Consider the following 235,964-nt stretch of genomic DNA (forward strand, 5'->3'; position numbering starts at 1 on the left):
ATGGCTCTGCTGGCCGTGGCCACACATGTACCAACCTCCAACGGTGAGTCCAAAACAGGGACAGGGGACACGGGCAGTTTTTAGTGATCCAGAGTGACTGTTGGTTTGAGCATGTTTTAAAGTTTTGATTTTGTTGTGTATAGTCTGAATGTTGAGGCTTCTGTTGTCCGGATTATTTGAATCTTAGCTGTGATGGAACTTTTCTTACATTTCTGAATTCCATCTTTATTAGATAATCAGGTAAATGTCTAGAATCTAAGTGAAAATTTCTGTTGGCTTCATGTTTAAACGTCTTTTTCATTATCAAAGCTTAACTTATGAAGTTGCTTTGTTTTATTGACTTTAATTTGCTGCAGACAAGAAAGAAAGTTTTTTGTCAAAGCCCCTTGTTGCACTTGTGGCTCCAGCACTTTGGTACCTTCTTTGCTTTTGTTTTGTTACATCTCACATGTTTCAGACATAGAAAAATAATTACCAAACACTTACATCCCATCCACCATTTATCTGTATGGACTAAATGATTACTGAGCTGAAACAGTCAATCCACAGAAAATTTATCTGCAACTTTTTTGAGAAAATTGATTGTTTAAGCCTTTTTTAAGCAAAATGCCCAAATTTCACTTTTCAAATACTTTTTATTCATCCAATTTCTTTTGCTGATTATCTCTGTGAAAGCATGTTGAATATCTTTGGATTTTTACTGTTGGTTGCAGAAAACAAGCAACATGAAGATGTCAGCTTGAAATCCCGAATTTAGAAAATATGCAGCAGATTCACCAGCAATGAAAATAATTGTTAATTGCAGCCTCAGATTACTAGTATTGAAGTTAAATTAAAACATATTGATTGTAATCAGTAATCTACAATACCACAGCATTTTTTGTGACATTTAAGGGAATTTGTTTTCTCAAAAAAATAAATAAATAAACATAATTTCAAACATTCCAAATGTTGTGATATTTAGTATTTTGGATTAAATGTACCACAGGAGCAGTGCAGTTTCCACAGTGACCCTACATTAATCTCCCACATGTTAACCTTGGTAGGAGACAAGCCGGGGTGTTGACTCGCCTGGCCTGCGTTATTCTAAGCTTGTTGTTTCGGCCCCGGTAAAATCTCTGATTGCATATTAAAGAGTTAAGTCTAAATGTGTGTATTTGTCTTTTCCCTTTGCTTTCTTTTAATTAGTTTCTAATTAGAGATAAACAATGCAGTGGTGATAGAAGTGGATGCTCGCTTCTGGCCCCAGTGCTGTGTGCTGCATAATGATCCCTTAGTTTGCATGAGAAAAGACCCTGAATGGGTGTGAATCATTAGGCTCATATTACTGAGGATTTAGCCATTTGTGGCAGGACATTTGGTGTTGCATCCATATCAATAGGAATATGTTGAACCCCAGAATTAAAAGGTCTGTTAGTTACACCAGGTGCACTTCATTTAGTGATTTTATCTGGGCAGGAAATGGCTGATACAGAGAATGATTTGTTGCAATTTGCTAAATGTCGTCAAAATCAGCATCTGCTAAGTGACTTCTTGACATACACTGCACCCTCAATGAATTGGTTTGTCTTTTGAACTATTTGTATGCTATATTCATGGTTTATACAGCATCAAGGCTATTAGGATGGATTCCAGATTTAAAGTTTTATTACAGGGTGTTTCTCTTCATCTTTTCACTGACATTTTTATAAACATCATCATTTCTTTGGAAAATTCATAGACTGTATTTCAAACAAGGCAAATAAGTACAAATCGACAATCAGTTTGTAATAACGTGCACTTGGAGTTATTAGTGTGCATCTGTGGCCCTCTGGGTCCCCAACAAGCCTCTATGGAGGCACAGGGGTGATTTGTAATCATTTTAAGAATGTTCTTGAGGTCATTTGTACAAAGCCAGCTGATGCCGTCTGAGCCGCTGAGTGCTCTTTCATAAAAGAGGCAAATATTGGAAATTGAATGTCGAGGACCCTTCTCCATTAGAGTGGCCGGTCTGAATGCTATGGGAGTGAAAAGCTGAAATTCTGCATGTGTGTCTGTGTGAGACACAGGTCAGAAAAGGAGTTAAGCTCTTTTTAATGAACAAGTTGTTCAGAGCATTTACTGGTAAAGTCATACGTTCCCATGCTTTATGAAGGCACGTTACAGTAGATTAAACATGCTTTTAATTTGTCCACTGAGGTAAGTGGTGCATTTAATCACAACTGAAATTAAGTAGAAGCTGCTATTTTGGAATTTGGATTTTAATTTAAGGTGATGTAAATATTTAAATCCTCATATGGACCGGAATGACCAAATCTCTGTTTCATGAGCAATGAAACATTTAAATTATTTGGACGTAGATGTAGGCAGTTTACTATATAGCCGTTCCTTTATCTACTTCTGCATACAGCATATTTATTAAAATAATTGAATTCATTATGTGTGAGTTACCACTAGCAAAAATACATTTCTGTTTAACAAACCTAAAATGCTTCAGTGCAAAATGAGATATCTTGAAGTCTGAGTTCTGCCACATTGGTTAATGTATTTGTAGGTTGAACAGCTGAAATGACACCTTGTTCCCACAACACTGAGCCCTATGAATGTGGTCTACTTGTTTTAACTGCAACTTTACTTGTTTTGTAGTTTCATCACTTTTTCTTTCACTACCACTAATGCTAATTCATAATTTTCCTTGTTGTGTCTTTGCAGCAAAGCCCATCAGCCTGGTAGAGCGGTGCTGGTGTCGGTCCACCCTCAACACGGTTCCTCAGCGGTCCATCAAAGAGCTCAAGTTCCTCCACACACCCAACTGCCCCTTCCAAGTCATGTAAGTAAATGAGCGCAACATTACTGTGGTGATTAACTTGAAGACATTTATTTGCTGGTGATTGTTTAAAGGGTTCTATCACTCATTCTTTCACATTTTGGTGTATTTAGTTGTATTTTAATGGTGCTGCTCAGAGTGAGGTTTCTAGTATTCAGTAATGGCCGCGCCCCATAAGCACGCCTAAGCATCGTGTGCAATAATTCCACTCAGTGGTATCTGGTCGATCTCATCATATTGTGCTTGTGCGAGTGAGTGTGATCTCAAACATTTTCATAGTGAGATGCAGTTAATTTAACGCCATTTGGGTGTAGAGAATCTTTAGGAATGCAATAAGTGGGGATGTACCAAATGATCACAATAAAATGTAGCTTAAAGGATTATATATATATATATATATATATATATATATATATATATATATATATATATATATATATATATATATATATATATATATAAATTCCATTATATTCTTGGGCCTATTTATTAATTTAAATTTTTATTCGATGAAAAAAAATAATAATGAAACACTCACACACATGCACATAAAATAGAACATTTAAGTACATTTGAAGCAAGTATCAATAATCAACTGTTTCCCTTCAAAATACACTGAAATTAGTGAACAACAGTGGTCATTTTTTCAGATTAAAGATGCTGACAAATTTGCCATCCTTGATTTTTATTAGATTCTCATTGATAATTCCACAATTTCCACAAAATCAGATTGTGTCACATGACATCAAATCCTTCTGACAGGCCAGGTGCTTTTTTCTTAATTTTTATGTGTTTACTTTTTTAGTGTTTATTTCCCTCACTATTCATCATTATTTGACTTGAATAAGTAACTAAATGCAGTGTATATAGATTGAGAGTGGATGTACGAAGAATGGTGTTAATATCCTTCCATTCTTTCCCTAATGAGAGGTCTGAGTTTAAAACAACACGATCCACTCAGAGAGAGGAAAGTGGTAAAGGCCGGAGCTCGTGGGGGCTATTTATGTTTTGTAAAGGAAGCAATAATTAAGGGTCAAAGTGATTACCTTTGTATTTCTGCTGACCCCCTGTATTCCCTCTTCCATTTTTTTTATTTCCTGCCTCAAACTGCATTGACTGTAATTGTCACTGGTCTAGGAACACATTAACTAAAAAGCCCCATTCATTTGTTTGCATTAGAAAACAGGATGGCAGAAGCCTCACAGCCAAAAGGCTAAAAGGCTGTGGGGCTTCTGCCAAAAAGGGAGGGGGGCTGGTGACTGTCAGGAAGGGTGGGCGAGTGGCAAAAGGTCAGAGAGGACACATGGCACGCTGGCCAGAACACAGCAAACTCCCTCTAACCTCCCTCCAGAAAACTGCCAGAGGAGTCAAGAAGTCATTCAGACGAGGAGCCTGCAGAGCTGCTCCGATATCTCTATTGAGGCAGATGAAAGAAAGCCAGTAACACTACACCCTCTGCCCTCCCACCCCGTGTCCCACCCTGTGCCCTCATCCTACCCTCCATCCCCACACCGCCCCCCCCCCACGTCCCAGCATGCTGTTGGTATTAACTTGCTGTGAAGTAATTACTACCTGCTGCTTGTGGAACTCCGGCCCTCAAATTCCAGCCAAGTCAATTAAGGTTTAGGCTCTCAGTTGTTCATCCAGACAAACAGACAGATAAACAGGATGAAGAGAGACACATCAGCAACAAAAAGCTCCAGAGAGGATGAGCTAGCCACCCCTAATAAAATAAAAGGAGGGGAAGAATCGGACATCCCTGAGGAAAAGCAAACACAGATCCAGTTACTGAGCTGTTTGGCCTCCTGACTCGCATGTTAGTTTGAGGGATTTGGGGCTGATGCTTGGATTGAGGCTCCTGAACTGCTCTTTTAAGTTTAAGGGCCATTTGCTCGTGTGTGTGCATCTAAATGGGGCGAGGAACAGGGGAGGTGGCGTGTTAACGGGGCAGCAGGGCTGGAGGAGAGTGCAGGGGTTCAGATTGAATCAGAAAGCAGTGATGAGGGAGCAGTTTGAGGCGCATAGGAATGTGTTTAATTTGCAAAGCTGTGATGGAGAGATGCAGGGAAAAGAAAGAGGAGCAGTGAGGCGAGACACCTCTTGAGTTGTTAACTCTCATACACGACCTTTTACCACCAAGGTGTGAGATCCACATGCTTGGAGGGGACGAGACCCCGCTGCCTGCCCCCATGTTCGCCCTGGCAGATCTGAAACTCACCCAGCTGTGTCTGATAACAGAACAAATCCTCTCCTAAATATTTGGCTCAGCTCTCCATCAACAGGCAAGACGTCACTCGCAACACACTCTCTGTGACCACAGAGCTGTTCATCACAAAGTGGGAGCATCCTGAAATCCCGCAAAAGCCTTATAAATATATGAAAGCAAATAATATTCATTCTGATCAGAAAACACAATCGATCAATACTACGTTTTGAAATCCAAATTTTCTCCAAGCATTGAGGAAAATGCATGTTTTTTCTTTTAAAAATCAAAATGTCCAACGAAAATGTTTTTGTGAATGGAATCATTCAGCTTTTCAAGATACATTTTATTTACAGTTTCTTGAAATATGTTGCATAATCAAAAGTCCATTACATGAAAATGTATGAAAATTATGTTTTTATTTTATTTAACCAGGAATGCCTAATTGAGATTAAAAAAATTTGAAGTGTGTTCTGGACAAGATAAGCAGCAGAAACAGAACTACAACTAAACAATCATGAAGAAAATTCTAGTCATTTACAAGATTTCATTCTATAAAAAAACACAAAATAGCATTTTAAACAGAACTTAAACAGGCCCTTTGGATGTTTTGCCATAAATCCAGTTGGATCCTGTAGAAAAGTCTTCCACACTCCCTTTGCCTAAACAAATAAGTGGAGACCTGGAGCTTTACTTGTTTTACAGGGTCCTAAAATAATTGTGGCAGGTATAATAATCCCCCTAATTAACACAATTTAGGATCCAGTATCACTCATGACTTTCAAACCTTTTAAACCAAACCAGCCTGAGCTTGATGCTTCTCCATCACACTATGAGTTAAAATGTTTTTTTGTGCAGTGTAGAGACAGCTTTACAAGCCATACAGTACAGTGTGATGTGTGCCTCCCCTCCAGCTGTGCCTGAGTGGAAACAGAGAGCTGTGATTTTTCACTGCTGATCAGAGAATGACAGCCTGTTATGCACAGTAATCCTCTGGTTCTCAGCTTTGATGTGTTGCAGGATGTGCTGAAGTTTTTAAAGCTTAGCTGAGGTGTTTCTGAGCTCAGCCTTCATAAACCATATCAGATATTATCCTGACATATTGTGCCCATTTCAACATCATGGTCCCTTGATTGATTCAACACAACAAGTCGAACCATAAATAGAGCAGATATTTTTATTTTATGTCAAGAGGTGAACTGACAAAAGAATTTGGGTTCCTTTTTTAGTTAAAAATACTACAGGTTAGCTGATGTTAAATTAAGCAGCACCTGCGTGATTTTTTTACTCTTGACATTAAGGTGACAGCCTGTTAGAAGTAGTAATCCTCTGGTTTTAACTGGGATGTGTTGTGAGACATTCTGGCGGGGGTTTGGAGATGAAGTTGAGCTTTTGTTGAATTGAGCTTCCATAAGAAATGATGATGTTGTTATTGTGATTTATTAACCATACAAATGCTCAAGTTAAAGGCCTTTAGAACATTATCTCATAAATATTAATAATAGCACATTTCGGTTTAAAAATGATACCAGTGGTCTGTATGTTTAAGTTTAAAAACAACAAATTGCCTGTGTAGTACATTTATAATTATAGGCTATGTTGGGTTTATTGTCTTACGTTGCAAGAAGTCATTCTTTTCCATTCATTTCAGCACTTCATGCTTCAACTTGCAGAGAGTTTAAACTTGCTTGAGTAAGGTGAAACATCACAGTCAAGAATTTTTCACTTTTATTTGAAGTCAAAGTTATATTTATTGTTGCTTGGTCTTTTGGCTGTGTGAAGAACTGTTCTAAAAATGTTCTTGGTGCATTCAAGGACACGCCGACCTTTGAAGGGAGGTTTAAAAAATCTTTCTACACAGACATAATATGACTGAGGTTTGTTGGGATGGTTTACCTCTATCAATCAAGATCCAGGTTGATTCAATGGGTACTGTCATGAATTGAAACTGCGGGCTCTGTGCAAGAGGCATTAGAGCAACTCAGGGAGAGTTGAAAGGGGGTGCAGAGAGAGACATGTGAGGTAAAAGGCAAGTAAGGTAGCCTACTTTAAAATCTTTAGCACCCAATTAGTCAGAATTCATACACAATCTCGCAGTTATAACTTCGTCAATTAACATCCAAAAATTAAAAACATTTTAAAAAGTCACTTATAATCCCAGAACTTACCTGAGAATCATTTTCTTTATTGTATTGTATTAAAGTAATGCACTGATAGTTGTCTTTACAGCTATAGGTAAATTGTAAACAGGAACTGCTAATAGCTAATTCAGCATAGTTTAAATAGTGCCAGTTTGCCAAAATAAACACATATATGCTTACATGTATGCATTCTCGCAACTAAACCCACCTGCTCATTCAAGATAAACCCTAAAATGGAAAGTAAGAGAACCAACAAAGGAACTTGAATGAGCTTTTTCAAGCATCCATGTTAATTAAAATGCCAGTCACATTTCCTTGGGGTTACTGAGAGGTCTTGTTACAGTTTGGTTGACCACTCAGCTAACACAATGGATACAATCTCTGTACTGTACACCATCACCGGATGCTGGGCTACAAAGGAAGGCCAGAGGTGAAAGCATTCTCCAGTACACGTCCTTGAACCTGATTTATTACATGTGAGTTTGGGTTAGACTAAAATTATTTGTTCCCTCTCTCTATCTCTGCTGCTCCCGCTTCATGTAAGCAACAGTGTACAGTTATAAAACCAAACATGCACCTCAATGTTAAAACGGGATAATCACACAAATAATCACTTGACAGTGAAATTCATCCATTCGGGACAGTTTAGCAGAAATATCCAGAATGTGGCGCCTAATCCCTCAAACTCTACTTTTTTTTCTCCCACAGTGCCAAGCTGAAGAACAACAGGGAAGTTTGCATCAACCCAGAGACCAAGTGGCTGCAGCAGTACTTAAAGAATGCCATTAACAAGTGAGAAAAAAACCCTCCTCTCTCTCTCTCTCAGCACACACAAGCTACGCTGACAAAGGCAGAAATGAAATACAGCTCTCTTCTCCAGTGAGTTTAGATCTTACAAAGAAAAAAATAAACTGCTGTTAAAAATGGCCATTTCTCAGTTTCCTGCTGATGATTACTCTCTGAAATCACTGACATGGTTGATGTAAGCAGCTGAGTTATTGTCTGTGAAATAATTAGCATCAAGAAAGAATAGTGATAAATCTGCCACTGGTTTGACTGTGTCCTTCTCTCTCACACGGATGTGTCTGAGACTTCAGCCAAGCCTGCAGAAGAGTCAAATGTTCATCTTGTTTTCCCTCCCAGCTCGCTCACAGCAGTTAAAGCACCTAATCATGTTTTTTATTGTATTTTAACATGATTTCTTTATTTCCATTTAATTTAATCACTAAGTGCAAAACAGCGACAGAGTTGCTCCATCCATTGTGGGTGAAAACTATTCATAGCAAAAACTGCAGCAGCTCATTCAGTTTTTAATGAGCATGCAGTTAAAATGTGTCCATTCCTCATAAAATAATTTTTCCCAACATGTCTGGTGGTGATTAGCACTGCTACTTAAAATACCATTAAACACTTTAAAAGCAATGTGAAAACAAACAATAAAGTCATTTCTGTGAATTACGAAATATTGTTTATTGTTTTAGTAAAGGACTTACGTGAATACAGATTATATTTTAAATGTAGTTTTTGTCCTGGGAGTTATCACTGTTCATTGAGGTAGGTAGAGAGAGCTAAGTTAAACACATCCTTAGTTTTGTCAGCTGAGAAGCAGCCTTTACCCATGAATTTAAGCTTTTTCAGTAAGGTTTCATATACAGAAAAAATGTGAAAATGAATAAAACTGCAGTTACAAAGTTTAGTGTTAGTGTTAGTTAAGTGTGTTAATGTGTCTTTGCGCTGTTTCAGCACTCATGATAGGAGTCTTGAATGAATGGAGTGTTCACAGCAAAATCCTGTGTTACAGCAGTGGTGTTCATGTCTGTGTATAAGGGCCATTGTAAGGAGCAATTATTTCCAAGACTTAAAGTTTAAATTTACAAGAAAAAATGTGGCTATTGTCTGATGAGCCCCCCCCCCCCCCCCCCCCCCCCCCCCCCCCCCCCCCCCCCCCCAAAAACCCAAATATATTAATTAAAGCTGCAAGCAGCGTTGGGCGGGCCCTCGCACTAGTAGCGCGTCCGCACGTGAGCCGGCCGAGTTGCACATTCTGGAGCTCTGCCGGTGCGGCTGTGAATTTCCTACGCGGTTCCGACGCCGCATGAAGGTGCTATATGTCACTTCCTGTGTCCCCTACGTGGAGCTACATAGCACTTGCCGCTATGAATATAAATCGGTATTGGTGTGTAGATGTCTGCGGGGTGGGAGAGTTATCAAGCACGTAAAGTTTGTTTCAGATGTGAGCATGTACACTGAACAATAATGTACCCAAACAATAAAATAAATTCCTTTTATATTTCCCTGCCTTGTTGTTTATGTGTAGATACAGAGGAAGAATGTGAGAACAGCACACATTTCATCGTTACTGTGTGTTAGAGCATGGGAGAACAGTGGATACTTTTAATACAGCCCACACCCCTAATACTGTGTAACTATAACAAGTAGAGAACAGAAGAAAAGATGTTCTTTCTTTACAACTGTCTGCATAGCTTATTCATATTGTGTAATGAATGAAAATAAATAGGCCTACTAGGCTCCTCTCTACTTTGACATTTAAGATTAGCTTGTTTGATCCACCTTCATACACATGTGACATTACTGTACAACTTGAGAAAGGTGAGTTGTTTTCTGCTCCAGCCTGCCTAAAAGAAAAGCGTTTTGGGGATTAAATGGACTTTATTAGCTGCTGCAGTGCAGGATGAACTCAGAATAGACCCATTTCTCACCTTATTATTCTAAATCATGCAACGAAGAAGAAGAAATGCATAAGAAATCCTGGGACAAAATCTGTCCACAAATACTGTACAGCATGTAGTCTGATGATCAAGACTTGTGTTATAGCTGACTTGGGCAGTGAAATGTTTTTTTAATTCATGTGGTCATAGTTGTCCACAACTCAAATCAGAATATAAGAAGAAATGTTTTACCACCTCAAGAAGGCTTCCTATCAGAAAGGTAGGAAGGTATTTCAAATGTACAACTGCAGTACTTAAATCTAAGTAAAGTAATTTCCCTGACATTTTTGTGTTACTTTACTTTTAATAGACCCATGTAAGAGTTTTATACGTCCTGTGAGTATAATCCAATCAATCTTATTTTCATACTGTATATCCGTTGTGTAATTTGATAAATTGTGTTGTATGTCGTGCTCGCATCTCAGAGAAGACTCTGACTGCAACATGCGTCTTTGTAAAGAGAGAAACAGACAGAAAAGTCTCTAACTCTGCCTGTCAGCTCGCTCTGCTCCGTTAAAACTGAATTTACCATACAGAATTGAATACGAGTGCACTCCAGATTTAGCTGCAGCCAGCTGACCGTGTGCTTCTCCCTATACCGCAGTTCTGTGTCCATGCATGCAGCAAACTGAAAGCACTGTCTGTCGGTGCTTCTACGTGAAAAGAGAAGGAAGACATTGCTGGTAGTATTGTCTTCAGAGTTGTTAAACACCTCAGCGCACTGAAGGAAGCCATCTGACTGTGTGAGGGGCAAGATCGTTGATGTCTGCAGGCAGAGTAGGAGCTCTCCTGTCTGACTGGTCCACCAATAGCAGAGAAGATGACCCCTTGAGACACAGCCCCTCCTCATTTGCATAATGAGGCAGAAATGCATACAAAAATTTAAAAAAGACAGGCAGAAATAAATACCATGGGTGAAAATAATAAGGTAAATAAATACAAAGGAAGAATAAAACAGACAAAAATATTAAAACACACACATAAATAATACATTAAAAAAATTAGTAATAAATAAAGTTGAATAAACAAATAAGGTAATTATAACAAAGGTGAATAAGTAAAGGCACTAATTAAAATATATACATTTATGTCTCCTTGTATAATTTAATTACTACCTACATTTATTTATTTACTTAATTTTTTTGTGTATTTAATTGGATGCTTATTTATTTATTGAGCATTTATTTATTTCTGTATTTATTTCTGACTGTGTCAGGATCGGTCCTCCATAGCGGGGTGGGAGAGTTATCAAGCACGTAAAGTTTGGTTCAGATGTGAGCATGTACATTGAAGTTACAACAACTTCCTGTGTCATGGCGAAGACTTGATCTCTGACGCCACGCCACGGACACACCCATTGACGAAAACTCGCAAATAGCACAACTTTTCATCTTCAATGCCTTTAGAAGGCACAGCACAAATTTGAAGTCGGTCGGACTAAATCCCTAGGAGGAGTTCGTTAAAGTACGAAGTGTGTAAATCATCCAAAATTTGACGTAAAATTCAAAATGGCCGACTTCCTGTTGATTTTAGGGCATCGCTCCAAGAGGCTTTTTTGTGCGTCTGGACAAGATACACGTACCACAGAAAATTCGTGCACGTAGGTAAAACGTGCGGCGGGGGCTGCTTCGTTAAAAGTCACTTCCTGTTGCCAGCAGGTGGCGCTATGACTGTCTGTGAATGTCAGCATGTACATGTGTTCAGGGCGGGACTCTCATCCTACATGTACAGTTTGGTCCAGATGTGAGCATGTACACTGAAGTTACGACAACTTCCGTGTCATGGCGAAGAGTTGATCTTTGACGCCACGCCACGGACACGCCCATTGACGAAAACTTGCAAATAGCACAACTTTTCATCTTCAATGCCTTTAGAAGGCACAGCACAAATTTGAGGTCGGTCGGACTAAATCCCTAGGAGGAGTTCGTTAAAGTACGAAGTGTGTAAATCATCCAAAATTTGACGTAAAATTCAAAATGGCCGACTTCCTGTTGATTTTAGGGCATCGCTCCAAGAGGCTTTTTTGTGCGTCTGGACAAGATACACGTACCACAGAAAATTCGTGCACGTAGGTAAAACGTGCGGCGGGGGCTGCTTCGTTAAAAGTCACTTCCTGTTGCCAGCAGGTGGCGCTATGACTGTGGGTGAATATCAGCATGTACATGTGTTCAGGGCGGGACTCTCATCCTACATGTACAGTTTGGTCCAGATGTGAGCATGTACACTGAAGCTACGACAACTTCCGTGTCATGGCGAAGAGTTGATCTTTGACGCCACGCCACGGACACGCCCATTGACGAAAACTTGCAAATAGCACAACTTTTCATCTTCAATGCCTTTAGAAGGCACAGCAGAAATTTGAGGTCGGTCGGACTAAATCCCTAGGAGGAGTTCGTTAAAGTACGAAGTGTGTAAATCATCCAAAATTTGACGTAAAATTCAAAATGGCCGACTTCGTGTTGGGTTTAGGCTATGGCTCCAAGAGACTTTTTTGTGCGTCTGGACAAGATACACGTACCACAGAAAATTCGTGCACGTAGGTGAAACGTGCGGCGGGGGCTGCTTCGTTAAAGGTCACTTTCTGTTGCCAGCAGGTGGCGCTATGACTGTGGGTGAATGTCGGCATGTACATGTGTTCAGGGCGGGACTCTCATCCTAGATGTACAGTTTGGTCCAGATGTGAGCATGTACACTGAAGTTACAACAACTTCCTGTTTCATAGCGAATCATCGACGCCACGGACACGCCCATTGACGAAAACTCGCAAATAGCACAACTTTTCATCGTCAATGCCTTTAGAAGGCACAGCAGAAATTTGACGTCGATCCGACTAAATCCCTAGGAGGAGTTTGTTAAAGTACGAAGTGTGTAAATCATCCAAAAATGGCCATAAAATTCAAAATGGCCGACTTCCTGTTGACTTTAGGCTATGGGTTCTTGAGGCTTTTTTGTGCGTCTTGACATGATACATGTCCCCAGAAAATTTCGTAGATGTAGGTTGAACGTGAACGAGGGGCTAATTTTTTCCAATTTTCTAGGTGGCGCTAGCGAGTCATTTTGCAACGCCCATGTGCGAAACTTGTAGAATACGAAATTTTTCACCGGTTCTGACATGTTTGCAAATTTTGGTGAGTTTTCGAGTATGTTTAGGCCATGTCATTTGGGCCTACTTTGCAGAAAAAAAAAAAAAAAAAAAAAAAAAAAATAAAAAAAAAAAAAAATAATCCGAGCAAATTCAATAGGGACCTCGCACGGTCGTGCTCGGGCCCTAATGACTGAAAAAAACTTGTAAAACCCTATTCTTCCAAGCTTGTTCTTGTAATGTACCACTTTAGTTTTTTCTGAACAGTCCTTTAACCTGAATGCACAAGAACCGATGGGGACTGTCCCCTTAAACCTAAAACAGCAGTCTCTACCCATGGGGCCCCATATTTTTGTCCCTCACAGGGAAAGACTGTGGTTTTAGGGTTCAGTTTACATTTAGGTTAAGGTTAGGGTTAGCATAAGTGTTAAGGTTTGGCATGTAGTTTTGATGGTTAAGGTTAGGGATAAGGGGCAAGGTAATGCATTATGTCAATGAGATGTCCCCAAAGGGACAGAGGAACAAACGTTGAATTCTTCTCATTTCAAACCTTTTTTATAGAGGGAGGGAGTTTTTTTATTTACAACATTGCTGCTCTTTGTCAGCATCACCCTTTTCAATGTTCAGTTACAGTTACACATAAATTACATTTATTTTGATGTTCACCTATCAAAAATGTTTGCAAACACCTGAGGCCCTAACATGTCCATGACCATGTGTATTCTTTTCATAAGTGCCTTGCTGCCCATTCATATCGTCTATTTCAAGAGATGGACTCCTTTTTTTCAGTCTAATAAATAACTCATCCTTCTGAATCTCTCTCCAGGGTGAAGAAATCTAAGAGACGCACTAACAAGAAAAACTAAACACAAGGGGAAGACATGTATGTGGTCAGATCTACCATCCCTGAGTAGAACCTGTACATCTCCCTGTCACTACTATGGATGTATGCAAACACGCTGTGTGTACCTGTCTGGACCTCTCTGGACCGCTTGCAGAACCAGCACTTCACCGCCAAATCGTGCCATCCCAATTATACCTTAGAGACTTTGACGGGACACATTCTGATATCAGATGTGTGTGTGTGTGTGTGTGTGTGTGTGTGTGTGTGTGTGTTTGAATGTGATTCACATGAACTAACTCTAGTATTTTCTGACTATAAAGGAACAACTTGAGCTTTCTGTCTTACACAAGGCATATCGTCACCCAAGTGAAAATATATTTACAGCAATACACTTACTTCAACTTTATTGGGTTTTGAAAAGAGTGCATTCTACTTATCATTTACTGTAATTAAAAGTATTTAAGATGGTGATGTTAAATACCTCTTCAGACGTCTCATATGAGGTGAATTAGGCATTAGTCCAGGACTTGGGGGGTCATGGGACAGACACAGAGAGGCTGGCCAATGGGGTCACAAGCAGTGACCAATCAGGGCAGGCCATGCTACAACAATATCATGAATTGTCTTCAAGCTTGCGCCACCATCAGGAGCAAAACAGATGGAAGCTCACAAACACTGCTGAGGAACAAGCACTGATTTGATGGTGCTATACATTCAGTATAAGGGGTCAGAGCCATTGACATAATTATTTTTCACAGTTTATTTTATGCAAGCTTTAAGATGAGATGTCGTGACCTCTATGTCTTATATGAAACACAATTATGTTTTTTCCAGTCACAAAATATTGAAAGCGCTGTTGTTAGAGTCTGATATAGAAAGCTGATGTTGTGTCAAAGCTATACTGTACTGATAAATACTATAAAGAAGTGGAATAATACTTATCAATGCAGCTTTTTGTTGATTGAACATATCAGTAAACAGAGACCAAATATTTATACAGTAAAACATACAAAACACGAAGAAACCTGTGAACCTCAAAAAGCATGACTTCCTATTTCATTTATCCTTAGAAAAATGTAGAAGATAATCATAATTCTTAATGTTTTACCCAAAGGGTATCAAAAGGGAGAAGTTAAATGTATATCACAACAACAGAGTAAATCAGCTGCAGTATGTTCATACCAACACCTGTCCTTGGTAGGAATGAAAAGCTAATATTTCGTCACATTAAACAACTGAATTATAATTGTTACAAAGAGAATGTTCACGGTGACAAAAAAAAAGTTATCCTTTTTTCATATATTTGAGCCACTTTATTATCATGTGAGTCTTTAAATGTAAGTGTTTTATTTTTATATTGTGTATAATCTTACTAAATGCTTTTGTTAATGCAATGTACAGTAGGCAGTAGCTACTAAATGAAGGCTAGTCCATACAATGCAAGAAATGTATTAAACTTCATTTTAAAGATTTCATGCAATATTTCACAAATATGTAATGAGTTGTTTGCAAATATGTTATACACAGTATGCAACACATTCCTTTTTCAAAGGAATAAAATGTTATTTTGTGGTAAAATCTGGTTAAAAAAATTTAGTATCGTCCTTCTGGTTTGTTGTCCTCTCCACACCGTTTCCTTATCAACCAAATGTAACACGGGTGAAGTCCAACACACAGTGACTGAAAACAAAAGCTGCTGTCATTGTGTTACATGAGTCAGGAAACTATTCAGCACAGCCCACCAGTCGTCCCCCGTCGAACACTTGATTTGTTTTTTTTAATAGTTTTACTGAGGCTGATGTATGATGTGTCAATAGAGCCACTGAGCCAAAACAGAACAAAACCTTTGAGTTGAGATCCAAGCGACCAACATGTGCTTTCAATCTGGACACTCCCAGCACCCCATGGGCTTTTTTTTCCTGTTACACTCAACTTCTGTCATGCCGCAGAATTAGAGCCCCTTTTCTTCCCCTAAAACTGTAATGGAAGTCCTGGCGGTCATTGTTATGGTCTTTGTGTGTTTGTTTTACATGGTCTATTTGCTGAATGCCTGCCCACAGGTGATAATCATATCAATTTGCAGCTAATGTTGCAATAATCCTGTAAGTGTTATTAATTTCCCATGAATATAATAGAAGTTAATAGACATTCATTTTATATTATTATACTAATTTGTTTAAACACATTGTTAAATAAGATAAAAATTTCCAAATGCAATAATGTCTTAATTTCATTACAAAACCGCCATCCATTCCCAAATTGGTTTGTTAACTAAACTGTAGCGTTACTCCATAATCTAGGGAATAGGTTGTTTTTTTAACTTCTGTAAACTTTCTAATTTATAATGTGATAATTATCTCAATAACAGGAAAAGTATTAACCATACTGTTAGCAGCACTAGTTTCATTACTGATTTACATTAATGAGATACAAATGTAATAACAGGTCATTTGTTTTATTAATCAGACTTTAAGTGCTTTATGTTTAGTGCTTTGGCCCCTGTGGAATCATTTAACATTTTAGAAAAAATATATAGAGCTTTTACACAAAGTTTTTGGGTGTAATATTTGGAACAATTTCAAATTCAGGTTCACTTTTACTTGCAATTAGTGAGATAACAAATGAATCAAAAGTGAATGCATGTGTTCTACTTTGGACCCTGAGACAATGTGAAATAATTGTTTTTCTTTTGAGGCAGCTTATGACACATATTCTTTATATAAGTGAGACCTATTAGAGCATTATCCTCTGTATTGTCACTGTTTGTAAACCAAGAGGCAGTATTTTAGCTATGATACTCAAGCCCTTTTTCAATAAAGTCATATGGAATAAAATTAGTTATACATGTTTGTATTTTATCTGTCAAAAGCAGTGTTTCCTTGTATATTTCATTGACTTAAAGTTACATAAAGTGATTTTCGACCGTTAGGGGCAGAGAGGTTAAAAACAAATTTACAGAAAATTACCCTGGATCGGCTTATCATGATGTTACGTCTGGCCTGTTAGCAGACAAATGCCTACCCAGCAGACATGGAGCAACATGAGCATACCACTGGAGTCGAGTTTCTGCCCACCTGAGTGAAGCTCGGTATTCACTTTCCTTTGAGCTTTAACTTGTTCTTTCAACTCCTGAGAAAAATATCTGGGACTTTACCTTGTTATATATATATACCTTGTTGTTGTTTGACTTTCTTCATCAGTGACTGCTTTCAGTTTAGCAGTAAACTGTCTGCAATTTGTATGTCAATGTTGGTGAGAGCCACACAGTATCGCTCCGGTCGCTCTGTCTCCTAGAATTTACGGTATATACTAATCTGCAACAGCAAATCCATTCTGAGAGAAACAGAATGCTGTGTAAATTACTTTTTAAAATCAAAATGATGAGGAAACATTTTTTTGCTTGTTTTTAAAACATACCACCACAATTGTTCCCTAACCGTAACCAAGTGTTTATTATTGTAACCACGAGGAAGGTTCCCAAACCTTAACGAAGTAATCATTTTAATCCAATCCTTGAGGCCTCTCTACACCTGATTGACATTGTTTTCAAACCTAACCAAACCTTAACCACAGTGTTGTCACATTATAAAACTGATTTCTTTACCAACAGCGATTTGTAACGGTTTAGGAAGGCACAGACAAATGGCGTCCTGCCAATTGCGGACACAGATCAGAAAACAATTCTACGTGTCGTTCCAGAGGACATGGACAAACAATATTTTGTCATTTAAAGCAACATTATGTTGTAATTATATCTTAACATAACAGCTTAACATTCATTTTGAATGTACACTGACTTGTAATAGGGTGAACAGTGTCATTGTCATTACCAACCGGGGCTCACTGCGCTAGACACTGCGCTATGTAACATTGGAATCATAGTGCAGTAGGACATTTATCACGACGACGGCACTAACACAAATCTTCAGCAGGCAAGCTACAAGAATAAGCAAAAAGTATATAATTTACATTTAAGTTCTTTAGAAGAAGATAGTTCAGTATTCTCAGCATGGATATCATGGCAGAGGATGCAGAAAGACCGAAAATGATGACGTCTGAGTAAGTGAGGAAGAGAAAAAGAGAGAGTGGCCGAGCAAGAGACCAGACAAGAGTAAATATCAGACTGGCTTTACTTGTTGGCGTGAGCTAAAAGAGCTGAGAGGATGCAAGATAAAGATGCTGAGCTGGTCTAGTAAGTAAGTAGAAGTAATAAGTAGACTAGTAAGTAATAACGTATTTGCTGGTTTGCTGTGTCTTGTGTTGTTGCACTTGTTAACTCTGTGTTAGCAAAGTTGCCAACTCGAGCAAAATCAGACAGAGGTTTAGCCGCAGGCTATAAATCTGGAGTCGATGTTAGCAAACTTACAAGATAACACACTCGGACATCTCTTGCACCGGTTGCTGTCAAGCTTTGTTGGCTAGCTTGCCACCCAGTCTCTTGGTCGGTCACTCTCTCTTTTTATTGTCTTAGCTATGCTCCGTCAATGTCCTCTTTGGTCAACTTGTTGTTGCACTTGTTAACTCTGTGTTAGCAAAGTTGCCAACTCGAGCAAAATCAGACAGAGGTTTAGCCGCAGGCTATAAATCTGCAGTCGATGTTAGCAAACTTACAAGATAACACACTCGGACATCTCTTGCACCGGTTGCTGTCAAGCTTTGTTGGCTAGCTTGCCACCCAGTCTCTTGGTCGGTCACTCTCTCTTTTTATTGTCTTAGCTATGCTCCGTCAATGTCCTCTTTGGTCTCTTCGCCTCCGCCATTAGCTGACGATATGTCGACAGAGGCTGCTGGGCCCGGTTATATTGCCCGCTTGCCTGGCTCTGGCACGACACCAGCGAGTCGAGTGTTGATTTTTAGTGGGTTCAGCAGTATGAGCAACCTATTTCACATTACAGGGAGTCATTCGGTTTAATCATAATACTGTCTGTTAAATATGTCTTGATGCAGGTTCGAAGAGGAAAAGTTTTGAGAAATGTCTCACTTTCAATAACCTTCATAAGGAGTTACCTACTTATTTTGATGGTGATAAAAAGCGGCTGCACCACACCTCAGACAGGTGGGATAAGTTGTGCCACAGACCATGCATCCTCTCTTTCCTTGGAGAGAAACAAATCACAGGAGACAAGATTTCCTGCTGCAGGTTCTCCAATTCAAACAGAAAAGCATCACCAGGCCAAAACCGCGTGAAAACAGTCTTGCATTGCATTGGAACAACCACTTTGAGCCTCAATGAATAATTCAACAGAACTATCACTTGACATTTTCCACCTTAGAACTGAAACCTATTCAGCATATTTTTTTCAGTAAAAGGCATAAAAGAAAGAGGAAAAGAGAAAAGGCATATATATTGCCCATTAACATCCCTAGCTGATATTTTAACACCTAAGGGTTTCAAAAGTATTAATTTGTGCTGGTTCATTACTCGTCCTCAGCTCCAGGGAGTCTATGTAGTTTTATAAAGCTGTCAGCTCTAATAAAGTTGAACAATGTAGAGCGGATTAATTTCATGGTACAGCTCTTACCTCTGACCTGTGTGTAGATATGTACGAGGAACATGAGACATGGTTTGGATGTGGACCAAGAGGTTTGCAGGTTGAGGGTTGCATGTTTGGGCCTTTTGGGCACATTCAGAAATGATTATGGGATTTCTATACTGTGCTTACTCAGCTGAGACCTGGCATTATAGAGGTGGCTGACACATGTACAGAATGTTTATTAATATGTTTTCACTGACACGTTGCTCTGATCCAGCTCAGCAGAGGAATTTAGAGTTTTTACAACAAGACAGAGGCCTCAGATAAGTGTGTGAAATATTCTTAATAAAACTAGATAAAACATTACAAGCCAGTTGTGACTAATAAAATATAGTCCGAATCGGACTAATCGGTCCAACTGAGAATAATAAAAACACAGATTTGTGATGAAGAGACATATCAACATATGAAGCAGGAGAGTAAATGTTGACACAAATGGCACTGGAAAACTGGACCTCACATACAGTTCAAGGAGACAGCGAAGGATACATGATAAAGTGAACTGTACGCTACACACTTATTATACTACACAGTATAAGAGGTCTTACTGTGTGTGCTCTCGGTCAGCATAACATTATGCTAACATGCAAACTGTATATATGGTCCAAAAGTGATGCAGTAATTCTTTGGCTGATCAGTAACATGATGCAGGTCAGTATTCATATGGCTGAGTGGGTTATAACAAAAAGTGGAGTAGTCTAGCAACAAGACTACAGCCATGATAGCAGCTCTGTGAGGCTGCTCACAATGACAATGCTAACATTTGCTAATTATCACTAAACACAAGGTGCAACACAGGGTAATGGCAATGGCATTGTTTTTACAGGTTCTTTGTTACAAACAAAGTTAATGGACAAATTTTGACATGGCTGTGGCGCTACATGAAAAGTCTCAAGAAATCACAAAAGTTAGTACAATTGATCCTGAGGGGGACATAAACATCTGAAGCAGATTTCATAGAAATCCATCCAATAGTTATACAGACAAATGAGTCAAACTTGTAGTGGCACAAGAAGAAAAGTGCCACCACGAATGTCTCTACAAAATGTCATGGTAATCCATTAAACGGTCTTTGAGATATTTCAGACTGGATCGAAGTGGTGGACCAACCAACTAACATTGCTATTCCTAATAACGTGCTGCTAACATGGCTAAAGAGTGATCTGTGAATTAATAACATTGTTCAGAATCGGTGTCCTTTTGAGATCTGTTTGCCACAAATTGTTTCAGTGTCACAGGCTGCACTGATTAGGCCCGTTGTTTATCAGATCTGACAAACAAACACAAAAGGAGAGACATTTAGGAGATGTAGGTGGTATAGTTTGGCAGAACTCTGTGAAAATGCATAATCTCTGCGAGTTTTGTCAAAACCGTACATTCTTTATGTCACATAAGTGACAAGAAAAAGGGACTTAATAATAAAAAAGTAATTCACCTTTTTGCCTATTACTTCTTAGTTTTCCATTATAGATCCACTTTCATTGACCACATTTGTAACTGGGGGACTTTAAACTTTACACTCCACTGTTTTGATATCGATTATATTCCGGACCTATTCTACTGTTGAACACAATGGTCATCTAAACACCTAAAACGTAAAGGGATATTTTCTGTGAATCTCCTCTCATCTTGAATCAAATAGTAACCACATGAAAACAACACTGCTTTACTCAGCACACAGCAGCCTTCAACTCAAATCACCTGAGACAGAGAACATAACCAGGTTGGACAACAAATTGCCCGGCTGATTTGGTCTTGGAGGTTGTGGGTAATCCGCTGTGATTTGAGGCTCTCGACTGTACATCTTTGAACAACTTAATACCCAGCCGGCTGAATGGAAGTTAATAGGAAACATGTTGGCTGTAAAGCCACACAGGGCAATGTGCGTGTGTGTGCATGTGTACGTGTGTACGTGTGTGTATGTGTGTGTGTGTGTGTGCGTGTGTGTGCATGTGTGTGTGTGCGTGATGGGGTAGTGACAGTGAAGGATGTCAGTGTAACGTGTCCATAGTCTGAGTGTAATTCCTAGTTTCCTGAAGAAAGACACTGTATGACAAGAAAGTCATACGAAGGAGACGCTAACATGATGTTTCCTCATGATATGTGAACATGGACCTGGTGCTGAAAGATCAAGTGAACATATATATACACACCACTAAAGTAAGACTAAACACTCTCAAAATCATACAGGAATGTGTTGTCAACCATTTGGTATGGATGCTGACTTTATGCTTAAAAGGAAAGTGTAAACACACATGCAAAAGCAGACACGCACCATCACAAGCAAACACAAGAACGTTAAGTTGTGACTCTCAAAATATGAAGAAGCAAATGTATGTGTAATGTGCAAACTCAAAATGCCATTCTTTACGTTCACATGGATAATCTGAAAACTGTAAAAGTAACATTTTGGCAAATAGAAATTGAGAGCTATCAGTGGTCTTTATTAACCTTTACAAGCCTCTGGTACAAACTATAGGCTTTTGTTAGTCTAAGTAAGGAGGGCGGGGCTTAGCGAACAGTCAATTGACATAAATAGTAAATGCTGCATTTCTTCAGTAGGTTATTAGAACAAAACACGTGCCATAGTTATTTGTGCTGTAGAATGAGATCATCTTACTTAAAGCCAGTGGTGGAAAGTAACTAAGTACATTTACTGAAGTACTGTACTTTCGTATAGTGTTAAGGTGATTGTACTTTACTTGTGAATTTCCATTTTATGCTACTTTGTACTTCAGCTCCACTACAATTCAGAGGGAAATACTACCATTATTGGATACTTTTAGCTACTATTAGCTATGTAGATTAAGACTTTTGTACTTTTACTAGTCAATGAAAGTACATTTTTGAATGCAGGACTTTTACTTGTAACAGGGTATTATAACACTGTAGTAAGCTTTTGCTTAGGTAAAATATCTGAGTACTTCTACCACCTGTTAACTGATATAAGATGATGATTACATCATGATTTTAAATAAAGTTGAAGACATACAGCTGTGGATGCTGCATTTAATGTCAAACTTTAATTAGAAATTTTGTGTTCACACAAGTCAGTGCAGGCTATACAAAGAAGAAGGGCTATGCGATGTTACTAAAAAATTAATATCCTGATATAAGCCATTTCATATGCCAATAACAATATATATCCCGATATAGAACATTTTTTGTAAATTCATTGAAATATGACATTTCCAACTGTAACTCAGGATATTTCTCTGCATTATAAAGGTGTGGTAACTTAGGCGATTTTGGAGAAATCCTACACCGTGACAAATACCATGATAGAGTGAACAATGACACTGCATGTTATGTAACTAATGTAAGGTAGGTTGTGGGTTAACAAACTGACACTACTTGCTTCTGCAAAGTTAACATGAGAGGACGAGACGGTCCCAGAGCAGCGCAGCAGCTCCAGACAGCGACACTGACAACTTTCCTGCTCCTGCTGCTATAACAACGTCACAACAACAGTCTTGGTGAACTACAAAGTAAGCTGAATGTCCGTGGCCAAAGTAATTTAACGAAGCATATTAACCTGGTTCACAGTTGACCACTCTGTGATCCCTCAGAAACTTGTGCTTGTCCCCCATCTCTGACTGTGTGGTGACCCCTCAACAAACATGCAAGTCCTAGTCACCCCCCACCGACGTTGAACTCCAGGCCTACAACAGACAGATTGCCATCAACAAACACAGGCTCAAAAAGACAGACGAGGTTTGAGCTGCCTTCAGTGATCACTCTTTTCATTTGAAAGAGGAGAGAGACAAAGCCAGTGCCATTGTAGAGGGAAAGAAATAAGGATGAAAGAGTTTGCAATTCCAGCAGTCACAGAAACCACATATCCCACAAGACACTTCTTCTCTATCAAACCGACAGCCGTTAGCATAAACAGCTCTGGGGGGTTATGGAATGTCCTCAGATCCATCATGGCCGAGGGTTCAGTGTTTCCCTAACCTTACGTTGGAGAAAAGGGTCATGGGTAACGCTATTGGAAACAGGTTGATCACTGTTTCCATACAGGCACATCCCTTGTCTTTGAATGAGAGACCAGGCAGTGTAGAGGGGGAGGCGGTGGTGAGAAGGAGACAAAAAGAGATGAATATCATCGTTTATCAGCAATGAGCCCCAATTGTTCCATAGCAGAGAAAAGGATGTAATACATCTTTGTTTATTAGCATTTTCTGAAAAAGCCTGAGAGAGAAAAAAAGGGGGGACATCATCATTCACGGCTCATTTTGGGAGACGTCATGTACAAAAGACTCGCAATGTTCCCCATTTAATGAATCTTTCCACTGTGATGCAGGACCAAGCGGACTGTGTCTTTGTTGCGTGGTTATTAGACTCCTCTGCCGGCATTAAACAGACAAGCATCATTAACTTAGTGGAGAGTTGACTTCCCAGCTATTTCCTTTTGTGAGGCAGGCATGCCCTGCAGGCGACTACTACTGATTCCACTATAAAAGGTGGCACACAATTTATTCACTATGTAAGGTGAAACCAGAAGGATTTTGACAGTGAGAATACAAAATTATCATTCAGATTTCAAGCATGTAAAAACAAAGCAGCAAGTGTACTAAATGTCACCAGTGGGTGAATGTAACTAAGGGAATTTACTCAAGTGTATTTGTACTTGACATGAGATTCCTGATATCCTTTTACAATCTTGTGTAACAACTGTTCATTATTTCATTTATTAAAATAATGAAAATGATTATCACCTTATTCACTTTCACATAAAATGAGAATGTTCCACCTGTTTTAAGGATTAAGGCAAGTATGTGGGTGAAGTTTATTAGTTAAAACCTGTCATTTTTTACAGCGTAGCTCCGCACAAGAGGATTTCAGAGCCGGGCCTTTGAAAGCCACATTTCTCTGAAGTCTGATGAACCTCAGAGAGCAGAGTTCAGGAAAATCCGACAACATTTCTCTTCAGCACGTCATAACTCGTTCCCCACGTCTAAAACAACATAAATTACGGCCACTGCTTTCTCTAAACTTCCTCATTGTTTACCATCATTCTCAGTGTATCACTGCTTTTACTGTCTGCTGTGTCATCTGTTGAATTTTCTTCACACGTGCTGCTCACGGAGGAGACGGTGTGAATTTTCTCCATTGTGCTTTAGGAACCTTTCATCAGAGAGGCGGTGTGAGAGAATGAACATGCAGTAACAATATCCATCTTATATTCAGCAGGATGGAAGAATAAAAGTGCGTTATAAGAATTTTAGTTTAGTATTATTTAGAAAAATGTGATAATATTTTACATGTCATTCAAAAATAAATAATCTTTACTGAAGTAAAACTGCACTGAAAACATTTAACATCTTCATTCAGCATGTGGATCCTCTTACTTGTTTGAAGAAAATGTATATTGTACAAACCTAAATACAATGTTAAATGCATTCTGCCAAATCCAAATTTCCCTCCAAGAAATTCATCAGGTATGTCCAAAGGTAAAGCTTTTAGTGGTTGGTCTCAAGTTATATCTGGTTTAAAGCCAATGTAAATGAATTATAAGGTTACCAAATGTGTCAGTTCCTGTAAAACCAGCAATTTGAGCAAGGTAACGACAAGCTCAGTCCCTTCTGCACAGTTTCTAAGGCTTTGGCCCAAAGTAGAACACAAACAAGCTCCCAACATTTTCTTTTCAGTGTGGTTATTGGAGTAAGCCATCAGATTATATTGGACTAGACTTTCCTGGCTGACCCTCAAGAGGTTAAGTTTTTCTCATACCCAGTATGGAGTCTACATCGTGAACTTGCTTTACTTGGGAAAAGGGCAAAGTGAAGTCCTTATATGTGTTTCATAAGTTTCTGTCTCATATGGCCTCATTTTGTAGGTGTGATGTAAAATACAGTGCGTGGACACATGGCGAGACACAAACACCAAAGGGACATGACCAAATGTAAATATATAACTAACTAAACTCTCAGTGGAGATTGCAATAGAATTACATACAACAACAGTTATTTTATCATGTCAAATAAAAGTTCAACACTTGTAATTCAGCCCTGAGCACAGCCTTAGCAACTGAGTTTTACATCAAGATTTGCTCATTTTTGGATGTTGGAGAGACTATGCAGAAATTCTCATGGCTCAAACCAAAGGCAGGGTCAGTCGGTGTATTTGCCAAGAATTCAGACGTATCTTGACCACTTGTTCCAATGTGAACTTGAACAATAATTGTGCAAATGTAAATGCACAAATATTGATGCATTCCTCTGGTATTACTGCAGTAGCATCAAGTTGGAGATGCAGGCTTGGTTACTGTGGGGTGAGCAGTTCACATCCCCAGACTGGCTGAGAAATGTGGGTGGGAAACACACTGACACTCCTCCATTCCCTCATCAACAATACTCTTAACTCCCACCTATTACAAGAGAGCTGGCCAGTGGCCAATATGTGTGCTGTAAAGGGCAGCTTCCAGGTGTGCATGTGCTAAAATAAACAATGCTGAAGGCATCAGGAAAACTCTCCTGGATTAATAAATTCAGGTGTGCCTTTTTCATAGGTTAAGTTGTATCCCATTAAACACAAATAACTATCGACTGTTGTACTATTACAAGGGTACATTTTAAAGCATCCACCACAGCTTAGTTTGATAGGCTGAGACACCTGTCAATCAAGTAAACAGGTCTCCAAGCATATCAATACTGTCAATACAAGTATGTTTCATAATAAAACTATATTTTTCTACACTCACACATGGCACATGCTGAAAGTAACATAAGCTGTGGGAAGCCTAACATTTTCAGGAAAAAAATATTGAGTTTGACAAATTTCTCAGTTTTCTTGAGCTACTCAATCTCAGCATTAGGGCGTAGCCTGTTGTGGCTGTCGTAATTTAGCTTCTGGTTTAACATGTACATATCTTTATCAACTAATCTTTAAACTGAAATGACTACAACAAATCACCTTTGTCAGTAAATGAATCAGTAGCTTTAAGCAGTGGCGGGCACAAGAAATCCCATATACAATATCTGTGTGATTTGAGATTTTTAGCATTCAATTCGTGTGGCCCACTTGTGTCAACATTTCCCAGCACAGTTGGTTGTCCTGACAGGGTTAAACACATGCTAGTAGTGTGGGACATTATATGCAACGTCAGATTAGCCACAAAATACTGTTGACCCGAAGCCAGAGAATCCGACATAGAAGCTAATCTCAGGGTGCTGTCAGAATTAGGGGAATGTCAGCTGTTTCTTGCTGTTGTTCGTCTGGTTGTCTCTTTGTTATGTTTTTTTGGTGTTGTTTTTTTTCTCCTCCCTAAACCCCCCCCCCCTTGTCCTTTCTCTGTGGTGTCTGTTTGTGTGGTGTTTGTGCCCCCCATCCCCATTTCTGCACCCCCGACCGGCTAAGTGACCAACAATACATAATTAAATATATAATAAAACAGACAAAGTAGTGTATTTAAACTGTCTTGTCAAAGTACAATCTGGCACAACATGGTATCCAGTTCCTCATACTGTATACTAGGCTGCAGGGCAGGACAGGTTAAAAAAATAATAATTAAGGTAAGATTGGCACACAACCCAGCAACTGGCTTTAGCAACATTGTGATCCATGTCAGCTCAAATAATGAGAGGATTCAAATAACTTCACCTGCCAGCCACGGATGTATCAGATGGTGAACTGACAAATAGCAGCAAATAAGAGAAACCCATAACATGGCACTTCAAAGTCAAACAGTGCTGCTGTCGCAAATTCATTTCACTCCACAGGCAAAGATGATGTCCATACATAACAGGACAATGGGCTCTGCAGCTACAGGGTATAGATGTACAGGGTTAAAAAAAAAATCTCTGGCAACAATGTTGTCTTTTGGCTTTATTTCAACAATGCAGGGGCAACTCCATACATGGCATACAAGAAATGCTTGCTATAAATAAGAACAGAGTTTTTCCCCCTCCGTCAATCATGAGAAAATTTCTCATGACTGATGGCTTGACAGCACATCGTACATACAGTACATGTACATGAGCATGGGTACACACAAATACACAGAGGCCTCATGATACAGTATAATTTTGGTGTGCAGATTTTATCATTGTGCAGTTGGTAAACAAATAACTCAAAGTGCTCACTATGGGTGGGAAAGTACAATAAAACGCTGCAGTGAAAAAGAGCTGAGCCGTGACTCCCTCCTGTTGTGAGACAGGTCACTTGATTTGACAGCCAGAGAGGGATGACACATAGGTCAGAGGTTGGGGAACTGCCTTGGGTGGCATAGTTTTGCTTTCCCTTGCAAAATCCTCCCTCAGGGAGCCACGAGTAGCCACGTAATAGATGTGAACTGGGACAAACGTACGCTGATCTCTCAGTACCCCCCTGCGACTTCAAATCTACACTGTTCCCTTGCTAGACATCAGGGTGCAGTGGGAAAGAGCTGGTGAGAGATTTTGATGATGAGCGTATAGATTTAGAGCAATGGACAGACGGTGGACCAGCTGGGTTTTTGTAGGCACATGTAGTCATGGGAGACATTCAGGGTATGTCCATGCCAATGAGAATAAAGTTTTTAAAAAATCTAATACTTCTTCCTCCTCCTCTTCTTTTTCCTCCTATTTTGATTTATTGGTAGTTGAACAACAGAATAACAACATTATTCATTAGTTCTGCCAAGGCTGCGGGAGTTAGAAATTCTGGTTCACATTGTCATTAACATAGCTTTCTGTTTCTGTTCAGATGACCATCTGTGGTCTGTGATAATACAGACTGTGATACGTGATAGAATCCAGACTTTTATACTAGGTATCACAGTCCTCGAGAGAAAACAGATAAATTTATTAGGCATTAAAGTTTGCCAGAGGAAAAATTTTAAATGTTTGTGCAATTTGCCAAGAAGCATCTCAAGCAGAGAAGAAACCCCTTGCCATCTTGGATTTTACATTTTTTGTACACAGGTTCTCCAACTTAAACGACAAAATACATCACTGGTCAGTGCCCTCCAGAACAACACATCAAAGCAGCTTTTGACATATGTTACGGATGTTAAGAGTCTGCAATTTGCATCGGTGCACCGGCATAATAGTTTAAGTGATTGGCCGAGCAATCGGTTACAATTTGGGATGAATTCAATATGTATCGTTTCTAATGTCTGGCATTGGCAAAATACAATTTACTAATTTACATATTATTTGGTATCAAATTGGTTACATTACATTTAGACTGATTCATACTAAAGTGTTTCTCCTATCTCCACTGCTGCCAGTGGCCTGTCAGCTACTATAGAAGCCAAGGTGTGTCACATTAAATTAACATGGAGGAGGAAGAGCTACACGTTCCTCCGAATTCCTACAAATCCAATGTTTGGAGACACTTGAAGAGAGACAACACATATAAAGTACACAGGCAGCACCACTAACCTAAAAACTAACTCACTCAAAGCAGCAACATGGTGTGAGTTTGGAGACGTCTGCTTCCCCCTCAGATTCAGGTCTAGCTAGCCCCAGTGGTAACAAGACTGGTGAGCAAAGTATTGCAACTTCCTAAAACTGTATAACTGTTAAATGTCAAAACTGGAGACAGACGACAGGAAAGAAGGACTGGTTTATGGCAAGGTCCAGGCCCGTCTTTTTGTCTTGCCAGATACATTTTTAGAGGTTAGAAAGAAGCTGTGCAAATGAAATGCTTACATAGTTGCAGTACAAGAGAAACAAATATGTGAAGTAATTATGATTATGATTTAGATAATATGTGATTAATACAATCAAATAAAATCAAACTCTGTCCCATATTGAATTTCATAGCTTATGCTTATTCTTTTGAATCGTGTCGTATCACATTGTGTAGAATAAAATTGTGACACAGAAGGGGTGAATCGTATCGACTAACATTGGTAGTTGCTTTCTTTCAACAACACAGGTTTAAAACAAAGTGCTTTTTAGAGAACACAGGACATAAATAGAACAACTATCAGACAATCAGATATTGAAGACATTGCAGACAGGGAAAGGTTGTCCTCAAGGGGGATTTCAGACGGCCACAGGAGGCCACGTAACCAAAATAAAGACTGCCGGTGCTTTCCCCAACCCTTCAGGCCTTGTTCTGTCTTCACTAGATGGTCTGATAGCCACTTGTAAACATCTGGTAGATCCATAATTCTAGGCACTGGCCGGCACTGGGGCTAGACGGAGACAGCATGAGATGTAGTCCATTGCTGCCACACATATCATACTTTGACAAATTCAAGGGAGGACCAGATTAGGTTGGGAACAGCGAATTAAGATGTAAATCTGAATGAGAAATGGGAATTTAGGGTCATGGCTGCCATCGTCACTAAAACAGTGCATTCTTTGTTGGAGAAATATGGCATTTTGAAGTTGAGAGAGGCATCAGAGTCATGTATGGTGAGCAAAGGCAGTGATCTGGATGTTTGTGAGTCCAATAAGTAATATGCTCCAAGACAGGGATCGCGGTGGAGTTGATCCCGCTGCTGATTATAATCATAAATCTTTTGCTTCCATGGAAATATTGAAGATATACTGTATTGCACATCAGATGACTGAAGAACTGTGTGTTTCCATGCTTGTCACAATTCAATTATTGGGTTGCCAGTGTTTGAGTATGGTGTCTGGGAAGCATCAGATGCAAATCCAGAGATTTGTTTTGGCCAAAGGTAGAGATGCTGCCAGTCTTGTTCATGTTTGTTTGATTTAAATATACAACAAGAATAAGACTCTACAGCTATGCTAGCGGTCCTGTGAGGCTGTGGGCACAGAGGTGCTAACATGCTCACAATACTGTGACAATATTCCAATAGCTGCCATTACCGTCTCTAGAGGCACATACTGCTAGCTTGGCTGAGGAGTAGTAGGGTAGGGGGTGGGGACTTGTTTTGTCCTGCTGCTTCCCAGGCCAATTACACTGTGATTCTTGTCTTCTGGTGTCCTAATCTAAAATAAGGAGTCTTGGGGAGGGGTGGGTGGGGGGAGGGGTTGGGTGATGTGTCTGTGTATATACATACAAGTATGCATGCATATGTGTGTTAAGCATATCAACAAGCCATTTAGCCAAATGTTGGGCGTCTGCCCAGGCCTCGGTGTCTCTGTTGACAGCTCTGTCAACAGAGCATGACCGTTCATGCCGCATTTTATCCGTTTACTGAGGAGGGAGCGATCAACTCTGAGGAGAAAATACGGTGTTAAAAAGTCATTAGTCTTATTTAGCTATCTTCGTAATTATTCATTTTAAAATGAGCAGGAACAAATGCTGCCATATGGTCTGCCACCTTAAAGTAATTAAAAAGGCCTGAAATGCAGAGCAAGGCTGTCTATTTTCAAGAGACATGTTGCAGTATGAATGGAAGTGTGGTGGCACTAAAAAAGACAAAACAGGCTTAAACAGGCTGGTTAGCAGAGCCCCAGTTTAGAAATTCTAATGAGCGACCAAGTGAGGAAAAAGTGCAGATTATAAGCTGGTGAGAGGTTGAGGCGTCTGTGCTATCAATTTGTATAGCTAGTTGAAACACAGAAAGGTGAGGAGTGAAAATCGGAACTGAAGTGGAGGACGAGGAAAAACAGAGAGAAAATGCAGAATTAGATGGTTGGTTAAACCAGCTGTGCGGTTTGATTTCAGCAGTGATGCCTTTAGGAAAATCCTTTTTACAACACTTTGATGATCCCGTGTGTGGGACTATTTTTTGTCAGCAAATTAAAGGCACATAGACCAACAAAGTAAGCAGAGATTAAAATTAAAATGGAGTAAATAATCCCAGTAAAATAGACAAAAAGTCAAGTAAGTATGCACTCCTGACACAGGCCTTTCAACTAAATAGTTCAAGAAGCCAGTTCAAACCTACTAACATGTTAACAAAACAAGATAAATGTTTTTATTATTAATAAATACAATAGAATATATGTTTAAATATATTCTTTGCTTTCTTGTTGTTATTAAATGTTTATACAGTATCAAATATAAAAATGAAGAGAGTCCGAGTTTGGGATAATCGCTGAATAAACTTAATGAAACTATAAAATAATGTGATGAGTTTTCTCAGACACTGCCACTACTGAGTACAGGGCCATTTCGGTGCTCTATTCAGTGTTTCCCACAGGATTTTAAGAGACTATGGTGGGTGAGCCTCGGACCCTCTCAGGGAGTCTAGGGGCATGCCCCTCCGAAATTTTTTTTTGTACATTTTAAAGTTAACTGCAATCATTTGGTGCAAAATTAAGAAGCTATCTATGAACAACTTTACATTCTTATAAACAATATTGCGTTCTAGTAAACTATTTGATCATTAACCTGTTGTATAGCTATAAATGGTGATGAAACAGCAACAGAAGTCAACAAATTTATTCAGTATTTTTCCAGCAACCCTAAATCAACAAATAGAAAAGAGAATAAGTAATTTGCCTAACATTTTATTGATGTTGGGTGTTTTTACTTTTTGTGGACACATGTAACATGGTTTATAATTTCTGTGAATATAATACAATTATTCTTATTATTTGCAAACTGTATAGACACCATATTTTGAAAATCGAACGTTGTCACGTGTTTATCCTTGCGCTAAATTCATCAAGTCTGACCCAATTTGATAAATTATGTTGTATGTGGTTCTCGTATCGCGTAACATAAAGACTCTCTTCAGGAAGGACTCTCATACAGCAACACTTGTCTTTTTAAAGTGAGAAAATAAAGTCGCTAACCTGCCTGTCAGCTCGCACTGGTCCGTTTCAGTGGATTTACCATAAAGGCTTTAATACGCGTGCACTCCAAATTTAGGTGCAGCTAGCTTAATCGCCTTTTCAGAAACAAGTGACAGAAACAGACGGTTAAAGTTACCGTAGTTACCTCAAAAGACAAGTGGTTGTGTTGAGTCGGATGCCAAAGTGTGTAAGCGTGCGAACAGAGCCCACAAAACACAACCTTAGAGGTCTGTAATGTTATTATAAGATGTGTAAAAATATTTTCGGTTCATTTTGAAACTATGGCGGAACAAATTACACTGTGGCGGGCACTGCTAGGTTATCTCTGAGGAGATTTACGTTTTTATTGTAATATTGTATGGCAATTTTGATAATTATATAATATACTATTTAAAATGTAACTGTAATTGAACTTCAAACAACATCTGGCCTGACTTGTGCCATCACCATCATAAAGTCAGTCAGTTAGCATCTTTACATGGACACTAGTCTACAGTGTGTTATGTCTGCTCTGGGTTTTAATCATTTTCAGGACATGATATGAAACCTGGTTATTCATATCATGTAACGGTATTCTGTTTTCTGTTCATCTGTGAAGGAGTGTCTTTGTGTGCCCCCACATCACAGGCAGCTATTATCGTTTCTATACTGAGGTGCAGACATCATCAGTATATTGGATCCAATATTGGATTAATGAAGATATACTAAAGGGTTGACAATATCATTTCTAGAGCCATGCAGCGACTTTGGTCTGTCCTAACACATTTCTGATCATCACATCTCTCACACAGGTACACATTAATGCCATGTGGGTCAATGTGAACTTCCAAAAAGGAGGTGGGGCAGATCAGAAACGGGACATCTCAAAGGGCAACTGTAGCTCAGGAGGTCCACTAATTTATCCCTTGTAACTGCCTCACATTTTAGTAAAGGCATTAGGTTTAAGGACAATGGTCATTATGAGATGCCGCTGCCATTCAAGAATAAAAGGCCCAACTTACCAGATAACATGGTGTGCACCATCCACCGTCTCAGATGTCTAGAGCGGAAGCTGAAAAGAAACAAACAGTACGACAAAGACTACAAGACCTTCATGGATGAGATCATAACAGGTGGAGATGCAGAAAGGGTCCCAGAAGAAAACATCAATAAAGCTCCAGCATGGTACATCCCCAAAAGCCTGGGAAGATACGTGTTGTCTTTGATTGCTCTGCAAGATTTCAAGAGACATCCTTAAACAACTATCTCCTGACCGGTCCAGAGCTGACAAACACCTTGGTGGGAGTTCTGTGTCGTTTCTGGAGAGGTACAGTGGCAATCATGTGTGACATAGAACGCATGTTCAACCAGTTCCACGTTAACGCAGAAGACCAAGATTCCCTAAGATTCCTGTGGTGGGAGAATGGAAATCTTGAAGCCAAACCACCCATCTATCGGATGAAGGTCCATTTGTTTGGTGCTGCTTCATCACCTGGCTGCGCTAACTATGGACTCAAGCACCTCGCAGCCCATGGACAAGGACACTTCAGTGAAGCCATCATCAAGTTCATTCTTAAGAACTTCTACGTTGATGACGGCTTGTCAAGTTCAGCGTCTGAAAGCAAAGCTATCCAGTTAATGAAGGAGGCAAGAGAGCTCTACAACACAGGCAAACTCCGGTTGCACAAGTTTATCTCCAACAGCAAGAAAGTCCTAGACACAATCCACAAAGAAGAATGTGCTAAAGCCGCCCAAGACCTGGACATGGCCCTGGGGGAACTACACTTGGAAAGAGCACTTGGCATACAGTGGGCTTCTGATGAGTTCCAGTTTAGAGTGATTGTCAATGAAAATCCACTTACCCGAAGAGGAGTCTTGTCCACAGTTGCTTCAGTATATGATCCACTTGGATTTGTGGCACCTTTCATCCTGGTGGGAAAGCACATCCTGCAGCAGATGTGTCATGACAAGCTCAGTTGGGATGACATCTTACCTGATGACCTTCGAGGCCTGTGGGAGTTTTGGCTCCAAGACCTGTGAAACCTGGCTGGTGTGAAGATTCAGAGATGCTATATTGCATCAAACTCTAAGGTTCACAGCTACAAGCTCCATCATTTCTCTGATGCGAGCGTGTCAGGTTATGGCGAGTGTTCGTACCTCAGAGCAGTCAGTTCGTACCTCAGAGCAGTCAGTGCATCAGGTGAAGTCCACTGGTAAGGTTACCACCATACCAAGACTTGAGCTGTCAGCAGCAGTCGCAGCTGTCTGCACCAGTGACATGCTCAAAAGGGAACTGGAGATAGATTGCCTACAAGAATTCTTCTGGACAGATTCAAATGTTGTCCTCGGATACATCAGTAATGAAGCCAGGAGATTTCATGTGTTCGTAGCAAACAATGTGGAATGCATCAAGAAAAGTACAGAGTCTGCACAATGGAGGTATGTGGCTTCTGAAGGGAATCCAGCAGATCGTGCCTCAAGAGGTCTTGCAGCAGAACAACTTGTAGCTTCTAACAGGATTCACGGACCTAGACTTTCTTTGGCAGAAAGAGCTACCCAGCGGAGTAGTCAAGGTGGGAGAGATTGCAAGTAGTGTTCCAGAGATCAAGAAGGCCCTCGTGACACCCAGACAAAGGAAATAAGGTCACTGTTAGATCGCCTATAAAAGTTCTATGACTGGTCAAGAATTGTGAAAGCTGTAGCCAGACTAAAGCGGCGTGCAAAGGAAGTCAAAGGCCTCAAGCCAAAGTACTGTGAAAGCACCAGTTTAAAGGAAAGGAGAGCAGGAAAGCAGAGCTCAGCATAATCAAGATGGTTCAACAAGCAACCCTCTCTCAAGAAATACAGCACATCCAGTGTCATAAGGACACACAAATCAAAGACAAGGCCAACAAATTACACAAGTTAGGTCCATTCCTGGATGACCAAGGTATCCTCAGAGTGGGAGGCCGCTTAACTCACACTGCTCTACATCCACATGTGAAACATCCAGCTGTCCTCTCTAGAGACGTGTCACGTGTCAGCGTTACTCGTCAAGCACTATCATGAGAGAGTGCACCATTAAGGACTGGGAATGACCATGAATGAGCTCCGATCCAATGGCATATGGATCCTGGGATGCAGCAATTCAGTGTCATCCCAAGTCAAGTGTACAACATGCAGGAAGTTCAGAAGATGCACAGAACAACAAAGGATGGCAAATCTCCTGGAATGGATACAACCCCTCCTTTTACTTACTGTGGGATGGACTGCTACGGGCCATTCTATGTCAAGGAAGGAAGAAAAGTGCTAAAGTGTTATGGACTGTTACTTACCTGCATGTGTTCCAGAGCAGTACACAGTGAAATGCTCGATGACTTGACCACAGATGCCTTCATCAACATTCTGCGTTCATTCATCACTATTCGTGGAACAGTACGGCAAATAAGGTGTGATCAAGGGACAAACTTTGTCATCGCTAGGCGTGAGTTTATTGAAGCACAAAGGAGATGGATCAAGAAGAACTCATGAGATGTGAGTTCATCATGAACACCCCAGCTTCAAGTCATATGGGTGGCGTCTGGGAAAGACAAGTGTCTTGACATCCATTCTAGAACAGTCCTCACTACAAACGTTCCTATATGAAGTCATGGCTGTTAAATAGCAGTCCTCTGATCATCTGAACGATCCATCCAGTCCAGAGCCCTTGACACCAAACCACATCCTGACCATGAAATCCACGTTCATCTCGCCACCTCCTGGAAAGTTTGTCAGGGAAGATCTGTACCTCCGCAAGAGATGGCGAGTTAAACTTTTAGCCAACAACTTTTGGACACGGTGGAAGAAGGAATACCTCCTCAATCTCCAACACAGACAGAAGTGAATCAAAGACCGCAGAAACACTAAGGTCAGTGATATTGTTATGTTGCAAGATGATGCTACACCACGAAACCAGTGGAAGTTAGCAAAGGTTATTGAAGTGTACCCAGGAAACGACGGAAGAGTGAGAAGACTCAAGTTGCTTATCAGCGATTCAACTCTGGATGGAAGAGGAAAGCGCATCTCTAAACCTGTTCATTTGGAGAGGCCCATCCATAAGACAGTTACATTGTTGGATGCAGACTGAAGACAGCATCTTCTAGTCACTCTTTCCACCAGTTCTTAAGTTAAACCATAAGTAAATAGTATTTTGAAATTAACATTATGTGCAGTTTATATGCAGTATGTGTGTCTCTCTAAGCTGTTCTAAGAAATCACTTGTAATTTGGTGGGAGTGTAACTGCCTCACGTTTTAGTTACGTTTGTTAGTGTTTTGGGTGCCTAGGTGAAAATAATAGGAGATCGTAGAGGCGGAACTAATTAGCGCCGATCTTGTGTTCCACACCTGCAAGCGAAGCGCTAAAAACACAGCATGGCAAGAGCTCTCAAACGTAAGTAAATATTAAGAATATAAACATATCTGGAAGTATATTATCTGAGGAGAAAGAAGACTTTTAAGATTTAGCAGCAAGTAGAAAGCAGCCTACGAGGTATGTTTCTTTTGTATCCGGTTTTCTGTGATATATTTCATGTGCATAACTTAGCTTGTGTTAACTATAGCGGCACAAACTGAATTCAAGACATGCATTTTATTTATTCTATCCTTTTATTTTTTCTCTTTCCACCCAGTTCTCACAGGTTGACATGATGTTGTAGAAAAAAAAAAGTTTTTTAAACAAGACCTTGTGCTTCGTGTTGACTACTGGAGGGAGCTACATCCCTGGTTCGGTTTCGATCCCCTGCTGCTCCTGTCTGCATGTCAAATGTCCTTGAGCAAGATTCAGTATTGTTCCTGATGACCAGTGAGAGTGTGTGTGAATGTTTCTTCCTTTCCGATGTGCAGTTGGTACTTTTCATAGCCTCTGCCATCAGTAGGTTAAAGCGCCTTGAGTGGTCGGTGTCATGGATCGGGGCGCTGAGTGCAGACTGGGGCGAGGACCCAAATGCAGATAATGGCAAGGCGAGGAGGTTGCAGTCCAAAAATGTTTATTAACTGAAAAAACTAACTTAAACAGGCTTACAAGGAGCTCGAGGCAAAGTCCAACAAAGGTAGTCCAGAACACAAGGCAATCCAAAACACAGGGAATAATCCAGAACTAGGAAGACAAAGGAACAGGCAGGAACACTCAACTTTAGACGCAAGGACATGACAAAGACTGGAGAGACAAGCAGGCATACATGTACACAGGGACTAACGAGCGGGGCGGGAGCAACACAGGTGAGCGGGATCAGGGCTAATGAGGAAGAGAGACAGCAGGGGGAAACGGAGAGAACACTAGACAAGCAGACATGGGGCAGAGTGAATAACCAAGAAGACAGAAACACACACAAGTTACAAAGAACCAGAACCTAAACGAGAACACAGAACTAGAACACAGAGTACAGAGGAGACCAAATCACAAAAATACAAACAAGGACCAGGAATGATAACCAAAACATGAACTAAGGACATGGAACTAAACTCAGACTCCCAAACAAGACACACAGACGGAATCATAACAGTCGGAAGGCTAAAACGGTGCTATACAAGTACAGTCCATTTAGCTCAAATAAAATCAGGATATGCTTTCCAATGTAGTGTCCCTAAGTAAAAAAGCTTACTGTGAAGCAACAAATTAAATGGTAAAAGCACATGTGCCAATTCTCTAAAAGCTTCATGAAATCCAAAACCTAAATTGATCTCTTTCTGAAATTAAAATATGTATAGTAACATTCAAATTTATAGTGAACTTTACTATATACCAACACAATGGGAATAACATATAGAATCTGGGGCAGTTCAATTGTGCACTTAAAATAAGTCTAAAATATCAGCACCACCTTAACTTTCCACTCCATGATCTGAAAACAGTCAGGTTCATAAAAACAGCCTGCGTACACAGCATCCTTTGTTCCTATGTCCCCCAGGAGTGCTGCACCCTGCTGTTGGTGCAAAACCACTGGCTCAAATCCACCGACAGCAGATACATTATGTTCAAGTCCCTGTCAGCCCATTCTGGACACTGAAGGAGAGCTCAAGTGTAAAGAGGGTTGAGCTGTTGCAAATTAAATTAAAGGTCAAATAGGACTTTTAAGGGGAAGAGGGGTGATTCTGATGATAGTACGTAACACATGTGCTGCTTAAATGTATATTTGTCTTCATGTATAATGAGTGACCATGTAAGTGATTCATCATCGTACATTCCTGTCAGTTGTATTTGTGGTTTTCCTCAGAGCCATCAGCAGGTTGACATTTGGGATTTTGACAACTACTGGGTGGGTTGAAATACAGACATTCATGTCCTCAGGATGAACTTTAATAACTCTGGTGTTTTGGCAGGTAGCTATTGAGCTGACAAAGCTCTAATAACACTGTTACAGCTGTATGTGTTTCTCTGTGCTTTGTCCATGTTCCTTTTCTGTCTTAGTTCTGCCTCAGGAGTGCTACAGCTGATTACCGAATGAGGTCCACCTGGCCTTGGAAGGCGGTCTTTAAAGCTCCTGTGCAAGTGAGGCTTTTTGACTGCTGGTCTTGCTGCCTCCTAGCTGGGGATTTTTTTGTTCTTCATTTATCATCTTCTTATGTTAATAAATTCCACTAATTTGGTTGTTTTAAAGGTGTTTATCTGCATTAAGTATGGGTTAGTGTTGGAATATTGTTCGCCCCATGTAGCCACCAAAAGGGTGGGGCATAACAGCCCAAGCAGTACCTGCTCAGCACAAAACGGGCAACAGCTGGTGAACATAGTGGAGCATTTAGCAGCTAAAGAGACAGATATTTCCCTCAAGAGTTGGTGGAAACCAAAAACCAAGCTAGAATAGAGGTAGTATTGGACTATTGGACATAATTAAGCAGCTGATAACAAGTTTGCCATATTAATTTAAAAGGTGATAATAAGTCAATGATGTGTTCACAGATTGTTTCTGCTGCCCCCAAGTGGCCAAATTACATGACATAAATAACTTCTACTGTATTTGCCAAAATAATAAATGCTAAATAAATGTTTTAAACCAGAATATTGGCCCTCCAAATAGCGTTTACATTGCAGCAAAATCAATCCCTGCATATTACCTTCAAATTGCTAAGTGGATGGGGTTCAAATTCATAAAATAATTAAATATAATCATATCACTTAAAATGCTATTGGTCAGTATGATACTAGATGTCCTTTGTTCACCTTTCCACTAACACTACGTTGATATTATCAGAAGACCACCGAAGACCAGAGGCCCCCCAAAAAGACAACATATTGGTGCTTAAGTCTGCTTTGAGATCAACAGGAGATTGGTCATGTCATAGTAAAAACCAACCACTTTATCATGACTGGAATCTATCACTAACACTTTGCCTCTGTTTAGACAAAGTCATACCCCACGAACAGTGAAATAACAGGCTTTTAAATAAGGGTTATGGAGTGTTTCCTTTCCTCATCAGGACCAGATGGCTTCAGCCATTAGTTAAGAACTTGATCTCAGCTGGAAAAGGGTGGATTTCACAGTCAAAGCTGATGCTTTATGTGTCTTAGCTACCTGCAGTTGATGACAATGCAACACAGATGCTTTTAAACCATCAGTAATGGTCATATATTAAAAATAGAAACGATATTCATGCCCTACAGTGTTTATTAAAGTGCCAGTAATCACCTTTGAGATGATTGTCCCTGAAGCTACCTGACTTTGCAGCCTGAGCTGTTTATTTAGACACGCTGAATATACACATGAAAGTGCCGTTAGGTATGGTGAAATGAGCCTAATGTGTGTTGAAGGTGTAAAAGAAAATGTGAAACATGCTTAGGTAGAGAACATAAAAAAGAGCCCAACATATGAAGCCACTGGGGACTTGTGTTTGCATAGATCAATCCAGGAGTCCGCTGCCAGCTGAGCAAATAACACCACGGGAGGAAAGCAGAGAGTCACAGGACAGAAAGTGGAGGAGATGTGGTGGGAGATAAAGGATGTTCATACTCATTGTTTGCATTAGGGGAGATATAAAACTTGGATGATTGGAAGACAGGCTGGGTATAATTCCTGTAGTGTAGTGAACATCTCATTCCAAAACTTAAATGAACAACTAAAATTGCTGGTAAAACAGCCACCCCTCTTCTGGGAAGATTTTCCACAAGATTTTGGAACCTGGCTGAAACTGAACCTCAGCCACATGCGAGATTAGTGGGACTGTGATGTTGGGCGATAAGACCTGGCTTGTAGTTGACGTTCCAGTTCATCCCAAAGGTGTTCAGTGGGGTTTAGATCAGGGCTCTGCTCAGGCCAGTCAAGGCCTTCCACACCAAACTGAAATGAACCATTTCTTTATGGCACCGGCTTTGTGCTGAGGGGCAATGTCATGTTTAAACAGGAGAGGGTCTTCCCCAAATTGTTGCCACAGAGTTGGAAGAATTTATTATCTACAATGTCATTTTATGCTTCGGACTGTCCAAATACTTTTGGCCATGTAGGGTATGGGTAAAAAATGAGCAAATCCAGATTCCGGTTCTGGTAACACTTCCTGCTCCACGGCCACCCATAATCTAGTAGACTGCGGGTGAATTAGGGAGCTCCCAGACTTGAGTCAGAACATGAAGCAGGATGATGACAAAGAAGACCAAATGTCTTCAGTGAACCTTCATAGAATAAAAAATATTATAATTTAGAAACTGAATGAAGTTCTGCCACTGCTCTGATAGTTTAAGCTGTCAAGTTGATATAAAGCAGAGAATCATTTTGCAATAATGATAGGCCCTTAACACTCAATTAACACAGTTATTGTGATGATTTCTTTAAAAAGAATAACTCATGACCCATCATACATACTCACTCTGAATATATTTTGGGAGGATGAAGAAAGTGGTGGCCACATATGCCAGAATAAATATCCTGGTAATTTGACATAAATTACCCCAATTTACGCTCTCTGTGAGGTGAGAAGACTGTGTAAACATGCCATCCTGAATCCTGCAGAGCTGCCAAGCTGCCTGCACAGCGGCTCAGTGAAATCTGTATTTATTGAAAAGTCAGTACTGGAATTTAACCAGATACACTTCATCACAAGTACTGTATATATGATAAAACCAGAAAATTGTCCTGAGCAACATCTGTGCAGACAAGAAAGACCATACACAGCTGATATTTCATATGGTGGACAGGAGACTATGGACTCTATTTCAAAGTGATGCAGGCACCAAAAACATTGTTTCAGGTAGCAGCAGCAGTAATGAGATGAGATATTATTGTGACTTTTACTTTATTTACATATTCTATTTACAAAATTGGTGCAGAGTTTTACTGTTTTAGTGTACCTCAACATCAGAGTGGTTGTTGGAAACTGGCTTGGGACAAGTACTAAATACAATTGTAGCCCTGGAAAATAGATTAAATACATTGCAGGGTAAAGCAGTAGAGCAGAGAAGAGCGAAAAGCAGGACAAAATAATTTAAGAGAAGCAAGAACAGAGAAGAATAGAGTAGGAAAGTGAAGAATAGAATAGAGTGGCCCGGTGTGCTGTTGAACATAGTATAAAAATGAAGTGCACAGTTGTGACCAAAGTTAAAGTACATGAATCAAGCAAAGTAGATAGTTCAAAGTGTAAAATAAAGTCACCCGCTTCTAATCTCAGTGTGCCAGACAAGGAGTCTGTTTACCTGCACAGTATTTACGCGAAAACCTGGAATCCCCCTGCTGAACAACAAAAGGTGGACGTGTGCATGTGCAAGTGAGCTGTGATTGTGTGTGTGTGTGTGTGTGTGAGAGAGAGAGAGAGAGAGCATGCACTCTCTGAAGCAACAGTGCTCCAGCTCAGCAGCCTGTTGTCTTGACTGTACATCTGATTCATTTAGGTGTGACCAGCTCAGTTTGGATCCTGGCCTCCTGCTCTCTCCCAGCTCCCCTCCCTCTGCTGGGCGGCGAGTGAGGGAGCAGCCCTGACCTCCGGCGCTGGATGCGGAAACAATGGCGACGCGCCTCAGGGTGACAGCGGGAGACAGGAACAGGCACAAACACAGGAACTGTCCATTCTGCCACTGAGACAGACCTGCAGAGGCCTGAGAATCTGGAGGAGGAACTGTCTCTCCATTGCTCCCTCACCCTTTTTCGATATGCCCTAATATGATAAAAAATGATACACTTGTTGATTGTTTGCTGTTATTAGCCAGTGGTCCCAAAGGGAGAGGCTCTGAGCGCCACAGAGTCGTAAAGGAATGAGACATGGATATTTTAGGACACAATGATGGTCTCTTTCAGCACATATAGCCTACCTTGCACAAGAACGCAGCTTCTTTCCAAAATAATGTAAACACATTAACAAGACTAAAGGTCTACAGTCATGCAACTCTGTGAGTCTACATAGGCACAGGAGTGCTTTGATCTAAATGCTAATATGCTCACAATGACCATGCCATCGTCTGTATATAAAATTGGGCAACGTGTGCACTTTTTACCACTGTAGCTACAAAAATTAAGCCAAAATGTGGCGGATTCAGGCGCTACCATCTTGTGCGCAGTTGTGATCGGGGTTGCAGCTGCAGTATGAAGGGCCAACTAAATCGCGAGCAGGGCTCAGCTGTCAATGATGACATCAAATAATTAATTAAAACCAAATGTATCAGAAATAGGAACACCTGAACATACATCAGTGTGACAAGAACTACCTAAAATAACAGAAACAATCAAGATGTTTGGCCTTAACTTTTGGAATGCTGTCATGTCATCCATCTCAGAATCAGAATCAGAAGGAGCTTTATTGCCAAGTTTTACACATACAAGGAATGTGCTTTGTTGATAAGGTGCTACACCCAGACAAACATACAGATGACATAACGTATTGCAACGGAAGAGGATGTTATGTGCATATATATATATATATAAATTGACAATTAACAACAATATGTGCAATGTGCCAGATTCGTGCATGATATGAAATGAAGTGATATTTACATGTGCAGAGACGATTGTATTATTTGAAAGGGGGAAGTGTCAGTGACAGTGGACACATTGAAATCTTGACATAATAGCGCTGGTTGAAAGTCAAGGGATCACCAAAATTTTTACAATTCATCCTGAAGGGGAAATTATCGTTTGAAACCAAATTTCATGGCAATGCTAGTAGTAGTTTTTGCGACATCTCACTCACAAAAAATGTCAACCTCATGATGGAGGAAAAGGATCCCCAAACTCATTTCGATTCACCCTCATGGATGGATCACAGTTACTTAGAGCCTCATGCAATCCATCGAATAGCTGTTGAGATATTTCAGTAACACCACTCGACTCTCATGGCCAAAAAAGTTAATAGCAATTTACTGATTTACTGATCAAAAGCTATATTTTTAAGTATAGCAAGAAAGAAGTTTCCATGGCTGACTAAATCTAATTTACTGACTGAAATCTATCTGCATCCTAAACACTGTGAATGATGAACTTTAGGTGAATGCAAGTTAAGGTGTGTAATTTTAAGAGCTTTACAAAAATAGATTGGTCTGTCAGAGGTCTTTATGTGTAGCTAAGGTATTGTGTGTTTTGTGTGTCCTCAAACTCATACAGTGTACGTATGCTTGCATGTGTGTATGTGTGTGTAGATGGAAATACCCCGTGAGTTAATAGCAGAAATAATAAATGACAGGCTCCAGCTGAGTTAAAGCAGGGTGTAGTCTGTGTTGAACAAATGGGCCTTGAGTTTGGACTGAAATACCAAGATTGTATCTGATTCCATGAAAATATATCAGGTTGTGGAAATCAATTACTCTTTTTTTTGTGACCAGGACAAAGGAAAACTTTCAACACAGCAAAGTGAACAAGACCAACCCATAAAACCACAATGTTATTTTAACTGGTGAGTTTGTCTCATTTGAATGAAGCTTTATTAATGTTCAAGATGTGGTGAATATTGATTATTGATGCGATATATCATAAGAAAATTGTAAACGCTCAAGTCATAAACTGAGTATGTCCAGCAATTGTAGCATGGTCACATTATCAGGTACTACTTTCAACGCCATCCTCTGTTTTCAGTAAGTAGTGAACAGTAGGTAAAAATTTTTGGCTTTGTAATAAAATTATTTTATATACTTGATCTCATCATTAATACATACACCCTCCCAACCCTCCTAACACGTACTGCACAAAAAGTGTTGATTATTGATTTGAAGATGGATGTTTGGGTAATTACCTGATCATTTTTACCATATGAAAACACACCTGCTTTAAATGAGCTATAGCCAGTCTTAGTATAATTCATCTCATGCACAGCTTTATGAAGAGGTCTTAAAAGCATACATTAATCATTGCTGTATACTCTCTGTGTTACCTTGATGTTCTTACCCAAGAGGAGATGATGGTGAAAAATGAATGTGTATTGAACTCATTTGTCAACAGCTTTCTCTTGGTATGATGGGAACAGAAATATTAAGCTGCTGTCTTGAAATATAATGAGGTATTAATTTACACATGAAGCATTTGATTTTCCATTTGGTCCTTTTAGCAATCAGCTGCAATGTCTCATTAACAGTGAGTTCTGGGAAAGCCGACATGCTTTTGAGGAATTCTTTTCTGGCAGAGATTTCTTTTTCTCTCTGAGGAAGTCAGATCACTAACAGTAAGCAGAGTGTAAAATAATGCATACACCAAAACTTGACCCACAGTGAACTCGACGAAACCAAATGAGAACTTCACATTTATTGCAGTAAATTCCCTCACTTGAGAAAAAATTGTGGACAGTCCTGCTAGACAATCAGACAGCAGTGGTTTTATCCACTGACACTGCCAAACAATCAATATCACATGTTCTAATATGGTGTCAAAATGTTTTAAAATAGGGTGCTGTGAGTTAATGCCGGTATACCAAGCCCCAATACAGAAAGTACGCCATGCATTGAAGCCAATTTGCCATAATGGCCTAACCGTGGAATGACGACTTATGAGTCTATCATGTGATGCACACTGGCCCAAAATTGCTTCTCCCCTTAGACTTTGTGATAAAAACAGCTGTAAAACTGTGGATTGTTTGTTTTTTAGTCACAACCCCCATGAAATGATTCATTTCACTGTCAGAATTTGATTAATTCGGTCCAATAACCTTAAGAAATTCTAGTAGAGCCCCATGATTTAATCATTTTATCCTCATTCAAATTAGCGGAGGGCTAAACTGGAAGTTAGCTTCTCTGAGGGTATTGTGCTCATTTTCAAGTTCATATTTTATTTAGGGGTTGTACCAGAACAGGTTTACATGGTTTAATTTTCAAAAAACATCACATTTTTTGTCATACTGCACATTGCTGCCGTATCTCTTTTCACCCTGTGTGTTGAATTCTCCGTTTTAGCTACTGAGTGAAGCATCTCACTCTACTATTCTTATGTGCTCATGCACAGTACCTAGTTAAGGACCAGCTGTACATGTTCTCAAGCCAGTTTCCCAACATACTGGAGCAAGAGTTTCAGGGTGGTAAGTTATTAATTGGAGGGCGGGAGTGAGGTTACGTCTTGTCACTTGTGTGCTGTAGCTCAGTGTGTTTCTCCACCAGTGTTTTTGAGGGCATGCCTGACTAGCCACTAAATGAGCATTATGACGAATGTTACAAAGTGATGCAGATATCAGAATCAGAATCAGCTTTATTGCCAGGTATGTGTACACATACGAGGAATTTGACTCAGGATTGTACATTGCTCATGATGTGCTTACTCATACAAAAATACCATAACACAATAATAAAATAAAATCAGACACAAACTACAGTATAGACAACACTAATATACACACTATGAACAAAACAATATAGACATATTGACAAATAGTGCAGTGATCAGAGTGCAAATGATGCAAGAGTAAAATATTATTCTCATTATGTTGAAGGTGTATATGATATACAGGTACACATACATGTACACATGTACACAGTGTGATGGAGCATGGTGCAAAGGATGCTGGAAAAAATAAATAAGACCTATGACCTGAGGTAGGTGTATTGGTATACAGTATATACAATATGACATAGTATGAACAGCAATGAAATAGAGAATGGTGAATAAATAAATGATAAGTGGAAACCAGTAAACAGGTGACTGATTAGAGACAGAGTTACTGGGTTATTGCACAGGAATTGTTCCTGACACTGTGAGTCAGAAATCAGCTGTTCATCAGAGTGATGGCTTGTGGGAAGAAACTGCTTCTGTGTCTGTTGGTTTCGGCGTACAGTGCTCTGTAGCGCCAACCAGAGGTGAGATGGGGTGAGATGGATCTGCAGTGATGTTTCCTGCCCATTTCCTGACTCTGGAAATGTATAAGTCCTGAATGGAGGGCAGGTTGGCACCGATTATCTTTTCTGCAGTCCTGACTGTCCGTTGTAGTCTGCTCCTGTCCTTTTTGGTGGCAGATCCAAACCAGACAGTGATGGACGTGCAAAGGACAGACTGGATGATGGCTGTGTAAAAGTGGATCAGCAGCTCCTTAGGCAGGTTGAGCTTCCTGAGCTGACGCAGGAAGTACATCCTCTGCTGGTCCTTCTTGATGATGGTGTCAGTGTTGGGCTCCCACTTCAGGTCCTGGGATATAATGGATCCCGGAAACCTGAAGAATTCCACAGCAGACACAGGGCTGTTGAGTATGGTGATGGGGGGCAGAGTGGGGGGGCTCCTCCTGAAGTCCACGGTCATCTCCACAGTTTTGAGAGTGTTAAGCTCCAGGTTGTTCTGACTGCACCAGAGAGCCAGCTGATCAACCTCCCGTCTTTAGGCCGACTCGTCACCGTTCCGGATGAAGCCGATGACCGTTGTGTCGTCAGCAAACTTCAGGAGTTTGACAGATGGGTCCCCTGAGGAGCAGTCGTTGGTGTAGAGGGAGAAGAGCAATGGGGAGAGCACACACCCCTGGGGGGCGCCAGTGCTGATAGTCTGGGTGCTGGATGAGATGTTTCCCAACCTCACCTGCTGACTTCTGTCAGTCAGGAAGTCTGTGATCCACTGACAGGTGGAGGCTGGCACAGTGAGATGGGTAAGTTTGGTGCTGAGGATGTCCAGGATGATGGTGTTGAACGCCGAGCTGAAATCCACAAACAGGATCCTAGCATATGTCCCTGTAGAGTCGAGGTGTTGCAGGATGTGATGCAGACCCAAGTTGACAGCATCATCCACTGACCTGTTAGCCCTGTAGGCAAACTGCAGAGGGTCCAGCAGGGGGCCTGTAATGTCCTTCAGGTGGGCCAACACCTGGCCTGTAGTCATTTAGTCCAGAGAGGGAGGGTTTTTTTGGGACCGGGATGACTGTGGAGCATTTGAAGCAGGAGGGAACTTCACACAGCTCCAGTGATTTGTTGAAGATCTGAGATGAAGATGGGGGCCAGCTGGTCCGCACAGATTTTCAGGCACGATGGTGAGACACCGTCAGGTCCAGGAGCCTTCCTGATCTTCTGCCTTTGGAAGAGGTGGCTCACGTCCTCTTCACAGATCTTGAGTGCAGGTGAGAGGTCAGAGGGGGAAGGTGACTATTTGAAGATGCCGTTGGAGTGGGGGAGAGGTGTGACTCTGGGCTTTTCAAACCTACAGTAGAAACCATTCAGCTCGTCTGCCAGTCGTTGAGTACCACCAGTTTTGGGGGATGGTCTCTTGTAGTTTTTGAGTGTCCGTAGGCTCCACACTGACGCAGGGTCGTTGGCTGCGAAGCTGTTATTTAGCTTTTCATAGCACCTCTTTGCAGCTTTGACCTCTTTAGTCAGCGTGTTCCCGGCATGGTTGTACAAGACTCTGTTCCCACTTCTGAAGGCCTCCTCCTTGGTCTGACGAAGCTGCCTGAGTTTCGCTGTGAACCAGGGTTTTTGGTTGTTGTATGTGCGGAAGGTTTTAGTCGGCACACGCATGTCCTCACAAAAACTGATGTAAGATGTCACAGTGTCAGTTAGTTCGTCCAGGTCAGTGGCTGCAGCCTCAAGTCAAACTCAGTCAGTACAGTCAAAGCAGACCTGTAACTCCAGCTTTGACTCGTTGGTCCATCTGTTCACAGTCTTTACAACAGGTTTAGCAGATTTTAGTTTTTGCCTGTGTGTGATCAAAGAGTCCCAAGGCTGCACGGGGAACAGAGTGATAGGCGTCCTTTAATGTTGTGTAGCGGTGGTCCAGTGTGTTAGTGTCCCTGGTGGGACACTTAATATGCTGTCTATATTTTGGAAGTTCATGACTGAGGTTTGCTTTGTTAAAGTCCCCAAGAACTATGTTATCTGGTCGGCCAGGTGAAGTAACGCCTCACTAACACAGGCCTGAGGTGGAATGTAAACAGCGACCAGAACAAACGAGGAAAACTCCCGTGGTGAATAAAACGGTTTACAGTTTATAAATAATGTCTCAAGGTGAGGGCAGCATGATTTCTTCAACACTGTGACATCTGTGCACCAACCTTCGTTTATATAGAGTCCACCTCCCCGTGTTTTTCCCGTGAGCTCCCTTTCGCGATCCGCCCGGATGAGATTAAATCCCGGTAGGTGAAGTGTGCTGTCCAGGATGCGCTCGGTAAGTACAGGATTTGGTGAAACAGAGGGCAGCAGATCTGCAGAAGTCCGACTTAGTTCTGTTGAGGAGCAGCAGTTCGTCCATTTTGTTGGTCAGAGAGCGGACATTTGTTAGGTGGATTGAGGGGAGCGCAGTGCGAAATCCCCGCTGTCTCAGCTTAACCAGCGCGCCGGCTCGTTTTCCCCTGCGGCATTTCCGAAGGATCCCAAACAGAGCTGCTGCTCCTCCAACTAGTAGCTCCGGGAAAGTTCCAGGGTCAATAAAGAGCGATGGAATAGTATGAGCAGTTGAAAGTCCAATGTTTAAGAGCTCTTCTCTGGCAAAAGTTACCAGAGAGGGACGGCAGAAAACAGCGTTAATTAACAAAAACACAAAAAGCGGCGCCAAATATGACCTCTGTAACACAGTGCTGACATATCACCATTAAGGCTAACTTTTTAGCAAACAGTTACTTATTACACATCCAGCAGTACTGGAGCAACATTATCATTTACTTGGTGCATGTCCACATGGCAAATCAAAGTCCAATAGTCAATCTCTTTTAGCTCAGTTTTTGGTCTCCACCAACTCCCACGGGAAATATCTGGCTCTTTAGCTGCTAAATTATCCACTGTTTTTACCAGCTATTCATTCTTTGTCTGTGGATTTTTAGAGTTTGCACAGCTGCTTGCTGTGTCTGAAAACCCTGATGAAGAGAGCGGTGGAAGTTAACCAAAACAGTAAGTTAGATATGGCTTCTATGAGATTTACACAAACAAAACATGCAACCAATCCAAGAAACAGTGGTAGAGCAAGGTTGTACAAAAACTATAACGTGTTTCCTTGCAAACAATGCAGCAATTAAAGTCAAATATGTGGCTTAATTTTCACAATCCCAACCGAGTGCCTTTGTGAGCATTCCAAATTAAATGTTGTCTATAATGGCAGTCTGTATGCACATGAACAGAGTAGATCAGTGGGAGGCAACTGCAATAAAAAGGCAAAAACACACACTTTTAGTTCCTACTGGGCCCTTATGCTAAAAATGTATCCTGCCATGTTATTGCTTACATTGTTTGCGTTCTCGTTGTATTTCATTGCCTATTCTACATCTAGAATACCTCACAGACTATTCTCACTGTACATACACACTCTATACTGCAACTCATAAACTGTACTCTACACAATGGAGCTGCTGATAATGGTATGATTGAGTTATAAACCTGCCAAGCGTTGATATACGCCAAAACTGACATCCTGTCTTGCTCATTGTGCTGTATTCAAGGTAAGTACTCGAAGCCTCGAGGGGCAGCGCTACAATAAATGACCAGATTACATCACTCAGCACCCGAAGGGCACCTACCACCCCACCCTCACACCCTCCTGCTGGCTCCCTCCCTTATCCAGTAATGTGGCATTGTTCAGTATTGATGAGACTGACCTTGAAGAAACCCCCCACAGCTCTGAAGTGGAGACTGTCAGTCTGACAAGTGCTGCCAAGGTAAACACAGTTAATCAGCCAATAAGTCTCCTTTGAGTCCATCTGACACCTGTGTAATGAGGAAGCAGACTGTTTTTACCTATCAGCAATCAGGGATGTAAAATTGCAATGGCACTGGGAACACTGGGGACATAATGTTGAGAGCAGAGTAGCCTTCCTCCCTCCATCCTGTATTAGTCTCTGAGGCAGAGGCTGAGTCGGGTTCCTCTTTTCAGCAGGAACCCCCCGCTGGGTGAGGCATCGCTTTCAAAGAATTCAAATGTGCAGCGTGGCCCACAATGCTTTTCTCTATCGGTCGGGTGTGAGAACCAGCCCTGCATGCTGGCTTCAATTAGTTTCTTTGGGGAGGGAAATTGTACGACAAAGATTCAGTCCAATTGGGGGAAACACGGTCAAGTGTGTAAAATGGGTGCAAAAGTTTTACATATTAACCCATGAACTTTGCTGGGTTCCCCATGAGGGTGTTAATGCAATGTGCAGCATACAGGTCACTTATGTATTTAGAGCACTTAATGAACCTTAGAAGGACAAATAAAGTATACATCCAATCCAGTGTCATTTGGGAATACTGAATCCAACTTCTTTTTCCATTTTTCCTTAAAATAATTTTTTTTTTAATGTCCCCTCAGTGCTGTCTAAATACCCAGACACAAAAATAGAAATTACTTGTTGTGGATTCCCTGGTGAAAGAATGCTGTGCTGATACAAAAAACAAAACTTTTTGGGTCCGGTTCAAATAAGTGATTATTTGGGCTCCAAGTATCAAACTTGGAGACATTTCACCCCAGAACACAATGGATGTTGTGATACGGATTATCCATTGTCTATTGTCAGATTCCCCCAGCCTCACCCTGTGTTACCCCACAACACATCCCCTACACTATTACTGGAAAAAACATCGGGTGAACTGGTGATTCCCTAACTCTTTTTTGTTTTCAAAAACACAAGATCTTTGTGTGGCCTTGGCCTGCAATGGCAGGGTGGTGGGGCTCAATGCAGCGTACAAAACAATTGATGAAATATATGATAGCATGAAGCATGTCCAAGAACATGGCTTCCCAGAGTAGTGGAGCATACAGAGCTTCAGTCCTCTTTTTCCTTCCTTATTTTTCATTAGCTCCACAGACTGGTTGGTATATTATTGCTCTATTATGATCAAATGTCCAAGGTTCTAAGATTGGGGTAGGGTGGGACATTTTCCTCCATTAAAAAACTATACCTCACATAGTACTGCGTAGTGCTATAGGCTATGTTTTTAGATTTGGATTAATTGTATGGTCTTCAAAGCACTTTTTATAGACTTATGTTGCGTTGTTTAATGAATTTTCTTTGCAAATAAATACTTGTTTAAGTTTTTCCCTTAAATCCAGCTATCAAAGAAACATGCAGTGTCTCTTAAAGTTTAATTTGTGAAAATTAAATCTAACAATTTTATTTGCGTTTGTGAGTACAACAGACAGAACTTTAAGGCAGCTGCATTCATCAAAGCGCCCCATAAAAAAGAGCTGGGATGTATTTTGTGTTAACAGGGGTCAGTTGGATTTCCTGTCTTTGGTGGCTTTCAACCAAATGTTACTGTTCATATACGAAATAGGATTTCTCATCACTAATATATAAGGCTTCTAATCTGACTTAAGGTTTGTCCCAACTCCATGTGTTTTAGATTTCTTTGGAGACACAGTGGATAACAGATATAAAGGGGATCACAGCATGTCAGGGGGTAAAAAAAAGCTATGTGCTACATACAGAGCTCAGCAGAGTATCTTCCTCATAAACTAGACCTTTCTGGATTTCAACAACTTCTTTTCATTGATAAAAGAAGTAGACTGATTCATCATGAATGAATAGCATACAGCTGTACAGCTCTGTATTCAAATTTATGTTTAGCTTTGACAAAATGATGTTCAATGTGAAATATATATTAAAAACAACACAAAACAGTTGTTTGATGCAGGGATGGGGTTGGCGTTCTCAAAAGAGCACAACATTTTTCAAAAGAATTGCACACAGTTAAGACTGCTTCATGACTCTGAGTCAACCTGCAGAGCTTCGTCTGTAGCATAACCCCATAGTTCAGTGATGTCTAATTGGAACGTAAAAGTATGACTATTCGTTTCCCTCGTCTCGTTAGTTTGTCTCATAGGTTCTCTCCATCCTGCCCTTCCATCCACCTGCACATTCTAACGAGGTGATCGTAGCGCTCTAATACCAGACTGTGATCACATCGCATGCCTGCCCCATGTGTACACTTTCCTCTCTTTGTTAGCCCACAGCCTCGCAACACACATGGAGGCCCGGGCTGTTTCCTGCAGGCAAACGCAGGGAGGTCTGTTTCCAATTATAAACCTGATGCGGAGTTAAGCGCTCTCCGTGCAGGCCACCACAGCCACCAGGATTTATGGTACCAAGGTCCAGGCTCCAACCCCTGAAACCCACCAGACACACAAAGCTCTTGACTTTCTGCGGCTATAAATCAGAAAAGTATGGCCGGTAGCTGCCAGTCTATGGCAAACTGATAGTGTTGTATCCTGCAGGAGGTGAGAAAACAAATCTGCTCCTTGCACTCTTGTTACATAAATGTGTCACTTTAGCGCCTTTAGTCCTGTGGGCATCTTAATATTAAAACTCCATCTCACATAAAATAATAGAGCATCACAATCAGCAGGTCCTGCAATAACTGTCAGCAGCCTCATCTGGGATCCATGCTGATCAGCTGATGTCTGCTATGAGCAGTTACTCCGATCAATTGGAAATTTGCTTAAAAACAGACAGTTTAAATTGAAATGTAGATTTCTAAATGCCAAAAATTGTTAAGAGGTAACAAATAATATATTGTTTTAAACAGTTGCATATGAGCCCTGTCTGTGTGTCTGTGTGCCTGTGTGCCTGTCAACCCTAAACCATTTCCCAAAGTGTCCAAGTATTCCTTAAATGTTACTAAAAGACAGTGTACTGTTTTAATATGTCACACAGATGTGCCAAACTAAGCCTTTAAGACCATATGCATATGTTACCAAAAATAATTCATATTGTTAGTTCATATTGGTCAACGAGGAAATGAACCATGTATTGTGACAATGACAGGTCAAGAATGCCAAGGACAGTTTTGTATAATTGGTCAAGGTCGAAAACCAAATGTCAATGAACAAAAACAAGATCACAAAATATCAAGGCCCACACTGCTGCTCCAGTCCCCAAATAGTGTTTAAAAAAAACACACTGATCTAAAATTTTAGTCAAGCCAAAATGAATCCAACTCTAAGTTATTTTAGCCTGAGCCTTTTGATTATTGAAAACAAGAGGAAATCCTTCACAGACAGGAAGGTTTCCCTTTTGTGTAATAAAGATCCAAAATATTGTGCCAGAAACAATCTGGAATGTGGTAAACAATGTGGGGGAACAAACTACTTGCATGATAGATGTGTGATTACCAACATCTGGCATGGCCGGACAGTTTGTCAAGGCAGCGTCATGTAAACCCCAGGGAGCCATGGCCTGAGTTTAGCACTTATAGGGAGCGATACAAACATCATGGTATCCAGGTTGCATTGTGATAAATGCCACAAGCACATGTAAGAGTATTACACATAAGTTCTTAAACGCTGCATGCACCTTCCTACATATTGTTAATGACTAATGAGTCAGAGTAAAGAAGCCAAAATATTCATAAACACAGGAAATTGTATTGAATATAAAAGCAAAATCACTCGGGCAGCAATGGAGTTGAGGTCAATGCAATATTGTTGATCATAGGAAGCTCGTCTCGGTTATTAACAATGACAAAAACAAACAGAGGTGGGTCTGCAGTTGGACGTCTTGGAGCACAGCAACAAGTAGAAGTGGGGTTTTCCTACAGTGGAGCAGGGCTCTCCAGGGCCCTTCATGACATGAAAGAAGCGCTGTGGGCTGCCAGAATCCCTTTCAGTACACTGGGGTTTAGCAGAGGAAAAAACTCCAATCCAGGACCTTTGTTCCTTTGTTCATGTTCTCAAGTGTTCTTCTGGGAGCCCACAGGTGAACTGAGGGTGTTCTTTATGTAGGGTGTGTCCAAGCCACACAATCACATCCAGTTCAATCGCTATCGGCTGGATGTTTCAGGCTGAGCAGATGTATAGATTAACAGAACACAGTAACATAAACAGCGAGCCATAGGAAGACAAAGCATACAAAATATGACAGTGACATATAAACGGTACAGTTCCTGTGCATTCTCAGTTGGTGCCAGAGCAGGACACGTGTTTATGTCTTTGCATCCGTGGCATCATACTGAAGAAGCAACGAAAAGCATGCGGTGATATAACCAAGAGTAACACTCAGTGGAGAGGGTTAAGATAGTTATAGAGAGTTATAGATAGGGGTAGTTTCTGCAGATTTTGGAGAGGTTAGCCTATATATTGTTACATCACATAATATTCATACAAAGCCAAAGGGAGTAAGTGGAGCGAATGAAGTGAGCCAGCAGCCCCACAGCTCCATCTGCACTGCTGACCTGGGTTACTGGCATTCCGCTGCTAAATTAAATGGTTGCTACATCAGGTACATAACATGGAGTCTAGTGACACCCGGGGGTCTAAACAACACACTGCACTACAGAGTGTGGCGATGACTGGGGGAAAATTGAGCTCTATGCAGATCAGGGAATGCAGGTATCAATAAAGAAGAGTCTGTCTGCATGTAGATTTTCATAAAAACAACAACAACAGCAAAACACACTACAGCAGTTTATTTCAATGAATGATAATCTACATGAAATAATAAGCTGAATAAGAACCAGGTTTTAGTAAGGATGCTTCCAGACTACTAGAATCTAAATGCCAATATTTGTAAAACAAAAGATTATCTTATGCAGTGTAAGAAATTCAATCTATTGAAAAAACAATCTTTTGCAGAAAAATGTGTCATTTGCAGTTTATCAAGCATGCACTGTGTAAGTGTTTTTATTTAACTGTAAATGATTGAAAAGGTTAAAACAGCTTTGTTCCGTGCACAAATGGTGCACACATAATTTCCTACAACACAATTCAACTTATGTTTATCATCAACAATCTACTTTTCCTCTGATAACAAGTATTCATAGAGCTTGAAGACATTGAGAAGAGGATGAGGAAGTCCAAAATGCAGGTTTTGGTCTGAAAGAACAATCTCCAGTACAATCATCACATTTATAGATGTTATAATAAGTGAATTAGCTTCAGAATACATACATACAGTATTTTATTGCTTTGCAATATAAGTACAATGTATTGAACATCAAGAGTTTCGTTCTGAAATTATAAATATATATTAGTCATTTTTAAAGAAAGTAAAGTAACTTAAAACCTTGACTGTCAATATGACAACTCTTGTACAGACTCATCCCTCTGCATTTTAGAGGTAGTTAAGTGATGGAAGTCAGGTAATAAGCAGCTTGAATTGTGTATCTGTAGCGGAGCATGTGCAGTGGTAAAGTGTACCATCCAGTAGAAGAAATTGAAATCCATGCAATGACTTTTTCATGATGGCAGCCTTCCTCCTTTATTCTGTTTGTCTGCTCTCCATCCCTCACCTTATCTCTACAGCTGCCTGTGGAAATCCCACCTCCGCATGCTAGTTAGCCATGATGCTTCCCAGACATCCATGCTGTCAGGTGGCTATGGCTGCCTGGGTGGCCATCTTTGCTGCTTTTACTGCCTGGTACCTCCTGTGATCTCAGTCCTCTTCATTTTGACTCATCCTGCCTGAAAGTAGCATACAATAAAACACATTTTTTTAAATAATTATTTTTGTGCTCAAAATTTGACGTTTGCATGAATGAGTGTGTGTGTGTACTGTAGGTTGTTCCGGGGAGCTGATTGGTGCCAGCCTCCAAGCGGGCGGTTTAAAGGGCTGGTTTCTCCCCTGCTTCTGTGGGCTCTCCTCTTCACTGCCAACCTGACTGTATAATGTTTATTGTGAAATGTAACATTCTTTCTACTTGATAAATAGTACAGGTTCGGCAGGGGTGGGTTTCAACCAAAAAACTGGCAACAGTTCTCACTCAGAAAGCATACGATCTCACTCATACCACACTGACCTACTAAACACTAAAAACACACTACGTAAATTTGATGAGCTTTTATCTTCAAAATGTGACTGATTTTTTCATATAAATTTGTATTTCATTTTAGAATACAGCATTTCTCAGTCACTTTGGTACATTTCTCAGATCAGTATTGAAATTCTGCTTGTTCAACCTCCACATCATCAATTGACTTGATGATGTGGAGCCACATCATATGGAAAAGCAAGTCTTTTGAGAAATTGCAAATTGCACATGCACATTTATGCAAATGATTATGTACAATTGTCTGCTGTTTCCTACATTATCAGTTGCTTACTGTATGTCATGTTGATTACAATGCATTACAGTATACTGGTTCTCTGTTGAGTAGTCTTACCCCCCAAAAAATTTAGTCATAAGTTCATTGCGTAAGTCACTATATGCCAAAAAAAAACAACACCTCATAATCCAGTTTTTTTTTCTACATAGGTCTCTTAGACTTTTTTGTAAATGTGTCGTAGAGTAAATTGATGAAGATATCTGTTGTGCTGTGAATGAGAATCTGTGGTCCAATAGACAGGAACGTTAACCTGAGGGGGGGTTTCCATGTTTCCATGTTTCCATTTCTTATTTTGTAATTGTTTCCGTTGTGCTTTGCAGTGCTGTAAAATAGTCTGTTTTTTTGTTTTTTTGTATCACAATGACATGATCTGTCAACAAATTACAGTGCATATAATCCTGTCCAATCTCTTGCAATGTTGCAATGCAAACTCTGTACTGTTGAAATTGATCTATGCCATACAGAAAAAGTGCAGCCTTGTGCATTTTCAATCATCGTCATCCAAACCTTAGTCATAGTTTACCAATACAAATATTTTTGCAAATGTTAAGGATGATTCTAGAAATGTACCAAAGCAAAGAATAACATATTTTCACTTTAGTATATTGACTGTATTATAGCTTATGTATAATGAATCAGAAATGCATTCAGTAATTTAGTTGTGAAAAAAAGAAGTTCCTGACATTTCAGTGCTGCGATACAGTTTTTTTCACTTGTTTACACAGTAAAACTGATACCTGAAACACAATGACCACAGCCTGTAACTGATGTACCAAACCCCTGAACCAATTCTGCTAAAATACAAGTACATGTCTTTCTTTACACTCAGCTTGCAGTTTTACAGTAAAACTGGGTAGGGTGGTGATGGCACAATAGATAAGACACATGCCTTTGGTATGAGAGACCCAGGTTCAATTCCCCATTGTGTCCCTGACCAAGACACTTAACCCCTAGTTGCTCCAGAGGCGTGCGACCTGTATATCTGACATGTATAGCAATTGTAAGTTGCTTTGGATAAAAGCTTCAGCTAAATGAATAAAATGTAACACTACACATTTCTCTACGCACATAAATGTTCTGCTAAGATTTTCTATATGTATCTGTCCAGCTACTGCAACAGTTTTGGTCAAAGTGTGTTAGCATCTGAAAAACGTGCTGCAAATACACAGTGTTTTGCAGGTGGTAAAGTTGTAATGAGAAGAGTTCACAGATTTTGGAGAAAGGGGTCATTGACTGCATTTTGTGTGAAAGCAATTTAAAAATGATTCACAGTTCGGTCCACATACACTTTTGTTTCACTAGATGTGTGAAGAGTTTTGACAATGTGACTTCAGTTTTGCCCAGTGTAGGTTAGCAATTGAAAAAAACTGTAAATCACTACTTGCAAACAGGTTGTCATAATCTGTCAAGCATATATTCTATACATGTCTATTAGTCTGTTTTTGTGAATTTATCCTACATTGATGAAGATATCTATAGTGATGTGGACAACAATCAGTGGTCTGACAGATAGCAACGTCAGCCTAAGGGGTGTTTATGTTTCTGACAGTATTTTGTAATTTGCTCAAAAACAGTCTCATGATTTTCTTTTCTGCATCCCTATGACATGCTCTGTCAACAAATTACAGTAAAACAGACATGCTCTGTCAAGAAATTACAGTAAAAACCAGGTTGTAACAAAGCATGTTTTGTGTCTGTATGTATCTACTCACAAGGTCTGTGATATTCTTGTAGGGGACTGAATTGGTGCCATTTGTAGTAAACAAATGTGGGTACTTTGTATAAAAGTTATACAAAGTATAACTGTATGTATAAGACTTTTATCTACTGAAGCAAAAAGTGTTACAACCATTCCCGGTCTCTCCTACTATTATTTGTCAAGGTCTTCTTTTACTGTTTTATTGAAACTTCACTTCAGAACTTCAGAATCTACCAGAGTCAGTTTGTTAGATAAAAAAATTTAAAATAAAATAAGCTTTTTTTTTTTTTTATGAAAAGCTTATTCTGTAAATGTACTTACACACCTTACTTAAGCTCTGATCAAATTATAATATTGTTTTGCATGCACGTTTATTCTGTGACTTTTTTTAGCCTCAGGAGACCTGGCTGAAGAAAAAGATTCACCAGGTAAATGGGAGATAACAAAAAACAGAAACATCAGTCATGTTTCACTTTCAGTGACTATATCTTTATTGTTGCTTACTCCCTTATCTCTCTTCAGAACCTGGTAATTTCAGGTTGACGGGAGGAGCCACCCGCTGTGCTGGTGGACTGAATGAAACTCTACAATGACTGGAAACCAGTGGATGACCCTTTGTTTGGCTGGGACCTGAGAACAGCAGATTTAGTGTGTAGACAGTTGGACTGTGTGGATCCGCTGTGTCAGCAAAAATCAAGGACAATCGCTCCGTAAGACATGTATGGAAAATAAATGCTTCCAGTGTTCTGTCTGCATCTGCACTGAGAGACTACAAATCAGTGACGCCCCAGAATTCCTCTACCAGCTTGGAGATCACCTGCTCAGGTAACACCATCAGTAACACCAACCATGATGGTAATCTCTCAAAATCAAGAAATCAAACATATTATCATAATAATTTCACATTAATATTGATAATAATTTCCAAATATTTTCAAAAGGAAATTTCCTGGAAAGAACTACTTAATTGTGAAAGCTATGAGTCAGCTAGAAACACCTGCTCACCTACAGTACTCACCTGTTTGGGTAAAGGAAAAGCTACACCTTTGATATGCCCTGTTGTAATGAATCTCATGTAATTCTCTCAATAATTTGTTTCTTTATAAAACAATCTCACCTCAAGGTCCATTTAGTAGCTATTCTGGAGCTTTCAATCATATCACATGGACAAGAAGTCCTTGAAGTGCTCAGAAAACAAGACTAAGAGTCAGGTTGCACTTTTAGTATTGGACAAATAAAAAATTGATTTGATGATGGTGCTACATGAAAAGGGATTACCCCTGAGAGGGAAATGAATGTCTACCAAATGTCACAGGATCACCAAAGTCTTTAGGATTATCTTCTGGGCACCATTGATATATGTACCAAATGTTGTCAAGGCATTTAACTAAAAGCTAAAATTGTGAATATCATGGTGGTGCTAGAGGAAAAGTCAGACTGTCATGGCCATTCATCAAATAGATGCTGAAATATTTCAGGACCAAAGTGGTGGACAGCTGCTGAAAATGTGATATGGTAAAGTGAAGGGTCACTAAATGGACCTTGTGGATAAAATAGTTTCCAAGGTCAAGAATTTACTTTGAACATCAGTTATTTTCTTGTCTCTGTTTGGAGCCTGATTATGTCTAAATAAGTGACCCGGACACGGTTTGTTAAATCATTTGCCCCAGCGTTTCCAGTGACTTTGCTCACTGATTGGACTGACAGAGTCTGGAGTTCCATGACAAAAGGGTGATCTGCTCAATCAACCGTCTCCCTTTGTCTTAACAGATTTGCTGTTTCAGCCAATGATCTCTATCTCTCCTTCTATCGATGGGATCTACGAGTCCTCCAACTTCACCATCAGCTGCTCCATTAAACCACAGTACCCAGGAGGCTCTTTCCAGCTCACCTTCAACACATCTAACACAGCAAACATCTACACCCAGAAAGCTGTGAATCACACTGCACACTTCCTGTTTCCTGCTGCAAACCATGGATACCAAGGGAACTATAGCTGTTCCGTTTTCTCTCATAAATTCTCCTCAGTGAGCCAGCCACTCCATCTCAGTATCTCAGGTAACAGGAAGTAAAGTGTAAAGCTGAATCACACAAGGAAACGTGCCACTAGCCGTGTTTACATTCAAGATCAAAAATGATCTGAAATGACACCAACACGGCACAGAGAGCATGTAATCGGCTGTTTACACATTCATTTTAAACCTGACTGATGATGTTTGGTTATTTCTAATAAGACTGCTTATATAATCTCCTGCCACTGATAATAAGTCTGAATCAGGCAATTAATATAACTGTTTTACAGCATGTATATCTTGTGTTAGCAATGCTTTTTATCATTTCAACAAAGAAAAGCATTGGCAAGATAATAAGCAGTATTTTAATTTGATCTTTGTGCAGACTTGTTACTTACTTAATGATTTGAAATAAATAAGACAACTGCACACTGGTACAAAGGAACTTCAGTTTTGTGATATTGGAGGTTTAAGGTATCTTATTTAAATGAAAGCTGTCGCACTCATGATATTCTGATTTGATGTGATCGTTGCAAATCTGTTTCAGCCTCTCCAACAGTTTTCATCGTAAGACTTGTTGGCCTGCTGCTGACTTTGGCATTGCTTCTTTCTGCCATTGGTCTCCACAAAATGGTATCTTGCATATGATTATTCAGTAGTACTGTTAGTATTTAACACTGTATGAGCGATCCAGTAACTTGAGTCTGCTGTCATGTCCCTTCAAACCACCAGGGGGCAGGAGTCAGGACGCCAGGAGAACATTGAGCTTGACTATTGCAACCTGCATCCAGAGCTGAAGGTGGGCCAAATGAAGAGGATGTGACCCAGGGAACAGATCTTTAAAGAGCTATTCTTTCAACTATATCATTTAACTATGCTTTTAAAAGAGTACATCACTGATTGAACAGACTTTGATGATGTTTAAAATCAGTGGACCCCCCCCTCGAGCCACATTTACAGTGTCATTCTGCGGGAAACACTGACATTGTTTAATTTTCAAATAACACCATATTTTTGTAATACTGCACATTGCTGCAGCTCCTCTTTTCACCCAGAGTGCTGAAGGATTCGTTTTAGTTACGGAGTGATGCATCTTGCCTCTACATGATCTTTGTTGTGAGTTTCACATGTGCAGTTCCTAGTTAAGGACTACTAAACAGGGCTTCAGTTCTGCTGGATGTGTTCCCCTTACCAGCTTAGCAACATGGACTGGAAAATTGGCGCTTGGCGAGCGTTATGACGCGCATTTTGCGGATGCAAGGGAAACGGCTGGACTACAAACGAGCTGTTTTCAGGCAATTCATAGCAATGTTTTCTGTGGGAGATGGGAAGATGAGATGGACTTTGGGCTTTTTCACTTTGCAAACATATTACGTGCACAGAAAAGATGTAACTCAATAAAGGAGAGGGAAAAGGCAAAAATACCACCATGTTACCATCATGTTCAGACTGAATGTAAAACGCATACAAGCTTTAATTTAATATGCTTTACTTCATTAATTACCTTGAATAGTTTTTATTAAAGGATTTCACTGTTCTTTTGCTTAGCCAATCATCTCATGCTGCCAAATGTGTTGTCATTGTTTGGTTTTATTTGACTTTATTTCTGCTTCACACATGAAGTCACTAAATACAAACAGACAAAAGTAATCCGAGTACTATTAATGCCAACACTGGTCACCTGGCATGTTGTTCCACTATAAAGGCCAGAGTCCTGTTACTATGCATCCTTACTTTTCAATCACAAGCTCTACTAAAAAATTCATTAGCTAGTCAGCGGTGGACACATCAGACAGTCTTCCAATGTATTATCTTTATGTTTTGATCAACATTTTCTCATGGAGAACAGATCCTTCTCATGATAACAAGTTATATTTTGAACAGGAAAAGTAGGTGAATTCACTGGAGATTATTACCATCTGCCCATATATACATTTTGAACTAATTATCATTTTAAAGTTCCAAACACCTTCTCAAAACCCTGTTTGTCTACCACACGTCCAAAATGAGTGGAGAAAAACAGCGTCTCCGGACTACTGTATCTCTTTAGTTTCAATATCTTCTCGTTTACGGAGTCCCCTGTATCTCCAATGGTCAAAACATCTGACACAGGCAGGTAGATATCATTGCGCCTGCCCCAGAAGGTGAGGTGGGACACTTTGAGCGTGGTCTGGGAAGGGTCCAGGTACATCATGCCCACAACCCTCCTGAAGAAATGACTGGCAGTGTACAGCATGACACCAGCGAACAGTGCTATCCCCGTTGTATAGCTGACAAGAAAGAAGGGGACGTCTCCCAGGAGGTAGAGGATGAACACGGGGGGTAAGAGGACCGTGGTGATTGTAGTTTGGAACAATTTGAGCCTGGACACAGCTCTGAGGAGCTTAATGTGCGGCAGGGTGTAAATCATAGTGTATTTCTGTGTAGACAAGTCCGAGTACCTGACCAGGGCTTTGATTTTAGGTGTAACGGGTCCATGGCATCTCTGCTGGATGGGTGTGTGACCTGGTGAATGAGGCCGCGCACTATAAGGTATCCGACCTGTGAGTAGACATGATCCTCTGGTACAGGAAAGGATGTGGAATGTTAACCTGCGCAGCAGCAATGACCTGATCTGTAGAAAATTAACAGAGAAATGTGACACTTCACAAGACCAAAACTATTTACTATTTTTTTTACTGTTTTTTAAGTAAAAAATACCAAACATCTATATATATATGTAATACAGTAAATTGAATATCTTTTGGACTGTTGAAAAAAGTGAAGACATGTGATTTTCTGACGTTTTACAGACCAAACGCTTGAGCAAAAAAAATTATCAGCACATAAATTGATAATTAAAATGACTGTTAGTTGCACCCTTATATGAAATTATAAAAAAAGCAATGCAATACAGCAACACCAATATAACTTCCACTACCAAATGTAAACATAAATGATACATACAGGTGTTCCTGTTATTTTGGCCACCCTGTGTGTCTAATAAGCATCAGCATGGCTGCAGCTGCACTTTGTGTGATATAACCTTTTATACAGTCTATTGAAATAACGTTAAAAATCCTCCTTGCAGGCAGTTGGATAAAAGTATGAGCAAAATATTATAAGTGCAATAAAGCATATCTAATTTGTTTTCATTCACGTATTAATTAGAAATGAAGTAGACAGAACAAAAAAATATAATAGTATGGTAACGTTAGGTAAGTATAAATTAAACACATTAAAGATACACAACTACTGACTGTCTTTCATTCCAGGTAAAGCAGCAGTTAGCTTATGTGCCTAATAATTCCACTTTCACGTTGTTTTTTTGATCTCTTGCCGGACAGTGAAAACATTATAAGAGTTTAAGAAAGAAAGAGGCTCACCATGACCGGGGACAGGCTACGACTCCTGTTTTTTTTAGAAATACGACACTCGCCAAAGGTAACAGTGTGAGAGGTTCACTAACTAACAGTTGTTAGCTAAAATGAAGTGCACCCACAGTGACCCGGATGTACTCATAAATGTTTACTGTTTTTTTATATTTTGTTTGCTCGTGTGCCCTCTTGCGGGGTAGATGAAAAGTATCACTTAAGATACATTTAATTTAATTTTTATATAAAAAAATAACCCCTGAATCTAAACCTGTAAGTGTTGCTGTTGTAGTATTTTGTCTGTGGCGGAACCATAGACGTTTATATATGTCGATGACGGAAGCGACACTTGCGGTCACATCCTCCATGGATGTAACGTTATCCGCTGCTGAGTGCGTTAACTGAAAACATTGTTTCTTCCTTTTTCTCGTCTTATGTCATACCAGTTGTTGGTTTTGTCCGGGTCCGAAATGTTTTATCAATCGGTTTCGGTAGTTAATGTTATCACTCAACTTGTCGGAGCATGATCTTATCCCCGATAGGGCGTCTGGAGAGAGTAACGGGTAACTTAGCTAGCGTTATACTGAGCGGCGGCGGCGGCGCATTTGTTACCAGGTGCTAAGTTACGTTCTGTTCTTTGAAACAAGTCAGAAAGACAAAGGTGGACAACAATGCTGCAGATGGGAGAAGAAGTCACTCTGTACTCGGTCGTCTTCGTGGCGCTTCTGCTGGGGACACGGAGTCCGCTGTGGACAACCGCCCTCATCGCCTCCCTCTATTTCTTTATGGCCATGTTCCGGTTCCCCCAGGTACCGAGCAGCCGAGCCCGGCAGGTGCTGCACCCAACACAGGGCACGGCGGGCTCCGGCAAGGTGTCGGTGGTCGCTCACCGGGGCGGTGGACACGACGCACCGGAGAACACGATAGCAGCCATCCGGCAGGTGAGAGGAGGGTGGAGGTTGGTTATATTTCTCCTCTTAACGTGTCCTGAGACTGTTCCTCTCACTCACAGCCTCCCACAGTGTGTGTTCCGATTGGGCACCGCTGTCGTCTGACAAAATTTAAAAATGTAAACTGACAAGGACTTAAATTTGCACACTATATCAAGCGACCAGGATTTACCCCTCCACCAGGACATCATGTCCCATAACTACTGGTAACCAGCACATTCAGCACTACAGCTGCACCAGTATCCACACCGCCATTCATTGCACTATCCATAGCAGGCCAGTAGTGCACAGTAGCCTGTGTGACTGTTTCTCTATGGCCTGACCAAGACTGTATTTTTACACTCACACCGATATTCATATTTGAGAGTTTAAAAATACTGATAATGACACTGACATTGAATTTGACAAATACACCTGTTAATGCTTTCCAGCTCTAATGAGGTTAAAGCTAGGGTTCTCAATGATTTTCAGCATTTTAAGTGAAGATTTCTGGCCATGACCAGAAATACTTGTGTCTTATTTGTCTGTCTTGCTCTAGGCCAGTAAGAACGGGGCGACGGGCGTGGAGTTGGACTTGGAGTTCTCAGCAGACGGCGTCCCAATACTGATGCACGATGAGACTGTGGACCGGACCACCAACGGATCAGGACCACTCAGCCAGATGAGATTGTCTGAGTTGGGTAAACTAGACGCAGCTGCTAAACATCGGCTCAGGTAAGAAAAAAGGATACAGGTAGGAATGCACATGGAAGCACGCACACAGATTTTTTTTCAGGCATTTAGTGTAGCTTGATGCTTTAGATTTAGGAAGAATCAGGTTTTTGAAGTAGGTTTAAGTTACAGATACAGGGTAGTATTTTGTGCCTTTTCCACCGATTAGTTATTACTGTGATGCACTGACATTTTCCATTAAAATGCAGACTGATGACAGTCTTTTAAAAGTAGCTGCTCCTTAAGACAGGTTGAGAAATTTAAATATGAAACAAAACGACAAGAAAACCTACTATGAAGATATACAATCAGTAGTGGGATTAAGATTGTAGCGTATGTTTGGAGGAACTGATGAGTCAGTAAATCGTCTGTGTTAGCTTTTTATTAGTATTTCTGTACACTAAAAATCTGCAGTGATGACACGCTGCATGTATAGCATGTAGACTTGACATCTCTATAAAATAAGAGGCTGTTTGCGGTCGATTAATCGTTTATAAAGCCAGTGGTGGTGAGAGAAATGAAAGCTGATTGGCACAATATTTGACAAAAAAGATAAAAGGAAGGGATAATTTGGGAGCAGTGTTTTTGCTATAATTAGCACACTTATTTAAGCCTTGGATGTGGCAGCTGGTAAGACAAGTCATACATGTTTTCTGCGCTAGCCGGAAGTTTAAAGTGTTGAATGCTGTAGGTTACATTATATTTATAGTGCTTTGTGACTTATGTTTGCTTGCATGTTGTTTATGCACCAATATGCTGGTTTTCTGTTAGAAAAGTACTTTCAACAGTAGATTTGCCCCGTACAGAATATCTTGTTCAGGTAGAGCTGTTGCGAATGCTGAATTGATCCTTTTACAGTTACATGTAGAGATGTCTGATGGTGTAAATCTGTGTCAGGGATAGGGCTGGGCAACAAAACAATAATGATAGCGCAATATAATTTTTCTCAATATCAATCAAATAAATGTTCAATGTATCATCAATAACATGGTTTAATTCATTTGAATCACGGACAAATTAGCACTTAATTTTTCTATTAAAATATTTATTTTGTTGAGGAGAAGGGACTGAAAAATAATTTACTAATCATATTTGTAAACATTTTTTTTCTATCTATCTATCTGTCTATCTGTCTATCTGTCTATCTATCTGTCTATCTGTCTATCTATATAGTTCTGAATGTTCTCCCTCAGATTTGTTAAGTGATCCACTGTTTGGCATCAAGTGTTTGTCACATTCTGACCATAAAGAAATGTTTAACCACATAATTAACCATCTGGATTCTTCAATTTTCAGTCAGGAGCAAAATTCAGCCTTTAAACTTCAAAGAAATAACTATTTGACATTTAACGTGATAATTATCGATATCGAATGATATGAAATGTTTTTATCATGATAACATTTTTGACCATATCGCCCAGCCCTAGTCCAAGACAATAAATAAAACACTAAAAGGAGATATAGAAGATAAAAACACACAGAGAGGCAAGTTGCTATTAATACAGAGGCATGCTGTTGGCAGTGCATGTGAGACAAATAACCCAGAGGGTTTCTAAAATGGCTCACTTCAGAGCAAACAAAAGAAGAAAAAAGCAAAATGGCCCCGAAAGGATAAGAAGTTAGAATGTAGCTTGTATAGACACATATTTAAACACCATCTAGGACTTTGCCATAACAAGATTTAATATAGAAAGTATTATGGTGAGTGATACAGAAAACTTCACCAAGATATAAGATATTAAAAAACACACAAAAAAAGTAGATTTACAGAGGTGACAGTATCTGCTCTGTTAGGAGATTTTGCTACCCCAAGGCCCCGAACGCCTCCCGCTCGTCAGTGTAACAGCCGTTGATTAGTAGGTGGCTTTATCATTCTAATAGAAGCTTGGCATGTAGATGTCTACAGGGCAGTACTTGAAGTTAACACTGCAAATATCACACAGGTGATGTGTGGAAAATATCTGACAATGTGTGGTTGATGTGTCAGTTACTACTTCAATTCTAAATGGCTGATTATCAGTGGTTCTGAAGGTACAGCTCTCAAAAAACAGCTTCCTGTTTCATGGCGAGTAATTACTCGCCAAGGCTACATTATTTAAAAAGAACTCAAAAGTTTCACAATGTAACATCATTAAAGCGTTATGGCTTTCCTGCAGAACTTTGAGATGGATGTGGTCAACCTGCTATGTGAAGCATATATTCCTCTCTATGGACATTTCTGTCCCTAAGGTCCTAGTGTGGTTAAAAAAATGAAGGTACCAAAACCGATACAGTTTGAAACATGTTCTTTCCAAATAGCAGTATTGTGATTTTGGGACAGATCTGACCGTGTCTAGTTTATTTACATGCTACATCCTTTTCATGGCGAATCATCAAAATTGAATGCCACGCCATGGACACACATGTGGGTCGCACTGCCCACATTTGAAGTTGATCGGGTTAAAGCTGTAGAAGGAGTTTGTTAAAGTATGGGACCTATAAATGGAGGTAGATCAGACATTCAATGCAATATGGCCAACCTCCTGTTGGGTTAAGCATATGGCTCCAAGAGACTGGGGCTGCTCCTTTCAGATCTTGCAGGGGGAGCTATAGCGCAGTTTTTCCAAAACACATGCCCTTGAACAGTATCAGACATGTCTATGATGTCTCAAAATACAGCTTCCTGTTTCATGGCGAATAATGTGTTGCCGTTTGACATTAACTCACAAGCTTGACAAGCTTACATCATCTAGGTCTTAAGGCTTTTTTGAGACAGTTTTGAGCCAAATTGGATTATCCTGCTAGGAGGAGTACCACAACAAATAAAACATGTCACTTCCTGTTGCCACTGGGTGGCGCTATCTCTACGACTGGATATTGGGCATGTGGATGTCTTCAGGGACTCTTTTACTAGACATTTAATAGAAAGTAAAAGACAGCTATAAATGTTTTTATGGCACAGGAGCAAAAAGTCTGTAGAAACGATTATAATCGCTTTAGGGCCCTAGCAGTTTTTATATTACCCAGGAAGAATGTGTCAAATAGATGCTAAAAGCCTTTATATACAGAGACTCATCAGCATTATCACATGCATTTCGTCATAATCCAGGCAAGGACAACTTACGTGTATCTAAGCATGATATACATGTGAGCCTGGAATCACAAAGAAACATTTGTGTCCTTCGCTGCCAGGGACAAGTTTGCCGGAGAGAAAATCCCAACCATGGAGGAGGCAGTGGAGGAATGCATCAAGCTGAAGCTCACCATCTACTTTGACGTCAAAGGTCATCCAGATGAGGTGCAGCCAACAAAACTAACGAACAAAACAAGACTTGATTATGTGCAGTCCGTGTGTCATACTTGTTGATTTAACTGATCTGTCAACATTGCAAAATGAAGAGAGCGTAATAATAACTGCCCTAGTACAAAATGATCATAATACATCTGCAGGGGTTTGAGAGGGTTCATGTTCTCATGCTGAAATAACTAGTAAGTTAATTAATTAATTAATAGCAGTTACCAATGACTTTACTTATTACTCAGGGTGGAAAGTAATCCCATTACTTATTACTGTCATTTTGTGTGACTTTCTAAAGGTAGCACCAATCCTGTCATACATCTCTTGTTGCTGATGGATTTCCTCCACTATGCAGATACAAAACACCTACTTTCTCCCTGTAAAAATGAAGATAGTGCATTATGCTACTGCATTACTTAAAAAAGTAATGTGATTACAGTTAACACCCAACACTGATATGAACTCTGGTTGTTGATCAGGCCAGTAAAAAATCTAATCTTTGGGTTTGTGTAATCAGTGTGGAACACAAATAAAACACAGGTAGGTTAGTTAATAGTTAAATAACCTTTATTGCATGCCTTATAATTACCAGTGGGTTACAATTCTCTTTGGCAACCCCTATACTGTAAGGCGTCCAACAAGTGTTGGCGTCCAACACTTGTTCCAGTTTGTTCTGTACTTTGGAACAAACCAAACCCACAGACATGCACACATTATCAGCTGCTCACATTTAATAGTTGATTGTCATGGGCATGTTTTGTTAGCGTGGTAATTGTTTACTTCTTCACTACATTGTTCTTGTGGATTTGTGCTCACACAACTTAGAATACTAATATCTGATGTGAAAATAAGACTTTATTGTTTGTGTCAGTGAAATACAAACTGAACCAGAGACCTAGTTGAAAGATGCAGTCAAGTCATTTCCTTAATGCCACTTAGACTGCAGTGTCCATACCATTGAATTCTGCATATAAAAATGCAAGTTTAAATCTTCCATCAGAGTACTTCTCACCACTTGACAAGTGTTTTCTTGCTCAGCGCATTCTTAGATGAATAAGGAATGCAGAGCTGCTCTGGTGGTTGTTGTTTTAGGCAGTTGAGTTCAGGGCCCACAGCAGTGTCTACACACACACACACATACACAGCTGCTAGTTACCACCAAGTGGTTGGACAGGAACACACACTTAAAGCCTCACACATACAACTTTTTAAACATTTGACTGTCCAACAATGACTGTGTTTCTCCTCCGCTCTCAGGCAGCTGCAGCCCTTAAAGAATTGTATAGAAAACACCCAGTCCTCTACAACAGCAGCATCGTCTGCTCCTTCGAGCCCAAAGTCATCTACAGGGTAAGAAGACTCTTTTGAAGTTGTTCGGCCAGTAGTGTATACTGCGCCTGAACAATGACAGATTTGCTGTGTTTGTCAAACTGCTGTGGAACAAAAGCAGACGCATTTTGATGAGTTTGGGTCACCAACCAGCACACATATCTGCCACCAACACCAAATGATATGGTTTGTTCTGGTCACATCCCTCACATGTTGCCTGCGTAAACCTATATTAAAACAGGGTTTAAACACTTTGACCATAAGCTAACTTTCCATGTTGTCTATGACTTGGAAGCCTGACCACTGTGGGAAGATGAACTTGCAACTCAGGGGATGCTGTTACAACATATCTGCTGTATATAACTGTACTTTGATGGAACAACATATTTCTTCATATTTTCTCTGACCAGTGTGGGTCTGACAGACAACAAACGACAGGCTTTCTGTAAGAAAGTAACACTTTTCAATTGATCTTCTGCACATGCAAAAATGTAAATGACAGTTATTTGCTTCATAGAGGGCCATTTTGAGCTATAAAATGCTATACCCAACAGCCTGGTATGTGTGTATTACTACAACCACGTTGGAAGAAAGAGATTTTATTTGGAAAAAATAAACAGGCTAGCTTCATGTCTCGCTTTTCTCCCCCCATTGTCTCATACTGTCTGATTAAATAAACTAAAATATGTGTTTACATTCCTGTCATGTATTGCATTGCTGTTGTATCTACCATATTGCCAACATACACTATCAATTAATCTTTGTCTCTGCTCCACTCTTGTCCAGATGAGACAGAGTGACCCAAAAGTGGTCACAGCATTGACCCACCGCCCGTGGAGCCTGAGTCGGCTTGGAGATGGTGCCCCACGTTTCTCGTCGCCGTGGAAACATCACTGGACCTCATTAATGGACGTCGTGTTGGACTGGGCGCACCATCACGTACTATGGAAGCTCTGTGGCATCTCAGCCTTCCTTGTACAGAAGAACTTTGTCTCACCGTGAGTTTCTGCAGGGCACACAGTCATTTAATGTCACAATCAACCACAATCTAAATTCTGTATTTAATCAGAGCCATTAAATGCCAAGAACCCCATTTAGGGACAGTGCAACCTGCTTTATTACATCCTGAATTTTGTGTTTTATTATATTACATGTTTATTTATATGTTATAAATATTATAGTAGAGCTAAGATGTCATATCAGACTACAATACAACTTTAATTAAAAGTGTCCCAATTAGACACTGGCCCCTTTAACTGGCCGGGTGTGGCTACACCTTGTGACAAATAAAGCAGGTTTCTATAGAATCGGGTCTGGTTTTTATACAAGTTCTCTGGATAAATAAAACCTCTGAAAGCACACTGGGTTGCCTGCTTGAGCTAGTTCAAAGCTGCTTATTTTGCGCATGCAAATATACATGTTTAAACTTTTGTCTACATGGACATGCTACACGTAGACATACACATTCTCCACAATTCAGCCGTTCAGTTGATTTTACAGAAACTATGAGCACTAAAGTGTAATTCATTCAGATTTACCAGCGTGGTACATCCACTTAATCCAAATTGAAATAACTATGGGAACCTTCAGCCTTTATTCTTTGGAAGGTAGGCTACCACTACTTTGACACAGCGCGCGCTCTCTCTCTCTCTCTCTCTCCCCCCCCCCCTCCCCCTCCCTCCCTGCATGAGGTTGGCCTAGATGCGTTGTCTCTCAAAGCTAGAACAAATGAACGATTTGTAATTGATATGTTATTCGATAGCCTCATTTTTATACTAGTAATTTCTGTGTGCTGCTTGCAGGGACTATGTCCAGTACTGGGCCCAGAGGGGGGTGGATGTGGTGGCCTGGACAGTCAACACAGAAGTGGAGAAGGAGTATTACCAGGAGTTACTACAAGTTAGCTACATTACGGACAGCCTTGTGGAAGACTGTGAACCCCATTACTGAGAAACACGTGAAGCAGGCGAACAATGCGTTCACACACATACCCCTCAAAAAAGACAAAACCCACATGAAAGGAAATTTTCACTGCCCACTCCTCACATAATGTGCCACTAGCCATTCCATGCACACTTTCATTATGGTGTGTGTGTGTGTGGGTGTAGGTTTATTTGAGGCAGTCAGAATGGGTGCTATACATAATAACAAGAGGCCTAGGTTGCGTCCAAAAACTCTTTTTTTGCTTAGGAAGGTTCCTAACTGAGTGAAGTGAAGTATTTCAGTGGAAGCCATGATAAGAGCTGTTCGAATTCTCTAAAAGCGAAGGAAGGGAGCCTCAATGCTTCTATTCATATCTCCTTTAGCATAGGGTACACCGGACCATCCTTTAAGAAAGGAAAGGAGAGAATGCCGTCCCACAATTCCTTGTAGCGACAACATTTAAAGCAACACACGTTCTCAAACTTAAAGATAAAATCCATTGACCGCATTTAGCAAAATCCTATCAATACAGACGCACATTATGATTCTTGAATAAGACTCACAATTTCCTTCTTTCTTCTGGTTTGTTTTCTTTAGGCTTTGCTGTAATCTAATGCTGTTTCAACACGATTTTATGTTTCGGATCGTTGAAATAAACTATAAAGTGTTGTTATTATAATTTTCTACAATAAAAAAAAACCACTGTTTACTGTTTACATACATTAATTGGGATTCATGTTGATAAATATGGGTGGGCAGAGGGTGAGTGAGCAAGCATTCTCAATGTGACAACCCTTTCCATTATTTGGTGACTGATAGGTACCCTATAGCCCATGCCTTTTTACTATTTTGATTATGAAGCTAATATTCCACCATGTTGTCCACTTTTAGATGGCCTGCATTAAAGCAACATGGGGCGCAGTGTCAAAGATGCGCTTTTTGTAGTCCATCTTCTGAACATTGTTGTTTCATCATGGCAGCTCACGTCAGTAACATCTCCCGTCGCATAATTATGTCGCTTAGAAAAGAGCACTCGGATTCTCTGAGCCCCACGGCCCTTTTTTCCAAAGTCCTTACGAATTCTCCTTCACATCGTTCCTTGACCTCATGACATTTTCTATCGAGGTCAAGGAAAAGTGGTGAAAAGTGACTTTTTGCACGCAGCCCTAGTAACATCCTTTATCCTGATTAATCATATTTCTCAGACATGTTGAGGCACCTGATGTGCATTTATAGACACTTTGATAATTAGTGTCTATAATAGGCCTTAATCAAATGTACTGTATTCACCAACTCAGGATTGCAAACATTGTTTTTCTTGGTCTGCGTGTCTGTCTTAATGTTTGTACTTTTTACTCAGTGAAGGCCAGTAGGAAGTAAACTACCTACAAATCATTTCTATCACTCATCAAACTAATTATTCTTACTTATTTAGAACTTATCTTCGACAAATGCACATATAGAGTTGAAATGTAGAATAGAACAAGATTGGCTCACAAATAGTGAGTTTTTCACCTTGCCTCACTTTTATATGCGTTGCAAACTTGTCATTTTTGTTTTCTATTTAAAATTAACATTATTTTTGTTTGAGAAACAATGTGGTTCGTGGTTGTGAAGTCAGACTTCTGTATCTGTTGAGCAGATGCCACTGACCCGGTATCTTCTTCTTCTTTTCAAGCTCAACCACACGCTTATATGCTCCTGTTCAGCAGCAGATGAGGAATTACTGTCGAGTACACTTTAGTATCACAGTACTGCAAGTGGAATGTAGTAGGACAGTACAGAGGAACAGAAAGGGAGGAGCAGTGAAGTATGTTGGAGTGAGGAATTAAGTTGTGACAGTGCAGCGTGTGAGAATGTATGAGGCTTCAAAAGTGGAGCAGATTTACTGACATTTGTCCTCAGATGATTGCTGCCAGTCAGCTAAACATACTGACCTTTGACATAAGGCAGCAGCACCTCACATACAGTACAACGCATGGCCTTTATGACCGCAGGCATGTAATAAGCAGAAGCACGGGTGTAACTAATAACACTCACGACATGTACATTGCATTTAGGTGGATGTGAGCTGTTCCAGTGATCTAGCATCTGCAGTATCATGTCCCCAGAACTGGAAAACCTAAATGGAATACAGCCACAATTAATTTTAATTACATTCTGTTTTTTGTTTTTTTTTCAGTTTTCAGACTGGACAGTGCTCTGAAATAAGTAAATAGGAAAGCTAGACTGCTTTTGTTTATATGCTCTTTGACCCAAATATCAACCTCATCTGCATTTGATCTGTGTTTGATTTAATCTAAGCTGACTTGACATTCAAATCATTCAAAATGATTAATGATTTAATGAAGGAAAAGGTGAAAGACTTATTTCACTGTTCAAAGCGGAAGAAATAAATCATGATACTTTTATGTCATAGCACTGAATGTGTTCTTCGGAGTGGAAATCATGTATAAAATGCTGGAGATCTCATTTCAAGGTGACGTTGTCCTCTCGCTCCTTGGGACATTTGAGACCTTGAGACAACAAATGGGTCCCTAAAGCTGTTCAAGCTGACATTCTTAAGCCAGGCCCTACGCAGGACTAAAATGATTCAGCAGATCAACACTAAAATGAATGCAGTACTCATTGGCATACAGTCTCAGAAGTCCAGAAAATACTTTTGAAGGAAATGTTTCTGGCCATAAACACTTTATTAAAGTCTAAAACTAATACGAACTGTGCAGCCTTTCTTGAATATATTGGGAACAAAGCACTTTGAAGAAACAAGCTCTCAACTGATGGGAAATTATCTACCTTGATTAATAGCGAACATCTGTCCACACTGTCTTAATCATCTTTTGGCTGTAAAAGTACATGGGCAATGTGACAGCTGATAAATGTATCTTCTACAACACAGGGACCATCTCAGACCATGGTTTGACCTCTGCTGTTAATGCTAAGCTGTAGTGTGGACTGTTGATTATTAGCCTCTTGGCCTGGAGTCTCCGGTGATTGGCCCAGATAGTAAAGATGAATGGGGTGCGAGTGGGAGGTGTAGTGGTGGATATTACACTGGATAAGCCTGTCTGAGCCACTTCTTGTCCCGGCTGATCTTCAGTTACTAAACACATGGGCTCAGGTGATTTTCACCTGAACACACAGGTTACCTGTGATACCTCTGTGAGAGATCTGAAGATCTTAGGGAAGCTCCAAAGGTATCCAGCAAAAGACGCCCTGATATGAATGCTATAGTGGATGATCTAGAACTGGAGATATAAAAAAATATATATGTTTGTTTTAAATTCTTGTGTGACACTATGCATGCTGCCAGTCCTTAGAAATATGATTTTAATGGTAACATTTAGTCAGGCTGCTTAGTTATTATTCAGTAATCTGCAAGGTTCGAAGCAAATCTACAAACTGCTGAAAAAGTTTTTGAAAAACTTTTATTTGAGTTTTCTACATGACTGTCAACACACGTTTCTCAATCTATGCGTTTGGTTTAATAGGTGAAAGGTGATCGCTCCCGCTCCTCCTCTAAAACCCCGTCTTGGGGGGCGTGTAGTGACGTCACTGTGGGGGATTGCCCCTCTCCACAGAGAACCAGAAACAACGAGAGCGGAAGTGAGGAGACTAACTTCAAAGTAAAAGCCATAAAAAAGGTAGGGGGGTAAGATTGTAGAGAACTTTAAAATCAAAGCGACACACAATAATTAATAAAGCCTAAATTCAACATTAGAAAATAATTGAAAAGGTGACATGATAATGATGGTTGGACGTTTTGCATAGTTAAAAAATAACTGCATTTTACATAAAAGTATTTGAGTCAGCGTTATTGTGGGCAGCTGCCACTGTGTTTATTCTTAGTATCTTTTCACTCATTAGTTGTATCCTGTGGTATCTAGCCATACAGACAGTGTTCATTTGCCCGTTTATTTTTCGATCATAATGAAAGCAAATGGAATTTTTTTTCTTTTGTGATGCTAAAATTATTGAAAATATATTTTCTTTTTTTCAGAAACCATGTCCCATTTACTCTGGATAACCTCATGTTTTAATTACTTTACATTGAATAAATAAAAAAAACAGTAATCAAATCCATTAAAGTATCAAATGACAACAAAAACTAACAGTGACCGCAGAAACAATGCAGGATATTCACATTGAAGTATAAAAATATATCGCAGCAAAACACACATCCTAGTCCTTATCCATTTAAAGACAATCACAATTTTCCCAGCTCATATGCACTCTATTTGTATTTGCATTTACAGGACGTCAAATAGCACATTATTTTCCATGTGGGTTAAACACTAAACGTGCTTGGAAGACTGGATTTGATATAGCGTGTGTAATCAAAAATAGTGTTTCATTTTGAAAGTTCTGACAGGAAGTCTTGTTCTTCATTCTGCGTGGCTTGACGCTGTCCAAGCATGTTAGCTTTCCGTCCTGATGAAAATATCAAAGTGTGTAGTGTCCTTGTATTCTGTCAGCGAGCGGAGCTGTTGCGGTCAGTCCCGGAGCCTCAGTGGAGCACAGAGCGCAGAGTGTCCGGCCTGCAGTGTCACTGTCCCCGGACGTCAGGAACCATAGTGTCCCGGCTCTGACTGACTGATCCCCGGCACGCGGAGCCGCTTTCTCCTTGGATGACCTACACGCAACCTCTCGCACGACCAGCGGACGTCGGTTCACTACAGCTGAACACCTGCTGGGTAGTAGGAGAAGCGGGGTACGCATTAACACACAGCGGACAACAAGTCAAAGCGAGTCTCCTGCAGGTTTCAGGCCGACTCTGGAGCAGCTGACCTGGGGAACTAAAGACGACGCTGCGATTTCCCCCCCATCGTGGCTGCGTCAGGAGGAGCGGGCAGAGGACTGGAAGTTGCAGAGTTGACAGTCGCCTCATAACGTTACCTGACAAGACAGACAGCCTTACAGCACAGACACTACAGAGTTTCTGGAGGTTACTGGCGCTCACATGATGTACACAATCACCAGAGGTCCCAGCAAACTTGTTACACAACGGAGGACAGGTCAGTGAATGTGTCCGCTATCTAAAGCGTGATGCAATGTGGCATCAGATTGCTTTTGCACCGTGAAGGGAAAGTTGTGGATCACTGCAACAGTTCAAACGAGTCAGTGTTGGCATGCAGAGGGTTCACAGGTAACTAAACTCTGGAATTTTGTCTCAAAGGTCCCACACAACAAATCGAGAGCAAATTCAGCGACTTGAAGCTCAAGCCAACGTCTTGGCTCTCATCGAAGTAAGTAGCTTGTTTGTGGTGTTTTTGTTGTTGTAAAATAGTTTATGCGGGCTGATTGAATAGTGTGCGCTGAAAATACACTGCACGTGCGCCGTGAGTGCGATCATGTAACACGTCGGTGAGAATTAGGTAACATCGCTGCATCCATTATCGGACACAACTTTCAATGCAGCTTCTCGGTCCGGCGGTACCGTCCACTACCGCGTGACCTTGCGCGAAATAGCCTTGCATTGGCATTGGACCCCACCTGCCCTGCTGTGCCTCTGTCAGGTGCTGCTCGGGAAACACCGACATCCATTTTACGAGACAGTATGCCAGTTTACAGCTACACCTAGCTAAACTCAATGCAGTCTGTTACATCAGTTCTACCTCATTGACATAAAAGGGGGTGGACAGAATATTAGAAACACCATCTATTGTTATACAATTCAACAGCACCACAAACTAGAGCCTCTAAACTGTACGAGAATGAAACATAAGCAGTTTCAATTGAACAGCAACATTATACATTCATGTAAGTAGGATGTCAGGACTGTATAAGGATGCATTAGTTGTTGCAAGGTGTACCTAATAAACTTTGGAGTCTTATCCGGTGCATCTCCAGCTGAAAAACGGCCTTTTATATCAGTAAAGTTAAAAACAAAACAAATAAACAAACAAACTTTTAGTGCCAGTGGATATATATCTATCTCCAGATATTTATATCATTATCAAGATTTAATATGTAGCTGTATAGGATGAAAGCCTTTCCTGACAAGATGTTTCATTTTGAGTAAATGTTGCAAGTGTTGCTTTTTCTCCACTGTTAGAAACTCTTGTGGTCTTACTATTGCTTTACATTACTTTGCCCTTTTCCTGGTAGTTGTTGGAGGTCATTCAGGAATAAAAAAAGTAACATTCGGTCATTGGAGCAAAAATTAAACAAAGCATAAACTCTCTGAACTCCCTACTGATGAAGGCTGACAGAGGAATTATTGTTTGTTTGTCAAATCACTATGTACAAGGTAAGGACTGAACCTTCATGCTCAATTTGTCTAAAAGTTTTAAGTCAACCTGAGGATGCAGGCATCACCTCGTGGTGTTAAGTAATCCAACACAAAGTCCATTTACATGCCTGTCAGTTCATATAACGCTTGTGTTTTGTAGCAGGCGGTCCCAATCCCCGAGCTGACATTCTTTAATTAACTTTGTCTGATCTTTCCAGCTCTCCGCCCCCAAAGATTGTGTTCAACCGTCTGAACGGGAAGCGCTACCACAGCGGGGCCACACAGAAGACCTCCAGCCCAGCAGAGGGATTCACTCCCGCACATGAAGAGAACGTCAGATTTGTGTATGAAGGTGAGGGTCGCAGGATCAGTGCGTGAGTGGATGTGGGTCACAGTGCAGACCTCCAGGGCCAATCCGTAAGTTTACAAGGGTTGTGAGGATGGAAACATGGGAATTGTGGAGGGCAGATTATCCATATGAATTTTTTTTAAAACTCCTTTTCAACAGGTTTCTTCTTCATTAACTTCAGTTAGAGCGGAATTAATTAGTCGATTTAATTGACAAATCGATCAACAGAAAATTAACCTGCACAAATTTTTATAACCAATTTCAAGAAAAGAAATTCAAATGTGGGGATTTGCTGCTGTTCTTTGTGATATATTTGAGTTTTTGACTGTTGGTAGGACAAAATAAACAATTTAAAGACTTTCATGCTGTCACAGCTCCACAGCAATTACCAATTTGGTTGAATATACAGACACACCTTCAACAGCAGCCTCACGGATGAAATTTAATGTGACACTATTGCAAGCACTCAACAGAGAGTACTTTAGAAGAGAGTGTTTTATAGAGTGTATTATAGTCAATAAGACCCAACAATGATTAAAAACCAGGACTTGAAGTTACCCAGCCATGACTTGTATAGCTGAATCGGCATGAACCACATGTCTGTGTTACTCTTGGACGGCTGCCAGAAGGGACTGCTCTGTGGCGTCCTTTTGTGACCCACTTGGGGAAGAGCGCTTCATTGTTCTTCACTGCTCGCACCTAAAGAAACGCCTCCAACACAGTCTGTCGAGTTGCTTTAAGATAGAAAACCTGGTCTGAAATTTCAGCTGGATGTCACTGACAAAAAAAATGCTAGTAAAGAAATTGACAACAAACATCACTTCCAAACAGGTTTAGACATTATTTCCCCCTCCCCTATGCACACACACACACAAAGAACATATACTAATTAATCCGGTTTTTATATTTGACATCCACAAGACACAGACAAAACCTTGAAGCTGGAATCCTTCACCCACAGCAGATAAAACACACACACCACAGACCGGTTTAGCCCCCGAAGGGTGCTGGGATGTTTCAGTGTCGGGTGTTTGTTCAGAAATGCGGTAAGAAATTCAAAGAAAATGTCATTCTCAAGTTAAACACACACCTACACCCAGGTAGCAGTTAAAATCCAATTCCTGTTGACAAAGTGTGCATTTAAGTGAACTCAGCATCTACTTGTATGTGTTGGTTTGCTTGCAGCATGGCAGGAAGTGGAGCAGAAGCTGGGGGGGGGTGGAGGGGAGCCAACTGACTGCCAGGGACCCATTCAGTATGCTGAGAAGACTCCCAGTGCTGAGATGAAGAGTAAGTACCTGCAGCTCCTCTCTCCACTTTCACACAGGGATCATTTTGATTAAGGTACAATACCTGTTCATTCACCTGCTTAAATTCTTCAAAATACGACAACAAAGTAAATTCGCCCTCATTAAATTTAATCTCGCTACTCACTTTTATTGCATTCTAACAGATAACCCTCTTTCTGCTTTGTAACCCCCACCCCCTGAACTTTGAACCAGTAATCTTGCAATGTTTTCATTTTTCCTGGTTACTTTAACACCACAGGAAAACTGAATGGCCGGCCTCGTCTCTCCGCGGAAATTACATCAAGTGCTTTTTGGCTGTGCTTTATCTGCAGGCAAAGGGCAACTGTTGTAATAGTCTGGGCTAATTTTTAACTCTTTTTTTTGGTCTATGGGAACCTCACTGCTGGTTGTAACGCGTCTCATGTTGGCCCACACTTGTCTGCTCTGGTTCCTTCTGTGGCACACTGCCCTGAAAGGTTGTGACACCTAAAAGGACAATAAAAAAAAATGTAATTTAGGATTTTGAGGCACTTGATTCTTATGAATAGTAGTTACCGTATGTTAAATCTAAAAGTGAGTCCTAGTGTCTCATAAACAGTGCCTTGGATCATCTTTATTTAGCCTCCCTGATTCTAGGGATGGTGGTGTCGGTTATTGGTTCCACCACTTTGGTCAAAACGGAAATGTCTGAACTATTGGGTACATTATGTTCAGACATTCATGTTCCCCCCTCAGAATGAATAATCACTTTGATGATCTGACTTTTCATCCAGCGCCTTCAGCAGGTCAGAATTTTAATGTGTACAATACTTTATTTCACAGCCAAGTACCTGTAACACTGACGTTCCCATCAGCCCTAACTGTTAACTTAGATCATAGCACCAGTGTGCCCAAATACAGTGTCACAGAGCCGCTAGCATGGCTGTATATGTTTTAATGGTACTACTTATTTGAAAGAGCATTTGTACTCCTAATGTTTGTTTTCCCTCTAAACAGATGTTTAACTTTGAGACACCGAAATTCTAACTTATATTTCAAGAGAAAACCAGTTTGCCTTTTGGTTTTGTACAAGATGATACACCCGCTCTGTATAAGAATACATTTCTACACTTAGTTGGCATTTTGTCACTCCTTGTTTTGGGTTTTTCATCTTGCATCGATCAGCTGTTTGTATCATGTGACAAAATTAATAATTAATGAATGATAGAACATGGATAATGCTTTCATTCTTTGTCCCCTCTGTTGTCTTTGTTTCTGTGCAGACTTTGTTCCCATAGACTTGGAGGAGTGGTGGGCTCAGCGCTTCCTTGCCAACATTGCCAACCTGTCATGACCGGGTGAGGCTTTGAGCCGGGACAGGACGCATCCCGAAGGTGGACAGGAGGCGAGTCAGTCTCCAGGATATGCGGTGCAAAAGGGTCATGCGTAATTTGGAATCTGATTTGATGCCCTGTGCTTCACGCCGCTGTAGAGAAAACTGGTTGCACAAAACAACTCCTCCCCCCCGGTGCAACAACAGCAACCTGACTGTGGATTTGACAGTGTTGACGCATGGTTGTGCTGCTATGAAGGAACAGTCTCTCGCTACTTCAATGACATATCGGATAGAAGCAGAGTTTGAAGAACCTGCCTCCTTGCTCAAGTGTGCTGAGCTGTATGAATGTCATAGCTGTTCTTTTATTAGGAATCTATTGAAGAGCAAAAAAAGTAAAATGTTTTTCAAAAATGTCCTGTGTGACGAATCCCTTCTTTTACTTTAGTCCTCTTTGTTCTGATGTTTGTGAATTCCTGACTTGACTAAACACATCTGGTATCATGGTGTTAGTAATACCACACGCTAAGGATCATTGTTTGTACCATCACAAATATGGGATAACTGAGGGTGTGTTAAATCCGTTTTATACATTAAGTGACCTTTGTAATCATTTGAATCTGAGGAATTCCTTGGGCCACACAAACACTGACCATCTTTTATTTTCACAGTACATTCATAATAAACGCAACATTTAAAATTAAATCCATAAAATGCAAAACCTGAAGAAACTTAACTGTTTTAAACAAAATGGTTAAACTTCAAGTCTCCTGAATGAGCTGTGTGCCAACTGTCCAGGGGCAACCGCAACGTTATTTTAAAATGTCATAATTTAATTTGTTTTGTTGTTGTTTTAAATGTTTGAAGCATTGAAGTAAAACCTGCCACTGTTGAGTTTCCATGTCAACCTTTGTGGCAGTCAATGTTTTAATGCATGGCTGTAACACCTCTTTTTCTGCCTGTGCCATTTTCACCTGCTGCCTTTGCCCCTTTGTCTGTCCTCTTGCCCCGCCTGCGGCTGGGTGCCGAGTGGCCCGGCTTGGCCGTAGTGAAGGTGATGCACTGGGAGTCCAGGTAGTCCACCAGCTTGGAGACACCCAAGCGGATCCCGGCTGCTTTGAGTCGCTCCTGGAGCTGGGACAGGACCAGAGGTTGGTACTCGAGGATCTGGCTGTACAGCCTGGAGTCAGACAGGATGAAGGAGCGCACTGCCCGGAGGCGATCCTGGAGGTGCGTTGCCGCCTGGGAGGCAGAGATGCCACCATCACTGTCTGAGTCACCATCGGAGGAGACACACAGCTCTGGGTTGGACCTGCTGAGAGAGAAGGAAGTGGTTAGATGCACATACTGTATTTGTGGAAGTGGAGGGGAAAAAGGAGGCTAAGTGTTGCATTCCACTTATTAAAACTGTCGACCAGAAACTTACCTGCTCACAAGAGACCAAGTACAAAATATTTCCTAGACCTGACTGAATGCTCCACACTAGGGCTGAGTCTAGAAATTATTTTCATTACCCAAAGATAGGGAATAGCATGAGCACACCATGTCCAGCTGTGTGACAAGAGCCCTCTGAAAAATATATATAGCAGCTAAACATATGTGCCGTTACGGAACACCTGAGATGATCCGCACAGTTGAATACAGACCGTACCTTTCAGATTCCTCACTGGCAGCTGTTGAAGAGGTGTTGGAGCCCTGTGAGGCAGACAGCAGCTCAGCCTCCTCCTCTGTGTTGTGTTTCTGAGGGGAGATGGCTGCAGGCACCCTGGGCTCTTTAAATTTCACTGTGTGGCCGCAGGAGAGCGGCTTGTTGCCAGCGGCCACTGAACTGGTGGGTGGGGGCTTTGTCTGAGCTGCGCGGCCCCCAGAGGGTATCTCATCCTCGGAGTCGGAGCTGACCAGCTGGTGGGTGTACTGGTGGATCTCCTTCAGTTTGAGGATCATCTGGCGCTTCGGTAAAGGCCGAACACCAAACCTGCACAGAGGAGAAAGTTAAGAGGCGTTCGTGACGGTCTCTCTGTGACAAACAAACAGATGGACGGGAGGAAAACAGCCGGAGACAGAGAGCAGAGCCAGACAGGCTAAGTTGACAGTGACACAGAGGGAGGTAATAGGATAGGCTCCTCAGTTAATGGCCTTGATTAGAAAAAAAACCCACGTGGCCCTTCTTTACCCTTTCTTTAACGTGAGGGCGGGGGGATTGGGAGTGAGCCGACTGACCTGTTGAGTTTGTTCTTGAGCTCCGGCGTGTCCATGTCAGAGTAGTGAGGCAGGGGGGTGATAGGCACCAAGGTTCGAAGCCTTTTATTGTGTGATGATGCTGATGAGACAAACAGGAAGACATTGTTTAAAGACACCAGCCTGATTTCTGCACCCAAACTTAAAAAATAAAAGATAACTGAATGCAGTGAAATCAAATGTTTACGGTTAGATGCTTCTTTAAATAAAACCTAACCAAACAGTCTTTAAGAAACTGAAATTAAACACAGTATATGTTCCCTCTCTCACACTCAGATATCATTTACATGATGTTCAGGGCGTAATGGTGTCTTCGAGTGATGTGTCTTAAATTGGATTTTGGTTGATTTTCTGTTTTCTATCAGCTTGCCCCACCTACTGCAGTTAGTAATTAACTACATTTCCCAGAATGCCTTCAGAACAGCTACATGGACTAGTTGATTTCATGTGAAGCTGGGCACACAGAAAAAAAACAAATATACTGAAAGCATTTGAACAAACGTTTGTCTATGAATGCAGCAGCCTCAGTTTTTGGTGTATGTGGTCAATGTTTTCTGGAAAATCTGTTGCTAATGACTCTGGACAGCTGAAAGATTTCTGTTATCAAACTCCATTATAATATCCAACTGAGATGTGCCACCATGTTATTTATGGTTGGCCAATCATCCACGGAAATACAAAACAAAACACTCCTAAACAAATGAAAAAAAAAAGAAAAAGAGGTAGGGCTGAAACTCAAGACTATTTTGATCATTGATTAATCTATCCATTATTGTTATTCCGTTGTTTAGTCTATAAACAGAAGACAGACAATTATTTAAAAATTGCAGAAGAAAACTTGAGCCAAAGTACTGCGGTGACAGTAAAAATACTCACCTGGTGTTCTGAGCTGGGCAGAGGGGTTCATCCGCTGAGAGAAAGGAAGAGCCGCCTCCTCCTCCTCTTCCTCCTCCCAGCTGTCCCATATTTTGGAATCCAGGAGGCTGTTGATCATCTCTGGTGTTGTCTGGGTGGTGGGGTCAGGTGGTGAAGGGGTAAAGGAAGGGGCTTTGGGTGGAGAGGAGGCAGTCGCACCACCGCGACTCTTCAATGACTGGATGCAGTAACTAGATGGTGGAGGGTGACAGTCGGTAGAGGACGTTGAACTGGCGGTTTCTCGTTGTCCTGCGCTGTGCTCTTGCTGGCCCGATCCTGTGCTGTCCTCCAGCCTCAGACTGAAGCAGCCCGGGTTGGCATCTACACAGTCGTCGAAGCCCCACGAGTCGTTGAAAGCTATGGGGGGCTCATCCATGGCCATGAAGCTCTGCTGGAGACTCAATTCTGAAACTTCTGCCTCTCCAGTTTCCGCTTCTGATTCTTCCTGCTCTCCGTCATTAGCTGGATCTTTATTTCTGCGCCCCATCTCTCGCTCTGTATTCATATTTAGTCCTCTCCTCGTTAGCTCAGGCCCTGTGTCACTGTGACTGCTGGACTCAGCAGAACATTGATGAGAGGAGTCGCTGTGTCTCTGTGAACTCTGAAGACCTCTGTGAGAGGAAGAGGAGGGTGGTTCTGAAGGGTCAGACAAGGTGGACAGATGAAAGCTCCCTAACTCGGCCTTCTCCGGGCTTAGAGATGGCGTCCTATCCCTTCCTTGACTTGATGACCTCTGCTTATCGAGGCAGCTGTGAAGTGGGGAGGTGCCAAGAACAGGGGGCTGGTGGAGCTCTGTGTGCAGGGGGGTGCTGCTGTAAGGCTGGGGCTGGATGTGGAGGGGTGTGTCCTGCTTTGAGGAAGTCGAGCCTGAGGGGTGTGAGAGCTTAGGTCGGCATGGGGGTACTGCAAACACTTCTCCATCCTTACCCACATCATTACTGCTTCGTTTAGTACAAAAGTTTAGATCAAAGCTGGAGCTAGAGGAAACAGTCTCTTCCAGTTTTATCCTGGGAACACTGCCCTCTGTTGGACAAACGTGGGCAGAAACTCTGGTTGGACTGCTGGAGGTCTGCAGTCTGTTGTTAAATGGTAAAGCAGGAGAAGAGGAAACAGAGGGCGGGGAGGTTTCCCCTTTAGGGAACAGCTGCGTCCTGCACATGCTGCTTTTGGTCTGAGTGGAGCTGGTTGTGGTGCTTCTTCTGGGCTGGAGCGGTGTGGATGGGATCAGCCAGGACACTTCTGGAGAGTAGTCCACTGGAATCTGGTCACACCCGGAGCCTGGATGAACTGGATCACCAGGACTAAACTCTAAACTACGGGGCTCTTTATTCTCCAGCGTGGGTTCACCAGGTTTCAGGACTGACTGAGGTTTGATCTGGGTGTAGCTCTGCAGATTCTGGACGGCGCAAGGAGGATGTGGCGAGGGACTGCGGGAACTAAGAACCACCTCTGTCTCCTCGCTTGAGTCAGACAAAACTATGAGCTCAGGTTCATCCTTTTTCTGAGGCGAATTAGGGGAAAGAGGGACACACATACTACGGGGGCGTTGGCTGTCTCGCTTCAAAGGCAAACCTTCTGTTCCCTTGTCTCCACCGCCACCCCAGTCACCCACTTGACCAGGGGACTGACCTGGGACAGGAAGGTTGGATGTACTGGGCGGGGGGCTGAGGGAAAGGTCGTCAACTCCGCTCGCTGAAGACTGAAGCAAAGTTCTGCCGGACCGTTTAGATAAGGGTTTATGAGAGGACTGGTGTTGTTGGGATTGAGGGGTATGTGAAGTGGAGGGTAAGGAGGAAGGATCACCTTCCTCGTAGACCCCCCAGGAGTCAGAGAAGAGACGGCTGTAGCTGCAATCCAGGCTGGGATCCGGCTGCAGGTTTTTTATGCTGAAGCCCGTTGAGCTTCTTCTGGGTTCTGTCAGGTTCACGAACACTTCTTCCCCATCTTCTTCCTCATCTGCCGTCTCCTCCTCCTCCCTCTTTCTCTGCGTGGCGGCAAACTCGTAGATCTCTTCCAGCTCTTCCTCGTTCACTCTCTCCTCGTGAATCTCTCTCTCACCTGACGTGAGGTCATCGGCTTCTTCCAATCCTCTCTCTTCATCGCTTCCTCCATCTGGATCCCTACCCTGGATGTCTTCATCCTCTTCCATCCACATTGAGCGGAGCAGCTCCGTGAAGGCCTGGTCTGTTTGGTTGTGGACGTTCTCCTCATTTGTGTAGTTTTCCCTCATCCCACTGAGTCGCTGCGTCCTCTTGGTTGAGCTCGCAAAGCTGCTGTAGCTCCTTCAAGTCAAACCTTAACATGCACAAAGACAAGACACAACACCGTATTCAAGCTTTCTCACCAAAGAATAAAGTTGAATTTATTGTTTATATTAGAATGTTGAATTTTTAATGGATTTTCAAATCCATCTATCGAACATGAGCTATTATTTTATACACAGTTTTCAGGTTTCTGGAATCAAACGAGAACAATCTGTTGCATAAACAAAACTGACTTCTGCACCTTTGCCAAAATACGGTTCATAACAGCCAGTGGTTCTCAAACTTTTCCGCATCAATGACCCCTAAACTGACACAAATTAGACCACGGACACCCATTTGAAAAGATTTGTCCCAGGATCGCCCATCGGATAGGATTTTGGCTTTTAGATGTTTTATTCCAGAAAGTGCATGAAATCCATGACCAAAATAGTTATACGTTCAGTCACTATGTTACTTATAGGGAAAATAAATGATTCCCCTTTTTGCTGGGGATTCCTGGGACCCCCTCAAGGACCCCTGGGGGTCCTCGGACCCCACTCTGAGAACCACTGGTGTAAGCTATATTACAGATAGGCAGGAAATGACAAAATAATGAATTTGCTGTGTTTTCTTATAATGCTATAATGTTTTCTTATAAAACCTCTAACCTCTAACATGCACTTCCTGTGCTCTTCTTCTTCTATCTCCAACAATTATCTTGTATTGATTGCACTTTTTGTTAACTCTTACTTCCTTCCCTAGGTATCTACCCCACTGATGTGATATGTACTGTGAGCTCTTACTAGTATTTATTGCTGCTCTTACTAGTATGTTTTGTCAGTTGTAGATCTGTAATTGATGCTCTGTTGATGCTTGTATGTTGTTCCTCAAATGTAAGTCGCTTTGGATAAAAGCGACCAAGTGAGTAAATGTAATGTAAATGTATAAAATGGTCACTTCAAAAGACTTGGGTCTAATAAACCTGATTTGATTTAACAAGTAATACCTAAGTGGACATTCTTTACTATGGGAATGAAAAACAGAAACACAGACTGACAGTAAAGTAATTCTCGTTTTGTTACAAGTATTAATACATTGGGCTGCTCAACATCCAGACAACACATCAGAACAAAAACCTGAAAAAACAATGAAAGTCAGCAAAATTATCTAGACCAAAAGGTGGACCAAATTTTTTTGTTATTTAAAAATTGTATGACATCTTTGACTCACTGCTCATTATAAAAATGTGTACAAACGGCCTGGCTCGTATACTAACCTAGACGCAAGCTCCAGTACATGAGGCCTCAGTGATGCTGGGATGGAGCAGTGGGCTGTGTAGAGGTACTGCAGCAAAGCAAACACTGCCTGTCCCGGGATGTCGTTCATCAACACCCTCTGTGCTGCAGGCATGCCTTCTTCCTGAGCCCCAAAACCACTCTCATGTACCTGTGAGAGGAGCAGGAGGAGAATGCAAAGAGAGTACACGTTCTAATGTTGTTTCTGATCACAGATAAATGTAGACCTTGTGAAAATGTTATTTAGATTGACTAACTGTATATTTTAAATTATGATTCAGAGAAATGTTATTGTCCATCACACAGTGATGAAACTTTGTCTTTGACATGGCTCACACGTAAGCAAAAACAAAACATACACTAAGCATTCCTGGCAGTACAAATATTTTAATCCTTTTTCTAAATTAAAGTTTTGGACAAACTCAAGAAAACACAGCACTGCTAAAATGCTTTCAGCTTGACTGAAATCAACTGGAGAGCCTCTGCTTGGCTTTATTAGAGGAGCTGAAACTATCAGCTGATAAGTATCATGTACTGTGGCATGTTTTAGTCCATTTAGTAAGTCTTACAGTTAAACTACATTTATCATTTCAAAGTTAAACTATGAAAACAGAGCAGAGATTTATACATGCAAGTATGCAGTCCTGGTTTTTATATAATAGTAGGGCTGTGCTAGGCAACACACAAGGAAATAAATGTTACCATTTCTGCCAGCAGGGGGCAGCGAGCATACACCATGAAGGAATGAGCAAAGTAGACCTCTCCACTGTCCACCTGGAGCTGCAGATCACTGAGCTGAGGGTTGTTCACCATGCTGCTCAGGTCTGATACCAGCCTGGACAGCGCCACCTACAGAGGAAACACCAGCAGGAAGTACTGGGGGTCAGTGCACTTCAGATTGAATACACAGAGGCACACAGTGGGCACACCAGAGAAAACATCCTCCACTGTATCATCTCAGTCCTGAGAAAGTCACATAAAACACATGGCATATTATGTATTATACATTAAGATACAATGTTTTTGTTTGGGCTTAAACTTTTTAACCAACATGATCACTGGGTGAAACCTGTTCATACAAGTTGTGCAGTAGTGTCATGTCACCTAATAGGACTGGATGTAAGCAAGATAAGATTTACTTTACAGAAATGCAACCGATTGATGAACTGAAGATTTGGTCAGATACAAATGATGAAAAACAGGAGAATCCAGGATCCGGGTTGGAAATAACAGGTCTTACTGGTCTGTGGCTTCCTCGCTCTTTATGTGCTCCTGGCTGATCAGCTGTCCTCCTCGCTTGGCCGTGGGTGTCCTCTGAGTGTGTGTGTGTCACATCTGGCAGAAAGCTACTCAAACGTGGGTCAGCCTGCACAACCTCCTCTGGGACGAACCCGCTCAGATGGAGGTTTGTGATCTGTGCAGCGATCTTGTCTGTTGGAACAAAGACAATCAGGACCCGGACTGATGACCAATTAAGTCACTATTTAGCAGTTTGGGCTGGCAAGTTGCTCCAATCGGTGATCCTTGTGTAGCAGTACACATGAATTCTCATGTTAAAATTTAGGAAATCAGTTTGTGACCTTTCTCAGGGCCTGAAGCAGTGTAACCACACTGGGTGAGGGTAACACCGTCTTCAGCCAGCTCCATCAGTTCTAGGAGTGCCTGGCTGCCCACTGGGAGCTGCCCTGTCTCTGGAGTGGAGGAGGCCATCTGGGAAGAGGACAGCAGGATGGAGGCCCTGGTTCCTGTGAGAGGAGTTCCTTCGCTCACAGGTTGGACAGAAGACTCAGGCCTGTTGGTGGAGGAGGTGGTTGCATCGGTCTAGAAGTGGAGGAGAAAAATATAAATTCAATTCAGCTGAGGTCTGATTTTAGTTTGTTGGTCAAATATTCAAAGCATCACAAAAGCTCACATTCAGAAGATCACTGATATCTACCGATCATCAGTAATATCGGTGAGGTGGCTGCGCAGAGCCCAAAGGATACTAAAAGACAGTACCCACTCCAGCCACAGCCTGTTCACCCTGCTGCCTTCTGGGAAGACATATAGAAGTTTCAGCCCCCCCCCCCACACACACACACAAGCTATCAGACTTTTAAGCTCAAATTTATCCTCAGCACTACAGCATGTAAAATATATATTAGTTATATATATTTCTGACATATTTATCCACCATCTACCGGAACGTTTGTTTTTATGAGTAGCATAAAGGGAACTACAACTTAATCTTGTTATACAACCCTGTGTTAATGATAAATAAAAAATGGGGGGGCTATGTAAATGTAAAATGATAAATACATTTTCCTTGTACCTTTTATTCAACCTGTTGTACCTTGTATTTGATTTAAAACAAATCTATAAATTAAATTTGTGAAAAATAACTAAATAAAATTATTAGAATAGTAACATATTGAAACAAACCTAACAAATAAATGGCGAATTAAGCTCAGTTTGTTTGTACAAGGATGTAAGGTAAGCAGAAAAACATAAGTCTGTTCTAGTATTTCTTTGAAAAAAACAATCTTCAGTGCAATTTTAATAAAGCCAAACTTCTTAAAATCGGTGCAGCTGGCTTTCCAGTCTCAAATATGTGCTTTTAAGTTTGTTTTTCTTTTACACCATTATATTTTTTTGAATCTGAGAAATACAGCTTTGCATTAAAGCTCTTAAAAATGTATTAAAGCTCGAGGCATTTTAATACATTTACTAAATTCACCAACAAAATAACATCATTATCTTCAGTATCTCCCTGTCAGTTTCAGACACTTCCATGTTAATCTGCACATTTTTATTTCTAGGACAGGACAGGACAACCAAACAGTGTGTGCTTCTCTATCTCAAGTGGCATTTGATAAAAAAAAAAAAAGAACAGAAAACAAGCTTAATATTTAGTCTGACTTCAACTCCCCTGTTCAGTTTAAACAAAACAGAAATAACACAGCAAAACATGTGCAAACGTGTCTTTGGTCCCTCTCACCGCTGCAGATTGCGAAGGTGTGATGAACTCTCCGAGCTCTGGAGTGTAGAAATCAGACAAACAGTTGGAGCCTCCGCCCAGTAGTGTGCTCTTCTGCCAGAGGGGGGCAGCACCGCTCCAGCCAGGCAGACTGCTGGGGCAGCGGGTCGGGGTGGGGGGAGAGGGGGGCCGATGGTGTATGAGGAGAGCAGAAACCCGTTCCTGCAGCCTTGTCAGAGCCGCCTCAGCATCCTGAATGAGGAGGAGCGGAGGAGGACAAGGGACGGCGCCTTTTTTCTTCTTTCCACGCCCCTTACCTGCACCAACAGGAGGAGAGAGTGGGGTCAGACGATGCATCGGAAGGCCTAGCGCAGTCCTCACGTTTTTATATATAATCTTTAATTTGTCTACTAAATATATATGAATTTATGTACCACACTGGAAATAAAGGGTTTTTCCCAAATTTCCAAATATACTTGTTACAGTAAATTGCTTCTCAACACGACAATATTAACACAATAAATTAAAACCACAAACACACAACAAATAAAACTAATATACTAATAATAATACTTGATGTGGATGTTACTGTACCTGCGTCTGGCCTCCACTTCAACGCTGGAGTCATGGAGATGTGAGAAGCAGCAGTCTCTGTATGTAACTGTCTCTCTGCCTCCCTCTCCTGTTCCAGAAGGGAGGAGGACAGAGCCAGGGCCACCATGGTGTCTTCATCCATGGGTTCAGTCTTCTTCCTGGGCTTCTTCCTTGCTGGGAGGCCTGGCTTGCAGGGGCCTTTTCTTTTGGTGCCTCCAGTCTGTGCGCTGAATAGAAAAAAAATAGCTTTGTAAGTACTCACACACTGACGTTAAGCTATTTCTATTGTCGGAGTGACCTGACTCACAGTGTGTTAGCAACGTGGAGATTCTGGGTCTCCTCAGCCTGTCTCTGCACTGCCTGCAGCAGCACAGCCGAAGTGACGCCCATGTCTGAAGAGCAGCGCTTGAGGTGGGCTGAACGACTCTTCTGGGACTTGAACTTCTTGCCACAGATGGGACAGTCAGGGATGCCAGGAGGAGGAGGAGGGGCTGGGGCGCTCTTTTCACTCTCATCCAAACACCTAGAAAGAAGGACCATTCTCACACTCAAGTGTGTCCACCAGTCCAATGCTTGCCCATGGCTTGCAGTCAAGATGTTTAAGTTAATTTTACTGTTGCAAATAACTCTGGATAAAAAGCCTCAGCCAAGTGCCAACACTAAATATAAACATCCAGACCTGTTGAGGTGCTGTGTTCGCCCCTCAGAGGTCATGTGCGACAAGTCTCTTTGGCAGATCTGACAGAAAAAGAGGCCTCCATCCTCTAGGTCCACAATCTGGGCTTCTGCTGCCTCCCTGTCCAGCACGTGCTGCAGCCGCAGGGCCAGAGCCTCATCACTGTCCTGCAGCTCCAGGTGGAGGCCCGAGGTGAAGTATTCGGGAGGATCTGGGTACAGCGGGGAGGTAGGAAATACAGATGCAGGTAAAGGGTGTGCTAAAATAGGCTGCAGTTATAGCACTTTTATAAAACGTTTTTACTTATATCATGATATTGATTCATTTGCGCCTCAATACAGTCTGAAATGATTACACTGTGCTCTCTGTCCACTGGGCAACAATACAGCATACTATCAATCTGTGCCAGGAACACCATCATCCCACCTCGTCTTTGTGCCAGAGGTGGTGGAGGAACGCAATCGTTTGTTGGCCGGCTCTTCTCCTTGTGGACCAACCTCTGAGGACTAACTCTCTTAAACTGTTGCATTCTGTGGAGTACTTTGTCTTTCGCTGCCAAACCTCTCTCGGCACTCGGCACTGCTGCAGGCACAGCTGAAGACCCAGCATCTCCTGAATCATGTCCAGTCCCTCCGCAGACCACATGCTGCTCGGCTGCTGCACCTGTACAAACAGGCTGGGTGCCAGCAAACTTGGACCCACAGTCACCCTCTCCTTTGTTATTTCTCCTCCTCTTGTCCCCTTCGCTTGCCTGGCTGGAGGGCTGATGCTCTGCTTTCCTTGGCTGTCTGGGCTCACCTGGTTTCTTGCGGACTCGCTTTAGCAGCTTCGAGCAGAGATCTACAAAATCCTGGTCCGAGTCATCCATGATGGTGTAAGTTACTTTGTCTCACATTAAAAGGCCTTGCCAGCATGTTCCCAGTTGTGACGATCAGCCTGCAAAGAGAGCTAGTTCAGGTTGAAGCAACTGATGTTGGTTGGGTTCAGGGACCAACAACAGGACATTTGTTACATGTTACATTATACAACCTTGTGTTGTATATCCAAAGAAGGTTAAAGTCAAGCTTGTATAATGATAAATAAACCATTTGTACCTTGTATGTTAGCAAGATTAAAGACTCCGTTTAGCTCTTTTACTCAAAAATACAAAACAGCTATGCTACGCGTCAATGCAAACTCACATTTACACATTTATGTTATATCTAGGACGAATTCTTAACTAATAATGCTTGAAAGCGTTTGTTTGTAGTGACTATATCAGTTAGCCAGCTAGCAGGTCTTGCTAACACTTTATCCTCACCCAGGTTTGATTAATTTGCTCTTCAGCCTTCCGACTCATCGCTGTTCACTCACGAGCCTGCCTCCAAGGCGAGCCTCGTGTATTTTATGTAACGTTATGTATTAATTATATGGGTAAAGCAGGCTAGAGGTGTTAGCGGGGTTTGTTTTCATTTCAAAAGTGCTCCCACACAACCGCTATATTTTTTTGCTTCCGGTCATGTGACGATACTCGAACAAATGCGCGCCCTCCAGATCACGTGACTGTAACGCCTCGCCAAGGACCCACAGATTATAGCAACACTAGGTCCATCCCTGGGTCCACGCTACTTTATGCCAAATAACTAAATATATAGTACCATTATCAATTAAATCACAATTACATTGCAAATACCTTCAAATTACCTCACCGGCCAAATCTATAAATCAGCAGTAATAAAAAGGAAAGAAATATTTTAGACTGAGGTACAGTGTATTTATCCCAAATGATGCACAGCCCTCATGTTTTTACTCCGTGCCTGTCTTGATAAAAGTACCAAATTATAGTCCCTGGTTATCAATATAATGTCTTCTGAGTAATAAAATAATCTCTTAACCTCTTTGAGTGCAGTGGGTCACACCATCACAAGACGTGGGAGCAGAGCGTATGTAAGATACGACAAATCTATATTATGTTCAAAATATTAATGCCGTCTGCTTCAGGTGCTTAACTTAAGTCATTTTCAATAAAACGAACTCACCAACTTCCCTCTGACCAATTAATCTGATTTCTTATATTTCCTAATTTGAGGGCATTGGCAACGTCTGTGAGTAAAGTAACATTACTAATGAAAAAGCTGCTGCCAGAGGCATCATTTTGTTTTAAGACAGGATACACATGCCCACAACCTTATACCCTCCTCCCATCCTTTAACTATTGTGTGTCTATATGTATTTATGAGCCTGGAATCCAGACAAGACCTAAGACTGAGTCAAATGTCTCATAAAATTTTCATTTTTGTGTTTCTGATGTGAGCTATAGCATTAAATTGCTGCATCACTACATGCAAACTGTTATGCTGTGAGGAATGTAGGTGTAAAATAATGTTGCATAACAAAAGTTTCATTAGAAATAAAGGTTATTTACCAGATGCCACTGTGGAAACAAATGAACACAAACCAACAGGAGGAGTAATGCTTCATTATTTTGTCAACAGAGTACTGGAGTTCTTCTGTTGCACACAGTTTATTTAACAATATGGTATATAAGTAAGAAATGAGTCTTTTACCAGTTTATACAGTGATTTCATTCTCTCTTCCTTATATTTATAGTATTTTGCTTAATAACTTGATTTACAATAGGAGAAAAAGTAAATCCCCCTAATTCAAGTTTTTCATAAGAGAGGAATGAGGGTTGATAACATTTAGTTTTACTCAAGGTGAATCTCAAATGAGCCCTTCATCCCTAGATAGCACACATCTTAGTGTAAAATGTAGAGGATGGGGCGTCATCCGAGATGTGGCCTACAAACAACCGGTGATCATTCCACCTCAGCTTAGGGGGCTGGTCTTTCTCACACTCTCTTTACACTTTACAACATTTGTATGACAAAAAAAAAAAAGTTTACAAATTATTTTTAATGTCAAAAATCCTACACCTGCAAGACAGATTTTCCAAATTCCAGGCCACTGGGATGTAGGCTGCAGTCCTTGTGTGTGTGTTTATGAAACCAGTCGGCGCTGTAGTTATTTTAGTGACTGTGAGGGCTTGGTGTCAGTGTCTTCATATGCGCCTGCAAACATGCCTGTGTATTCACAACCTGCCGCAGTCCGTTTCCTATTTTAATACAACTGAGTGCTCTTCATACACACAAAGAGGAGGGGAGCGGTCCCTGAACTCACTGTCTTGGAGTAATGGTACAACACTAGATTACAATTGCCAGAAATGACAGCTTGAGAAAAGAACGAAAACCTGGCCCAGACAAATTATTTTACAGTTTCAACACAAAAATGCTTAAGTTTAAGCTTTTCAAAAGGTACAAAATAAAAAGATATGAATTATATAATGCAATTGTACATTTTCTTAAAAAAAAAAAGAAAGAAAGAAAAGAAACGGGAAAGGCATGAAACCATACCAAAAACAAACCAAACTAAATTGAGTATTGAACACATTTGGTCTCAACCAAAAAATATATTCTTTGTGATTTAAATTTCATTTAAGAAGCAACTTGCAAATCCCTCAACGTCTTAAGGAAGAAACACCCATCACTTGGGTTTAGGAAACAATTACATTCCCAAGAAGTGTTTGCTTTTTTTGTTTTTTTCTGGTGCTTAATTTTCTTTCTTCTTTTTACAACAGTTTTACATGTCAGTACAAAAAAAAAAAACTGTTCTCAACCTTAGAAAGAACAAACAAAGCCCTCAAACAGGTTAAAGAGTCTGAGGAGAAACTAAGAGGAAGTGCAGTGGGAGGGTGGGTCCCTGGGAGTGAGAATTTGTTCTTTACTTCCCAGCAGAAATGCTACAATCCTTCCACAAACTTCTCCAGAGTGTCACTGTTACCCAAGTCACTGTTCAGCCCCCCTCTGCTGGGTGTGTTAAGCTGCGGTAGCATGGCGCTTTGTTCTGGTGTCCCCAAGTTTCCCTGCTCCATGGACCCTGAAAGTGGGCCCCCGAGTCCTGGATGGGGGGAACCCGAGTGGGGTGGATGTGGGTGCTGTGGTGAGGGCTGGGGCTGGACCTGCGGTGAGGGACTGGAATGTGGCCGCTGCTGCTGTTGCGAGGGCGGACAGGGAGACTGAACAGGAGCGGGGGAGCGGACCTGGTTGCTGAGGGCATTGGCTAGTGCGGGCTGGCCGGGTAGGTGGGCTCCACCCTGAGGCTGGCCGGCCAGCAGGTGGGTCTGGGGACTCATGGGGCTGGGCTGGGCAGGAGAGCCCATCTGCTGCTTGAGGACGGCCTGCTGCTGCTGCTGGGGAAGTTGCTGCTGCTGCTGCTGGAGCATCCGTTGATGCAGTAAGTTCTGGGGGGAGTCCATCCCCATGCCAGGCTGGGCCATAGGTGGGAGCTGGCCCATGGGACCCCCGGCTGCTCCTGCACCTGCCTGCATGGCTATCTGCTGCTGCTGTTGCTGCATGCGGAGCTGGGAGTATGTAGCTGCTGTACCCTGCGCTTGAGCAGGGAACTGGCCCGGATGGCCCTGAGGCATCACCCCCTGCTGCTGCTGCTGCTGCTGCTGCTGCTGCTGCTGCCTTAAGATCTGCCGACGGTAGAGCTCCTGGATCTGGGGGTTGGTATGCGCTGCATTCATCAGCTGCCCCTGAGCACCCAATGCAGCCATGCTCTGGGCAGGAGGCTGCTGGGGCTGCTGAGGGGGCATCCCCGGCCTCTGAACCGCCCCTCCTGCCATGGCCATGGCCTGCATTGTTGGCATGCCGGGTTGCTGTTGCTGACCTGCCTGCTGCTGCTGCGGCTGGTTGGCATGGTACTTGGCTGTTCGCTGTTTGATGAAAGCAGCCATTAGCTGAGGGTTTGATTTGAGGATGTTTAGGACTTGCTGCTGCTGCTGGGGCGAGCTGGGAGACTTCAGGGTGCGGAGAAGGTCCTGCAGGGCGTTGGGTGCAATAGCACCAGGTCTCTGGGGTGTTTGTGGCCGGGCACCAGGCTGCTGTGGAATCAGCAGCCTCTGGCCCGGCTGAGGTTGCTGCCCTGGGGACAACATGGCTCGCTGCATGGTCATGGCCTGCTGTGGTGTCTGGCCTGGGACAAGGCCTGGTTGTTGAGTCTGAGCTGCCTGCATGGGCCCCGCAGCTCCAGGCCATTGTCCTGGGGCCATGCCCGGTTGCATGACCTGTGGCCCCCGGGGCCCTGGCACCATCTGCATGGGTGGCTGCATTGGTCCGGTCATGCGCTGCTGTGGCTGCTGGGGGTTCATGGGCAAGCTGTTCATGTTGACCCGGAAGCTCTGCTGGTTCTGCTGGGCCTGCGCCATCATCTCGATGTGCCGTGCCATCTTGACTGCAGCGAGGGGGGGCTGCTGAGGTGGCTGTGGCGGCTGGGGGAGAGGGGACTGCTGCTGGTGTAGAGGGGAGGCCTGGGGTCCAGGCTTGCCCTGAGACACCGGAGCTTGAGGCTGGCCATTGCGAGGGGTATTGGCAAAGGAGGGGGACATGACGCCTGTTGAGTTGGGGGTCTGCGGCTGGTTGGAGAGAGGCTGCTGGGGCGTCTGGGGAGTGCTGGGTTGGGCATGGGAAGTGGGAGTGCTGGGAGCAGCTGAGGCCGGTGGGGACGGTAGCGGCATGGTTCTCCCTTGCATGGTGGCCATTCTTCTCCTCATCAGCTGAGCCTGCTGGAGCCTGTGCTGCAGCTGCTGCTGGCGGAGCTTGTGCTTGATGTTCAGGCAGAACGGGACAGGACACTTGTTCTCCTGACAGTGCTTTGCATGGTAACAGCATAACGCGATGAGTTGCTTGCATACAGGGCAGCCACCGTTGGTTTTGCGCTTGCAGCCCTTGGTGTGCTGCACCACTCGCTTCATCTTCTGGCAGGACGGCAGAGAGCAGTTGGCATTGCGACACTGACAAGCATGGACCAGGGACTGGATGCAGCGTTGGATACTTAAGCGCCGGCTCTCCTGTGGGCTCTTGGAGGCTTCTCCACTTTGGCTGTTGTTGTCGTCGTCCAGGCCAAGGCCCCACTTCACCATCTGGTGCTCGTGTCCCTTCGTGTTGTAACAACTAATGCAAAGATCAAAGTCCTGCAGAAAATAGCAGACAAGGGACACAGTAATCAACATCTCAGTCCAACAAAGTCTGATAAACTGATTTGTAAGAGGTTCACAAATCGCTGTTTATAATAATACAGAAATGTGATGTAGTCCACAAATATCATTCCTGATTGATCCTCATCTGTCCTAGTCAGTCATAAAACACTGACAGACATCCTCTTACAATTCTGTTTCAGATGCAGGACACTGAAACGGAAGCAATTCCAGTGTAAAAACACAATACAGCATACTAATATTAGTAACTCACCTCGCACACAGTGCAGTGCCAGCGAGTCTCCACGTGGTGCTTGCACTCGTTGCAAGTGTAGACAAATCGGTCCTGTCCCTGGTTGTGCAGCTCAACCAGCATGCACATGGTGCTCCACTTGCACCTCCTGAGGGAGCTGAACTCCCAGTGTTTGTCCCTGGCCAGAGTCAGGAAGGCGTCGCGGCCGTCCATCAGGTCGCAAGAGAGCAAAGGATCAGGGTCGACGATGGGCGGCAGGGTGTTTGCCATGGGGCCAGAGTGGAGGTGGATCACAAAGAACACCTTCAGCAGACAGTGACACACAGAAGTGAGAGTTAGAAAAGCACAAGACAAAATGACACCGGTATTAAAACATACTAAAAGATTTACATTCTAAGTCTCATTACTGTGCATCACAGTAAGTAAACAAGTAAGTAAATAACTATAGTGTTATTATGATCGACTCCCTTTTGTTCACCATCTAATACACAAATGTTCATAAAAAAAATCTTAATTTTCAAAACTGCTTCCCATATTGATTCTAAACCACACAAAAACAAAACAAGTCTGACTTCTTTGTGCTTCTCCATGGTGGCGTACAGCTTCTGGGACAGATCATTGGCTACATTCGGCATCCCAGGCTTCTTCTTATTGGCTCGGCTCACGCTGCTCTTGTTTTTATTGGTCTTCTTGTTGTTCTTCTTCTTCGCATTTTTGCTGTCACCTGGCGTACCCTTTGAGACATATACAATGACAAAACACATTTCATATTCTGACAGGGTGCTTATTTACAGAATCCCCACATGTCAAATTAGTTCTGTTACACTGTCATCCAGCTTCTCATTAGAGATCATTAAAATTCATCACATATTCCTCAACATGTGCTGGAAACAATAACTTTATGTACGTGGTATATGAAAGAATATTAAATCTAAAATATTTAAGGGTGGAGGTGCAAAATGGCTGCCAAAGATGTTACTAGAAAGTGGAGTTGTAAATGTGTCTATGCTAGTACCACGTCATCAAACCATGACACCATGTTCGCACCTCAGGAGTTTCCGTGGCAGCTGTGTTCTCCTCCTTCTTCCTCTCCTCCTCCTCCTGCTCCAGCTCCTTGATGCTCTCCTCCAGCACGTTGGGCCAGAAGTCACCTTCGAAGTACGGCAGCTCATTAGCGCTGGTCAGACGGTCCTCAGTCGCCTGTTTGAAGATGTCCTGAGAGGATGACAAAAAACATGGATGACTCAAGCTATTAAATAATGGGTTTCACCCATTCACTGATCAAACATACCGAGCATGTGCACGTTTCATGCATTTACCTTTTAATACAGACAAATGTGTTCAATCCAGCAACTATTCAGACAGAATTCTACCAGGAAACGTGATCAGGAACACAGTCAATCAAAACGTGGGAGACGACATGTGTCTCCCTTTGTTCTAAATATGACTAACCGCATATTTAGACGTCAGTATTTTTAAGAAAAATGCTTCCCCCTTACCTTGTAGTCATGCAGAATCCTCTCTGCAAAGGCCTTGTCCAGCATCTTCCTGTACCACTCCTGCAGCCTCTTAGGCTTTGGGATCTTCTGGTCAGGAGGATGGCAGTGAAAAATGTAGTCGTCTCCTTCACTGGGCGGACATGCCCAGATGTGGCCCTGGGTATACCTGTGGGCATGCACAGACCAAAATCAAGACCAGAGAGACAGCGTATAAGTCAGGACACCTGCTGCCCTAGAACTTAATCCCATCACAAGTTCCCTCCAGACAGTTCTCACAATTTATCTTTCAAGAGGAGAGGGAGAAAGGAGTGGTCGCGCAAAACTTACCCGAGTTTCTTGACATATTCTAGATAGCCAATGAGGATCTCGTGGTACACTGCTGTTCGCAGAATCCGAGGTCTGAAGAAGTGAATACTGTCAAGGTATGATATGTAGACCCGTCTGCAGAAGTAGAGAGATGGTAACACGGTAAATTTCAACCACAAAAAGTGCCATTCCTTTACTGTACTACACACATTAATTGGATGCACAGACCTAGTGTTGGGAAATGGGCACTCAGAGCCATACTCCTGCACGTGCATGCCAAAGAAGCACACATCCACGCCGTCAATCTCCTCAAAGGCAAAAAGTGCTTTGGTTCTGTAGGGAAAGGTCTCGGGCATTTCGCCCGTGTCCACAAACCTAACGTAATGGAGGGAAAAAAAAAAATATTAACATGTGTGAACAGCATTATGTGATCTCTGGTTGGATGGAGAAGCGAGAACATTGTGATATTTAATCTTGGATTACTGCCAACTAAAACATGTTAATTGCGTGCGAAATGATGTTGGGAGGGTCTGCTCTGAACACAGCGCTTAACACAAGTGTGGACCGTGCAAAGATGTGTATTATGTGTGTTTGTTTTGCTTAGTATATTTTGTACAGATATATTGCAACAAAAATATCTTAAAACCAAAGTCTAAGATGAATTATTCCACAGATATATAACACAGTACCTACATTTTTATTAACATTTTATTTTATTGCAACTATAAAGGTTTCTAGGAAACAAGAGTCATGAGCTGCCCGAAAAGTTGCCTTGTGTGTTGCTGCTTTTAGCGACACTCAAGAGCATAATGGGACAAATCAAGTCAAGTGGCCTTCAGTCAATAAAAAACAAACAGCCTTAAATAGTCAACCTGAAGATAACAGGCTCGTGGATGAGGGGCACTCCCTGTGACAATTGGACGAGCATCGCAGACTTTGATCTTTTGTGATGAAACAGTGAATGACCCTCTGGGAGTTACTCAGGGAGGGTGTACACTCCATCTTGTCAAACACACAGGTTCCACAATCACTCTGAGTGAGTATAAAAGCTTTATAGAGGGCGTTCAGCTTCGTGTGGCAGGAACAATAAAAAATAAGCTCAGGACAAATACGAGCTGTGCCACTGCATCTATAAATCAAAAAGGGCGAGACAGATATTTGGTTGTCTACAACATTATGGCCTCCCTCATCTCGACTGTTGACCCTTAGCTTGTCAAGTTGATAAATAATAGATAATGATAAAAAGCATACATTTCTTATAATTGTAAGTCTGTTTCTGGAGAAGTCACCCAGTCCCCCCCTACCTCCTGTCAGTGATGCTCTCACCTGGCTTTCATGCCTGGTTTAACTTCCACCGTTTTGTCGGAGCTCGCCACCACTCGCACAAACACCTCTCCGGCCTCTGGGTGGTTCTGTCTCTTCAAGTATTTATTCACACGATCTTCTATGTACATTCCCAGTCGTGTCGACTGCAGCCCTACAGTGCATAAAACACGCAGGTTTAACTTTCCAGGAGAAAGGAGAAGCAGGCGTTACACACCGGGCCTTAAACAACCTGCTGTGGCCTACAATTTAAGCAAACAAGAACTGATTTTTGTGACCATGAGAGCTGAAATCTGTTAGCACCATATGTCATAAAGGTCATACTTGTCCTAAAGGGCTACAAACACCAAAGAAAAATACCAATGAAACCACAAGGCCAGCATCAAAAGAATACAAGGCAGTAACAGCAGGAAAGCCGATCAGAGACATATGCAGCCCATGTGCAGGTGGAGGTGGTTTATATTATCTTGTGTCTTCAGTGTTTGTGAGACAAAACCTCAATAACTCTGCACGAAAAGTTACAAGGAAAGCCGATAGCTGATATTTAAAATTCAAATGTAGAGAAATTTACTAACGTTTTGCAGAGAACTTGTTTTCCTTCCGTGTTTTTCCACTCTTCTTTAAACAGTTGTCACAGATGAATCTGGAAAGAGAGACAAGTTAGAATTGTTACAGTTAACCCACAGAAAGATACCAAAACAATTATGCAAATCAACAAAAAAATCATCTCACCCAGATGGCCAAATGACCTCGTAGTGTAAGACGCATATCTGGTGCATCTTCCGTCCACAATCTTTACATTCAACAAACCTAAAGAAAAGCAAGCATAGAGTAACAGTTTAAATCAGGTTCACATCTAAGGCTACCTGACTCAGTCATTGTTATATTAAGCAAAATTCTGCATTGTCCTGTTACTGTTGACGCAGCACTTCCACGTGTTCTAATATGGATATCTGGGAATTTTCATACATAAAAAATGCATAATATCAAACTCTGTTCCAATCCTCAAACCTGTCCAAGTCAAGTTCCTGGCGTCCATCATATGTATGAATGTTGACTACTTAACTGCTGAGGCAGCAAGCAATAAACAGGTCCATTCAAGTTAATGTTCCTCCAGTCGTTACACACTTGTACACCAGCCAATGTAAGTGCGCCTTTGTGGGAGGATTACTAAATATTGTGCTTCTTATTTGACACTGGGTCACAATGACAATGTGAAAGGCAATCACTGCATATTAAAGAATTAAGGGCCTGTATTCCCTGATGAAAATACGCTCAGTTCCACTCAGCAGGTGGTGCTGCTGAGTTACCCCGTGGCTTCAATGAAACTGAAGTGATTGATCAGAGAGCTCCAGAGAGAAATTATTAGAAATTATGTAGACTTTGCACCAAAACAATGGCAGATGTGGGAGGCAGAAAAGTTTTAAGATGTGATCGAGAACACATAAATAGGAAAACACAGTTAAACAAAAAAGAACACGCTTCTCTGTCAGTATTAGTCCTTCTCACTGAAAGAGTGTGTGTTTGCATCTACGTACGGTTCAGGGTCGAGAACATCATTCTTCTTCCGTTCAAACTGGTCTTTTGATATCATCCTGAAGTGGCAGAGAAAAGGAGGGCAGAGGTAGTGAGACAAGGCACATACAAAAAGACTTGTATTTTTCTGTCTTCAGTCCTAGGCTGTGGCCGTTTCTCATTGCTGGCCGATTCAGTGCGGGGGCCATGATAACAATTTACACACCATGGTACAACAATAATAATAAATGGACTAGAAAGGTAATGTGTGGGCATGTGCTGCATACTGGACTGCTGCATACATAACAAGCATCTAAACACCACAAAGAAAGAGTTTTAAAAAAGCTAGATAAGAGATAGGGACATTTTTCCCTTTGCTCTTCCAAAAAAGGGGGAAAAAGTCTCTCACAATAATGTCTCTAAAAAATGCACAACTGCGGGTTGTTTTTAAAATTTTTATAGTGTGTTTATTTATCAACAGCCAGTTTACTTACGTCTGTGGCTGTGTAGGATCATCTCCTAACGTCACACTCTCCCCCTGGATCTCATTGAAGCACTTCTCACAGAAATGATACCTGCAAAAATACACACTTAACGATGAGCACATTCAACACTATACGTGTAGTTGAACAGTTGAGAGTAGCTCCTCGTGTTCTTTTTCACCAAAGCATGAAAATGTGTGATTAAAATATTTAGTATTCAGCTACTTGTTTGTGTGTCCCAATACAACTGTGCCCAAAATAACACTTGTTTTGGGGTTTTATAATGGAGATTGGGGAATTCCTGAGCTCCCATTGAGAGTGTAAATAGACTGCGCTGCAGGAGCCTCGTGCTGTCTGTCAGGCTGCGCTCTATCACTACTGCTGCTGTGCTGCTCTGCTCTCACAGTGCCCAGAGACAGTGTGAAAAGCAGGGCTACAGTTACACAGTTCAAACCACAGGGGGTGCAAGGGAACATTGTGTAGTCATCAGTCATCTGTTGGCTTTCAACTGAGAGGAAAAGGCAATGATGGGCAACGCTGTTAGTGGATTTAACCAAAGCGTTATATTTTCATATGTCATACGAGAGAGAGCACCAACACTGAATTCACTCAGTCCCTCAATAGATGCTGAGCAAAAGAAAAATAAATATATTCAGACACTGCTTTGTTGCCATCAGTGTCTGATGCTCTTTTGGGTTTAGGTTTTTCAGAGTGTTTCCCTTCATGTGCCATGCTGCAACCTGGCAGTTAATAAATGTTATGAGAAAAACCATTAGGCAACCCATGCCGTGCCTGGACCACGAGTCAGGGCCATTAAAGCCGGAGCTGTCAGGATGACACTACTGCCTGGACCACTGTGGTCCCTCTAGAGCTACAGAGGAACAGATCCTAAGCTGCAGGGGATGGGTAATACAGTTCAAATGGCTCCATTTATTGCCCATCAAAACACTTAATAAACAACTGTGTATGCAAATGTGTGATGCGTATGGGAGGATTTAAACTAGACTAAATATTCAGTATAGTTGAGTTCATAGCCACACATAGATATACACAGACAAACACGCACATTTATCCACACACACACACACACGTACCTGTTCTGGTAACTGTAGTATGTGCCTCCAGTAGATATGGTGCAGAGCTGCTTGCCATAGCAACAGAGGGTTTGAGGGGAGAATTCGTACTGTAGAAACAAGTGACATGAAAAGGGTCAAAACATTTTCAAACAATAAATCCTTATTGAGCAGCAGGAAGATTAATCAGTCAGAGGTTTATTATTTAAGGTTTCTCTTCTTTAGTGCTGGGAGATGTGAACAGAATATGGACAAAGCACTCACCTAGTGAATGACTGAAAATACTCACCGTACTACTCAAATAATACTCAAACTGTTTCTGCGTGTTTAACCAAACAAAATCCAAAAGTTAAAGTGAATTTTTTAGTAACTTTATGGCTAACTGACAAAACCAGTCAGTGCTAACCTAATCAACTCGATGTATCTTTAATGTCACTGTTACCCGCCCCCTTCACCTCACCTTCCTCCCGCAGCAGTATCCCAGGCCCTGCATGACTGGGTCGATTTCTGACTCAAACACCTCGGCCAGCTTGGAGCAGTACTTGTAGACACGCGACGTCTTGCGGTTGTAGAGCCAGGCGTTGTTGAACATCAGCCAGACATCGTCGACATATTGCCAGGGCTCCTGGTATTGGCCTGTGTCAAGCTTACGCTTTATTGTGGACAGGTCTATTGGGTTCTTAACGATGTCAAAGTAGTCCTTGGGTGAGAAGGACAAATTAAAATGTTAGTGTGACAGACCAAAGCGCTAAAATAGTGCAAATGAATTATGTCTATGCACCAAAACTGTTCAACATTTCACAATTTCAGCAACACTTCATCTATTAAACGGTTTTGTTGTAAATTATGTGTGCAATGTGTGTGCTACCTACCGGGATCCCCAGAAGCATGGGGTCTACTGGCTGTCTGAAGGGCAGCGACTCAGGGTCCTGCCTGTAGAGAGACTCCAGAGTCGGCATCAGAGCCTGGCGCAACTCTTCTGGCTTAAAGACTGAAAAATGAACAATGGAAAGGCAACAGAACTGTAAATGATCAAACAAAGATACTAACTATACAGAAGAGAGAGGACTTTTTCTATGCTGGACCTCTGTCATACACACTATATTGGCAAAGGTTTTGGGTCACCTGCCTTTACGTGCACATGAAGGTTAATGACATCCCATTCTTAATCCGTAGGGTTTAATATGGAGTTGGCCCACCATTTGCAGCTATAACAGCTTCAACTCTTCTGGGAAGGCTGTCCACAAGGTTTAGGAGTGTGTTCATGGGAATTTCTGACCATTCTTCTTGAAGCACATTTGTGTGGTCAGGCACAGATGTTGGACGAGAAGGCCTGGCTCACAGTCTCTGCTCTAATTCATCCCAAAGTTTCAGGTTGAGGTCAGGACTCTGTGCAGGCCAGTCAAGTTCTCCACACCAAACTCGCTTATCATGTCTTTATGGACCTTGCTTTGTGCACCGGTGCGCAGTCATGTTAGAACAGGAAGGGGCCATCCATCCACAAAGTTGGGAGCATGAAATTGTCCAAAATGTCTTGGTATGCTGAAGCATTAACAGTTCTTTTCACTGGAACTAAGGGGCCAAGCCCAACCCAATCTGAACAATCTGTACTCATCTGCTCACTGTAACTCCTTAATGTCATTTTTTTATTCCAAAGTGCACAAGATTCACCAGCAACTGACTACTAATACCTCTCACAGTCCGTCTTTTTCAGTTCTCTCAAGACCTCTTCTTCATTTTCAAGTTTCTCGCTTCCCTCTGTTGCTGAAATATTGGACATTATTAGAAATTCGAAATCAACTACTTGTCAGCTTGACCCTCTTCCTACCGTCTTAGTAAAAGCCTGCTTACCCTCTCTCTCTTCCCAAATAACTACCATTATACATTGCTCTCTCACCTCTGGTATTTTTCCCTCATCTCTAAAATCAGATGCAATAACTCCAATACTTAAGAAACCTGGTGCAGACCAGTTGTTGAACAATTTCAACAACTTCCGTCCTATTTCTAACCTACCTTTTCTTTCTAAAATTCTAACAGTTGCATATCAGGTCCATGCACACGTCTGACAATAACCTCTATGAACAATTCCAATCTGCTTTCCGTCCCTGCCATAGCACAGAAACAGCACTGGTAAAAATCACCAATGATCTTCTCATGGCAGCTGATTCTATAACTATTCTCATTCTCCTTGATCTGAGTGCAGCCTTTGACACCAGCTCTCATAACATCCTCTTTGACAGATTAGTCTCTATTGGTTTCACTGACACACCCTTGGACTGGTTTAAATCATCTCTCTCTGAACCGCACTCAGTTCATCCAACTCAAACATTTCAAATCAGAGCTATCCCCTGTCATTCCCGGTGTTCCCCAGGGCTCTGTCCTGGGGCCTCTTCTGTTCATCATCTATCTGTTTACTCTTGGCCATATCTTTCGTAAATTTTAACATCCATTTCCACTGCTATGCGGATGACACCCAGCTCTACCTGTCCACCAAACCTACCTCATCCCTCCCACCCACCTCCCTCTCTGATTGCCTAACGGAAATCAAATCCTGATTCTCTTGCAAATTCCTCAAACTGAACAGTGACAAAACCGAGGTGGCACCATATCCTCTTACCATTGACAACTCCACAGCTTCCCCCTCCCCTCAGGTCAAGAATCTGGGTGTGATCCTCGACAGCACACTTTCATTTCAAGCTCACATTATAATCATTAATTAGTCACTCTGTCTGCATACTTCCCTCTACTAACATTAATCGCCTCCGACCGTCTCTCACCCACTAATACAGCCATTCTCGTTCACAAACTGGTCACATCCCACATTGATTATTGTAATTCTCTTCTCGTTGGTCTTCCTCTCAAATCCATACATAAAACAACTCTGCTGCCTGTATCATCACCAGAACCCCTTGTATTATTCATATTACTCCTGTCCTTCAGCAGCTTCATTGGCTTCCAGTTAAATACCGCATTGATTTCAAAACTCTGCTCCTTACCTTCAAGGCCATTCATAACCTCGGTACCTCACTGACCTCCTTCATATTAACACACCCACCCGTACTCTTAGGTCTTCTTCTATTCACTTCACTGTACCTCCTGCTCGTGCCACCATGGGGTCCAGAGCCTTCAGCCGCTCTAACCCTCGTCTCTGGAACTTTCTTCCACCAGACATCTGCAACATTGACTCACTTTCCATTTTTAAATCCTTCCTGAAAACACATCTTTTTAAAATGGCATATCCCACGTGATCACTCTCTCAATCTTTGTTTCCAGTTTTTTGTACTCTGATTTTATGCACTGTAATTATAGTTGTTAATTTTATCGATTACTGCTGTACTGTTTTATTATGTTTTGTGAGGTGACCTTGAGTGTTCAGAAAGGCGCCTATAAATAAAAAATGTATCATTAACCCCTGATAAACAACCCCACACCATAATCCCCTCAACCAAACTTGTTACAATGCAGTCCGGCAAGTACTGTTCTCCTGGCAACCACCAAACCCAGACTTGTCCATCGGATCACCAGACAGAGAAGCATGATTTGTCACATGATTTGAACCCGTTTCCACTGCTCTACTGACTAGTGGCAGCATGCTTTACACCACCGCATCAGACACTTTGCATTGCACTTGGTGATGTAAGGCTTGGGTGTAGCTGCCCGGCCATGGAAACCCATTCCATGAAGCTCTCTATGCACTGTTCTTGAGCTAATCCGAAGGCCACATGAAATTTGGAGGACTGTAGCTACTGACTCAGCAGAAAGTTTGCGACTTCTGCACACTGTGCGCCTCAGCATACGCTGACCCTGCTCCGAGACAGACTCCCTGGACACTACAGAGTACGACCTGTTCATGAACAACAGCAACGTAAATCCTGTTTCTAATTGTTAAAGATTCAAACAACTAAAACCCAACTGCCCAGTACATTGCTCGCTCAATTCTTGTGCAACAGTTTTGATTATTTCTCATATTGACTCCCGTGTCTCCTTGCCTTAAATCAACTGTAAACGTTGCATTAGGTGGCCTTCAGGTGGGTCATCAGTTGTCAGGTATATAACAGGTGCACAGCCCGGTCATCTTTTGTGTGAAGTGCTGGCAAGATTAAAGAAGGCTTACAAAAAGTCTGGACTTTGTTCTGACTCAGTACCTGACTAATAATATTGTAAGATGAAGTTGATGAAACTTAAAATAAGTCATGGCTAAGTCTCACATTTGGCACAGAGTGGCTGTTAACATTACTGGCAATGACGGAAACCTTCTTTGCTTAATGAGGGGAACTTGTTTCAGTCAGTCATAGACAGGTTTTATTCATGGCTTGACATTAAACTCACTTTTCCTCCGTGACTGAGAGGGGGATGAGGAGGTTGTACTGTTGGCTCCACCTTCTTCCTCTTCTTTGGGTTCTGCCTTCACTTCAGGCTTTTTCTCCTCCACGTCCATTGGCTCTGGCTTTTCCTCTGGCTCCTCCTTCTTTACAAATGCTGGAGCAGAGTCTTCCTCAGTCTACAGACAAAAAAAAGCAAAGGACTCATTATGCCACGGTCTTGTTTTAAACCTTAACACTCAAAAGAGTTGGATGACTGATGGCAATAGTCTCTCATTTGTTGATTTATCTCTCAAGACGTTAACTGTGTGTCACTGTGAGGAGTTTACATGTGCATTCTTTGAAATTCTAATTCTCTTGATTATCTGGTAAATTCTCAAAATTAAGGATGATGGAATATAATTGTACGTACATCACGAAGGTGCAAGGCCATTTAAAAAGCAGCCGTCACAAAAAGATCTGACATGGGACATCTATTTGAATACATTTTGTGGCTTGGAGTCGCTGTGCGGTAGTAACACTTTCCTCAAAATTAAGGATGCACAGGGATGCAAACTCATCAGGGGTGAGAAATGTGACAAAGATTACCAACACACATTTAGCATGTGCTAATTTTGGACCTTGCTGATAGTGTTAAACACAGAATTTCATAATGGTATTGACAACTACACGTTTACTGATCACATGGTGGCTGATACCCGAGCTGCTTTAGGAGGTCTGTTTCAGGACAAATACCGTTGTGTGGGAGCATCCCTACTATAAATTACATAATTGATTTAACTATATACTAAAAGTTGTATAAACATGCAAAACCTGGATGAAGCTTATTCTCCAGTTGCACAAATGAAGATCATTTTCTCCATTTGTTTCCCATTAATTACCTTTACAGTCTAATTTGTCTCGCCAAAGTTTCATAATGAAATGTAAATATATCTACAATTCTCATAAAATCCTCCTGGGGTCAGCTGAGAAAAAAAAAGAGCCATGTATAAATCTGTACAAATCCTGTAATGATGCACAGCGCCTAAGTGTATATTCACAGCGACTTCGCTGAAAGAAAAGAAACTCTGCTGACAGTTCTCCTTCACGTTTTGGGGTCATTTATGGTCACGCTAGCTTCTCTGCCCTCTCCTCTGCGTGTTTAACCGTAGGCGTGGCTAAGCTCCAGCTTCCTGCTTTGACTGCAGATGTTGTTTTACTCAACAACAGCATGCTTGTTAAGCTAATAGCAAATTGTTATGAACAAGTTAAAATGAAAGCTGTCTCTAGTCTTAGTTTCACCTGAGTGTAATGTGACAAACTATAACATGTGTTTGGTGTTTGATAAACACTGTAATGATAATAGTCTAAAAGTATGTGAGAATGCATAGCTTTTAGTCAAACATCACATTTTTCCTGGGGAGGACAAACAACTAACCCTAACCCCCACTGCAACCACAGCACCTAAAGCCCTCCAGAAACCTGTGTTTGGCTCTCAAAGTGCACCAGATTGATGCATTTGACTTTAAAATCTAATTATTTGGTGAAAGGAGAAATATATCAATCATGTTGGGTTTTATCAAATAAATTTCAGAGAGTAACACCAGACAAATATGAACTAATGAATATATAGAAGGATCTATTCAGGTGACGTAAGCTCATTGAAAAGAGAATGCACAGATAAGTTAAAAATAGCACTATTCAATCAATAGACTCAGTTTACGTGTATTTGAACACATGGCTTCAACACACCTCCATCTTGGGCTCAGTTTTTCCGCCAGCAGTCTCAAACTCCTGTTGGTCAAGGTGTGCCTCTGCTTTGACCTCCTGGGCAGGCAGGTCTGCACCGATATGCTGTGAATGCAGGTCGGCGCTGGCCGCCGAGGCCGGCGTGGGCACCCGGTTATCCAGACTGGCCCCTGGTTGAGACAGCTGAAACACAGAGGGATAGAGGCAGAGAAAGAAAAGAAAAAGATGAGGTGTTGGCAACAGATCAACTGTTTTATTGCATGCAGGGCTGAGGCCACGACAAAGATGAACACGTCCCATATTGATTTCATTGAAAGAGGCAACGTTCCCTTTGTGATGGATGCTACAAACATGGTGAAGATGCAGTTATCACACAGAAAGGTGGATGTGGATGGGACAGGGTGGTACATGGTAGTCACAGGGATGGGAGTTTGCAGGGGAAGGGGGGGGGGGGTCAGAGTGGAGGGCATGCGGAGGGTCTCGGTCTCACCGGTGTGGTAGGGGGCTGAGGCGGGGGCTGCGTCAGTGCTGCCGCGGGGACCTCCGCCTGGGGTTGGGGCTGGGTGGGGCGGGGTGGGGTGGCACCCGGGGCTGGGGCAGGGCCAGGGAGGGTGGGGGTGGAGCTGCGACTGGAGGGCTGGGGGTGCGGCAGGTTAGTGGCCCCCCCTGCCGTGGAGGCGGAGGAGGCAGCAGGCGGAGGCGTGGAGTGCAAGGGGGTTTGGGAGGAGGCTAGCTGAGGGCCCAGCGAGGGGCCAAGTGCATTCAAGGGTAGGTTAGCGCTCTGCTGCTGCTGCTGGAGAGAAGGACAAACACAAAGGACAGGCGGACAGACAATTACACACACACACACACACACACACACACACACACACACACACACGGAAAGCAGACAAATACAGACATTAGGTCAAACAGACAAACAAATAATTTGAGGTTTAGAGAACACCTTTTTCACAACAATTTAAGAACAATTAGTGCGTAGTATGATTGGTGATCGTAGTTTGAGTTTAGTTTAGTTTGCCTGCAGCTTAGGTTTACTACAGCTCCACACCCCTCGTCTGTCTTCATGTCTCACCTGGGTGACGGCAGCCTGTGCAGGTGGCTGGCCCATGCCAGGCCCCACGGGGACATTCATGGCGCCCGGTGCAGCAACTGCAGCTGATCCTGGAGGGAACTGGGTCTGAGCCAGAAACGGTCCCTGGCTGGCCGTCTGGCCTACCATGTTACCACCACCGTGTCCGGCCATGATGCCTTGTGCCTGGGGCATCCTGGAGGGAGACATGCCCATCTACATGGCAGGAGAAGAATTTTACTAAGAGCAGAGTGACCACTGACCAAACCAGAAGCACGGGTCGTGGCAAAGATCAATCACATTACTGCCATTCCAGTTTCATAATTATGCAGTGATGGTGTACAATGAGGTGCTTCATCTACAATAAGGAATACGAGTATGTTTGTGTTTGTGGATGAAGGGCTGCAGCAGTGTTTTTTGTGTATAAAGTATAAATCAACAGCTTTGTGCTTTCTTTAAGTGCACTGCACATGCTATCACATCTCATTTCAGTCCTCCATAAAAGACACCATTATTTTATTTCACATACAATTCAAAACATTTACTAATTAATGTTTGAAACCATTATTACCTAATTTATTTGGGTTGTGGTGTGAAAACAGCCCATGTCAAATGTTAAATGAGGCTTCAAGAAAGGGCATAAATTTTGCATTTCATAAGCTTTTAATTATTAATTACCTGGGCTGATGATTAAGGAAATATGCATCGGTCAGGCTGTAATCTCTAATACTTGTCTCTCTACAAGTAATAAGCGAGTGAAACCTAAAGTGGCCACAAGCCACATGAACCTGCCTCCCTTAGTTTCAAATGTAAATGTTTCTTGCGCTGCATTGGTAAAGTTCTCTTTTACACAAGGCTTAAATTCACCAAAATGGCATGTAATCAGACAAACGATTTTGTAAAGACTCAAAGGCTTTTACCAACACCTGGGTTCCCAAAAGCTCCGTTTGGCACAATGGGGCTAAACACGACACTGGAACTGCATGCTTTCTGCTTTTGTTTACAAGGTACCTGCTTCCACTAAGAGCAGGTATTTTGCTTTTGGTTCTATGTCTACCTGATGCAGTGCCTCGTCCATCTTAAAACTCACCGGCCTCTCATGACCAGAGCAGTTGACTGCATTTTTAATAAGCCTGGAGCCGCTTGTGCAGACAGCCAGCATATGAATTCACCAGCGACTGGGTGTTAGCTCATGTTACTTATGAGAGAGAGTGTGTGTGTGTGTATACACTGTGATTTGCTTGCCCCGCTGCCCCCAGCCCTCCTCACCGCTGGGACGGAGCTCATGTTCATTTGCTGTGGGTGGTTCATCGGTGAGGCTGCTCGGGCTCCCATTGGTGCCTGGGATATCTGGGCGGTGGGCAGAGTCATGTGGTTGAACTGGTTCATTCCTGTACAGAAGAGTGGACCACAATGTTCAGAAATGAACCATACATCTCAAAAAGGAGCGCACTACACAATGCCACAATAGTGACAAAACTTTACATCCAAAGTTCCTCTTTATAGTTACAGCTTCCACATCTTGTTTTCTCCATTATGCTTTTTTTCTTTGCTAGTCACCCCGTGCCTTTTGCTTAGGAATGTGACTTTCCCAGATGTGTTGTTTGCATTATGATAAGCATGTCTTGCTCTGCATTCTGACTTCCAGTTGTTTTAATTGACTGTGTCTACATGAAAATACCACATGCAACAAGCGACATCTGAGACGTACCTTGTGAACCCGGCATGCGATTCATGATCTGATTTGGCATGTTGGGCGGAGGAACAGGTCCATCTATAAAGCAAAAAGAAAAGACACTGAACAAAAAGACAGCTTAAAGAACAACATAAGCAGCTGTAATGACCAAAGTTAAACACTCAATCAGCACCTCCACTGCCTGATTTCCATTGAAGTGTTACTTATTCTCAACTTTTTTCAAGAATACAAGTTTAATCAAGCTACTGAAAATGTGATTAGTGGCTGGATATACGGCAATATCCAGTTCCATCTTGTCGTCACTCGTCTCATTCGCTCCAGTTGAATAGCTCAAGTGCAGAGACCCACGCCACTGGTTTCAGTTCCGAGAGGCGCTGCAGTAGCCTAATGGGTATCACTCTCGCTCACCTCTGTCGAGCATGTCTAAGAACAGTACTTACTTACATTTGAATTTTATTTACTCATTTGTTAACTGAAAATGCATAAGATTGCATTGGTTTTCCAGGAAGAATATTGTTTTCATTATTAATGTAAAAAAAGTTTTAATTATTGTTAATGTTTACTACAGTTATTCAGATGTTCTCTGCTGGTAGTTCTAGGTAAGAAAAGTTATACTTCGTTGTCATGTTGTAGCCTTGTTTAACATTGAATATAAATCTAAAAGGCTATGTATGTCCTAATGTCAATTTTCCCCTATGGTATTGAAAATTCAAAATAGCTATTTAAGGTTTTGTATCGATTTTAGAAATTCCAGTATCGTGACAACACAAATATAGGGTATTATTTAATAATTAATTTAAGAAGGTGGCTCCTTTCCCCCACCCCATCAGCTACTATCACAAATAGAGTCTAATTCTGTGAGAAACACTGTATATGTACTTTTAAACTCTAATACATTAGTGGAAATTAAATTTAGAAACCAATACACCATCTGCAGATCAAATATCCAGATGAGAATGTGTTTTTTGTCAGTGAATAAAAGTACCTGACAAATCGAGAAACATTTCAAGCAGTGGCCTAATACAACCAGATATGTTAAAAAGATGTCTCTACCCCAGTATAACATTTACTCATGTAGCTGACGCTTTTATCCAAAGAGATTTTTCTATATAAAGATAAACTGAATATCAGGTACTTCATGTATACCAGGGACATAAATGGGTCTCCGAAATGTGTCTCATTTTAAAAATGTTCGACTTTTAAATAATTTGAGATTTTACCTGAAACGCCGTAAGCCTAGTAAACATCAACGTTTTTTTATGCGCATTTTTAAGTATCGTATTAGAAAAGGTTGATGGAAACGGCAAAATAAAAAAAATTTATAATTAATTTCGCAAATAAGTTTTTACGTTCACTTGAGGTGGTTTTTGCCTTTGTTGAAAATGAATAAATGCGCCAAATGGGAGACGGAAACACTTTTTCTGACGTAGCAAACTTGTAACTCACGTCTGATCAGCTGTTTCGGCTATCAGCGTCGTGCCCGGTTGTGCAGAGTTCTGCATACCTGCCGAGAATTTCATGAACCTCATGGCTGTTAACGCTCATTTGTGCTGAGAAAAGAGGTGGATGCAAATCTCGGCATGTAGCCTTCATCATCTGTTCTGCCGAATTATGCATTCACCTCTAAAAGGTCCTTTTGAAATACTCTGCTCTGCACACTGATCAAACAGGGTTATCACCGCATATTTTTGCTGAATCTCAATGAATGCTACTTCTACTGAGTGTGATAAAATATTAACGACTCTAAACGTTCATAGAATAGGCTACATCCTTAGAATAATTTTTCCCCATTGATAAACCCCACAAAGGATATTACAGCGTTTAAATGCATTATTTAGAGTTGCATGCAATTCTCGGAGGCATGCAAAACTCAGCGTAACACCAGATATTCCCATAACGTGCAGAGACATGGCTGGTAGCAGTTTGCCCGCTTGAAACACTTCTGAGGACCGTTCTCCATTTTTCTGAGATGACTTGCTATCAGGTTCAAGCAACTGGTTTTGTTTCTGGTTTGGAACCCATACGTCTTGTTTATTACAGCCACGTGTAACGTCAACTACTGACGTAACGACGCTTGCCGTAGCCTGGTTTATTCACTCCAAACCAGCTGATGGAAACACACACATTTCGCAATTTCTTTTTTGCGATATTTCAAAAGTACGCTTAAAATTCGCATGACAATTGGATGGAAACATGGCTACTGTACTCACTCTGTGGCCTTGGGCCAAAGGCATTGGGCTGGGGAAGGCCGGGCTGCTGGGTCCCCTGGGCAGCAATAGGTGCCTGGTTGATTATCTGCTTCTGTAGTCTTGAGCGTCTCTTCTCCTCCAATTCCTTTTGGATTTTATAAATTTTCTCAGCAAGGAAGTGGTAGTACTCATCCTGAATGGAGGGAAGGGGGACATAGAGATGGTGAAAGTTGATAAAAATAAACTTCAGCCCTATTTAATGCCAGTTTCAGAAAACCTACCCGGCTGTTAGCTGACTCGTACATGTCCCCCTCTACCTTTCTGGCGTAGGCCACTAGGTTTTCCATTCGTCTGTCCTTCAAAGCTGCCGGGTCAGGGGTAGGGAATATGGCTTGTACTCTGCAAGTAGACAGAATTTGCAGCAATGAATATCTCTGGCAATTTCTACTACTGTACTGTTTAAAAACATTGGAAACAGTCAAAAGACAGTCAGGAGACTAACAAGCCTTCTCAAACTGTTGTCTCTCCACAGGTATATGCACTTACAGTTTGTGTACGAGGTGATTGCGCAGGTCCTGAGTGACGTGCTCATGCCACGCTTTCCTGGTGCCCGTGGCAGAGATGGGTGCTGCTGTGGGTAGGTTGCCCATTGAGCCCACAGCTGAGCCATCTGACAGCAGCTGACTGGAGGTGGAACAAGATGAAGGTACCAAGTTACTACTTTTATTTCTTTGTTTTTATATATAGTGGTTATATATAGTTTAAGGAAACTGCACCGTCATAATTGCATTGGGTGTAGTGAACTTGTACACTGCTCAAAAAAATAAAGGGAACACAACACAATGTAACTTTAAGTCAGTCACACTCCTGTGAAATCAAACTGTCCACTTAGGAAGCAACACTGATTGACAATCAATTTCACATGCTGTTGTGCAAATGGAATAGACAACAGGTGGAAATTATAGGCAATTAGCAAGACACCCCCAATAAAGGAGTGGTTCTGCAGGTCACAGACCACTTCTCAGTTCCTATGCTTCCTGGCTGATGTTTTGGTCACTTTTGAATGCTGGCGGTGTTTTCACTCTAGTGGTAGCACGAGACGGAGTCTACAACCCACACAAGTGGCTCAGGTAGTGCAGCTCATCCAGGATGGCACATCAATGCAAGCTGTGGCAAGAAGGTTTGCTGTGTCTGTCAGTGTAGTGTCCAGAGCATGGAGGCGCTACCAGGAGACAGGCCAGTACATCAGGAGACGTGGAGGAGGCCGTAGGAGGGCAACAACCCAGCAGCAGGACCGCTACCTCCGCCTTTGTGCAAGGAGGAGCAGGAGGAGCACTGCCAGAGCCCTGCAAAATGACCTCCAGCAGGCCACAAATGTGCATGTGTCTGCTCAAACGGTCAGAAAACGGACTCCATGAGGGTGGTATGAGGGCTCGACGTCCACAGGTGGGGGTTGTGCTTACAGCCCAACACCGAGCAGGACGTTTGGCATTTGCCAGATTGGCAAATTCACCACTGGCGCACTGTGCTCTTCACAGATGAAAGCAGGTTCACACTGAGCACATGTGACAGACGTGACAGAGTCTGGAGACGCCGTGGAGAACGTTCTGCTGCCTGCAACATCCTCCAGCATGACCGGTTTGGCGGTGGGTCAGTAATAGTGTGGGGTGGCTTGTTTTAAGGACATTACATCAAAGTTGGACTGTAGTGTGGTTTTCCACTTTGATTTTGAGTGTGACTCCAAATCCAGACCTCCATGGGTTGATAAATTTGATTTCCATTGATAATTTTTGTGTGATTTTGTTGTCAGAACATTCAACTATGTAAAGAAAGGAGTATTTAATGAGATTATTTCATTCATTCAGATCTAAGATGTGTTAATTTAGTGTTCCCCTTATTTTTTTGAGCAGTGTCTATTCTAAGTAGTTACTGCAATTAAAATATTTAGGGTCAACAAATTCGATTCAATTTTATTTATATAGCGCCAAAACAGTTATCTCAGAGCGCTTTTCATGAAAAAAACAGGTCTACACCGTACTCTGTGATGCTATTTACAGAAATGCAATACAGTCACTGGCAGGGACTGACTTGTTAGTGTTGAGTGTGTTGGGAAGGGAGTCTGTGTGCAGGTTGGTCTGATCTGAAGTGGTCATGCCCATTGTCGCACCTCCAAGAGCCATCGGATTACCTGTAAATACAGAAAGCTGTGAGCAAACCGCACCACCTCAATTGCAAATTCGAGCTCAAAGGCCTACAATGGCTGCCGTGTCTGAAGAGTATTCTATACTAGGGCTGCTCGATTGTGTCAAAAGTCAATATTGAGATCATGATTATTTAACAAAATTAGTCACTTAGGAAATATCATTCATTTATTAAACTTTGAAATTTAACGCTGTATTTTTAAAAATTATTATTTTTATTATCCCAAAATTCCAAATAGCCCATGAAATTAGAAATAGTAATCCAACATTAATAACTTTAAACAGCATCTAGAGTGCAAGAGGATGACAGCAGCACAATGTTTGTCCTAGATTGACTGCTTTGGGGGGGCAGATGGGCCGCTGAGGGGTGTGTGTGTGTGTGTGCGCGCGCGTATGTATAGACACACAGAGTGGAACAGAGCAGGTCAACACAGGGAAACTACTTGAGTTGACGACAACACGTTACGTTACATAAAATTCAACCTGGGGACTGTCAGGAGATGCAGTGACTTAAAGGGGTCCTATTATGCTGCATTTCCAGCCCTATATTGTAGTTCTGTGACTCCTGTATGGTGGCTATGCATGATTCAAAGTTCAAAAAAGTATTTTCTATCTTATACTGGCTCTTCATGCTGGCCCTCATTTCGGCATCTGTCTGAAACAAGCTGTTTATGCTTCTGTTTCTTTGAGACCCCCCCACTCCAGAGCCCACTGTCTTCTGATTGGCCATTGTCTAATGGTTTACCAGGTTGCTGCAGGGATAGGTCTGCATGTTCCATTCTCCGCCTGGAGCTAATGACCATATTTGGAAACCCGTCTCGGAATGACATCATATCGAGCCATTAGTAGAAAAAACAGTTCAAAACAGTGTGTTTAGAACAGGGGGATATCTGAGGTTTTGGCTCACAGGGATTTCTTTTAAATACTTTTTCCTCATCATTTGAAACATTGTAACATTATAGAAATGCTAGAAAATATGAAAAAGCATAATAGGTCCCCTTTAAACCAACAGTGAGTAAGAAGCGCTCACAGAAAATATAGGAATAAAAATGAGCTCGTTTGGCTTTACCAAGTGCATTGATGGGTCTCATCTGCTGCGGAAGCTGCTGAGCCTGTGAGTTCTGTGCGCCTGCTGTCTGTCCTGGGCCCGTGGCCTGCTGGGCCCCGGCCTGCCCAGTGGCCTGGCTGCTGTAGGGCAGCCCAAGTGCAGCGTAGGCTCTCTGCATTGAGCTGGGGTCTATAGGGGTTGAGGTATTGATCGTAGGAGCGCTCGGCTGGCCCACACCAACTGTGGACATTGGGTTCTGGAGGCCCGCATTGGGGGAGCTCAGCATGGCTGAGGAGAGAGATGCAGCAGTCAGTCAAAACACTTAAATACAATCACAGTGAACATACTGCAGCTTGCATGTTGACCATCTTACTTACTCTACTGCTGCACCAGCTAGAGCACAAACAAAATGCAAATGTTAATACTTTGTGCAAAGCCCAATGAATATAAAAATAATCTGTTTTGGTGAAAACTTGGCAAAGACGTGGAATACTTAACCCTAACAGGTTCTACCAAATACACATGCATCCTCACTTTGACCTCCGGCAAAATGAAGTCACATATACGCTGAGAACATTAATGTAAGGCTAAATGCTTTAAACAGCAGTGAACTGAATAAATGCATAAATCCCTTCAGGGGACGGATCATTAGCATAATTTTCTGGGTTCAGGCTTTGGCCGGGCTAAAAAAGCTCAGAGTTTGTGCAAAGACAAAAATCAGAAGAGGCAGAACAAAGAAAAACTGCACTCTGTTTGTGTTGGCAGGAGAAACACAAGCACCGGCATCATGTTCTTTAACATGCAAGCCAAACAGAGACAGACTGACACTGGAATGCTGTAAGTGATGAAAAATGCTGAGCAGAGGGTAAAGAACTAGACACGCAACACGAATGGGAAAGAAAGTTTAAGTAATGTAAGTTATCTAGAGAAAGATCGAACATATGGTAGGGCACAAAAAGAAAAACAAGTAAGAGTGAAAAAACATGAAAGAAAGAAAAGCCATTTCAGTATGAGACAGAAGAGTGTGAAACTCTGGTTTAGTCGGGAGTAGCAGTAAACAACTCAACAGCCAATGGCTCAGCAGGACACCTCTAGCACACACTCTGTTTCCTCCCTCCATCACACTCCTATTCATCATGTGTGTCAGATTACAAGCCCAGCAGGGCTGCACTTATGCAGTGCTCATCCAGTGCTTTAAGTTAACATGCAGGAGCACAAACCAAGCAATAATTTGCCTGACTTGCCTGAATGACAAATCATTCAACACACAAACATCTTTGGCTGGTTTCAGGAAAGTAAGAAGCAGGTTCTTGTCATTTACTATTAGAGCTCAATATACTGACATATTCTCCCATAAGGACCGAGATTGAGGCCTTTGTAAGGTAAACCCAGACCTAGATGTCCTGTTTACTCAGTACAGCCAATGGAAGTGTTTGGCGTGTGTGGTTAACGCTCAGCGACTTGACAATTGTTAAGCGACAGTGGGCCGGAGCCTGCTACATGTACTTACGCTGCTGGGTGCGCTTATCGCTGGCGTTCTTCAGCGGCAGGCAGACGGGACAGTCGTGTCGTGTGCAATTTTTCCAATGGGAGATGATCTGTCTGGACGACGCACAGTGAGCCACTGCGGAGAAAGCGAGACGAAAAGAGAGAGAGCCACAGGGTTGACAGTTAGACGTAGTCGGTCACCACCAAATACTCATCAGGCATGGGTAATATCACTGGAAACCCTGGTTGTCACATTTAGCTCTGCCATTTGCTAGCTTATTTTTTGTTCTGTATTGTGTTTACTGAAGCCAAAGTGTGCCCACGTGACCGAAAGGGCATCTTGTTTCTGTGCCAGCTCCTTATCTGTACACACAATCCTAGCAGCAGTCTCTCCAACATTTGAGTCGCATTCTGTATTTTAGACTGGGCACTCACGGTAAATTACATTACTTTTAACTGCCAGGTTGAACAACTGAGACATGACTTCCTCAGTTTATAAAGTTTCTTTAAAAAGCACACACTGACAGACACTTGTTGTTACTATTAATTAGATGAGATTCACTGTTTTTGGGAAATGTTTGGTTAAGTGCCTGGCCTGACTTAACTTTAAAAATATCTGTTAGTCATGAGTTTCCTGGGAATGTTTGTTATTTCTTAACTTGGCTGAAAACTGGTTAGGGCTATAATGACATCATCAAATTGTGTAGGAAGCGAGACAGATGGACAGCCAGAGCTAATGAGAGAAACTAGAGAAAACTTTAAAGATCTCAGTTTCAGCTCACTGCACTGCTTTCCAGTTGTTAAAAGGCCGTTGGTTTGGCCAAGTGGAACGGGAACCTAAAGTATATTTCCTGGTGCGTGACTGTACAAACTGAGGCGCTTCATTTTGTCTGGGGCCAGGCTAATGTGTTAGCAGCTAATCTGAAAAGAAATCACAAGCAGGCTAAAAATCAGCCTTGCTAGCTGCCTGGCATTTCTAAGTACCGCCACATATACAATTGCTACATGGGCTTCAAGCTGCCAAGGGCCATGCACAAATAAACATAATTAAACTGTATTATCTTTGTAAGAACGCCAATACTACTGGCAATGACTCAAACATAGCAGGGCTATCGTGTCGGTGGCTTTTTGTAGATTCAGTATGCAGTGATGAACAAAGGAAAGGCCTCAGTTTGAGGTCCAGAGCCAATCCAAACACTAGTCATACTGCAGACTCCAGGGTCCTTCAGGTGAAAATGACCTAAGCCATCAGACGTATCTAAAATCTTAGCGATGGTAACTGTGTATTGGGGAACAAAATCTCTCTCCACAGTTATTTCAGTGGCACTGAGAAGCAGATCCTGCGCAAGAGGAAATGAGCTGGCACGCAGGGAGCAGAGACAGACTGCATTACACTTAACACTCCTTGGCCTGTGAGTATGTTTGGTTTGAAATGATTTACCTTAAACATTCAAGTCCGAGGCCAGAGCAAAGACATGGAGACAAATTTAAATGAGAGTAGCTCGAGGGGTTTTTGTTTTATATTACAGCAATGCTGGTGCTGACACAGGAAGGAGAGGAGCAGGGGCTGGATGAGCACACAGAAACAGACGATATCCCCAATGCAGACAAACTAATTGTTGGAGGGAGAACAGCAGACCTGGCTTGTAAGAGGTGAGTGTTGAAATTCCCCTGTGCCAAGTCTGGATTAGGAAAAGACACATGGTCAACAAGGAGTCAAGGGAAACCTGCCTGCTGATGGCTGGGCTACTGAGCTCCCTATGAAGACCAGGAGGACATCTAAAAAAAAACTTGAATACGCAAATAATAGAGTATAACTGATTATTACTTAACTAAATCCTGCACCCAACCCCTCACCATTTATTTATTATCTTTGTCTGTCATCATTAATTTTAAGGCAATGTGGTGAAGCCAAAGACGATTTTTCAGATTGTGGTTCCTGATCCAACTTTTAAGGTTGTGATTTGCATTCATACAGAACTTTGAAAAAGGAGTGCTTAGTACAGAATGTAGATGGCTAGCATAAGATTATGACATACATTAGGGGGGAAAAGCTGTCTGGCTGCTGCTACTAAGAAATGTTATTCTTAAAAAAGGCAAAGTGTGAGATGATGTACACCAGTTCTTGGTCACATTTTCATGAAAAATAAATAGGAAAATTCATCAGCCTTTTTCTAAAATGTTAGAATATTCTGTGCGTTACATTCTGTTATCAACATTTAATCTTACCTGCCCACACCCAACCACCACCTGATTTCCCCATTAGGGGAATCCCCATCTATGTTGATGCCATTTTCAAGTTCTCCCCCCCCCCATTGATGTTCTAATTAGTTTTGCATTACTTGCTTGTTTTAAAGTCATGTATCTTTATTGTCCTTCATTAGAAATGTGTTTTCGGCTCATCAAATGTAAGAAACTACAACATAAAAAACAGAAGCAGTAATCTTAAAATTTGACTTAAATCTTGTTTGTCACTTAACTGTTTTTTTGTTTTTAATGTGGATCCTAGCTGTGTATGACTAAAAATGGTTGCATAAACATCTGTACAAACTCAGCAATGGAAAATTATCCATCCGATTTCATTATCCGATAGTTTCTAATGCTCCAACTCACCCTGGCAGGATTTGCCGGCCTGGCAGTGGGTCATGTGGTTGAGGACGTTCTTCATGGTGCGGCAGTGAGGCAGGGCACAGGCCCTTACCTCCCCATTGGCCTGCTCCCGTCGCTGGCACTTGTGTGCATGAAGCAGCAGGACCAGCTGCTGCTGGATCAGCTTGCGCTTCTCTGGGTCAGCTGTGGGGACTGCCGAAGGCACTGCCACACCTCCGCCACCAGGCAGTGGGAGCATCGCCGCCTGCTGCTGAGACTGCTGCTGGAGCTGCTGAAGGTTTGACAAAAAACAACACAGAAACGTACAAACAAACGTTAAAATAATGCCTTCAAACTCTTCTTGCTTGCAGTACTGTCAATACCACAGTTGTAGATAGGTAAAATTCTTGTCAGTCAATTAGCAGAATCAAATATATGTTGAATACCAATGGGTAATTTTAACTTCAGATATGCAATTCAGTGTTTCCCACAGTACAAATAAATAAGATTTTAAATAAGCCTAGTAAAAAAAAAAAAATTCAATATGTGGTGGTCAGCGTTGATATTGTGGCAGGACGCCACAAATAAACATATGGTTAACATTGCAAATCAAAGATTGTATTTTTCTTATTTGTGTCTCTGTGAAGAACAAAGTTATTATTAAACAACTGGTCTTTATTAAAGGGTAAAAATGTATTAAATTTACACAGGGGTACATCCTAAAAAATGTCATGATGCAAAAGCTCACTTGATCATTTTTCCCCTAATGTGCCATTAGCAATGTATTTAATCTGTTGAACACGCTTTATCTGCAGTGAGACATTAATATGACTGACACATCTAGACAACCACCAAGCAGCAAATGAGCCTCTGTATTTGTTCAGTGGCCGCTGGCGCTGCCCCTCACCAGATTGTGAACAAGAGAAAGTAAACCAAATTGTACTGTAGCCAGCGTGTCATAGGCAGCTGATGTTACTGCTTTATGAGATTTGATTGGCTGTATCAAAATAAGGTGTGTCTGAGCATTTATCATATGTCTAATAACGTATGTGTTATCAGTATGGTAAGGTCTCAACATGTGTAGCAAGCACTAACCATGTTTGGCACGCTAGTGACAGCGGCCCCTTTGAGCTCATTGGGGAAGGGTGGCAGGCTGTTGGCAAGAGCAGCCTTGTTCTGGAGCTGCTGCTGCGGGTTAAGCTGCTGGCCAGGCCCTGTGGTACCCTGACCATAGGACTGGGCCCCAAATGGACCTCCATTGGTGCCCAGGCCCATCTTGAAAGAAAAACAGATTTTAAAAAAAAGGTTAGCAGCATTCGTTTTACAGACTGAAAGCACAAACTACTTTGTAGCCCCGACTAGCAGCTCACATCTGTCTGTGATGTGGCACCATTAACTGTTTCCATAAACAGAAGACTCAGCACTGTTCATCAATGCAAACAGGCAGATCGCTACTATTTTTTTTTTATGATGGATTATGATTTACTTGGGGACCTACATTTGTCAAGACAGCACCAACGCGCCAATAAAGGTTCCGCCTTTATTTCAATGCCAATTTGTCACTGCAGGACACCCTCTGCCAATGCATGTTTCTGTCTGAACCAGCTCATGTTCTCGCACCACGACTGCTCTGCATGACACCAGCTATTGGCAGGAAGGACTTCCACAGCCTTCGAAACATTTCCAACCTTTTCTTTGCCTCCTTTCTCTTTTCAAGTTAGTCGGCTGAACCACTAGAAATAACACAGCAGATAGGTTAGGAACCCACGAGATAAATGCTGTCCTATCTTGGCAAAGTGTTTCTTTCTTTAGCTACTTTGACAGGTAATAACTTGGCAGTCCTATTGTCAAGATCCTGTTGGTCTGTATTATACAATATTTACTGTCAGGAGTCTCCATTTCTTTATTTTCTGTTACTTTGCATACATCTATAGCATGATAAATTTAGTTAGTACAAAAACATTTTTATTAATATCATGACACCGCCACCAAATATATTGTCCAGCCCTAAGTGAGGTGATAGAAACCAATAAAAAATAGTGATCTAAATAATAATACATTTTATTTCTTTTGCGCTTTTCAGGACAATCAAAGACACTTAACAGTAAAACCAGAAGTTATGTACAATTAAAAAAGATTAAAAACATAAATAGCATAATATAAAATATATGAGCAGTAGATAAAAATATGTGGTGTGGAAATACATAAGAGCATAAGAACTATCCATATGACAATATGAAATTTCACATACTGTGATACAGGAGTTTGCCCATATCGCCCACCTTCAACAAGACCAATGACTGCATACATTAAGATGTGAGGCACCATGGGGAATAAAGTCCTTGTCAGCGCCGTGCTACACACTGATCAACTTGCTGCTGCTCTCTCATCCTCAGAGCTGCTGGGAGACCAACCAGGCTCCGCCATGCCAGGCTAGGCTGTATCCCCTCAGGCTGTTGACACCGCTCCAACAGACCAGATAAAAAAGACCCAGCTGAGACGACCAGACACTGGCAGCCTTTCAACACAGCTGAGCAGGCGGACACACACAGCCGCTCACACACAAACGCGCAGCCCCTCCGCTTCGCTCTTCCCATTTAGACCCCCACTCTCTGACACACTCCACACATCAGCAGGCAGGACAGTTGCCAACTATCATCGAACCGCTATGCTGCCAGGCCAGACTATTCAGCTGAGCAGCCCTCCCTCCCTCCTTCCTCCTCATTGCACTCGCCCTCTGTCATTCCAACTGATTAAGTGGTTTACAATACACCGCCTTTCCCTGCGTGACTGATGGGGCAAGCAGCCACCCAATAAAGCCAGAGAAAGCAGGGAGGAGTGTTCATGCGTTTACAATAACAAAAGGAGCATGGGGCAGGAAGGAGTGACAGCAGCCTCTAACCAACACAAATGCCCAAAAAGAGATTTACAACCAAGCACAATAGAGAAAGCCACACACAAAGACTGGGTCCAGTGGTCTTTCTCTAGAGCTGTTGGAGACATGATAATCACAGGAGAACAGCCAAGCTTTAAACACACACACACGCGCTTTCTCCCGTGGATAGGTCTACATCTGCTTTTAATCTTTCATGTGGTTAAAGCATGTGTACATACATTCTCTACTCGAGAATGACTTTCAACACACACAGTCACTATCTCGTCCAAGTCTCCGCTCAGAGCCAAGACACTTAAGCGCCACGTAACCACAACACGCTGACACACACAGCTAGTAAAGAAGATTGCTTCCTACAGATTTCCTGTGGAACCACATTGGTGGCAAGCTCACGTCTAAGCAGCCAATGACACTATGAACATTAACACACAGAGAGTTTATAAAGCATATAGAGTCACAAAACTAATCTAAAAAATGACTGAGCAGTTGACAGCAGTGTCAATATTAGCTTCATGCCAAAAGTGAGAGTAGATCTGGCATGTGTGGAGTGTACATTTCATTTTGGAACAATCAAAGCACTGAAATGAGCAGAGGGGGGAGAAAAGACCAACAGAGGAATACACACATTCACAAATCATAGTCTGGGAGGGTTCAATGAAATCCTTTATCAATGAACAGCCAATTAAGAGCTCCATAAAGCTGACCACTAGCTTACAATTAGAGCTGCAATGTCATTTTTCAAGCAAACATGTCAAAAATTTGCTGGTTCCAGCTTCATAAATGTAAGGATTTTCTGCTTTTCTTTGTCATTTTTGAGTCTTTAGGTTTTGGACTGTTGGTTGGAAGCAATTTGAAGACGTCACTTTGGGTGAATGACCGTGGGTCAATGGCTTGAGCCTGTTTGGTATTTAACTGGAGCTGCTGTCAGGAGAGCAGCTATACCTTCAGTTCAAACATGGGGACACAATGAATTATCAGAGGAAGCACATGGTTTTCACATCCAGACCAGCAGTGGATTTAGCAGGGACCAGGAGAACAGCACACATCCTTTGGCCCTATCAAACTGGAAAGAAAAGAGGATTTTTCTCTACTTTTACAATGCAATACAAAAAGATCTTCAAGGTATCCTGTCGAGTTTCTGGCAACCAGTGGTGCTGCGGAGCAATGCTTAATGAGATGGTTGCCATTTTGTTGTGTCCCAGCAGGGTTTTAAATTGGCTGGTAAAATTACTGGCCATAAAATTGTTGATAGATGCGATATTATAAAAAAACAATACAATTTCTAATTACCCACCGATTAGCCTTTTGAAAAAGGAACTATAATAACAGAGACACCAATCCCTCCTCATCCCCGTTCTGTGAAGCACTCTCTGTACATTTTCCTTTAGTTGTACTTCCTCCGTGCTCTTTTAGGTTTATTACTTCGACAATGTGCAGTCACATGAATGCAGACTCTCTTTGCTCTCCATAGTCATGGCAGCCAATCATATGAGAGCACGTCATGGTTTTTCATTGCAAGACAACAGCATGCAGTTATCCAAAGTAAATTCATCCAGGTTTGACATATTAGGGCTCCACTTGAGTTAAAAGTTAATGGATGAGACAGAACAAGATCATTTTGACTGACCAACATGTTAGTCTGGATTAGGGCTGAACGATTGGGGGGGGGGGGGGGGGGAATCTAATTGGGATTTTCCTGCCAGATATTGTGATTACGATTCGATTTCCCCCCCCCCCAATATTCACTTTCAGTCCATTTTTGACTAAAGCTGTGTCAAGCAGCACAGAGCAGATGAACCAAGCAAGCAGTCAGAGAGAGAACGGCATAGAGAATTTGGTCAAAATGTTCTACATAAAACACCCTGTGCCCAATCCCGATCGTATTTCAACAATAAACACAGTTAAAAACAGACCAAACTATTTAACTGCATAGCCTACTCAACCACAGCAGAAGCACAAAAATCAAGGACGACTGAACAAACAGCACACACAGAACAAATGAACAAAATCTGAACAAGTCAGCAAAAGCAGGCAAAACTCTCTTATTCTGAAATGCTCAATGTGGACGTAGCAGCGCAGAGAGCGGAGCGAAAAGGGCTCACAGAGAGCAGTTATCTGTAGTTGGAACACACAGAATGACAAATTAACAACACGTCAACAACGTAGGGCAGGCTAAACGCTCCGCTACTCAAACACTTCAGTGTGAGTTTGCAAAAGACAAAATCACAGCTGCCGGTTCACCTGAGGCCATTTTTGTTTGTTGTTGTAAAATGTACACACCCTGTGCCCACTCTGATTAGTGGGTAGGACCGTAACAGGAGGCGTATAGCGCTTGCGATTGGTCGAGCAGATCTGTCACACAAGGATGACAACGGAATGAACAGCATGACTGCTTAAAACTGCTCAGATTTGCTGTATAATTAACCTACATTTTAATCGCCGTCTTCACGATTAGCTAATCGCGTTCTTTCAAATCGCAATTTCGATTCAGCCCTAGTCTGGATTTGTCAAGTATCGAAGGAAGAATGGGACCCATCGCACCAACAACGCACCATCAAGCTCATTAAGTTAAACTGTTGGAGTCCAAGTGGATCACATTCATTTGTTAAGTTGAAATGGTTTCCATCAACAATTTCTATGAATGACATAAAATTACTAATTCTGTGAATCAGAGCCAGTGACATGTTACTAATGTTATTAATATGTATGCCTCGATACATTCTCGTCCCAAAAAGTGCATGCACAAAGACTACACTTAAGAGGATGTGAGACTCACCTTGTTCATGTTGCCTGCTTGCTGGGCTGCACTGAGGGTGGCGTGAGCCCCCATCTGCTGCCCTCCCTGCGTGAGCGTCTCTGCCAACGCACTCCCTGCTCCTCCTGGTCCTGGTGCAGCTCCCTGCATTGTCGGTCCCTGGTACTGCATGCCTGCCACCCCTGCTCCCCGTCCTCTCCCAGCTTCAGGTCCGAGACCACCATTCATCACCTGCCCAGGTTGGGGCTGCCCTCCCTGGGCCAGGAGCCCAGCATGGCCCTGACTATTGTTAATCATGGACTGGTTGAAGCCGGTTGTGTTCAAGCCCATTGTTGCAGTATTGTTGTTGTTGTTCTGTCCTGCTACTCCAGTTGGTGTTCCTGCTTTTTGGGCCTGGGGGGATGGGTGGTTGTTGGGGGAGCCCTGGCCAAGGGGACTCTTTCCCAGCGGTGTTCCTAGCTGAGGCCCCATACCGCCTGACTGAGGGCTAGCTGAGTTCAGCCCTGCGCCTGTGATACTAGAGGTGCTACCTGCTCGAAGGAGCTCTGAGAGCTGCTTGTGCTTGGCAGCTGCATCCGGTACAACAGGGCCACCGCTGCCGAGGCCCGCAGGGGTGCCACCTGGACCACCAGCTCCACCGTTTGAAGGCATGCCACCCATGATGTTCAGATCGCCTCCATTAGGGATCAACTCATCTGGAAGGTCATTCTCCAAATCATCCCAGGACAGTGACCCCAGATCTTTGAGAGGAAGAGAAAAGCAAAATTAATTTGATCAGATATTAGAGTGGTTAACAGTTTAAAGTGTGCCACACTGGATCACTGACATGTGTGCCAGTAAGGAACATTCACTCTCCTAAGCATCACTGCCTTTGCGGTACGTTAAAAAAGCCTGTACAAGAAGCAATTAGTGATAGTATTTATATTTTCTCCATGTACCACAGGCATCTCAACCACATCAACCCTCGACCATCAGCATCAAATCTAACAAACCAATGTTGTCTTACTCCTCAGCTGACACTCCTCAGTCCAAATGTTCACCAACAATCCCAATTATGGAATTTTCATCAGCCAACATGCTAACTGGTGCTGCACTGTGGCCTTGTTACTGCAGCACAAGACAGAAACAAGACGCAGCATGATGATAAGAGCATTGCTACGGGCTGACAAACACAGTGTGACAAGAGAGAGAATCCCGCAGCACTCAGGGCTCCTGCTGGGCGGTGAAGGAATATTTGTGTCACACTATCCAGAGGTGTGAGCATAATGCTGAGAGCCTTGGGAGCCATGATTGGTTTGAGATGAAGTGACTAAGACAGCAAGAAAACATGGGAGGTGTGTGTGCATTAAGGGTGCCCACCCAAAGAAACACCTCTTTGGCTAATCAATAAGTGGGACAAAAATAAATGAAGCAATAAGTGTGTTACAGCTGGTGAGCATAAGCTAGTGAGTTTCACTTGAGTGTTAGCCTACTTTGCAAACTACCCTGTGTGTACTGCAGGCAGCTGTGATCATCACAACCTGTGAGGTTGGCAGACCTTTTCAATATGATAAAGAAGTCACTGTAAAAGGTTGCCAGTGCTTGCCTTATCAGAGGTATGTCAACACTCACACAGTAATAAAAGCACAAAAAAAAAGTCACCTGCAGCTCTTCATTTATCTAGACCACCAGTGGTTGGCTCCTGTTTCACCTACTCAGTAGTGGAACGTAATACAATCTCTAGGCTAGTATTTTTTAACTAACCTGCTAAATAATTTTTAATGGGAAAAAACGCAGGGTCATTCAGCAATACTACGGTGGCCAATCAAATTGCTCATCAAACTAACCCTAACATGACTTTAGGAGGCTAAAATTATCGTCTTAATTCCCATCCGGTTAACTCAGCAAGTGGTTGACAGATGTGTTAATCTTGGATGAAGTTATGATGTAAAACAGAACATTTCTATTTATAAATAAAAGGTAAATGAGTAAAGAGAAGCAGCCGCCATCAGCATGCAGGCGAGAGGCTCAGAGAGAATTTACTGCGGTTGCACAACTGAAGGAAGCAAGAGCCGAGGGGTGACACTTTAAATAAGACATATCCAAATCAATCAAGCTTATCAGTTAAACATACGATAAACAGGGTCTTAATGCTATAGGATGGGAGAAAACAGAACAGAGCAGACAGATAGAGGCAGTGACCCTCCCATCTGCTGCTGCGGCTGGTTGTCTTCATTGACATTCAGTCAGAATCCAGCCTTTAATGAGGGCACTTGGCCTACACACTTCCTTGAGTAAACACAGCCTTCCAGATCTGCAGCGCTACCCGCTGTCTGTCTGTCCCTGGCATCAGGCGAGCAGGTGCTCCATGTGGAAGAAGCTTGTTTAAGGCTAAAGGAACCATCCGTCTTTTCCTCCCTCGCTCCTCTCAGCCCCTCCTCTCTAAACCAGCAGCCACATGGACGCTACCAGAGCAGCAGCGTTCAGTTTAACCACATGCGCTCAGGACTGGCCTGCATACATTTCTCAATGGGGACGGACACACACTCTGTACAACCTTGCCCCCCGGTTTCTTGGCTGGAGACCAAAAATGCAAAGCAATATTTTAGTTAGGTAGCGCCACATGTCGATAGGGGAGCCCCAACCATGGGAGGGGCAGGGGAGACAGTTTTAAAATACTACTGTTCTCTTCTTGCAGCCCCCGGCCCCCCAACTTTCCTCCCTTTCATTTGTTTCCTATTAGTCCTCATTTGTTATGCACTTTCACCCAATTATCCCCCTTCCTGAAGTGACTGGTTGGCACACAGCTCACTACTTTTGTTTTTGGTGTGGCTCCCATCTGGGAGTTGGTGGCTATAAATACCCACAAAAGCAACTCCAGCAGTGGTCCAGACTGGGGATGTCTGTCATCTTGCCCTAGGGCTGAGGCCTTAGAGGGACAAGTGCAGCATGGCTGCCTGGCCTTTCACTTGCTGTTTAGTGTCAGAGCAGGGAAAGCAGAAAAGCCACTCAGTATGGGGAAGGTAATCCGCCCTCCGCTTTTTCAAAAATACTTTAAGGGTCCTTGGTGTCGGTTATAAAAAAATTTGATGAAAGGCTATTCAGCTATGGCGGTTTTTCATACAATTATACAAGAGGATATGAGGGTGCTGTATCAATACAATGTTCACGTCCTGCATGTACACTACAGCACTGTACAGGACAAAGCCTTTTACATTTTGTTTGTGGGTTCCCCGTCACCAACTGCATAGGGTGGTTGGTATATCTTCAACAAGTGTCCACAGAAGCGCGCTTTGACTGAAGCTCTCTGTGACAGGTATCAGACGGCCTGATGGCTGTCACAGCGGGCTGAAATCGCTTAAGATAAATTTTTGCGAGTTGGCAAACAAACATTGTCATCTATGCCATCTTCCTCCCTCTCTCACCTTCTCCCAGCCAATGTACAGCATCTAAGAAAACAGAGGGCAATATTATTTTCATTTTAAGACTGTGACTGTTAGCTATTGAGCTAGCTAGCATAAGTCACCACAGTAAAGCAGCCAAGCCCTCTCGATAAGTGAACTTCTGTCTACTAGCTAGCTTAAACTGATCACTGCAAACACTGCTAAGATGGTATAAATCTCACTGAACGGAAATTAGCTGACTTGTACTAGTATACATCCATTATGCTGGTTCAGAACTGGTTGTTTTCTTTCTTTGCATTGATTAAACAGTGTTATCACACTTATTGAGTGCCAAATAGCTAGGAAGTGTGTGAATAAGTATAAGACGACTAACTGAAGTACAATGCCTGTGTTATAAATGTAAATTTTCTATACCCTGAACAGGGTCCAATTTTAGTATTAACCGCTCACCAAATGAAAGTAAAACTACTTTGGCAAATAAAATAAATGAGGTCAGCCACCATTGGACAGACTGGACCGCCAACCTTCTTTTTTTAAGTTCTGCTTCTGTCGCCACATTACGGTGGTAGCTAGCTAGCTAAATGCTAAAAACTCTCTAAGCACAACTTTCATAGCTCATAGCTCCCAACACAAGCCCCTTTCACACTGTGTTATTTTCTGAGAGCATTGTGCCAATATGCCAGCTCACTGCGCTGTATCAAAAGGTACAGAGCTGGTGAGGGGGGTCCGATATGATCCGCCTCTGAGCCGGTAACGCTGGTAGAAATTCATAGTTTTCAGTCATGTGACATGCACGGTGACCTGGAGGGCAAAATGACAGATGACTGATGCTGCAAACGTTTGTTCATATTGAATGTGCTAATGTGGCATTAGACGGAAATGTTTGCATTCATTGCGGGATCTCTGTCTAAAAGTGGCTACACTTTCCCCTCTTTCCCTTCCAACTACTACTCCAACGTACACCCTCTTACAAATCTAAGCCAGTCAAACACAAGTAACATGAAATGAACATAAACATCAACAAAAAAAACCCTAATCCGTGTGTTACACGATATTAGATCCCTTGGTAGAGCCGGGAATTTCCACCCCTGGTTACTAGAGCCGATATGGGTTTTTGGGGGCTGATGCCTATATTAAAGTGAAAAAGAGCAGATATTTAGATTTAGAGAATGATTTGGATGGTAGACCCCTTTACTGTATAAATTACACTTAGAACAGGCCTATATTGAAAGCTGATATGCATGTGGGCTAAAAAAGCTTTTCCTAAATGGATTATGTTAATAAAATAGATTACAGTCTCAAAAAGTGCACATGTAAACAATTGCACATCAATAAATATTTGTAGCAGGAATGTGCACCTTTTTCAGCCATCAGTAAACAGAAACAATGAGCTTGAATAAGCATGTGTATTTCCCTTTACACATAATCTGCCATAATTTCAATGTAGCATATTCACAGCCAGTTCATCCTTTTACCAGCACTCTTCTAACCAAAGCTATGATATAGTGAGTTGCTGTTGAATGTATCTAATACAACATGACTCTCTACAACGAGGACTTGCAACTTTGAGATTTCATTTAACTAACGTTCTAACTACAACCAGAGCCGTTACGGCTCTGACTACAGCGTTACACATCTACAATGTCACACAAAGAGGAGCTACAGGAAGCCGTGTTAGATTCTTGTTCAGGTCATGTTTATTTACATGTCCACTCTGGTTTAATAATTTCAGACACGCAGACTAGCAGCAGACAGGCAGCTTGCAGATATATTTTGAATATACCAGAAACTATAGTTTAACAGCTCATTACCGTTAGTGCTCCTCCACTGATAAACACAGCATTAGCTTTGTGGTCAATTTAGCAATGGGCAGCGTGAGCTGCTGTAACGTTATGTGATTTTAGAGAATATTTAGAAGTGATGAACTAGGGACAAATGTGGACCGTTCACTAGAACTGCCACACTGTTTCAGAATAAATCTACAGTTAAATCTGTCAACACCTTCCAACACCCAGCTACCGTAACATTAACCTGCTGTGAGCTGCTAGGAAGCCGGGAGAGTGCAGTGAAAAACCTGAGGGTTAGCAAGTCATGAAGAGAAGTGATTGGGTCTGTTTTTATTATAATTATTTAAGTCATGTAATTAACGTGACAAAACACCGACTCACCGCTAACACAGCCCTCTGCGTGTTTGGTTTCTAAATGCTGCAGTAAGCTCCGATAAACTCCGGTCAGCTGATTTTTTCTGTGGTTTTTGTGGTGAGGCAGTATTGTTAACAGGGGAGCTGCAGCCGGTCACCCTCTGGTGGGCAAACTATGCAAACACCCATGACACGAGTGATGGATCTGACTTTTTGTTTCTTTTTTAATTGTCATAGATCTGCCGTTATAAACGGCCGATGCCGATTAAATGCAATTAGCTCATATCAGCCGATAATACCGGCCGGCCAATAAATCGGTCGGGCTCTACTGGTTACACACAACTCCACTGAAAGAATGCAGCAACACTGCATGAACAGGGACCTTTTGTTATTTAATATTTAACTGTTAGTCAAGTTAGTCAAGAGTGACGTCAGTTTCGGCAATTGGTGTATTTTCTGTCATTGCCTGTTGTCACCCCCCACCCCCCATTCTCTTACAGGTGGTGTTTTTTCTCTGTTGTCTGCTTGTGTGATGGCCTGGTGTCTGACACACACACACACACACACCAGTGTTTCCCACAGGATTTTAAGAGACTATAGTGGGTGGGCCTCGGACCATCTCGGGGGGTCCGGGGGCTTGCTCATTTTGAAGTTAAGTGCAAAATTAAGAGGCTATCTATGAAGAACTTTGTATGCTTGTAAACAATGTTGTGCTCTAATAAACTATTTGATCATAAACCCATTGTAGAGCTATAAATGGTGATGAAACAGCAACAAAAGTCAACTAATTTATTTAATTTTTCCAAAAAAGAAGAAAGCCAACCAAAATCAAACTTTTTGGCAACAATGCAAAACGTTATGTTTGGCGTAAAGGTAACACAGCTCATCACCCTGAACACACCATCCCCACTGTCAAACATGGTGGTGGCAGCATCATGGTTTGGGCCTGCTTTTCTTCAGCAGGGACAGGGAAGATGGTTAAAATTGATGGGAAGATGGATGGAGCCAAATACAGGACCATTCTGGAAGAAAACCTGATGGAGTCTGCAAAAGACCTGAGACAGTGACGGAGATTTGTCTTCAAACAAGACAATGATCCAAAACATAAAGCAAAATCTACACTGGAATGGTTCACAAATAAACATATCCAGGTGTTAGAATGGCCAAGTCAAAGTCCAGACCTGAATCCAAAATATATATATATATATATATATATATAAAAAAAAACATACATACATACACACACATAAGTATGTGTGTGTGTACACAGACACATCGAAAGCATCCCCTGCCCACCCGCACACGCCACAATTAGGGTGGGAAGAGAACAAGCTGAGTCTCAGACATCCTAAAATGGACAGTGAACATTAAGCCAGGTAAAAAACAAGCCCTTCCCTCTTTGTCTCTTTATATTTACAGTTTCACAGGGCCAGGAGGCTAAGTACAGATTCCCACTGGCTATTGACAGATCTCATATCTCTTGGTGTAGGTTTAAACTAAATACGTCCTGATAACAACTTATTCAACTTATTCGAAAAACCAAAATGCCAACCAATGAAGAGAGTCTGAGACTGTTCACAGCAAAACTGTCATTCAAACCACAAACTACATCAAATGCTTGCAATGATTTGGTCTCCCCTCCTCCTTTCTCTCCGTCAGAAAATAAGCTTGTGAGTGAAATCACCTGGCACTGTACAGGAAGGATATATAAATGTAATTTTGACATGGTGAAATAAAACTAGATTTTTTTTTTAAAGAAAGAAATCTGTATACAGAGTGGAGGAGATATGATTGTCAGTGTGGAGCCATTGTAGCAGAAAGGATTGGACAGGAACTAGACGGCCTATTTTAACACTGACAAAATAGTGAAATTAAAATGCAGTTTTCTACCGACAACACTTCAGAGGCCCAATAACCCTCACAAAGGAAAACTAACCTTTTTTTATCTATCTCTTCTGACATTGCTCAGTGACACACACTGACATCATTAATTGAAACAGCAGGATGTTGTGCGCTTTTAGGGTTCACTTGCTCCCAACAATGCGCGTTAGGAGACTTTCTAGTATTTTTTTCTAAATGGTGTTTTCTGCTTTTTATATATAGTGACAGTAGAGAAAGAGACAGGAAAGGCAGGTGAGACAGAGGGGATGACATGCAGCAATATGCCCAAGTCAGACTACAACCCAGGCCCCTGCAGTGTGAGCCTTGATATGTGGTACACTCTACCAGGGTGAGCTACTGGGCGCCTCAGACAGTCTAGTGACTGAACTTAACAGCTAAAGCATCTAGAAAAACTAATGAACACTAATAAAAATGATCATCAAAAAAAGAAAGTTTTAAAGGGTTAAATTCATCCTAAAATGCGTTCTTTGGCTTTGATGTATCCACCTCTCTCTGTCTTTAGTCTCGCTCAATTTTGTGATTGGTTACCCATCACGAGTAAGAGCCTATAAACATTTGCAAAATGGCAGATGCTCTGATGAGCTGTCACAGCCATCCACACCCGCCTTCCCTTCAATCAATATTACTGAAGTGGGAATAAATATCACAATCGGATGATCTGTTTCTGTGAAGACACCTGACGAACGCATGTACAATATTACCTCTCTTTTATCTCTGTTTTTGGTCTCTACCAACTTCTGGGGGAAATATTTGGCTCTTTAGCTCCTAAATGCTCCACTATTTTCAAACTATGTTGATGCGTCCATAGTCCGGCGTCAAAGTCCACTGGATGCATCTCAGAAGCATTTAAGCAGCGGAGTGTGCAGCCTGTCCACCATTATTTACTTGTTTTTAATTTGTCCTTTATGTGCTTCTACTACCTTTCACAGCTCTCTGTGACCCTGTTTTGTTCCGCCAACTTCAGGCTGCATTTCCCACAAGGAGCATTTCAGAATCAGAGCACTTTACCTGTCTTATTTTGCAGACATGTTTAGATTTTGTTTATTTGGTAATCAGTGTTTGCATTTTGTGCTTCTACTATGATTAAGTGGGCTACGTAGTTAAATGATTTCCTTTTGTGTCCGTTTTAACCGTGTTTGTTGTTTTACAATCGGGAGTCTCCACCGGGTGTTTTACTTACTCTTGTGTGTCTGACTGTAGGGGGAGGAGAATTCCGCGGAAGGTGCGACGCATATTTAAAATTTCTAATAATAATATTAGTGGTGATTAAAACCTGCTTTTACATGGCGGTTTAATGTGAAAAAGAGTTTTTTGCCAGGAGGACGGGGTTTGACAATCATGATGCCTGCTCAACGGCGTGATGTCTGTCAGCCATCACGGAAGGACGATGGCATCGTCTAGCGTCACAACCCTATAATATGTTTTTCTATTTCATTAATTATTAAAACTTCCATCTAAAACATCACATTGCTGGCTAAGAAAACCATGTATATCAGATTGTACTAGTTGTGTAATTACACAACTTTTGTTTCAATATCAGCATCATATATCGGCCATCGCTTGCCCTGCTCTCAACCGCTCCAACGAGCAGTACTAAAGACATTCCCAATTAGCCCGTGCTGTTAATGTTTTTTACCGCTTTACGTGGAAGGGTTTGTGGTGACACGAGACCCTCCATCTCCATTTTTTTCTCTGGGTTTTTCTGGTTGCCCACAGGAAGAAGCATAAATGGCTTCATTAGCGGCTGCGTCATGAGCATACTGGTCATGGTCGTGACTGACACATGGAGCTGAAGTAAGATCTCAGCAGGGCATGTCTAAAATATTCAACCAAACACACCCTAACTTTGCCCGAGAAAAGAAGTCTAGGCCAACAGCCGACATAGACTACAATTAAAATAAAATCTATACGGCAGCTCTGGATGTGCATTAACACATTTTTAACAACACCTTAATAAAACCTATGAACACTAACAATAAATTTCTTCGTGGACAGAGGGGCACTGGGAGCCCAGGGACCTCCAGCGTGACACATGGCCTGGATGTTTGCTCGCTCCACTAGAATAAAAACGCACACAGAGCTTGACGGCATGATAATATCACATGTACAGAGACACTGCAAGCATATATGCTTTAACACACAATTATGAAATTACTCCACATAAACTTGGGCTACATTAGACCCCAAAAGACATGCAACTCTAACCAGGCTCTTTACAAAAGGCAAAGGCCAGATGTCAGGGCAGAGGCGTGCTGCTCACAAAACTCCACGCACGACAAGTCATCAAAGAGTGAAAGCCAACTCTTTACCCGCGGTGATTTACGGCTGATGATAGTATCACCCAGTGCTGTCCCACGGGATCTGTTAGGTCCCAATTGTGACTGGCGAGAACCATAAAGAGTGGGCGGGGCAGGTTCAATGATTGATCACGGCAGACATGTGGTGCTTCTGCCATGTGTGATGGGCGTTGTAATTCATTGTTGTTGTGACAGCTGCTCTTGTTGAAAGACTGTCCAACTTAATGTTTTTTGCAGACTAGACAAAAATCAAACTCAATGAAGAACATGTGCAATTAGATAGACAGGATGGAAAACTATTTGCCAAGCCACAAACACACATGTACTTTGTACATAATGCACAATGTGCAACTGATCTACATCCCTACAACTTTACTTACAAATGATTCCAAAATATATTTTAAGTGTGACGGACCAATTACATTTGCGGACTATAAAACTTTAGACTGAGCAGACTGAGTAAGTACTTGTGTTCCAGACCTATGTTAAAAGCTGCTTTAATCAATTTTCTGACCACTACAGGGCAGACATTTTTCAAACCAAGTAAAATATTATTATTATATTACTGGCATATTAAGGTTTTATGGGTAATGTAATCATTTTTGTTACTTTTTGGCAACTCTTTAAAAAAACTTTACCTGATGGATGTGTTGCTTTCTTCATCCACCGCCTGGTACTTTTACCTGTTGTTTGGTACACTGGCTGTATACACCCCGTTCAGCAGTAGAGCTTTTTTGGCAGAAACAGTTGCCAACATGGTTTGAAGAGATCAGCTCACACTCAACCATACAGTAAATGTGCAGGCAGTAAAAGCAAAACGCAATGAGATACAAGAGGCTTAACATTGTGTCTGGGTGATCTTGATGATTTCCATCGATTTTAATAAAAACATTGATGTTTTTTCTGGCAATTTTTGCCTTTATTTGACAGCGATAGACAAGAAAGGCAGGGGAGAGAGGGGGGATGAGCTAACGGGCTGGGCACCCTGGTTAATGCAGCTTTAACAGGGTGTATTATGGGTTGTTTATGCCTTCATTTAGCTAGACTAGCAAGTTCCTACCTATCTGCCTTACACCCATGTCTGCTATTGTAAATCAGACCCAACAGTGTCTTGCAAACACAGTGTAGCCTGCTGGCTAATGTTGCCTGTTTTGTTGCTGCTGAGGAAATAAATTCCTAACAACCTCTTTAACACAGAAACTGGATCCAAGAGTCATCTGTCAAGCAGCCAAAAAACACACTGTTGCAGATTATCATCGTATCAGCAAACCCCAAAGAGACGTTTAGACCTAAATGTTTAAAACAGTCAGGGGGCATCTTTTTGGTCTGTTTACTACTCCTTTAACTACCTCCTATTTGCTTGGTTTATTTTATTTTTTTTTTTTTAACTTACTCCAAGTTTATTTAAATCCTCGTTATAGTTGTTTCCTTTTCTTCAAAGTGTATTTTTCTTCAAAGTGCAGAACAGGTGTTCTACAAAAGGGATTTAGTATTATAATCAGGCTCAAGGTAATTCATAACTCCCATATCTCCTTTCAAACTTAAACCAATGTAGTCAGGATACCAAACAGAAAGACATTTCCTAATCCTGGTTACTTCCACAGAGCACACACATATAAATCATGTATCCCAACACATTTCATTTCAAGCAAGTGTGTGTGTGTGTGTGTGTGTGTGTCTCTCTCTCTCTCGCTGAAAAGGGAGAAATGTCATATAAGAACCTTGCACAAAGTGCAACATTAACGCAATCAGCAAGAACTTCAGCAAATACAATATTTAAGCTACTGTACAATCAAAGGCAGTTTGATCAAATCCAGACTGGCCGTGGGTCGGTATGCTTCCTCGCAGGCACGCCTGATCATCACACTACACAGACCTGAATACTGAATGCAATAACTAATATGAAGCCTCTGTTCAAATGAATGAACCTGCTTTACAAGGGCCACCCTGGAAACTTGGGTTAGCTATTTTAGACATGAATGCCTGACGCATAGAGTGCCCTGGATTAAAGTGGCATCTGGTTTTAGAACAGATGAGGTTTTCGAGGAGACTCTGCATTGAGCATGTAAGATAATCAGACTCTAAGATATCACTGTCTCCATCACGCCATCAGATCTGTGATGAAAAATGATCTGTAACATTACAACTTCTCACGCAGATCACTCAGTGTCACACACCCAGTTACAACTTCAGCAGTCTAATACAACCCTGTAAGACATCTAACTTTATAATCTTTAACCACGTTCATGTTTTCTTCTGGTTTAGAGAGACGCTGACTTAACTGTGCTCTAATTTCTGGACACAGTAACTTAGTTAGCAGTGCTGCCTAACTGCGCTACACCTCATGGAGGTAGGATTTATAGCAGGGCTCTTATTAGGAGATTAGCAAGGCAAGTGTAGCTAATAAACTGGTATTTGAGTGTACATTAACGGCCCTTTCAATTTCATGCTCACCACAGAACCGAACCACAACACTGCAGTAAACCCAGTGACTAATTTACCAACAAGCCGCTCAGCACACCTCGCTGACCGGCTATAACGACTAAACTGTGCTGCATGGGCGGTCAATACATTCATGAAACGACATCAGAGGGCAGTGTTAGGTGTGCATCTTAATGCTTTTGATGTTTACAAGTGCAGAGGCCTTTACCTGGTCCATCAGACGCTGACAGGGCAGGTGAATTGAGCTTCGGTCGCTTTGAGTTGGGAGGTCCGACGTCCAGCAGGTTTTCAGCCATAGCTGTTGTCTTGTCCGGCTGGTTGCTCAAGTTGATAATTCTGCTTACCTTCTGACAGGGAAGTTGTTCTATCAACCCGAAGCTTCCCGGTTAGCACATTAGCAAGCTGGCAGCCTGCTAACGTTAGCTAACAGGCTAATAGCTAGCTAATTGCCTGCTACCAGCTAAGTTAACTGTGTTAGCGTTAGCTACTCCTTGCTGCGAGAGTGAGCTTTCAAAAGAGATGCAATAGCGCCCCGCTTCGCCACCGCCATTCACCCCATGATAATCCAACACCCAACACCCACATTATTATCGTTAAATGACCCAACATAAAATATTCCCCATGTAAAAAGCGAACTTCAGTCTCACAATCCAATAAAATCAGGTTGGCTGCTGCACTCCGGGGGAAAGGTCGTAATATCTAGATGATCCAAGTACCCATTTTTGCGTGACGTCAAATTTCTTCATGCAAAAATCGCGCGAAGCTCCACAAAAATGCACAATTGCATGAAAATGCTGTATTTTTGCCAATCACTTCGAAAGTCACGATCTGGTCTCCGCTTGCCTACGGTAAACAATACGGCTCCCGAACGGCGACAGGGGCTGAATCGCCGCACTCTGAAGGGGAAATCAGATATACGGAGCTTTTTTGCCCGACGACCACCGATCCAATTCCCGTTTTTTCGCACAAAATGTCTCCGAGGCGATGTTATGATTTCGTTTTCGGGAGAAGGACGCTGTCACATCGCGGTAAGGATGCTCGATTTCTACATTAAACCCAGTGTTGGGTCGAAATCCTAATTCCGAGCCACGACAAGATGGCGGCTGTTGATTCCTTCGATACAAAAAAGTTCTTTTTTTCTTTTCCAGATCGGCTGTGGAGGGGGAGGGGCCGCGCAATCACGCCCTACGTGAAAACACCGCTCCCGCTGACCGCTGGGAGCGCCACAGCACCGCCAAAGACAAGCAATTCACAAGTCCGTCCCTTCAACTTCTTACAAGTACATAATATTATATTAAGTATAATGTAAAAATATTGAATGTTAAAATATTTACAATTATTTTGAGAATATATTATATCTCTGTGGTGCATATCTTTTTCTCAGTTAAATCTTAAATCTTGTAAATCTATAGCATCAGTTCAGATATCTAGCCACACTCAACAGGTACAATGCCATAATTGTATATAATTATATTATAACCTAGACTGACATTATGTATTTCTTAGTCTGAGGTTTCACAGGATCTGGATTTATTTTAATAACGATAATGTAATTTTCTGCAAATAAGCACAGCTACAACAGAAATACACAAAAAACATCTTAGAAAACACTTGTTTGCAAGTTCGCTTTTTCATCACATTTTGCTTATCTCTTCTATTTGACATTTTCCCACTTCACGGTCGGTCTTTAGATGTCTACTCCTGCTGTGCTTTAGCTTTAATGCTATAGGTGAAGAACTACAGATGTCAAAAGCAAATTTATATGTATATAGGTTCTGGCAGTGAATATTTAGTCAAATATAGCGTGTAGATGCACACTGTATAAGCTGCATTCTAGTCATCAGCTGGCTTCCACCTTACTGACAATGTTGGGACTATCCGGATGCCTTTGTAAAACTGGGCCAACCTGCAATGTGCACTTCGCCTCTGAATTAATGTCCATATCACTCAGCAATTTAAAAACCTAACAAACTGACAGTTCAATTACCAGGCTAATGTGTATACATGGTGTGACAAACTCGTCTTCACTTTATACTTCACAGTGCACTCAACAGTTTTCTGCTTAGAGATTTATTTCTCTCATACTGAAAAAAAAAAGTAAGAAAATCATAACACTCACACTTACTCAAATAGACACACATTGAATCAATTTGATAATACGTCTCTTTTTCATTGTTTTCTGGCAAAATCTGACACATGCACATGTATAAAAAAAATCATATGTGACATAAAATAACTGCATATGTACAAACACTGAGTGCTTTGTGCAAATGTGTACAGATTACGATCATGTGTTGATAAATGATACATGGGTAATGTGCACAAAACATACATAATACATCTCATTCATGAACATAAATCGAATACACAAAGATTTTAAATCAAACAACTCTGTCTTATTTTTGTCCCAGTGTATTTAAAAACACATACGGGTTGAATTTACTAGAAAGTGTATAATAGAAAGATGTGGAGCTGTCACCATTTAAATGAGTGATTAGGCAATGCTAATTTTGCTGTGATGATTTGAACAAGTGCTTAAAAAATACGCTCTATGACCTTTTTCTGTCACAAAGCAGAAACACACCTTTTCAACGATGACTGAACGCCTTAAACTTCTCAATGCTCTTGGCTGCTTTCTTGCTTGCATTTTTTTAACAGGATCGCTGGACGTCTGGGGACACTTCTTTCCCTTTGCCAAAACTAAAACAAATCTTGTCATACACACATCATCCATCAATACGCTGAGAAGGACAAAATCCAAGTAACCTTAAAAGAGCAAAGCCTAGTGATTGGAAGGATAGTGCGTGTTGGCAATGCAGGCTTAATGTTCGCTGCAGAAAAGAATGATATTGAAATCAGTTGAAAGGACAATAGTATGGTGCAGAATCAAACTGAAAATGTAGTGCTCATACTTTCCCATGCAAGTTCACACACCCTTAAACCCCCGTTGCATCACAGATCACAGAGGCAGCAGTGTTCACTTTAATATTTTATTTATACCTGTGTACAGATGTGCGCTACTGGAGAGACGGTGTGCCCATGAACCTGCGGAGTCCCACACCTCTGTGCACGCTAGGGCTACAGCGACACGGCCTGAAAATCACGAAGAATTATCTAACAACGTGAGGCAGGAGGTTAACAGGAGTGTGATTCTGGATGTCATCTGTTTTCAGAACTTTGGCAAACTGGAGCGCGCTGAGAATATGCAACGAGAGGTGCTGTATATTTTAAATTGCAATGAAAAAGCTCGCGTAGCTATTTTTGTGTCTCACTCTGAAGTGACAGCGGATTTTTATGGGGATTTATGGTGCTAGGGTTATAATGATTATATGATACAAATAACCACAGCTCACACACACTGATTAAACATATTACTAATTTAAAAGGCACTGGTTGTGTTATGTTTGGAGGTAAACAAGGATGCTTTTCATGCCACAGGTGGAGGCGGCTAAATAAACAGGGATCAAAAGGAGGAACCGTCTCTATCTGTGTGTGTGTGGCCATCGCTTCTCATGGCAAGATTCTGCAGCCAAAATGTTGACCTGTCTCTATAAAATGTGGTGGTGATATGTTTCTGCAGGATCATTATACAGAGTTTAAACTTCACGGCTTTCTTTTCTCTGTTTTAAAGAATGCAGCTTTGTGCGTATAATTCTACATATAAGGCAGCAACAGCAAACAGTTAAAAAGTGAACCATGTAGTTGATTCATTTTACCTTTTGCATCATATTTTGATCTTTTCTGTGTTATTTACTTGGAATAAAAATGAAACATCTTTCTCAAACACATACACACGCACGAAAAGTGTAAGGGGGGAGGGAGGGGGGACAAGTGCTTTCAGGAGTAAAGAGCAAAGAGCTAATCAATGGGAACACCACCACACTATTCCAGGCGACTAATCACAGAATGAAAGAACTGGAAAAGAGCAAAAACAAAACAAAAAATAGATGGAATTTGTCCAAAAACAAAGTTGCAGCAAAACCCGCACAATGAGCATAATCTCCTCAAACATACAATCATAATCTATCATCATTATGAAAACAGCATGATAAAAAAAACTTTCTGAAAACCAACATACTCAAAAATACAGTCATACTTTTAGGCACCACACAACAATCAGCTAGTTTAGGTTGCACTGCACCTATAGATCACTCAATTAAAGTGGCACAATTTAAGTATATTGATACAGTAGAGGGCCCCCTCCCTATAAAGGCTGAGGAAGGATGAATTTAAAAGTCCCACCCCTATCAACAGCAAGTCACACAGCTAAAGGCAGACAATATTTAACTATTGAATACATCTATAGTGATGGACTGACCAATATTTGTTTTTTCTTCTGGCAATGAAGGCAGCGAATGGAACGTCACATAATTTGAGTGTGAGGTTTTACACACAGTACTGTAGAAACTGTAGTTCATCTGTGCTATGACACTTTAACCAACAGAAATGTGGACCACCCTATCATGAGCTACACAGTGATTGTCCCTTACAGTCCCACTTCAAGTGATACTCAAAATCTTTAGTAGTATCAAACTCTCACCCCGCCATAAGCTTTAAAGTCTTAATTAACAAATCCCATGAAACTACCCTACTAACAAGTGTTGTCTGAGGTCAAAGCCTGATATAGTTTATTCCTCTGTGCCTCTCATTGTTGTCTAAAAATGGATAAAGACACATCAATGAGACCATCGTTACACTGGGTGTCACTTCCTTCATTGCAACCAACAAGGGGTCTGTAGCTTTATTTTGAGTCAATCCCACGTACACCGTCCTGCTGCTATAAATGCTCACTAGCACACCAAATCAGGAACTGAGAGTACTCCCTAACAAATGCAGTATTTACTCCTAGGGGCGCCCTGTGTAGGCGTTAAAGCTAGGGTAGGTAACATAGAAACCATCAAGAGACAACAATATTTTCAAAGAATACAACCAAAATAACTCCCACCCTCTCCCTTCAGACCTCCCTCCAAAGCCACTCCCACAAAACACATTTTCATGTGCAGTGAGTGCACGGGCAAAGTGCACGCAGACAGGTAGGTAGGTAGGCTAGCCAAATTATTTCATGCTTATTACACTCCTGCGACAGCCTCATATTGGAGATTTTTGTGTCAAAGCATTTTATTTATTGACTGCTGTCAGGGTGTAAAGAGAATTTCAACAAATATAACCCACCCCAGCTTTAGGCTGCAGCCATGAACCGCAACATCCCTCATTTCATGTATGGCCTGGCAACATTGTTGTATGTCATTCCCCATCTCTCTCTCTCTCCCCTTGTTACCCTACTGTCTGCTATAAAGAAACAGGCGCAAAATGCCCCAAAACATATTTTTTAAAAAGACTACATTACCCAGCTGTTGAGATTTTGGCTGAGAGCCATAGACAGGGTAAGGAAGTCCCAAAGTATTCAGAGAAGGACTAACACACTGTTTTGGTCTTTTAATGGGATTTGCTAACAACAAAAATACAGAGTATGGCTAGGTGTAGTTTTCATTTTAGCCTACGGGTTTACGGATGGACAGCAAAGACGGATTATGCTGCAGGATTGGTCTACAGGGGGTGAGTGTTTAATGCTCAAAATACTTGGGTGGAGTATCACTTTAAGCTTATTTATTTAAAGTGCCTTCCTGCGTTTGTGATGATTTCACTTTTCAAAACCATATTTTCTTCTAAATCTACATTCCCTTTTGATTGTATTTGTTGTGAAAGAAAATAACTCTGTTTAAACTTTCTTAAAAGCTATTCCACGGTACTAACTACCAAATACAAGTGGTCGAGAAAACACTGTGCAAGACCTGTGCTTAAAATGTGCATTTAGCTGCTACACAAACTAAAATCTATGCAGCCTGCTTTTTAACATGTCCCCTTTTTACCGAGACTCTGGAACAAATGAATACTGTATTAAGCCCTCGTGTCAAATCAGAACACATAAATTAACAATGCTTCATGTGATTCCCTCATTCTTCCCACAGTTCCCTGCTCATTATGCTGCACTGGCACTTTATTTATAGAATCTAAAATTGTTTTCCCTAAGTAAGGTCAAGACTTGGATCAAGTTAAAAGAAATGATATGGCACAACAATAAGTTGTTTTTAAAGAAATACTTGCATTGAAATTAAAAGCATGGAGCAAGAAACCACAGCATGTTCTGCAATCTAAGATCGTAAAAACTTTGTTCAGTATTGAGATTTGTTCGTTCATTGTTCTAGTCTTGAAGGCACTTAACAACTAAAACAAACAAGAAAAAACATCAACAACACCACCAGCAAAACGTCCTTCCCGCCGAACCCCTTTCAGCATTCTCACCTATACACTGCTGTGCTCAACACAGGTCTAACCCACCCCAGCACTCAGGCAACATTTTTATAGCCACTGTAGCCACTGTTTATGTTGCAGTGACAAACTCCCTCTTCTTCATCCGTGCCCACATCTGCAGTCAGTCCTGGAGAGGCAGAAGCTGGGGGGCAGAAGACAGGGGAACAGGAGAGGAGGGATCAGAGACGAGCATAAAACTCCTCGTTGAGTTGCGTTAGCTCGTTGGCCTCCTCTTCATCCTCCTCTTCTTGAAGTGCGAGAGGAGCAGGCTGCACCTGGGAGGGCACTTGTGCAGCACTAGGCTCTGAGCCTAGTTCAGAGTGTGGTGGGAGATGAAGGTCTGTGGCAGGTGACTGCCCAGGGAGGTGTGAAGCGTCCCTATATCCTTCCTCCCTCACCTCTGTGGGCTTAGTTTGGAAAGCTCTTGAAGGCCGCACAGCGCTTTGTGGTTGAGGAGGGAGTGTGGAAAGAGAGGAAGGAGGAGGCGGAGTGGAAGAAGAGGGAGGAAGAGCTGCTGCCTGGGCAACAGATCCTGAAGTCTTATTGGCTGTTGATGCCATGGACAAGGGTCCGACGCTGGTATCCAGCTCCGTTCGATCTTGACATATACTTTCCCCACTTTTGGGGTACAGAAAGGTCCTCATTTGACCTTTGCCCTTAACATTCACAGTGCCTCTATAGTCAAACTCTAAGCCCATTGCACTGAGCACAGCATGGCTCTCCTCGCTCACCTGCACACGACACTCCACGCCGGTTGAGTCCATGCGGCTGGCAATGTTGACCGTGTCTCCCCAGATGTCATAGAGCAACTTAGTGGTGCCTATCACCCCTGCCGTCAATGGGCCGTGGTTAAATCCAATACGGAGCTTGAAGCCAAAACCCAGCATGTTCTTGTTGAAGTCATCCAGAACGCCCATCATCTCCAGGGCAAAGTTGAAAAGTGCCCTCAGGTGAGCGTGTGGAGAGTCATCATCATTCTCAGCCAGCTGCTGGACATTCAGTCCGGACGCCGCCATGTAGGTGGCACCGATTGTCTTGATTTTTTCCACACTTTTGAATTCAGGTTTGCGGAGGAGCTCGTCAAAGTCCCCAATTAGCTCGTTGAGGACGCGGTAGCACTCTTTTCCACCCTCGTAGCTCTCTTCATAGAACTCACTGAAATTTACAATACTGGCAAAGATCACGCCCACACTGTCATGGTTCTTGGAATAGCTCTGGGTCACCTGAGGAAACAACGTGACAAAGATGCCCACATTACAATGGGCTAAATTAAGAGAGAAATGTGTTGAATATTTTGAACACTAAAATGTGTGTATATTTATGATGACAGTGATGGTGAATGGTTAATATCCTAAACTTTCATCTCCTTCATTCAAGAAAAAAATACTAAGAAGAATGCATTTTTGAATTTCCTTTAAAATATTGATTTCTGGACTACAAAACAAGAAAAAAAGTATATGTATTAAAGGGTAAGTTTTGTATTTTGCAACCTGGAAATCTATTTTTCCACATTTTTGTGTCTGTGTGACTAAATGGGACATAATTGTTTTTTAAATTGGTCCAGTACTGAGAGAGCGAGCTGCAGTCAGCAGCTGCGAGACAGGACTGCATGCAATGTAATCCTTGCAGGCAATTGCACCCTGTCAAAGTATGTCCACTAAAGCACTTGTCTTTGCCACTGACAGGCTCAGATTGTTATTGTCTGACAACATTATGGAAATGATCCCTACAGAGATAGACCTTTTTTTCTTTCTTTTTTTTTTAAAAGAGTAAGATCCTTTTTGTTTAACAAGAAACAGTCACTATATCACTATCGTCAAAGCCACCAGACAAAAAACCTCTCTGGTCTAATGCTGCCTCAGTTGGTTCATTTGTTTGTATAATTGTGTGACTTTGGTTTCTGGTTAAACAAAAAGGATCTTACTCATTAAAAAAAGGTTTATATCTGTAGGGATCCTTTCCATAATGTTGTCAGGCAATAACAATCTGAGTCTTTCAGAAACAAAAACTTCACTGTAGCCCTGTTTTGTTTCTGCCGACCACGGCGCACTCGCTTAATACTGGACCAAATTTTATTTTATTTTATTTCCCATTTTGTTTTGCTCTGATAACCTTTTTATAAAAGTATTTTTTTGTTTTTGTTTTAACAACTGCAAAAACCTTGAGCTGGTCAGCGACATGGATCGGGATGATGTTGCCCAGTAGCCACTCAGCCTGGTCTCGCATCGTCTGGATCTTGGAGCGGTGTTTGTCAGCCTCTAAGTTGCCATGGTAATGGAGACGGTAGCTGACCTCAAACTCACGGTTGAGGAACCAGACCAGGAGAAGGAGCAGAAAGAAGGCTAGGACAGCCTCTGGGACCAGAAGGTCAAGAGGTCGCGGGGGAGGGTCAGGGCCAGGAGTGACTAATGCCGAACCACCGTCACTGGATGTGGAGATGTTCAGTCTGAGCGAGAAAACGGGGACAACAGAAGAAATCAGAGTGATTCAAGCTGAACATACAGATGGCAAACACCAGCACAGCAAAACAGGCAAACCAGGATTAAGTGGAGAGAGTAAGGAACATACTGGTAACCCCTGACACACAGAAAGAAAACTGCTACTAGTGTTTTACCTTGCATTTAACGGCCAAATTTGTTGTGAGGATGTGTATGCTACATGTAGATGACATGGCATCCTGATGAAATATTTCCAGTGCCGCCTTAATAAAGTTTGATAACAGGATTTTATTAGAGTCTGCCCTTCAAAATCAATGAGCTCAAGTGTAATTCTAGACAAACAATTTAACACCAATGTTCACATTCATTATCGATTAGGCAAAAATACTTATTTCTCCACCAGCCTCAATAAATAACACCTAATGCTCACAACTAGCTGACTACCTAGCTACACTTCCATGCCCATTCATCTATCTTTAACGGAAATACAACATGTTTATCCTGCTTCTCTGGGGTTGTTGTCAAAAAGCATTCTGGGAGTGGGAAATAATCTTGGTCTGCAGACTACTCATTTTAAAGCAGAAGTCTGACCATTGAAACTGTGTATCATCTTCTTCATTTACAAAGCAAAGCCAAACAAAATGCAAACTAATTAAGAAACTGACTTCTGCAGGAAGAAGTCAAAAAAGTCTTGTCCTGCCCTGTCTCCTCCTGAGTAGTGTAGTTGGTTAACTTGTGGCTCTAATACAAAATTCAAGCCATGAATGAGTCATGTCCACCACCAGTGACATTTAACAGCCATTACTACTGGCTGCACGCAGGGAGGGACAGAGGAGAGAGAGAAGGGTAGGGAATACAGAGCAGAAAGCCTGAGAGTGAGTAAAAGCCAGAGAGAGCTGCAGTTATGAAAAATATAAAAGAGAGCCAACGCTCCTGTTGACCCTTCAAATGTCACTCATCCATCAAACCCCTCTGTTTCCACGGAGACACTCACCCATGAACTGGAAAGCGGTTATTACCGGAGCTGAAAGACGACGGGGAGTGGTGTCAGTCAGGAGAAAGGACGAGTCACACAAGCGCACACACAAACACACACATGAGCTAACATATATAATGAAGATCCTCTTCACTGGCTGAAGCACAGGTAGATGGTAGAGGTATGTAGTACCAAACCAACTGGGTGAATTACAATGTTTGAGAATAATGAATGAATGTGTACATTTGTTGATGAATTAATATGTGGAGTCCAAACTTACAGAGGATTGTACCGAGTAAAATATGTGTAAACATGTCTACATGCAAGCTGTACATTTGTGTTTTCACATTATGTTCTTTACTCCTAGCTTTCACTTTCACTCTGCTTATAAACTATTACTCCCCACGTTGATTTCTTAGACATTTTGTAGTGCTGCAGGATGATCAGCATTTGCATATAGTCTTTTAGTTGAATGCCACACTGTGTGCATACCTTGGATGGTATAACTTTGTATACATGCGTACCTGTACTCCTGCATGTGAATGTGTGTACTGTATATCTACATACGGTATTTGTGTGTGTGCAAGTGCTCACCTGTACCTGTGCAAGGGGCTGTACAGCAACAGCAACAGGGTGACCCCTGTAGCAGTAGCCAGGACTGAGCGCATCCAAAAACTTAGCTGACAGAAGTTACAATACTGGATGATGGCCAGGATGGTGGCACAGCACAAGAACATGGTCACCTGGAGAGAAAAAAAGGCTAGTGACTTTGGTACAATGGGGAAGGACAATGCTGTGAAGAGTAAAACAGAACAAATAGCTCAGTCAAGCTTGTGAGACTCAATTGAGTTGTGTGTATGCTTTTTCACCTGAATTAAAGAAAAAACTAAATTTCCATGATGTATTCATTATCCAACTGGGGTTGCTCAAAACACCATATTGTGTAAGAAAAAGTAATATCGGTATTTTTTTAAAATGTTAGATGACATTAAAACTGTAAAACAAGCATGTTCTGTCTAAAACAATTATTGTTTATAAATACTTCAAATAAATAATAAATCACTGCTTCAAGCTAATGCAGACCAATGTTCTCCCCAAAAACACGCTTCAGCTCATTCAGGATGCGGCTGCTAGAGGCCAAACAAAAACCAAGAAAGGTGAACACATCACACCGGTTCTCAGGTCTCTTCACCAGCTTCCAGCGTGTCAGAGAATAGAGCTTAAAGTGATGCTGCTTGTCTATAAATCTCTCAGTGGCTTAGGACCAAAACACATCTCTGACTGTCTTTTGACATATGAACTCTCTCGGCCTCTCAGGTCATCAGGTAGAGGTGCTGCTAACTGTTCCCAGAGTGGAAACTTAACATGCAAGCAGCATTTAGTTATTGAGCACCACAGAGCTGTAACAAACTTCCAGAGAATATTAGACTTGCACCAACTTTGACCACCTTTAAATCCTGGTAGAAAAACTGTTATGTTCTGCACTGACAGAACCTTAAATACTCATCAAAACCATATTTCCCCCTATCCAGTATTTATGTCTCTGTTCCTGACGTTTTATTTTCCTTTAAAAAGGTTTCTATCAAATTGTTTTTATGCTGTTAATGTCTTTTTTAAGTTTTTAATTATGTAAAGCACTTTGAATTGCCTTTTGAACTGTAGGCATATTTTCTGTTTTAGTTTCAGTTTTTGTTTTCTATAAATAGTAGGACAAGTCTAGAGATACATTTTTTTCAATTTTAGTGTAGTTTTATTTGTATAATCACAGGCATTTCTTACGTAAGATTAAAAAGAAGATTCAAACGTCTCTTTCCTCATGAAGATGCGGGTATTTATTTTCGCACTTCAAGTCCTGCCACACAGTAACTATTATGGCAGAAGACAAGAAGGCAGGTGTTACTGTTTGACCATGTCAAGGCTGGCCCTGACAGTGTTGGAGCCCTAGGCGAGATCTGAAAATGGTGTGTGTCCCCCACCCCCCCAATCCCATACCGAATCCTAAAAAGTCCACCACAGGGGTTGGGATCATTAGTCCTCTATCCTCAGGAATTGTTTAAAAGATTCAGCAGCCAAACTCACAATTTTAGCATGTAAAGATGAAAAGCCAAGTCAATAATCATGGTTAGTACTGAAGAAGTGTGATCAGCCTCCACATCATAGCCTAATTTGGACTTAACCTAACCTGGTATCTGGGAATGTATCTCCCCATAAATAAACTGTGTGTCAACCTAGAGACTGTTTTCTTGCATTGTAGTGAATTTACGGGGTAATTTTCCTAAAATGCAAGAGCACTGGTTTAGTTTCATCGGTGGGGGAGACAAATGAAGACAAGGGTCTGGGAAAAACTTTAAGCATTAAAGACTTAATTTCCTGCATTCTTTTTTGGACATTTTCACTTGGGGGCGTACTCAAATTTGTTGCCAGAGGTTAGAGATGGGGTCTCGAGTTTGAGACTCGAACTCGAGTCCGACTTAAATCGCACACACGGTGACTTCAGACTCTACTTGAGACTCGTCCTCAAAAGTTTAGCTCAGCATTGGCCTTCTAAAGTTAGCTTGCTTCTTGTTTTAGCTACGAACTACGGGAGGTTACCTCTGACTGTCGTTCGTGATGAAAAGATGAATGAGCGTTTGTTTGCTTGCCAAACTTGTGTTGGTCGATTAACATAATCATTTACGTCCCCCTGGCTGCCTTCACGTTAATTATTAATGTTTATATAGTGAACGTTACACTGGTTTGAGATTCTGGGTGATTTACAGTAGTTAATAAGCTGTCATTAATTGCATTGCACATTGCATGGTTGTGCTCTGTAAATGAAAAACAGGTTAAAGGTTGAAGAGTATTAATAAAAGCGACATTGAGCTGCATTTTTAAGCAAATACGATCAAGGCACATGATAAATTAATGTACAGTCATCAGTCAATCAGTCATAGCACATAATTTAATGTAATTTCCTACATACAATAGAGGACTGTATCCCTTCATTCTGACAGGATTAGCTACAGACAACTCTCCTAGACAAAAGTATCTCCAATCAGGTCTTTCTGGCCCAGAGACATATCACTTTTAATCTTTTCTCTGTATTTAATTTAACTGGTATCTAAAATTTAGATGTCAGATGCAAAAAACCTTCATTAATCAAATGCAAGGAAAGATATTTTATTGTCAGAAAAAGGAGGAAATACCTATTTTCTTCAATGTATTTGATGTAAAACATGCTGATTTGGGCTCTCAGAAATAAACATGGCTCTATTCAAGCAAACCCACATTGAGAGAGCAGTAGAAATTTGGGGGCATTCACAGGTTGTTAATAATAAAATTGACAGGATAACATCTTTTCCCCTCTCATCCCTATACATATCCTCCCCCACCGGCACTGTTATTGGGGTTTATATCTTCAAAGCCATTAAAGTCCAGAAAACTGCATGTCTAATTAACAACCCTCCTTGAGACTACCGCTTTGATCTGCAAGCCCCGAAGAGATGGCAAGAGGGGAGGGGGGGAGACAGGGCAGGGTGCAAGAGAAAAATGGGGTGTTGAAAAATCCTTGAAAAACAAGATATCAAAACACCACACATCTTGCAAGCAGTCATTGGCTCAAAGCTGGATGGAGAGAGTCAAACTTAGACAGAGCTGGATATGGCCTTGACTCAAAACAGCACAAAAACGCTGCAAAGTATGGCTGCTCTCAATCTTCTGACATGCAGGACTCAAGAGAAGAAGAAATGTCAACATTCCTGGTGCCAAGGTCCACACACGAAGCCTAGTGAAGCTTCCTAGCAGTTTTCCTTCAACAGTACCTATCAAGGCTAATGGCAGCTAATGGCTCTGCTAGTCTCCAAGGATCTCTGGTTTCAGACTACCATGGGCAACGTTTCAAACTGCCTGACTCCTCTCTGCTTACTTTTACTTAGTGAAATCAAATTATAGCTTGCAAATCACACATAGTACCACTACCACAATTAGCAGTAGCCCCTGTAACTGCAGAGGCAGCGTAGTTGCGCAAAGAGTAGGAACAGAAGTTAAATCAGTTGCAGTACTAGTAGTAATGGTGACAGTGATATCAACCTTAGTGGTAGTGCTGGCAGCAGCTATAGCAGCAATATTGTTAAATAGTATACATATTATGTCAAGTTTCTCATTCAACTAATTGTTTCAGGACTACAAACATGTTATCAACCAAGCTGCAAACACATTCTCGTCCAATTTATATCCTGCCACACACAGACAGACAAATTTACCTGCAGGGGCAAGTGGACGCTGCGGGTGAGGTGGGACAAGACAGAGATGGCAGGGAGGGAGACTAACACAGCCCCAATCACGTGACGGGGGACCCATCCAGACACCACCATGAGCAGGGAGCGGGTACATTTCATCACCTCCTCCAGATAGAAGGCCATACTGCCGGAGAGGAGAGGAGGACAAAGCATTAGGAAGAGACGACAGACGATGAGTTTCCAGCAGCAAGGCTTCAAAGCAATATCAGCTCATTCTTTAACTTTCTTTAAATCACAATCAACAAAAATGTGCGCAATAACTGAACAAAATCACACAGAAAAGACACATATTATCTCTCCCCTTATTACTCTCACTCCACTTCTTCCAGCTCAGTCAGGAAAAACTGCAGCAGACTCCCATCAGTCCTTAATTAAGATACTTTATTAAAACACAACTATGCTGTCCAAGTCCCAGCTAGAAGATGAACATTTATTGCCCAATTTGGCAAGGAGATAAGTGAAAATTAATTTGTTTTCAAATACTCTCCACTGAGATGCATGCACACGATTAAAACAAACCACAACACTGGCACTTTAAATACTGGAAACGAAAAGTTTTTTTTGGTTTGGTACCAGAACGTAATTGTGTGAATTTCAGCCAATACTGATTTTCTGACTGACTTTCACAGAAAACTGGACACGAGCCCTTCATTTCTGACCAGGGAAGTTAGTGTATTCTAGTGTTGGAGCCAACCGCTACACGCAATAATTTGTTTTGATTTCAGTGGAGAGTTGTAGTGCTGCACGATGGTCCATCAGTGGTTTTCAATCCTGTGCCACTGAGGCCCAAGAGATACAGGCTTTTATTTTAACCAAGCACAGCAGTAGTCAATTTGGAAACACAGCACTAACAACAGGCTACATGACATTTCAAAGGCCTTTCCATCCTGCCAGGAAAACATAAAATCTGGAGAAAGCACAGGGTTCTTGTCATGTTCTTTCACAAAAGCTGTTTGAGACAATTACTGTATTATCTTGGACAACTACCCACAGATCTTCTGTGGATTTAGGCAGCCTCAGTTGCTTCTCTCTCTTCATGTAGTCCCAGACAAACTCAATGATGTTGAGATCAGGGCTCTGTGGGGCCAAACCATCATTTTAGGGACTCCTTGTTCTTTTTTACGCTGAAGTTAGATCTTAATGACTTTCGGGGTATGTTTTGGGGTCGTTGTCATGATGATGTATCTGCCTGTACTTCTCAGGCTTGAGTAGACAATTCATTCTGACAAAATCCCCCAACACCATTTGCAGAAATACAGCCCCAAACTTGCAAGGGACCTCCAACATGCTTCACTGTTGCCTGCAGACACTCAAACACGCAAACAAACTGCCTTCTGCTACAGTCAAATATTTCACATTTTGACTCAGTCCACCAGCTGCCATTTTTCTGCACCCCAGTTCCATGAAACTTGTATCCATGCCTGAGGTGTGGCTTTTCAGCCGTCTTCCATGAAGGCCACTTCTGACCAGACTTCTTCATACAGTAGATGGGTGTCCCAGGGTCCCATTGTTTTCTGCAACTCTGAGATGATGGACATCTTCCTATTCTTAAGCGAAGTAAGCATGATGTGTCTTTCATCTGCTGCAGTAAGTTTCCTTTGGCCAACCACTGCGTCTATGGTCCTCAATGTTGCACGAGCTTGGACAGCACATCTGGAAACCTTGAATCTGCCTTGAACCGTGTATACGGATATAGATATACAGACACACACACACACACACACACACACACACACACACACACACGCACGCACGCACGCACGCACGTCATATAATTAGAATATCATCAAAAAGTTGATTTATTTCAGTAATGCCATTCAAAAAGTGAAACTTGGATATTATATTCATTCATTACACACAGACTGATATATTTCAAATGTTTATTTCATTTAATTGTGATGATTAAAACTGACAACTAATGAAAATCCCAAATTCAGTATCTCCGAAAATTAGAATATTACTTAAGACCAATACAAAAAAAGGATTTTTAGAAATGTTGGCCAACTGAAAAGTATGAACATGAAAAGTATGAGCATGTACAGCACTCAATACTTAGTTGGGGCTCCTTTTGCCTGAATTACTGCAGCAATGCGGCATGGCATGGAGTCGATCAGTCTGTGGCACTGCCCAGGTTTTATGAGAGCCCAGGTTGTACTGATAGTGGCCTTCAGCTCTTCTGCATTGTTGGGTCTGGCTTATCGCATCTTCCTCTTCACTATACCCCATAGATTTTCTATAGGGTTAAGGTCAGGCAAGTTTGCTGGCCAATTAAAAACAGGGATACCATGGTCCTTAAACCAGGTACTAATAGCTTTGGCATTGTGTGCAGGTGCCAAGTCCTGTTGGAAAATGAAATCTGCATCTCCATAAAGTTGGTCAGCAGCAGGAAGCATGAAGTGCTCTAAAACTTCCTGGTAGACGGCTACATTGACCTTGGACCTCAGAAAAAACAGAGGACCAACACCAGCAGATGACATGGCACCCCAAACCATCACTGACTGTGGAAACTTTACACTGGACTTCAAGCAATGTGGATTCTGTGCCTCTCCTCTCTTCCTCCAGACTCTGGGACCTTGATTTCCAAGGAAATCTTGTTCAAGAGTGGCTTGACACAAGGAATGTGTCAGCTGAAACCCATGTCTTGCATATGTCTGTGCGTGGTGGTTCTTGAAGCACTGACTCCAGCTGCAGTCTACTCTTTGTGAATCTCCCCCACATTTTTGAACGGGTTTTGTTTCACAATCCTCTCCAGGGTGCGGTTATCCCTATTGCTTGTCCACTTTTTCTATCACATCTTTTCCTTCCCTTCGCCTCTCTATTAATGTGCTTGGACACAGAGCTCTGTGAACAGCCAGTCTCTTTAGCAATGACCTTTTGTGTCTCCTCCTTGTGCAAGGTGTCAATGGTCGTCTTTTGGACAGCTGTCAAGTCAGCAGTCTTCCCCATGATTGTGTAGCCTACAGAACTAGACTGAGAGACCATTTAAAGGCCTTTGCAGGTGTTTTAAGATAATTAGCTAATTAGAGTGTGGCACCAGGTGTCTTCAATATTGAACCTTTTCACAATATTCTAATTTTTTGAGATACTGATTTTGGGGTTTTCATTAGTTGTCAGTTATAATCATCAAAATTAAAAGGAATGAACACTTGAAATATATCATATATATGTGTGGAATGAATGTATACATTACACAAGTTTCACCTTTTGAATGGAATTACTGAAATAAATCAACTTTTTGATGATATTATATGACCAGCACCTGTGTGTGTGTGTGTGTGTGTGTGTTTTTATATATATATATATATATATATATATATATAAATTATATGTTAAGGTCTGTGCGTGTAGCATGAAGGAACAAAAATTTCGTTTAGTTATACAACTTTGTGCTGTATAATGACAAATAAACAACCTTGTACCTTTTACATATGGAACTGGTGATCAATAGCACCTGTTTGGTATAATTTAATAGTTTAATCATACACCTGAAAATATTCCTACAAAATCTCTGACTTTCTATCAAGTGTACCAAGAAGAACTGATGCTGTTTTGAAGGCAAAGGTTGGTAAATGTAAATGCTCCGTATTTGCATAGCACCTATCTAGTCTTTTTGACCACTCAAAGCGCTTTTACACTACATCTGCATTCACACACATTCACACACTGGTGGAACAGCCACTAGGGGCAATTCAGGGTTCAGTATCTTGCCCAAGGACACTTCGACATGCAGCCTGGAGGAGCCGGGGATTGAACCGCCGACCTTCCGATTAACGGGCAACCCGCTCTTCCTGAGCCACAGTCGGCCACACTAAATATTGATTTATATTATAAAAAAGATATATTATATATCTGTTGCAAAACGTGTGCAAACTGCTGAAGCCTCCTCACCGTATGGACAGCACCAGGGAGGCCAGCTCCAAAAGGCCAGCCAGGAGAGCCAGGGCCAGGGCAGCAGCAGCTGGAGGGCCCACAGTAGCCGGGCTCACCAGAGGTGGAAGAAAGCAGGCCAGTGTCAGGGCCAGGAAGACAAAACAGCTGAGGAGAACATCCAGGAAGGAGCTGAAGGTGGAGCTCGCAAATGTCTGCACCTGAACTTGGTTCTTCACCTAGAGGATATAGAGGTATGTGAAACTGAGGAGAAGCAGTAGCTACCCAGAAATCACGCAAGCACCTTACACTGCACATACACAAGTAGACATTTGAGTGTCCACTCAAGAGAAGGCTGCAGTGTAGGCTAATTAGACCTAAACTGAAACTATCTCATCTATAGGTTAAAAAAACACTAAAATCTAGTCCAAAACATTATCTTCTACAAAGTACCAAGTACATGTCTCAAAAACATGTATCACTTCTAAATATATATTTCAACATACTACTGAAAACAGAACTGAAACTAACCATTTATCATATAACCTTTAATACATATAAGTAAACAAACTGTTAAATCCATGGTGGAATCTTTATCTGAACTGCAATATATATAAAAAATGAAACACATAAAATGTAAATGAACATTTTAAAACTAAGGCAAAGTTAGACTCATTATCTGGAGTTTCCACTTCACTGCTTAGCCAGAAAGTATCAGCCAAGTACAAAGGCTGACCATGACTCAGTATCACTGTAGATTTGCATGAAATGAACTCAGAGGTTGAATGTTGAAGATTTTTTTTTTGCACTGTATTAACACTGGTGTAACAGAAGGGGGCTGCAAGGCTGGAACTGGTCCTGGGTGTGCAAGAGTGTGTGCTGCACCACTGTGGAATATAATTTGGGGATACAAGGAAATTGTTGAAACAGCCACTGCCCCCCTCCACTCACAAACACATGCACACAAAGACAAACACACACAGACACAAAGCACCCTATCCAAATCAACTATATGTATTATAACACTAATGTTTCTCCGAGGTTCATGTGTCTCTCAACCCTTGGGATGTTTTTTACATGTGTTATCCATCCATGTGCAATGATAGAACAATTAGGAAAAGGCTCTACATTTTACATTTACATTTATTCATTTAGCTGACGCTTTTATCCAAAGCGACTAACAATTGCTATGTATGTCACGACTCTGGAGCAACTAGGGGTTAAGTGTCTTGCTCAGGGACACATCAGATGTGTCACAGTGGGAATCGAACCCAGGTCTCCCACACCAAAAACATGTCTTAGCACCATTGCCACCCCAAATCCTCTTAAGTCAGTCCTTTTATCAGTTTCATATTTTGACAGGAACTAACTTTAAGGTTAGTGCTGTGCAAGTGCTGTGTGAGGATGGTTATAATTACAGTGAAAGGTAGGGTAATAAAACTTACAATTATGATAGTACACATGTAGGAGTATGTGTATGTGTATGTGTATGTGTGTGTGTGTGTGTGTGTGTGTGTGTGTGTGTGTGTACCTCCTCCTTGTAGCTGCTACGGTAGGCCATTTCCAGAGGTCTCTCTAGGAAATTGAGGCTGATCTTGTTGATGGGGGGCTTGAAAAAGTAATCCTTCATCAAACTGTAAAACACAGAGAATCAAGAACAATGTGAGGTAATGTACAGTTTTCCTTTTAAATTAAATATTACTGAAAAAAATAAACATTTTTAAACAAAAATGCACCAAAATTGCCAAAGTAATTACTTGTGAATCTACTTTTCTATGTTTCCATCTATTCTTTCTGTCTTGCGACCTTGATTTTAGGGCGTCTTCAACCCTGCATTGTTTAGTACGGTTGAATCAGTACAGTCACAAACATATTCTGGAGTGAACATTCTCACGTCGCTTTTAGTGATGCATTTTGGTTTGCTTGGATTCATGGGGGAAATGCAACAACTTTAAAGACACATCCACTGATTTGGACCAGAGCAAAGGAGAAGATGTCTAAATGCTATGGCTTCTGCATGTAGAGTTATCAGTGTGTGGCAAATGTTTTGCTTTTTATTTCTAAGAGCCCCATGAGGCCTTTCTTTGTGCAGTTTGCATGTTTATCTCTGTGTTCACGTGTGTTTACCGACACTCTCCAACAACTTGTAAAATGTGAGACTGAATGTTATGTGTCTAATGCTATGTATTATTCCTGTGATGGACTGACAACTGGTGTGGATAGATATACACCCTTAAAATTATGTTGAAAGGTTTAAATTATTTATATAACTGATGCTTACTGATTTATGAAGTTATAAAAAAAATAATATGTGACCTTATTCATGACCAAATGGATCCCTTCACCACTACTCAGTCTGTCATCTTATCGTATATAATCACCTTTGATCAGTTCATAAATTCTACCTTTAACCTCTTTGCTCACCTGTCCTCCCTGATAACATCCACAAAGTGGGCGTCGCTCTTTTGTCTGAAGTTCTTGGCACGTAGTTGGATCAGGGCGGAGTGGTCCATTCCTGTGCCCGCAGCCCCTGTGCCGCCCGCCATGCCTAGACTGGTGCCAGTCCCTGTGCTAGTGCTAGTCTTCTTTTCTTTCTCCTGGAGCATGTCGCACAGGGAGCTCTGGCTAGCTCGCACTGGGTCCTCCAGCGGGGGACTCAGGAGACCGTTGACTGCTCTGGGACTGTGACCTGGGATGAACTGGATGGGGAGAATAAGGTGAAGAAGACAGAGAAGAAAAGAGGGACGAAGAGGGAGTGTCACAGGGCATGTTGAGTAGCTTAAGAGATAAATTCTTAAACAAGTGCCTGACAAACACACTGGTGTTGTCACTGTTCATGCATGTGTGTGTTGTACCTTGGCACTGCTGGTCTTGTGCTCCTCCTGGCAGCCATTCAGCACAGCCACATCGTCACCCTGTTCTGCCCCCGAAGACATGACCACACTACGGGACACACAGGGAGGCTGTAGAAAGAAAAGGACAGTGCACTGAGTTGATAGTGTTTCCTCATTAGTACGACTAATTAGCTCATAAATGAATGTTCACCAGATTTCTAGCCAAAAAACCTGGGTGTGTGGGAGTCGTGCAAAAGGTCACACACCACCTAATATTTGCATTTACAATGTCAAAGCTGAACATCCCTGCATCTAGGTTTTGCTAAATGGAGAAGAATAACTGAACCACTGGTTTCTAACAGCAGGATTTCCAGGTGCACCACCATCATGAGAAGAAAAAAGTGAATGCTTTTGTGAGCTGTTTTTAGAAACTAGTACAAACCATAACAGAACAAAAGTGTCCATCTCCATCCAAAACATTTTGGTTCTTCTGACTTACCCCAATCCTGTCTGGTGGTTGGTGGGGCAGCAGGGGCTCAGCAGCCTGAGCTCCACCAGGGATAAGGTCCGGTGTGTGGGGCTGCGGACACGAGGACAGGCTGACCCCAACAAGATCTCCACCTGGCAGTCCCACCTGAGAGCAGCCACACTGCACATCATGCTCCAACTTCCTTCCTGAGATCAGATAGGTTTTCAGCCCTGAGGAGAAACACAAACAGAAAATCCCTTCTGTTTAGAACTTTTTCATTTTCGTGGTTTGAGTGAAAAAGAAAAGAACTGCGGAACCACAGAGGAGACATCGTCGCCAAAGGAGACAGTACTCCAGTATTTTGTTGTCATTCACAGAAATCAAAATGGTGACAATGGTGAGATGTTCATAAAAAGCATCATTGTTGATGGTGAAACAGGGAACGCAATCCTTTCAACAACACAGGAGGCTGACCCACCACAAAGTTATGAGCAATTTGTTTATGCCAGTCACTGGGCAACAAATCCTCTAATGTGAGGATTGCTGCACGTCACATCTGCTTGTTCTAATCTAGTGCTTAAACAACAAGTCAATCTAAATCATATTTGAGGATCTCGTAACAGGCATTCATAATTTTTGACATTTTGTGAAAGACATTGTTCACTTGTGGCTCGTTGCACACGTACCCTCATCGGCCACTCTTTTGTTGATGCACACACACTGAGAAGCTGGTGGTAATGCAATACTGGGTGTTTCACCAACTATGTTTGCACATCAGCACAGAGCTCTGGCCATGTTCACACTGGTGTGGGGCCAACAAGGAAATATACAAACAGAGGATTAGAGTTGTGGCCCATAGCCAGCTGCTATCAGTCTGTCCAAACACACACTAACCTGGCTAGCTGGCCTCTTTGTTCAAACAGCTAAAGGTGCTAACCTTGTTAGCATAGAGATGACTGGAAGAGCAACTGTAGGCCATAAAGAGACCTACTCCAGGAGTCTTTATGGGTCCCTGCCTCAAACTGACCGCTGATGTGACATTTCATTGTTATGTAAACCATCTACTCACTCAGCATGTTTACCTCAGCTAGGACTTAGATTTGGTAAAGCATTTGTCATATTTTGATTGGATAATTACTGCAGATAATTTTTAAATATCACATATAAAAGTATTAAATGTCTGCTTTGTCTTAGTTGTTTTACAAATTAAATATTTTGTATTGTCTCTTAACATCACGTGTTAGTTCCATTTTACAAACTATAGTTTTCCCTGGAGATGTTTTCTATTTAGTTTGTGTGTATTGAATGAGCCCATGGAGGAAGGTAAACTTTATTTGAAAATATTGTATAAAAAAGACACATTCAACCCAATAGACGATGCCATAGTCCATCGGTGATGGCTGACAGACATCATGATGTTGAGCCGGCATCGTGATCTCTCAGATTTTCACATTATACCACCCTGTGCTGGATTGGTAATCTGGCATACTGGGCAAATGCCCGGTGGGCCGACACATCTTTGGGGCCGGAGTAATTTAATTATTTATTTATATAACTGTTTTTTTTAAAATGGGCCAACGACCTATAAAGCATGGACAGCGGCCGATTGGGTGATTTCCTATACTGACACTGGGCCAGCCCAATCACATCTCTTACTAGCCCCCACCCCCTCTGCTCTCTGTTCCTTGCGTTATGCCCCCCCCAAAAAAGAAAACTCTTCAGACGAAGGCCGCCAAATGCACGAAAACAACCGATATGTTTGCTACCGGGGCTGCTGTAGCTTCAACATCAGCTGCAGTACCCTGAGTAGAGCAGGCACAGGCACTTGAAGGAGTAAAGGAGCGCTCTGGCCGCTGACAGGCAGAGGAGGAGGCTGTTAGCGAGTGACAGGGCTGAGTGAGAGAGTGAGTAGGAGGACAGTGGAGGTGAAGCGGTAAGCATGAGTAGCTCAATGTGTAGGGAAGGAGCAGGGAGGGAGGGTCATTTACAGTGGGGACGCTGGGAACATGTAGGCTACCCACCAATGGTGTCGCCAGGTGGCTTTAGCCCGTAATGTGACCCCCTGCCGTTACTGCCTGCCAGCATTTAGAGAGAGAGAGCAATACAGAATGCCTGAGAGCCTTAAAGCACTATATTACACTATTTTTATTTTTTGAATTGTCACCTGAATTTTGTGTTTCCTTTTATATAAATAAAGACATTTCCTCAATGAATTGGTGCAGAAAAATCAAAATGAAATGGTTAAAGCCCAAATTATTATTATCATCATTATTATCATCATCATCAGTAGTAATTATAATAATCATAATAAATGTATTTAATGGCCTAGGATATTTAATAATTAAAATGTAGCTCAATGATAGGGTTCAGTTTGACAAATGACATAACAAGGTAGCAGTTTCTGAGGGTTGCTACAAGTATGTCTCCAGAATGCAGGAAATTAAGCGTTTAATGTTTAAAATCTTCTGGGGGAAGACCCCCAGACCCTCTATCAACTATTTCGTCAATACATTTCTTTTCCCAAATCCTAAGCCTATTAACATATATTGCTGTCTTGTTGTCATGGCCCCACTATTGTGCAGTGTCAAATCTCATGAGCTAAGAGGTTTGTCTGACCGATTTTGGTGGGCCGCCTGGGCCAAAAATGCCAGGGTCGATTTTTTGTCCCAGTCCAGACCTGCTCGGAAGTCTCTTCTCCCTACACTCTGACACACACTCACACACCTAACCTCAGGTAAACACCCCGGCTTGCCCCGCCTCTCCGTCTGCTCCATTTTCTCCATCAGCAGTATGTTTTGTAAAGTCCACTAAAAGACAGAGAACTCGTGTTTTTTCCGTATATTTCCACCCGCGATGCGTTATCACGGCAGCAGGTGAGCCGCACGTCGGCTTATTAATAACGCAGCCTATCAAACAACTGAAACCATCATCTGCACCCTGTGTGTTCCCTGCTGCTTTTTACCTGCTCCATGCGTAAAATATCCACTGCGACTTGTAAAGTAAGTTAAAAGTCTACCAATTTTTTTTACCAAGTGAAGTTTGTGCAAGAACACGTGTGCATAAGACGACTGCTGCCACAGCATCGGGTGCGAATAAAATTTGCAAAATTCTCTGGAATTATCCTTTCAAAAAGTTGATGCTGCAAAACAGAAATGTTCAAGAGTTGTACAGAAAAGGTTTGAATGTTCCCAAAATGAGAAAAGTCCATCCTCCCTCTCTGGTACAGGTTACTCCATCTCTTCTACTTTCTCCACTTTCTCCACTTTTTAGTGAGTCAGTATAATACAAATGTAACATGATAGAGTGACTACTCTAATAAAACAACAACAACAAATGGGGTGTTTTGTAGAGCAGCAGCTGAATCACTGCCAACACCCCGGGGTGCCAATTTCAGTAAATGCTTTTCCAACCTGCTATTCACATTGACAGTCTGAGGGAATCATTGAAGTCTTGTGACTTTAAGATTTAATTAAGTGGATTTAATGTGTGTGTCAGTGTTTCACTGATGCAGGGTTTATCTGCCATAAGCTGCACATATAAAAAGATACACCAGAGGTTAAGTTGGCCACTGAGGAACCAGTGCGCATGACTGAGTTCCTCCACAGCTTTTTGTCCTGCTTCTCTGTATGTATAAATAAAACTAGTTATGAATGCGTAACTAACAATGAACCTATCTTGGGAGTCTTGAAGAGTACTGTGTGTCTTGTTCTGGGCCGTGGGACAGTGTAGACTTGGCAGACATTCTCAGCCTTTAGGCCAACAACAGCCCTAAGTTAGGGTTTGAATCCTTTGCCAAGCAGGTGACAAAGGCCATTTTTGAGACCTCACCCTACTCTCTCTTTCTCTCTCTCTCTCACACACACACACACACACACACACAAGCCCGCACACTCACGCAAAGGTTCACTACTGTTCTCTGCCATCCATTAGCTCTTAGGCAAGAGTTGTGTACTCTATCCGATTTTTAAATGGATGTTAACAGGGGCCTTCTGTTCAACAAGCGAAGCATATGGCTGTGAATCTCTAATGATGGCTTGTGTGCCTCTTTCTATTTTGCTCTTGATCTCCAGTCGCTCACTGTCACACACACAAAGCAGGTCAGTGTCAGAGACAGAAGGTCGATTTGTTGTGAGAATCTGCTTGAGCGAGTGAATTTGGGGTTGTGTAATAGTGGGCCTTATACATAGAGGAAGTAGCACAGGTAAAGAAATTGCTCTTTTGTATAGCTATCATTTCTTTTAATCTACAGTATTCTGCATTTGCCCTCTCTGAAATGACAGAAAAAATAATTATAGAATAATAATTTTTCATCTTCTTCTCACCCTGTTCCATGAAAAAGTTAGAAACTGCTTGTTACACTGACTGCTTGTTGACTTCAACACCTGACTAAGAACTTCAGCTAGTCACATGAGATATCAGCAAAAAATATCTCTACTATATATCTATAACTGATAACTGCCCCAATTCTTGGGATTTTATTTTTGCAAAGAACCTCTGAACCAGATGTGTGTGGGATGGATTATATGCAAATGGGTGAAAAATTAAAGACAAAATTCACATAAATTAGTGGAAAAACATTAAGGAATGCAGAGCATGAGGGTCACTGAATGGTTTGATGATGTTCAAATGATTTTTAATTTAATTAAATGCTATTTCCTTCGCAGTCACAAGAGCTTAACCTAATTGAACACCTACAGGAGACACAGGAGACTTGTAGGACCCCAGTCTTTACAACCATCATCGAAACACCAAATTAAGGAATATCTTTCGGAACATGGTGTTGTTCCCCCCAGTAGTGTGTCAGAGACTATGTCAACAATGTTTGCCAAGGAGCGTTGAGCTAATCTTGGGCCAACACCTAGTAACACATTTTCATTTTTCCCTTTGATTTGTATTCTTCTCTATAATTCTGATTTGAATATCTGAAATGGTATTTGTTGATTTGTATGCAGCGTACACAGCCCTAGTACATGGCTGAACAAGTTAAACAGGATTACCATCTGAAAATGTGGCCAGTTTATCATGTAGTACAGCGAAGCCCCACCAAAGCGGCCACCACCACACCTGGACACTGAAGCCAATGCAGATGTGCCTTGAGATGCATCGGCAGGAAAATCCCTAAATATATTATATATATAACCTTTGAGATTGGCCACTAAAGTGACAAAGGAACTTCAAATAACTTAAAAAGGAGTGTATGTGATTCTGCAGGATTGTTGATATTTGAACTCATCAGCAAAACAAATACAACCCTCTGTTCAGTGCTCTCTCAGAAGCTCCCCCCAGTTCAAATCTCTGAGGTTTCTCCAGCATTGAAATGCCTTCGCCCTAGCCTGGTCATATAAATTTCTTCTGTTTATACTCTCAGACCTTTTTCCTCTTTGGCTATTTCTCCACCACTGAAAGGACAATTTATACTTCTGCATAGATCGTAGCCTATGAGTAACCGCGTACTTTAAGCCATAGCCTGACGCGTACTTCCCCTAAAATAGAATTACACATCATGGCGATGCAGACCGCAAGTGATTGTTTGGGTTGGAAGCATAGCATTTCCTCCAAGCTCTCACAAAGTGCTCCGTGCTTTTACTAGTTGCCCAACGCAGCGGGAACCTCCATGTCTGAATTTTGAAGCCGTGCGGAAGTAACTTTAACCTGCATTCTTTCTAACAGCCAGCAGGGGGCGACTCCACTGGTTGCAAAAAGAAGTCCGGTTATATTAGAATTAATGGTAAAATGACCCTACTTCTCACCTGATTTATTCCCTCAGTAAACACTTTCCTATTGAGTTTGTGGTCTCATGTGATAGTTTCATTTAATAAATTATGGTCCCATTTAGAGGAAAATAGATGATAAAGCAGAGTATGCTTTAGAGCGGGACTACCCTGTGATTGACAAGTAGCTACCATGGCGACACTGTTAATCGGGCTAGAGAGACTCGTATCCACTGCACTATGTATCCATCACAACTGAAGAGTACTAGCCAATCACAGCACCGTAGGGCGGGAATTGTCTAAACTCTGGCAGGGAAAAAGTTAGCCGGCTCTACCAGCATAAGTCAACAGAGTGGAACATAGAAACCCCACTGCTAACTAGCGTTTTGGCAGTGTAATTGCAGAGCAACGCAGACATCAATACACAAGTAGACTAGACGCAGTACTATCAGTAGTATAAATTGGCCTTAACTGTTGCTGATTGGCTGGAACAATATTGTGTGTCAAGGTCCACACCACTTTCGTTGGTTTCCATTTACAGAGCCAGGGCTGTGTAGGAAAACTAGATTTTTGTTTCAGAGCACAAAGGCCAGAAGAGGCTAGAGATGTAGAGGCTGACAATGACTTGAATCACTTATTTTGTGGCCTTTCATCTTAATGTGTCCTGTATGAGGCAAAATGCTGATGAATTAGAGACACAGGCATAGAGTAAATAGCGAAAGCAGAGTGGCAAGCGACGAAGCGATGGCGAGGGGGAGGAAGAGACCGGGACCACTTTGAAGGTCACTGAGTTTAGCATGCCTTGCATAACCCACATTCCTTGTCTACTTCCATTTCAGCTTTCTAACTTTATCAGCAGCCTGCTCTAAGCTCTAAAACAGGCCCTGAATTGTGAGGCCGTTTAAAGGCTTGCCATAATAGCAACTGAAATTTTTTTTTTTTACCCCGACTGCTTCCGACTCCTCTGACTCTTCCAACTGCTGTTTACAAGTGCAAAGTAGGTTTGTGTGTGTGCGCTTGAGTGCAAATGTATGGCAACTACAATCTAGATATACAATGAAGAGCCACACGTACTGAATCTTCTGTGTTTATCCAAGCTCGACAGCATAATAAAGCTAATCCTTTGCTACTGAGTTTGTGCAGCCAAAGTCAAACACACACACACACGAGAAAGCTCTACTGTGTGTGTGTGTGTGTGTGTGTGTGTCCAGGTTCTGTAAAGGCAGCACTCTGGGAAAGAAACTGACACCAGCATTCTAAAGTCTCAATCCAGCTCAATGGTTTTTATTGATTTATTCAGACCAGCTGGCTGGATCAGAGAGGGTTCAGCTGAGGACAGCTACTACTACTACTACAACAAATACGACACACAGACGTACAAACACACACACACACACACACACACACACACACACACACAGCCAGACAAAGTAATGACCATACACTACGTATATTCACTTAGTCATATACATACTGGCAGACCTGAGGACCCAACATAGCCTAAACTACATGTGATTGTATGAGCAAAACATGGTTTGTTCCTGTTATCCACACTTGCCATTTCATTTTTTCCCCCAGAATAAGCCAGCTCCAGTGATTTTAATTACAGAGCCTTAATACTTTCACACTCTTTTTCAAGCTTCTGAAACCCTTACACATAACTGGTAAACCACAGCACTACATTATACATTACACATAATCACCTTATAAAAAACCCCATTACAAATCAAATGAAGTTTCAGTTCAGTTCCTCTCTCACTCCCCCACTCAGGCATCTCCTCAAGTCACACTTTGCAAAACACTATCTGTTCACAAAATTTTGTTGGGACTAACTGGTTCTTCGTGTGTGTGTGTGTGTGTGTGTGTGTGTGTGTGTGTGTGTGTGTGTGTGTGTGTGTGTGTGTGTGTGTGTGTGTGTGTGTGATCACACAAACCAACCCAGACAAGAGAGCATAGCCCTTTATACACAAGACAGGAAATATGCAGGTAGAGACATAGCCTATTGGATCCGAACACAACCACACAAATTTGACATTTCCTGTGTGTATAACTCATCCAAGGTAGTCAACATCAGTGTGAATGCCATTGCCCCTCATATCCTCATTTATTAGAAAACACCCTTAACGTGCAAACACACATACACACTACATGCGCAGTCACTTTCACAAGACCAAATGTAAAAAGTGTGTATACACATGAATGAATGAACAGAAGGATGAATGGAGAGGAAGCGATGCTGAGTCGTCACATTCCACATGTACACCCAAAGACCATCCACACCATAGACACACACACACACACACACACACACACACACACACACACACACATCAGAAAATGACTCTCCAACGAACACACTCCCAACTCACTAACACAGCCATGCAGATACAAACACATCACACAAGTGCAGAAACGACATCTGGAAAATGAATCAAATGAACGAAAATGACCCTTAAACGATTCAGGTGCGAATTTACAGAGAATGGATTGTGGCCACCAATAGCACAATGAATTGTGTATCACCTGCAACCTCTATCTGCCCTGTCTCAAGTTCATCTGTAATTTTCTGTAGTGGTCCCAGTAATATTTGTTCATAAGATGCAACGAAGTAGCATATCACATGACATGGTGAAGCAACATAATTCTCCTTAGAATACAGCTGCAAGAACAAAACTTTCCCCTCATATCTTTACATGTTTGATCTGAAAGAGAAGGTATTCTAATTATTATCTATTACCTCCACCTTCTCTTGCATCTCACTCTGTATGGATTGTTTTGTCTGTGTGCTTTGAGAATTACATGGTTTCTTTAAGGTAAGGTCTTTAAGGTAAGGTCTTATTTGTGAAAGTTTAACAGCTGCAAAAGCTGCACAATCCTGTTGTGAATTCGCCCCTTATTGTCATTTGCTGCGTCCAGCTTCAAAAACAAGGATTTGCTGCTTTTCTCAATATCATGTCATTGTTAAAATACTATTTTTTTAAATCTATTATCTTTTTCACTATTTGCTGACGTCATACTGAATAAACAACAAATTGATTAATTGGGAAAACAAAAAAATAATAACTTGATTATGGAATCAACACATCTATTCTTCCCAACATATTTGTTCACTCACATACAAATTCAAGTGAATGCTTGCACAGCTTTGTATGCCTACAAACTCACACCCTCACCCTCTAACCACAGACTGTATAAAAGAAGTGGACGTGTTAAGTTACCCATTGGTTTGTGGACTACCATTTTGAAGACTTGAGTTTGGCATTTTGGCCGTCGCCATCTTGTTTTTTTTGGGGGGGGGGGGGGAGTAAGTGACCATATTTGGATAAGAAGGTGGAGCTGGGGAAGGATACGCATTTCCACGCCTGACAGGTGGTAGCGACTTGTCAATAACAAGGTAACCACGCTCTACAGTATGCCCTTCTTTATTGTCAATTTTACTCAAAATGGGACCATTATTCACTAAATGAACATCTTGATGTATCGAAGAGAAGAAGACTTGAAACTAGTGATTGAGACCATAAACTTATTAGGAAAGCGTTTAGTGAAGTAATAAATCAAGTGAGAACAACGGTTGGACTTCTTTTTGCAACCAGTGGAGTCGCCCCCTACTGGCTATTAGACAAAATGCATGTTTAAGGCACTTCTACATCCCGCTTACTTCTAACCATACTGCATGCTAATACAAAAACACACACACAAACTCCTGGAGGACATTTTGCTCTAAAAGGCTTGTGCAAACTCACACATGAATTTACCCACTCAAAAATGTGTTAAGTGCTCACACATACGCACACCCAGTGCTCTTGTGAGAGTGTCTGGCGTTTAATCCAGACTCTGCACTTCTTGACAAATGACCTTTGACCTTTGGGTTCCAACCACGTGATAAAAATTTTCCCCAGTGACACAAAGGTCGCCGGCTCCCCTCTGGTCCCAGAAAAGTGAACATGCGTGTGAACATGTAAGACAGAGGAAGACAAAGACAGACACAACATTTTCTCAGTTACCTCAATCATTAAAGCATCTTAAGTCAACTTAACAAAAAAGGACAAACTAAGGCAGCCAGGGGCTTAACTTCCCCTTTTCTCTTTTAGCTTCGGCTAACTTTTTCTCACATTCTTTCACTTTCATCTCGCTGCTTGAACAGTCAGAAAATAAACAACTCCAGCACTAAAAATAGACTTAAACTTGTTTCCCCTTTTCGCAGACTTGGCTTTCCAACTGTCCAACTTCTGCTCAGCTATCACTCTAACCTTCGCCTTCCACTTTTTCTCTGTTGTCTTGCCAAACCTTACATCTTTCGCCGCCTCGCACTACCTGTCTTTATATGTAGCTATTCTGTCTTGTCTCTGCTGTCTGGTTCTCTCATTTTTCAGCCATCTTCTTTTCACTTCAACTTTCTCCCACTGTTCTTTTTTTTTTCTACCCCCCTCCCTTCCCTACCCTCCAGCTTTCTCCCTGGTCAGTGGCGGGTCTTGAGAACGGGCCTCGTGCAATAGCAGATGCCTCCATATTTGGACACGCTGATGGAACCGAGGGATGAGGCTCTCGCACGATCCTCGTTGAAATACCCTCCCATTCTTCCCTCCCTCCCATCCATCCCTCCCTCCTCCCTTCCCTCTTTTGTGCCATCATTTTAGTCCAAGGAGTTCCTCACTCCATCTTCCCTTTCTTTTTACTGTAATAAAGAATATATGGGCAGCCTGGTGGATCAGTGGAGATGACCTGCATGGCCATGACTTCTTAGGTTTGGGTCAAACAGAAGACCTTTGTCATTTCATCCCTTGGGTAGGGTATCGAGAACTGGTTTTAACTGGAATCAAAATAAGAGGCATCTGGAAAGCAGTGAGAAACAACACCACTTACAGATTTATGGCTGGCAAAAAAAACTGGGGGTTTCTTTCTGTGCTCAAATAACATGACATGAATTGGAACAAGGATTCAGAAACACCAGATTGATGAGCAGAACAGAAACCAGAATTGATCCAGTCCCAAACCGTAGTCGTCCCCCTCTTTCATCATGTTGTTTACCACTAACATTACACTGGGTTAAACGCTACATACATCACTTTTTCACCACCATCTGTTCATCAGTGGCTTTTCCCTCTGAAGGTCCTACAAGTGTTTGTGTGTGACATGCAGTGCAGTGGGTTGACATGAACAGTGACGCACTCCGACTGTCACTGCGTCACTGATGAACACACACACACACGCACACACACACACCTGTTACGTAAAAGGCATTTTAGTGTCTCACATCACACAAGCTCGGAGTTTCTCTCAGAGAGGCTGTCGCTCAGCGGAAGAGGACAGTCCTTGAGCATGAAATGACCAACCTTGGTCCTGCTGCAAATGACGACTGGTTTGTCACTGTTTCAGAGTGTTGTAACCAGTCTGTCTGTTGTATGTGCTTAGCCACATGTAAACTCTAAGCATGCTAACAGTGTATGTTATTACAGTAACGTATGCACATCCAGCATCTTATCCTTATAAGACCTTCTCTTCATACAACATGTTCTTAGGTGGGCACTTGAATTTGGGGGTGATTTATTCTGCTGTATGCCATGGATTCACAATGCCCCTAGTCAACCACACATGCACGCCCACACATCTCCCCCGCTGCCCCAAGCTAGACTGTGGGAAATCCTTGGGAAAGAGTCATGACCTGAAAATATGCTCCTTCTTCTTTCTCTCCCTCCCTCTGCTGATCCTCCCTCTAATGTCACACAAGTTTGTCCACAGACCACCAGGGAACTGCACTTTACATGTTGTTTATGGTAACATTTGACTGATCCACGTTTTTGGACAGACATCAGAGTTATTTTGTGCCAAAACACTGCATCTGAAAAAAGATCATGTCATGCTGATAAGCCATTTTCTTTTTTAGTGGTATACATTTTCCAAAAACACAAACTAACTAACACTTTGAGAGCTTCAAGTCTCAAAAAGGGAAATTATTTCTAGTCCTACTACTTTGCAACATTCAACACTTACTCAGGGAGAAATCCATCAAGGTAGACAAGACAGAGATGCTGATTTCTCCACTAAAAGTAGCCTCAATTGATCAGCTTGCAATGAAATCACCAAACATACTGTAAGCAGTAACTGGACAGTTTTGTATGCAATTCCTTATTCGCCTTAATTGCAGATACTAGGTCTTTAGCTCCTACTGTTCCACTGCAGTCATTCTCCATCTACAAACACTAACAACAAGTATCAACAAAATAGCCAAATAATAGATATGTGCATACAGAACACGCCTAATGAACTTAGGGACAAAGGGATGTTTATTTCCCACTTCACTTCACTACGTATTCTGTGATTTTGGCGAAACTTTAAGCCTTTAAAGGGATGGATTTAGATACAATTCAACAATTAAACAAATACATATTGAAGAAATGTCACCACCGCTCTTCCAGACTGTATTATTCTATTATTATTATTATTATTGACTGTACTATTCTTTGCAGCAATGCTAAGCAAGTCTGCACTAACAATTATACCTGACACCCAGTTTTGTAATGAGCTAATCAAACATTTAAGCAACAAAAGTCATCTGAAAGACGTTTGTCTCATTTTCTTTTCTTATTTCTTGCAGTATCGGGTTTGTGACTGCCCAAATCACACCCTTACTTTTCCCCACACAGGCAATAAACTCCCTTTCTCTCTCTCATAAGAACTTCAGCTATATAAACCAGTGCAAAGGAAGCTCATGGATTTTTTAACAGGCTTGAGGCCATTTCTGTATCTATTATTCATAACAGCTGTTTAACACAGCACCACTCCAGCGTACTATAGTTGGCACAGAGATGTGAGATTATATATATATATACATACATACATACACACAAAAAAAGTTGGAATAGGTAAGTAAGGTAAGGTAGGTAGGCCAGCCAATCATTTCATTTGGACCGAATTAGAAAATTGTCTGCACTTATTACAGTCCTGCGATAACCACAGACTCAGATTTTTGTGTCAGAGCTTTAGATTTATTGATCACTGTCGGGATGTAAAGAGAATTTCAACAAATAACAAAAAATGCTTCTGAAATAAACTGCCTACCGCAGCTTTAAGCTACACAATTCACTGCCAGGACAAAAAATACTGCAGGGCGGCGCCACTGAAGAAAATGCAAGTCACATTGTTAGCAAGTCATGAGAAAATAATTTTGTGTCTGTTAGATACAGGCAAACACAGCACACACAGCACACACACACACGTAAAGATAATGTAATGTGTTCCAACACTGTTAAGCTTCATAGAATAACTGACAAGTCACATAAGCCTGGGCAACCCGTGGTCTCTATTACACACACACACACACACACACACACACACACACGAAAGACTGGACAGACCTGTCAAAAAGATAAAATACAAAATGAGCAGGTGACTCATCTGTTTGGTATTTATTTAATTACAGAAATTAACTTAGACTTGTACTAAAAATAGAAAGGTGTATTACACGGACAGCAAACTGCCAGGAATGACTAGTGAAAGATTAGGTGCATGTGTTTGTGTGAGTGTGTGCACACTACACATGAAATGAGGCTAGGACAGGGTTGAACACGCTTATCAGCACTGAACATACACAAACCCATTCGACTCAACACATTCTTGAGCAATAGGAATGACAAACTTGTAGTGAAATATGTCGGGTGGATGGATGAAAGAAGGTTGATGAGAGAATGAGTCTATTTGGAGCATCAGAGATGCAAAAGAGGATTAGGAGAGAGAGAAAAAAGAAGACTGTTGAAAGCTCCTGTTTCAATGCTTCTGGCCCTGCTGCTTCATTAGCTACTGGCTGTCACTATTAAATAATGATTTAGTCACATCTACACCATCCTTTCTCTCTCTGGAATACACATGCCGCATTAATGGTAATGGGGAAAGGATGTGCCTAATATAATATTGTAGAAGTGCATAATGTAAATAATTGTAGGTCCATTCCTGTGCAGCGCTGAAAAGTCAGGCAGAAGAGCACTGACAATGCTTTTTAGTGTTTGAATGAAACTTTCTTGAACCTTTTGTCAGCTAAATTATATTTTTATTCAGATGTGTGTCACACGTTATCTTGTGTGTATTGTCTAATGTAGAGGAAACTCATTTTCAAAACATTGTGATTGAAAAACACCTTGTCTAGAAAGTGAAAAAACAATCTTTCCATGCAGAGCAATGCATATTGTACGCTTTGGAAAATGATTTGCAGTAATGTAGAGTATACAATTTGTAGTTTATGGGCAAAAAAAAACAAAAACATCCATGTGGTATTTTTAGAGCAATAAACACTACATAGTGTTATCTAGTACTCAATGCTGTAATATGAAGATCTGTTTGAATGACTGATAGATTAAAATATATAATGTATCCTGTCCATCATTTGTTTTAAAGGATAATTTAACACCTGGTCAAGGTCAAGGTCACCTCTGCCAGGCCTGGTATCACCAAATGTCTTATAGAGGTCATATTATGCTTTTTGGCTCTTCCCTTCTTTTCTTGTGTTACATATCTTTTTTTTGTGCATGTTATAGCTTTGTAAAGTGAAACGGTCCGCCCCAAAGGGAGTTGCCATCTCCAACACTGCTCCTGAACTCCCTGAACTTCCATAACCTATCTGCAACACTTTGTAACACGTGTCATAATGCTCGCCTAGTGGCTGGTCAGGCACGCCCTCAAAAACTCTGGTGCAGAAACACACTAAGCTGCAGCACAGAGTGACAAGGTCCACCTGCTGCCTCCCCTCACCCCGACTCTCCCTACAAATTAATCACTTAACATTCTGAAACTCTTCAGTCTAGGTTGGGAAGCCGGTTTGGGAAAATATACAGCTGTCAGGACCTGCACTACTCTGCTTCTGATTGGCTAGTAGTCCCTAACTAGGTACTGCACATTTGCAACTCCCAACAAAGTAGTGAGATGCTTCACCTGGTAGCTAAAATGGAGCCTTCGACACACAGAGGTACTGCAGCAATGTGCAGTATGACAAAAATATGGTGTTTTTTGAAAATTATGTAAACCTATTCAGGTACAACCAGATAAATAAATAATTTTTTCCTTTACCGTGTAATTTCAGGCCATTTAGTCTCTACTGACTTATACTGTGCCGAGGACGCTTGTTATTTTATGCACAATGTCATAGAGAAAAATACGTCAGGTAGTGTAGTTTTAAGAGCGACAGAGGTCAAGGTTGATGGATGTTTCTATACACGTCCTTATGTGTTGAACTGCCACAGTTTTTTTTCCTCAGCCAACACAAAATGGAGGAAATAAATTAAATGCATTTATTTCACTTTAGCACATAAGTATCAAAACACTTCTGCGGTCATGGATATTGGCGAAAAGGAATTTGACTGAAGCTGCACAAATTTCAGAACTGCTTTTTACCAGTAGGTTACAACCACCAAGTCAGTTTGGATTAGGGAACCCTGGTCTTCTTTAATTGCCTACCACAGAGATTACTGTTAAACCTAGGATTTCACATTAAAACAACATAAACAACAATCTAGCTGATCACCACTGTAAAAATCGAGATGTATGATCCTGCATCAAAAGTCCCATTTGTCTTTTCTGTGTCCTTCGCCACTAAATTTCAGTATGGTCTCCATCTACACCCCGCTTTCACGTGTTCAGCTCTCCTGCTAGTGAGCAGCATTTTTCTGTAATCATACACGATGACAGTCAAGACACAGACTGAGACACACTTACACGCTTGCAAGACCACCCAGTCAAGCGATTACAGTTGACCTTTGAACCTTGTAGTGACAGTGTTGCTGGAAACCAATGAGCTGCGAATAGCGTGGGGGCGAAACAACACCATGTTGGGTCACAGGCCTCAGGGCAACTGTCTAACTTTACACAGAGCATTGCTCTCACACAAACACACATATAACACAGACACACAGGGGGAGGAGAGATGTACTGCATGCATACAAAGGAACAGAGGACATCCTGAAGGTGGGGGGTGTGTGTGTGTGTGTGTGTGTGTGTGTGTGATCGCAGGGGGAAGGCAGTGCAAAAGCAGAGGGAGAGAAAGGAAAAAAAGATCAAATAAATAAAGAGAAACATGCACACACAGGGAGTTTACTGAACAAAGTAATCATTTGCTTTTCCCCTCTGCACTCACCTCTCTATGATAAATCGCTGTGCATATACATTTGTGTCTGTGTATCTAAGGCACAAAGACTTTCATTAGTCTTTTTGTTTTATGTCCTGGATGTCTTATCTTATCATATTACATTTTAAAACATGTACACACACACACACACACACACACACACACACACTTTGTATGACCGGCCAATGCAGCGCTGCAGCTAACATTGAAAGGTGAAGCTCTGAGGAGGAGAGGCAACAAAAATGCAGCAGAGAGAGTAAACTCACTGCTGTCTGTCACCTTTTCTTCTTCCCATTTGAATCCACTGAAAACAGCTGAGATACTTTGGCCGAAAGTAAAACATGAAATACTGTTTTTTTTCATTATTATCTATTTATCATTGTTTTTTAAATGATTGATTAATGTATGTGTTTTTGGTATGTGTGCCTGAAAATGACCTATTGTTAATTTAGATGCCAATGAAGAATTTTCTGTTGATCAGCTCATCAATTAATCAGCTAATCTCATGGCTCTAAATTCTGTGGTTTTTGCCTTTTTAATAGCAGGTGTTTTGACTTGTTACAGAAGGAAAAGCAGGGGTGTTACTAATAACATTAACAATGGATCTGTTTAAGGTGTCTCAGTAAGCCAAGACAGTGTGACAGTGAGACAACATGAACAATACTGGGAAACTGATGCAGCTAAATGGAATTCAGCCATAATCAATGTTTTCATTTACACCTGTGCTTTTCAAGCTGTGACATGTCAAAACCTATTCATTTTATTGCTTTGTGTTTCTTTTACATCTTGTCTTAAGGGCACTTTGAACTAACCTGCTGTTGAAAGGTGCTACAAATAAATTTGCCTTCTGTGAAAAAGGCCAGCTATGAACAATATAAAGTGGGGCAGTGTTGGTTAGAGTTACTACACAGCAAACCTTCCCTAGACAGCCTGAATAAAAATAAACACCCATGATATCACCATCCAGGAAAACACCATGAGACAAGTTACTGTGTGTCTTCACCTGTTAGTTTGAAAGTCCCAGTCTCAGCAGAATTCCACACAAACCCATGAATGTATTCCATGAAATTTGGCACTTAGACCGGCCTTGGGTCAATGAACTACTGATAGTGTATTATTATTATCTAGATTTCCATGACTCCAAGAGGAAAGAGGGCCAGCCTCAATCTGCAGAGAACAAATTTCCAATCAAGAGTGAACTATTGAGAAGCCCATGACAAAGCATATGGTCGCTTGTAATGGAAAGAAACAACACAACAAAATTATTCAACTAGCTAAAGAGCAACAGAAATGTCCATGTGATGTGAGATACTTCCCTTTAAGACACTTAAAATGTTACCTTTACCAGAAAGCAGTGAATAAAGCCAAATGTGAAGCGAATGACCCACTGGGGCTGGCCTGGTTATGGTTCAGGTTCTGCCATTTGCCACTGCATATATAGGTGATTTAGCACAGACTAACCCGCCTGAGGGCATAGACTGCAACACACCGCACTGGAAAGGTGAGCTTGTTTGGACACATGGGTGTATATGTGCACAAATGTACAAAAAGAAAAAGACACATGCAAGTAAGCACCTATTTGTGTAGACACACACACACACACACACTGAAACTGACAAGGTGCCAGTGCCACCCTATGATACCACTGGAACAGTTCAAGGTCCAAACCTTGAGTCTGCAGATATATAACATGCTGCTATACTGCACTGTAAACTAAAAGAGTGTACAGTATACTGCACACACACACACACACACACACACACACACACACACACACACAAAGCTACAAGCCAAATGTTTATGGCTGGTAGATTTCAGACACAAATTAATGCTTTACTATTGAGTGGCTGTTGAATTTGAACATGGATCTGTCCGTGGCTGGTAAATGTTCACATTTTAAAAAGTTAATTTCCCACCGACACACTCACCTACACACGCATACACACACACACACACGCCTTAAAACTCCACAACCTAATTTCCCCAAGCTATCATACTCAACAAGGGGAGCCTATAAAGGCATTTACACAGAAGAAACAGGCAGGATATAAAGACCAGCTAAACAAAAACCCAGGGGAAGAAAGCTGCAGTCCTCACCACCTGCAGTGAAAAACTAATGTATTTGTGTGCTACAAACAGAAAGAGGCAATGTAGGACTAGATATAAAAAGGACAGAGGAGACACAAGAAGGAGGACTGGGAACAAGATTAGTAAGATTCAGGTACAAAGCAAGGGTGTGAATATCATAGTGTCTCACTAGATATACCATAAATGGGAGAAGGTTAAAAAGTGAAAACTGAGAATGGCATTGTCATGAGACAAACAGAGATAGACAGGGAAGAAACACTGTGGGCAGACACTTATAAGTCCTAATATGCCTTAATGAAAAGACCTCTTAGAAACTCACCAGCTCACACACAAACAGAGATTGCAGAAATAGAGAAGATGAAGGAAGTGTAGGCAAGAGCAGAGTGGGACGATCATCGGGTTACCATATAAGGATTTAGGAGAGTGAATATCCCTCAGTGAGTGACTGGCAGATGCAAACTATTCAAAAGCATCACATTAGAAAAAAAGAAATTGCAACATTTAGTAATAAAGAAATTCTTTGCAGATAATCTAACTGTGCACCCGGTAGTTCAACCTCCTCACTTTCTTTTCTCCCAGCAATGTCCGGTTTGTCCAGTTTTTATATAAATATGAAGTCGTACCAAACAACGCTAACAACACTGGAACCGGATGTGCACGGAATCTAGCTGCTGAGAAGCTCGAGTGAAGATAAATCAATGTTGTAATCCCAAAAACTAAAGTAAAAAGCTAATTTTATAAAAGCAGTTTACTCCGAGCTCCTCCCGCGAGCAAACGGCGTAGCTGTCAGAGCATAATCCAGTTGGACTACGGGTGTTTATTTGAAAATATTCAACTCACGCAAATTCCTTCGCGTTGCCTTCGCTTCGCATCGCCGGCGCCGCCCGACAGGAAATCGCCCCTCTACCTATCGCCCCTCTATCCCCCTCGCCCCTCTTTGCATTGACTTTGTATGTAAACTCAGTACCCCAAACGCTCGCTTCGCTTTTGGTCTGAAAGCACCATAATAAGATGTTATTTTTTTTAAATTTCTTATCTTACAATTTTAGTATTTTAGAGCATAATCTATAAATTTTATGAAACACACTGTTAAAGTGGATATAATATACTACAACACTGTGCATGTACTTTTCATTAGTTTTCACAGTTCACACCTCTCATCTTCTTTTGAAGTACTGTGTTGCATGATAGCACGCATATAGTGGAGCGGAGCACCACTACTCCTGATTTATGAGCACCAGCTACTAAAATTTCACACTATCATTAGAATCAATGGGCAACTAACGCTTTTCACTTGCATATTATGCGTTTTTGGCAACACAATCGGGGATAATGATGAGGCAGTGGATAAGACACATGCCTTTGGTGTGAGAGACTCGGGTTCAATTCCCCACTTTAACACATCCATCAATGTGTCCCTGAGCAAGACACTTAACCCTAAACCATAAATAGTAATTGTAAGCTTTGGATAAAAGCGTCAGCTAAATGAATAAACGTAAAAAGGTAACACTCCTCATTCTCGTGAAAGATACTGTAATAAGAGTAGCATAGCGTTCCTTTAAGGAATAGGGTAATGCCTAATGTGTGTGTGCACCGAGTGAGCGGTTAAGCGAAAGTGAGCGGAGCATTGGAAAAGATTAGCAAGAAGTTGTCAGTCTGGCAGTAAATGTACAATGTAGGTTACATTGTGTCACTTAATAAATGGTGCAGCTTCTCAAGACCAAGAAAAGTCTTTCTGTTGTTTACCAACCTCTGGAAAAGTTAATGCTAGCAAACATCTCCCATGGGCTTACATCAACTGTCTGGAAGCTGAGCAGGAAAGCCTAACAGTACGGTTTTTTGGCTGTGATGTAATGGTAAATTTATACGAAGTAATGTTAATTAATTAGCTGTATGCCATTACTACTTACATGTCCAGTGTTATGAACATCAGGTACAAGCTTGGACTAAACTAGTGCACAGCTCTGTCATGTAAACATACTGTATATCTTGATAGTTAAATTATATTTCAGTTTTCAAATGAGTTTGTAAACTGGTTTGTTAGAAAATAAAAGAAAGATGGTAACCATGGAGGAACTGAGGTTCTAGTAACTAGTCACCTTTAAGCTAATGAGGAGATGTTTCTTTTGGATTTTAATATACAATTAATAATTTATTAATTACAAAATAATTTACTGCTTGGTAATTGTACAGAAGGGAGTGAATAAATATGCTGGTTCTTACAAGTTTCCTATTTTTTAATATTCATTTCTACACATAATTTACAACTTTTGACATTTAAGATATAAAAAGGCAAATATGAATTATCGTCATATTAACAGGGTTTCCCTAGGGTTTCCCTACCTTAGGAGGTGAGGCCCAAAACACCATGGGTGCTGCGCCATGAAGGTAAAATCATTATGGAAAGCATGTATCTACTCTAGCTTTTCCAACTTTGTGTACATATGTGGTAATAATAATGGTCCAAAATGATGTGAAATTGCATATTTTTTCATTGGAAAACATAAAATGTTATTGGGGGAGGGGGTTAGGGGTTATTGGTGTTTTATATGCAGATATAAAGCAGGGTGTGCTTTGTGAGCAAGACAAAACAATTTGCTCTGCTGCTGCAACTCCATCCTAGGGGGAACACTGTAATGCATTTGTCAACAGAAGTATGAGTCATCCCTGCATCTTTCATGAAATACATACAGCAAATGTGTGAGAATTGGCAGTTAAGATAGTCTTGACAAAGCCGAGGTACTGCACTGAGATGAGAGATTGTTTGCCGCTGCATCATCCCTCACAATCCATTACATTGATCACTTACAGTTTCTGATACTACAGCATCTTATTAACTGGCTGCTTTCATGGTCAAACAAAGCTTGGTTAGGGTTAGTTTAAAGGAGTTGTTGTTTAAAGGAAAGCAGGTGATGGGTATTTAGGAACTAACAGAAAGAGAATAGGTGAAAGCGCGATTTCATTCGGCCTGCTGGGGGATCTACAGCAAAGCCTCGACTATAGACAGCGAGGCAGCACTAAAGGAGTGTTACACAACACTGAGACTGAGGCAATGAATGTGATAACAACGAGGATGAGGTGTGGAACGTAAAAGAAAAGGATGCAGAGAAAGATGCAAAGCATAGAGACAGAAGAGCTAACAGACAGAAAGGGGTGGGGAATTAAAGAAATACACCAAACTATTTCGCTTAGATAATACTGAAAAATATAGAAAGATACTGAAGGTGTCAAGACAAGGGAAAGAGACACTGTGTCTGTAAAAGTACTGGGGATCATTAACTGCCGTATAACCTATTTTCAAACCAAAGAATGGAATAGGTATTTACTGTTTGTGTACTTTGAATGGGATGGAAGAGAATGGAAAACAATAGAGAAGAGTTATAGCTCAATTTGCATTTGACAGTCTTAAGTCAATATTGTAAAAGAATTTGATAGATAGGTTAGAAGTGACACTGGGCCCATTGAGAGGGATGAGTGGAGCCAACATCCTCCAAAAGTTTGGAACTACACTATAAATTGAGCAAGTGGCAACTCTAACAAACTGCACAGAGAATGGACTTTGTCCTCAGAGGAAAAGATGTCTTATAAAACTCAAGGTATTCTGGTGGTGTGACAAACTTCTGGGAAATGTCAAATTTAGGATGAGCAAACTAACATAACGAACACTTAAAAAAAAACTGATTTGTTCATTGATTTCACCCCAAGTCACTTTGAAAAATTTCTCCCGCCTCTTTGTCTCCTACACAAAGTAGCAGTTACATGGGATTCTGGTTATTTGTTTCTCTCAACATGAAGTGATATGTTGATTTCTCTCAAAAGGAAACCATGTCCGTTTCTCTACAACAACAACAACAAAAAAGACTGGATCAAACCCTCTTTCTCTATTAAGGTCATCTCTTTCTTTGAGCAAGAAACGGTGGGTCTCTGTTTCAGCGGGGAATTCAATACCATCATCCGCTTTCTCTCCCTCAACAAAAGCTCCATGTCAATATCTCACTCTGTCACTGTTCCCCAGTCTGGAAATAGAGAGAGAATGGTGATGGCACCATTTAGAGCCAAGTGTGAATGCACTCTGATATAACGCCTGACAATAGAACAGATAGTCTCTGTTAGCAAGAGACTAAGATTAGACAGCCCAAGAGGAATTCCCTGCTGGAGAGATTACTTCCATTGATGCTGCTTTCCACAGTGTATTGAGACAGACTGAGGGTGTGTGTGTGTGTGCGCATGCATAAGAACTCAATATAAGCAGTGGATGTTTGTTGTGGACAGTCAAGTCAAATTTCTTTCCATATCCTTTACCCTCTGCCTGGTGTCTCTACACCCACCCACCACCATTCCCATCCTCCGTTATTCATTTAGCTGACGCTTTTATCCAAAGCGACTTACAATTGCTATACATGTGCAACTAGGGGTTAAGTGTCTTGCTCAGGAACACAGTGGTGGATCTCTCACAGTGGGAATTGAACCCAGGTCAAACCCAGGTCTCCCACACCAAAGGCAAGTATCTTATCTATGCGCCATCACCACCGCCATCACGTGAACAATATGATATTCAACCTGTTTAATCAAATTTAGTCCAGTCCAGTACAATACCTGCCTAAAAACAGTAAAGCTGTTCAGCCCTGGACCTCCACGATATGAGGAAAGTCTGTGATGCACAATCTGCATTGTTCACTATTGCGATATGACTTAAAATAAATAGTATACTATTATTATAATTTAAAAAATTAAGTAAAATATTTTTTGTCAATTTTCCTCAATAAAATAAATATCTCAATAGAAAAATTAAATGCTGATTTGTTTGTGATTCAAATGAATTAAATCAAACATTTATTGAACATTTGTTATTATTGTTATTGAGGAAAATTATATTGGGATCATTATCATAATTGTTTTATTGCCCGCCCTAACTGGAAATAAATCTAAATTGTCAGTAAAATAAATAATATACTGACATCAAAATACTGAGTGAAGTTTAGAAAGAATGAAGAACATCGACCAGTCAGCATCAGTCTTTCTGTCTGCAAGTTAAATAATGTTATGTAGGTTACTTACAGGACTTGCATCACGTGACTAATTTTAACCCAAACCATAATCTTTTCCTTAACTCAACCAAGTAGTTTTGTTTTCTAAACCCAACCAAACTGGTTAGGTTTAACATACTTAAGGTCCAGTAAGGACTAATGCTTTCCATCGGTCATATAGGTTATTTTAAGAAACTGTTATCGATGTCGTTTTGGGAAAATTGACAGTCGACATATTTTGCTGTTTAGGTACAAGGACGTGTTGGCTGTAAGCATCCATTAATGGTGTTACTATGAAAGTTGTTGGATTTCAAATGCATGTGTTGTATTTGGAGATTAAAGGTTCTAATATCAATGACACAAGCCTCTGACATTCAGATATGGAGCTTCAAAATAAATCTGCAGAGTGCTGCACCAAAATAAGAAATACAAATTTGTATGAAACCACTGATAGCATAAGGCAATCAAGGTCATTATAGACCTGGTAATATATGTACTTGAGCAACAAAATAGCATAAACCTGTGTGCTCCATTTTTCACAGATTTTATTTTACTTTAATTGGTTTAATGAATTCTGTTTACAAGACAGTGACACTGATATTTGGTATATGTTGATGTTGATGAATGTTGAATGCTTTCCAATTGATATAAACCAAAACACATCTCTCTTCCTGGTGCTCAAATTTCTTTGTAGCCTGAGCTCCTGCTTCTGTTGGTGGTCCATTTCAACCAGACTAACTGGTCAGATTACATATTTTTGCCTAATGACCCCATTCAACCTCGATGACCAGCTGCTACATGTTCAGACATGTTCAGACAATGCAGGCTTTCAACTTTTATCATATTACGTTAGACTTCATTTAACTGTAATGTCCTCCTCTTCTTGTTATCATATGTGTTAAGCTTTTTCTGCAATGTTGAGTATTTTATCACACACTTTAAAGATAAACTGCTAGGTATTTTTATTAAATTGCTAATCTTTTACAGTAATAACCAGTAATCCGTAGAATCTGTGTTCCGTACCAGTGATTCTCTCTTTGTGATTTCCTTGAATTTATATAAATAAATGTTTAACTTCAGCACACTGACTTTCAGTTTAAGTAGAGAACTCGTGAGGAAGTCAGAAGTAAACAGCCACTTACCCTTCAGTTTCTCCACCACACTCTGCCCGGCTCGCTCCACCACCTGCCCATCCTCCCTCTGGTAATGGTCATCCAGGAATTGAGCAGTAGCTTCTGACAGGTGGACCTTGCCCGCCACACCGAGCTGCTCCATCAAGTTAGCCAGATTGACATCATTTGACCATACATCAAACTTGAAGCGCTTGATTCCCAGGATCCCACACAGCACGGTGCCCGTATGGACGCCGACACGCATACTGACAGTCTCACATGTCTCCTGGCAGAACTGCTCGATGGCCTGAATCATGCCCAAGCCCATCTCCACGCAGCAGTAGGCGTGATCCGGTCTGGGCTCAGGGCAGCCAGCTACACAGTAGTAGCAATCTCCCAGGGTACTGATCTTTTCACAACAGGTTAATTCACAGAGCCGGTCGAAACGTCCAAACAGATCATTGAGAAGGCCGACCAAGGCTGGTGCTGACTTATTGGCAGACATTTTCGTGAAACCCACAATGTCCGCAAAGAGGATGCTGACAGGCTCCATGCGTTTCATATTGAAAGGCCGGAAGATTATCTGTGCACGGGGGATGGAGGTCTTCTTGCGTTTGTGATTGTTGTGAGGGTGATTCTTGGGGTTTGTGGCACTTTGGGCTTGTGGAGCTCCAACACTTCCTCCTCCACCCACTGAGACAGCTGAGGCAGAGCAAGCCCCAGAGGAATAACGCTTGCCAGAGTTCTCACCACCGCCCTCATCATCACCTTGCTTCATCAGCTCATCTGCAACTCGCCTTGGCATGACAGAGTGGATCATACGCTCCTTTAAGGCCTTCTCCACCTCTAAGTCTTTGCCATGCATTATAGCCTGGCCCACTTTGAGGAAGGTGCTGCGGGAACGCACCTCAGACATAATGAACAGGTGGATGCCAATGACATGGGCACACAGGTGGAGCAGAGCTTTGGCCGGGCCCAGCCAGCGGAGGGTGTCTCCTTCCCAACCAGAACCTGAACCCACTGGTCCTGTCCCCCATCCAGTAGTGTCATAACTCCTTTGAAGCAATGGCAGCCATTCTAATGCCTCAAATAATATAGAATACAGGAGCCCCAGCATCACCGAGGCATACAGACGGACATGGAGGACGCTGTATAACAACAACAGAACCTCCATGCACAGGGAAAAGGTGCCCACGGGGGAGATGCAAGGGGTTGGAGGTGCTACTTTATCTGGTGAGAGACGTGAGGCATTCCCACCGCCAGCCCACTCTAGCTCAGTGTAGCCAGCAGTCTGTATCTGTGGAGCTAAAGTGATGGCGAAGGTGACCGCGATCAGGAGTAAGGAGGTTTGGTTGTACAGCCATGTGTAGGGCTGGGTGAAGGTGAACAAAAAGAGGAGCACTAGGAGGACTAGAAAGCAGGCAGTGGAAGCTAAGAAGGTCATGGGGTTGCAGCGGTCACTATTGACCCCAAAGTACACCCCCCAGAGTACAGCTGCCACTGCCAGGTAGAAGAGAACATAACGGAAGCGCCGCTGTGTCTGCGGAAAGCACCTCTCTTGGCATGCCTCTTCCAGGATGGGGGAGTCAAACTTGGGGTCCCAGCACTGGGCAGCAGAGCGTTCAAACAGCGGTGGTGCCTTCCTATGCACCCTCAAAGTGGAGGTCGCAGCTGGTCTGGAGTCTGCTGAGCTGCAGCTGGAGGAGATACTGTATTTGTGGAGGTTAGGGTTCATTTTACTCACAGCCCCATAGCCTCCAGCTGCTCCTGCTCCACTGTTGGCCGGCCTCAGTGGCTCATGTTGATGCACGTGTGGCGCACTGTTGGTAATCCGCACTGTCACGGCGCCATCCCCGCTGGAGTCGCAGCTCACTTCCGTGCCGTGCTTGAGAAGCTGCCGGTGATGTTGCAGAGTGGCCATATTGACTGATGTGACGAGGAAAGGGGGGCTGGTGCTGGAGAGATGTTAAATATTAATATCTTCTGATGGTGCTCAGGCAATTAGACGCGGTGCGTGGGCGCCGTGTGTGCACGTGTGGCACGGAGGGGAGGCGGCGGGGAGATAGTGGCAGACAGTGAGAGCAAAGGTGTTTGTTGAAATAATCACACTGCATGAATGGTGAGCACGGCACAGACGTCTTTGCTACGCACACAGCAGCCTGCACTCTCACTCACGCAAGACGCGCCGTTCCAGTTTCTTGAGCAGTTCATTATCCGTCCCCGGGTTTGCGTCAGTACTCACATTACATGTATCCTTCTCCAAAGAGGCTCTGGGTTGGAGCCCAGCTTTCTCTCCAGCTGCGGTAAAAACACTGTCATCACTCTTTCTGCCTCCTGAATTGAACATCCTTCTCGGAAAGGAATGGTTAGTGATGCAACGGGGTTTTATGCCTTCATCAAGTCAGTCCCTGACGTTACATGACTGGAAATTACCTCCGGTCTTTCGATACCGCTGACATTAGAAAGTCAGACAGAAAAAAGCCCAGATTCTTCTTCATTCAAACTCAATGTTTGCGTGAAAAAACAGCGTTCAGGTCCAGGACTTCATTGTATGTGAAGATATAGATACAAGCTATCAACAGTTGGCTCTGTGCACAACAAGTGGCTACAAAAGTAACACTGTCCCTCTTATCTCCACGACAAATGGCCCATTGGCACTTCTTTTTCCCCTCTTAAAACACACCCAAAGAATTGTTGTCGTTATGAACAGCAAGCAGTGCTAAAATAAATATGGGTGGACATTGTGAATTCCGTCACTATAAAGCATCAAAACTATAATCAAAAGTGTGCTTGTCATTCCTCACTTAAAACACTTCTCTCGTTTTACATAAAGTAGCTTACTTTATATGCTGTGAACGTTTCACATAAAAATGAATGCCGGCCTAAAATGAGATAAAAATTGTTAATTCCTTTAATTAAAAAAAGTGAGTGATCTGTAATTGAGGCTGTTTTACCTTCCTCTGTCTCCCTTCTCATGCATGGCTCAGTGTGCTAAGGATTTGCATTACTTATCTCCATACATTCTCCATACATGTGTATTCCAGCGGGTCCTTGAAAATATTTCAGACTGAGTTATTTTGGAGCCCTGTCCAGTCCGAGATCCAGATCATAAGAGGCCTGACAGGCAGGCCTATTCCCACGGATCCAGCCCCGTCCTTTCCTGAACTCCCTCTCCGGATCTCCACCGTTTATTCCCCCTCTGCCTTCCAAAGAGGGGGTCGGGGAGGGGTGTGCGCTATTCAAAGACGCGTAATCCGAAAAGAGAAGCGCAGAAAATACCGTCCGCTGGCCCAAATTCGTGTGGCTTTGCCTCTGCTGGGAGTGTCTGCAACTTGTTGCGCGCAGTTGGCAAAATGTACAGCTATGGGGAACAGCCTCTGTCGGAACAGGCTGGTCTATAAATAGTGATGATCAAAACTCTTGCAATAACAACACCAACGGCGTGTAACATTTCACTACTTTTCTTCAACTTATTCTATGGAAAGCATGGGCGCTTAATACAACAAAACGTAGGAGTTTAAAAAAAAAAAAAACACGTCGTAAAACGCGTGCAAATCGTCAGCGACCTCTTGTTTCCAAAAGCTCCCAAACTTTTTTTTCCCAGGCCGTATTTCCTGCGTTTGGAGAGGAGACCCAGTTTAAGAGTCTCTGGTTATTTGGAGCTGAGGCTGGATTTCCTCCCCTTGCATTCCCCAGAGCAAAGAAGTAGACACCCACCAAAGCAATAAAGGGAACCCCTTGGATAACTCCGCGGTGGGATTATCAAAAACCGCCCACAAACGGCACTATCTCCTTATCTCAACCAATTCCTTAGGTCTGTGTAGGACTAGTTTTCGCTGGCATGCATGTGTCCAACAAACACAACACTGTGCGCTCCGGCTGTGGTGCGTCCTCTTCCGTCTGCCGCTGGTTGCCTCCCTTTTCCCCCCAGATATAGCTCTCCGCTGAGTTGGGGGCTAAATAAAACAGACACGCGGCGGGAGTTTTGCGGTTGGTTTTCCGTTTTATCCGGGCGAACGCAATACCTCCACTGCCGTAGTTGCCACCATCTTCGCTGTGACTGGGTCGGAAATCCTCCCCCAGCTGTTGTGGCGGTTCGGGTTGGTGGGACCAGCCTGTCAAGCAAACCACCTTTTAAAAAAAACACGGTTTCCGGTCTTGCCTCTCAATGAGGCCAATAAGCGTGATTTTTTTTAAATGCCGTTCGCGGTGACTTGTGGTCATGAAAAGACAGTTATCCAATACAGTGAAGCTTTGAAGGGCGATGAACTGTGTTTTGTTGGTTAGAGAAGATCATTCACACTGACAAAAACACAAGGTTATGTCATTACAGCCCACAAAATCCCAAAGTGAAAACAAGTGAAAGTAAACAAATAAGCTAGGATACATTAAAAACAAAATATATACAACAACGACGTCAAAATCGGTATCGATAGTAACATTAGCAATAACTGACCTCATGCTAACGTTAGCTAACTTATTTGCTAACATTACAACCATAGGATTACAACCCACAACATTCACATTTGTCATGTAGCCTATCTTACAACAGCCCCAAGACAGACTGGTCACAGTATTAGTTTATGGTTTAAAGTAGGCTATAGTTTATTGAATTTTAATAGTTAATTTCTTTTCACAAACAGTGATTCCTGTTTTTATCATCATCATAGACAATGTTAACCCAGTCAGAATTGGCCTGTGTACAGGCACCGTCAACACCGAACTAAATTTAATGCTATAGGCTACTAAATGGGAAAATATTAAGGCCTACATAACAAATTCACTGTTAATTTACTATGGTTGTATTTGGACAGTTAGTGATTCCGTCATGACATACAGTTAATATGGCTACAAGTTCTAATGATAGATAATCACAAACGGCTCTCAATGCTATGCATTTCCGATATGAAAGTTAATATTTCATTTCTTATATTCGTATTTATTTATTGAAGATAAGTGGCCACTCCGGATCATTAAATTTAAGCATAGCTCTTAAAGGCTAACTTTACTGTTAACAAGAGGTTGACGTGTATGTTAAGCATAATTACTAGCACAACACAAATGTAAATTATTTTACAAACTAACGCCAAACCTAAGTGAGTTAAGTATTTAACAAGTAAGGTTACCAAAGTGAAATACTAAACTATTTAGCGGCTTTAATTTGAAGGCAGACGGTGACCTCCGTCATCTGGCTGGTTGTCTCTGCCTAACTTGACACTTGGTGGTGGGTGCGGGTCCAGAGTGGAGCTCTGTTCAATGTGGACAATTGCCATAACTACTTTTTAAACCACCACCACTAATGTTTACTGTCTTTTCTACAGCAAACGATTATCACCCCTCACACTCATCTAGCTGAATGAGTTGCTAATGCTAATGAGTCAACCTATTGTGCTTATAAACGCTATTAATGACAGTTACAGACGTGTTTTTTGTTGTTGTTTGTTTAAGATATAATTTCTATATAAACTCTTTCACACTCAAGCAGAGACAATATTTTTTCGAGTAACGTTAGTACTGCCTAAAACTTGAAACTGTATTTTCAAGGAAGGTTTCAATTTATAAGTGCCAGTCTTTATGTAAGCATCACAAGACGTTGGAAGGGGCATGTTAATTAGCTAAACTTTGGTGTACTGATCCCCACCACACCTTCGAGCAGCGTGGACCAGTTAGTTTGATAGACGTGTCTCTAATAGGCCTAAATGTTAATGCAGTGAAGTAGGACAATATGACATCTCAGTATAATATTAATGCTTTTGAGACATGCATAAAATTAGATGTTAACGTTTGAATTTAATAGGCTACTCATAAAAGCTCAGTTATTTTAATTTATTTTTTTTACCATTTTCAAAATATTATAGGCTATTGTCAGTGCCAGGGAGCAGTAATCCTTTACTCTACTTGTTTTATGTGATAACACCTCCTAAAATTGGCAATTGGCAGTAGTATAGCTCAGTTTGCCTTCTGTCCCTGACTGAGTGAAGCAAATAATGTAGCCTAATTACCTACATCTGTCTTGTACATTGCATCAACAAATATCAAATATGCAGCTGAGGTGTGTTTTGTGCGGGTCTTTTGAGATGAGATCTGGATCCTTCACAACTCTGTTTTGAGAGTGATGAAGCTGTGCATGCAGTCCATATCCGTGGGATGTAGTTCAGTGTGATGTATAGGAAAAATATGAAATCTAATACATTCCTTTTTATTTGTATAACTAATATTTTATATTTTTAATGTTGTTAGTCTAGTTGCCAGTAAAAGCGCTCTGACTGTATTTGAGGTGAGGTCAGGTTTAGTGAAAATAACAATAATAAGACAGATAATGAAAAGACAGATGGTAAAAACACTTGCAAACAGGCAAAATGTCATGCAGCAATGGTGTTTTTGTGTAAAGGGTTTTCTTGGAAATGCGGTCTTTATATTAATAAAAAAAAACAAAGCAGGAGTGAGATGGAAAGTGAATGTTCTTAACAATCCATTTTCTTTCATTACATTGTTTTAATGTAGTATTACCATTAACTTTAGAAGGCTATATTCCTATTTGTAGCACAATATATTCTGGGATGTGTTTAATACTGACCGTAGGGAAATAGTTTTTGACATTTCCACTATGCAAATAGACCACAGAATGTAGATATTAAAGAGCTATGAAAGGAACGTGTCACTTTGGCAAAATTGTAATCTCCAAGGCCAAATATACTGAAAAAAGGAAATACCAGGAATCAGGAATAAAGAAGAATGGTTTACTTTGCCTCGGTGAACTATTACACAATAAGAACTATCCAGGGCAAATCGTGCAGTGGAAACACGTATTCATGTCTAAGGCATGTATGTATTCATAGGCTATTAAATATTCAAGGTGGTATCTGCTTCATTAGCACTAATGGACACCACACTGGCATTTCTATGGACCATGTTGTATTATCAGGTGGAATCAGTGAGGAGATGAGATTGTGAACAGCAGATGAATAGCAAGAAGACACTCAAGGTAACAGAGTTATAGTGCTGATTCAGTACTTGTGAGTGTGTGTATCCTCATCCTTTGAAGAAGCAAAGATGTTTAAACTTTGAATCCAATAAACCAAGTAAGCCTCTACGCAAGTGTGTGTGTGTGTGTGTGTGTGTGTGTGTGTGTGTATGTGTGTACGTGTGTGTGTTTGAGCTTATGTTTGAGAGCTAACAAGAGAGGCCTGTTTATAGAGATAAAGCTGCACTGATAACTGTGTTAACAGAGTGCCTAAAACCTGGGAGCACATATTATACACAGAATATGAGCTCAAACACATATTTACACAGGTGTATTCATGCCGTGTGGCGCGCGAGTGTTTGTGTCATCCTGGTGTCGTTGATATGATATTCGTATGACTGCTGTGGGAAAATTAACTTCTTGCCTTAGAGCTCAGGGTCAGCTGTAGGACAGCTGCATATTTTCTTCCAAGTATTTGAGAGAAGTACCAGTGAGGAGACAAGATGCCAAAACATACGGTGACAAATAGGCCCGTATGACACTACTTGTGAAAGGATGGATTTCCTTGGAGCTAATGTATCCTAATGACTTTAGTGGTCCAGTGACTTTCCTCTAGTGCCACCAGCAGGTAAAAGTTTTCACTTTGGCTATCCTGTGAAATATCTCAACATCTACTCGATGGATTAACACAAAACTGTGTACAGACATTCCTGGTTCCCAGATGATGTATCCTAATGATTTTGGTGGTCCCTTGACTTTTCCTCTAGTGCACTAAGGGAAAATCAATGAATGGAAAGGATGCAAATATTTAGAATATTTATGTTACTGTCCACTGTGTCACTGAAGGGGTATCCACAGGACACTGACAGCCTTGAAGAGAAAATGTTTATAGAATAACTTCGGTTTGACCACCACCTGATGTATACCTGCTATAGCTTGACAATCAGACTGAATTGCCATTTAGACACACACTCACACACACACACAAACACACCCACACTCCTCTTGGCAGACAAAAAATGTATTCAATGCTTTGAATGAACTCACACCTGACTATTAACACAGAGATCCATCTCTGTATATATACAGTATATGTAAAGATTTAATCATAACAAACTATCAGCAGAGAAAAGTAAAACAACATTCATAGGCTAGGCAAATGGATTATCACTAAATGGATTAGCGTAACGATATAATTGTGTCCTCTTTTGATAAAATACCAATAAAGTACAGTACAGTATAGTTGCTAAAACTCTTGGAGATGTTTTCTCCATGTGTTTTATTTGTCCTTGTAGGGAATTTTCTCCTTTTCTCTTCCTTTCTTTGTATTAAAAGGTAAACTTGGGCAGCTGATATAAGTGATAAAAGTTTCTTTCTTCCATGCAACATGCCATGTCCTCTGCTGATTAACACGCTGAATAGAGGCGCCTCCTGGTGGCTGTTTTCAGTCACCGCAGGGTCTAATTAACCAACAGCTATCAAAAAAACATTGTTAATGGGTGCAGGGCTAACGCGTACTCACCCAGCTGTTACACCTTTATTCATGTTACTAATCCATACAACGCTGTTATGTATGAACAAGTTAGCCTGCTCTATTTTATGCTGAAGGTTTCTTTACTCCAGAGCAGAGTGTTGTGAGGATGAGAGCCAGTGCTTTTTGCTTGTGTTGAGCCTATACATTACTGCATTTTGGGGCTAAACAACCAAAAGATATGAATTATGCATTATATCTGTGAAAGAGATTTTATCTGTAGGCTAATTTCTTTGTGGCCTTACAAAGGAAACCAAGCCTGCTGAAGTTTTGTTGTTGTTTAATCAAAAGAAATCACTCAAAAGAATGACAATTACAAACAGACCTAAAAGAATGAGAAAAAGATGACATTTTTAAAGGAAATGCCCACGTGGTGTGCAGCCGTGTTGAGGTAAAACTAGCAACTGTTCAGAGGGCTGAAAAGGCCCAGTTGGCATTAAATACAGGCTTACATGAACAAAAAGCTACGATTAAATGACGGAGTTTTGAGGAGAATTCCTTGGTTGTATTCAGTCAATTCAGTCTCAGTGCAGAGAAGTGTTAAAATAAAACTTGTTTTTGTAATGAACGTAGTATATAGTACAATACAGACAAAACAATGACAGTACAGTATACAATAGTGCAACAGTGACAAAACATGGTTGAATCACTGCTAAATAAAACACTACGAGAGCACCCTATTTCATTGTCCCACCGTTTAAAATATGCGCCCTGCCATGATAACTACACTTGATTTAACTGTAAAAACACAGCACAGCAGTTTGACTGAATCTTCAGACTTTACAAACAACACAGAAGACAAAATTTACTGCATCACTGTAGGAGTACAATCACTGCTGGCATCTTACACTGAAGAAAAAAAAACTTTACAAACTTGAAAACAGTGAGATGTAAGAAGACAATCCTTCTCTGATTTCATTAACTTGAAACATTATATAAGAAGAGAGATGTTTTTTCTGTTATCATGTTTTGGAAGTTTGTTTCACCTGCAGACATTCATCACGTTTTGCAGACATTATTGGCTTCAGAAAGTTGCTGACAAGCCTCTTTTTCTGCAATTCTTTCTCTACAAAACCTTCTGACCTACCTAAGTATCAGGAGGGTGCACAGAACAGTGTGTACCAGAGAGTTGTTATACAGTCATAGAAAAGTATTTAAAAATCTGTTGGGTAAACTTCTCTGTCATCTACAACTTATCTGAACTGTCCCAAAGTAGTAAAAGCCACCTGGCTGGTACTCCATGCAGGTAAAAACAAGAAGGCCTATTAAGAAATATTCTGACCCAGGTCTACTTGGTACATCTTTGCACATTTCCACTCTCGTTCTCCCTGACTGCTCGGTCTCCCCATTGCTAGTCCTGAAGATCACAGCAGCAGGGATTATTTCAGGAAACCCATCTACCCCCTCTGTTCCTCATCCTGCGCCCCTCTCCTCCATCTCACTGCCTCCTCCAGCGATTCTTGGGTTTCTCCTCACACCCGGGACCCTCGCAGGTGCCAGGGAGTGGAGGCGGAGGTGTTGGCGCAGCCTTCGCTGGGGCAGGCGTGTCTGTGGCCTTGCTGACACTGCTGAGCAAAGCTGGAAGCTCGTGCGAGATGGCCCTCTCGATCTTCTCCAGCAGGCAGCCGCCGGTCCAGCTGCAGTGGGAGGAGAGCTGCTTGAGGCCAGACACCGGGTTCACACCGAAGAAGTCCTGGTAAGCCTCCTTGTTGGGCAGGTCAAACTTGCTAACGTTGGTTTTGGCCAGAATGGATTTGAAGATGTAGTACTTGTCCGGGTCATTGACAATGTCCTGGAACACCTCGTAGGGGTCGCTAAACCAGCCCAGCTTGTCATAGTAGGTCTGGAGGTAGCGGTCCACCAGCAGGGCGTGGATGCGCACACGGATCCCATGCTGGCGGATGAATGCGATCTTGTTCTCCATCTGATTCTCAATCACCTGCAGGGCAGAAGAGACGGAGGGAGGGAGAAAAGATAAACAGATAGAAGAGGGAATCACAAAGACATACAGAGAGGACTCTACCTCATGAGTGTACTGAGCTCTTGAAAATGTGGTTAGGATGAATGTAGCTGGAGTTTAATGAAGCAAACACCAAATCCAGATCTAAACTCAGGGAATCATATTGTCAACAGAAGCAAGTCATACCTGGTTGAGGTCCTCCAGCAGAGAGCTCTCCTCCTTCATGAAGAGCCCTCGGCTAGTGTCCATAGCGTAGTCCTGAGACCAGAAGGAGCTGACGTACACCCGAGGAGGCTCTGTAACATTGATCAGGGGCGCCATGCTCCAGAACAGGGCTCCGTAGACCCTCATCAGGTCCTGTGTGGAAAGGCTGTCGGCCTTGTTGAGGATGAGGCGAATCTGGGACTCGCGGCCCTTCATCTGCTTGAAAAGCATCTCCAACTCCCCACCCACGTCCAGCTTAGTGGGGTCGAACACCAGGAAGATCAGATCAGCTCGGTCGATGAACCATTGGCAGACCTCACTGTAGGGGTAACCTGAGGGAGAGGAGGGAGGAGAAGATAAAATACAAGAAAAGAAAAGTTTTAGATATAGGTAATACTTGTGTTGTTAATGGGCATTCTGGTTCAGGAAATTGCACATACAGTTGTACAGAGAAAATCTGGTGGTTTTCTGTAAAGATCCCTCAGCAGGTTCAAAACCCAGACCTTCACATTATACGGGTTTTCGCCCAATATGCTACAAGTTACACACACTGTATTGTGACACACCCATTAATCTGAATTCCTTGTTTTCTGCACAAAATCTTAGTGGTACCTCTATTATTCACTGCTATTCACTCGGTTATTCACTGCCTAATGATGCTCATGTCCGTTTGATGTTGCAGATCAGTGATTGAGATGTTCGATTAATTGGACTGCCAAAAAGAGCAGCTATTTTGATTAAATAGAAAGTTTCAACTAAAAATCCTATCGTCATAGATGTTGTGTCAAAAGCGTTTCCTTTCTGGCAGGCAACACTTTTAGCATGACAATGACACAAACAAAAGATTTTTAATATTGTCCATCTGCAGCTTTGACATAAAAATATTTCCATTAGTAACAGTCACCTCTCTCCTGCTGCTTGCGATTTTCAATGATGCCTGGCGTGTCAACGAAGGTGACCCTCTCCAGCAGCTTGTGGGGCATCTCGATGCCCACCAGCCGCTCCAGGAAGCCTTGGCCAAACTTCTCCAGGGGTGAGAAGGACCGGGAGCTGTCTGCTGCCATAACGATGCCCTCAATGGTCCGAGACTTCTCTCCGTGCATTATGACTGTGTACTCTGAGGTGGTGGGCTCAGCACCTGATGGAGGGATGAAGAGGGAAGGATTAAACACAATTTATATTGTATTTAACTGATATTTCATAGAATACATAAGGTAATACTTTACTGTACTAAAATAATTAATGCTTAATTCATTTTGCCTTGACTAAACATGTATTACTGCTGATGTGTGCTTAGGTAAGGCTAAATTAGTTAAGCACACAATTACATCTTCATATTTTCTGAGAACTAACAACAGCTAATGTTTAATCACTATCAATACATTAATTCAGCTTATGATGAACTATCGTAACAGATCGACAAAGATTTCACTCACAATAAGTAGATGTTATGGATCATTATTTGTATAAATTCTAAATTAGAAAAAGCACAATTTTTGAGTTTTGATGCTACTGCCTGGTCTGGTATGACTAGTAGCTCATGGTGGCTACTATAATATATGTTTGCAAACTCGATCTTACTTTACTTTACTAATTACTTTAACTAAATAGATATTGCTGTGTAACTGACATTACTGCATCACTTTGCTAACTTTAAGACTTGTCTCTACTTGTGTTAGTGTTACACTATGTCATAGAATGTCATAGATAATGAAATGTTAAAAAGCAAAGCGAGAAGCTAACATAGCCCACCTCACCAGGAGACATGTTTATTGTGTGGTCCCTCACTTTCAGTAACTTTGCCTAATGACAATATCTTTAATGTAAGTGAAATGTTGGAAAATAAAAGTGAATTTCATTGTGTTGCACAAGTTACATTTGAATGAAATTACAGTAAGTGCTGGGCATTGAATAAACATGAAAAGTAAAAGAGTGAGTAACTTAAGCAGCTTTTTTATAAATGAATATAATGAAGAATCATCATCACTACTCTGGTGATTTACACTTGTTATCGCTGGATAATAGCTGTGTGTCTGCTTCTTTTGTGTGCTCTCACTTACAAGCTATGTCACAAACAATCAGGATTTATCAGAATGAACCTGTGTAGAGTCCCTGTGAGGTGCCGTCAAGACCCAGCAGGTAGTTGATCATGGAGGACTTGCCGACACTCCACGGCCCCAGGAACAAAACCATTGGCTTAGAGGTGACCTCGCCGTCTGCACAGTTTGTGACAAACACAAGCACCGAAAGAGAAGGTTTGAGAGAGAGAAAGAACCAACCTGGAAAATTTGCTTTAGAAAAAAAGTATTGCATCATTAAGCCATGTGGAGCTGCAACAAATATCTTGTTGAATGCAAGGCTCCTAATTTATTACATTTTGGGTTTCAAACACCTCAAACATGCAGTGTTTGCATAATCTCTTGAACAAAGCCGAGCTGTGTTTGGTGAGCTGTAAAGATTTCACCACATCTGGTTGATGTTTGCGAATCTGTTGATCTCTAGATCCATACAACACATTTGCCGAGAAAAACTTATCTCAACAAGGACTGGCCAGACTTTTCGCCTGACACTCCATGCATTCTGATTGTGTACACGTCTTCCCATTCTGCACCACAAGGGGTCTCACAGTCACAAGGCACAGTTTGAAGTCCTCCTCCTGCTCCTTAGCACACAAATAATTCTCCCTGCCCTCAAGTGTGATGGAACAAAGTTGTAGGGAGTCTGGCCCACACACCTTTCCCATTAATTTTCAGCACAGAGTCCTTTTTGTGCTTCTCTGTGTGACTGGTTTGAATAATATCAGCTCCTGGCTCTATTTCTTCCTAATTATTACTGCATGGTGCGGTGAACTGATACAGGTTAAGATTAAGGTTAACTGTTGGATAATGAAAATGCTAAATAAGCAAGTATCAGCTTGCTTATTTATAATACCATTATGCAGAATAATGATATATTTTGTGGACTTGGTACCAGAGTTGTGATGCCTGACTAATACTCACAACAAAATGTCAAGGGGAAGGATTTGAAATACAAATGATCAGAATTGTTTTTTGTTATTATTATTTCCAATTGTACACTACAGCAGTCATAAAACATAAACAGACAAAAAACGGTTGCTGATGTGGGCCTGCAAGCCCGTTGAGACACTGTTGGTGATATTTGCCTATGCAAACAAACTACTGTAAATGCTTCTGTACGTGCGGTTGTAAGTGTAACCACCTATTGGAAGCTGTTTTACCTGTGACTTCATGCTGCCTGAGCTCATTGTACTTGTAGGCTTGCTCCATTGGCTTGATGGCAGTGTGGTAGATGTTCAGCAGCTTCTTCATAGCAGCTGGAGAAAGAGTGCGAAAGAGAGAGAGAGAGAGAGAGAGAGAGAGAGAGAGTTATTAATGTGCTTGCTACTATTACCGATTACAACAATTGCTTTGGCAGTACATGATGAATCGCCCTCATAAAGTTTATTAAATCGAGCTGAGGTGATTAGGCGACTGGCTCTGTTGCAGCACTTTGGCCTCTCTGAAATGAACCAATCTGTTTTAAAAGAACAAAGAGGCTTTTATGCCGAGGACAGAGTTACGCTTTTGCACTGATTAATCACCTGCCTCAAGACATGTCTGCACGCTCACACACACATACACACAGGCATACATAGTATTCACAATCTCACATAGCAGCCCCAGGACCTAGACATCATGAAGCAATTTTCAGAATGGGTTCGGCAGAAAAGTCCACAAAATTGTCTCAAACTTCCTTTCATTCACATGCAAACACATCTGGGGGGGGGGGGGTTCCGTTGAGAAAGTAGCTGTAAACAATCATTTCAATTCAGAACTTCAGGCATTTCCGCAGCAAAGTTCAGAGAGACATTTGGAACATCCGATTTTTGATCAGTAGGCGGTGTTGGTGGGAGTGATGCTAGTCTTTCACGTGCAAGGAGAGAAATTCAGACCTGCATATTATCTTACACCACAATTTTTTTTAGATGTCTTTGTTCCTTACCTGAAAACTCTGCTGAGGGTTCAGCAGCAGCCAATCGCAGCGTGTCCTCAATGTGGGAGCGGTCCCTCAGTGCCAGGCCTGCTGATAATGGAGGAGGAGGATCAGACTGTCAGACATGCATTCACCTGTGACTGCAGTAATGTAGTAATGCTTACTCTAAAAGTGTGATATAAATAAAGTTTATTATAATCTGACAAAGAAGACCTGGATTTTATTTTGGACACATGTGACATGACACATGTGACATGAACCACATTCTCTTATCCACTAAAGCTGTCAAAGACAATTAGTAAAAACTTACATGGCATGGTTACAAAATAAATGTGTTCTCCCAGGTAAATGGTTTCCCAAGCTGTGTGACCAGACCAAAACTGTTAAATCATGCTGTTGTCCATCCATCCATGTCTATTCCCTTCCTCTGCTAATTTTAGGGCCCGATCACCAACTGGTGCAAGGGGCTAAAGGTGCATGAACACTGCACACATGTCAGAAGTGGCGAAAATGTACGCATGGCTGTGACAAAATTGCTCGAGAACGACCCGTACAGAGCAGCAGCATGTTTCATCTAGTTGTAAGAAATCTGGGAAATAGATGTATCATCTCTAGATCCACAAAAAAGCGCCTCTGGGAGCCATAACTTGATGAATAGTTCATTAGAATGAAATTGCTAGCTTAAAAAGACAAAGATGAGGATAAACACCAGTCACAGGTGTCTCTATTAATGGCCTTTTACTACTCTTTATAGCATTTATGAATGATTTACCAACCATTAATAAAGCCATTAATTACAACTTAGAAACAACTGATAAAGTATGCCTTAGAGAGTAGATGCAGATCCTTAAACAACACCAACATTGATGTAAAGTTTCCAAATTCTTCTGGATGTGTATGTTTTTTCAAAATATAATAATAAATATATTATAATAAATAAAATAAAATTTCAAAACGTTGTGTTTTGTCATCTCAAATTCGAACAAAAATGATTAGTTTGTGATCAAATGAAAAATAGTTTTTGACAACTGATATTGAACCAGTTCAGAGATTACAGAATAACAATAATAAATACAATTTCTTCTATATATGTGTATATCCAGTTTGGTCAACAGATACAGTCGTCTCAACTCACTGGTGACAAAGCAACAAAAACAACCCAGTTTTATCTAAAGTCTAACAGGATCCCTCCAGGGAAACGTTTAAGTTGTACCTGTTGAGATGACTACAGAAAAGATTAGACTTATAAGACCCAGGTGGTGTTACCATTTTGTACCTTTGGTTTGAGACTGTGCAGGCTCCTCTGCAGTCACCTCCACCACTGTCATTTCATGCGCATCAACAGGTGCCTCCACAGGAGCCTCCTCCGCTGTGGTTTCCACTGATTCCTCTTCCACAGCCACATCCTCTACAGATTCTGGTGTGACCTCCACTACAACAGGCTCTGGCTCCACGATCTCTGGTTCTGGTTCAGGCTCTGAAATTACCTCAGGCTCTGTAACCACTTCGATCCCAGACTCTGCGGTCACCTCCGGTTCTGAAACGACTTCAGGCTCTGGCTCTGCAGTCACCTCCGGTTCTGAAACAACTTCAGGCTCTGGCTCTTCAGTCACCTCCGGTTCTGAAACGACTTCAGGCTCTGGCTCTGCAGTCACCTCCGGATCTGAAACGACTTCAGGCTCTGGCTCTTCAGTCACCTCGGTTCTGAAACGACTTCAGGCTCTGGCTCTGCAGTCACCTCCGGATCTGAAACGACTTCAGGCTCTGGCTCTTCAGTCACCTCTGGTTCTGAAACGACTTCAGGCTCTGGCTCTTCAGTCACCTCCGGGTCTGAAATTACTTCAGGCTCTGGCTCTTCAGTCACCTCCGGTTCTGGTTCATCTACAGATTCTGCTGTCACTTCTGGCTCTGTTTCCTCAGGTTCAGGGTCTGTTTGAGGAAGCTCAGCTGCTTCTGGTTCAGATTCAGCCGCTGTGACCTCTTTCTCAGCTGTGTCCTCAGCAGTGGTATCTTCCTCCTCTGCAGCCTTGTGTATGAAAGTTTCCACACTTTCCTCCTCAGCTGCTGCCTCTGTATCCTCCTGTGTGTCTGCTTCTTCTTCAGCAGGTTCTTCCTCTTCTGCAACTTCTTCCTGTGGTTCATTCACTTCCTCATCCTCATGGGACAACTCCTCCTCTGCTTCTTCCTCTCCTTCCTCAGTTTTCTCCTCCTCTTCCTCAACCTCAGCTACTGTCTCCTCCTGTTCCACTTCCTCCTCCACTGACTCAGCCTCCTCTACAGGCTCTGTCTCAGCCTCCTCCTCAGATGTCACCTCCTCTTCTTCTGCCTCTTCCTGGGAAGCTGCCTCCTCCTGCTCCCCTTCTCCATCACTAGTCACCTCCTCAGTGGAAGCTTCCTCCTCCGCAGGAGCTGCCGCTTCCTCCTCCTCCACTTCATGCTCTGAGAAGGAAGCAGGCTCTTCTTCAGTGTCTAAAGCTGATGGGGGTTTGCAGGGCTGGCACATGGCCCTCTCTGGGGCCGGGGTGTCATTGGAGGAGCTCTGACTGGCGTGCTCCTCTGTTGCCTCACATCCACAGGAGAAGAGGTCTCCCTCTGACTGCTGAAGCTGCAGACGCACCCGAGGCTCCTCATCATGGATGGAGGAGCCTGCCAAGAGATCTTAGAGGAGAGGAGGAAATGTGATTAAACAAGATAATCTCCTGCGCTGGTGTCTCCTTCCAAAAACATTTCAGGTTATAAAAACATTTTGAAAGTATGAGAGTCTTTGATCAGTTTAACACCAAGACAAATAAGATCTTGGAATAAAAATGTAAAATTCATCCTTCATCAGAACACTTCATCATTATCATGTTCAGAAATAAACTTTCTGGACAAAACATATGCACGCACCGTTTACATTCCACCTTATTAATTAATTAAGCTTGGGGGAAAAGTGTGTTAAGTGAGGATACTTATAAAGACTGAAATGTTTTCTTCAAAACAATATGCATCCATAAGGCTGAAAAACACGAGACAAAACAAATGCTTTGGAATGTATTTCTGACCAACCAGACTGCACGGTGTAAACTAGCTGGACATCTGCAGACCAGTCACCTTTGTTTGTTATGTCACTGCGCAAGAACAGTGCAGATCAGATGTTCTCTACCTCCCAGATTTACGACTCAGATTTCAACTCCTTGAATGGTGACACTAAAGCATGGACTATTTGGGGCAGACGTGCAGTGGACAGTTGTGTAGGAATCTAAAAGAAGCCTGAGCTGAGTGGACAGCGTGGCTTGGAATAGAATAATGTATTTATTATCATTGTATAAATACATTACTGTTGTCATGTTTTATGTAATTAATTAATCAAAATGGAGCTTACCGCATAAACAGGTCACACTGCTGTGTTTCTACTGTTCAAAACATCCAAGCCACTGGAGAACGAATGAATTTAGGCTTAATCCTTTTTTCAAACATGTAAACTTACTCTCCCTCATGTTTTCTATTTCAAAGCAATTTTAGTGTTTCAAAACTCAATCTTTTTGGAATAAGGAAAAATCGGTTTAAGCTGTGCAAACACAACTAAACCCAAGCTGAAAGCTGTAAGCGTGACAGGTGCGAAGGCCAGCACAGACAATTACTAGACTACTACTCAGTGTTTCTCCAGAATTACACAATTTCTTTGTCAGAAAAGATACAGAAACTGGATTTAGACCATGAAAACGAAACATTCTAAAAATCCAAAATACTATAATGCTAGTTCTGGCAATAATTCGAACAACTATGCAATAAATGTACTGTACATTATACTGTATATGTTACAATCTGATTCAGTACTTCTATTTACAATCATAGTCAGTGCAATGTTCAACAGGCACAGTGACTTTCTACACTTACTTACATTAGTGGATGGTGAGATTATATTTTGAGTGGTATAATTTTCATAGACATAAAGTTTACTTTTGGCAAAGCCAAAGACAGTTTCATTGTTTCTCTCCGGTCAATAAAATACAGGACAAGATATTTACAAGCTGCTTGCACACTCAGTCCAGATAACATCCAGGTAAGCGTCACCATCCCTCAGCATCATATAGCTGATTACAGTTTTTATAGCACATCCACAGCTAAAACAGGGAACTCCCCACACCACACGCATACATACATTAGCTACTCTTCACAACCACAGTGTACAAAGAGCACTAGGCCATGACCTCTATTTAATTATAACCGTCCGTTCTTAAGATTGAGGAACGGACAGTACACAGTGTGATTTGAGGCAGCTAAATGCATGTCTACAGTTCAAGTTACAAGACAGGGTCAGCATGTGGGATGAAGACTAATAGCCGTGGGCAGCTGTCTGGGGTTTTACACGTCTGTAAGGCTTCTGGATCAGTCCCCATCATGAGCAATCAGGCTAATGCTAAGGAAGAAGCTAATACATGTGCTGATACCTTTAAATACTCTTACACTGTTAAACCTGCAGTAACTTGGTGAATGTGAGTCGAATATTCACTCTCTTTTAGCTCTGTTTCTGTCTACACCAACCCCTTTAGTTGCTACATGATCCACTATTTTCACTATGTTGAGGACTGAGCAGGCAACATAAGGGGAAACACCTGTGTGGGGGGTTGTAGGGGGCTTTAGCAAGTTGGACTGTAATTAATCTGGACCAACAAATCAGAAGTGAGTCAACAAGAAAAAGGAAGTATTGTGCAGTACTAATGTTATCCTTACATTTATAGTAATTTGTAAAATAAACAATTTATTACGTTATAGCTTTGAGTTCATATCATCCAGCCTTACCCCAGAGGACAAATAAAAATATGTTTTTCAGCTGTGGATTATATGTAACTTGAATGGGCATTACCAACAGCAACAGATCTTTTCATACCAAAGACTTCGTCTTCATGTTGCAAAGAAAAGCACTGGTAAAAATGTATAAAATAAAGAATGTCTTGTTTTCATTTAGGTGTCCTGGTATTGTGCATGCTGCCTCACTGGCATGGCATACTGAACCACATAAATGGAACAGAGCCCTCATTAGTGTAATTATTTACACCTGTGCGTTTCATGGTATGACATTTCAAAATGTCTGCCATCAAAAAGTCTACAGCACTAAAACAAATACATATATTTCACATTAATTCATTTAACTGACGCTTTTATCCAAGGCGACTTACAATTACTATATATGACAGAGGTCGCACCTCTCTGGAGCAACTAGGGGTTAAGTGTCTTGCTCAGGGACTTATTGTTTCACTGCATGTAGCAGTTAATTGTAATGTGAATGCTACAAGTAGAGTAAAACCAGTGGATTTCCTGTGCTTGGCAAGGCCATCACTGATCACAATGGTAATGCGTTCAAATTGGCTAAAGAGTCCAAGCCTCAAATCAAAATCATTCAAGACATAACAAATTAGATCCAGCAGAAAATTGGAGGTTTAAGGGTCTACCGATATTTATCAAGCCAGGTTTATTCCTTCAAGGGTTATTTTGACAGTTTCAGGGAGAGATGGTGTGAGAAAGAGAATATTCATGGTGTGTACCCCCTCGCTGTCATTGGCAAAAGTCAAGGTATGAGCCTGTCAGGCCCTTTGTGCTGATGAGGAAGGTGCACGGTAATACTGTTGTGATCGAGCCACAAGGGAGGTTTGGATGCTGTCCAAAGACATAGTGCTACAGCATCGTCTGCGTTGTAACATGAACAGCAGCAGCAGCCAAGATCTTGAAGTGTGTTGGTGAATATGGGTTGCCAAAATTAAGTGACACTGCATAACAAGATCCGTCCCCAAGATCCGTCCCCTAGTGTCCATTTACTGGTTTGTTTATGTTATAGTGAATAAGGTAAATGTGCTAAAGGTTGTGTGAGTTAGGTCTCAGATTTTGATCCATTAATTTCCTGGTTTATGTAGGAAGCAGATATTTGTGCACCTTGATGCACAATGCTGTATTTCTACAGTAGGTGTTAAATGCGCACACAACATTAAAATGTATAACAACTGATAAATAGTTATGACGATAAAGTGGAGAGATCATTTTCTGCTGTGCTAGTGGCCAATCCATGGTTAAATTAAATTAAAGTTAACATAGTTAGGTAAGATTAGAAAGTAGTGGCAGTGGAGGAGGGAAACATGAGAGAGAGAATACAAGTGAAAATAAATTGGGATCTTTGAGACATATTAGATTAAAGAGGGGACGTTTTAGCAGACAAATGCACACAAAACAATACATTACTGAATTATTTGGGAAGACCAAACAAGCAGAATCCAAAGTAGGTTTTCTGTTTTTAATCACGATAGCATCGTGGGTCTAGGCACGGCATTGTGGGTCTTTTGGTTAGTCTGTCCATCACTTTGGTGTAACCTGACACGTCTCAACATCTACTGGGTTGACATTCAAATGAGGATGAATACCGATAATGTGGTGATCCTCTGACTTTTCATCTATCATCTAGCCAAAAATTTAATTTGTCCAACATGTCTACTTTGGTTTATGACCACATACCTGCAAAGTTAATGACATCGCAAACATTCATCCAGCTAAAAATTGTCTAAATTATTACTCTCAGTCTCTTAGCTTACATGTAAATATTTGTTCCCATGGCCCTGCTGCACACAGGTCAAACTGCAGTCTTGTGGACTCATGGACACCAGATGGCATGGCCACTATCACTTAAATGTGTTTTGGTCTCCACCAGCTACTGGGGAAAATATCTGGCTCTTTAGCTGCTAAATCCTAGATTAAGTTCACCAGCTGTCTCCAGCTTTGTCTGTCTGCTGCTTTGATGCTGAGCAGATAGAGCACAGTTCTTCTTGGTTGAAAACAGCTGTCTGCTTTGATTGGAAAAACAGTTCAGTTCCATACACAGTCATTTTTGTTAATAAAAAAGACATTAGTTGGTGCAGTTTTAAATATGATCCTCATACCTGTCTTACATTTATTTGCAATGTCACTTTTGTAATTTAAGTAGATTAGATTTTTCTGAAAACAAAAAGTATGTTGTGTGATTATTCATGCCTGGGCAGAGCATAGTGTCGTGGGGACAGAACGGGACAGGTGCCTGGGTGCTGGTTAGTACATCTTTGAGACAGAAATAGTCCCACAATGAGTCAGAGGGTGAAAAGAAGGACGGATAATTCCTCTCCTATTTTCAGGAAGTGTGGCGCTCTCTTCCTCCTCCTCGTTGTCAGGAGGCTGGTCTGCAACTCTGCTGCACTATTGCTCCCATTCCCTGCAATATCGTGTAGCTGTGAGTGACTCAGTATCTCTTTAAAGACCGGGAACGATAAATGCATCAGCACTAGCACTGATGACAGGCACCCTGCTTACTGTGTAGCCGTTTCTAGCCGTAAGTGCCTAAAGTGCACAGGAATGCAAACATGCAGCCAGCAGTGGCTTTGCATTTCTGGCTCATTTAAAAGGCCTAAGGTTAAGTGGTGTGCTTTCTAATTTTTTAAGTCTACACAACCTTTTTAAGCTCTATTTATCTGTCATAGCTGCAGCACCGTTTCTTTTTGCATGTACACAGATAAACATGTAAAACTAACCTATTTATCTCATCACTGTACATTATATTTTTCTCAAGTGCCACACTTTCTAAGACATGCCCACACTCACACAAATCTAAATTTAAATTCAAATCTATTTATTTCCATTCACTTCAACTTTAATAGCATTTGATTGTCTAGTTATGTAACTTTAAACAGTCCAACTGTTTGACTTCTGAACTCTGGTCCCTGATCCTACAAGCCCTCCGCAGTGGTCTCTCATGCCTATTTTAGCTGGGACAACCCCTTGACATGGACCCTGCTGACTGGAATGACAAATTAGCAGCTCTGCAGACAGGGCAGAGCGGGAGTGATGAGGCTTTATTGAGACATTTAATGCAGCACCGACTGTAGTTCTCTGACTTTATGATGGTCTTGTCACTTCAAGCACAGGCGCCTGAGTATGTCTTTGTATGTGTATATAATGTAGATGTGTACATAGATGTATGCATTCCTGAGAGTCCTAAAGAGATGTGTATTCGTGCGTGGCATTGGTGACCGCAGTATCTGGTGACTTCATCTGACTGACACCTGACACCTGACCACGGCAACTTGTGGAGGCCAAATTGAACCAGTGCAAGGACAGACAAGGGTATTCTCTGCCTCTACTTTAACCAAGCATGACAAGTCACTTTAACAGTCACTGTCAACTAGCAGTCAACTGTGACGTGTAAACCTCTATAGTTTGAATTATCTATCACTAGTGGCAAAGCTGCCATTTCTGATTTGCTCTGTTTAAAAATGTATATTCATTCATTTGACATGGAGTGAAAGGTAAGCCTGTAAAACATCAAGTGGCAAAATCCCACTTGAGCACTGACTGGTAGAGTTACACACGCGGGTGCAACTGCTGTGAAAAGGCCGTCAAACTGAAATAGATCCAGTGGGAAAACTAATAATTTCAGACAGCTTTTTCTTTGGCTGCAGCTGCGAGTGTGACTCTCTGTAGTGAGTCCAAGAACACTCTGTCAGTGCTGCCACTTTGTTTCTCTACAGGGCAGAGACAATAAGCAACAGACAGGACAGTTTCCATCAGCTGGTGTCGCACCTCAGGCCTGACTTTTATACTTGTATAAGCATGACTCACTGGACTTTCCCAGCCCAATCAACTGAGTTTACCTCTGCTGTGGTGTGTATAGATGTCCATCAAAATTTTGGAACGCATTACAACCTAACTTTTGCAACATTTCGGCCATGAAATACACACACTGGCAGGAAGCAAAATGATCAATTAATAGGTAATAAGTGGCACAAATTGCATTGCACATGTATACAATTATCATATAGCTCAACAACAAAAAAAGATACTGATCTTTTAACCTTTTCTTCAGTGATAACTTATAAAATCATTGCCAACAGTCAACTCTCAGCGACACATACAAAGCTCTGTGTTTAAAGGCACAGGCTAAGTACACACTGTATGTAGCTATCCAACTGGAATCAGCATTTACATTTCACACACCACACCTAAAATACATCCAGCAGCGCTCAAATCATGAAATACTTCACCTAACCCCCAGTGCCCTCCACTCATACCTGCAGCAGAAAGGGCCAGCAGAGACAGCAAGCAGCATACAGACAGCAGAGACTTCATTTTGGCTGCCAGGGGCCTTTACCTCATCTCCCCCAGCTATATATACTGCTCTGGCTGAAGGTCAGAGGGCAAGCCAGTGGAGGTGGCACCCAGCAACTGCACCCGCATCGGCCATTGTGTGTCAGAACAGCTGTCTGGCCCAATCAGGAATGTTGAGAGCAGAAAGAACTGGCTGGGCATGTTGTGGTCTTGTACTTTTATCACTTATTGTGTAAAAGTCATTTACTTTAAGAGTAGATTGTATGAGCTCATCTGTACAACTTTTAATTATCAATACCATCAAGTAGTGTATTTATTGCTTTCTACACCAACATGATAAAGATGATAAAAAAAAGAATTTCCCCCATGTGGAACATGCACATTTTTCACAGCTGGGGTTCTCTAGTAACTGTGGTCTTACTAAACTGAGGTCTGTGTGCCACCTGTGTTTATCAGAGCTGCTACAAAATTAGAAGTCTCTCAGTGTCACCACCTGGTGGACAAAAGGTTCATTATCACGCACATCTCAAGTAAACTAAGAAGCAGTGGGGGTGTAATAAAAAAAGTACAAATTTTTATTTATTTTTTCATCCTTACAAAGGCCTGTTTACACAAGTTTTTATAAACAAAATATAACAGCTTCTCATCTACCTCGACTGATGGGAAAAAACAAAAATATAAATCACAAAATATAAAAAAAAACGCTTGTCACCAAAAGTGGAAAACAGGACAAAAGAGATGAAAAGACAGAAAAGCAGAACACAATAAACAGCTGTTGGGTTGTGTCACAGCAAAGAGTTTTAAAAAAATAAACAATAAATGGCAAAATAATATCTTCCTCATCATTGATTCAGGCAGTAGAGAACAGCAAGTGCTTCATATCAAATATCTCAAATTCCACCAAAAGACAGCAGTGCTGCAACACAATGTACAGAAACAATTGAGGGGAAAGCGTTTAGCTGACAAATAAAAAACCTCAGCCTAAATCCAGGCTGTGCTTCACCATTTATCAGCTGAACACCAAACCCTTTAACAGAGTTTCACAAACAAAATATAAGAACCCCCCCCCATGTTTGGCATGAGAAATACTAGTCTAGCAGATATATAATATAGATGTCAGTGAGTGAATAGTGTCCATGCATCTCACACAAGACAATTTCACACTGAACACATCAGTCATGTGTTAATGAGAAAAAAAATAATAAAAAAAACGGAAATCAGGAAGAAAAAAAACCCCCAGAAAAATAAACAAAATGTCAAAACAAAAGCCAGCTTTAGACAAGAGAAAATAGCAATTAGTAACATGCATGTAATTGGCAACAGAACATATAAGATACGAATCCAAATAAAAGGAATGTTTACAGCATCAAGTCAGCGTATCAAATCGAGTATGACAGGAGGGAGGCTCGAAGCAGGGATTTCCAGTCAAATTCCCGAGAGAAATATAAGCATTGAAACATGAGGTGGACAGACGGTGCATTTTAGAGCGAGATGGGGATTTGGGGAGGGATCTGCAATTCAGTTCAGTGCTTCTCATTTGAGTTTTGCACTTTTTGTGGCATTTGATGCACTGAAAACATATGTTGATCGATCAATATGCGCTTAGTTTTCCAACTAAAGCTGTTGATCTGATGCCTTTTATGTTGGAATACAGTATGTGTTGTGAAGTTTTTCCCCCTCTCAATTTATGTGAGCCATCCTCACAGTGAGACAACACAAAATGTGCTGCCATTTGTAATCAAACAACTCCTCCCTGCTCCCCAAGCAATTCCAAGATGTGGAAATGATACATATCATTTTCACAATTAATTCAGACGCACATACTAATACGTGATCAAGTGGGGCCTCAACTCACTGCTGGTCACAAGAGCACCAGGTTGACAAAGAGCACCTTGCAAGTAGAGACTACATTCTTTGACACAAGCATGTCAAGTTTCATACATATACTGTAGGTGTAATGTACACACCTATCAACGGTGCATAGACAACTTCACCTCATGTATAATTAATGACACCAACAAATGTACGGAAGATGGAATTGCATAAATACCAAAAACCTCTAGTGCATAGTCACTGAAATCAACAAACCAAGACCAGAAGATAGATAGATTTTAAGTTGTTAATCTCAATATAACAAAATGTTCACCTTCGACATTCAGTAACCCTGACTCGTCAAAAAAAAAATCGTCAAAAACATGAAAAACATTAAAACCTAAAGATGATCATGTAAATTTTTTAACAGCTTATTTTTAAGGGCTTATTTCAATATCAAAAACACAACCTTTTTTTTTTCTTCAAGTAAATCCGACATAATTTCATTCAACATCTTTCCTCAAATTAGTTAGATTTTTTTCCCGGACTTTTTAAATTTAGAACTGCCTTTTCTTGCAGTTTAAGTTGGGTTTTCGTGGCCACTGGCACTAGAATATCACAGAGCCAACCAGGAAAAACAAAACTAGTTAAGACTGGGGGAAGAAATGACAACTCCATGTGCCCTTTCAGAATCAAGAGCTGCTTCCTTATCGTGTTGTTACATTCAACTCTCCATTGTACTGACTCCATCAATTTGTAGCACAAATAATACTGTCAGCGCGCCAGTGATGACAGGTAACTGCGGTACTGTAAGTAGCAAACATAAACACATAAAGGACGGACTGATGCTGAGAGCTTTTTACACAAGGAGACCCTCAAGTTTTCAAGTAGCCACAGACCGTCTCTGACACTGAAAAACAGCCTCTAGAAATCCCACAGGGCCTCCTCTGCACACTGACCATCCTATGTTGTCAAACTTCAGAGATTTTACAGTACAGGACTGACACAGAGCTTAACCACTGGATTTAAGAGTTTGGATAATGCCAAAGAAAGATTTCTTTTTTTCCTTCTTTTATTTTTTTTTAAAGTAGTCAAGCTCCTGGAGGGAATATTACAGTGAGTAGGTATTTTAAGTGTTTGTTGGTGTGTGTGTGTTGGTGTGTGTGTTGGTGTGTGTGTGTGTTGGTGTGTGTGTGTGTTCATGGAATGCGATCAGTTCATTGAACAGTCCTCTCCCTCTGTGTCGGTGTCTGTGTCTGAGCAGGCGGTGTCCATGGCGACGTGGCTGGGGCTAACGATGACCACTCGCCTCTGTTCCTCCTCGGCGCTCGCTCTCCTCTCCTGAGTGCGTTCGATGTGCTGGATGGCCTGAAAGCAGACGTTGACAGACAATGAAGCAAATCCTAGCTCCACTGAGAGGCAATTCTTGTTATATTTCCACTATGATAACTTAAAGCCCCCCTCCAGTGTATTTTGACATTTCTATGATATTTCATATTTTTCTGAGTCATTTCCTTACAATGCTGATTACTCACATAGTTTGCCAAATATTCTTTGCAAAATAGCTTAATTTTGTGCTCAAAGTTGCTAGAACGGTGTGGTGACGTATGACTATAGTAATTCCTTAAGTCATACGTCATTTTCCAAGCTTACGCAGACACACTGTTATGCCTAGTTTAAAAAACTATCACGCCCCGTTAAGCCTGAGAATCAAAATGATAAATATAGTTGAGAGCTAGCTAACCAATTTATCTTATATTTTAATTAGAACTTAGGTATCCTATGTGTCTTTGTGTCTAATGGTCGGTTCGTCTTTCTAGTTTAGTTAGCCAAGTTAACAAAGTTGTAGTTAGCCAGGTGTATTTAACGTTAGCTAGCATAGTCACTGCAGAAAGTTGGCTAACAGAGTATTTTTTAGTTTCCTCCTCCTCTTTCCTCTTGGTTTAGTGAGCATTTTCATTATGGCATCTGTGCATGCGGTTTTGGAGGATAGTTGACAGAAAACGCGTGGCACTTTCACCTGCCACCGTCTTATAAACATTCTGCAACACGCATTTTACTGACGGCCGTTTCACCAATACATTGGCGGAGGAAATGGTATCGGAAAGCCTCGAGCTGAGGAGCAATGCCATCAGCGTTGCTGAAAAGGTGAGTTGTGCACTCAAATGATTTATTCACACTAGTGAACTAACGTTAGTTGACGAAGTAAAAACCTTTATTAATTAACATGACATGTTGTCTGTGTGTGAGTTAGTATTACATCCTAATAATGAATTAATTTCAATTCGTGAGGCAGGTTTGAATCCAGCCATGGGCTTCTCTATTTGGAGTGTGCATGTTCTTTGAATTTTCAATAAGCATCGACACCACAAGTGTGTGGCTTCTCTGCTTGTTTCAGTCAACTAGCAGGTCATTAATACGGAGGTCCTGAGAGCTCACCACACTGAAACCTACAGTGGGTACGGAAAGTATTCAGACCCCTTTAAATTTTTCACTCTTTGTTTCATTGCAGCCATTTTCCAAAAATCAAAAAAGTTCATTTTATTTCTCAGTAATGTACACTCAGCACCCCATCTTGACAGAAAAAAACAGAAATGTAGAAATTTTTGCAAATTTATTAAAAAAGAAAAACTGAAATATCACATGGTCATAAGTATTCAGACCCTTTGCTCAGTATTTAGTAGAAGCACCCTTTTGATCTAATACAGCCATGAGTCGTTTTGGGAAAGATGCAACAAGTTTTTCACATCTGGATTTGGGTATCCTCTGCCATTCCTCCTTGCAGATCCTCTCCAGTTCTGTCAGGTTGGATGGTAAACGTTGGTGGACAGCCATTTTCAGGTCTCTCCAGAGATGCTCAATTGGGTTTAAGTCAGGGCTCTGGCTGGGCCATTCAAGAACAGCCACGGAGTTGTTGTGAAGCCACTCCTTCGTTATTTTAGCGGTGTGCTTAGGGTCATTGTCTTGTTGGAAGGTAAACCTTCGGCCCAGTCTGAGGTCCAGAGCACTCTGGAAAAGGTTTTCGTCCAGGATATCCCTGTACTTGGCCGCATTCATCTTTCCCTCGATTGCAACTAGTCATCCTGTCCCTGCAGCTGAAAAACACCCCCACAGCATGATGCTGCCACCACCATGCTTCACTGTTGAGACTGTATTGGACAGGTGATGAGCAGTGCCTGGTTTTCTCCACACATACCGCTTAGAATTAAGGCCAAAAAGTTCTATCTTGGTCTCATCAGACCAGAGGATCTTATTTATCACCATCTTGGAGTCCTTCAGGTGTTTTTTAGCAAACTCCATGTGGGCTTTCATGTGTCTTGCACTGAGGAGAGGCTTCCATCGGGCCACTCTGCCATAAAGCCCCGACTGGTGGATTGCTGCAGTGATGGTTGACTTACTACAACTTTCTCCCATCTCCCGACTGCATCTCTGGAGCTCATCCACAGTGACCTTTGGGTTCTTCTTTACCTCTCTCACCAAGGCTCTTCTCCCCCGATAGCTCAGTTTGGCCGGACGGCCAGCTCTAGGAAGGGTTCTGGTCGTCCCAAACGTCTTCCATTTGAGGATTATGGAGGCCACTGTGCTCTTAGGAACCTTAAGTGCAGCAGAAATTTTTTTGTAACCTTGGCCAGATCTGTGCCTTGCCACAATTCTGTCTCTGAGCTCTTCAGGCAGTTCCTTTGACCTCATGATTCTCATTTGCTCTGACATGTACTGTGAGCTGTAAGGTCTTATATAGACAGGTGTGTGGCTTTCCTAATCAAGTCCAATCAGTATAATCAAACACAGCTGGACTCAAATGAAGGTGTAGAACCATCTCAAGGATGATCAGAAGAAATAGACAGCACCTGAGTTAAATATGAGTGTCACGGCAAAGGGTCTGAATACTTATGACCATGTGATATTTGATGTTTTTTTTCTGTCAAGATGGGGTGCTGAGTGTACATTACTGAGAAATAAAATGAACTTTTTTGATTTTTGGAAAATGGCTGCAATGAAACAAAGAGTGAAAAATTTAAAGGGGTCTGAATACTTTCCGTACCCACTGTAAGAAGACACATTACACATACATATCATTTAACACATCTCAGACTGAACATCAACAGAGACAGAACTTTATAAGCTTCGTAAAGGTCGATCTTATGGCAGGGATGGTGGTTGTTCCCTTTAGGTCGGCTTTTGTTATAATTGCATCTCCTTTACAGAAAGGAAGGACCTGAATCTGTGGAAGCCAGCCATTATTAAACATCTGTACTCGACTGCAGCTTCTTCCACTGAGAAGTGATGGTGAACCACGTTCAGACCATCCATGAACACAGCACGCTGGAACCAGTTTGGTCTGTGCTTGTAAAATATCCACCGCGACTTCTAACGTCATTTCAAGTTTTTAACTGAGTGAAGTCTGTGCGAGTGAACACACGCACGGACTTGTATATAGCAGTACATTTAAATTAAAATTGCGCAATACACTACTTTAGAATTCATTATTCAATTTTACGCGTAACAATGCGATTAATTGCAAGAAAATCAGGTGATTAATCACGATAAAAAAATTTTATTGTTGCCCAGCACTAATTTTGTAACATGTTTTCCTTTACCCAGCATACGCATCAGCCCTCATGGAGTCCACTGCACCTGCCCCGCTTAACAGGTCGGCCAAAAGATCCTCATGGATGGATGAGGCAGTCAGCCTTTGTCGGTTAATGGTTTAATGCAGGAAATAAATGTGAAACCAGCACAGAAGTCTTGGTTCACGGTTTTCAGGTTAAGATCTTTATTAATGAAGGCAAAGCCAGATCAGTCCCATAGTTAATATTATCCTCGGCCAAAGACATACTCACATTTGTCTATTTGAAAGTATTTTGTCACTGTACTCAGTTAAAAGACTGGTGTGTATAGAGCCAGTGAATGTTATTTAAAATATTTTTTATACATAAAATCTTGAGAATTTCACAGCTTTGGTTTGCTTGAGTTTAAAAATTTTGTTTCATTTTGACCATACCCATTTGGTGCATCCACACAAATATTTTAAGAAGTTGTAATCTTGTGTTATTGTTAATTGTGATTTATAAATATTATAATAAATTAATAGTTTTATATAAAACATGTTTAACCATTAATGCACATGCATCTGTTCAATATATAAATGATCACAACCACATAAAATGTAATTAATTTTATTGTCTTCACGACACAACACATAAGGACTTCATAATGTGGCCCAGCAACCTGCCTGTGAGCTGTATGGTATGCTTAGTAATATAGGGACACAATATCTACAGCTAAAGCTGATGAAAATATTATTATGTTCAGTGTGGTATAAGTAGTGGTGATGTACATACAATGTTGTGTTTCTTATAGCCTACATAAACAGAAATAACTCAGAGGTTTTAATCTCTCCAGTGTACTACAAGTCAACTTTATATGCAGAAGATCAAGTATACGGTTTTATTCTAACGACAGACAAAATCAGTCAGGAAGCGTAGCGCTGGCTCCACAGGGAACCTCTTTGCAAAGTAAAACTCCTACCTGCACGATCGTGTCCAGGTTCTGTCTGGACGTGGACACAGTGCTGGTGTGGACAGACGAGCTCATGGTTACCACAGTGACGTGGTGATGGGGGTGCTGGGTTAGTGTTGGGGCCGGGACGATGACTGTGGGGTGGTGGGTTGGGGCAGGGGGAGTGGGAGGGGCCAGCACCTGGAGGACAGACAACAAAATAAGTTTTTTTTTTAATTTAATTTACCTCTGTATTTCCATTTAACTGTTGTGCCAGTGATTTAAAAGACTCACTACAGAAGCCTTTGGTGCAAAAAAACTGCTGTGTCTTAAGGTTTAGAAATTGCAACATAGACACCTACTGCTTCCTAAGTGTGTGTGTTTCTGACCTGTGGACTGTGTGTTTGTCTGTCAGAGGAGTGGATCTGCTGCAGCCGTATAAGCGTTTGGCTCTGGAGGAGCGCCTGCTCCTCCTCCACCTGCTGAGTGATCACCTTCAGACGCTCTGGGTGCAGCTGGGTGTCCAGAGATCGAAACTGTACACAAACGCAGATGTGTCGTTATTACATTAAGAATCATTTCAGCGCCAATTTAAAGGCAACATACCTCTGACTGATTTTAAGCATGATTTGCCGGTCGTCGAGCTCAGCGACCATCAGGCTGTTATTACAGGTAAATCAGATTGATTGGCGGTCGCCAATCGTTACGTGTGAACTACTCAACGACGCATTAAAACAGCTCCCTGACACATCACCGACGCCAGCCAGATATCTAGCATACCAAATATCTGGTGTGTCTGCGTGTGCTAACCCATTTTTACACCCATATTTTTTGTCTTTATAACTGGTATCTTTAGAATAACACACAACAGCATTTTCGTGTGTAGTGTCGCGTTTCCGTTTCACATTTCACGTGTGTTTTCTTGACAAAACGTGGTTTGGAGACCAGTGTCGGGTGACACAGTCGCTGTCGGCTCGCGTAGTGTCACCTATCAGTCAAGGTGAATTGTGTAGTGTGAACAACACGACGCTGAAAGAGGTGTAGTCTGCATGAGCCTTTAAGTTACCCCACCTTTATAATGCAGAGAAATATCCAGAGTTATAGTTGGAAAAGCCATATTTCCTTGAATTTACAAAAAATGTTTTATAGCAGGATATACATTTTTTTTATCGCACAGCCCTAGGTACAATTGAAGATTCATTGATAAATAACATTAATGCACGGTAACAAAAGACATTTCATTCTAAGATACATTTTATGCATGTTTTCTTTGTGACTTCAGACAAAACACTTGTGCATCATGTGGTATTTTAGCAGTTGTCAACGCTGTATCTCCTCTATTTACTTTCTTCTTTCACCATCTGTGCTAGTTTCTATCTTCACCACCTGTTCAACCCCCTTTGTCTTAACCTGCTATTCAGGTAGGTCCAGTATGTGAGCTTGTAAGCAACTGGCTGGTGTACTGGTACATCTGTCAACACCACTGGCTCCCACCGTGTTAAGATGACTGATAATCATGTAGAGGACCCATATACTGATAAGAGGTCGAAATGGTTAGTAAAACTGAAAAAAAAAAACAGTCAGGTATTTTGGTAGCTAATGTCCTCTGTGACCTCTAGACAAGTCCATGTCATATCCTGGAGATGTGTGTAACTTCTTTCCTTTTTTTCCCTCCACATTGTCTTTGTAAATTAACATCCTGTCAAGTATTTATGTTTGTTAAACTTTTAAAGCCATCACAAATGAATGCTGTTAAGTGTGGAAAGCAGCAGAGGATTAATTATAGTCATGGTACATCACTCTGTACATCTGTGTGGCATGTAGTTTCAGTCAACTACTGGTGAAATTTCATAAGCATAGACTAGAGTCAGAAACATGTAATGCCTAAGAATCAAAAACTTAGTGTTAGAGTCTAATGACTCATGTGCTACTGAAATACACATGAGAGAAATGAAACCGACTAAAGAACAGGGACCTGAGTTACAAAGAACCTCTACAACCCCTGCAGCTCCTTTAGTCTCACCTGCTCCTCCACCTGCATACGAGCTGAGCGCTCCTTGTCCAGTTGCTGTCGCAGCTCTAACATTTCCCTTCTGAGCTCCTCGACTTTCTCCTCCTCCAGCGTGTCTGGAGACCCGATCCCTTCGTCCTTCTCCTCTGCTCGCCTCCTCTTAGGTGATGAGCCACTAAACTCCTGGGGTGACATAAAGGTAGCGCATGGTTAAATGTAAAAACAGACAACACACATATGTACATTAAAACTTAGCATGTGGATGTGGGTTCACCAAAACACAACTATCATAGATTCAGTGCACAACCTGAGGAGTTTCCACTCTGCTTAAAAACAGCACATGCTGCTTGTGCTGAGTTGAACAAATGGCCGGTGTGACAAGAAAACAACATGCCAGGTGAGCCAACAGATTGGTGGATAAATGAGACTGGTCAACGCACATTTTTCACATGGCTGTTTACAGAATGTATTGTAATGTCTTTGCCAACATTTGCAAGCTGTGCAAATGTGAAATTAAAATTTGGCTGTTGCGTAGGTTGTTATTTTCACCAAGAAATTTAATAAACTGCCCACCCCTGATATGTATGTGCTTTTGGTAGACCATAAAAACTCAATCTCAACAAGAGGCCTAAACACAGCATCTAACACACAGTACACCTCCCACCTGCACCACACTTCAGATGAGGTTTCAAGTCTCTGCAGGCAATGTTTAAACAGTGCTTAAAAGAAGGTAAGGCATACAAAACCTATATAAAATGGGCTGGACACAATTACGATGAAAAACAAAATGGCGCATGCTAATACCTGGATGAAGCGTTTGAGCTGGTTGTTCTGTGCCAGGAGCTGTGTCTTTTCCTGCTCCAAGGCGAAGATGTAGTCTGCCGTCTGCTGCAAGATGGCCGCCTGGCGGGGACGAACCAAGAAAGTGAATGTGAGGACAAACAACTATGGCACCCTCACATAACAAATTCAACAATTGTGCCGGATCATTTACAGTTTCATCATTATGTCTCATGATCTAGGCTGACACACATGAGATCTTTTGTATGCGTCAGTGTTTGCACGTTTTCTGCACCTTGCTGAGCTTCTCTCCATCTGTGTGAGGCAGGAGCGTTTTGAGGGACTGGAAGCCTGCGTTGATGCTCTGCATGCGCCGGCGCTCGTTGCTGTTGGCAATCTCTCGCCGGATTCGTCTCTCCTGGTCCTGGGCCGTCTCTGGACTGAGGGGGATGTTGGCCAGGCTGAGGAAGGTCAAAGGACTGTCATTATTTTGTCCATTAAGGCTTTGCGTCCAATGAGACAGTATAAGCTCATTTCTGACGCACACTTGATCCTTTTCTTATTCAGGTTTTCAGTAAACAGAGATCCTTAAACTCCTTACAAAATTTTAACAAGATGTTAATACACAGGCAATGCAGCTAAAGGAAACCGAGACATGTTAGCGAAGCTCTGAAACAAATCTGCTATTCTTCACCAAATAAATAAACAAACGGCAACAATAAAATCCTCAATGAGCTTTTCTCTGCCACTCCTTAAACCTTTAACTTTATTAGGCTGTAGTCCTGACCTCTATACATTCCTCAGTCAGGCTGCCTGGAGGTCTTTGAGTTTGGCTGAACTTTGTGCCCTCCCCACACCTCCACCCCATGCATGTTATGGGGGCAAAATCTCATCTATCTATACGACAACAATTAAGCCATAAGATGACCACAATGCTAAGACAACAACGAACCTGAAGAACCAGATCTGGGGTGTTTACAGAGTTGAAATAGGTCCGATAGAGGACACAGCTCACACTGTGTGGGTGTGCAGCCATACGCGTTCAGAGCGATTTCATTACAAACGGTGTGTTTATTGCCAGCAGAGAAAACACATCTTAAAAAGGAACATAAAAAAACCCACCTCATGATATATGCACACTCCCTTTATAATAAGCTAGGGATCCTTAAAATGCTTAACTTTGTGCCACAATGTTATATAACCTTGAAAGCTTTGGGAGCCACTCTCTTAAATATATCTTAATCCACTGGTTACACCCTTTATAATGAAGGTGCAGGCAAACTGAGGAGCATAAGCAACATTTAAGGCTTAATTTGGTCCTTCCATCCCTCAAATGTTATTTACTGTACACATGTTCACTTAGGTTTGAGATCTTCAAGGAATATAATGAAGCAATTTTGCCACCTGGTGCTTTCTAATGTACAAACCATGTGTGACAAGTGTGGTTTCACTATAGAAAAAAAGATGATCTATTTAAGTTTAGCAAATAGCAATCAAAGATCGACTTCGACCCATCCTCACTAAGCCAGACGTATTAAACGTGTGGTTGATGTGATGAAATGATTATCTTATACTGTTGGTGACTGCTGACACCCATCTACTAATCTCCGACCAGGAACAGCAGAGAAAGGCCACCACATCCATCACACCGGTGAAACGTGTCGGTTTTTAAAGTTTGGAGATGAAATCAGCTGTTGTCAGCTGTCGTTGCCAGAAGCTGCGGACCGCCAACATGGCCGCCGGAGGGCGCGTCGGACAGTCTGGGCTGCAGCAGCAGTGAAATGTGACTCCGCCAGCAACAGCAGCAGCAGCAGGCCCCCTGGCATCATGGAGAACAATGCTTTCCGCCGTTAGCACTAAGCTAACAAACACGCCGTCACCAGTGCTTGTAACTTAGTATATTTGTGTCCACCTCAACACTTGTAACACGACGTGTTTAGTTAAACAAGCTACTACATATGAGTAAAAATGAGTCCGTATAAACACATTACGGTTACAAAACAAATGGGCTAATAGCTAACTAGTTAGCCTCGCTAAGCTAGTAGTAGCACACGACAGAGCCATAGCTGCTGAGCATTAGCTGGTTAACTACGCATATAGCTGAAACCAGACCCTACGCACACACATTTAATTCACATAAATAAATCAGACACACACACACACACACGAGTATTTCGGTGAAAACAGTAAGGAGTGTCGTTACAAACGTGTGATTTTGTGTAAACCAACGAAGCGGCGGGGAACACGTTAACTACCACGTGGTTGGTGTTCATCTGGACGCAAATGTAACTTATCGATTTCAACTCGCTTATTTACATATTTCTCAGCTGAATGGCTGCAAACATGGCGTGTACGTTATTACATGTAATTCGGCCGGCAAATGTAATAACACAAGTTAGATTATCTTGCTATTTCGTCGCCTCCAACAGCAGCAGCAGCTGGCCAACACGCTGCTAATTTCTACAACCATGCTCCTGCTGCCAACATATCGCGGCGAAGCTAAGAGCTAGCGTGCTAAGTCAAGTCACACTGCATCACAACACACATACACACACTACAGCCACACGAGGGATGATTTGTTTAAGCGGCTTCGTATGAAGAAACAAATAGCTAGCTACACACCTGCAGAGACCCCCAATAACATCTTTCTCCGTCTTCTTGAAGTGCTGTAAGGACGGTATCTTCTCTGTCGGCATCATGAAATATTCCATGCTTTCAGAGCCACCTTCTGTAGTCCGTGTTTTCTGTTTTTTTTTTTCCTTCCTCCACTGCTGTCCTTAAAATACAGTGATGTACGTTTAGCGCAGAGCTCTCGCTTTACTCCTCAATGACGCATATCTCTAATTCAGTTTGAATATCTGAACAATATAGTTAGAAAAATAAAAGTAAGTTCAAGCTGTGTTGCTTCCTTCCCACAGCTGATGGGGTTCCCTCCAATGTGTGTGTGTGTGTGTGTGTGGCTTCTTGCCTCCGCCTACTACGTGTGCGTGTGTGTGTGTGTGTATGTCTGCTGCCTCCGCCTACTACGTGTGTGTGTGTGCGTGTGCAGCTGGTCTGTGTGAGGCGGGAAACAGCTGGTTGGAATCAGAGCCCGTTTTCCGGAGAGCAGAACAAACAGAGCTGCGACTGTGTTGCTGCCATGCTACAAATCAAACCCTCATACAGAAAATGAACGTATTATTGAACATTATGTCTGATGTCGGTTATCTGACTCCTATTTCTGAAATATTGCTTTAGTTTACTGTTGCCGCAGTTAGTCATCATTTTCTTATCAAGGTTAGATTACAAACTAGGCAACGTGCTAAACCCATGTTCAATATGTAACTTTGGGTTTAATTAATGTAATTGCAAATTTGTTTGTTTACACTATATCTATCACTAAATCACATTAAAACTAAAATGATAATGGCCTAAAGGCTGCGCCTGTATTATTACCTAATCTTGAGGCCCCATCAACAGAGGCCCACAGATCATTTTTGCCCCAAGGGCCTCCCAGTGGGTTAATCTGTCACTGGCTCCTATTAATTCTGGCTATTATTGACCAGATTACCATTTTAAATGCTCCCTTTTGTCATTTTTCATTTCCAATTGAAGTTCATGTTCAGTAATAAGTCATTTCAACTGTAAGAAATATAGTTCAAAAAGACAGAATAAACTGTTTCTTTTCACCCAAACAATAAACTGACACTATGTCAGACAAAAGCATCAAGACAAATGCAAACACCTTTCTGTAAGGACATAATACTATAATATAATATAATATAATATACCAAGCACCATGCCATGGCTATTTTCATCACAAAAGTTGCAAACCTGAAAAATAAATATTTAACAGAAAATATTTAAGATTTCACCTTAAAGGTTGAGTAACAGTTTACTATGCCAGGAGACAACAAAAAAGGCAATGCATGTGTAACATATCCAGCATAAACTGTCCAGTATCGTGCAGCAGGTGGCAGTAAAGCACCATAGAAGCATTTACATGGAAAATATAACTGTTAATAAAACAACAGCTGTTAACATGTAGAACTGTAGGAGTACAGTTGTTGTGCATTGATGCATAATAACCCAAGAGTGGAGTAAAATGTTAGCAAGTTGCTAACTCTGATTTGACACATACATAACATAAATGGCAACCCTGTTCAATGCTGTTTTTGTGAATGAAGAGACTAGACAAGTGATGGAAAGTTAATTTAAATCTAAATTTATAAAACGATTTGAGTGTTCAATCTAGAAGACAAGATTATGCGAGTGTGCGAGAGTATCACTACTACAATATGACTTCTTTCGCCTGCTCTCTTCATACTGGCAAGCTCTAATCTTTGGCAGTTTGCACTGCTTACATGCAGACTTCAAGTGAGAGCAGACTAACATCTGTTGAATAAGACCTGGAAATGAATACCCCTACTTATACATCTTGATTTCCACCACAGCTTTGATTTGTTTGGTGCTCACTTAGTTGTTTTGCTATTAATCCACTTCCACAGAGGCTGTGGTTTAGAACTTGGGAAAAAGGTGGACTCGTCATTTAGAGGCGATTTGTATCAATAGCTCAGAAAATCAAAGCAGGCACACTGAATGAAAAGGCTCTGATATTGTGGTTGCTTACTCCAATTTGGTAATGTGTGTACAGTAACTGATGCAAGGCATTGCTAAGAAACCGCAAACATGCTGAATCAACGTCATCTAAATAAAGAAGTCAAACCATGTTTTTCTCTCATCCATAAGCTCTTCCATTTGAATTTTTCACTGCTTAGGTTAGGCTACAATTAATATTAAAGACTACAAATACTCTGTAGCTCCTCTTGTCTTTGCCTTCTGCATGTTACTGTATTGTGCACAATTTATATTCCCCAGCATGATTTAAAACTGATTTCCTGATAGTCTGCAATACAGAGTACTTAGTTCTGTAAGGGAGTACTGTATGTAAAACCAATACACCTGAAGTAGTGTTTCATGATTTTTTATTTTTCCATGCAATAAAAGTTTGCTATACAGACCATTAAAAAACCAAAATGTAACTTTATATATATATATAGTACAATGACAGAGAAATATTTGGCCCTCACTGTGCATTTCTAAAAATTGACATCTTCAACAAACATCTTCAGCAAAGTTCATCCACCAATATCACTTATCACTAATATTGCATGATGACTCAAGCTATTAAAAATGCATCGTAGCCGTCAAGCAAATAATGGCAAGTACATCTTCATGAGCAGCATTTAGCGGACAATTATTCTAATATTTGACAATTGGCTTAATGCTGCAGATAAGTAGCCCCAGATAGCAGATACAAATTAGACTCATTGCATCTTTAACCCTGTAAAGCCTTTAAAGGCTGTATTCCCACAGCTTAAAGACATGTGAAAACAATATAGTTAAATGTGTGCCCTCATTCAAGTAGGCCTTTCCTTTGGCAAATAGACTTGTAATGCTTGAAGATGGTAATGAAGTACAACCTTAAAATGATAGACAAATAAAATGGAACGTAAGGTAAAAAAGTGTGGCATGAGAACCAAACAGCCAAACCATCTAAACGGCTTTCGAGTATGATTGTCAGTGTCATTTAGAAGAGTAGTGCCCACAGATGACCTTTTAATTGACCCATTAGGATAAATATTTTCGACTTGAAGCTTAATATTCTAAGCCTACAGTGTACATATAGGCATAATCATCCTTCATCTGTACCATAATGTGAGATGTCACGCTAAACGCCTTCAGTCAGAGCAAAAAGCATAAGTCTGACATTGTAGCAAACATCACTGAGCTGACAGGGCGCCTCCTGTTTGCACTGATGGTCTGGTCCTCTTGGCAGCAGATTCCTCCACTACAAAGGTGTAATTAAACTGTAACACCAAAAACAAAACAAACTGAGTATATTCCTTGTTAGGAAACGTTTATGTTCTTAAGAATCACAAAGCTGAAGTTGAGATTCAGATGAGACAATACCTCGTTTTCAATATCTTGGAGAGACTTTATGCGAATGTTGTTTAATTGAGAGCTCAGTTCAGTCTGAGAGAGACAAGACAAAGAGAAACTAATGTGAAAACATGTTTATATAAGAGGGGTGAAAAGGGACAAGAAATGGAGCCCATCACATTAGCATTGTTGAAAATGTCAAACGTACTGTGCTGTTTGCCTGGATTTCAAACTTTGGGTGAAGGCTAAAGGGAACTCCATCGAGAGCTGCAGAAAATGAAGGTAGGCAATAGTTGAGTGAAATGCCAGCACTGAGAAATAGTAATATGTGTATGAGAGGAACTTGTACAATACCTGAGATTCCCTGGAGACTGCTGTCAGCAGGTTTGTCCACGTTGTCCTTGGCATGGAGGCCGTAGCGTCTCTGGCTCAGTTTATTATGTGGCACTGGAGGAGGAGGGTTGCTGCGGGCACAAATATATAAATATTATCACCAAGAGTTAAACATCTCCAGGATACAAACTTAGCTTTGTACCAATGTACCCGGTTAACCATGTGAAATTGCTCTTTTCCAATCCAATCAAGTTATTGTCATTTGAATTGGCCTATTTACCAAAAGAGCCATAACATGTAAATGGTAAATGTATATCACCTTTCTAGTCTTTCGACCAATCAAACTGCTTTACACTACATGTCACATTCACACACTGATGGCAGAAGCTACTGTGCAAGGTACACACTGGGGTTCAGTATCTTGCCCAAGGACAAGAGAAGCTGGGGATCGGACTGCCGATCTTCCGATTAGTGGGCAACCTGCTCTACCTCTCCCCCCATGTCCCCCAGTAAATGATGATGTGTGCTCACTTTGTGAATTGTTAAAATGCACTGTAGGACTTCTCTATGTTAGACATTAAATAAGTACTGTACCTGGGTCTGAGGGGCAGAGGAGCAGATGGTTGATCCAGTGAGAGTGTGCGGAGGTCCAGGCTGATACTGCGGGGCATGGCTTGGGGCACGGGGCTAGAAAAATAGCCCTTTCTGCACCACAACACGTAGCCATGGGCATCTCTGGGGACAAGGCACATTTAATGTTACATTTAGAACTGTATATGTGCCAATTAAGTACTGAATGCACAGTTGAATGCAGGCAGTCTTTAAATTACTCATTCATTTGAATCCAGACCACTGTGTTTAGGTTGTGGGATTTAAGAAATGCCTTGATAAAACAGCTGCAAGTCAAATGTTTGTGAATGCTACCAACCCCACATATGTGTAGTGCTGCAGCATCATTTTGCTTTTGGCTGTCAGTTTGATATCCAGCACAGCTGTGTCCACACTGCCCACCGGGACTAAGCGCACACACACCCGTTTCTTCTTTGAAACAGAGGTCTCTGGTCACACAAACAGAAACACAAACGTCTATCAGACTGCAAACTAAATTAGCAGTAAGTACACATAACATATCAGGAATGTGTAAACACCTGTATGTGTGTGTGGCTTGTATTGCTCTCTTTGGGAGGACCAATTATAGCGTTAAACTATCATAGTGACGACATGTCTGCGTTGTGCGGACATTTTGGCTGGACCTCTCCACTTTAATGGCCTGTCTAAAGGTTAAGGTTAGAATCAGTGTCATGGTAAGGGATGCAGTTGGGCATTTAGTTGTGATGGTTAAGGTTAGGGGTTAGGAAACGCATTATGTCAGTGAAGGTACTCACAGGTAAAGAAAGACAGAAATGTGTTTGTGTGTGTGTGTGTACTCACTTGGTTCAAGATGCTCTGCTATGAAGCAATAACCGTGAGGAATGGAGTCCTTCTCTGAAATAAGCTGAATGTCTGCCACTACCATACCACCTGTCAAGTCCTATAGAGAGACAGAGATACAGGAGGACAGGAGGGACAAGTGTAGAGAACAAAGGGTTGGTAGAAAACATACATGATGTACTGTGGTATTGCAAAGACACAAGTAATATGGTTATTGAAAGTATGGAAGAGTCTCTCTGATTTGTCTCTGTTTGTTACCTTGCTGTAACAGAGGTAATATCCAGACTTCATCGCAAAGCTGCGTGTAAAGTTTGCAGCTGCGCCGTCTTCTGTGATGCTGATCTGCAGAAGGACAGAGAAATTAATCAGAAAAGGGGTACGGTTAGATATACCACATCTGACATCACAAAATTGTTTAAGAAATAGGCACGTAATAAGGCAAGTTGAGGCATAAAGAGAGCTGTTGATATTAGTGGTGGCCTAAACTATTCTTAGTGTTAGCTTGGTCAAACATTGAGTTTAAATTCAGAGCCAATGCGTACTGTTATGATCAAAATTATAATTTAACAGTCGGTCATCATGCTTTTCATTATAGTGTTTAAGTCAAACACATACAGTAGAGTTTTATAAATTCAGTGGCTACACAACATCCTTTTTTTGGCCTGGATCTTAAGAGATGGTAGTTTACATAACTTTTAAACAATCACTTTGTTTCTAAAGGTCAAGCTTCCAGCTCATCGTAGCACTTGAGCTGTCCTACTTAACATTTCCAACAACATCTGATTAAACTTGGATACTGGAGGTTGTTTCATTTTCTTAGTATTTGACCTTGCTGACTTACTGTACATTGTAACTGTCTATAATTAGATAGACTAAAATAATATGGCTGGTCAAATTTGGGCCCCATCCATACATGATCCTTTACTCCACTTTTCCACTGTGAGGTTGTGAGGTCATATATACAAGTTCATTTGTCAAGGTAAGTGCAAATGTCAGACGTTTTCTCTGTTTGCAAAATATCATACACATAATTCTTTCCCTTAGTCTTCAGAAAGAATCTAAGATTTCTTTCATTTTAAGACTTTACGTAAGCTGTTCCCCGTTGAGAGAAATGTGGAAATACCTGATTTGTTTGGTAGGTTTCTAAATGGCTGAACATTTAGGAAAATTGTATAAACATCTATATATTTGAGCATACCAGGTTGAAATCTTTGGGGCAGGTGCTTGAGTTAGAGGTCCATGCCACTGCCGTGATCGGCCTGACTCTCTCACGTTCCATCAAAGACATCTGAGGAAGTGAGAAAAAAAAAAGTACAGTGAAAAAGGCAGGTACAGGAGCGCCTGATAGGGAGCACAACAATATAAATGTGTGTGATTTAATGGTGGTGGCAAAAATAAATAAAATCGTGTCAGTCTTCTCATTTCCAGAGGAGCTTTTTATACAAATTATACTACTGTGGTAGCAGAGATCAGAATCGGCTTTATTGGCCAGGCTTCTCTACACATACAAGGAATCTGACTCATTGTTTTATTTTTTCCATTTTCTCAATGCACTTACACAGAGACAGACTAACATCTAAGAACAAGAACAACTATTATGTACACAAGTATTAAAAAAAAAAGGTGTATATATTTATACAGAAAACACAGAGATTCTCATTATCTCTGTCATTTCATTGTCACATGCTTTATCTTATAGGCTTAGTAAGAACCAACTTGCTGAGTCCATGTGACGAAAAGTGAGGAGTCCCAAAGGTAAACAGGCCTCCATTCAACGTAAGAATTCATGTTATGCCTTGTCTACACTGTCTAGACAGAAATATCCTATTCAGTCTAAATAATAATATCATCTCTGTATGTTCAAGGGCAGAAAGAAACTATTCAGTGCATGGCAACAGGGAAGTGGCAGATACTCCTGGGGAGTTCTGCATTTCCCTTTTAATGAGATCTTTTTACATTTTAAAGCTATTCCCTATTCTGATGCTAAATATGTCTGCTTGATATGGACAAAATCCTCTAACAATATTCCCCCTTTTCAAATAGTTGAAATGTGATTACTTATCAAATGCCTAGAAACTGACTGCTGTCGTCAGTTCTCACAAGACAATTAGTTAAAGAACATAGATGAAGATAAGTGTAAGTCAAGAACAAACGCCAGAAAATGAACCTGCAACATGTAAAATGTTTAGAGAGGGTAGATTTGCTCATTTGCTTACTTAACTCTATACGTAATTAGGTAACAGCTATTGTTTCCCTGTTAACTCTATTTTGGTATCAACGTTGGGAAATCAATACCAGGCAGATCCAGGTAGCTTATATCAGACCTGGCTGAGCTCTGACAGTTCAATTATTTTCCCAGCAACTTTTATATCAACATTAACACACTTCTGTCTTTCTACACAAATTCACGTGTATTGTAATAGTGATATTCATAAGAAACCCTGAGATTATTAACGAGACTGGTTGGTAGTCATGTTCCAAGCCGAGTTTACCATAGTGGCGACATTTCCATTCACAAAACTTCGCCGCTACTTTTTGTTCAAAAGTAGCTCAATTCTTCTTTCCCCCCTTAATGAGTCGACTACTAAAATAGTACAAACACATACTTACTCTGTTTCTGTATTCACTTCTGTCTCTACGAGGTGAAACGGTTTGGCAGGCCAACAACTTTTTAGTTACCAGCCGACATTTCTTGGTCTTCCTTGTGAAAGCAGGAAGTACTGAATCCATTCTGACTCCAACTCCCATCAAACCACGGCCCAAGACGTCAGAATAAACGCTACTCGGGTCTGAACGGTGTGAACGCAAGAAACAAACTCCGGCCTCTAGTGAAGCAAGCGCGTGCTGATGGAAAGAAGACCAAATGGCAGGGACCTGCTGTCATTATCGATGGTGTGAGACACACTGCATAGAATGTTAAACGACTTTTAATGTGAATTCAGCAGTTCAATTTTAACTCCAGGCTTATTAGGTCACCCCGTCTCAATGGGTTAATTTGCCTTTTCCCTGTTTACAATTTAATAGAGCAACATGTTCATCCCACTAAATATTTTAGGTACTCGTGTTCAGAGTATTCAACTTGGTGGTAAGCTAATTTACCTGATATTCTCTATTTTAAGATTTTGTTTTTTTCTTAACTAATTCCTACAACCTTTAACGGACTTCCAGTTAATAGTTTCATTTTTTTTATTTTGTTATGTTAGACTTCTATTTTAGTTCTTTAAAAATAATATCTCTTAATGTCAGAGGTATCCGTGACAGCACCAAAAGAAAATCTATTTTTATGTTCAGTAGACGAAAAAATGCAGACTTGATATTGATATAAGAGACACACTCAGTAGACTGTGATGTGAAGTTTTGGAAAGCACAATGGGGTGACCAATGTGATTTCTGTCATTCCTCTCAACAATCAGCAGGTGTCGCCATTCTCCTTAACAAGTTTAAAGGAGACATATTTGAATCCTTGATGTCAGAAGAGGGTAGATGGATAATCTTAGTTTTCAAATTAGACAATTCCTTTTTTATAGTTTGCAATTTATATAACTACAACAATACAGGTCAAGCAAAAGCAATGCTCATAACAGTTTGCACACATCTGAAAGCCCTTATAATCAAATATAAGGAAGCACACTTGATCATTGGGGGAGATTATAATGATGCTCCAGATGATCTTGTAGATAGAATACCTGCAAGACTAATCTCACATTCAAGATTCAAAAGATCATAGATGTGTGGCGCTTTTTAAACCCAGACATTAATGAGTTTACTTGGAGTAATGCCAATAGATCCCTACAATCTAGAATTGATTTATGGCTTATATCTCCCTCTTGTTTCAGAATCAGCTCATAGTTATGCCCCACTTTCTGATCACAAAGTAATCTCAATCGATTTAGCAGGAACAAAACAACAAAACAGTAATTACGTGGTTATTGGAAACTAAATAATAAATTATTATATGATGAAGGATTCTGTGATCTGGTGAAAAAAACTGCAAAAAACATATTTGATAACAATAAAAGGAATCACATACAAAAATGGGAATATTTCAAGTACAAAATCAGAGTAATAATACGAAGTAAAGAAATTAAAAAAAATAACATAGCCAAAGAAATATGTATTATGGATTAATTAAATGCTTAATTGATTAAAGATAAACTTTCAGAAAATGAAGAAATAAGAATGAAGAAACTAAAGGAGGAAATAGACAATATGTATATTCAAATGACTAAAGGGGCCTTTATAAGGTCCCGAGCAAAATGGTTAGAAAAAGGGGAAAGAAACTCTAGTTACTTCTTCACTTTAGAGAAGAGAAACCGCAAAAGAAATAATATAAATACCCTTAATATTAATGATAACATCATCTCTAATCCTTTGGACATCTCTAGACATGTTAGCTCATTTTATAGCAATATATATAAGAGAAATACTCAAGTCGATGATTGTGATAAATTCACTCCAACTATATCTGAACACTTTAAACTGGAATGTGAACAGCCCATTACAAAAATAGAAATTTCAGAAGCTGTTTTGTCAATGAAAAAAGGGAAATCGCCAGGTAATGATAGGCTTTCTGTCGAAATTTATTTACATTTTTGGGACATCATTGAAAGTCCTCTACTTGAATTATTCAAAGAATGTATTGCTAAAAAAGAAATGTCCACAAGTATGAAGCAAGGCTTAATATGCCTTCTCCCCAAACCTGATAAAGATCATTTACTTATAGAAAACTGGAGACCTATAACTCTCTTAAACATTGATTATAAAATATTGTCATTAATTTTTGCTAAGCGGTTAAAAAAAGGCCTTCACGAGATTATAAATGAAACACAAACAGGTTTCATGTCTAAACGTCACATAAGTTCAAATATAAGACTTGTTCTTGACTTGCTGGACTATTCTGACAACATTAATAACGATGCACTGATTGTAGTTCTCGATTTCTATAAAGCATTTGATACTGAAGACCACTACTTCCTGTTCAAAGCACTCCAAACATTTGATTTTGGACCAAAATTTATATCCACTGTAGAAATGTTTTATAAAAATATTGACAGTTGTGTTATATTGTACCCAAATACCACCAAAAGATTTCCTGTACTTAGATCAGTTCGCCAAGGCTGCCCTATTTCGCTTTTTTTGTTCCTGCTGGTGGTTGAACTACTGTCACTAGATATTCATCATAATCCCATTATCAAAGGTTTGTATATTTTTGGTAAAGAAATCAGATTGACTCAGTTAGCTGATGATACAGCTCTTTTTTTAAAGGACAAAATCAGATTGAATATGCTATATCCTTAATTGACCAATTTTCCAAATTTAATATATCTGTCAAGAAATGCGTAAAATATCTAGGTATTCATATCTTCAAGGACTACATGGAATGTCAGCAACTTAACTTCTCTCCTAAATTGAAGAAGACTAAAACAATACTGAACTTATGGCTTCAAAGAGACATTTCAATACTGGGCAGAATTCTCCTGACTAAAGCAGAAGGGATTTCAAGATTTGTTTACCCTGCTCTCACTCTCAGTGTCCATGATTCAACATGCAAAGACATTAATAATGTACTCATAAACTTCGTATGGAAGAATAAGCACCATCACTAAAAAAAAAGTGGTGCTCTCTGGCTCTAAGGAGGAAGGCGGCTTTGAACTTTTGGACTTTTGTGACTTGAATTACACCTTCAAGGTGAAATGGTTAAAAGAATGCTTAAATGCACCAGACTTATTATGGTACTTTATCCCACATAACATTTTCAAAGAAGTTGGAGGTCTCCAATTCTTGTGGGTCACTATAATATCACAAGGTTACCGTTAAAACTGTCCTGATTTTATCAACAAGCTCTTTTAGCTTGGAAGTTGTGTTATTCTCATAACTTCTCTCCACACAAGTCTATTATATGGAATAATGAATGCATCACCAAAAAGGAACAAGTCACTTTATTTACAAAACTGGATTGATAGAAATATCATCTTCTTAAGGGACGGTAACGGTCAATTAATTAAGTATGAGTCCTTTCTTAGAGAGAAGGCATTCCCAATAGCATTCAGAGAATATAGCTCAGTCTTTAAATCTATACCTAATAGTTTATTGGAACTAATGAAAAGCTATAAGAAACAGCAAGAAGTGCCCAGTTTCACATATACTCTTTATATAAATAATATTGATATTTTGAGCAGCAAATGCACTAACAAACACATTAGAAAATGCTTTTAAAATTTAAAGAAAATAACAATAACAAATTTTTTGGAATTCTCAGTTTTCCAATATTAACTGGTGTAAGGCATGGCTTGTTCCTTTTAGATTCTGTATTACAAACAAAGTTAGAGAATTACATTTGAAAATTTTGCATAAAATATATCCAACCAACATGCTTATCTCAAAATTCATGCTTGTTGATAACAATTGCACCTTTTGTAGAACAGAACAAGAAACTTTAAATCATCTTTTCTATGACTGGAGCGACCTTGAGAATTACATATATTATAGACCAACACATACAATCACAGTTGAAAGGAAAAATGTCATTACCTACTTTGAATCTAAAGATAAGAACTTATGCACCATTGTGAATCTCTTTATTTTGTTTGGGAAATTTCATATTCACAAAGCTAAATGCTCTAAGTCTACCCCATGTTTTAAAGTAGGCTACTCCTAATCGAAATATATATGTACTTTGAGTCTCTTAAACTTGTATCAAACAAGAAAAGCATTTCAATAAGTAGTATCTACTCAGAGCTATTCCTCTAAAAAATATCTTATGTCACCACCTGTTAAAATAGTCTGTCACTTACTCACTTATTCATCTCTTAAGTCTGTCCTGTTTTGTATTTCCTTTCGTTTCTGTTAATGTATTTGTTATTTAAGTTTATTATTAATTTATATATATATTGCACTATTGCACTATGCAACATTATGTTATATTAAGTCTTATATTGTGTTTATAAGCTGGAATGTCTGAATGTCTGAAACCTGATTTTCAATAAAATGTTTAAAAAAACAAAAACGGTGTGAACGCAAGATGGCGGCATTACAACAGCCAGAGAAACAGTCTGTTGCTGATTACTTAGCATTCATTAAAAATGTGTCTTGATGCTAGTTGTGTACACGAACTGTTATATTCGATCATTTGGGGATTTCTCGGTGTTTTTGTTCTGAATGTAGGAAATAAAAGAGGAAGAAATAAACATTTAGCCTATTTTATCTCGTTCGCAAACATTAGATTACTGCATAGGTTTGGACAGAGGAGTGCTGAGAGAAGGATCGATTCTCATTTACATGACAATGAGGGTGAGCAGGGCAGGCGGCGGTGGAGGAAAGGAGCGAGTGAGGGAAGAGGATAATGGAAATGAGTGACCAGAGGTGGGTAGGGTGGGGTGGAGAAGGGGAGCAAATGCAGAGAACGGGGAATGAGAGATAGAGAGGGGATGAATTGTAGGGAAAAGTGGGGGTTTAAAAGGGCAAGGAGAAGACGTGAGGCAAGACTGGCCATGAAAACCACACACACACACACACACACACACACACACACACACTTCTGGTTTAAAAGATGAAGCTAATAATAGGCTTTATTTCTTAAAAACAGCAAATCATGAAAAGACCAAAACCAACAATGTAGCCCATTTGACCATCTGTCCCATATAGTCCTTCATTGTTGTTCAATTAAAAACCCATCAGTGAGCCACAATGTTGCACAGGGTGATGTGTTCCTTCATTATGATGAACACCAGCACTGTAGAGCATAATCAATCCCACATTCACCGCCCTGCAGAAATACTCACTAAAGCAAATGTGTTATAAATAGTCAACAACAAATGAATTTTTAAAACCTCAGACTCGATCTTTTTTTGCTGTGCTCAGTTGTTTTAGGAAATTATTAAGCATTTTTAAGAAATTAAATGAAACTCTTTGGACTCTTTTAAAAAAATAGATCATCTTTAGCAAGGAACCAATGTGCATGGAGCCACAGATTGCCACAAAGAGGTAAGGGAAGACAGAAAGCATTGAGGACTAACACATCATCTCAACACTCATCTTTTCATGACACAATAAAAAAATATATAAATATATTCTCAACAGATGCAAGGTGTGGGGGGGGGAGTTATTTAATACAACAGTTTATTGTGGGCTCAGGTCTTCTTACTCCTCTCAAAGTGCATGCTTCTGGGATGTATGCATCTGTTTGGAGTAGTCACTGAGCACAAAGACCATGAATAACCCAGTGACAAATACTCAAATACCTACAAAAAGAAGCCACTCTAACCTTAGTCCCTTGCAACATGGAGCTAGCTTCATAAACATAGGCTTGCTCCATATAAAGACTTTATATAAAAAAAGGCCTTGATAGCTCAGACAACACATACTTGTAACAGACACTCCTCTTAATCAACATTAATGTTGTGTGTACATGTGTGAAATTGAGAAAAAGACACTTGATTGGAGCATCCAGAGGTGCTCGGTCCCTGTTGGCATGGCAACATGCAGAGCAAACCACAGGGGGTGGTTGTAGAGGGGGGAGGCAAAAGCCGGTGGACTGTTCCATCTGGGTGAAAATAGAAATCAGTGTTTATTCAGAGCCTTTAGTTTTATTGGCTGATTGGCCAAATAATGACAATGAGACAGCTGTAATCTGCTGAGAATAAAACAAAAGGGAGAAGAGGCAAATTGCCAGTGAGCGCGCCCCTGTGTGTGTGAGTCTGGAAGCGTGCACGTCTGTGTGTCTGCTCGTTGGGGGAGCATGCAGCTGCCTGTGTGTGAGTGGCAGTAAATATGAGAGTGATAGACTGAGTGAGAGAGCAGGTTTAAATGCTCTGGTGTTTCCTACTATGCTGGGGGATTCATTCATCTTTTCCATCAAGTCAGCCTCCTTTCTGGAGTGACAGCAAACGACACAGATGCATTAAGCTCATGTAGGCTGCACACAAACACACACTTCTCACAAG

The 235,964-nt window shown here is 41.5% G+C and overlaps 11 protein-coding genes and 2 long non-coding RNA genes across 22 annotated transcripts in view; 5 read left to right on the forward strand and 8 right to left on the reverse strand.

Annotated features, from left to right (window-relative positions):
* cxcl12b (chemokine (C-X-C motif) ligand 12b (stromal cell-derived factor 1)) overlaps positions 1-15,397 on the forward strand; it is a 15,524-nt gene extending 127 nt beyond the window's left edge. Inside the window, exons 1-4 of the mRNA XM_038713974.1 lie at positions 1-43; positions 2,692-2,809; positions 7,859-7,942; positions 13,788-15,397. The exon at positions 1-43 is cut by the window's left edge and continues 127 nt beyond it. Of these exons, the coding sequence (XP_038569902.1) occupies positions 1-43; positions 2,692-2,809; positions 7,859-7,942; positions 13,788-13,827 (285 nt within the window). The 3' untranslated portion in view covers positions 13,828-15,397. The remainder of the gene's footprint in view (positions 44-2,691; positions 2,810-7,858; positions 7,943-13,787) is intronic.
* Positions 15,398-58,262: 42,865 nt separating this feature from the next.
* On the forward strand, positions 58,263-61,480 carry LOC119899430. Its single transcript, XR_005443847.1, has 5 exons — positions 58,263-58,419; positions 58,514-58,816; positions 59,762-60,049; positions 60,551-60,636; positions 60,736-61,480. It is a non-coding gene; the product is annotated as an uncharacterized LOC119899430 (long non-coding RNA).
* Positions 61,481-61,573: 93 nt separating this feature from the next.
* On the reverse strand, positions 61,574-63,508 carry tmem186 (transmembrane protein 186). The gene is made up of 2 exons (XM_038713978.1): positions 63,369-63,508; positions 61,574-62,617 (listed from the first exon to the last, which is right to left on the reverse strand). Exons 1-2 carry the CDS (start codon positions 63,369-63,371, stop codon positions 61,952-61,954), a joined length of 669 nt encoding a protein of 222 aa, XP_038569906.1. The 5' UTR covers positions 63,372-63,508; the 3' UTR covers positions 61,574-61,951.
* A 217-nt stretch (positions 63,509-63,725) lies between these two features.
* On the forward strand, positions 63,726-75,066 carry gde1 (glycerophosphodiester phosphodiesterase 1). Of its 2 annotated transcripts, none has more exons than XM_038713977.1 (6): positions 63,726-64,297; positions 64,845-65,020; positions 68,189-68,294; positions 69,552-69,644; positions 70,410-70,621; positions 75,038-75,066. In XM_038713977.1, the coding sequence occupies exons 1-6, from the start codon at positions 64,028-64,030 to the stop codon at positions 75,039-75,041; spliced, it is 861 nt and encodes a 286-aa protein (XP_038569905.1). In that variant the 5' UTR covers positions 63,726-64,027; the 3' UTR covers positions 75,042-75,066. The 2 variants fall into 2 exon arrangements, with proteins under 2 accessions (XP_038569905.1, XP_038569904.1); XM_038713976.1 differs by lacking the exon at positions 75,038-75,066 and adding an exon at positions 71,426-73,732 and having other exon boundaries at positions 63,727-64,297.
* Positions 75,067-75,629: 563 nt separating this feature from the next.
* Positions 75,630-81,144, forward strand: mcrip2 (MAPK regulated corepressor interacting protein 2). Its single transcript, XM_038713979.1, has 5 exons — positions 75,630-76,561; positions 76,723-76,792; positions 77,997-78,130; positions 79,313-79,417; positions 80,679-81,144. Exons 1-5 carry the CDS (start codon positions 76,507-76,509, stop codon positions 80,747-80,749), a joined length of 435 nt encoding a protein of 144 aa, XP_038569907.1. The 5' UTR covers positions 75,630-76,506; the 3' UTR covers positions 80,750-81,144.
* A 212-nt stretch (positions 81,145-81,356) lies between these two features.
* Positions 81,357-93,146, reverse strand: slx4 (SLX4 structure-specific endonuclease subunit homolog (S. cerevisiae)). Its single transcript, XM_038713975.1, is given in 15 exon segments — positions 81,357-82,040; positions 82,380-82,703; positions 82,949-83,048; positions 83,843-86,106; positions 86,108-86,176; positions 87,401-87,570; positions 88,122-88,268; positions 88,660-88,850; positions 89,000-89,240; positions 90,397-90,692; positions 90,970-91,196; positions 91,277-91,492; positions 91,649-91,856; positions 92,072-92,581; positions 92,946-93,146. Coding segments are annotated over 14 exon segments (5,280 nt in total). The 5' UTR covers positions 92,514-92,581; positions 92,946-93,146; the 3' UTR covers positions 81,357-81,655.
* Positions 93,147-94,094: 948 nt separating this feature from the next.
* crebbpa (CREB binding protein a) lies at positions 94,095-141,383 on the reverse strand. Of its 4 annotated transcripts, none has more exons than XM_038713982.1 (31): positions 140,467-141,383; positions 128,115-128,833; positions 123,541-123,720; positions 122,470-122,734; positions 119,879-119,992; positions 118,390-118,656; positions 117,208-117,307; positions 115,666-115,803; positions 115,401-115,518; positions 115,141-115,312; positions 112,946-113,008; positions 112,504-112,625; positions 111,238-111,450; positions 110,653-110,955; positions 110,166-110,345; positions 108,442-108,613; positions 104,985-105,103; positions 104,573-104,812; positions 104,134-104,222; positions 103,052-103,132; positions 102,581-102,637; positions 101,775-101,852; positions 101,618-101,685; positions 101,046-101,196; positions 99,948-100,094; positions 99,741-99,854; positions 99,414-99,579; positions 98,962-99,129; positions 98,487-98,648; positions 97,936-98,217; positions 94,095-97,658 (listed from the first exon to the last, which is right to left on the reverse strand). In XM_038713982.1, the coding sequence occupies exons 1-31, from the start codon at positions 140,552-140,554 to the stop codon at positions 95,424-95,426; spliced, it is 7,371 nt and encodes a 2,456-aa protein (XP_038569910.1). In that variant the 5' UTR covers positions 140,555-141,383; the 3' UTR covers positions 94,095-95,423. The 4 variants fall into 4 exon arrangements, with proteins under 4 accessions (XP_038569910.1, XP_038569909.1, XP_038569908.1 ...); XM_038713981.1 differs by having other exon boundaries at positions 110,653-110,952; positions 122,470-122,737; XM_038713980.1 differs by having other exon boundaries at positions 122,470-122,737; positions 140,467-140,554.
* Positions 141,146-143,403, forward strand: LOC119899436. 2 transcript variants are annotated; one of them, XR_005443849.1, is made up of 3 exons: positions 141,146-141,286; positions 141,407-141,513; positions 143,269-143,403. It is a non-coding gene; the product is annotated as an uncharacterized LOC119899436 (long non-coding RNA). The 2 variants fall into 2 exon arrangements; XR_005443850.1 differs by having other exon boundaries at positions 141,407-141,537; positions 143,269-143,397.
* adcy9 (adenylate cyclase 9) lies at positions 142,313-189,847 on the reverse strand. Of its 4 annotated transcripts, none has more exons than XM_038713985.1 (11): positions 185,511-189,847; positions 161,462-161,661; positions 160,984-161,091; positions 160,553-160,827; positions 159,660-159,762; positions 158,150-158,367; positions 154,226-154,385; positions 150,585-150,727; positions 150,003-150,032; positions 148,731-149,016; positions 142,313-147,793 (listed from the first exon to the last, which is right to left on the reverse strand). In XM_038713985.1, the coding sequence occupies exons 1-11, from the start codon at positions 187,399-187,401 to the stop codon at positions 146,750-146,752; spliced, it is 4,458 nt and encodes a 1,485-aa protein (XP_038569913.1). In that variant the 5' UTR covers positions 187,402-189,847; the 3' UTR covers positions 142,313-146,749. The 4 variants fall into 4 exon arrangements, with proteins under 4 accessions (XP_038569913.1, XP_038569912.1, XP_038569915.1 ...); XM_038713984.1 differs by having other exon boundaries at positions 150,579-150,727; XM_038713987.1 differs by lacking the exon at positions 150,003-150,032.
* Positions 189,848-194,238: 4,391 nt separating this feature from the next.
* Positions 194,239-201,540, reverse strand: wu:fb80c09 (sarcalumenin). Of its 2 annotated transcripts, none has more exons than XM_038713988.1 (7): positions 201,409-201,540; positions 200,142-200,222; positions 199,378-199,473; positions 198,239-198,355; positions 197,044-197,277; positions 196,122-196,471; positions 194,239-195,914 (listed from the first exon to the last, which is right to left on the reverse strand). In XM_038713988.1, exons 1-7 carry the CDS (start codon positions 201,458-201,460, stop codon positions 195,414-195,416), a joined length of 1,431 nt encoding a protein of 476 aa, XP_038569916.1. In that variant the 5' UTR covers positions 201,461-201,540; the 3' UTR covers positions 194,239-195,413. The 2 variants fall into 2 exon arrangements, with proteins under 2 accessions (XP_038569916.1, XP_038569917.1); XM_038713989.1 differs by having other exon boundaries at positions 200,142-200,219; positions 201,409-201,530.
* A 260-nt stretch (positions 201,541-201,800) lies between these two features.
* On the reverse strand, positions 201,801-209,269 carry im:7148385 (cilia- and flagella-associated protein 251). Its single transcript, XM_038713990.1, has 2 exons — positions 209,198-209,269; positions 201,801-202,790 (listed from the first exon to the last, which is right to left on the reverse strand). Exons 1-2 carry the CDS (start codon positions 209,253-209,255, stop codon positions 201,826-201,828), a joined length of 1,023 nt encoding a protein of 340 aa, XP_038569918.1. The 5' UTR covers positions 209,256-209,269; the 3' UTR covers positions 201,801-201,825.
* Positions 209,270-209,780: 511 nt separating this feature from the next.
* Positions 209,781-222,294, reverse strand: LOC119899438 (transcription factor AP-4-like). Its single transcript, XM_038713991.1, has 7 exons — positions 221,959-222,294; positions 219,632-219,797; positions 219,361-219,459; positions 218,569-218,739; positions 216,935-217,081; positions 216,576-216,746; positions 209,781-212,414 (listed from the first exon to the last, which is right to left on the reverse strand). The coding sequence occupies exons 1-7, from the start codon at positions 222,045-222,047 to the stop codon at positions 212,259-212,261; spliced, it is 999 nt and encodes a 332-aa protein (XP_038569919.1). The 5' UTR covers positions 222,048-222,294; the 3' UTR covers positions 209,781-212,258.
* A 1,989-nt stretch (positions 222,295-224,283) lies between these two features.
* On the reverse strand, positions 224,284-229,771 carry mvb12a (multivesicular body subunit 12A). The gene is made up of 10 exons (XM_038713992.1): positions 229,633-229,771; positions 228,221-228,310; positions 227,281-227,364; positions 227,023-227,122; positions 226,520-226,649; positions 226,186-226,326; positions 225,613-225,722; positions 225,467-225,525; positions 225,289-225,351; positions 224,284-225,185 (listed from the first exon to the last, which is right to left on the reverse strand). The coding sequence occupies exons 1-10, from the start codon at positions 229,768-229,770 to the stop codon at positions 225,099-225,101; spliced, it is 1,002 nt and encodes a 333-aa protein (XP_038569920.1). The 5' UTR covers position 229,771; the 3' UTR covers positions 224,284-225,098.
* Positions 229,772-235,964: the final 6,193 nt, after the last annotated feature.

Source organism: Micropterus salmoides, unplaced genomic scaffold, assembly GCF_014851395.1.
Source record: "Micropterus salmoides isolate LMB-PRFRI ecotype aquatic unplaced genomic scaffold, ASM1485139v1 Ms_hic_scaffold_12, whole genome shotgun sequence".
Classification (NCBI taxonomy): domain Eukaryota; kingdom Metazoa; phylum Chordata; class Actinopteri; order Centrarchiformes; family Centrarchidae; genus Micropterus; species Micropterus salmoides.

Coding starts and splice junctions, on each gene's coding strand:
- gde1 (XM_038713976.1), top strand. CDS start 64,028: ATGCTGCAGATGGGAGAAGAAGTCACTCTGTACTCGGTCGTCTTCGTG. Junction 65,021..68,188: donor GCTGCTAAACATCGGCTCAG/GTAAGAAAAAAG, acceptor CTTCGCTGCCAG/GGACAAGTTTGCCGGAGAGA. Junction 68,295..69,551: donor TCAAAGGTCATCCAGATGAG/GTGCAGCCAACA, acceptor CTCCGCTCTCAG/GCAGCTGCAGCCCTTAAAGA.
- mcrip2 (XM_038713979.1), top strand. CDS start 76,507: ATGATGTACACAATCACCAGAGGTCCCAGCAAACTTGTTACACAACGG. Junction 76,562..76,722: donor TGTTACACAACGGAGGACAG/GTCAGTGAATGT, acceptor TTTGTCTCAAAG/GTCCCACACAACAAATCGAG. Junction 79,418..80,678: donor TCCCAGTGCTGAGATGAAGA/GTAAGTACCTGC, acceptor GTTTCTGTGCAG/ACTTTGTTCCCATAGACTTG.
- crebbpa (XM_038713980.1), bottom strand. CDS start 140,554: ATGGCTGAAAACCTGCTGGACGTCGGACCTCCCAACTCAAAGCGACCG. Junction 101,686..101,774: donor GAGGTCATTTGGCCATCTGG/GTGAGATGATTT, acceptor CTCTCTTTCCAG/ATTCATCTGTGACAACTGTT. Junction 99,855..99,947: donor TGCCCATTTCCCAACACTAG/GTCTGTGCATCC, acceptor CTACTTCTGCAG/ACGGGTCTACATATCATACC.
- adcy9 (XM_038713984.1), bottom strand. CDS start 187,401: ATGGCCACTCTGCAACATCACCGGCAGCTTCTCAAGCACGGCACGGAA. Junction 161,662..185,510: donor TGTGGTGGAGAAACTGAAGG/GTAAGTGGCTGT, acceptor GTTTCTCCTCAG/GGCTGAAAACCTATCTGATC. Junction 160,828..160,983: donor ACAAGACCAGCAGTGCCAAG/GTACAACACACA, acceptor CTCCCCATCCAG/TTCATCCCAGGTCACAGTCC.
- wu:fb80c09 (XM_038713988.1), bottom strand. CDS start 201,460: ATGACAGTGGTGGAGGTGACTGCAGAGGAGCCTGCACAGTCTCAAACC. Junction 197,278..198,238: donor CTCACAGGGACTCTACACAG/GTTCATTCTGAT, acceptor TCCCTCCATCAG/GTGCTGAGCCCACCACCTCA. Junction 195,915..196,121: donor TGCTGGAGGACCTCAACCAG/GTATGACTTGCT, acceptor TCTGCCCTGCAG/GTGATTGAGAATCAGATGGA.
- im:7148385 (XM_038713990.1), bottom strand. CDS start 209,255: ATGAAGTCTCTGCTGTCTGTATGCTGCTTGCTGTCTCTGCTGGCCCTT. Junction 202,791..209,197: donor GCTGGCCCTTTCTGCTGCAG/GTATGAGTGGAG, acceptor CTCTCCTCTAAG/ATCTCTTGGCAGGCTCCTCC.
- LOC119899438 (XM_038713991.1), bottom strand. CDS start 222,047: ATGGAATATTTCATGATGCCGACAGAGAAGATACCGTCCTTACAGCAC. Junction 217,082..218,568: donor GTATGCAGGTGGAGGAGCAG/GTGAGACTAAAG, acceptor GTTTGTGTACAG/TTTCGATCTCTGGACACCCA. Junction 216,747..216,934: donor GACAAACACACAGTCCACAG/GTCAGAAACACA, acceptor TCTGTCCTCCAG/GTGCTGGCCCCTCCCACTCC.
- mvb12a (XM_038713992.1), bottom strand. CDS start 229,770: ATGGGAGTTGGAGTCAGAATGGATTCAGTACTTCCTGCTTTCACAAGG. Junction 227,365..228,220: donor GCCCCAAAGATTTCAACCTG/GTATGCTCAAAT, acceptor GTCCTTCTGCAG/ATCAGCATCACAGAAGACGG. Junction 225,723..226,185: donor CCTCTGCCCCTCAGACCCAG/GTACAGTACTTA, acceptor TTGTGCCCGCAG/CAACCCTCCTCCTCCAGTGC.